Raw genomic sequence first — 264,004 nt, 5'->3', positions numbered from 1 at the left:
ACTTATAGCGACCGATATTACATTTGTAGTCATCTTAGGATCAATTGCGCAATTTGGAGGATGATTGCACGGATCTATGTATTCATCCTATATTATACACACAGTTGTTGCTCATCTGGCTAATTTAAGAACATAACTAAACCTTCTTGGCTGTGGAACAAAAGAGAAAAAAAAAAGCTTGCTGCCCTCACTTACACATTCACCTCAACACACAGCTGTGTTTACAGCCTACTCCTTCACTAACCCCACACAACTCCAAATAATCCCACGCACACACGTGCGTGCGTACACACACACACACACACACACACACACACACACAAAGGCTACTACACAGTGACACACATGGCCCACAACAATCTCCCCAGCTGATACTGGCCGTGGTCCAGCTCCTGCAGGCACATACTTGGCAGGTTCTTTAGTTGCAGAATCTGGGAGAAATCTGTCTGGAGCAGAAATCTATTCCCTGGAGAAGTTGTAAGCTAAATATGAAATACTTATTGGTACACTATGATACTGTGCGTGTAGGTGTGTAGAGTGTGTGCGTGTGGTTGTGTAGTCTTGTAAGGTTGAATCATAATGCTGTGCCATATATCCCATTCATTGGGTGTTCAAGTAATAATTACCATGACACAAGAAACCTTTTGAACCCTTGAAATGAATGTGTTTTCAAAAAAAAACACAACTAAATAATATGGACAAAAACACATTTGCTTCTTTGCCCTTTGAATCCTGAAAACCTTTTTTCTCAGTCATTTTCTTACACTTCCACACAATGTTCGACCAAAGTTGGAACATTTGTTTATTTCTTATGACAGATTTCAGTATTTGTTGCTTTTGTCTGTGATTCTTCCACTGCTATGAAGTGGGTGCGGATGGAAAAAATTTGATGTCGCATACTCATGTGCACCAGTCAGAGTTCAGCAACGTTTGAGCTGAGTTTGTGAGTGTTGAACTGTTAATAAATGACAACGATGGAAGTTTCCGATTGAGATTTTTCTTTTTCAAACTTAAACTTTGATAGTTTTGTACCTAGTCATGAATACACAATGTGATATAGATAAATGCTAAAGATCTGAAACCATGTTTGAGGGGGCTTAATATGCTCAACATGTTCCTTCTGAGTCTGCTGGGACATCTGAGAATGTAAATGTCAAATATCAAAGTCTAGAATCAGATAGATGATGATGATGATGATAATAATGATGATGATAGGGTTACACAAAATACTTGAGAATAAAGGAAGATGAAAAAAAAAAAAGAAAGGCAACACAACAAAAGACAGTGAAACAGTCAGTTACAAATCAGGCATCATATCAGGCTTTCCTGGAAAGAATATGTCACAACAGGATTGTATCATAGATGTTTTAAAGGGTTGATAAAAACAATTTCCCAGCATCAAGTGAAAAACAAGAGAGTGGATCCCTTTTGATTTATCACTGTTTGCACTTTCACAGAGGAACACAAATAAAGAACGTCAAGCATCACATTCACTGACAGCGATTGGAACTTGTTTGATTGTAATTGCCAGAAAAGTCATCCTACGAGTTTGGAGCAGAAGTGAAGGCTCCGGAGAAACACAATTATGTACTTTGATAAATCTTGTTCTGCACAAATGTCAGTCTTGAACAGCCATTCCAAAAAAGCAGACTCTGTTGAGGACCGTGTTTTCTTTCCAGTGGGTCTGTGTAATCTGCAGCTGCACTCTCTGGGAATCAAGCCTGTAAACATCGTATTAGACTTGGCTCACACTGCACTTAGTGTCCAGGTGCTCTTCCTTTCTGACTGTATTCAGTTCAGCTTCATTAAACGATGAGTAAGTACATGCACATTAATGCACAGCTACTAAAACACAAAATATGCACGCAGCTGTTAGGTATGAAGTATTGTGCACTGTATATTAGAGACAAATATTGATGCACCAGATACAGTACTATGAAAGTAGGTCAGTGCGCACACACACGCACACACACACAGAGACAGAGAGAGAGAGAAAGAATAAGAACAGCTCTGAAAGTAAAAACCTTTGTTGTAACTTTTAACTGAGCTTGAGGTCCTGCAGGGATTTTTTTTCTTTTTTTTTTGAATTGCTATTTGTCGGAGAAAGAGTAAAGTTTCCACCACGACATATTAATGAAAAACTGTTGCTAAAATAAGACCCAAATGTGGTGTCTGTTGAACACATGTAGCAATATTGTGTGTGTTATGTTACATATGAAAAAGACTGGATGCATCATGTGAGTGCTTTTGCCGACAGGATCCGCCTCTTAATACTGGAACTTAATTCATTCTGATCAAAGAGTGATGAAACATGGATTTTAGATAATGTCTCTGCAGCTTTTCTCAAAATCTTGAAGAAATAACCTTGATGATGTCATTAGGGTTGGAAACATTATTAACAGAAAGTCTGAATTTTAAAAAGAAATGGTGGTGTGAGGCCAGAAAGAGGTGAGCATTTCAGAGGCAGGAAGGGTCACTGTGAAACTGAAAGTCAGATTTTTGACAATTCAGTTCGTCTCTTGTAAGTCCACAAACTTCAAGGAAGTGCAATATTAAATCAACAGACAACCCTTTAAAAGTCCTTCCAACAACAACAATAACATCAACAAAAAGACATTTCATGAATTCAGGAGTATCAGCTTTATAACTCGGCCGCATTCACAGTCAGGAAATTGCCCATCATTTTGCATTTCACTTTATACGAGCCAACAATGTTAGATTTACATGTAAGGTTAGAAAAGAGTATCTCAGCTCACAGATATATTCATAGTGTCCTATTCACCCAGAAATCTCTTTGAAGATATTCCCAGAACTACAAACAGGACCTGTGGAAGTTGGCGAAGACAACTTCTACTCCAAGGTCAGGCGGGCCCCAGTGAATATGTTCCCCCTCTTTGGTATCCCCCACTCCAGGAAAGTTACCATGAACACAACCCTACACACTGATGTTCAAAGGCTCTCAGCAGCACTTCTGGTGCCAAGATCCAGTTTCATGCTGTTTGTCAGTTGTTATCACTGCTGGCAAAGGAAAAGTTTTCCATTGCTATACTGTGAGAGAGATACGTGCTGTGTGTCGAGAGGGTGCATGCTGTGCCCCTTCTTGTTTGTGGCACACCATGTGGTAAGCAGCCTTTATTTACAGTTGATCACCACAATCCAACTGCTCTTCAAAAGAGTTTCGTGAACCCAAAGAGTTGCAGAATTCCCCCAAATCACAGTCCAAAGGTGCGTGACCATCAGGTTTCATGGAGGAAAAACAGTCACTGGGGCTATTTGGCTCAAGGTCTCTGAATTTCTATTTTTAGCAAACGTTTCACTTTTTCTGTGGTGTCAAGCGGAGAAAAAAATGACAGGAGAAAGGAGCCAGCTGAGTCAGTGTGAGCCTGGTTCTCATTTGTGCTGACCTTGCGTTACAGGACTCCCTCACTAGTGTCACTCACACTTCACACTGCAGGATGGAGCAGAGTGAGGTGGAGGGGAGAATATTAGAGCCGGCAAGGAAAAGAGAGCAGTTTAGCAGAGTACTTGTTTGGATGGAGAAATGCAATCAGACTCACACACAGAGCCAAAACAACAGGCCAGTGCTGATCTCTGCTACATCATTAATTAGGGAGAAATTACAAGAATTGAAGGGGATAATTCCGCTGAGAGTTTGGTTTTATCGTTTTAGCCTTTCTAATTGCCATTTTGACAGAATGTTTAATGCACATTGTTTGCAGATAGTTTAAAAATAGCACCATTAATCAAGTTGTTTAATCTCAAAAAAGAATAAACTGCTCTCTGGATTGCAGCGCAAAGCAATTGGTCAGCTAAACAAACTATGAACGTATGAAAAATACATCGTGCTTCTACAAAAATGTAGATTTCCCCACAGCTCCTGAATGTTTCCGTGTGAGAGTGCGCAGGTGTCAAATTCTCTGGTGAGAGCCCAAACATTTCAGTGTACATTCAGTCAATCAATCTGTTGGCTTTTGGAAGGCTGAAAGTACCTCAGGCAAGAAAGACTTGAAATATGAAGTACATACAAAGTGTTCCAAGAACTCTTGACAAATGTACAAATGTTGCAGCTATGGAGTGTTGGAGTGTAAATATTGATGACCTACCTGCTGACATTTTGGCCAGTTCACCCTCAAGTTGGGAAATGCTGCACAACCAGGCTGTCAGTGTTGAGAAAGTTACTCCTGAAATATAGTTGGCCCCAGATTTCTAGATATAGTTGGCCCCAGATTTCTGTTAAAGTACTTAATCAAAGTAACTTGAGATGATGTAACTGATGACACAAATGGCAGTTACAGGATAAGACAGTGAATTCACTTCACTCCCCATTTTTCTTTCCAGTCTTAGTGGCACAAGCAGAGAAATCAGTGTACTGACTCAATGATGTAATTTACACACTAATATCTATTTCCTGTTTGTCAACATTCGCTATCACTGACTAATGGTTAAAGCAGCCATGTGAGGCTGTGAGGCTTATTAAACTGCATTTGAGGATAGTTTCTTATTCAAGATGACAAGATAATTACTTGGTGATCTTGAAATAATGAACCTAAATAAATTACGAGCTGTCACGGCCACTCTCAGCTTCCATGGTCTGCTGATAATCAGACTTTTATTACTTTTCTTGATTGGTAGCATTTTGAATAATCTAGTAATCCTGCTGCTTCTTGAGCAGAGTTTACTTATTGCTTTCACACCTCATGGTTTGTGTAAATTGAATGCAAAAAGGTCAGCAACAACAGATACATCAACACAGTGCAGAGCCCCAAACAGATTCAACTTTTGACACCACAGTCCTGTGTTGCAGCCATCCGCTGCCTTTACTGATTGTGGAGAATGAAGAGCAGCAACCCGTCTACGCATGATCTCATGCTCTGAGCCTGAATGGGCCATTCAGCCCTGTGCAGGTTGTGGTGTCGCCAGCCAACACACTACAGGGTGGGGTGCCTTTTCTTGTTAGTAATTCTTTATTTGCATGAACTACGGGCCATGGTTACTAAGGCAGAGTTCAAAGGTAGTGTGGATGGCACCCAGTTGGAAGGTACAGAGGAAAGGGAGGCTGAGTGAGCCAGGATTATTCAGTCTTCCCTGCTCTGCAGAGGCTCTAATAGACTCCATACCTCTTTCTTCCTCATCCCCTCTGTTTGCTCTCTTCTGTTTTCTCTCTCTCGATCTGCGTTTCTGCAGTGGGCGACTGCAGTGGGAGATCTGGTCTCGGTCCGACTGCCTGTCAGCCTTTTAGTCAGCAAGGATTGTCAGAATGTCAGCAGCAGCTTACTCTGAGTTCACGGCGAGGCTCGGAGTCCTGACTTGTTGTCAATTCATTTATTCTTCTTGGTGCATGTGTCAGTTATGGAAACCTCACTATTTTTCTATCTACTTCTCACTGTCACAGTACCATCCCTTTACTTGTTCTCTCCCAGCCACAGTTCTTCTTTGCCCTCTTAATTTGCGTCCAAGATGTGAGCCAAAGGTCTGATGGAGATACCGAACTTAAGAAAACACTCTTGGCCCTCAATCAGGGAGGTTAAACCAACACCATAGGCAGTGAGGAAAAGCGACAGGACAACAAAACCACTTCTTTCCAGCACTGCAAACAAAAACGGGGCTACATTGAGCCTTTAAAAGGGAAAAATTGATTGTGGTGGAGGCAAAATGTGTTTCACATTACAAGCCATTATGCTGATTTATGATTGATAGATCGATAGACTGCGAGTCAAGTTTTTTCTTAGATGGAAAAATTCTATATTCTGCAGTGAGCATTTAGAGCATTTTAAAACACCACGGTTGCCCATTTATTTCCCCGCGGCTCAGCGTATCACGTGTACACCTGATGTTTTTCCACTGTGTGTGGAGCATATCCCAAAGCTCTGTAAGGAGGTGTAGGTCTCTGACCTCTAACTGTCAAGGAAACGTCAGGCGTTATCCTCTGCAGATTTTTCAAATAAAAACAATAAACGGCAAGCATTCCATCTAGATTATTTGTCTGGTACTCACAAAATCTCACGCATGTAAACTTTCATAACAGATTCAATAAGAACGGAGCAAATCAGTGGAGACAGCCAATCTCAGAGCGCTCACTTATTGTTTTGCATTTTGGCCATACACAGTGAAAACAATAGCAGAAAGTAGTTTCTCTCCAAAGTCACAGTGTTCTCTGCAAGCTCATTTTTAATTAATTTCCCATTTAATTCTAATCTCCCCTGACTGTTATCTGACAAGAATTTATTCAGAGAAACTCGAGCCATGCATAATTAGTTTCCAGTAGTGAACCAGCTTACAGTGTTGTTCTGCGGCAACTTCCGTTCGCGCGGTTCTATTGTGATTCTTCTCTAATGATTTGATTTATTCGCTGGCATTTGTAAACAGCCTCTGTCTTTCTGTTCATGTAAATTTGCCGACATGTGCCCGTAAGCCTGGTGCAAGAGTCTCTCCGTGAGACTGTGAGAAGTACAGATGTTTTATAACTTGGATTATTGTGAATGCACTCAGATACAGAAGCAGTCAAAGGTTAGATTAGCAGAGATTAGCAGAATAGTTCACCCTGTGATAATCATAATTCATAAGTGTGATAAATATTCCTAGATAACGGACAATAATGAAAAGCAGTGGAACCCCCTTGACTGTTCTTTAGTTTATTATTAACTTTGAATTTCCAATCCTTCAAAATCAGGCCAGTCAGTGTGAGCCACTGAGATGCTGCTTTACATCAAAGCACAGGAACTTCGAAATTTATTTTTACAGCTAAATTCGTCATGTGTCTGATGGAGCACATGCTTCTTTCTGCCTCGCTTCATTTCTTTACACTTTATTCATGACTTCTCCCTCCTTCTCCCGTCTTCCTCCGACCATGTCTCGTGTGAATTACATCTGTATGCAGCTATTCTGCGGCAGTGATTTACATTTGATGGCAGCGCTCATTGCCAGTGCAGGAGGTACTGTGATGTTCACACAACTGAGGGCAAGAGTGAGACAGCTGCAGAGTGAGTCAGGAACAAAGTCAGGGTGGTTTCAGTTGCCATAGCTCAGATACCAGCTAGATTTCTTTGTGATTTTGGTGAATCATTTTGTCTTTAACCCAAACAAGATTAAAGTCATCAAAATAAAATTATGGAAATGAAACACTGACATTGAAAGAGGTATTAATTCATTTTCAATAGCAGGCTACAGAGCTCTCCCTTCTGTATCAATAACAAAAACATTTGTATAACATATAATGTAGAAATTCAACATGTTTCCCATGCAGCGAAATGAATAATTGTTATTTTGACACACTTCACAGATCACAATGTGTTTCCAAACTTTGTCTCACTCACTCTGCTTGACAAAACAAATCTCACCGAACCTCCCGGGGCTGATCGGGGAACAACTGCTCCATCTTTCTGTCTTCGATGCGGACGAGTCTTATAGCTTCAGATGAGTCTCCTCGAAGTGGAGAAGTGAAGCAGGGAATTAGGGAGTATTTACAGTAAGAGGGAAATCAGTTCTATGGAGGTTTTTGGCCAAGATGAGACGTGGATCAGGCTTATCATTGAGACAAGCCAACTGCTTGTCATTTCAGCTTAAAGCATTGGACTGCTTAAGTGCTCGAGGCATGAAAAATTTGCTCAACACTTTGTTTAGATTAAGTTGGAGTGAAAAAGTATTGCTAAGCGGCATGGCTTGTATCCACATTATTTGCACTTAAATAGATTGGTTCCAAGTCTTTTTTTTTTTAATAATTTTTTTTGACAGACACACTTACAAGCAGCGGCATCACGCTCCTTTGCTGAATGAAAGCTGGGGAGACGGGACTGATGGCTGCAATAACAAGATATGAGCATTACATTTTAATTTTGATGGACTCTGCAAAATGTTGCTTTCTTCCCTGTGGTTCAAATATTATACAAGTATTCGTGAGGGTTATATATAAAAACAGTAATGCCATATCTCCCGATATTCAGCATACTTAGAGCAAACCACACAATCAAAAATGAAAAGCAAGGAAATGAAAAAAAAAGGAAAAGATTTTATGCCCTTTGAGTCACATTTAGCATTGAGCACAATCATTGCTTGTCCCAGTGGATTGTTGGAACATTGGTCAGCCAGTTACAATCAGGCAGAAGTCTCAAAAACACTGGAAGTGTGAAGTGTGTACACATGCTTATCATTAAATGAAGTTTTTTTTGCCTTAACGTGTCATTATGAAGTAAATGTTGATTGCACAGTGTAATGGCTTAAGAATGATGACACCATCAGCATTTAGATTGGTTCCCTATGAGCCTGGCTTTCACTACCCAATTCTTTCTGCTGCCAATCTGTCAGGAAAATAAAGGCTGACTGGCGGTTCGGTCACGCTGGCGCTGTTTCTATCTACTTTTATGTCTCAATTATAAACAAAATGTTTAAAATTTAGTTCCCTTCTTGTCAGTTTCTGGTTGGCAGCATCAGTAGAACTGCTGACGGTTCAATCAAATATTTGGGAGCCTATTGGAAGTAGGTGTGGTCGTGATTCACAGACACTGAACTCAGGCTAAGTCTGGTGAACATACTGTTGCTTCATCATCATTGTACTGATCCAGGTTAAGGCTGATGATACACTGAAATGTGGCTCCACCTTTAAGAAAATCAGCAGGGAAAGTTAGTGGTCCAGGCTGCTCATTATACAAGAAATCATTACTGTAACTGGCAGCTCAGTGTTTCTTTGAAAAGCTTGAGTCACTGCAGCCGTCAGTAGTAGTAGTAGCTGAGTCAGGATGCTTTGGCTCCTGTGTTTGATTATAACCAGTGTCTCGGGGCTCCATATGTCTCCCAGGGTGTCTCTCACAGGCCGATTCTGTGAATAAAACGAGGAAAAAAAAAAGGGACAATCTGTTTTGGCCGCATGAGTAATGAAACCACATTTCTTCCCTTGCACGGAAAGAGTGAGAGATGTACTTTCAAACTGGGGTTTGCGACTTCCCAAAAAGTTCTCTGGCTGATAAAAACCTGGATTACTTTCACTGATTCATAACAGTGTTAACCCTCGCGTGAGGCTTATTCCAACGCCATTTACGTGCAGGAAAGGTCAAAAGATCTGGATGGATCGTCGCAGTGGGTGGCGTAGCTGCAGATAACATGAGTCACATTGGAACAAGGTTGTTTTTTAGCCTCATAATGAACGGTCGAGCTGCGGAAGAATTGGTTTGGCCTCTTTACCGATGACTGCCTCAGACCACATAATAGAGATATCAGCCATAGTGAGCTGTGAACAATGAAGATTTACGGGGGCCCTGTGGATGTCTTCGAGGTGTCCCCCATGGCTCCCACATTTCCTGTCATGTCTAGAAAGTAGACTCCCTCTGTAACCTCAGCAGGAGAGTTCACTCTCATCGCTGCCACCTCCCTTACTGTGTCCTCTACTGCTAACTCCCCTTACAGCCCCTCTCCCCAAACTCTGATAGCCATAGAGATTTAGATAGATGCATCAGGGTATTGCACCTTTCCAAAGCTCCTTTCTATCATACTTACAGTACGCTGTCATTTTGAATTATATCTAGTGTGGAAAAACACAGGCTAAAACCCTTGCTGATTGAGGAAAAACAAATGCTGGCTGAGTCTGGTGGCCGGGAAGGAAGGCAAAAAGTTGGCTAGAGAAATCGAGGTATTTTTGCAAGTGTGCTGCCGGCAATGTTTTGATTCATTCTTATCTCCTGAGTCGCTGCAGACGCTCCACACTGGTTGGTTTCTTCTCTCCAGTATTTTATCTTTGCGTCGTTACACAATGAAGCATGGTACCGGTCAGTGCTTCAAGGTTTGTTTTCTAGCAGTGTCAGTGTGAAAGATGGCTGCACAGTAACTCTTTCCCCTGCAAAGACAGGGGAGATTTGGACACGGGCTTCGTTGGCTAAATTGTTAACAATAAAGCATAAGCATGATTCAGTGCCAGGGGAGTGGATGCACAGTGCACAGAGGTCCATGTATCTATTTTATACTTGATTAAACCATTTTGTAGGTCACACTGACATGGAGAAAGTTGGAGGAATATGAATTTTCTCAGCTGACAAACCAAATTCCTTCTCATAAGGGAAACATCACTCTTTCACATCATCAATCCTGTTTTTGAAAGAACCTCACCAAATCACATTTATGTAGAGGTTTATTTAGAATATTGATTTGTGCTCACAGTCTTTGGGTTAAGACAGTTGAAAAGCAGGACTTTTCAAATGGTTACAATAGCTGTGAGCTACGTTATCCATGGCTGGAGTAGACAGAACAGAGGAAGAAGAATATTGAAAACTGGAAACAGCACGAGTCGCCTTGGCCACCTGACAGACGGACGGTCTGCAGGAAGTTTGGGCAAGTTGTAATCATACTTTCATGTTAGCTAGTATTGGCCATGTTTCATCCTGTTGTTGGTACTATCAGCCATATTTTACGCATTATGGGAAGATGACGACAGCGGAAACTTCTTCTTCTTCTTCTTCTTCTTCTTTGGATTTTGTAGTGGAAACAGCTGATCAGTCATGTGAGTTACATTCACTACCTCAGAACTTATTCAGCAAAGGTGTTTCCATCTCCCATTTAACATTTGGTTGAAATAGGCAAAAAATGAAAAAAAAAAACTTAAATGCGAATCCAGGAAGTTGTTTTTTTTTTTTTTTTTCTTGCTAACTACAGCAGGTAAAACTTAATTCATGTATAGATCTGTCCAGACAAAGATGTCAGTTTTTTGGGGGGGTTGAGAGTTGAGAAGTCAAAGACTTGAAACTGAGACTCTTGCGAACTCCAGGATAACAGTTACTGACCCTCCATGGTGACCTTCGCACATAAACCCAGCATGATCTTGAAAATCCAATGTCATGGTCAAGTCAGGGCACCATTTGTCTTTTGAGGAGCTTCCCCAGCTTTAGGCAACATTCAAGTTTCTCTGTCAGCCTTGTGACATTCTTTCCAGCTCTCTCTCCTCAGCGGTCACACACGCAGCACATGCGGTTGCTATTTGTAGACTAAGTTAAAGTAAATAGAGAACACCATTTCCCCTCACATTTGAGAGGCGAGTTTCGCTCTGGCCCTTTCGCCCCCCTCTTAGAGCTGGACCTCAGTCCGCCACTTTCTCTCGCCTCTCCTGGCCCCCGGTGTGTGAGTCGTCCAGGTTGTGATGGATACGGTTTGTGGTTGTACATAGCTCAGATGAACTGAATTCCTGACTGCGTGGCATGTCACCCGGAGGAACAGTAAGATGTCAAGGCCAGCAAGCCGTGAATGAAGGAGGGAGAGAGACGGGGGGAAAGAAAGTTGCCCAAGAGATTCTGTGTTGGAATAAGATGGATGAGGTGAGAAGTCCATTTCATTACAGAAACCGGCCGGAGTTTTTTCTATTCTTTTGACATCAAGAATTTTCTGCTTACTAGGATTCCCCCCCCCCCCCCCCCCCCCACATCTGCAGGTAGTGAATATCTAAATGTGCAGCTCTCTGATTTAACATAAGGCAATGGCAGCATTTTAATCAACTGCCACTGAGAAGGACTGTGTTCCTGAAGGTGTCCACTGTCTGATATTTGAGGTGCAGTGGTTTGACTTTTTGAGAAATTCGTTCCTAAACGTATCCTGTATTTTTTTTTTAGCAAAAACCCCAAACCAAAAAAAATAAATAAAAGGAATTATGTGCTCACCTATTATTGTCACCATCTGTTTATCTGTCCCTCTGTTCATCGTTATTGTCCCTGTCCACCAGATACCCCCAGACTTTCCCTTAATTCCAGATGCTGCCACTCTCATTTGCCCTCCCATCACCTCTTTCCCAAATCTCCACCTGTATCTCATTTCTTCATCAGCCCTGCAGCACATATACCAGCCACCTTTCCCCAATCAGTCATCAGGTTATTGGAGTTTCTCTGTCGCCATGGTTCTTTGCTTTCCTGCCACGTGTACCTGTACTTGCACCTACCTGTTCCCTTGTACCTCCATGTGTGTGCAGTTCCCTGAATTTCAAACAGGTAACTTTGTGAGGCTTTATCTGCAATTCAGAAGCCAAAGCTCTTTGAACATAGAGGGCTGTAATGACCCATGTAGAATAATTACAAACAAATGACTGACTGCACAAATATCTCAATGCATAAACTGTTCATCCTATACATGCACAACTTAATTTGTGATTTAATTACCTTGAAACATTAAAGAGGCGCTTACCTCTTACCTTGTAGGAGCATGTTCAGACGTCTGTCTCAGCGGTCAAGCATGGCAGAAGATGGGAATTAGTCATCACAGATACAAACACAAATACACAAAGGTAAATCAGACAAAATGATTTGCCATGGATAACCTCTACAGAGAGTAAATACATTGTAGAGCTACCTTTCTGGGTGAAAGAAACATTTAATTTTATCATATGATACAGAAAGAAATCAATCATTAGTTAGCTTTCACTGCTACTCCTCTTCATGATTTGTAGTTGTATATTTTCTGGACAGGATCGTGGTTTGCCAAGTGAAAATTAAGTGTTATATTTCACTTCTGAAAGCACATAAAGTACGTTTAAAATGTACACGTATATTTTCATCATTATACCAGAATATCTGCAATGTGGTTTTTGGTACATATTGTATGCCCACATAAACCGTGCAATGTGCAAAGTGGATATAAATTGAGTACACATCCTAAAAAAGTCTTGTACTGTTTTAGTAGTTTAGGTAATATTCTAAGCAGATATTAAGCGTAAGCACAAGCTTAAATGTTAAATTTCTCAGTTTACAACTGTAAATGGTAAAAGTGCAGAGAAGCGGCCAAAACCAAGGTTGGCATCACATAAACTCTGGCCCTTGACATGGAAAAAAAGATTGAGGGTGGAGGACAATGTAATCCTTGGGGCAGCAGTCTCTGGGATTTGTGAAAAATGCATACCATGAGGTTGGTGCTTGAACTAGATCCAAGTTGACCGACCTCGTGAGTAGCATAGCGTGCTATGTTCTGAGTGAATTCGGACACACAGCACCAGAATTACTTTAGTCTTTTGCTCTTGTTTTCCACTGAATAATGGGCATATGGGAGGCTGCTCACAAAAGAATAGCTTGTGCCATTAATCACCGGCTAAAAATAAGACTTACACAAGAACAGCTCTAAGTGATGGAGAAGGTGACCAAAACAGTGGCTCTCTGGAGAGCACAGGGAGAGATGTTGAAAACAGCTTAATCATTCCCTGTGTGTGTCTGCCTGCGTGTGCATGTGGCCGTACAATGCACATTCAGTAAATGTTTTTCAAAGATCCAAAGTGCAGAGCAAAACTATCACTCATGGCCCAGCCCATGTGTGTTTGGAGAACCCAACAGGCGCTGATTGCACTTTATTTAGGGCCAGCTATAAATACATATATGGATCTTTTTACAGTCAACTCCAAACCGGCCTCTGAGACACCCACACACTCTTCACTCTCAGGCTTGTTAAATGAATGGGAGTATGGCTTGCCAGTCATATGGAGGATGCAGACAGCCTGCGCATCATAGATACTTGTTTTTGGGAACTCAGTGAGCTGAGATCACGTAGTTGGCTCGCACACTTTGTTCAGCTTGATGCCAAAGTGCATTGTGCATTTACACGAACATGAATACAAGGGTTAGTTATTTCCTTGACTTTACCTCTCTGGGTCAGATTACAGATGTACATGTTGCAAACATCATTCTTGTCATCTAAAAGGGGGGAAAAAAATAAACTGCCTGGACATTGTAAGCTGTTACTGTCAGTTATTGTGTTGCCAGTCCAGCAACGCTGTCAAGTGACCTCTCATGAACTTCGCTCAGCATTGTTTAGCTGCAGTGTTGAGCCAGACGTCTTATTGTTTTTGCTTTTGGGGTTTCTCTCACGCTCACCCTGTCGCTGCGGAGGGTCTTTCCAATACCACTCAGCTGACCTCACACAACGAACTCTGGCTTTGTTGTGAAGCGTCGGGCTCGCTGCACATCTCTGTCCACATCGCAGGGAACGCTCAAAATGTGCACAAGTGCGCACGTCTACGTTCTTGTAAGCGCAGGCGGGATTTGTGTGTATGTTCCTATCTGCGGTTCTAAACCTCGTGTTGAAGGCCCAGAAACACAGGTTGAAGAAAACTGGAAAGGGCTCAGAAACGGCGAGCAGAGCAAACACAAGTCCAAGACTTCAAGTGGAAACTATTCCAGACTAGAGTCCCATCTGCTTTCACTTTAGAGTCTGAGTCCTAAACTAAATAAAGATCCCTCCTGAACACTTTTATTGCCCTTCTCTTTCTATCCATCCTTCCCTCTCGTCCGAGTCTTTTCTCGGTATCTCCTCTCTCGAGCACAGACTCTCTTTATTGTTACTTTGAGTGAGCTTCGGAGAGTCGACTCGAATGTGAGCAGGCTATACTGTATTTATTCTTCCCTCTCCCTCTGTCTCTCTCTCTCTGGTTGCAAATAAAACTGTCTCGTGGTGTTATGAGTTAAAATGTCCCTGGTAAAGGCCAGACCTGATCCCTCTTATATGCAACACGGGTTTTTTTTTATTGATGTGTACTGAAATCATCTTTACTTTCCTCTCATCTAAAACACTGTCTCTGCCCTCTTGCAGTTAATGACGCATATCTGATGACCAGCATCTTTCCCCTTTTGAACATTTCTAGTTTTTTTCACCCTTTCATCTTGCTGCCATTTTCATCTGTGAGAAAGAACGGGCATCCTGCTCATTAAATAATTAGTGGCAAGCATTGTTACTCATTGCTTATTATTGTTGCTATTATTATAAGTGTTTATACAGCCAGTATTTGCATGTGTGTTTGACATCAGTTGTACACTAGTGGCCACTTGCTCTCTCTTTCTATATAAACAGTCATTGATAAATGTGATATGGGAAGAGAGGGGGGAGCAATAACGGATACCCTAAAGACAGATGCCAAACAAACATCTGGATGCTTTTTTTCCCTTTGTTTATTATGCTTGAATCGCAGGGAACAAAGAATGCATGTTTTCTGGCACAAAGGCATGATTTACCATCCCTTCATTTAAGAGCCTTGAAGATCATAATTTGATTAAGTATGATTCTCTTCAGTTTTCTGAGGTTGCATCATATAAATGCTTGTCTCTGAGGCCTAGACAACATTCATCAAAGACATATTTGTTTTCAACTTCGTGCACTTCCCAGCAGCGCGAGCAACCACAGAGTAGCACAGCAGCATTAAATATTCCAATCAATTCGACAAACAGAATTGTTGAGTGCAGTCTGCGCTCGCAGGGCTCTACCATAATGAATAGTTACCCCACTGAACCAAGACAATCCGACTGAGTCAACACCACAATTTTGAGTCCCATTAAATCCTCACAGGGATAAAAAATAAAATAAAATGCTGCAGCTCCAATGCAGCTGGAAGTGGACCCACGTTTAAGTGTCTGTGTGTTCAACGTCAACCAAGGGAGCTCCTACACTGTGAGTTATATCCATCTGCTAATGTCATTCCAGCCTCTCCCTGCCTCTCCCTGCATGGTACGGTTTGGATTGTCACACTCTGTAGCCAAGGCAATCACTGGGCTAACTCCCAGGCATGCGCTGCAGCCCGTAGCCAACGGAGGCCATGTTTTTGTTTGTCTAAACAAACACTGTCCATTTTTGATGTTAGGTTTGTTTGAGTTTCAAATAACAGACAGCAAAGGGAGGGCTTGGGCACCGAACAAAGACTTCTCCATCCATACAAATAATTCATAAAATGATTGAAACACTCCTGAAGTCCACACGGATCTGGAGACGCATCTGCTGAACAAAGAGATGATGATGAATTTGCGGCTGACCGCATATCCCAAAGAGACATTTACTGTATATTTATGTGGAGGTTATTCTGTTTACTGATGTGCAGTCTAACTGGCTGTCTCTGGCTGGGTATTGCGGGTCAGGGGAGGGCAGAGCTGCACTCAGACAACTTCTGCCCACTAGCTGGGTCACATGTGACCTCATGGTGCTGGAGACATCGACAGGCAGAGTTTACAGCCTCCCATCTAATTCTCCCCTTGGGACTCTAACCAGCCACACAGGGTGCATGAATAAGTCATGATGTAATCTTTTTGTCTGAGGTGATGCTCCTCTTCATGACTGCCATGCCCTCTCTCTCTCTTGCTTATTTGAATTCAAAACGAGAGCCTGTTTCATTAAAGCAAAACTAGCCCTCCCATCTCAAGCTCGGGACCAGTTTTCTTTTAAGAGATGCACACTTGCCCTTCTCCTTCCCTCGCCTCTATTTCTCCTCTGGGTCCTCTTGTGGTGAAGAGAGCAATTTATGCATGTATTGATTTACTTGTCTGTGTGTTAGCCCGACATGAAGGAGGAGGCTTCTTCTGTGGGGTTCTCGGTCGGCTACGGGGAGCCCCAGATCTGGCCCACTGAATCAGATCAAATGAATCCCCTTGGAAAAACACAGAGACATGTAGAATGAGGTGACAATTGAAGAGCGAAAATCAATAATTACAAAAGAAGAGAAAGGTGAGCGTTTCATATTTTGTCTCTTTTTATTGCAGTTGTCTCTGAAGGCACTGCACTGAGCTTCATCCAGTTTGTTGTTCTGTGTTTTATTTTTCAGTCCGCGTCTTGGCCTCTCCCCAGGGAGCGAGGTCTGCATGATGTTAGCAAAGAGGTGAAAGGTCAAAATACAAAGTGCTTAAGAGGGGTGAGAGAGGCTTCAGGGATGATTGACTATGAGAGAAAAGAAAACAAACCAGAATGGTAATCTGAGCCCTCTTGGAGCTAATTTACGTATAAAATGTACAGAAAGTCAGAAAAAGCATTAAATACCTTAAAGTTCAGAATGCAGCATGACTGAAAAGAAGATTTCCGCCTCATTATGCTCCTTTTTTCTTTTCTTTTTTTGCGTAACATATCAGAAAAGGCTTTAAACACCTGACTTTTCCCATCAGATACGCTGCTTTCACTCTGGAGGATAATCTCTGCAAAAAACTGAGAGTATCAAGATCAGTGACTACGGAGAGTTTGTTAGATTAGTGTTGCCTTGAGGCCATTTGTCATTTGTCAAACATAAAACAGATGCACGTTTGCATTACAATCGAAGAGACATCTTTATTGCCCATTCACGTGGGAATTCGCCTTTGGCTCCAAAGCACATGGTATAATAAAAAAAGAAAATAACACAAAATGACACAACGAAGACAGTTCATACACACAGACGCTTCCTCTGCCATGGGTTAGAATAAATGAGATAAAAACAAATAAGTTGGCTTGTGATAATAATTGGTTGGGGTGAAAGTGCTAAAATAATAATGAATAAATATCTTAGATAGACATCATAAAAACAACAGCAGTCACTAATATCTAATAAAAAGTCATGTGTTTAGAAAGATGGAATGAAAGATCGCTTAAAGACGTGACTTGAGATCCTGCACTGAGCACTTTCCACATACAAAAAAAATAAATGGTTTGTCACCATCTGCAGCCTCTTCACCTCGCATGAGAGGATGTGACATAAACGCATTAGCTAAAAACTTAATAGAGACAAAAATCAGATTCGTACTGATTTCATCAGCTTTTTGGGTCATATTACACTTTCTTGTTATGTGGTTTTATTCGTCCTAACATGTGCTGGCCTTTGGTCATCCAGCAGATCAAATACTGGAACAAGACACAATTTCATTAAGAAAGGATTTTTTTGCACAAGCAAAGGAAAATATGAGCTCGGCAGGAAGAGACAAGACCGCGATATACAATCACGTAGACAGAAGGTAGTAAATCAGTGGTACAGTAAAATGTGGAGTATGCTTCTGCTGTGTGGTATGGGTGTGTGTGTATGTGTGAATACAAATCTGCCCATCCTAACATGCATTTATAGCAGGAAGCTGCCTCGTCAGTCAGCATCTATTTTGGGTTCAAATGTTTTTGACAAGTGTGACTTAAAAGACTCAACACGACGCAACCTAGTTTTCATGTTTATGATGTTCAGCTAAGGTGGGAAAGGAACGCTTGCATCACTTTATGTGTGTGTGTATGTTTGTGTTTGTATGCCCCCAGAACATGCATCCTTTCATTTATGAAGAAACATTCACAGTCAACAAATGTGTCAGCTGATAAAGGTTTTCTACAGCAGATGATGATGTATATTCAGATTTTTCCCTTTTGGCCATTCCACCTATCTGTGGGAATGACAGTAAGAAATAGAAAGAGTCCATAGAGGGGGCTTGAAAAGAGGCCATTGAAGTTTACTTGGTACATCCTGGTTATGATTCAGGATATTTGCTGTAGCTCAACGCTGGCAGTTTAAACCCAGCTGAGTTTCAAGCAGTCAGAGGTATTAAACTGGCTCTTAAGCTTCCACAGATGGATATACAATGGTAAGACCCTTTCCTGCTCTACCCTAGATAAACTGTACATATATATGAGGTGGATGTGAGCGGAGAAACACAATAAACACTGAGCTGAATATGTTTCTTAACTGTGAAGGACAGATGTCTTGGAAACATCTGCAGCAATTCCAGCGCAAAGATGAGCAGCTTTCCCAGTAAGCCACAATGAAAGGCTCTGAGACGCCGTGATGAGCAGTGTTATAAGCTGCACTCGCCCAGAATAAAGTTGAGGCTGCTTTCTTGAACTTTTTTTTTTTTTTCTTTAGCGGGAGGAGGATTTGTAAGAGAATGTGGGGATCACTCTGGTTTTATGGCTAGTTTTGATTGGTTTAATCTCTACAGCTGATCCAGTGAACATACATCTTTGTGGAGTTTTCAGGGGAAGAGGGGAAATTCTGAGCTTGTAGAAAATTGCAGAGAAAAAAGGCAAAACCGATGTCATAATTCAGAGTACAGTGAGACCTTTGTGGCAGGTGGAGGAGGATGGTTGGATTGATGTACACACTGCTGCAGCCCTGACTCAGACTTGAGGTCCCCAACAGCCCAAAGTGACAAAATCACATGGTGAGGTTTGCTAATTATGCGTATCTGTGCTTACAAACTCCATTTTCAATGATAAAAGCTGACTCTGACCGTGTTTGTTGAGTAACGTCAGCAACTGTCTCACTGACTCACCACGAGTTCGATAAGAACACAGGTTTTGATCCGCTGTGAATGCCTGTAATCCTGCACTCGAATGACATGCAGCGGTTGTGCAATCATCACAGTGGCTACAAAAATCCACTTGGAAGAGCTGCTCTGGTGTCTTTTTCTCCTCTAAGTCCTCTGCTAACCCAAGTTCACAGGTTTTCATAAACTCTCTGAACACTCTGAGATTTAGTCCAGCCAGCAGCTCCGAGAGAGAAATTACACCATGACCATATAAGGACATAATGTCTCCTGATCTGCAATCTGAAATGCAGCTGTGTGTGTGTGTGTGTGTGTGTGTGTGTGTGTGTGTGTGTGTGTGTGTGTGTGTGTGTGTGTGTGTGTGTGTGTGCGCGTGTGTGTGATCTTGTCCTTTGTAAGCACAAATTTGAGTTTTAGACCTTGTGAGTGAGGATATTTTGGAACATGAGGCCACATTTATTTATTCTAAAGGTAGTTTTAGGGCTTAGACAGGGCTTGAGGGTTAAGGTTAGAATAGGATTATGTTTCAGCTCAGGTTAAGTAAAGCTTAAGGTCAAGTGATTGTTATTGTGATGGTCCAGGCTGGGGTTGGGGCTAGGGAATGCAATATGTCAGTGAGCATCCGTACAAGTGTCCTTATGATAAAGACAGCCAGTAAGTGAGATTGTGTATATACAGTATATAGCATAAGGTATTCATGGAGCTGGCTGTTTTTCTCAAATTTGCTCCATATATACAAATTGTTTTCCCATGTACAATAAAATCTCACCTTTATTTTTTTGTTTTTCTTGACATCCAATTTGAAATATAGTGTCACACTCCCAAATAAAACATTCCTCAGTCTCTGCCGGAGTGCCCAAAAAGGGATCAATAAAAACTCTCTCAGTGTGATACAACTTCTCTGTTTTACAATGTTGCATGCGATGCTCTCGATCCCAAACATGTCAGAATCATTGAGTAATGTTCCAAGAATGCAACGATTTCTAATCCACAAGAAGCTTTTCTGGATCCTTCGCTCACGCTATTTTTTTAAGGGAGACCGGGGATGAAACATGAAATGGGTTTGGAGGGAATGCAAGAATGAGAGGAGGGGAAAATCGAGAAAGTGTAAAATCTGCGAGCCGGAGCGGACGCAGGTGGGCTGAGTGTTCGCGTCTGACCTGTAAAACTCACTTCAGGATAACAGCAGCCCACTGTGCCAAATCTGACTGGCTGTCGCTTCATGCTGAGGGCGGGGAGGGTCTCGAATGAAATTCATACAGGAGGGACAGACAGACAGTGGCAGACGCAGTGGGATACATACGAAGGTCTACATTTTGGTGGTAGAGGATTTCTTGAATTACTCTGCCCTGTTGTTGGCCTCCTATTTTAATAGATTTGACAAGTAAGTTCATTTTGATGAGTGGTCTTATCCACAGTGGACAGGCTTATGGTGGCTATTCGGGTGGCTAGTGGCCCCCTGCATACTTAAATCCTTATAAGCTCTCCATAAATTAACCCTCCTGTGGAATTCACTTCCAGGCAAGCTCATATTAGAGGTCCTGCTGTCACAGGTGACTGAATGAACTCGTCAGTTTCTATATGTCGTTGCACCACTGCAGCCAAATTCCTGTACATGTGTATTTTTTGGCCAGTAAAGTGATTGATTTTTCCTCTTTTAGGTTTGTTGACTGTTTCAAAACCATTAACACAGCATCCTGTGTCTGCAGATGGATGTCAGGGTCTCTCTGTGCAGTCACTTCAACAGCAGCTAGAAGGCAGAGGTCAACAACTGGCTTTTACTTTATGCGTTATCTCCAAGATGCTGTGGTTGAAATTCGGAGGAGGAACGGCAGAGGACGAAAGATGAGCGAAAGTAAGGAAGAGCTGGAGAGGTTATTTGCTTTTTTTTGCAAGCGGCGGAGATGGTCTTGTCATTTTAAAGGGTTTCGAGGGGATGTTTGCTCACCCTCTTAATGGCTTAAAAGGACTGGAAGCATCTATCTTTCTCTCCTCGCATTTCAGGGGGGAAAGCCCAAGAGGAATGGACCAATTCTGCCCTGTGACTGATTGCACAAGCTCCAACAGATATGCCCCAGCACACATGGAAAAATACCATTATTAAAGTAAATATCACAATGGAATTTCCATTATGCTGACATCAAGAGGGGATATACTCCATATTAGTAGAATCCCATGAAAGCAGTTTACATTTGAATGCCCTCATCAGAAGTTCAGGAGTGTGTGTTATTGCAGAATTTAACAAAACACTGTCTGTCCTTGGACATACGTGCAGATAAACAGTATATTCATCCCATTACACTGCAGAACAATATTGCATGTAAGCAGACTATTAATTGCATCGTCTGATACTTTACATCCATCTTGTGATTTTGTGTGCTTGTGCATGTATGCATCTGGATATAAACTACATATTTATGGGATAATTTTATTGCTGGAAAAGACCAATATGTCTCTGGAGCAACATATTCTCCAAAGGAATGTCAATGTGCAAGTGTTGTGAGAGCGTGTGTGAGAAAGAAATGCTGCATAGCGAAAGAAAGAATAGGCAAAAGACACTGTAGATAGAAAAAGATAATAAAAATGGATGTCAGGAGACTTTGCATGCATCCACACACACACATACACACACACATGCATATGCACACAAATCACCCTCTAAATCATTTATGCTAGCCGCCACTGAGCGTGACCAGTGACAGCCTCCATCACGTGGTGCTTGGCACTGAGGTTGACAGGCCGACCTGTAACATGAGGACCAAGTGGACCTGGAAATCTCTGGGGGGGCTGGACAGGATCTTTCTGCACCTCCATGTCCCACACATCTGGCCTGCTGCACTGCTGTTACGGCTGGGGGTACAGCAGGGGTGGTGGGGGTGAGGGGAGGGTAATAGTGGTATATTCTTGGGGCAAGAGATGAGGTCTTACACGATACAGAGCGATGCAGCTGTTCTGTGGTTTCTCGCTTTTTTTCTGTGCAGATTTTCTTGAGATTAGATAAATATGTGAAGATTAGGCAAGCGTATAATGTGTTTCATTTATGTGTCCGAAGAAAAGTAGGATTTTTTTTCATTATTTATGTATGTCTCTGCAGTTGTATCCTTGCTTGTTAATAGTTGTAGTGCCTGTAATCACACTGGGCCTGTCAGCGGTCTGACATAAATTTGGACATTATCCTTTAAGACAAATACTCCAGTGAGCCTTGCACTGCTCTGTTGCCCAGTAAACAGACACATTCTTGGCATCCTGGGCACATTACTTAATGCAACTTTGGATTTGACATTAAATGTAGCTAAAGAAAGGAGTATATCTTTTGATTGCTTGTACAGAAGTAAATGTTGACTAAGTTTAGCTGCCACTCTGCGCCCTTGCCAAATAGTATCTTACAGTTTTAATTATTCATCTTTGTGGTATAGCATCAGAGCTACTCCTACTGTTGTTGAGCTCATGTGTTTTCTTTTGTGTTGGGATGCCTCCAAGACAGAAAAACACTCAAAAGATTCACACGGAACTTAAAGCTCTTACACCTCAAGCACTAGACTCTCTGTTTTTACCGTTGTTCATTTCTCCGATTACTGTCTTCTAACTCTTCTCTTTTTTTGACGCACAAGCATTTCCCAACAGTTCCAGCTGACCAGCGTAATGGAAAGCTCCACATCAAACCAGACTGGACTCGACGCACAGCGCAGGCAGCCTAATGGGTCTTATAAGACTGAGCTCAGACAGAGACCACAGACAAAACCAAGAGTGCCACTGCCTGATGTTGTGTGTTACTAAAGCAGAGCTGGTTGGTGCTGTACTGGCATGTAGCAGTGTTACATTTAATACCTCCTCCATGACAATTCAACTCATTAATTCCCTGGAATTTTTAATGGGAGGTTAATGATATTCTCTATTTCACAGTAGTTTCATAACAGCGTGGAATGTCTGTGCAAAAGAAGGTGTTTCCTCTTTCATTGTTAGTGGTTGACTGGATGTGACTGCCTCATAAACCCAGTGAACGCTTGGTGTTTCTGTGGCGGCTTGTTTGATTACAGTCCATTTCCCCTCTCCCACAGCCCCACCAGGTGGCTGCCCGGCTCCCCTCTGTGAACCCAACCCACCGTGGTCCTGCAGCGCTCAAACATCCCAAAGGCGCTGATGAGGTTAGTTTAGGGGCTTTCGGGCTCACTGCAAATTATGGGTTTGTTAGTTTCAAAGAACAGCGTGACATAGAAAAAGATCAAAGAGGAGCCTTTAGGATTTGAGATTTGAAAAATGACTCCTCAGAATACACAATATGCTGGAGGTCCACTGGGCTTCTAAACATTGCGTTGAAATATTGGTTTGACGGGAGCTACCAGATTCAAGTTTTTCTGAATGCATTTGTTGATCATGTCGTTTTTCTCTGCACATACTATAAATTCCATGTAAACATTTATACAAAAAATATATGTGTGTGTGCACTGTTCTGTGTGTTGGATATTCCCATTTTTAGAGGCTTGGATGATCTGTTTTGTTTTTGATTATCATGACATGTAGGACTGTTTGAATCCAAAATAAGTCCTGTTTTTCTTTTCACTCTTATTAGAGATGAGCTCACTAATCCCAGAAGTATGACTAAGACACTTCTTTTTGAAGACACATCATCTCAACAGTCTCTTCATATGTCACCTCTGGAAAAACAAAGTTTCGGAGAAGAGCCTTGACTCTCATTAACCACTGATTTACCACAGCTGGTACAAATGTTAAGACGATAGCTCTTATTTATTTTTATTTCATATGCATTTTCTTTCCCCTTTCATGATCGGGCCTATGGATCCCCTGTTTCCTGCTGGGATTAGTGTGTTTGCTTTGATGTGGGTTGTGTCCCTGCTGAGTGTGTGTGGGCAGGCCTCTTATTCCAGTGTGTGTGTGGCAGGGTTGAGGTGAAGGGGTACACGCAAGCCCCCTTTTTACTCTGGCAGTGTTTAGATGTAGTGCGTGACCTGGAGTGCACCATAAACCAGCACATCCAGGAACAAATACAGCTGTAAAACACCAATCTTGGCAACTAACGCAAACACTCCTGATCACAGCTTGCTCATTTACCCGTGTGTGTGTGTGTGTGTGTGTGTGTGTATGTACCCCATTATGCGAATGTACATTGTTCGTGTGTGGGTCTTTAACAAGCTACGATGTGCGGCCAAGTACAGGTAGCTGATTTTAAAAACAAAATAAACGCAGGAAGCATTAATAACATCTCTGGCACGCATGGGAACACACTGAATGCTTCCAAAACTGCAAAAGCCTCCATATGAATAATTAATTCTTCAGTGGGAGAGACCAACTACGGCTATATCACTTCCAACATGCATCAATAATAATAGTTATGTGTTTGATTCTTCCATTTCGGTAAGAAACATTATTATCAGACTGTCAGCTGAGGCTTAAAAGTAAAGACCAACTTTTGGTTAAGGCTTTAGAATTCAGGCTAATATATTGAGTACTGGAGTGAGTTAGCTACCAACTAAATTTACTGAAATTAAAGCTACTGAAGTTACCTACTAGTTAAAGCTAATCCCTGATATTTGGCAGTTTAATAAGTGAATAGCGGAGGGGTGAGGCAAGAGTTGCAACTGCAACCCCACAGCTAGATGCCACAAAATCCTATTAATGGTCCTTCCTGTGTGGAGTTTGCATGTTCTCCCTTTTTCCAGTGCAGCGGAGTCAAGCCCCAGTCTTGGTGGCACGGTGGCATGGTGGTAACACTGTCGCCTCACAGCTAGAAGGTCCTGGGTTCGATTCTTGCTGTAGGTGCCGGGGGCGTGTCCTCCACCATTCCTTTGGTGCCTGCTGCTTGAGGAAAGGGGCCTTTCTGTGTGGAGTTTGCATGTTCTCCCCGTGTTCACCTGGGGTATCCTCCATAAAATATACCCCCACTAAAAACATGCAAGATGGTCCTGACCAATGGTGTCGAAGAGAGTTGGGTCCCCGGGCGCCGGTCGGCTGGCAGCCCCCCGCTCCTGGTCTGCCGCGAGTCGAGTCTCCACTTTACCGGAGCTTTCAGCTGCATTTCATGATGCTCCTCAGAGGATGGAGTTTGCTCAGGCTGTAATGGAGACAGCTCAGTTGCTGCTGTATCAGTTGTTCCTCACTGTTCTTCCTCAACCATTGTTTCAATACACTGTGATAAAACTTTAGAAAAATTACTGTTCGTGGACCTTAACGTGGTTAAAGTACATTTAATTGAACATAACCAGAAATAAAAATACAGAAATGTACAAATATGTGGGAAAAATGAATCTGCTGGAAATGTGTTCCTAACAGTTACTGTTTGAATGAAACTTCACTTATCGATGGAAACGGAAGGAAAGGATTTACACCGCTCAGCCTTGAAAGCTCCTGTGCAAATATTACAGCTCAACAACACACACGCTTTACAAAAACAGCAGCACGACATCCTGCGAGGAAAAAGAAAAACCTTGGACGGCAATGACCTGTAATATTTACCCAGGGTGACTCCTGAATGGCTCACTCACAGCTACAGAGGGCCCCGCAAACCTCAGGGCAGAGGCCGATGTTTTCGTTGCTCCTGATGCAGAACAGATGAGAAGGACTTTTTGGACATTTTGTGGTTGCTGTTGAAGATTGGAACACCCTGCATTCGGTAGCTTCGTGGTCAGTCAAAACATTTAAACAGGGATATGACCTTAAAATACAAATGAGAAAAGTGCTTTCGTGTGCACGTGTGGCTGCTTGACAGAGATCTGTCTGCAAGAAGACAGTATCACGGAGGAGTACGCACGGCCTCAGTGTTAAACAACCACTGTGAGGTCAAACAGTCTTTGTTTGAAAAGAGGGAGGGGTGTCTCTCTACAGTGTAAACACTTCAAAAGAGAACAGTCTATTAGCAGTATTTCTGATTAGCTGATGAACAAAGGCAGTCGAGGCTGGTGCGGTCTCTTGGAGGGTATACATCAATGTCACTGGGCCTGCGAGTGATTGGCGTGTTCATTAGGTGTCCTGTTTACAATAAGCCGAGGAGCACACATGTGAAGTCAGCAGACGATTCCAAGTGGCTCCGAACGGCTGTTAGTCATCCAGTAGTTTGTGAAGATGATTGTAAAAGCTGCTGTAGTCATCGTCATGTGGCAGCAGTATTTTTCCTTACAGAGACGATATCCAAGCTGCTCTGCTTCATCAGCTTTTGAACTGCGTTGTCTCTTTGATGATGAGAGCTCAAGCATCATGTTAGTCTGCAGTGGCTTATATGAAGTCTGCTTTTTGTGTATTTACACAGTGCAGATGTGATTCTTCTTTGGCTGGATCTATGTTTGGGATTTGGTGCCATCATGAGGGCATATCAGGTATAGAATGGACAAAAGCTTTTCATTCAGTGTTTACTGATTGTCGTGAAGTGAAAATGATGATGATGATTTCTGATGATTACGTGCAGGGTCAGCGGTGAAAGTGTCTGCATGAGACTTTTGTTAAATTTGCGTGAGTCTTGACATGATTCAACAGGTGAGTCTGCACACTAATGACTGAGTAAGGAATAACATCCACTGGTTCCAGTAACTAGTCCATCCGCAGCCAAACTCAGGCTTCCTCTGGTCAATGACTAACTTCGAGATCAAAAACGTTCTCCGCCATTTTCCACATCCAAAAAATGTGCACAAACCTCCTCTGTGCTTCACACCGCTGACTCTGCATTTTCCCTAGTGCCAATGAGTGGTCACACACAACTAGGTGCATGAGTGTGCTTCCTTACCAATACTCTCTGTCCACGCTGTCCTTAATGTTTTCCCTCAAGTGCTCATTTGCATAACACTCGTCGCTAATGGTGATTTCACAGCAAGTGAGAATTTAATTGATGTTTTTATTCTGCATGAACACGTAATGAAATTCCTCCACATGAACGTAAAAGCAAACTCGGGCACAGGGCAAAGCACAGGCAGTAAAAAGCAGCTATGAATTATGGCCCTTGATTTGAAGTTAATGTGGTAGAGTTGTTGGTAAAAAGAATAATTTCAAACAGAAGTCTCTGTAGAAACAATCACCCCTGCAGCACAGCCTTTCATAGCATGTCTGTTTTTTCATCCTTTCATCCTTTTGGAGGGTTGAACTAAATAAATTAATAAATAAATAAATAAATAAATAATACAGTTATTTATTTTACTTTCATTGGGTGCTGCTTGGAGCACAGAGGCCTTTTATTTGACCGGCTTTTATCAAGTTATGCATGAATATGATTATTACGACTTGTTACCCTCTCAACTACTGTCATCTCCCTTCTCATGCATAAAACACATGGAACTAATGTAATTGTAGCATGTCTAGCGGAGGAGTCAATAAATTCACTCAGTCCAATAAATCAAGATTCACGACACAATAAAAATGAATCGCAACCATAATTAGAAGAAATTGATGGTAACTGGCCAGCCAGGAGTGAAAGTATGACTGCTGTATAGTCTGGGTGGACAGCGCTGGACGCACATGTGCAGTAGCAGCAGCTGTGGCTCATTATGTCGCATGAAATTAAGGTTTTTAACATGTTTGCAAGCTGCGAAATATTTTTGTTGTTTTTCACTTACTCAGAATAGAGAAGAACTTGCACGAAACGCCACATCATGTTCGCTGGAACAGGTAGTGACGCAGACTGGCACCAAGACACACACCGACAGCTGGAAAAATCATACTGCAGTCAAGTGCACTTCCATTAGCAAAGCATTCCCAGATGGCATTTCACGCCCCCTCCAAAAAATACCAGGAGAGTTTCTTTTGGCTCCACACTTCTTTCAGCGTCCAATCTATTCATTAATAAAACGCTCACTCTTTGCCTTGCTTTCACTTCCCACCTCCTTCCTCGGACTCTGACTGACTGCAGAAGCTGTTTGAATCCCCTCAGCCCGTCGGTGTTTGTAGGACCTCGTCCAGCGCCGTTAACAGTGCCCATAGTGGTTCATTCATAGCGTATATACTTGAGTGCAAGACGCGCTTTGTGCACACACATTTATTCTGTTTCTTTCATCCGTCACCTCGAAGCCAAATCAAACTGTGATGATGCCCAGATACATGCAAGGGACTTTTTTGGACATGATTTGTATGAGCCAAAAAAACTGAATGGGCATACAAAGCTGCAGCACTTCCATCTGTGATTATTTATTAATTTTTGAAGAATTGATCTCTGGCATGAGATTCATATTGTGCCAAATATGCTTCAATTCTGTGTGACTGACTGAACTGATATCTGGATGCCAGCACACTTGACTGGCAGACTGTGCAAAGACAACAGGACACTATGAGAACAGTCAGATCACACAGGACAGTGTTGGCCCAGCACATCTTTTCCTCCTCAGGAGATCACATGCTAAAACTAACCCATAGACGGCAGTATTGTGGCTATGTTGTGCTTTGGCCACAGCCTGAGGTTTGGAAGTTACAAGCAGGATAACCTTGAGTCCCACAGTGAAGCAATGGAGACGACAAGTAAGCAACTTAAAAACTCACTGGAGACATGTACAATTGAGGAGCAAGGAAAAAATCAAATTTTATATACTTATAGGAGTTACCCTTTGTATGAAGCCTCACTAATGTGTTTACAAAATTATGCTTGTGGTGTTATGTGAAAAGAATAATATATCTAATACTTGAAAGAATAGGTGCCAAAGCATTTCCCATATATGCACCTACTACACTGTCTGTCCCATTGCATCAGGCTATTGTGTGTTAATGACAAGCTGACTGTTCGGGGTGGGAGGGAGTGTTTACGTGTTTGTTCTCATTCAATAGACATTCACTTCTTCACACAACTAATCTTCTTTTATATATGAAGAGCAAACAGCATAGCTCTTAACAAAAATAAATAAATAAATAAATATGCCAGAAGGCTTACATTCAGAAATTGCATAACTGCAATTTCATTAACTAATTTCAAATAAGCTTAGTTACTAACAGACACATCGGTTTATTGTGATCCAATTTTATTATCAAAGTAAATTTACACCTGCAGCCACGGGGGGCAGGGTTGCTGGAGTTTGGATTCAACCTTTGGATTCACGGTGGCCATTAGCCCCGTTTCTTGCATTTCTTAGAGCATAATTAGAAGAACGCGCACAACTCGCACTTACCTGAGTTAATGAACACCCATCAGCCGCTGGCCGAAACCTTCCCACGTCACCTGAATGACTGGCTGGAGCCGGTTAGAGGAAAAAGTAAGAGCGCTCACTCCGTTCCAATTTTCAGGTACAATTCAGACGCGTGATGGGGAAATGTGCTCAAAGCCTGATGTCGAATTATTTTGTCATTGACATAAAGACATTGCACATCTTGAAACAACTAAAGGTGGCATCAACACATAATTAATCACATTAAATGTGTGCGGAAATTGATTGTAATAATGCATTACGGTTTTTTAGTACTACATCATTGATGATAATATTTTGGACTTTCAGTTAAAACATTTTTAATAACTGTACTTAACCAATCATCCCTTAACGCATGTATCACAAATGTAATAGCAGGCATTAGAAAAAAAAAAGTTCTCAGATAAGAAGCTATATTATTAAAAATGTGAAATATAAATACCTTTCTAAATACATATAAATAACTTTATGATAAAAGCTGCTTGGCAATGCTGAGGGCTAGCAGCAGGTCGCACCGTGATAGTTTTGTGTTCATAAGGAGTAATCCATCTTTCCTCAGTCGACGAGCTTTGAATCGGAGCGCGTCTGCAAAATGAATTCCACTGTGTCGTCAGTTCCGTAAAGCGATCCTCCTGGCTTCATTAAAAAGACGGTACAGGATTATTTACGAAGAGTCAGAGGACAAGCACAGTTGGAACAAGCCTTTACTTTACAGTGCCATTAAAATATCCTTCAACAGAGCGCTGCTTTGTTTCCCACGGACGGTTTTTCCCCTCGGACTGACAATAGCCACATCAGTCTCCTCTAAGCCGCGCATGAAGTGGGATGCACTGCCGTTAGCTTGTTATTAGCTCGCTCGCTAGCTTCCAGAACAGCTCTGTTTGTACGACGGGACCAAGCACACCGTAAGTCAAAGCGTTTGAAAACACATTTTGTCTGGCTTTGGGATTTTACATGTCTGCCATCGCTCAGCAGCCAGCTTTGCCCGGTGAACTCACTGGGTTGTTTACCATTTTTATCCAGCGGCATGTGTCAACTCGAAACGGGCCTTTCCCAGAAAGCAAATTCAGTTCCAGCCTGAAAAACTGCCTCACTATACTGTACATTTTCAACACATTGCAATTATGCTGAGTTATATTTTCCGGCCTGAGTAAACCCCCACGGTGCTGGGCAGATTGAGCCCACCGGGGGCCTCCAGCTCCCTTACCTGCGGGAGACTATACACCTGTGCTCGTGCACCTGTTCTAGCTCTCAGGGTGCTGCCGATTACAAATCAAACGTTCCAGTTTCTCACTGGAAAACTAAACTATTGCTCACGTTATTTTCCTTTATAAGTGATGATGAACAATGATCTACATTATTCGCGTAATATTTATAATATTACAAGCTATTTTGGAAGCTGCTCATCTTAGTAGACTGGCAACAACTAAGATCTGATTCCACTGATTCAGCCTGGTCTCAGTGACTTGACTGAGAGACAAATGATTGTAAGTTGAGGCACTTATTGAAGACTAACTCCTGTAGCTAAGCAGGGCCTGTTTCAGATGTAGATGTTATGCAAAGCAGCTAACTTGGTTGCTCAGACTATGAGGCTTTATAGCCTCTGATGCAAAGTAGCTGAGTGTCTTGTGCTGTAAGTGTAGAATCTCAGTTCAGTAAGCAGATTTTCCAGCAGATAACACAACGTGATCAGTTTAAAGGAGATATCAAAGCTCTAACACAGGTGCGGGAAGCTGTCTTAAAGGAGTGTTTCTGTGATGAGTGTTTAGCAAGAGAAACACAACTTCCAGTGTGTAAAGTCAACAGAGATGTGTCATTCCTCAGAAAACGGACCAGGCATGGCCAGTTGTGTACTTTCAATGGAAAAGCCCGCTTCAGTGAGGTCAGAGCAAATGTAAACGAGCGGCACTCATACCTGCCTTCAAACCAGGGGCCAGCAGGTGATCTGACTGCAGTAACCCTGCCACGTTATGTTCGCCTCAGGCAGCCACGTGGTCGCAAATCTCACAAGGACATCAATCTTTTTTTTTTTTTCATTTCTAACTAATTCAATATTTGCCTTAGTTTTGATTACATAATACACATTTACCACACACTTAATTAGTTGTTTGCTGCTTTTCAGTGGTGTTACAAAGTATTTCACAGTAGGGCTGCAACTGTCGCTTATTTTTTATTGTTGATTAATCTGCCGATTATTTTCACAGTTAATCTTTTCCTCTATGAAATGTCAAAAATTGCAACTTCCCAGAGCCCAAGGTGGCATCATCAGAACCCAAACTCTTCATTTACTATCATAAATGACAAAGAAAGGCAGTGAATCTGTTATTTATGAAGCTGGAACCAGCATTTTTGCTTGAAAAGTGACTGAAACGCTTAAACGATTTATCTTCTTTTTGCTCGACTAATTGAGTAATCGTTGCAGCTCTAATTCACAGATGTGAGGCATTTAAGCATCAGTCAAAAACAGAAAATTACATTGTGAGGCATTTGTTGAGAAATGAACTCCAAATATTAATATTCTAAACATTTAAAAACCAGTTGCCAGTTGTTCTTTGATCCATCTTTTTAGCAGTGACTCAGAAGTGTGCGAGCATATTACGCTTTAGCCTCGCTTTGTTAGTTCTCCTCCGTCTGAATAAAATCAACATACATTACTCACAGCTGCAGTTTCCAGTTTTCCTTTTTATTTTGGCCTTAAGAACAAAAAGCCACAAAACACCCACAAGTGCATAATGAATCAGCTACAGTATTATTGACTTTTGTGCGTCTCTGTTTGCAGCACTGCTGTACATGCCGGGCCTTATCAAGGTGTGATGTTTACCTGTTTAACCGACACCCTGCTCTGCAATGTGAAAACCATGATAAGCCACGTCTCAGGTCTTCAGATTGGCCTTAATTTTGCGCCGTCGTGCGAGGCCTTGTCTCTCACACACACATACAGTACACACAGGCCCATTGTTAGTGTTTGTGGGAGTGAATTCATTATTCCTGCCTATATTACTGCTCGTAGCGGGCCAGATCAGGTTGATCTATCGGAGGGCCTAGACAATGTTGATGTAAACATTTAGCTGTCTCCCTCACGCTGGGTTTTTAGGGAGTGGGCACTGCTAAAACATGGTCCTGTAATTGAGCTGTCGAGTAAAGTGGCCACTTCAGCAAGACAGCTCATTATAACAGCGGCTCCTGTGCACAGGGCTTTCATAGGTGTGTTGTTTTTATGCCGAGTGGTAGCCTTGCTCTTTGAAAACCACCCTCTTGCTTGTTTGTGGCAATTATACTCCCATCTGCCTAATGATTTGGCTGTTCTGACCACGCTCTTTGGTCTCTCCTCTTCAAAGCAGCATTTAGGCCCCGCTGTTTTTCCATCTCTGCCGTTTTCACTTTATTTACATGCAGTAGTCTCTTGTGGCCACTCTCTCTCTCTCCTTTGTGTCCACAGGTATAGTGCATTATGACAGACAGCATTATGAGTAAAGCTGCCACAATGGAGATTCCGATCAACAGTAACGGTGACACAGGGACGCTACCAGAGGACGACAGCCTTGAACAGGTGGGTCACTGCTGCCTGATGGGTGGAGCATTTTAAGACCACCCTGTGGAGCTCTTATTTACCCATTTAAAGCTATCACACATGAAAACAAATGTGCAAACTGTTAGCGCTTACCCACTTGTGATTACAAACTGAAGACCTAACTGCAGCGAAGAGAGGGGAGTACAGAGAGTCAGAGTTGTTTTTTTATTTATTAATGTACATGTCCATAACTTATCTTTTTTACAATATAAAAGAAAAGCTCTGATACTGCTTTACCACTGTTGGCCCTTTACAGCTCTTTCACATCTTGGAGACTGTTGCATAAAAGTGTCTGAAAGTAGCATTTCAAGTATTTAGAGGTGTACACCTGGCAGGTTTTGCTTTATTAAGAATGATTTTCAGTTTTCAGCAGGTACCCAGGAGTTTTTTTTTCTTGCCTTCGCCAATAGCCTGAACTTGAAGCATTCAGTGATGCAGTGCTGTCCGTGCAGGTTGTATTATTCACGAGAGCACATGAAGAAAATCTAACCGACATACTTAAGCCAGCTGACGTCACTACTGAACGTGGTGTTACTAGACAGATGAGTGCATGCCTTTAGCTGTTGAAGTTGACATTGTGGTTTGATGGTATTGTTCTCAGGAATCATGAGATTAGCAAAGTGAGCCAGCGGTTTTAATACCCTTCACACCAGAGTACCACTCTGGTATATGTACAACACGATTTAGGACTTCTTACAACCCCGATTCCAGAAGAGTTAGGAGGCTGTGTAAAACATAGATAACGCAGGAAGTGATAACTTGCTAATCCTTTTTGATATATACTCAATTGAAAACAGCACAAAGACTTTTGTTAACATGTGCTTATTCTGAATTCGATGCCAGCAACATGTTTCAGACAAGTTGGCACAGGAGCAACTAAAGACTGAAAAACACCTGTTTGGATCATTCCACAGGTAAACAGGTTCATTGGTAACAGCTGATAGCATCATGGTTGGATATGAAAGGGTCATCCTGGAAAGGCTCAGTCAGGCACGAGCGAGGATGGAGTGAGGTTCACCACTTTGTGAACACATGACTGTATGAAGTATATTACTACATGGGCTCAGGAACAGTTGTCTGTAAACACAGTTTGTTTGCAAATGATTGCATTCTGTTTTCGTTAATGTTTTACATAGTGGCCCAACTTTCTTGGATTCAGGCTTGGTTTAAACACAGTCGTCAGTCCTGGACACTGGCTGTATGAATGTGGCCAGATGCTGTTATTCTCTTACTTGAATGTGTCTGCGTTGAACTGCTCAGAGCAGAATGTGTTGTGGTCTCTTAGTGTGAACTTTAGTATTATTCTCACCACCAGAAGTCCTTGGGTCTGCCCAGCAATGACTATGGAAAGAGACCCTAATGGAAAATCTGGTGTTGGAGACCAGCTGTCTCCTTGGGAACCAGTTGTTCCCATTAACAGCTCCTGTGACCTCATCCTCAGGTTTACAAGACAAATCTCTGGTGTATTTGGTTAACCTTAACGCTATGTGCTTAACTGAAATACGACGCTCTCAGATGTTAGTTGTCGCTCTCCAGGCAGGGGCTGGTAGTTATAGAAGCACTTGTGGGCCTCGTTTGAAGGAAAGAGAGACAGAGTTGAGCACCAACATTTTGTTTCCATCATTTGTCGAGAGTGTCTTAGTCACAGTCAGACTGAATTGACAATGGAGTTGTAGCAGAACAGGTTGTTCGTTTTCTCTGCGTCTCCTGGCGCACCTTGTTGGACAAACAGACTGAAGATCCTGGAGTCAGCCGTGGCAGTTAGTTTTGGTATTTGCTCACCAAACTGTGTTAAGTAGTAAAAGAAAGCTTCTCATCAAGCTTGCATGGCGAAGCAACCTTGTGTTCATGTATAAGGAGTGTTTAGCTGCACTGTTAAGTCCTGGATATCAACCAGTTGTCATAGCAACTCTGCAATTAATCTGAAACTGGCTGCGCTTTGTCCTTGGGTGAAAGCCCTCTGAAATCAGATTGATATCTACTGTGCAGCGCCGTTTGTTAAAGCTGCAGCGCTCTGGATCGCTGGTGCAGATAGAGGTGAAGACTGGCAGGTTAAAGAGAGCAGGAGGCATCGAGGTCGAGTTCGAGCCGGGATGTGACTGGCAGCTTGACAGTGTCAGATAGGACTGACTGCCAGCCGTGTGACGAAGCATCAGATGCATCACAGTGGCTCACTGCGGTCTACTCACACAATCAGCAGCGTTTTCATGATGTGTATACTGTTACAGACAAGTTCTCCGAGGTGATTACTTGTGCTATTCATTTACAGATATCCCAGTTGTGCTGTTAGCAAAGCTGCTCAGTTATTTTGAACAGGATGGCTCGGGGCATTTTTAAAGCAGAGCGTCTGCTATCCAGCCTATATTTATCAAGTCGTAGCATTCTGCTTTATGGTGACTTAAAGGTGCTGAAGCTTCATCTCAGGGAACAGGCGCTGTGTCGACAAAGTGTCCATCAGTGTCTGCGTCAGTTTTCTCCCACATTGGACAGATGCCACAACATGAGGCAGATCTCTGAAGGAAGGGCTAGCTTACACACACAGTGAGTGAAGGAGGAAATGTAGTTTAACAGGCTTTGTTTTTCATTTTAATGTGTTTTTTTGTGGTTGCTTCAGTGTCTGTGTGGTTGAAATATCAAAGAAGTTAAATGTTGGAAAGTGTCATTGTGGGTTAAATGAATAGCTAAAATAGCGAGTTGTGTTTTGGGCACTCAGATTTGGTGTTTGTGTGCGTGTTTGTGTTTGTCCATGGCTCATTCCTCCTGGTTTATTTCCCCTAATGTTAGTGTCACTTTCGATGTCTAAATGATTATGTTCATGTTTGCGGTGGATCTGTATTTTCTTTGTCCAGACAGTGATGGAATAATATCAGGCCAAAGATGTGGTAACACATTAGCACACCGAGCAAAAACACGCTCACCCAGTGGACCAAATGATCCACTTGAAACTTTAACATAAACCAGCGAAATGATGAATCCTGACCCGCTGTGATATCAGTCATCACTGCTCTCCATCCTACATCCCTGCTGTCTGTGGACATTACAGTGATTTTCTGGGATTTCTTTTACATCGTTCTATCTTGTTTCATGATTTCAGTCATGGATTTTTCTTTCTGTCTCCTTTCCTTTTCCTATTTGTCTCTTTTTTCTTTGTTGTTGTTGTTCTTGTGTTTGTCGATCTCCCCCTCCTCCATCTCTGTGCAGGCTGCAAAACTGCAGTGGAGCTTAGATGAGAAGGTAGGGAGCTCCAGAGGCACCAGGGTGAGCAGGCCATTTGTGTGTACATGTGTGTGTGTTTCTGTTGGTGTGTATTATTGCTCAGTGGTTTGTCTTCGTGCGGGATTAAATCGTCTCGCATCATTACGTCGGTTTATCGCAAAAACTGTCAGATATTTCATTTCAATGGCAAACCACTGTGCAGCTTGACTTGTGCTGCTTGTTAACTTGTCCTACTAACTCTAGATAGAAGGAATCTCTCAATCATGTCTTTAGCGATAACCCTCAAATTGTGTAGCGTTAACAAAATAGCTGACCGCTAACTCACATCTCCATTTGATTATCCGACTCCTAATCATCCAGCTAATGTAGCCTTGATTCTGTGTGCACTTGGGTGTTGTGTGGGTGTGATTCTTTAATTTTGGCGGTGCTGGTTGACAAAATTAACATGGTGTCACGCTAATAATCATGTTGTACTACTGCTGTGATATTGATGTGAATTGACTGTGTGTGCTGTTTTGATGTCTGTCTTAATGATAAATGTAGCTGTGTTTTGGCAGTCCAGAGGGAGCTGACCATGGCTACAGACCGATGAGGCCCCGAAGCAGAGTTTAGATACACTCGTAATAGATACAGTTTGCTTCATGCGGATTTTTTTTTTCCTCACTGAATGAATCATAGCAGGCATCAAACGCACTCTTTGTGTTTGCTTACAGGAAGGAAACAGCCTCCTCCCTTCTTAGAGCGCACAGTTTCCTTATCACAATCGTACTGGAGCGAGCGTCTAATGCTGGGATCAGCCCGCATGATATTTTTGTCTTTAACGATGGTCACTGTGTCGGATCTAACCATCGCAGTGCCATAAACTCTTGCCGTCTCCTGATAGGACGTCTAGCAAGACTACACGTATGACCCCGACCAATCACGGCGCGTCTTATTTCACGATCGGGAGATGTCACGCTTTTCATCAGGGGGTCATGGGGTGTCTCAGATGCTGCACAGCAGGTCGTTTAGCATGTCAAACTACACAGGGACAGACGTCCGACTGTTGTTCATGATCGGCCACGACGCTGTTGATTTGTCGGCTGTGATGAAATCTTCTCAAAATCGGCCGAGGTTCATGTAGTCTGATCCCGGCATAAGCAAGAGCTGTAATGATTAGTCGATCAATCGACTAGTCAGTCAGAATAGTAATTGACATTTTTGACTGAAACAATAAATTGATTACCAAAACAGTTGTTAAATTTAAGGATTTAAGGACATTTTATAGACAAAACGATCATCCAATAACCGGCAGACTAACTGATAATGAAAATAATCCTTAGTTGCAGCTCTAGTCGAAGCTCAGAGTTTCAGGAAGCGTTCTATATGTTACGCTGCTTTACATGTTGTGATAGACGCCATCGGTCTGTGCTCACAGTTCAGTCACCACGCTGTGTTCGCAGGGAGTGAAATAAGACGGCACAGGCATGAGTTAAATTCAAACCTGTTTGTCGTAGCAACCAAGGCCAACCGAGTGAGAAACCTGTTCAGGCCAGATTTCCCATAAATCCCTCACAAATGTGTGTTTTTTTTTCCTTTTCTTTTTTTATGTGGCTAGCTGATACTTGAGCAGAAAGGCAAACAAACGAAAACGGTGAGTTAAATTAAGGAAAACACTCACGAGATGGATCGTGTGGCTCGTAACTCATGATCCAGAGCTGCGGTGAAGCCAGTGATTATTTTGGAAGGAGAGCATGGTTTGCTTGAGCATTTCCTGTGGCATAGATCACCGGAGTCTCCGTGGGGTGAGACTGAAGGTCTGTCACAGCTGTGGTGTCGTGGTCCTCTTGCTCGCTGCCATCAGGGCCAGAGGTTCAGTTCAAGTCGTTAGTTAGGTTGATTATTGACTGGGCACTTTAGTGGTGTGTTTTCTGTCTTTCACACACTTTATGGGTTTCTTCCAGATAAGAGATTGAAGTTGCACTGCCTTGTGTGTACAGACTAACCTTCCTAACATAGCAGTGTTTGTCCCCCTCTAGCGAATAAGCCTTTAACCTATATTGTGTCTGTATTTAACACTCAAGACTAAATCTCCTGTCTGCTGTACGTATCCCTACCCAAAACCCTCCATCCTTCCCTTTGTTCTCGTTCTTTTCTTTTCTTTTTGTCAATTTCTCCATTTTTCAGGACCTACAGCAGGTGATGGTATCGGGTCCCAATCTCAACGAGACGAGCATCGTATCTGGGGGTTATGGAGGAACAGCAGAGGGAATCATCCCCACCAGCTCAATCAAAGGTAGAGTCCTGCTCCGCTCTGTTTCCCCTCACTCATTTCTGGCATTTCCAGTCTCCTCTCAGCTTTACTGCCGCTCCTCTGTTGACTCTGCACCACTGACTCAGCAGTTGTTGTGTGAGATTATTCAGAGGAAAGGTGTTTGATCACTGGGGCCTCCGATCCTTTTTCCCATGAGATCATGCTCCACTTAATTTGCTCTGATTGGTGGTCAGTTTGTGCTGATTGATCCCTGTTTGAACACAACATAAAGTAGCATAAACTTCTGTTTTGATGTCTGATGAGCCAACAGTGCTGCTCCTGCATTGTTTTAATGGTCTGAACACTAATAGTTGTGATGCTGAAGGTCCACTTAGGAATTAACGTCCTTTTTCAGCTCAAAGCATTGACCTCAGTGTAGCTGTGTGCACAGTGTCAAAGAGAAATAACGTTCGATACTAATATATCTGCATCTTTGTCCCGCTCTCTCTCTCAGGCCCTGCCGTGCGCTACAATGCAGAGTTTAACAAAAGGATCCCAGTTACAGGATTAGGTTACTCCTTAGACCTAATTATTATTGATGATGGAAAGCTTATTTCCAAAATGTGATAGAATTATTTTTGGGGAAGGGGGGACATTGTTGAATTGTTAAGCAAGACTCTTTTTCTGTTAGCTGCAGTACACATAATGTGATTTTGATTTTCTCTGGTTTTTAATGGATTTTTCTCAAGTGACGAAATCTCATTTTGGAAAGATGCTTCTTACTTTGAGTGCTGCAGGGAACCAGCTTCTCTGTCCCTCTATCTTCATCAGATTTTCTCTGCTGCTCTTCTTCTTGGACATATTTTGGCTTTTTTCTATCACAGCATTTCCTTTACGTCTTGTTCGTACTTTCTGGTCCGTTATTCTTGCGGTTTTAATCTCGTCTGTTAAGGGGTCTATAACTCACTAAGCTGATCTCTGACCATCTTCAGGTCTGTCACAGCGTGCGTTTGTCTTAAGATCTTGAATGTTACGTTCAACTTAGAGGCCCTCATTTCTCTCCTGTAAATCATTTCCATTTATTGCCATTTATTAAAAGGCTGAGATTATTTAGCGTGACATGATTTAGTATTACTGCCCCCGTCTTCATCATCACTCATTTGTCTGCATTGTTCACTGTCATGCACTAAATGTTGTCTTTTCATCTTGTCTTTGTCCTCCACCTCCTTTTCACCATTCCCTCCTACATGCTCCTCACGCTCCTCTTCTCCCTTTTGTCATCTTTCTTTTCTGTCTTTTATCTGCATCTCCTTGCTGCTCCCCACAATCTCCCTCCTATGTTATCCTTCTGTTTTTGGCACGCTTGTTCGACCTCAATCTTGCCTTTGCGTTTAAACCCTTAATATGCAATTATCATTTTGAATCCTGAAAAAAAAAAAAAAAACTTCCTAAAATTTGAAAAATCCCTCATTTAAATCCTACTCCCTGCCCCGATTCCTTCATCCAAACCCAACCGCTGTCACAGACCTGCGTATGAAGGCCAGGCGAAGTAACATTTCCCCAAGCGCTTCTTTCTTCTGCCACACTGCAAGCCAATCAAATGAGCACCAAGGTACTGGGGAGGGAAAGAGAGTGAAGATGACGTTGATTACTCAGATATGCCATTTTTTAAGTGATCCCTGCAGACATGTTTTTCCTCAGCATTTCCTCCCAGTTTGATTATCTATCATTCTCCTGCTCTTTACTCACTCATTAACTCTGTCTCACTCCTTTGCATGTGTTACGTTGGTTCAATGGCTAATGGTGAAGGACATGACCATCTGTCTTGAACGCAGCACAGTCAAAATGCACTTTCAGTCGCTGAGGGTTAACTGTGTGGTCTAATCTTTGCTGGGGTTAATCTTGTCGTCTGCCTCGAAGTGCTCATTTGCTTGTGTTTATTTGTTCTCGTGTTTCTATATTTGGCTCTTATCTCTCAGGATCCAACATGCACCACAGCAGCAGCAGCTCGTCAATGACGGCGGAGGAAACAACCCGCGGTGTGGCTGTGGAAAAACTAGAAACAATGAAGAAGTGGGGTCTCAACACTTATAAGGTATCTGAGATTCTGTCATTTTGACCCTGCTTCCCATAATGCATTATGATGGACTGACAGAAGGGAGTTGCATTGTGTTGCTAATGTCTCTAATGTGTGTCTTCCTTGCTGTAGTGTACAAAACAAATGATCTCAGAGCGTTTCGGTCGGGGCTCGCGGACTGTGGACCTGGAGCTGGAGGCCCAGATCGAGGTGCTGAGAGACACTAAAAGGAAATATGAGAATGTGCTGCGATTGGCCAGAGCGCTCACCAACCACTTCTACAACATGGTGCAGACGCAGCACGCGCTGGGGGACACCTTTGCTGACCTCAGCCAGAAATCTCCAGAGCTACGGGTGAGTCCTCAAAATCTGTTCATGTAGCTTTTATGTAGCCTCTTAAACTCTTAGATATTGATCTTCAGCTTTAAAGGTGAATGATAAGGCTCATGTTCTGTTGTATGTGCCTTTACAGGATGAGTTTGGCTACAATGCAGAGACTCAGAAGTTGCTGTGTAAGAATGGGGAGACTCTACTCGGTGCCATTAATTTCTTTGTGTCCAGCATCAACACACTGGTCAACAAGACCATGGAGGACACCCTGATGACAATCAAGATGTATGAAAATGCCAGGTGAGGACGTGCAGGACATTCAGTGCGCTTATCATCAAAGAGCCTGGATGGAAACCCTTTTTGCATGAGGGATCTCGACAGAATGCAAACACAGAAACACTGATATCATCATGATGCATACTGACTGAGTACAATGACTGTCGTCATTGACTGAAATGATGCACAGAAACCGAAACAAATCAATACAAATACACTAATTCATCATGTGAACTAGCCAAAGCGGTGACATTTTTGGCAGAAAACGTTATGCTCATGTTGGATCCCACGGGTTATACAAAAGTTGGAGATTTTTAGGGCTTTTTAAAACTGTATTTTCTCTCCTCCTTTAATGTGCAGACTGGAGTTTGATGCCTACCGGTCAGACCTGGAGGAACTGAGCATGGGCCCGAGGGACGCTGTGGCCATGGCCCGCATAGATGCTGCTCAGCAACAGTACCAAGTCCAGAAGGACAAGTATGAACGCCTCCGCTCAGACGTCACCATTAAACTCAAGTTCCTGGAGGAGAATAAGGTCAGTGGGCAGGGTGGGCCTGCATCATCATCATCATCATCATCATCATCATCATCATCATCATCATCATCATCATCATCATCTTAAGTCTGCATCCAGGTTTCACTCATAGCGGTTTCTAAGCTCGCTTGTTTCTCTCCCTCTCTCAGGTGAAGGTGATGCATAAGCAGCTCCTCCTCTTCCATAACGCCATCTCGGCGTACTTTGCTGGCAACCAGCAGCAGCTGGAGCAGACGCTGAAGCAGTTCAACATAAAGTTGAGGCCCCCGGGGGCCGACAAGCCCTCCTGGTTAGAGGAGCAGTGAGAGGGTCTCCTGCAGCCTCCTTCTCGACCACCTCCACCTGTTACCTGTTTTAAACCCCCTACTTACAGAGGACCACTACGGAGGGCGACACATACAGACAAATGGGTGGATGAAGAGATGAGACGAGCGTGTGGCTGGACTGGACAGATGGATTGCAGGGTATTATTGATGGGCGAAACGCAGCAGGAAACAAAGTGGCCAGTTTCATGAACAGTCTGGGGGCTTTTAGTGCCTCTTCCCAACTTCCTTTTTTTCCACTATAACCTTCTCTTTGTGTTTGTTCCCAGAGAAACTGTCCATCTCTCCCTTCCCTCTCCCCCGTTTGACTCAACCCCCTTCTATCTCAACACTACTTTGCTGTGTGAGCTTGTACTCGTCATGTTCATGGCCATTACTGTACTCCTCAAGTGCTCCCTGAGTTAAACTTCAACCCCACACACACCTTAATTAACACAGACAGATGAGCAAAGGAAGAATGGTAAAAAATGTTAAAACACACTCAAATGTGACCAAACACTACATCAAAACTCTTCCAGACCTTATCGCTCTCCTAGTGTGCCTCTTTATATATGAGATAATGTACTAAATGAACACATGGCCTCAAGGGAAGAAAGATAAGTTCAGAAACGGATTTCAAAGTGCACATGAAGGAGATTTGTGTGGTACACTGGAAAATAATGTCCAGGCATTTCAAATCAATGTACATTTCAAATTCAGTACTGTTTCACTTTTGAAATATTATGGTTCTAAATATGTATAAATATGTAGGTTCTAAAAAAAACACAATGTTGTGTTTAGTTTTTGCTTAATTTAACTGTCATGTCTTTTATTTTGTAGTTATTTCAGTTGTAGTCAGCTGTATGTGAAGGACAGTGTACTGTTTGGGCAAAGTGTGCAGGTGTTTTAGACCGCAGGTACGGCAGTGCTTCGAAAATTCTTCAACTCGTATATGCAATGATCATTTTAAGGCACACTGCCGCTTCCCAAAGTTGTACCGGCTCGGGTCTTTGCTAATTGTATTTTGTTTGCCCAAAGAGAATAGAGAGAGATGTTTATAGGATGATGACCCTCGCTACGCTTTCGTGGGTCGTTGAAGCAGCATCGGCCAGTTCAGTCCTGCTGTGGACAGTCGAATGCAGAACTTGAACACATTCAGTTACTTGTTTAACGGACTGTATTCGAAGGATTTAATGACATTTTGTTGTCGTGTTGACACATTGAAATGTGTTTTCTTTTTTTCTTAAGTCTGTTTAAAGTCAACCAGGACATTTCATCGTCACCTAGGCTCGTATCTTTCAGCCCTCCTAAAACACAATAGATTTGTCTATGGTTACCTTTCTTCACACTGAAGATTCCTGTAGCTGACTAATATTACTAATCCTAATATTTTTGCGTAAGATCTTGTAAATTACTCATTTGGGGAATGGGATAACACTAATGATTGATCATTTGTTTTATCTGAAATGTCCTCTCGGTATGATGGTAGTAAACAATCATCCATTCCTGACAATTAAGAGAAGGTGTTACCGCAAAATATCGGCATGGCACTGCCTGTGTAACAATGAATTGTTATTCATCACTGTATTTATTATGCTCATTGTGTGTGTTAATCTGTTGGAATCAACATACTGTACATCGAAACTTGTGGTTTCTCCAAACTACCAATTTCAGAGTGTGACATTTATAGCATATTGCAGAAGACACACTAACCTAAAAACATGCGTCAGGATAACCAAATCAAAAAACTAACTGGTACACAGCGTTTTACTCTCCTGGTGTCGGTCCTGAAGATAATCCAGTATCATGAATGTTTCACCATGCTGAATTTAACGCCTGAGAGCGTCTACTAACAGAGGGGAGCGCTCTATTGGATAAAGGTCCTCCAGCTTCTTGTCTCCTCTGTATTTGCATGGCAGGCAGCGATCCAAAGTAAGCGTGCAGATATGTGTGGATGCTCCGACGCTCCACTCTTGGCCTTCTGTGTGCCAGCTCGCATGGACTGGCCATGCTTATGATTTCAATTTTGAAACTGGCTGGAGCGGAGTCCAAGATTTGGGTGAACTGTCAATGCTGCACTATGAAGGACAGTTATGAAAGGAAGTGGATTTGATGAAGGAATACAGCAAACATGGATCTCATGATTTGTTTGGCTTGTTTTTTCTGAATCGGGTGTCAATGTGTCAAATGGGTGCAGTTTGACTGGCCAGCTCCTGGTCTGTTTGACCACTCACACAGCAATATTAACTAAATGTGACTCCTCTTTCCAAACCCTGCCCCTCTGAAACTCCCAACTCCAACACCAAGATGAATGGCAATAGGATTTTGTTGTTGTTCTGTAGTTGTGAAACCTCCAGTAAATTTAAGTGTGAGAAGCAGTTAAGAGTCACTCTTACTAGCAGTCTTTGCATCGTTGCCGAGAGAGAACCAAGATTTATAAAACGAGATATTTTATTTGTGTACAATCAATGTTTTCTAGGCTGAGCTGGCGCGTTGTACTGTATGAACGATTGCACATAATGCTATTTAAAGATGATAAAGGAAGTCGTGTCATGGATCGATGTGATTCTCTGCCTTCATTCCTCACTCAGACCTGAAAAGTCCCACCCCACCCCGAGGGAACGAAATTAAAAGTACACATTTTCAAATGCCCCGGCTGTGTTTTCTGCTTGCTCTTTCATCTCTTTTGTATTGTATGTAGACAGCGAGGCAACCATCAGGATTCACTCATGTAAAACTTAAACGTCGTTATTACAAATGCACACAGGTATGGAAGAATCTTGATCAGCCATCACCTCTCAAATTTCCCTTATGTAATAAAATACTTCTCTAATTATTATTATTGAGACAGCTGGAACCCAACATTTCTCAATCACCTCTGATGCCTAAGGACCAGCACGTTTTCACACACCAGTTTAAATGTATTTAATTCAGAGCACAGCTGTGTTGTAAAAAATTGCACACTTAGAAACATGAAACAACTTTTCAACAGCAATAAATCACATGGTAATGTTACTCATGTAATACTTTGCTCAGCTTTATCTGCCTTTTTTTTTTTTTTTTTTTTGACGTTTTGAACTAGAATCAGGCAACCACAGTAAATGTCTTCACCCTAAGCAATCCGACAGAGGTTATACTACATAATACAAATCTTACATTTATATATTAATCATACATCATTTTATATTCGAAGCGGTTTAACTCCGGATCAGCAAACGGAAACGCTCACCCACCTTTTTCCTCGCCTCCTCCCAAAAGGGCGTTCCCGTACCTGAAGCTGACTTTGTTTTGATTGGTGGAGGCGCGCCCTGCACCTGTGACCGCTGTTTGAGAGACAGACAGGAGCAGTCTGCAGGAGCACGAGGCCACGTCCGAGTGGGATTTTATTTGACAGCTTCGTTGTAAAACACGGTGAGTAAAATTCATTTGAAGTGATGCTTCGTTGACGGTTCAAATTATGTTAAAACGCCGCGGTAATGTCTGTTGCAATGGGCAGATGATTGGTTAAATTAGGGACATTTAAAGAAGAGCTTGCGGCGAAACTCGGTTAAAAAAATATCAAATTAAGGATGCCTCATCTGTCGTATTTATTTTGAAAGTGCACAGACATATTTTAACATCACCTTTGGAGTCTCGTTTGTCGCCGTTTGTATTCGGCGTACGAGTATCCCACCAAATAAGGTATATTGAAATGTAATCACATTAAAATCCACTTAGTACGCTTGTTATTTTCCGCAGCTCCCACCTTCGATTGTAAGCAGCGGATGTCTGCAGCAAATGCTGTGTAGAACCACATTTAAAAGTAAAGTTCACGTGTCAGTATTTGCTTGATGGATGTCAGCTATGCCGAATACACCAGAGGGATCTAATAAGTAATATAAGGTTAAATTCAAGTTGTTTGAGGCATTAATCTTTGCTGTGAAGAAGGAAGCATTAAAAAGCGAGATTTTCTTAATGATGTTTCGTGTTAAGGGGAAGGACATTATGTTTGGATTTTATATAGTCCAAGGAAGAGAAGCAGAAGTTCATACAATAATGAAAATGTCTCTCTGTGCATAAAGAAGTGATGGTGCCAACTGACAAACTACAGTGTCTGCCTTTATGTATGCAATTTCACAGGTCACTCAAAACTCTTTTTTTCTGTTTCAGTGGGATACTTCCTCCAATCATCTTCTGGATTTGAGAGATTACAGATGGAGGGAGTGCTGATTTTAAAATCTGCTTCTCCTCCCAACTGTTCCTCTCCAAACTCTTCTCCTCCTTGTTCCACGGATGCTCAGGAAGATTCAGATCTCCAGTCATCTTCTCCTGTGCCTCCCATCATGTGTGTTACTACTGCACCGCCACCTCCACCACCACCACCTCCTCCTCCCCCTCCACCTCCTCTTCCTTCCTCGCCTTTTGGCTCCCGTAATAACCAGCGACGATCCATGAAAAAGCTGAATTGGGACACCATCCCCAGCCAGCGTGTCCTGGGCAAACTGAACGTCTGGACGTCTAAACGGCCTCAGAGGGACCTCGTGCTCGACATCCGGAGCATGGAGGAGTTGTTCAGTCACGTTGACAAACGGGCCTCGTTTCGCCATTCAAGGGTCATGGGTCTGAAGAACTCTGATGGTGTGGACCTCTTTCCACAGGAGCCTCAGGTACATAGCTAGAGGTTGCACTCAGGCCTTACTGTATGTGAAATTTTGTTTGATATAACAAAGGTTGATTTCCTGTAACTGATGCAGACCAGCCTACGATTTTAGGCCTGCATGAAATCACACAGAGTGCACGTTAGGGAAGTAATGAACACACGAATAGGAACTGCTTTTTAAAAGTTCCACAGTAATCGTGCCACCAGTGAGGAACTTGCTGAAGTAAAACCGTGTTTGGGTGTGTTTTTGCTTCCTCAGAGATAATGTGAATGATAATGTTGGATATTGATGTGTGCCATCTGAATGTGGCTGCACAGAAGTGAAGCTTTTTTTCTGACTGGTATTCATTTTTGTTCATTTTCTCGTCAGGTCACAATCCTTGACTCTAAAAAGAGCATGAATATTGGGATCTTCCTGAGGCATTTCAAGAGGTAAGAGTGTCTAAAAAAGACAATTATGTGTGATTCGGTGAAAAAAGAGACATTGGAGTTACAGATGGAAACCCAGTGAGGAGAACTACTTCATGTCAAAGAGTCAGAAATTCAGATCTTTACTCTCTTGACCAACCATTGGCCAACGAGCAGGCTCTTTATCTCAGCGGACCATATTCAAATAAATGGAAATGCCTGTTTAAACATCATTTTACTTTGCACAGAGAGGGTGAAAGAATATTTTAAAAATAAAATTAACAACCATGCATGACAGCACATAATATAACATAAAAACACACATTTTGCGAAATCGATAGAGGACATCAAGTGCAAGTTCAAAAAAATGCCAGGCTGAATGCTGTGTGGGACAAAGTGTATGATGCCTCTTTTTGTCCTCTGTGTCACCCTGAAGATTGAAGTGCATCTTCAGTTCAGGGTGTAGTGGATCTCTTAGGATCTTGTGAGCTAAATACGTGGTGTTATGGTCTGTCATCAAAGTAATACAGCGCACTGGTTCCTCAGTTATCTTGCCACCTACTGTAGTTTAACAACCCTGTCCAGTTTGTTCTTGTTTTGTACAGGCAATGGTAGCTGCCCCAATGAATACAAAAGGTCAATAACCTCTGAATATTATTACATTATGCCAAGTTACTGAAAGCACATCAGTTGGTGTTAATGATTTTGGGTGTGGAAAATACAGAGAGATGCTGTGAATTGCTGTCATCTAACAGTAACGGGTGATTTTAGGCTTGATCATGACTTGCAGTTTGTGTTGTATTCAAGGGTTGTAGGCCTGGGCTGTGTAAATCGTGGTTTTATGAACGTCCTACAGTAATCCCATTTAGAGATTTAATACTTGATAAATAACAAATAATGCATTTCCATTTTTACCTCAAAAAAACATTGTGCTCAAATATAGCTTCATTTTAAGAGAAGAATAGTTGTGGATAAATGTATGCAGTCTTCCTCTCAGGCTGCATACAGCTCCAACACTCTTGGTAGATAATGTGGGTTGGACTATATACAGCCTGAGAGGCCAAAACCTCAGGCAAAACAAGTCCACAAATCACTCGTTGCAGCGCCTAAAGCTAAACTGCTGTGAGTGCATCCACAATTTGATCAACTTCTCTCATCAGGATTTTGGCAGCTGGGCAATAACAGGGCTCTGTTTGGAGAGATTTTAATGAGTAAACTGTAAAAATAAGAATGATTTTGAAAAGTTAGGGGTGTTTTGGACATCCAAACTGTAATACCACAAAGTAACAAAGTATAATTAAATTGCCTAAACATTTTAGGTAGTTCCATGTTTAGCAGACATTTTAACCTATGGTACTCTGCACTGGAGTGTCTGAACCTTATCAAGATGACGTCACTCTCAGTCCAAGGTTCACTCAGCTCTCTTTGAATGTCAAATGCACTCTCAATGTGGATCAACAGCCAAGTGCTGTTAAGGTTGCCCAGTTTAGCCTGTTAGTCAAATTCAGACAGCGTCAGCCTCTGTGTACTGGTGACAACGGTGCTATTTGAAGGCCTTTTGGTCTCTGCTGGATGTTGTTTCATGTAAAGTGTGACGTGTTCCCTGAATGTCTCATGAGGCGTTCAAGTTTGTCTGAATACCTCAGGCTGTAGAGAGAGGTGATGGTGCTGTCATTGGTGGCCTAACACAACAGAATGATATAGCAACTTCATACTTACACAAACCACCCCCCTCTTCTGTGGAGTCGATGACCACATTGCATTTTGGAGCACCTTGCTGCATGTCTTCAGGTTTTGACTTTGCGACTGCCATGCTGTTTGGCAGCTACCTCTCTAATCTTAAATCTGCTAAAGGGGACAACACCTTGAAGGCTTTCTCAAATAAGCAATGCCATGCAACAGCAACATAAAATACGACCCTGACTCCAAAAAAGTTAGGACACTGTGTAAAACATAAATAAAAGAAAATGTGAAAACTCAAAATTTGACGCCAGCATGTTGCTGGCATCACATTACTTTGCTGTCAACCCCCACACAAATGACATGCAAGTTTGCCAAGATCATTGGCCTCCCAACCCCAAGCCTCCCAGATCTCAACATCACAGCCACTGCACACTGAGCACACACCACAGTACTTGACCCCAGTCACCCCCTCAACCCACACTTAATACTCCTCCCATCTGGTCGCCGTTACAGGTCGCTGGCATGGAAGAAAGTGAAGTTCAGCAGGAGTTTTGTCCCCTCTGCCATCACAAAACTGAATAGAACATCCAGACTGTAATGTGCCTGAGTTTGGGTGTTTGTGCATGCAAAGATGAACGTGCTGGGAGTGGATGTATGTTGTTGGATTGATGTATGTGTCTGTCGAGTGTGATGTATTTGTGTATTCTTCAGGCTGCACGAAAGGTGGAAACAATTTTACTTTCAAAAGGACAGTAGAAGGAAAGTAAATTGAAATCTAACATGTTTCAAACAAGTTGGAAGATGAACAACTAAAGACTGGCAAAGTTGTGGAATTCTCCAGAAACACCTGTTTGGATCATTCCACAGGTAAACTGGTTCATTGAAACAGGTGATAGTATCCTGAAAGGGGCATCCTGGAAAGGCTCAGCCGTTCACAAGTGAGGATGGAGCGAGGTTCACCACTTTGTGAACACATGATTGTATAAAGGTTATTTCTCGAAGAGCTCAGGAACACTTTGTAAGCTGGCTCTGGTAAACACTGCTTGTTCACAAGTTGCACTGTGGTGCAAGTTTTACACAGCGTCTCAACTTCTTTTGAATGGGACTTGTAGGAAGAATAAAGACAAGCATTATACTGACTGGAATGGATAAAATGCCTCAAGCAAGTTTGAAGCTGCTGTAATTTGTTTTTCAGACTGTTTTTAAAATGAATAAGTAAGAAACAACTGTATGACAGCAGAACGAATCGTGTTTGATAAGTCATGCTGATTATGGCAGGATGTCAGGCAGTGTTTTATTTTATTTTTTTTTTTTAGTGACCGCTGTCTTTTGTCTCCCTCTGCAGGCCAGTGACAGAAATGGTGCAGGACATTTGTCAAGGGAACTGGCTCAGATTTGGAACAGGCAAACTAAAAGAGCTTTGTAAACTGCTGCCAGAGGACACTGAGGTAATGACATTAAATTTATCATTTTGAAAGAGTATGCTGTGTACTTTTTATGGAAAATGCTTCTTACTGGTCAATCACGCTACTTCCCTGACATTACCTGATGCTCGAGAACTCCACTTCCCTTTTCTCTCCAGTGTAATCGTGTAATATGTATAAGAGGGAATGATGATAAACGTGTCATTGCACAGGTGAAGCACCTGCTGTCATTCAGTGGGAACCTCTCTGTGCTGCCTGAGGCTGACCAGTTCATGGTGCAGCTGGTCAAAGTGCCAGGGTGAGTCTGGAGTGTTTTTATTTGGTAACTCAACTATTTCTTTAAAATTAAAACACCACCCTTCTCCAGCACACCATGCTGTGAACCAGCCTGATGGAGGCAAGATGGCCAAAACAGTGAATAAAGCGTGGTATGGTATTTGTGTACATGTATTATCTTGCATTAGCTGTATCATTTTTAGAATTCAACCACCCGTACAACAAAGCAAAACATGCATTTGTTGAGGAAATTTGCAAGATTATTTTTGGTGATTTGTCGTTCACTTTGAAGATTTGGTACCGTACCCAGATATCTGTGGACTAAGCTGATGCAGTAATTAACAGTTTTGTTGATGCGTCCTGCCTTCAGCTATGAGGAGCGCCTGAAAATGATGGTGCTGAGGGAGGAATTCTTTCCTCTTATGGAGGACGTGAAGAACTCTGTTGCTGTCATGACCAAAGGAGCTAATGGTAACGTTTTACACACAGTCCCAACTTCGATCTCTTTTACACCACCCAGCCATTTCTCATTTGACCTTTATATTAAGGTTAGTTGTCGCCATCTCTTTTTCTTCTTCTGTCCCCTCAGAGCTGTTGGACTGCGATGACCTCCACTCAGTCATTCGGCTGGTATTAAAAGCTGGGAATTACATGAACGCTGTTGGTATTCTTTAAGAATTTTGTTTTGATTGACTACATTAATGTATCATATCTGATGTATGTAAGCCCCCCTTTGTGCTTACTTAGCATTTATCATGCCATATTCCATTCAAATCATTTATTATTCAGGGCGGTTACAGTGCCAATGCCATTGGCTTCAGGATGGCCTCTCTGCTCAAGCTGGCCGACACCAAGGCCAACAAGCCTGGCATGAACCTCATGCACTATGTTGCCAAGGTGAGGGGGAGCGCTGGGGTGGACAGATGCTCACAGAAGAAGATATTTGTGAAACCATGAAACCCCCTGCCATCTCTTTATTCACTAATTATAACTAACTTTTGCTGTCCCTCCTTTATCTTTATCCACAGCAAGCAGAGGACATCGATGCGCAGTTGCTGACTTTTCCCAGCCAGCTTGAACACATTGGAATGGCATCAAGGTGGTTGTCATTAGTACACTGACAGTCTGGTTGGTTATTTAACTTAACCTGGTTTGGTTTGTTCACTAACTGTAGCTTCAAATGTTGTCACATCTGTTTCGATGTGACACTGAATCTGGTTGGTGAGATGCACAGTTTTTGCCTGGAAAATGTCATGTCAATGTGTAAATGTTGCTCACAAACAGAATTTGCAAAGACGAGGTCATCACAGACTTTGAGAAAGAAGTCAAGAAGATCAAGGAAGTGAAACTGTACAGCAGCAGGCAGCCCGGCCTCTTACAACAAATGGAGACATTTCTCATGGTAAAGTTTGCCGCTTGTCGTTTCACCTTAAATGTGCAAAAGCACCAAGATAAACTTCTAAAAGCTTTGTGCAGTTTGGATCCCTCTTCTTCATACTCTTTTATCCTGTTTCTCAGAGGGCTGAGGCCAAGCTGGCTGATGTGGAGTCCTCCCTCCAGGAGCTCAATGCCCTGAGTGACGCTGTGGCTGAGTACTTCTGTGAAGACCCAGCCACCTTCAAACTGGAGGAGTGCTGCTCCATCTTTCATTCATTTTGCAAGCGGTTTGACACAGCTGTACAGGTAAGAATAGAAAGGATAATAATGTGGTTTTGTATTTAAGGGGTATTCTGTCAATAATTTGCACTTGGTTGCATCTTATTTGAATATATTTTCCCTGTACACGGCTGTAGGAGAACCAAGAGCGAGAAGCAGCAGAGCAGAGGCGCAAGCGGAAAGAGAGTGTGCGCATTGCATCCAAACGCCGCTCCACTGTGTCTTGCCCAGGACCTGAACCTGATCAGGACTGCTCCAGCTTGGAGTCGGTTTTACACAGCTTTCTCACCACTGTTCCAGAGGGGTTAGCCAGATGCAGGAAGAACATGCTGCCCCCGATCAAAGGATCCCCCTCTGAGCGCAGTTCGCAGACTGTTCCATCAGAAGAGGAAACTGAGACACCACCTCGTACTAGACAAGAGAGGCCTGAGAAGAAGCAACCCAAACTGCAGGAAAAGGACGAGCTACTGGAAAACAAAGAGGAAGCCGAGAAGATGCGCGAGGTAACTCGGAAGGTGCTGCGCTACCAAAACAGCAGAAGCAGCCTCGATGGAGACAGAGTTTCAGGCACTCCTCAGAGGTCGGACAGAGCACAAGACACTCCAGCTACCCCGAGTACCCCTCGGCCTAGAACCAGAGACTTCTTCTTTGCCAACAATGGGGATGTGGGCTCGCCGTGGACTATCGTAAGCCCTTTTACTCGCCCACAGAGAACCCCCCTCCAGCGAAACAGACAAGCACACCCATGTAGACTATTACTAAGATCTGGCGGAGATGACCTGGATGATGCAGTCTGGGAGAGTGAAGAAGGGAATCAGCTCCCCGATTCCTCCAACCGGGACAGTCTAACATCGCCGTCTGGGGGTTCTGCGTCTCTTCCTGAGTGCCCCAGTCAGAGAGCTGTGTCGCAGGGTCCAGTCCTCAGGTCGGTTTCCATGGATGAAACCAGACAGTCTCCGGGCTTCCGGCTGGGGGACTTGTTCCAGAGAAGCATATCTCAAAGTTCCTACTCCTCTGGCTCAAGGATAGAACATATGGGAGAAAAAGGAGCAGGACTTGGCAGAAAGGTGGAGAATCATGTAGATGGGCAAGTGAGCACCTCCGGGTTCATATCCTTCTTCAGACGCATTGGAGGCAGGAGTAAGCCTGGTAATGTGGAAGAGCCAAACTTCAAAGGATCGAATACTTGATTAAAAATGTTATTTAGAGACAGAGACAAAGCTTTGTCATTTTTTTGTGCGTTTTAAATTGATAGAATGTGTTTGTCTTTTTTTTTTTGTACTGTTAAGGTGGAACCAAGGCAAATGAGGACTTGCTTTGAACTGTGAAGGTTTTGACGTTGTGGACGCCAAACCACGTTCAAAAATCCTAACACCTTTCTTTCTCTTCTGTCTTTTTGTATGCAATAAAGGGTGACATCCTACCTTTTTTAATTTTACTTGTACATGGATCGTGCACTCAGCAGCATTTATTTATTGCTCCTCAGGTCAAAACATCTCCTTTTCATGACGTCCTTGAAAATGTGTCTGGCACAAATGTCTCCTTAGTGATGCCTGCTCAGTATCCAGTACTTGCCTTTCACTTCATCTATTATTTCTTCTCTCCGTCAGTGCAGCTGGAAGGCTGTTGTTGAGGTTCGCCTTTCAACTGTAAGACTTTTAAGATGTGTACAATTAGACAGCCACAAAGACAAATGCAACCGGATCGGTAAGTGCAGTATTTTCATTTAAATTTCAAACTCCAAGACTGTGACAAGACTGCATAAATAGGACACATTACTGTTGGTGAACCCACGCTGAGTTTTGCCAGCCCTACTTTGGCTTCCAGGCGATCCGTCCTCCCACCACTGTGCCACCCTGACGTCTCCGCTCAGCAGCAGCAGAGATTTTGGACAGAAAGGGAAGAAAGAGACATTCAGCTGTGTTACTCTGGCAACAGGGTTTGTTTACAGCCGTTTCGTTTGAGCTCTCACAGTGTAATAATACTCTCTTGAACAAAATGCTCAATTCAGGCTCCTTTCTGACTGTTCTGTTGTCCTCCCACATCCAACCCTCCCACTGGCGAGCGCTCAATGGCGACATTTTTGGTCGCCAGGCATTTTAAATCAACGTGCACAGTGAGTGATGTAAAAGAGGGAATTTGGGGAAAATATGGGCAGTTTTTTAATGGAATTGGACTACTTTGTGGCAATGAAAATTTGGTCTTTTCCCTAAGCTATAAGTGTTGAAGCTCGTGTGCAATTGTGGCCTTGAGATAAGTCTGATACTTGCAGCGGAGCGCTACGTCAGCAGCGACTGACCTGCTTGATGTAAAATGAGAACTCCAGAGTACAATCAGGCCATTGTGATAGAGGAGGAGGACCATCTCATGTGAGTCAACTCCTGAGGACTTGAGGTGACCTGCTGTCTCTCATCGGGGCTGTGCTGATCAACCGTGCATCCAGAGTTTGTGTGTCCCAGTGAAAGATGAGAAACAGGCATAAAGAGAGAAGAGAAAGGAGGTGAGGTGGGGGGGAAACTTAGACCGAGTCAGACTGAGAGAGAGGGAGGGAGACTTGCAAGTTGTGTTGTGAGGAAGCATTTAAGCAGAGAGCAGAGGGGAGCATGTGAGAAGAGTGAGGAAGCCAGGAGCAAGAACTAATGTCAGTAGGCCTTACAGAGGAAAGGAAAGCCTGCACAATGACAATCCTGGATTTTTCTTAATGTGGGAACTGGCACCTGGACCAAAAAGGTACATTCACATTGTCTCAAGTGTGCATAGTAACAGATCAGCTGTGAAATATATTGTCAGTTGAATCAAACTTGCCCCAAGTAATGTATTTTCATGTTTTAATTACATGTACTTATGAGTCTAAAAGCATGAAGCACTGTAGTTGTCTTGGTAAGAGAAGAGGCCTGCTGGAATTCACTTCCCTGCTCTTTGGTATCATGACAGACGATCACACTGTGTGACACTGTGCTGGCTGCTTGCGCTGTAAACTTAATCCACCATGGCAGCTGTGGGCATTCGACTGTTTACAAGTGTTGTAATCAGATTTGAGCTTGGAAGGGGAAACGGTGAAAAGGGTCCACTCGTGATGCACCGAGGTGTGTTTCCAAAGTCGCTTTTGAAATCACATTTTGAGTTTTCAGCTGACTCTCTTTTAACTCCATTCAAGTGTGCGCTGTCTGTGATGCACTTCTGTCACTTCTGAGAATATAAATGCTGAAGCTGTGACTGCGCTGTGGCAGAAAGTGCTGGCTCTTCATTTGAACTCAACATTGATGCATTTTGACTGAGTGTGGAAAAAATGAGACACCTGTAATGGAATGAGGTTGATGAGTGGTGTGGAATTTCAGGAAAAATCTAACATTTTGTCTTTGTACATCTTAACTAACCCTATAAAATTAAGAGTAGCAGATGCCACATTTCCACTTATGCATGATTTGTGTCACTGTATGATGGAGCACTTCACGTTGTTGGTTGAGAACAGTTATTTATTTTTTCTTGGCTTCCTGACAGTATGACATTTATTTAAACCATAAACGCACGAAGCCAAAGAATTGACCCCGACGTGATTTGAACACGCAACCTTCTGATCTGGAGTCAGACGCGCTACCGTTGCGCCACGAGGTCCCTTAACGATAATCGGTGACGATAGATGATGGGTCCACGCGCAACATTGTCTCCACTTGTGCGTCGTATTGGATATTTGCACACCATGTTCGCCCTCGCCATCGTGAGCTTTTACGCACACAGAACCTGTCCTTATCAGCACATACAACGCGAGACGCTCCTCAGTGTGCGTCTCGGACACTGTAAAGACATTATGAACGTGTCATTTCTTGGTTAACCTCGGGTCCAAAGTGTTTTTCTCGTTTCCGCTTTCACATTTGGCTTCACTGAGGATGCGCGTCTCCTCGTTTCCATATCAAAGACGAGCAAAAGGTGAGATCATAGCGCTACATCTAACCTGCGTGGCATGGCAGGGTACGTGTCCCTGCAGTTCCATCCAGTAAAATGTTAGGATGCTGTGGGTGACTTTGTCCGCGGTCAGCCACTAGATGGCGCAATTCAACAGAGATTAGTTGGTTTCTGATTTGCATTTTCCGAACTTCTTGCTTTTCCATCCAGCTCGGAGCCACGATTAATAATAACTGGCCCTCTACAACATGTAAGTAGCCCGTTTGTTAGTGAAGTCACAAGTTATTCAGTTTGAGCTGAAGTAATGCAATTTGTAGAAGAAGGCATGTGACATAGCTGTTGCTCATGGTCCCTCTGCACAATCCAAGAAGAACGAGATGCAATGAATCTGTTGTAAAGAGGAAAAACAAAGCAGTTTAATCCCTTTGTATTCATTGCACTGCTCTAAATGTGTGCTGATTTTCTTTGTTTCAGATGCTTTCAGGTGTGCAGATCTGTCTGCTAATCCCAGCTGTGTCCTGCGCAGGAAAGACGAGGAGCATCTGGAGAATCTAGGACACTTATCTGCTGAGCTTCATCAGTGACCTGTTCAGAGTAAAATGGAAGGGTAAGTGCACAGTAAAGATGTACAAACCTGTATTTTTGTGTCTATTGTTTGACCCCGATCGTGTAAAAGTACTGGTTCCCAACCTGAGGGTCCCAACCCACACCAGCGGTCGTCCAGTTGTTATTTTTAAAGTTCAGAACATTATTTTAGATATAAACTCAAAATAATCTTCTGAGAATGAATCCAAATGGCTCATTTGACACAAATATCCTGCAGTTGTGGCCTCACTATTTTGCTTAATTGTACAGTTGATCAGTTCTTCTGTACTGTTAGTGTTATGCACTGAATATTATATGAAATAGGCAACAAATATGTCACTCGGTCAGGTGTCTTTACTCAGTGATAAAGAAGGGGTCCCTTCAGGAAAAAGGCTTGGAGCCACTGATGCAAAATGCCTTTCATAACTCTCAAAATTACATGGTTTAGTGTCATCAAGGTAACATAAAACTCCTTATTTTCCCCAGTCATCTTAAAATAGCTCAGGCTGATATTAATGTCCCTCCTGCTCCAGCTGTAGTCGCTCTGATTAGGATGCATGCTGTTTTCTGTCTACACTGATGAGCTGGGCTTTAACGTCAGGGAGCTGCAGCAGCGCAAGGCGCATTGATTAGCTGGCTAAATGTCACGTCGATGCCAGCGAGGTGAATGGATGTTGATCCTGTCAATATCCATCCAATTTTATTATTTCGCTGCTTTTATGACACCAAAGCCAGGTTCCCTTTCTGTCAATCACAGCATATAGCAGGTAGCGAGATGGGAGGCTCAGTCTGTGCTTTGCATGTCTCTCTCAGCTCCCTTCAGTCGCCTCATTGGGTTTACAGGGGTCAGACCATAATATGTGAATGTTATCATCTGTGGTTGGTTTGGTTGAGCTTCAAGCTTAAGGTAGGAGCTCAACAATAAGCAGGAAGATGTGTGTAACTGTCAGTGTGCATTTTGTCATGGACAACAAAAGAAAGCCCCAGGGCCTGACTTAGTGAGGAAATCGGGGTTGGGCAAAGGTGCACTGTGGTTTTCATTGAGTTTGTGGCTGCGATCAGTGTCTGATTTAGTAAGACAGCAGCTTGTTGCACAGTCAGCTCCTGGACTGAGCCTGGCACCGAAACTCCAAGACCCATAGGTGTAGTTCAGAGATTTTACACGTCAAATTCAAGTTCAGTGAACACAAAAACACAATTCCCCATCCATTATTCATTTTGTGTTACGGCGATACAATTTTGTCCCATAATTATACTGTAATTGCTTCACTTTGGTTCTAATATTCTGTTTTTAAATATTTATAAGTCTATATTTAATACACTTTTATTTTGTAGGCTAAATCCTTTCTGTGCAGTATTACACCACCTTTTCAGTGCCGTGAATCCCCCCCCCCAAAAAAACAAGCTAATAGCTAAAAAGTGTGACCCCAGTAAATCGAGCGGAATATGAAACTATCCTCTAATATCTAATATCCATCCTCTTTTTTTTGGCACGACCCTGGCTTAAATCATACATAAAAAGTCTACTAACACCAGTTTATACTGCCTCCCCCACACACCTCACCTACTCTCCCACAACTAAAACCCATCTGACCACATTCACGAGGGTTAAGCCCGAAATCCATCTAAGACATGATCTTCCAGTTAGTCCGCTCTCATAAGCGGTACAGCTAATGAAAGCTTTCTGAGAGGAGATTTTGGGGCAGAGAGCATACTGTTCCTGCCACTGGTGGCATGATGTTAAAGCCTTTTACATTAGAGCAGAAGTTAGCTAAGGTCTCTGAACATGAGGACAGCTGAAAGACCATACGAGTTGTTTTTATATTTTTAGCCATTTACCTGCTGATTACCCCATATTACTGTTGACCATGTTCCCAAAGCACAACAGACATTTTAATATTAACTCCCCTCCTCCTAGATCCACACTGTTTTCCACTAATTTCACTATGACAATCAACTTAAGTAGACTTCCTTGAAAGAAATAAACCATCATAGTTAAGATGTACTCTGTTGTATATGATTTTTTATTTGTCAAAGAACATTTAAACTTTATTATACAAGACTATTTTCCTACCAGTTTCACACGTCAGGTCACACAGATTAAAGTATGAATGCCGTGGCATGCAGCTAACGCTCAAATCCTGCTCCTGAATGTTGTCAAATCACTGAGCTAAATGTTCACTATGATGCGCTCCCTAACTCTGGAGTTGTATATTCAACGACAACTATAATCAACAACTATAAACTGTTTCATAATAACATTCTAAGTGAATATTGCTAAATAATTGTATGTTTTTTCATCGCTGTGCCATTTTTGGGTTCCAGGCAGCTTGCTAAATTGACAAAATGATAAGTGTGACTTCCTGCTGAGTTTGTGCTGCAAAGAAAAGATTAAGGTTAAGGACAGCTTTAAAGGCGCTAAATAAACACAAACATGAATGCATAGAAAGTTAAGCAGAGGTTAACCAAAATGAACCTGGAGTCACTTTGACTCGCTGCATATTGATTTTCTAAATATCCTGCATGAGTTTAAGTCTACCTGGAAGACAGTTCATGTGAGAACAGTATGCTGAGAAATGGTCAACAGGACCACCAGTGTAGAGATATTGATTAAACCACAGTGTGTTTACGTCACCTTCATGCTGCGGCTGTCACGTAATAATATTGTCCATGCAGTCTGCATTTAAATGCAGACCTTGTGCTCTTTACATAGGCTGCAATGAAGAAGCACATGATGATTGGTCTGCACATCAAAAGTCAATGTGCCTCATATAAAGTAGAGCTTTTTCACCAAATGCACATGTAATGACACAGTTGGTGTGTCATATAAATACAGTATGTTTAAATATATTAGATGATCCTCGTTTGGTGAAGAATCTTGCAGTTTCTTGAACACACAAGAGATGAATAAGCCTTTTCTCTGTCAGAAAATAGCTGCCTGCATGCTGAGTCAAAAGCTTGTCTGTACCTGGAGGGTTTTCTAAACCTGCACAAAGACCAGCTTTTATGATTTGCTGGTCAGGGATGAGAAGCAAACCGGACTGTTTCAGAGGAGGAGAGCGGGAGAGAGAGAGCGAGAGCAGCCATCTGCGTGTTCTGCTGCACTGGATGCAGTCTCCATGGCAACATGGTGCTCCCGCAGCAAAATCCTGGGAAGATGGTTCGGTCTCCACCCCCATGCGCATGCACGCAGGAGCACAACACACACTCGCAAGGAGCTCATGCCTTCGTTGTCCATACACACATCACAGTTCTCCTGTCCGAACAGTGTTACCTCTTTACCTCCCGGCTCTAAATGATAGACACACACATTAAAAAACGCAGTATATTCATCCTTGAGAGGAACTTGAACCTTAAACACCCATTTACTTTCTCAATTAATTAAGTCTCCCTTTTTTCACACCACTCCATCAGCCATTGCGTCTGTCCTTTTAAGCTGAGCTCCATATCTGTCACTCCCTCCAGCCATAAATTATTAGAGTTCTCAGCAGGCTTCGGTCATTTTCCTCTATTGTTCCTCCTGTCACTTACCCGGCACCTATACTCTGTGTGTGTGCGGAGGAGAGAAAGAGTGATGGACCAGGTTCCCTTTTCTGTTTGTCACACTGGCTCTCTCATAAGAAGCATCAACAATTTGGCAGTTTGAGCTTTTCTTGTTCTCTTTACACATTTAATAAAAAAATAAAGCAGAGAGGAGACAGGAGAGTGAGGGCAGGAATTTAAAAAATCTCTGTCTCTTTGTTGCCATCTCCCCGTCACTCTGCTCATCTCTTGCACAATTGGTCAATCCAACCCCCTCCCATTTTTACATCAGCCAGTCAGCTTGTACAATCTCTGTATCTCTCTCTCTCTCTCTCTCTCTCTCTCTCTCTCTCTCTCTCTCTCTCTCTCTCTCTCTCTCTCAGTCGCTTTCCCTCCCTCTAGCACACACATTCATGCGTTAAAGCCAGATCCAGATCGCTCTCACACACACACACACACACACACATACACACACACACGCCCTGTTCCTGCCTCCCTCCCTAGACTCTCTGTGTGAGGTGCTCTTTCCTTTGGCGATGTCAGGTTTTCTGGATGGATATCGCTCCCTGTGGAGGAGAGCGCGCTGAAACTTCCTTGTACCTCTCTCTCATCTGTCAGGAACCTGCTGTAAGTAAATCTTTCGCTCCGAGACTTCCTCCCATCTTTGCTCTTTCATGCCATCCCCGCTGTGTGCCAGCGCTCATTCCTCCATCCTCCACTATTCCCATCTCGCACCCTTCTCCCCTTGACGGACGGTGCAAGCCTTTCCTCCTCTCACCTCTCCCACTCTCCACTCCATCCCTCTCTCCTGGCTCCCCTCCCCTCCAGCTGGTGGACGCATACACCCTATGTTGTCTGTATGCAAACTAATGCCGCAGGCCATTTGCTGGCCTGTGATGGGTTTGCACTGTGCAGCATAACCTGAAAATGTTTTTGTGCATGTGTGTGATAGACACCCTCTGTGAGGCTGACCTGACTATGATTATAGATGAGTGGAGAGATAGGCTGCAGCCATCTGTGCTGGATGGGTGGTGTGGTGATGGGGTGGTTGGGGGACACTTGAAATAATGATTTGTAGCTTGATGCAGCATGTTTTCCTTTTTCCCCAAATATGTAATAACTGGGACTGGAGCTTGTTTTATTGAAGAAATGTAAACAAAAATCAGTGTTTCTTTCAGAGAGCACAGTTTTTGTGCAATGTGGTATGTTATACTACACATATATAAAAAAAAAGATGCTATTCCACACAATCACAGGAGGTGAAAACCTCATTTGCTCCATAGGTTTGGTGATTTTTACTGAGCAATTTCTACAACCTGTCAGTCCCAGTGAAACCTGTCAGAATTCCTTGGATAGTATCAGTAATGCACTGACTTCAGGCTTAAAGCAGGACTGACTGCCTTCACTCAGTCAGTAAAACTGGCCTCAGAAGGTTTAAACCTCATCTTTCACCAATCCCACACTCTGATCTCATGCTACCGTCTTCCGACTTACACCAGATGAGGTGAGCAGAGCCTCACTTTGTACTCAAACACAGAACTTCCACAGGACACTGGAGATGACTGCAACACATGTATGCGCAGAAAGGCTGCGATGTTGAACGAGAACATTAAAAAAAAGAGTTCAAATAGCGATCCAGAGGCACCTCTGTGGTCTCTGTTGGGGGAAGTGGAGACTGGAATGTCCAGCTGGCATGGGAGGAATGTCACCGGGGCTGCATTGGAGGGGTGGGAGTCAGGCGAGGAGGGATGTAAACTTAACCACACACTGAATGATTAACTGAGCCGTCGCCAATACTGTAACTACTGGATGTTCTGCCCCATTTCTGTCATAGCTGTCAGATACTGTACACCTTCCTGGCTTGGTTCTGTTAAGGCGCTGATGTTGTCCTTGTCAGACATCTGTCGCTATTCTTCCATTATTAGCTCACCTGATGCACATTGAAAATTGCGTGTTCTATGAATGCCTTTGTGCAATTTAAAATGTTGCATCCAAATGGCTTTTCTTGCTCCATACACACATATACTGTATACACATTGTACAGTATATTACATCTTTCTGCAATTGAATGAGAGGAAATTCTGGCATTTTGCACCATGACAAATCACATGACACCAGCAGAAATAGCCCTGTAAGTTGTGACAGTTGTAACCTGTGTGTGTGTAAAGGTGTGCCGCTCTCTTTGTCCTCCTGCAGGCTTGATCAGCTCTAAGGTGATTGTGTTGCCATGGGTAACAGCAACAGGATTTCTCCTCCACTCTGCATGGTCAAGCAAATACTTGTGCAAATCTTAGTTTACATAAATGTTTTGTTTTTTTTTTTGTTTTTTTTTTAATGCTGCTTTGATATGAACCCATCAGAGGTGTGGGTTGGTGGGGGCGGGGGGAGTCTTCATGACAAACTTGTACTTTGGCACAGTATCAAACGACTGCAGCTGAAACTCATTAAGTTTTAACTTTGTCAAGTCTGAAGAAGAGAAAGCCCGAGTTAAGTCTGAAAGCTAGAGGAGTTCCTCCGAGGGACGTAACGGCTTCAGCTGGGAATTCTGTGAGAGCCTGGTCTGCTTAATTGTTATTACCCTCTGCTCTAAAAGCTGTGATGGCTGATATAGCTTTAATGACTTTTTATCTTATTTTAGTTGCCATTGATTTCTTCCAAATGTCAAATTCCCACTTTTCCGACACCATGCTAGATTCACATTATTCAATTGTTTGTCTACAGATGCCAAATACAGACTAATAATAAAAGCACTGCGTTTAAATGTCTGAACAGTCATTTGGAAGACACTGTTGTGATTACTGGCTTATTTGTTCTATGTTATCGTCTCAGTTTCTATGTGGATTGTATGTAAGTTGACGGTTTGAGCTTCATTTGTTGTCTGATCACAATAGATTCTGCAGGCACAGTTGCTGTCTGACTTCACCGTCATTTGTCTTGTCCTATGTTTGGTTACAAAATAAGTGTCTGCTTATGCTTAAATGTGCACACATGCATAGAATTTTTATGGGGTAAAATGAGTAAGTGCGTTTTTGTGCTTTGGCTGTGGGAGTTGACGTTTTCAAAGCATTTTCAACCATATTTACTTTGTATTGTGGGGAGGGGTGGGGGGCATGTGGTGAAAGCTTAGAGACTGAGCTCAGAGATGCAGCCATGTCATGTTGGATATATTTAGATGGATCCCTCAGGGGGGCTCAGTAATAGCACTGGCCATATTGTGCCATTTCTTGAACATCTCATACAACATCAGCAATAAAACATTCTTGTTTAACCCCAATTTGGTCCATTTGTAGATTCAGTTATGTATTTTATTAAATGCTTTGCACTGTTGCAATAACAAAAACTACAAATCTAAACACAGGGCAGTAAAAAGGACTAAATGTCTTATGATATACTACATCATTTTATGTGCAAACTCATGGCCCCAGGTTATTCTCTGTTATTTGTCATGTTTTCCTTCTTATTTTCACCATCTGTGCTCTTCTCCTTTTATTTTTCATATTCCTGTTACATATTTGAGAGAGATTTGCAAGAAATTAGCATTCCTAATCATTTGGACACTGTGTATTGTTTGATCACAGGGGCAGCTGCTTGTTTTCCATCCAGGCTTGCAATTCTGACCTTTATGGTCATACAGAGATTTGTGTATTGATGCTTCTACTCATGATAAGCTATGATCTAAAGGCCCGAAGGAGGTGTTCAGCATACCAATTGGCATCATATTAACGCTGGCATTTTCCTGTGTTACAAAGGAGCGGTATGGTTATTGTTCTAAATACAACTGAAGATTAGTTAGATAGATTACAGGTAGTTACACTCATCGACCTGTTACAACACTGCACTGTTGATGTCCCTGTGTTCACTGTCTTGATAGTAATCCTTGAACCAGTCATGTGTTGGTTCATTACTTCTTCAAGGACACACACTCTCTCATGTAAGGATTGTATGTGTGTCAGATAGCGTTTGAACTAAATGTTTGTGTTAGTATGAAAGATATAATAAAACTGAGCTCTCCTCCTCATGCTTTCCTAAAACTGGTGGTGAGAGAATCAAGGCTGTGGTGACTGTGGTAGTAAAACAAGCTTGGCGATGGAGTTGGTCAACTTTTTAGAATTTCAGATATATAACCAAAATTTGGCTGAACATTGTATGTCAAGGGTTTATATGTACGGCCTGGGTTTTATTGGTGAATTCATTATTCCCAGCAGACGAAATATAGTGTGTTTAAGGCTGCAGCACCACAAGCAATGTATTTAGAAATCCACAGGGCAAAGAAGGTTACCATTTACTGTGAATTAATAGTGATGTGTTGGAGCACTCAGTGTCTGAACGCTCCTCTGGGATCAAATTAAAACTGTAACTCCACTTGTAATCAGCTTTAATCAAACCTCTGTAAATAAAAATAAACCTTGTCACCATGCTGTAAGTGCAGCGAGGCAAAAGAGAAAAGCAGCAGATTTGACATCTGATATCTCCAACTGAACTCTGTTAGTGTCTGTGCGCGGGGAAATCCTGATTTCTTGTCTGTGTTCATTTTTCCTTCCCACTGACATGCGTCTGTGGCAGCGAGTTGTGTGCACCTGTGTGTTCATGTGTGTTCATGTGTGCTTGCGTGCTGGACTGCGAGCCGTGTGTTAATATGTTGATACAGGCAGTTCCTGTGACACATTCCTGGCCAGCTTGGCTCAGATCGGGCGAGCTGATAATTTTAGCTGAGCTTATGTCAGTCCGTCCCGCTGTGTGTGGACAGTGAAGAAAAGGTACCACTCCTCAGCATTTGTCATCCACTACATCATCCTTCCCTGAGGACTATACATGATAAATGTGTGTTGTAACGTGTTAGTCAGCAGACAGGCCTCCCTGTCTTTTTCTGCTCTGCCATCAAAGCCGCAATCTTCAGGCACACTATAAGACAAGCAGCTTTGAATATGGCATCACAAATGTGTGTTTTTTTTAGGTAGAAGGAGCACTTAAAAATCCAATCCTGCAAAAGCACAATCTTCATGTAGCCTTTAGTGTTAGACGGCATCAGAAAGCTATTGATTCAACTCTCATTTGTAGTCATTTTGAGGCCTCATCAGACAGGATTGCATTATACTGGAAGGAGTTTCTGTTATTTTGTCCACCGGGAGCGTGGTTTAGGCCTCCTTTTTCATGTGCAGAGGTTGACAGACGCACAAATCTTGAATCTGCTGACCTATTAGCATGACGAACAAATGATGGAATTTCTAATCCCCTTAAGTAAATGAATTTCCACCCTGTTAGGAACCCAAGCCGTAACGCACATTTAGGATTCGATGACAGGTTTTTTTTCCATGTCTGATTAAAATGAGCAGCATGAGAGGGGAAAAAAACAAAAAAACTAGCAGACTTCCACACAGAGGTAGGCCTCTCTGCTCCTTACAACCACAGAGCAAGAAAACCAAAAACTCCAAATCGTGTTACACAAAAACAGTATCGTCTATCTCTGACATCCCTCACCGGGTTTGATTTCGGTGAGGGATGTGAGGGGCATGTGAGTGAAACGCCCATGGCTAAGTGCTTTTATTGTTCTGTTGTGATTGCACTGCTTGTTTTCAGAATATTTGGCTGTTACATAAACCATATTTTTGACCTTTTTTTTTTTGAAAAGCACCCAGATGGTGACAACCATCTCAACTTCCCACATACCTGGATGGATGACTTAAACCTCAGCCCACCTGAAACATCATTGTGGTCGGGGTCCTGTTACGCCATGTGACACAGAGCTGTTTATGTTAATATATGTTTAGCTCAAGGCATCTATTGCCTCAGTTATTTAAAGAAACAAATTATTTCAGGATCAGCTCCTCTACCCTCTGGCACATGCTCCTCTTTCACTGGAATAATTCTCTCTGCTGGGAAAGGGAGAGGCTCGGGTAGGATAAGAAAGAGGGTGAAGAATCTGTGTGTCATGTAATATTCCCTTTGAATGCATTAAACTGCAAAACATTTGAATATACACTTTAAAACATGGATTATGTAATCTGTTTAGCCCTCCTGCTTATACTGTTGTTTACAGGCTTATAACGGCCCATGCAAATTCTGTTGATGTTCAGTGTAAAACACATGCAAGAATAATGAATGTCAATGTCAAGTGCTTGATATTCGTAACTCAGTACAAATGAGAGCAGAAAGGAAAGAGATTGCCCTTTCTCCTTCCAAATTTGGTCCGACATGAGGAGGTTGTGACAGTGTGAGAGCGTGCTGACACTGGCTCTGCAATGTGTGCTTGAAGGGCTGCAAAGGAGCCTGTATCTCCCTGTCTGAGCTCCTCATGTATCTATTTCTCAAGGCTCAGTGGAGTCGAGCTGCTGTTCTGATGCCTGCCTTGATGTTATTCATGTCAAGAATCTCTTGATGAAGTTCTGTTTGCAGCAGAGTGAAAATGAGGGGAGATGAAATGAGTTTTATGGCTGTTGTGGCCGTAAAAGTGGTTTATTTTAGAGGTGTTAATGTTTGACGTTTAAGTACTCGACTTAATTACTTCTGTGAGGCACTTTTACCCCTTAGTTTTACTTGTCTTTACACGACTACACTGATTTTTTTTTGTGTGATCTTGATACTTTTAACTTAAAAATGCTGGTCTGTTTTGTTTGAATGTAAAGCAAAAGGCATTTGTGGGATTTGGAGCACTCAGCACCCAATTCACGCTCACACACCTGCTTTCCCTGAGGCCAGCTGTGGTCTAAAGACAGCTGGGTAACTGCCGCAGCATTTGAAAGGAAGCGTCAGTATTTTCGTTTTAAGCCATCAATCAATCTGTGATTTGCATGCACAGGAGTCCTGCGTTTTACTATGAGCTGTCAACAACAAGCCTCTTTCTGACAAGTGTGTGCACAGTCCCAAATGTCTACCCTATAATGCTTCTTTATGATGCACGTATTGATATAGAATAGTAGCGACACATGCGGATAATTTCCTTTTTAAAATACAAACCTTATTAGTAATTATGCCATCGTTCTTCTTCTTCATCCATTCTTCACATATAATCACACATGCTGGCAACCATTAAATGCCGCAGTCACCCTGAGGATATGATGGCGGTGCTTTGGGACGCCAGTGTTGTAGTAGGCATACATGAATGAGTGTACAAACAAACCTCAGATGTGTAGTATGTGCACTGCATGTGTTGGAGAGAGGAACAAGGGACGGCTCATGTACATGTATAGCATGTGCATCCTTCTGGAGTGTTTCTGAGTCATTACTATGCTGGTCATCTGAGGTTCCCTGCGCCTTTTTTCGCAGTGTGTGTGCAGCTCAGAGCACGTGCCTGCCAGTGGCGTGAAGAGGATGAGAACTGATAGCTCTATATATAGAAGTATATGTATATGCAGGCTTAAGACCGGACCGCAGGAGAGCGGAGGCTTGCCGAGCATACTAACAAGGGTTGCACAGGCTGCTTCATACACGACATCAATTAGTTCTGTGTGTATTTCTTGTGCTTATATGCTTGTGAGGACCAAATTAAGAGTGTGTGTGAAATTGTATATGACAGGTGTAACATGAGCAGCTAAGGAGGAAAGGAGGAGGATATGACTCAGATTGTGTGTGTGTGTGTGTGTGTGTGTGTGTGTGTGTGTGTGTGTGTGTGTGTGTGTGTGTGTGACCAGGTATTTATCACGTTGTGGGGACAAAAATCTGTTTACACAGTCACATTGTGGGGACTGACCTCCAGACTGAGGATAGGGTTACGGGTTAGGTAAGGTTAGATTAGGTACAGGGTTAGGAACAAGCAAATAGTGGTTAGGGTTAGTGTAAGGCTCCAGGAAATGAATGTAAGTCTATGTAATGTCCCCCACAAGTGATATAAACACAACGTGTGTGTGTGTGTGTGTGTGTGTGTGTGTGTGTGTGTGTGTGTGTGTGTGTGTGTGTGTGTGTGTGTGTGTGTGTGTGTGTGTGTGTGTGTGTGTGAGCGATGGTGTCAGGCCCGGAGCTGTCAGACTCTAACACCATCATGGTAGCCCCAAGATATCAGGATCATGCTCTGTTACACAAGAGCCTTCTCGCCATTCAGTGCTTGAATGTACTGTACAGAATCTGTGAGTCCCCTCTTCCTCGTCCTCATCATCACTTTTTCTTCTTATCTTGCTCTTGAGTTCTCTTCCCCTCCACCACTTTCTCCTCCTCCGCATCTTTCCGGGTTTACTTTGTCAGTGTCTTTGGTTTCGGAGCGCAGCATGCAAAGACACGAGGGCATGACATTGGATATAAAACACAAGCTCAGGCAAGAACAAATAAATAAATAACAAAACAAGGCATCAGGTGTGCAGCACTGTGTTGCCGCATTATTGGCTGCAATCAAGCACATCTTAACTCTCGTTACTCACTCTCACGCTTATGGGAGCTTTCCTGTCACATTATTTGTCGCGTGACTTCCACAAGGCACGAAAACTGCCTGAAGTGGGTGTGGATCTTGTTGGATTTCTTGGAGAGCATCACTGTCATTACTATCATTACTGTTATTGTTCCACCTCGCACTGACCCTGGGGCAGAACGGTTTCTTCTGGTTGTTGATGTTGCACAAGAATTGAGCGCAGCGGTGCATTTGTTTCTACTGTTTTACCTACAGGAAAATTGTATAGAACTGGTATAAGCCATCTAATATCTGAAAATACAAAATGAAACACTTAGAATTGCTTTTTATTTTCTGATTATCTATAGTTTTGGTGCATACGGTACTCTTGTTAAGTTGTGTTCTTATTTCAGGGAGGCTCATGGCGGGGGCCACTGGTGGTTCATCTTCCTCCTGTTTAATAACTGCAGGAGTCGTATATTCTGATAAAACTGTCGTTTCAGCAGAAAGTGCAGCGGTAAACCAATAATGCTGTGGAGCGCTCACTGCAGGGATGACAACAGTCTTCTTCAAAGGCCTGCCCACACCGGACTGCTGCATTTGGTATACTGGTCATGGCAGAGACCTTCTCTCTAATTACTTACTGTGGAGCATGAAAAACAAGACGTCTTCAGATTGTTGTATCCAGAAACAGCATCACAGATTGTGATTTTGCAGTCAGGTCGGACTTGTTTGCTTAAGCGGTATAAAAAGATTCATGACCACAGAGATTTCCACTAGAATCAATGGACGTGCTTGAGAGGCTGCAGTTATACAAAAACATGCAAAACAGTGCCACAGTGCTCTGAATGGGCGAGTCACAAATACATTTGCTGCAGACAACTAATGATATGTCAGTCTGTGAGCGGTATTTTGATCCTCTTATCCTCCACTTCCTGTTACACCCACCCCAGCAGTCTGGCCTGGGAGTTCATGATGATGAGATTTTTCGTAAAGGTGTGCGTGGGCGTGGAGGGAGGACGCAGAGCCCAATGTGAGGGTGGGGGTAGAGATGGCTGGACTCAATCCACGCAGATTAACTGCAGATTGATGTTTTTGTCAGAGAATGGTCACTTCCTGCTCCAGATGAAACTCTGACCGCTTCATACAGATGGGGCATTTAAGGGATTTGGTGCAAAATCGTCCTGTGACGAGATATTTTACTTGAAATTCAAAATCATAATCCCCTTTTCAGTATTAAGGGCCTTTCTTAATCCTGGCATATGTGTAATTTGATACTATAATGCTAGACGGAGAGGCATATGTTCCAAATCCTTATTTGAAGTTTTTTTTTTTTAAAGGTGACATCATGAATTATATAACTCTGTATTTTGTTTGGCTACCCTGTGTGTGTGTGTCTGTGTGTGTGCTTGTCTGGCAAAGTAATGACTATTTCTCCATAACTTTAACTGGAGGCCAGATGATCCAAATGTTTACATGATCATCAACTATCAGCTGCTGACTCTGATCATCATTAGGAGCTAATCGTCGTAGTTTTGAGTGTGCGCAGCATTACACCAGCTGAACAGTCGCACAGCAGATTAAGGCCTTATGTTCAATATGTTCCTGCATTCAACACTTGTTGTCTTTCCAGCCTTGACAGTTGGACTTTTCTTCTTCTGGGCCTTTTCAGTCTCTACCTCTCACTCCCTCTGGCCAGCATGAATTGTTGGCTTATGATGCAACCCCTCGTCCCTGCTAGTTTAAGTTTCCCGGCCAATCAGAGCACGGCAGGAGGAGTGTGCCCGGTCGGCTCATGCTTGTAAACAGCACTGACAGAGGGAGGGACTTTGTACAGCCCCACCCTCTGTTGTCATCCCTGTTCAGCCTTTTCCAGTGTGTGTGTGCTACACGGCAAAAGGGAAAAGCCAGAGAAGGAAAGGGGAAAAGGAAGAGCGGTCAGCAGGGTCATCGGGGGAGACGAGGGGGGAAGTGGGCGTGCATGTGTGAGTCAGGGTGTGTGCTGATCTTTCAGTGTTACACTGACTTAGCGCAGAGCTGCCATGGAGCCTTCTAGACTGGTCTATTCCACTCTTCTGACAGTAGGTAGCCTTTCTGTCAACTCTCTGTGTGCATGTATGACTTCACAGTATCAGCTGTTACCAGAGAGGAGTGTGTGAGTTCGTCCAAGCTGTCAGCACATATTCTTTGGTGCTGCATTGGTTCATGACGGGAAAAGAGAGAAGATGGGCTCATACTTTTACTGTATTCCCTCTTTTCCCTCTTAAATTGTCCGTCTCTCTTCCCTGCTGTTGAACTGGGAAGAAGACCTTTAATTTCCTGTCTTGCCTACTCCCAGTTTTTCTTCACCACCTCACCTTCTCGTGTGTGTTATGAGAGATACACATGAGCTGTGAGGATCCTATTGTACAGCAAAGCAACAGCAGAGGTTTCAGTGCTGAAGGAGACAAAGAAAACTGTTACTTTTGTATTCAGTAAAGCCAGCAGTGAATAGACTCTTTGTGTGTTAACTCCACGGGTGTCAGCTTGTTGTCGCACACAAACATGCTGCACGCATTGCACTTAAACACACACACACACACACACACACACACACACACACACACACACACACACACACACACACACACACACACACACACACACACACACACACACACACACAAACAATTAGATACACATAAAAACTATGTAATCCTGGGAGTTTGGAGAATTAGTCAGGCTAAGGTCACCAGCAACACTACAGCTGCTATTACTGCGCAAATAATGGGCAGCAGAAGTATGACACATTTCATTTTGATGGTATGAGCTGACAGCTCTCTGCAGGATGTGTCCTCTCATTAATCATTTTTCGAAGCTTCCCACAGCCCTGCCTGGGCTTGGCTTCATCCCACCCTGCTGCCTTTAACTGCAGAGGCCAATTTCCGAATCTGCATGTCTTCACTCACTTTTTTAGAACTCGCCAAGTCTGTCAAGTTAGCTGGTCACGGTTAATTTAGAGCATCAAAACTAAGCATCGTGGCCTACTTAGGAGTTAAAGTGGGCATGAATGAAGTTGCATATGCATATAACTGAAAACGTGCACACGAGTACCTGCCAACTCATGTGCAAGCATGCGTGACTGTCACGTGTTTCTGTTGTTGTTGTGCCATGTATGCATGTTTCCATCAACTTGACAGCAAAGAGTAGTGAAGAGCTTTCTAGATGTTCTTTCATGTATCAATGAAACTAAGATCAAAGAAAATGTTAAACTTTAAGTTTTACAACCTGAGACGGACTATTTTTTTTATCCCAATGTGAATTTACTTGGCTAAAGATTCTGAAAGAACTGTGATCCACCCAATGAAAAAATGTTTTAAAACATAAACAACAGTAAACAAATGAACACCAGACTCTTCACTCTCAAGCAGTCCCTTGGTCTTATTTTAGCTTCATCGTCATTGCTTCCTCACCTACCCACTAATACACATGTCTAAATTTAGGCAGACGTTATTACAGATGATATTAGTATCGGTGTGTGCTCTAGTGCAGAAAGAGGAGGACAGTGTGAGAACTGTACTGAAGTATACAGCACATCCTGTGGTTGATCCCTCTTTAGTTCCACGTTCGATCGAGAGACATTCAAGCCTCTTTTCATGTGAATTCAACAGACGACTGGATACTCTTGAAGTGCCGGTTTCGAGCGCAAGATTTTTAGAGAACAATGCATATTTAGATTTAGACAAAACATAAGCTACTTACCGGTAATCACTTCCTGTGTGTCCCTGACCAGAGTGCGAATGTGACATGTTGTTCTCATGGTTGACGGCTTAAGAAGTGACCTGTACCCTCCCAGTTTGGAGATCTCGAGATTGTATGTCATCGGATCCTTTGTGTGTGTGTGTGTGTGTGTGTGTGTGTGTGTGTGTGTGTGTGTGTGTGTGTGTGTGTGTGTGTGTGTGTGTGTGTGTGTGTGTGTGTGTGTGTGTGGGTGTGGGCGGGCGTGCGCGCGCACAGGCACACTGGGCCACAGCTTGACAATAGGACATGAGCAGAGATGGGACATAGGGGATTGGGTGTTGTATTAGATCCAGCAGTGACAGATGTGCAGACAGGGGGAGAGTCTGGTGGGGGATGATGATTATCGGTGTGTGTGTGTGTGTGTTTTTCTTTGTACACAAGTGTGTGTGCCCTTGTCGTTGGTTGCATAATGTTCATAACTACAGTATATCTTAAGGCTAGCCATGTTTGTTGGTAACACATGCTGCTATTCGCTCATCCCTGCAATTTGTGTGAGCGTATGAGTGCATGTCTGTGTCTGAGGCATGAATAATGCATGTGTTGACCTACTGAGAAAATGTGGCTGGACTACATTGCTGGATCCAGTTAGCAACATGGAGATAAAAATGGCACTCAGAGTGTTTACCAAAGGTGCCAATTTTAAGGGTCAGGGCTCCTTGTCACTTTCATTGCAAGCAAGTCATTGTTGGAAATGGCTTGTGTACATTTTGGGATTCAGACTGGATGTTTTTACATATATAACACCTGAGCTTTGTTTGCACACTCGGTGCCTAGCAATGAGAACATGCTGCATAAGCATCTTCAACATACCACAGTAATTATTATGCCATATGTGTTCAGACTTGCACTGAATGTGAAAGTGGGCCACGCTGCAAACAGCACTGGTTTGTGTTGCTAGGCAGAATATCTATACCATGCAGCTGTATTACTAGAATGGATGAGATAACGTAATGCATGCAGGCTCCTCTGTCCTCCTCCTCTGTCACCTCGCAGAGTGAGGAGCTGCTAGTTCAAATTGTCACTGACATATATGTATGGCCTTTTATTGAGTGTGTCATTTAAATGCACATACTGTACGTAATCTAGATGTAGTTTAAATCCAGTATGAGATGTTTTGTAACATTTTATGTACACACAAAAGTCTGTATTTCAAGGCATCAAGATCTCTCTTCTGAAATGAAGCAAAGGATCTCCCAGCCACCAAAATCAGATTCAGGACTATAACCTGCACTTTTAATCACTTTTACAGCTACACAGAACTGCTTCATCAGTAAGTTGTAAGCAGGCCAATATGTGTGAGGCACAGTAAAGCTTATTTTTCACCCACACATCAAACGCTTTAATTATGTATGTACTGTAAATTGATGTGTATGCACATGATAAAGAATGACTGACTGAGCCTCTCGACCGCCAACTTAGTTATTTTGTATTTAATTTCTCAGTATGGTTTGATGTAGAGGCAAAATGGCTTCAGTAGATTACAGTATGAACCAAAACAAAGTTCAGCAGTGGTGACACCTCAACACGACTTGTAAATATAGACAGTATGACAAACACAAATATAAAGAAACATTACTCAGCACATGCTGATTTCAGTCATGACCTGATTACAGGTCCTGTACATCAGGAGTATTTTTAGAATGTTTTACAACCTCAATACCAAAAAAGTTGGGATGGTGTGGTAAGACATACATAATCTACTAATGTTTAGGTTAGTAGTACTATGTTTTACCTCATTAACTTCATTGATTTTTGTAAATATCTGCTTATTCTGAATTTGATGCAGCAACACGATTCAAACAGGTTGGGTCAAGAGCAACTAAAGTCTGGGAAAACTGTGGAACACTCCAAAAACACCTGTTTGGATGATTCCACAGGTAAACAGGTTCATTGGTAACAGGTGATAGTATCATGATTGGGTATGAAAGGGGCATCCTGGAAAGGCTCAGTCATTCACAAGCGAGGATGGAGCGAGGCTCACCACTTTGTGAATAGTATAAACGATATGACTACATGGGCTCGGGAACACTTTGTAAGAACTGTTCAGCCTGCAGATGATTGCATTCTGTTTTTAGAAAAGTTTTACATAGCATCACAACTTTTTTGAGTCGGGGTGTTAAAGGCTCCTCTTTTATTTTCCCGCTTTGCTGTAAGCTGAAATGTCAATCAAAAGCCAGGCACACAGCCATACTGGTTTGTCTACATCAGCTGCTGTCGGTACACTCAGGACTGTTTCATGCTTCTATTTCACACAGTTCTCATTCAGCTGGCTTTTATCTGGTATTAACCCAGAAATAACACCATAACAATGGACACATTTTTGCACTAATCAAGGAATTAAACAGCTTTGTTAACTTCAGTTCCTGGTACCTTCTGTGATAAGTTAGCAGAGCTTTAGCAGCCCTGAAAGTGACACCCTCTAGAAAAGCTTTTATAGACAACATTTAGATAAATATTCATGTCTTAATCTTTGTGTCTCTGCAGGTTATCTGCTGTCATTGTCTGTGCCGTTAAATGTCCTCTGCCATGGCAAAGCGTGAGGCTGGGAGCACCAGCCCTGTGGTGCGTCAGATAGACAAGCAGTTTCTGGTCTGCAGCATCTGTCTGGATCACTACCGTAACCCCAAGGTCCTGCCCTGTCTGCACACCTTCTGTGAGAGGTAACTAACATTTGTGCTCTCTAACTCAGTGACAACTGGCAAAAGTCCTAATTACCTACACTACCCTCAAGCTAAACCTGACACAAACCCAAGTCTCTGCATGCCATCTGCTGCATGTAGCTTCTTCTTCTTATTTTTCCATTTCTCTACTAGTACTTCCTCCAATCTTACTGTATGACAGAAGAATTCTTGCCATGTTTACATGTCTGCGAATAGAGGAAACCCATCTATTGCAAATCCTTACCCACAATTAAACAGCTCAGAGCACTTCTCCTTCGACTCCACTGGGATAAGTGCATTCCTCACCATCAGAGACTGTGGTCTAAGAAAAGGATCATTGTTGGGAGACACAATCACAATGCCTCAATCTACAGTTCCTCAGAAAGATGACACCCCCTCAGGAGGTACTTACAGGGGCCTTTCCGTGCCGAGCCGAGCAGCGGAGGCTTTTGGAAAGCTTGTTGTGGGTCAGGGTGGGAGGATGGAGAATGAGAGATGTACAGAGGATAGCTGGGATTATGTTTCAGACTGGTTTACTTCTAAACCTGTGATCAAACAAATATTTATGGAATAGTTTTGAATAGCCACACAGATGGGATAAATCCTTTTTCCATGTGGCGCGAGGGGCATTTGCCCACCGGAGGGCAAGTTTAATCCCTGGTTTAACTGGATGGCATGTGATCTGGAGCCCTGCTGAGGTGAACAGATTTTTGTCTGGAGCTATACGTGATGTTGCCAGACAGATGTTTTAATGCTGGATGGGTCAGTGTAGTTTTAGGGGTGTTAGGGCAGGGCTGACTGACCCACGCTGGGCCCGGGCTGTTTGGTGACACTGTATCTTTTTTCATTTAGGACGCCTTTTCCTCTTCCCGCGATCATCTCTGGGCATGCAATTTTATTGTACAACTATGTCTTAATATCCTAATATTGTGCTCAGTATTCAGAGGTCTGCAGCTTTCTACAATGGAGGCATGAGGCTACTTGTGCTCATAGTCATGATCATAGTCAAGTTATTGACTGCAAATGAATCAACAATCTGATTTTCTCTGTTTTATGTCACTTTTTTTTTTTTTTTTTTTTTTTACTCTTATTGGACAAAACAAGGAATTTCAAAACTAAAATGTGATGGCCATTTTTCACTATTTCCTAACATTTTAGAAACCAATTTACCAACAATTAGTGAAAATATTATTGAGGTCACAAATATGCCCAAGTGCAATATCCAAATTTCAGATTTGCAGATCATATTTTTTGATTAGGGCAAAATCTGTGACAAAACGTCATTATAGTGTCATACTGTAGTGCTGCAGAGATGCTCTGGCCACAAATCTTCTTCTCCAGATGTAAGAAAACATGTTGGGTTGGAACAGACTCCAGCAAATGTCACATCATTTTAGTGAAAATTAAAATTTTGATGCAAAAATTGTCACTAATTATTAATCATATTGCTGTATTTGTCAAAAGAACAGCCATATGATTTTTTTTTTTTTAACAACATTGTGCAGCCTTAGCAATAATTATTCAAATAGTTGCAAACTGACAGAGTTGACAATGGGAATAATCATTAGCTGTGGCCCTGTCACAGCGCTTTCACCACCTAACTGTTTGAGCCTTTGGTCCTCAGATGGTTGTGCATCTTGAGAAAGCAACAGTAATTTATCCAGGCCTCAGAGCGTTTCAGCCGTGTTGACACAGCGGTAGGTAGACAGAGACTTTTCTTAAAGCCCTCTGTTGTTCTCAGAAGCTCACAACTGCAGTTTACCAAGCTTTGCAGTGTCATAAATTAAAGAGGATGGTGTTAGCATTCACCCCGAGCAGCTGCCAGACATCCTTGTGTACAACGGCAACAAGGACTCATCCTCGACACTGACCTCAGGTTTCTTGCAGCATTAGCAACCAATTTAATGATAACACAAGCTGAAGAAAAACAGTGGTACAACACGTGCTGGATGGCAGCCAGGCTGCAGGCCAGGAGTGCGGTGTATTCTGCATATTGCAGCTTACCTTTGCTGACTGTGTGTTTGGTATTGGCTTAAAGGTGTCTAATGTTAAATAGATTTCCTCCCAAGGGCATTTGAGCTTGCACATCCTCAGCCTTTAGGGGCCAGTGGCATAGATGTGTGATTGCTGCCAGGATCCAAAGCCAACGAACACGCAGAAATACGAACAAACATGCTGCACGCAAACGTCTATTCTGCCTAAAGTTTTCTGTCTCGTTGCATCGGTGTTAGGCAGACCAGTTTGCCAGAGATTCCCTTCCTCAAAGAGGAAGTGTATGCGTTTTCTCCTGAGGCAATAGGTCCTGCAAATTGACTCAGATTCACACTTTTACCCTATTTGTTGTGACAGGAGTACTATTTAGGCACTGTGTCTCAATTATGGTGATGAAGTGACAGCTCTCTCTCTCTCTGTAGCATCTTCTTCTCCTTTTATTTCTATCTCTGCTGCATCGGTAAATTGAACGTGACTAATAATTATACACATTACAGTGCTAACGCTGGGGTAGATTTTCTACTCTAATTCATTTGTTGACTCCCTCCCTCCAGTTGTCTCCAGAACTACATTCCTCCGGAGTCTCTGACGCTCTCGTGTCCAGTGTGTCGGCAGACGTCCATCCTGCCAGAGAAAGGAGTTTGTGCTCTGCAGAACAACTTCTTCATCACTAATCTCATGGAGGTTTGACTCTTCATCCCTTTTTTGCTTCAAGTCAGACACAAATTACACGGAACAAATGGCAAACAGCAGATGAAACCAGTTATGAGGTCAAAAACAAAGCAAAAATTGTTTAAAGCAATTACAGCCTGTACTCAAAGAAAAGGGATGCAGGGTCTGTGTGCGATCCTGTTCGGCTGAGAACTGCTCTTGGTGATAAACAGAGGGAGGACATTTTTGTAGAATGAGGTCATTCTGGACAGTCAAGGGCCTCTTTTTAGGGTTTATTTTGAATGTAAGATTGTGTGGTTTCCATCAGGCCTGTAAGGGTGATGATTAAGGTTAGCATTGGGGTAAAGGGAATGAATGTATTGACTGGAGGGTGCTCAAATGGACAGACGTACAAGAATGTGTGTCTGTGTCATGAAGAGATTGAAGTCAACAACAGACTACAAGGAAATGCAGACAAAGAGGAAAGCATCAAGAGGCCTGTAGGTTAGGGCACATAACATATATTGTTGCTGCAATGTCCCCAGTTTAACTTGATCCTGGGTGGAGACCTTTGTTCCATGTGATTTCCCTCTATGTCTTTCTGTCTCTTCCTTTTCCTGTCACCTATTGGTAGTCCCCTGTCAAACAAAGGGAAAAAAATGCTTAAATATTACTGAAACTTTTCGACATTTAAAATGTTTTTGTCCAGGTCCTTCAGCGAGACCCAGAGTGCTCCCGGCCAGAGGCCTGCAGTGTCCTGGAGTCAGTCAGCGCCGCAGCTGCAGGGAAGCCCCTCTGCTGCCCAAACCACGAGGGGAAGGTGGGAAGCCCTTCTGTGATGCTTCTGTCCAGTTATCACAACATCAAAACTGCCGTACCTTTTTTGTTTTTTAGCAAGAATCAGTGTAAAAGCAGTTGAATCTTAAATTCCTCCAGCAGGAGTGAGAGCAAGTTTGTCTCCCTCTGCAGGTGATGGAGTTCTACTGCGAGTCGTGTGAGACGGCCATGTGTCTGGACTGCACAGAGGGCGAGCACCGGGAGCATGTGACTGTTCCTCTGCGGGACGTCGTAGAGCAGCACAAAGCTGTGCTGAAGACACAGCTGGACGCCATACACAGCAGGTGGGGACTTTGATAAAGCTTTCAGGATATTTCATTCACATCAGGTGTTTGGAAGCTTAAGCATTTGGCCCAGATTTGACATCTGCCATGAAAGATCACCTATGTGATGCTGGGCTCACCGTGCCAATCCACGGTGGATAATTCTTCATCAAAATGTTGAATTTTATTTAGGAGTCATTATTCAATCACAGTTGTGTGTTTTAGTTTTACATTTCTTAGACTTTTGCTTTTGTTTACTTTCACTTAGGCAATTTTTGGAAGAAATTTTCACATCGTGTCATCTTGCAGGCTCCCTCAGCTGACAGCAGCCATCGAGCTGGTGAGCGAGATCTCTCGCCAGCTGAATGAAAGGAAGACTGAGGCCATAGCAGAGATTACCAGTACGTTTGAAGAGCTAGAACGGGCGCTGCATCAGCGCAAGACGGCCCTCATTACAGACCTGGAGAACATCTGCAGCACTAAGCAGAAGGTCAGTTATGTTTCACATGCTCACATATAGAATTCGCAGGTGCACTTGCATCTCTGCACTGTCAGATGCACAACGCAGGTATTTAACAGACAGGTGTTCGAACATGACCCGCCACATCTCTCACATTCCTGTCAACATACTTCGGCCCACTGACTTCTCCACTCTTCCTCTCCTCCTCGTTTTTGCTCTTTTGTGTCCCTTTTTCCTTATCTTCCACTTATCTGAGTGCAGGTCCTGCAGGCGCAGCTTTCATCTCTCCTCCAGGGGAAGGAACACATCCAGAGCAGCTGCAGCTTTACGGAGCAGGCTCTCAGCCATGGGAGTGCTACTGAGGTGGGCTGGCAGACTGTAATTTGTGCAAGCAAGCTAACAAACAGGTCACAAGGCAGATGGGAATCAGCTATCGAGTGCATTGCAGTAGTATAGCGGGATCTCTTTTAAAGTAACTGAATATTTTTTATTAAATGACTTGCAATATGTGTGTCTTGCAAGTGTAGGTGCTGCTAGTGCAGAAGCAGATGAGTGAGCGGGTAACAGCGCTGGCCAGACATGACTTCCCGGAGAGACCACATCAGAATGCACACCTGGACTGTCAGGTATCCACTGTGGTTTGCTCTGATTCAAAACATTTCTCTGCTCTTCCCGTTTTGGTGGTTTGATTGAGATCCTCACATGGTTACAGACAATTTCAAATGAAAAATGAGGCACCTGTGGCACAACCTGCCTTTTTCTACCAACCTTTTTCCCCTTGTTGAGGTTGCTGACATCGTGTGAAATTGATGTTTGTTTTTGTAAAAAATGTGGATGTTTTAAACCCTTTCTCACTTAAGCTTAGTTCAATGACTGTGAGAAAAAAAAAATACTTCATAGGACATAGACATTAAAGCTGTCTTAAGCAGTTTTGACATTATCTGAAAGATACTCATCGATACAGCCTTAATGTCATCTCATTTAACTTGTTTTTCTGGCCACCTGACAACTTTAAGTCCAATATTCTCAACCAGCTCAGCCCTGAGAAAAATATCCCCTGTAGTCTTTAGCATGACTGACTGATCTGACTTTCTTCACCAACTAAAGTGTCATCCCGGGCGGGTAGCACACACTTGGTTTATTCTAACTTTTGGGATTACTTTGTGCTTATCTGTCACCATACATCACACGCACCCAACCATGGAAATGAAACTTCAGAGAGCAATAAGGGATTCTGCAGTGGAAAATATTATAGCTTTTGTGCTGTCTGCTCCAGGTGGAGACTGAAGGTCTGCGGCGCTCCATCCAGAACCTGGGTGTTCTCCTCACCACAGCCGCTGTGGCTCACACCTCCGTCGCCACAGGAGAGGGCCTCCGCCATGCAGCAACCGGCCAGCACCACACAATTACTGTGACAACAAAAGACAAAGTACAGTCTTTAAATGATTATCTGTGTTTAGTCGCATATTTCTGTTTAGAGTTTTATTCAAATTCACATTTCATGCTGTTTTTACCTTGTTGCTCTCTTGCAAGAAGTCACTTTGTGGTGGTCACCAACACAATTAACCGGGATTATTATTCTCAAAAAGAAAGAGGAGCTCGTGGTGTGCCTTTAGAAAGTGCTGCCTCAGAGGCTGCAACCATGTGCATGCTGCTTGAACAATAAGACATTTATTTTGGTCTGAAACTGAATCAGTGACCTCTGTCTGCAGGATGGGGAGTTGGTGCGAACAGGAAATGCTATTTTAAAAGCAGAGATAACGTCTGCAGATGGGAACCGCGCTGCAGAGACAGAGATAGCGGACAATAAGAATGGGACTTATGAGGTGGGCTACACGATACGCACTGAGGGGGAGTACTCTTTCTCTCTGATGCTCTACGGCCAGCCCATACGTGGCAGTCCGTTCCGCCTGCGGGCGGTGAAGCCCTCAGACGTGCCGCAATCCCCAGATGACGTGAAGAGGAGGGTGAAGTCTCCCAGCGGGACAGGGGGCCACATACGGCAGAAAGCAGTGCGACGGCCTTCCAGCATGTACAGCACCACCAAGAAAAAGGAGAACCCCATTGAGGATGAGCTCATCTACAGAGTGGGTAAGTACCACATAGACCTTATCATAGCAGGAAAGGCAGGAAATGCCCTCCATAAAGACAGCCCATTGGTTGTTGTTGTTGTTGTTGTTGTTGTTGTTTATACAGTTAACTGCAAATCAAGAATATTTATTACATGCAGCAAGTTTGTAGAGCAACATCCTCCTCTCTGATAGAAGATGTGACATGCAGAAAAAAAACACTGCATTCACAACGTGCAGCATGCTGTCATAAGATCAAACCCTTGCATTAAAAAATGAAGTTGCGCTTTGAAAAATAATCAGCATCTCTGCACAGCATAAGCTATTTTTAGTCCAAAACCGCCGGTGTGAGCTTTTGAGGGAAAGTATTACACACTGAGACAAAGATGAAAATATCAAATGGCACATTTCCTGAGTGTATTCCTGTTTCTTTGTCAGGCACACGGGGCAGAGAAAAAGGGGAGTTCACAAATCTGCAGGGAATCTCAGCCTCTAATAACGGCAGAGTGGTGGTGGCCGACAGCAACAACCAGTGCATACAGGTGAGAGAGACACAGAGAGGAAACACCTGTATGAGCAACTGTGTGTAGAACAGGCAAAATACTGCTGCTGTTCATGATACATTTCACTCAGAAGGGGCTCTTTGGTGTAACTGATTACAGGTATTCTCCAATGATGGCCAGTTCAAGATGCGCTTTGGGGTCAGAGGGCGGTCTCCGGGGCAGCTGCAGAGACCGACGGGCGTCACTGTAGACATGAACGGTGACATCGTGGTGGCCGACTATGACAATCGATGGGTCAGCATCTTCTCCTCTGACGGCAAGTTTAAGGTGAGATCTCACAGCTTGTTATTAGCTAAACAGCGCTAAAGATACCTCACTGCATGAATAATTGATCTCACTCCTCCAGTGTTGTCTTTGCTAAAATGTCCTCCCTCTCAGAATAAGATCGGTGCAGGTCGACTCATGGGTCCTAAGGGTGTGGCCGTGGATAAGAACGGACACATCATCACCGTGGACAACAAGGCTTGCTGTGTCTTCATCTTTCAGTCCAATGGGAAGTTGGTGACTAAGTTTGGAGGCAGGGGGACGTCTGACCGACAGTTTGCAGGTGAGAAGGAGGCCTTGATTTGCAGCAGCAGACCTCTTGCTAACGCTGACGGGGAGCTCACAAACAACGGCTTTTCTTTGAACTGAATCATCCGGCCACGAGGCAGCAGTTTCTACAGGCTTTTGGAGTAAATGCCTCACGATATTTCCCTCATTTAACATCACACAAAATACTGTGTGACTCCTGTATATATAATTTGGGATTTTGCAAGAGTTCTGCAACATGTTTTGCAGCTTTGCAACCCTTGAGACATGCATTTTAATAGTGCACCACATAATAATGGAGCAGTCAGGTATGTTCTCCAAAAACTGCCCTCCTCTCCAAGACTGTCCACATGAAAGCATACATACAGTTAATAACACTAACAGCGAGGGATATAAAATAACTAATAACATTATGTGCTGTTGCACCAGGCATGAAAGCAGTAAGGCAGTGGGCACAACATTAAGCAGAAGTCGTGTGTTTCTCCACTTTTGTTGGCACTTTTACTGCCAGTTTCTGACAAAACAGTAATGTACGCCAGTGCTCTCACTCTATTTCTGAATATAGATCAATGCATTACATCACATGTTCTGTTCTGATTAAAAATATAAGCCTGTATAGAGTCAAAGTCCCAGGCGATGCAGTGACCCCATGCTCCCCCTCACAGACTGCGCCTGTGCTGACCACCCTACTCTATATTCTTCTTTGCTTATCCTTTATCTCTGACTACCTATTTTTTCTTTCTTTCTGCTCTTCCTCCTGTTTTTCAATCCAGAAAAACTTGGCCCAAACTTAAATAAATCTGGCTCAGTGTTCAGTAAGTACTAAGTGTGGCCTTGCTGCAACCTTAATCCCACAGTGCGGTGCCCTCTGTCTAACCCGACTCCCTGATTATGTGTCTGACCTCCCGAGAACTCAGATTGTTGGATCAAGCTGTGCCTGTGCAATGACAATCAAAGATATCCAAGTGCACGCACGTTGTAGTAATCACTTACTATTACAATAATGAACGATTTGTCAAGATTTTTTTGTGTAAAAGGCTGTGAAAAGATCAGTGTCAATGATTTTTCACTGTTCTGACTAACCGAGACAATCAGCAAGATTAATGGTTGACGCCAATAAGCTTTCCTTTCACATAAATAGCTTCCCGTGATATATTTCTTGTAACCATTTAAATGTAAGATGACAAAATATGAGGGATTGAATCTCATAGCCTTGAGCCTTTTCTTTATAATCTAACTTTAGTACTGTTCTGACATTCTGAAGAAACAGGAAAAGAATTACGTAACCCAAGTTAAAGTTATCTAATGCATGAAAATAGTGCCATCAAACCACTGCAGGCCAACCAGAGCAGCTAACCGTCTGATTAAACTAGGTTTTGCAATTGCAGCTTTATGCACAGCTAGTTGGAATTTGTGTTTAAAACAGCCTACTAACAGTAAAGGGAATAATGCAAATTACAGGAATCCGTTTCTATTCCAAGTAGAGCATTTTCCACGATAACCTCCCCCTCTCTTCATCTAGGTCCTCACTTTGTCGCTGTGAACAACAAGAATGAAATTATTGTGACAGACTTTCACAATCACTCAGTCAAGGTAGGACATGATCTCTGAAGTGACCACGAGCATGATGCACTAATGTAGTGTTAAACATGTACATTTCCTGTTTACACCGACCACATGTGCAGGACAAACATGTGTTTTATATACTTCCTGTCGCAGGTGTACAATGCAGATGGGGAGTTCTTGTTCAAATTTGGCTCTCATGGTGAAGGCAATGGCCAGTTCAACGCTCCCACTGGTGTGGCTGTGGACACCAATGGAAACATCATTGTAGCTGACTGGGGTAACAGCAGAATACAGGTGAGTCGGTCAACTTTAAGGCTTGAAATTCATTTCGAATCATCTTGAATTTACAAAGAAAAAGCTACACTAAGTCATGAAACACTGTGGAGAAGGAGGCATTTTATAATAAAAAGCACAAGATCTTCTTTCATTCATATAACAGCAGCTCAGTAAACTGCCCGCTCAAGTCACAGCCGGATGAAACCTGCAGCTTTAAGTATCTGGAGTATTTGTTAATGCTAAGGCTACACTCTCTTGCAACATGGCTCAAAGCTTTGTGTTTTTCTTTTTCTCAGGTGTTTGACAGCACAGGCTCCTTCTTATCTTACATCAACACCTCAGCAGACCCACTGTACGGACCCCAGGGCCTCGCCCTCACCTCAGATGGACACGTGGCTGTTGCCGACTCCGGCAACCACTGCTTTAAGGTTTACAGATACCTGCAGTAGGTTGAGGGGAGACATCGCCGACACAACTCCTGCTTAGACAAGTTAATGTCCCATACCGCTCGTGGACATAGAGCTGCAACATGCCTGTTCACTTTACAGTGGCTCCAGGTTCCACGTATTAAATTCCTTTAATTTTGTCTGTAGATATATTCACAGCCTCTGGTTTAAGTGTAATTAAAATATTTTTGAAAACAAAATAAGCTAGTTATCCCAAAAAATATTGCAAGCAGTGACATTAATTCGTTTTCTGAGGGAGAAAACATCTCAAGAGACTATTCTGATGAAACTAAATTTTAAAAAAGAGGAAGGAATAAAACTGTGATTACAGATTTCCCTCACTGATCACTGATGGCCTCAACTTTTAAATTTTTAACCAAATCCCCTGAGGGAAAAAAAAACTTGAAATTAACTTCTGGAAGATGTTTCAGCTCTATTTCTCACAAGTGGGGGCTCACCAGTCGATGCCAGCGTGAAGTTGGTGATACACTGCAATTTTCGGGGGGGGCTATGAATATGGGCGACACTCCAGCAACCAGCAAACAACGCGAGACACAAGCCGAAGTCTACTGCCTGCTTCCCGGTGAGAAGATGACGCTTTGTGATTGAACAATGCTCAGGCCTTTCCTCGATCACTGTCGCATGTCAGTGTGCTCCACAAAAAAAACAAAAAAAACCCCACCCCGTCATCACTGCCTTCAATCTCTCATCAGTAAACACCACAGAACACACGCAGACAGGAATGTGTTGTTATTCTCATTCTGCACCTTATCAGTCTGACAGTATCCCTGCAATTTTTTTTTTTTTTTTTTTGAATCATGAGTGATATGCAAGTCTTTTGTTTTGGTACCCAACGACAAGCATCAAGAAGCACAACGGCGAATGAGAAAATAAGGTTTTTTGAACTAGAAGTTTGGTCCCTTCCAGCTCGTCTTTCTCTTCTATTAACCAAAACAGACTTCTTATATCTAACCCCACTAGCTCTTGCACTTTTGTGTATTCATATCTACAACCTAATGTAGTTGTACATATGCATATTTAGGTGTATATACAGATTTGGTGTTATTTCACTATATAGCCTACAGTACGTACTCCAGCACTTAATGAATCAAGGATTTCAACACTGGAACATATACTAACGCAGTAGAACGTCATGCCAAGTAGTAGCCGACTGAAGGACATCGATGGAACAAAGGTGTGTACACATTATTTTTGTTTTATTTTTTCAAAGGACTTAATTTATTTTTTATTTTCTTTTCTACATAATTTGTTCTACAAATTATTTTTCTAATTGGTGCGTCTGCACTGTTGCCTCTTTGCCAAACGTCGTTGTACATAGGCCTTGTGACCCGTAGCACTGAAAGCCGTTCCCACAGCTCACACACACAGACAGTTAGGCAGTAACCTTTCCTTCGGCCAAGACGTATCGTTGTAAGTTGTTGTTGAACATTGCACAAAATACATATATTCTAAGAGTTATATAGTTTGCAAGAGTAATATATGCCTCTGTGTATAGTTATCATTTAACATAATCAGAAAGTGTACTGTATATTGCAATCATATTCTCGTTGTAGCTGACAAGCACCCTCACCATCATGGATTTTTGTATTCATTTGCTTGGTAGTTCAGTGTTTGGAAAGTTTTCTGCGTGCCTCCTCGAGGAGCACATCACCAGCTAACATGCAGTGACAGTTTTTCACCTAAATAAACAGTCTGTCCCCGATGATTGATCTGTCAGTCACTCTGTCTTTCTATCTGCATTTCCCGTTTATTGGCAAACTCTCTGTAATGACATTTGTTTGACTTTCCTCCTCCGTTAACTAGAACCCTGTGTTCATTTTTTTGTCGATCACCTGTAACTAACCTACTCATGTCCGTGTGAAATAAAGGAAAGCACATATAAATGAAACACGTCATCAAACAACTTGTGAAGCCTGCTGTATACTACAAGAGGCCAGTCTTACAAGAAGTAATCACTGCATTTATATAATCATGGCAAAGGTATGATTGTAAATATTAAAGAATGACACTATGAACTTGTGTGCAAATGGTCTGTTTTCTATGACTTCAGTTAATTAATGCATTAATCTCTTTGTTGAAGGGTGAGAATGTATTGCTTTTTTTAAACAAGGTGAACACTTGCATGTTCTTTTGGCACGTACGACATCAGTATGTCTTTTCTGCTGCTTAGAAAGCTGATTCTGGGCCCCATCCTGACAAACCTTTTCATTTTTGTTTTCCAGTAAATGCCCCTGCTCTCGATTTTTCAACATCTGTCAAATTAGCTGCAAACACAGTCACTTACACGCTGTGGAAAGTGGAAAAACAATGGGAAGTGGACTGAATCAGCTTGTTATGCCCTGTCATTTAAAATATGAGTTACTCCCAAAAAACTCAAAGATCACTGATGTCTTTAGCCGTTAACAACTGGAAGTCAAATGTAAATGTCATTTTAGAGACAGAAAAAAAAGCAACAAACTGAATATTTGAAATGGGATACATTAATTTAATATATGAATGACAATGAAACAATATTTAGTTTTGAAGAGCTACATTTTCTTGTGCTTGTGTGGGTATACACTTATATACATATACAAATATTTCAAATTAAATAATATATATATCTTTAGTAGTAATGAAAAGCACTTTTATTGTGCAATTTTGCATCATTTTCTTTGGTCATTTTGTTTATAAAACCAATGTTTTATTAAAAAAAGGACTTCCTCCTGTAACACCATGTTTACTATTTTCCAGAATTAATACTAACACTTATCTTAAAGGTATTAAATATTCCTGCAAAAATCAGATATTAGCCTCTTCCTTTGAAACCTGTCAAAATCAGTATCTATCTTTACAAACTCCTCACTTGACACCAATGAGTCATAAAAGACTGGCGTTCATAATCTGTTGCATAAGGTCACATTAGCAGCCATCACAATGTGTGCTCATGATAATGCTGACCTGTTTTCATGGCGTGCGCTGAGAGAGGTCCCAGGTGTTGTCCTCTGCACTGCACAGCACCAGGCTGCAGCATATATGAACAGTTTTGAGTCAGCATATCATTCATGTTCATGTATTTGCGTCACATTGTATAGTGAACTACTTATAAGGCCTTTCATTAAAACTACATCTGCAAGAGATGCGACGGGAAAAAAAAAGTCACTACTGAGTCATTAGTAAAGCAGGAGGAGGACATGGAGAGCACTGTGTTTTCTCACCTCCCCCTTAAATGTTCTGGCAGTATGAAAACTGAATCAGCAACACCAAACAGTCTCAGATGGTTAAGTGAGGATGGTGGACCAGAATAGCAAACAGGGAGCAACAGCCTTCCTGAGAAATCTCTTACTGAAGGCAGCAGCCTGGTCACTGCAAAGAGTCCGTCCCTTCAGGGGCTTCAGACAGGAGTTTTGGATGGAAATTAAGGAAGTTGCACATATAAAAAGGTCAAAAACTTTGCTATTCAGGTGTTAAAAATCAGACCATCTATCAGGCAGTACAACAGTGGAAAAAGTTCAGTATTTTGATGCAGCAAAATGCCAAAAAAACAGGTCCAATTTCAATAATTCAAGTGTTAAATCTCTCATAACCAGCTGACAGTGTCCTGATATCAGAAATAAGTCAAACAAATAAGCAAAGAGGGGCAATAACACTGAACAACATGGGTACAGCAAGTCCACTGTTGAGGCTTCAAGACAAATAAAACACAAGTTGTTTTTTTTTTTCATTTTTTAATCTCATTGTAAAGTCTGAGAAACACGAAGCACATTCAGAGGAGGTGAAAGGGCCACAGACAGGGACTACCGAAATTATCTTTTTACGTCACACTTATGACAGGCAGCCCAAAAACTGATAAGCTGAATACATTAATGAAATTCAGGAATGGAAAGTATTTAAATGTATTAAATGAGGTATACAACTTTAGACAAAACATTTATCAGCAAATACTCAAGAGTCAAAAAGCACAGACGTTTCCAGTCTAAACGTGAACGCCGTGGACGTCTAAGATCGTCTGAAAAAGAAAAAAAAAAAAAAAAAGCCACTGCACGACCCTGTAAGACGCCAAACATCCACGCACAGGTCAATAAAAGCACTGTGGAAAACTGCACAAGCAAAAATAAAAATCCAAGGATTATAATCTCAAATAAAAAGGCTTAAAGCACAAATTTATGAAGGAAAAAAATATATACATATAATTGTTCAGATACATTTTTACATAAAAAAAACAGGATTGAAATAAAACTCAGACTGGATGAGTTGGATAATACATCTAAAAAGGACCAACCTGCAGCACCGAGACCAAGTCAACAAAACAGCTAGTGATTAATAATCTAAAGCAGGATTATTTAATGGGGGTGGGGGGGTGGGATCTGTAAGTTTTCATTTTAGTCGAGTCCACCAGGCTCTTGGCTGAGAACCCTGACAGATGTTGGAATGGCATCAAAAGTAAAACACGTCTACAGGTTCACTCGTTAAGTGGCAACGATTGTTGGGCCGTGGCTGATAAACTTCACTTGCTGTTAGAATATTTGACAACCGTTCGCTGTCTTACACCTGCTTGTTTTCAGGCCGACTGAAATCATTTTTAAAATACCTTCAGTATCACTGCTCAAATAAAACAAGCTGCAAAATGTGACTGGAATATACACAGAAATTTGCAAGTCCACAGCTGTCAACAATGTACAGAATAAAACAGGATACACATAAAGAGGCTAATAACAAAAATGTCTGTGCTGACGTCAACATCCACAGGACAGACAACCCCGGCCAGTCGAAACATTATCTGAGAGCTGAAAGTCCCACACTAGCTGGCCAATTTGAGTCAAATCTTTCCGATAACTGTCAGCTCTGATCTTCAGTCTAGAATTAATGAGGAAGTCGTAACGATCAACAGCTATCAATGTGATAACTATGTCATGTGTCCTTCAAGTTCTACCCAACAAGGCAACAACACTGACTCTGGCTGACAAAAACCTAGTTTATGTACAGTAGTATGGCATAGCGGTTGCTAATAGGATAAGAGCTGTACATGCTCTGATCAACAAGAGCATCTGAATCCCAGCAGACACAGTGATATAGACAGCAAAGCACCTCTCCAAGCCCCCCAGCCACAGTGGTCAGGGGCATAAGCCTACAGTGTGTGTCTAGGTAGAACGATACCAAATTTCAAATGTTCAACCTCAGAAGGAGAAAAATGAAGCTCTTCACCTGGTAATTCTAGTTCAGAGTGACCCTATTTTTTTAAAAACACCAGTAAGACCAACAAGTAACAGCTCAAATGCATACAGTACATGGCTCCAAGGGTCAGATCACCCTGGCACTCCAGTCTGGTCTGAAATCTGAAAACACTGGCATATATGAGTTGCGAGAACTACATTTAAACGATCATCACAGCTGTCTCAGTAATAGTGGCATATCTGCAGCCTGCTGCCTGGATCATTCTTCCCTGGGCTGAAAAAAGGGTAGACAGGCTCTTCAAAGCAGGTGTCAAACATGTACAGTCTCTTCATTGTGACGGCGTCATAGAAGCTAAGACGCCCGTTGTCGTAATCCAGGTACACGCCGACCCGGGGCGAGTTCCAGTAGTCAGCGACGGGGATGCGCCCGTCCTCTTCGTTGGCATACAGCCTATCCTGCAGACACAGGCTCCAGTACCCCGCGGAGGGAGTGAGGCTGACAAAGCCCTTCCTGTTGCTGCACTCGGTGGTGACTCCCAGGTACCACACACCTTTGTCCTTCACATCCACCTCCCAGTAGTGCTGGCCGCTGGCGTACTGGGCTGTGGCGAGGACGCCACAGAAACGGGTGAAGCGGGCTGGCAGGTCGGGCTCTTGGTTGCGAACGCGGCCCTCCTCCACTTTTGTGTCAAAGTCTGAGATGAACAGGTTTGGGTGAGCGGTGTCTGGGTCTAAGGTGAGGTTCTGGGGCACTACACAGACAGATGGGGAGAGATTAGCTCGTATTGCTCTTACGTCAGGCTGAAGCTGGCAGTACATTCAGAGGATAATTAAAATAAAAAATAAAATAATTTCAATTTGACACATTTGCCCAAGAAATCTAGCAGATTTGTAAACCAGAGAGGACAGCAGGATTTGGTGACAGAGAAAGGCTCACCAGCCAACTTTTGTTAAAATGTAACACTGCCAGGGTTTGTACAAGAGTAAAATTCGACCAAAAGTTTCCAGACTGTTAAGGACTTATTATCATCACATTGAAATTGTTACAATAAATGCAATTGCAAAAAATAATGTTAAAAGAACTCCTTTATACCCACAGCAATCGATGAGTATTGTCACTCTGTTTATTTTACCAGCTGTTCATATTAAATTTGATTGTATCTTCTGACCGTGCTTATTTAATACCAGGCTGTCTGCTGCAATGACACGATATGAAGCAAAACGCTGTGCTGGGTTAAAAAGGGGTCAAAGATATATCAAAGATATATTGCAAAGGCAGAAATCTAAACTTTACACCTAAAATTTTTAGGAAAAACGAAGTCACATCCAACTGAGAGTACATTTGCTTTTGCTCACAGCACCACAATCAATGGCAGTTTTGAGAACTCACTGGTATGAAGCACGTGCATCATCTTCTTCCACATGATGAGCTGGAAGGGCCCTGAGAAGTCTGTAAATTCAGTCTGACAATTCACCTGCTCAAGAGACGAAAAAGGCTTGCAATGGATGACTCTGTGGAAGAAAAATGCAATGACAAGTTTTTAAAAGTCCTCTTTAGCTGGACTTCTAGGAGTCCATATAAAAAAAAAAAAGACTGTAAGCGACTTACTCATTGAACGTCTCTGCAAGGCTCTGTTGGAAGAACAAAAGCATAATTTGATTACTAATGAAGGCACCTCATATCTTTCTCAGGAGAGTTTTGTTTGGTGGTTTTGAAGTGTAATTCAAACACTAACAAGTTTTATAACGTGTTTTTGAAGCTCTGGTTTATGCCAATAGAGTCTGAAAGAAGTGCACCTCCCACTATAAATGTTCCCATCACCATTTCAGGGATATATTTTGAAAGAATATATCAATTCAGTCCACTACTTTTACATAACCCTTCCTGCGCAGTGACAGAAACAGTCATCCATACGTATCTACTGTGTAGCTCAAGTACAGGCACGATGATTTAAGAGGTAAATCAGCTCTGTGAATCAGATGGATTCTCTGTTAGACTGACCTCAAAGCTAGTTTTCCCGCTGATGTGATTGTGGATATTAGCTATAGCTTTGTCCACAGCTGCCGCCTCAGTCTCCACAATCTTCAAGTTGTCGTCTATTACAGCCATGGTGGCCACTTCCTCAGCATCCAGGCTCTCAAGCAGGGAGTCTCTCTCATCTAGCAAGAACTGGACCAAGGCCCCGACGTCAGCCTCAATCTTCTCCTTGAGTCTCTGTTTCTTCAACTGGAGGACAGAGAGGTTCAGAGGATTAGGAAGAAGGATTTGATAAGAGGCAATGGCATGCTTGTTCAGTGCTAATATTTCAGAGCAATGTGTACCCTAATGTTTACAGATCAAGGACTTAATGACGCAGGGAAGTCAGATGGCTGTAAACAGACACTTTAACTTGGCCTGAGAACATGTAAATGTCACCAAAAAAAATAACATTTTCTTGGTCATAATTCAAATAAAAAGGTCCATTCCATACCCTGACTTCACTTTTGGTGCGTTCATCAACTGTTATAACTTTTACACACTGTGACTTCTGCCAGTTGAGCTCCATTAGCCTCAGTTTCAACTCCATCTGTAACACACATGTACATGAAGACAGATGCACATGGGAAAACAGGTCATAATGAATCATGATATCTCAGAAAAAAAAGCAAATATTATAGCTGCAGTGACTAAGACGTGAGGCAAAGGACACATTAATCTCTTGGACAAATGTAGAGCGGGAGACTAAATACACAGAAGATAAGCTGTACCTTCATATCATTCACAACCTCTGGCACGGGTGCCACGTCATGGTGTCTGAAATGACAAAACAAATGATGCAGTTAGTGGTTTGCAGAGGAATGCGTCACGCCACCTCAAAACACTCACACTACATTCATTATTTACCAAACCGCACTTTGTGTGTCCTTGAAGTCGGACAACCAGTGCAATCCCTTCCTTGTAAAAACATCTGAAAGGTAGATTTTTTAAAAGCTGCAGTTGTTGGTGTATTACCGCCACCAACTGTGGATCAAAAAATATATATAGAAAAGTATGAAACCAGCAACAGGATGTGATTTGCGTCACACATGATTGAGGATACACATGCACAATACAAATTAGAGACCTACTCATATCAAAACACAGCTCCAGCTGACTAAAACATGTGCCCTGTTGCTTTGCAATTAATTCACTCTTGACATTTGCTTGAACTCCTCTATTGCCAAAGTGAATCTGTGCAGTGGTATGAAATATCTCGCTACTGTTTGCTCTGTTTACCTTCACCACATTCTTCACCCAGTCACAGACCGCCACAGTGGCTGGCTGGGATAGTAATGGAATGCAGTCAAGACACATTTCTTACACAGAGAAAGACAGTCAATAACAGTGTACATTACAATTTCAAATGGGTTGAAGTCTAATTCCAGTAATTTCAACAGCTCAACTCTGAATAATTTTAACAAAGAAAAATATCTAGACTGCAGTAGTTTCCCATTTCCAATACAAATGGCAGTAAAAGGCAAGATTTATACACTGCCTGCTCTGCACCCACACAAAGTTAGTTTACGCTGTCAGTGATTCTGGCGCCTGTGCTGTGTGACAGTCTGGCTCTGGACAAGTGATTTACACAGTAGATATGTTTGCTGTAGCACACAAAAAACACATTACAGCAATCTGAAGGCAAAGTGTGGCGATATACTTAAGAGGCCAACAGACGGATAAAAGTTGGTGCATTGCAAAAAGTGAAGGACACGACATCAAGGACATAAAATTTGAAGAAGCGCGCAATATGCCGCACAAGGCAAGATAAATGTCAGTGAGAAAATTAAGTAGCAATTCCAAAGGGTGGCTGATATATCACCAAAAAAACCCTGCAAGAGTGAAAATGATACGGCTGTTTGTGCTGTAAAATAGATGTAAACAAAATGGATGTGAACAAATCAAGAGCAAAGATAATGCTGGTGGTACAACAGTAATGTTTATGTTCATGTTAAAGCTGTGGCCTGATGGGGAGGGTTCAACAATATTCTGTCTATTAGTAAATTCACTGTAGTGGAATTTTCCATCTATGTCCATGTCACTTTGTCATTGGTGCATTTTTCTCAGCATGTATCTCACCCCTCCCTCATACCCTCTTATACCCATGTGGGTCCTCCTTTGAAGACAGCAGTGACTGTTCTAGTGTACTGTACTATCACTGTACCTTCTGTACCCACGGCTGTGCCGCTAAACTTTACTAAATGTATCATCATTGCCTGAATCTTCATTTCCTACAACACTCACAGTGGCATCTGTGACATTTAAGTTTGTGATGTCACTAGAAGTGATAAAGAGGCGCATTCAACCCTCTCCAAATCCAATATATGCATCAACAGCTGCTCGCCCTGCTGTTGCTGATTTGTAATGGGACGAAACAAATTACATCTGAAATGGTGTAATGAAGCAAAAACAAACAAGTGATTTAGGCAATACAAGATAAAATGATGGAATAGCACATTGCTGATAAACTCTGGTATCTCTTCCTCAGAACAGCGATGGCATATGGGAGGACAAAAACACTCTGGCAAAGTGATTAGACTTCGATCATGTTATCTCATTAACGTTTGAGTGTGGGAATTCGCGTGAAAAAGATCAAATAGACAGCATTAGTGTTTTTTTCCCATATCACTCACAATAATCTGGTTTGCTGCAAAGAATCAAAATGGCAACTTGGCTGCACATTGAGAAATCTAGAAATGGTAAAGTCCCAGTGTTCATCCATCTGGTTTCTGTTAAATGCTGGGAATATCTGCACAATGCATGTAAATACAGCTAAATGCGGCATGTTATGGGTTTGGGTTCTCCTACCAGTCTGATGTATGCATTTGTACAGATTAATTCACCTGACGATGTCTACACTGGCACCCTGAGCTGGGCAACCTCAGTGACAAATAATTAGTTGACCTAATTCTTAACAAAAAGTGATGAATTTGCAAGACAAAGCAAACCTACAAGAGCGTTCATAATTCTATACAAAAAAAGTAACTAACCTGTGTGTTCTAGATTCCCTGCATACCACACAGATGGGCCTCTTATCAGTCTGACAGTACAATTTAAGCTCTTCTCCATGTTGTTCACACTTTCCATCCACCTTAACGGGCTTCGATTGAGTTGGACAAGACCCCAGACACTCCAGATCGTCCAGTTTTGCCACCAGGTTCTGCACCAGGTAGTTTTGAGTGAAGCTCCTCTTGTTGAACACCTGAGAGAACGAAGACAGACGGCTGAGAGAGACGCAGAAATGCGGCTGTTACCTAGCATTGGTTCACGTACAGGTACGTTTTTATTCATTCTGCGTTAATGTCCCTCATGAACAGCTAAAGCACAAACGAAGCTAAGTGACCTGCTCATGAGCGTTAGCTAAAGCCAGCTAAGTTATCATGGCAACGGTAGCCTCAAAATGCACTGCGTAGCTAATGTCATTTTTCAACGACCATCCGTCAACCAGCTACTCTTAATTCACTCGACTGGAAGCAACACTGTCTCAAGTATGCCACGATATTTTGGGGGAATAAAAACAAGGTAGAAAATACGGATAACCTGTGGAAACTTACCGTTCGGCATTGTGGGCACTGGTACCCGTAGTCAGCGCCATTTTCATCCCAGTGCATGGAAATGCAAAACCGGCAGAAATTATGCCCACATTTCAGGATAACGGGGTCCTTGAAGAAATCCAAACAAATTGCACATGTGAGCTCTTTCCTCAGGTCGTCTCCAGCTGCTCCAGCAGTAGCCATGTTTACAGGCCAAACGCAGCAGCACAACACTGCTGCTTCAGGAAGTGAAGGAAGCGGCAGGGCGGAAGCGGGCTCATTTGTGGTGCGTCATATTTCGTCTTAACCAATCAGATTCCTCTCCGCCTCTCTCTGGCTTAAAAAAAAGCAAAGTTTTTATCCTAAGGGCATCTCCTTAAATGTCTGATAAGATCAGTGGAATGATACTACATGGTGTAGGCTGTATAATGTATTTCATTTATGCATAATTGCCTCTTTCTTTCACTCTCCCCTCCACACCAAATGATTATTAGGATTTTCCTTTGAATTGAATTTTAAAATATGTGTGCTTATGTGAGGAATACACATAGAACAGAGCTGTTTTTCACTTGGGCACAAGTCCAAGTCAGGTCGTCTGTGCTTGAGGGCAAGTTTTAAACCAATTGTAAGATTCCCAGGTCTCTGAATGCTGACCATTAAAATGTATGAACTGTTTTCTACATAGCTGAGAGACCTTTCAATAGGTAAAAGAATCTAGTGCATGCATCAAATCTCTACACTTTCTCTGCATGAATGTTGAGTAAATCAACAACAACCAGTAAGCAACAATATTTATTCTTAAATACATATACATAAAAACCCATTCATAAAAAGACACAAACTGAATATCAAGTTTGATTGTTTGTGCTAAAATTGTCATATACATGGGGATAACTGGCTGTGGTGTATACATTACATTGCATAGCTTGGATTGGCATGTGAGGGATGTGACTCAAAAAGTGCATTTGATGTCAGATATGGTGTTATTTCCAAATTTGTCAGGGCCAAAAAAAAAAGAAGAAAAAAGAAATATATATCCCAGCCAAGATTTCAGCAGGCTTTTAGTTGTATAAACCATCACGTCCATCGCTGACTCACACCTGAGGTGATTTCCGGTTCATGTCCATCACATCAGCTGGCCCCAATAAATGTTGGAAATAATTATACAGTGATGACTGACAACACCATAATAAGACAAATATTTAGGAACACTGATCTCAGCATGTCGTATATCCATAGCAGAGTAAGACACAGGTTTAACAACACATGTAAACAAGAAATTTCACCAGTGATAATAACAAAACGATGAGAAAGCAGATTATATCAAATGCCTCAAACATTTTTCATGGTGACATACTGATTTGTAAGCAGCTATTTTGTTTGCATCCTTTGTTCGAAAACATGACTCAGAACACTGAAATCCCACACAGCACTAGTGACAAATAAAGCTTACAGGAACATAATGTGAGAAGAATAGGGGTCAACTCATTGGATATGGATACAGTATTTGCATGTTCACAGCACCACACTTATTAGCAGTGTAACACAGAAGTGAAAAGTGGCTCTGTAGAGATTCTCTTCAGTCATCAGTAGTAAATTGTGTTACAACACATGGTTCATTCTCTGTAAAAGAAATAACTCCTGAGATGAGTGTCTTTATACATATGTACCTTAACCAGTGTTATTAAAAAACAAAACAAAACAAAAAAAACATTATGCAACATTATGCCTTAAGAATTAATGTACAAATATGACAATATCACAGAAACACACAGGGGAGCAACAGCACTGTGAGGATGAATAGCAGTACACATTGTGGTAATGTAGCAAAGTAAATAACCGAGTTTACAAAAATTCAAACAATATTAGAAAAAAAAAAGTGGGAACAACCTAACTCAGCAGCAACAGATATGCTCACTACAGCTAGGAAAACATTCTGCATCATACAGCAAACAAAATAAAGCAGACACGGTGAATGAGTAGAACAATTTGCTGGTTAATTAACAGAAACTCTGACAGAAGTGGTATTCATCTCCTGTAGTCTGACAAGAGAGCTCTGCACGGTTAGTTCACAAACAAGAGACAAGAGGTGGTGTCTTGTGTTTTATTACACGTTGTGTAATCCAGAATGACCGTCCCGCCAAATATTTCAGGACAAAATTGTTGGCCTAAAGGCACACTTCATCTCAGAATGAATATTAATCTACATTACGCAGCACATTCTTAAATGTTTTGTGGCCAAACACGTTGACTATAGGGTCAATTTTTGTAATAGGTCCAGTATGTTCCTAATGATATTATCCTAGCAATGGATGGACAGTAAGATTATGGTGGAAATACTGGACTTTTGCATCCATAATGCAATTGATAAAATCCTAAACTATTTGTAATATACTGCACAGCGTGTGTGCAGAAAGTACCAGGGCTCGCAGACTTCAATGAAGTTTTGACTGACACAGGCAGGTTGATAACATCCAAGTGCTCTTTTTGAGGTGAGCTATAGTCAGTATGAACACTGACACCATCTAGTCCCTTTAACCCGACATCCACCTGCAGCACTAAATCTCTGACTTGGCCTGCGTGACACTAGCTTTATGAAAAAAGTGCTCTCCGTGACTGGCACTGTCCTGAAGGGATATAGCTGCTGCAGGCACTTTAACACCATAAAGCCAGTAAGAGAGAAAGGAAATACCATGCTACTAGCAGCACAAGTTGGAATGTTAAGTGAAGACAGTGTTGTTGATCAAGGTACATAATGGATCGCATACTGTAGAAATCCCCCCCCCCCCGCTAACAAGCACACACACCCGATAACGCATGTGACCAATCTCAGATTTTTGGTGTTATGAAAGTAATTTAATACCAGTTAAAAAAAAATCAAAAATTCTACAAAAGCCCCCACATCTCCACCCCTTTGTCCATCTGTCCATCCATGCATCCGTTGCTCAGACCTCTGAGCTGTTGTGGCAGTCTTGCATCCTCACCACCAACATCGGCTCTGTACTGACAGACCCTTTCACCACCTCCTGCACCCCCTCCCTCCATCCCTCCTTCCCATCCTTCTGTCTGGATCTCAGCACCAGTATAATGGTGACAATAATGAGGACAGTGAGCAGCAGCCCCACCAGTGCCCCCACAACAGTCACCAGACCCTCCTCTTCTCCTTCCGCGTTCAGCTCGCTAGGTTCCAGCCCATCAGCAAACAACTCATTTGACCCCACAGCCCGACGCTTGGTGCGGTCCAAAGCAAGGTGCATGATATTGGTACCACGGTTGTTGTCTGCTCCGATATCCTCAGCGACCTCTGGGACTTCATCGCCAGCTGACCTCCTGGAGCGATGACCTTTGCCACTTGACGGGGTCAAGGCAAGATCGCTGCTTGCGGAAGCCAAGGAGTGATACTCGAGGCTGCGCTTCCCAATGCCTCTGTTTGCATTCTCTTTGGAGCGGACTGTGTAAATGGTGTGAATGTACCACTCACGTCCTGCAGCAACCTGAGGAAAACAAAAAATTATGAATATCTTATAATTACATTCAATTTATCTTGCAAAAATAAATATTCATTTTTGATAAGATGGGACCTCTGGGTGCTAAACTGACTCATTATTAGACTTTTAGACAATAGTGTAGTAAAGCTTCTTGAAGCTTTATACCTTGCATGACAGTTACTTACTGCTATAGCCGTTGGATCAAAATAAACTGTCACTGGCTATGAGAAGTAGTAAGATGTAGAATACCTGGAACATAGCTGTAGAGTCCAACCTAAAGCCATCAGACCCCGGCTGTCTGACCAGGGACATGGCTGATGGATCATCTAATGCCAGGACAGCATTAAAACCGACATCACCAAACGCACGTGCCTGAGTCTCCGGCTGAGCCTTGTCCTGGTAAAGTGCATTAGGAAAAAAGGAAGTAAAGAAATTAGTGTTTGCATCTCACTGCACAGTGAAACTGCGCCATTAAAAACCTGAATGTACTCACAAGAATCTTGAATCTATAAAGCAATGATGGAGAGTCAGCCAGGCAGCCAAATTCAAACTTAGTCGGGTTGTACTTTGGTACATATCCATCAGCACCGGTGCAGAGGAACACCTTCTCTATGCTACAGAAGAAAGAGTCTCCCAGGTTCTGCACAGGGTCCACCATCACACGGCCGTAGATTGTATCCCCTGAAATAAAGAAACATTTACAACAATAGTGCAGTGCACGGATGATAAAAGTCTTTTCTAGTAATAGAACACTTACCCTCAGAAAAGGCTACATCACTTTCCTGACCGAAACCCATGGAGCCATCAGAGAGCCACAAGCTCCTCTTGGACAGCAAGAACATCTGAGTGTTCAGACTGAACTCCACCGCCACTGGGTCACTCACCTACAGGAGGATGCATAATGAGGTAGCGACAGTGAAAGAAAGAAAATCCTCAGATAACAAAGAAACACAAAGTTATTGGATCTTAAGGTTGGCTTACTTGCTGGAATCTGATGTCTAGATCGAAGGTGACCGGTTCCCTGGGACTGCAGACAGGTGGAATGGTGTATTCCATATTCTGGGCTGTTGTACAGGGGATCAGCTTCACCGTGTAGGTCCCTGAGTAGTCTCTCACCTGTAGAGAGTGGAGGGGACAGATACTCAAGCGTCAGCTGCTCGAGTGCACCGCCATAAGAAGCTTCATGCGGTCATACTTACCGCAAAGTCAGAGGTGAAGGTCCACTGCTGGACTGGCTGGTTGTAGGTGGGCTCACTCCTCACTAAGGTGAGGTTGAAGGTCAGGCCAGGGTGGTCCACACTCATGACCATGGATGACATGGAGGTTGCTGATGATGTTGAGAGGGGGAGAAGTTGACAAAATCAAATGTGATGCCAATTTAAGTAAACACTCAAGCACTATGTCTGTATGTTCAGCGGTGGTGCTACTATTGAGGAATAGTACAACAGATGTGGTTATTAATCTCACCAGCTGTCTTTATTCTGCCTCCAGAATGAGACTCCACAAACAGGCCCCTGTAACGAGCCTTGGTGCGGAAGTTGACCACCAAACGTCCCTGTTCATTGATCCGCATGCTTGTCGGATACAACGCACCTGACAAATACATACACACACTTGTTTTTAACACCTTGCTATCACATCCATGCATTGTCCTGTTCGTACTGAGCCTACCGCAGGAACATCTCCCACAGTTGTAGGAACTTACCCTGCAGCTCGGCCTGCGGGGGGCTGCCAATGCCATCCTTCCAGAGAATGGCCGTGTCATATACGAACGTGAGGCGCAGCTCTGACTGCAGGTCAAAGTGCTGCCAGCCGCCGGTTCCCACGGGGGAGTGGAACACATACGATACATAGAGGGGCACACGGAGGGTCACATAGGACTGGACCAGGTTAAGCACCTGTGAGGAAGGAAATAGTTGCAATATTAGGCTCATAATGTTAGAGAGTAAAATTCATCATTGACAAAGCACACTGTGCATTTACTTGATATCACGGTTGAAGCTGTAAGCAAGAAATCCTCCTTAGGTAATGCAAGAACTGTATTATCCTTTTAGATTAAGGGGTGATCGTAGGTCGATAAGCTAAAATAAGTACTGAGGAGATGTAACAGATGAAGACATTGTTCTCCTCCACAAGGTGCTTGAACTCTTTCACTCCTACACAGTGCTGTCAAAGATACAGAAAAGTCTTCTTGTGTTGTACACATGCAACCACAGTGGGCAGTGATGTGGGCTTGTGTTGTTCTTTTCTATCTTGGATTTCTTTTTTAAGTTTCCAAATATTTCAAAACTTGATTCTCGTGTCAATCATTATTGAGGCACAAGTATGATCTCTAAAATATAATCATGCACATACTTAGATTTTGTGAGCTAAAAAAACAGCTATTCTGGCCAATGCCTTGTTTTCGTGAATAATATTCTATATGACTAGAAGTCCATATTATAGTTTTTTACATCTGCTAGCTCATGTTTCTCTATACCGAGTCCCCTTTTTCAAAACTCTTCCAACAGTCAGAAGTCAGCGTGGACTTAACTGTGCATCACTTTCGTTGCTTTCACACAAAATGCATTCAGTGACTTTGTGTTTGAAATGTGTTTTGAAATTTCATTTCAAATTTCATGAGCTGTTTTCTCACCCAAACTTTATCACCACTGAAACTATAGTATGTGCATGTACTGTACACTCCATTTTGCACATGTCTGCATGCAACTGTCAAGTTGGGCTGCAATTTGTTACATTCTGATACACCAGAATCTAAAAAATGAAAGTGCACAAACTCCTACTTGGGACCTAAAACACTGAGTTCCTATTTTCATTCTTTGATGACCTCTATGGCAGACTTGTGCCTGATGAGGAAAGTGGGCAGGTGAGGACGATGTGGTGTCTCACCATCTCTTCCAGTCACAGAGTGGTTTAAAGTCTGGGATGGATCAGGCATGCAGAAAGCGCCTTTCTCAGGTGTGTTGTAAGAGAGGACATAAGGTGTGACGTGGACAACAAGGGTTGACTAGCACTGCTGTATTTCTTTACCTACAGCTGTTCTGTATAAGAATGCATAGTGAATATTTATAGCTTTGTATTGTAGAAATAGGATTACTTTAGTTAGAGTTATTTTGCAAAAATGCTCCCAAATAAGTAAAGTGCAGCATTTCTGATTCAGCACTTTTCTTTTTGTTGTAATGGAATCTAGGTTTGTGATAAATAAATAAAAGATGTTACAAAGACAATAGTGATAGATATCGTTATGCTTCCTGTCTGTTAGTGATTCTTATAACAAAGTGTTTTGGTTGTTTTGGATGTGAGATTAACTGTTGTGCTGAACTGCACATTGGTCAAGTGAACTGTCTGAACAGTTCTGAAAAAGTGAACAGGGTCTAGTGAGTTTGCCATTGAAAAAAAAAAAAAAAGTGATCATAGATGTAGTTCCACAAAGGCAGCCACTAGGTGTCTCTGTTCACCAACATTATATCAATTTTCAATGACTTGAAAGGTTTGGACTATGTGCCCACACAAGTTTGAGAAAGTCAGAGTTTATCTGAAAAACAGACTGAAAATGCAGCACCTTATCTCTGAAGTGAAAACGTGTGTGAATTTGCATAGTCAATTACCGAACTGAATGCTGGGCAGGAGATTAACTGGCAAGAGAAACCAAGGGAAGCAATTACACCGCGGATGTTTTTGGTATTTCTCTGATCAACCATTCTTCATCATTTGAATACATATATTATGGCATCCAATCTTATTTCTAAAATAACATCTGAACACAAAGTGCCACTACATTAAGAGTCTGTACTGCAAAAGCCCAGCTCTCAAAAACAAGAAAAAAGGAAAAAAAAAAAAAAAAAGGGGGGGTGGGGGGGTGGGGGGGCAATACATCACATAAAATAAGCAAAATTATCTGCCAACAGAACAGGAAAATTTCACTTAGAAAAGTTTTCAAAAAAAAGTGACAATATGTAGTTACAAAGGAACCACTTATCTTAAGAGTGATGTATACAGACTAAAAACAAGTACGTTTGTCTGGATACAAAGAAATTCTGACTTGGACAAAGCAGTTTTGTACTTCTTAGTGTTGATAAAACAGCTTTATAAATCTAGTTTCAAGCATGAAGTTGCTTAATAAGAAGTTATAATGTCTTAGTAAGATAATTAAAGACAAAAAAGCTGGAAACAAGTGAGATGCTCTAACATAAAAACTGCCTTGTAAGATGACATATCTTGCCAGATGAAAAAAAGAAGCATATATTGCTTTGATTTAAGATATTTCACTGTACTTAGACTTTGCTTTTTTGGCAGTGTGATATAATATCTTTGCATACAGAAGGACCAAAGACCATCAAAGACCTGCAATTCGCTGCACACACAGCTGAAATCTACCCAATCCATCTCAGGGTCTGTGACGTCTCAGTAGAGAAAGTTGTGAAATTGCTGAATCAGGATCCAAATGAGAAATGAAACAACCAAGGGGCCGAGAGACAAGCTGAACTCATTTTACAAAGCCATAATTTTATTATAACAACCTCCTATTATTATAACAATAAATGTATACTGACTAGAACTGAGTAAAAATAGCACAACTTCACAGATTCTAAATGATTCCAAAAATAATTTTTTCTTTCCTTCCTGGGTTCAACATTTCAGTTACTGTACTCCCCAGATAAAGAATTGCACTTGTGCAGACCAAAATAAAAACAAGAAAAAAAAACACTGATTGAATGGAAATCAAATGTTTTTTAACATTAATTTGGCCTTTTGTTCTTCAGAGGTAGCTGAATTATTTGACTCCCCCTCTGCTGTTTGATTCGTGAACCCTGGAGCAGCAGCAAGGTTCTGACTGCTTCTTTCTTTTTTCTTTTGGTGACACTCCTTGAAAAAAAAACAAAAAACATAACCCTAGTGACAGTGTGACAGTGATCTCCCTTAACGAAGTACACTTGAAGTCTTGTGGATGACGGGCGTCATGTGTAACTGTGTGCAAGCGGTTCTTACAGTGACTGGGGACAAGTAAATTAATTTCTGACTTCTTCTCCTTCTCACTCTCTCTTTCACACACACACACACACACACACATACACACAAACCCCATCACACACACAGCAGTCTGATCACCAACAAGAAGCTCACAGATCAAAGGCCGGAGGAACACAAAAGAGCAGCAGGACATGAGCAAAGGAGCGAGGGTCTGTCTCCTAATCCACAATAACAACAAGAACCATGAGAATACTGCAGCCTATTACAGTATGAAACACGAACAGCAATTGTAACGGCAGCTGCAATGATGCAACAACAGCAAACAGCTACTGGAAGTTTGTTAGCATGTAACTGGCAGCCAGCCATAATCCCAAATTTAACAGCAATGTCTCACTTCTCTACTGAGCTCAACTGTCATACCGCCAAGACGGTAAAGGAAGAAAACTGAGCAAGGGAACTAAGACATCTGCTGTAAACAGGACATAGATGTACTTCAGATATCGAAGAATAAAGTCACTGTCCTTTCAGGATTTCACAGATTTCCTGTTTATCTAAGCTTTAATGCTCAATGTTGATTTGTCCATTAGGGGAATGACAGGTTGGCAATACTCTGTTTGAGCGTGCTTGTTTCCATGCGCATATGTGTGTGCGCACACTAAAAGCTGTCAATCACACGCCGGGGCACCGAGCTGGCAAACACACACACACACACACACACACACACACACACACACACAAACATGCAGTGAATGAGACGTAAAACACAAGCAAACAGATATGGTGCCGGTCTGTCTGTGCGACCCTCTCGTTCAGAAGGCTGTAAATAGACTGAACATACAGACAGAAATACACACAGGTGGATGCATACACACACACACACACACACACAGAGGGGCTAACAGTCAAACAGATGTACATACAAACCAGAGATTGGAATTTCTGTGTTGTGGACAAATGTACACAGTACACACAGAAAAACACACACGCACCTGTCCATCAGTCCCTATGGTGCCTCCACAGTCAGTGAGCAGCTCAGACATGTGGTAGTAGCTGGTGAACTCCCAGAGACAGGCCTCCAGGTTCAGGTTCCTGTAAAAGCGCAATGTGCTGTTCCCCCGCAGTGAGTTGCTGAACTGATAGGGCGCCGTATCTCCCATGCTTTCAGGGCTGCGGGTGGAAGCGGTGATGAAGCCGTGACCTGTGGTGACCTCCTTGTAGTCGAGCAAGTTGGAGCAGCGGTGGTTTCCGACCCGGGTACCGTCAGGACTGAGAGTCAGCTCAAAGTTCACGAGAGGGCGAGTGGAGATGACCGGAAGCATGCCTGAGAGCGAAAACCAAGACGACGTGATTCTGACTGCGTTCGCCTACCTTTGATACTGAGAGAAATCATTATTTTAAAAAAAAAAAAACTTAGAGGAAAGAAATAGTTGAGCAAAGATGGGAAAAGTGATGAAAAGAAAAGCAGGGGAGCAACAGAAAAAAGGAAGAAGGAAACCTGGAGGAGACGAGGCAGAAGGAAACTGATTAAAAATCAAGAAGGGAATGTTAAGTAGTGGGTGTGCTGGAGGGTTTCTACAGCGGGGTTCGATGCAAAACCCAGCAAGATCTATATTCTGGCTGTCATGCTCCTGAGGATCCCCAGACGTGAATATTACACACACTACATTACACTTCACTTCATCTGTGGTACGAGTCCTGCCTCCAGCTCCTACCTACCATCTATGTGAGGCATGGTGACAGTCACTTTGATGAGGTTGGGGTGTTTCGGGTCTTCCGCTCCAGTGTAGCGTAGCTTTGCAGAGAAAGGCTCAGCGCCAACAGTCCCCATCTTACGTGGTTGACACATACCTTTGTATGACAGAGAGATTTTGAACACCCAAACAAACTGCAACACATTGGAGGAAAAAAGACTAACTGAATGGCTATGATTGTGTCTACAGCTGATTACTAATGCACTTCACCTTAAGTTATTTCAGTTATATATTTATACAGTAAAATACTATTACATCCATTTTTCCCTCAACCCGTCTGAGTCAGGCAGTGATTTCCACATCTCTAAGAATACCTCGCGACCACCCTGAGAGAGCGTTCCTGAACCTGTTGCATTCAGGATGTGTAGGTGGAGCGAGCGCAGCATAAGCGATTACATAGCAACAGCAAAATAATGCTTTTATTTTTTCACTTGAGAAAAGAGTAAGTGCTCTGACCCTCGCATCATTTGATTATGGAATGAAAATGTTGCCTCTGTCTCTCCTGCCAGATATCTATAATGCTATAATATGCTAAATGCTCTACAAGGATTTCTTTGGTCTTCCAGTCTGAGGGCCTGACACTCAACCATCAGTGGTGGAGTTACTCCAGTACTGTACATATGTACATAAGAACAAATGTGAGACATATCCACTTTACTTAACTTCTACTGCATTACATTTCAGAGGGAAATACTCTACTTTTTACACCACTACATCTATTTGTCAGTTTTGGTAAGTAGTAACTTTCCAGATCAAGATTTTACATATTAAACATATGAAGCTCTCATAAAATATATTGTTGTATTGTATATGAAATCAATTGAATTAGCTCCACTCTGTGCAACTACAACAGTAAAATTTTACTTACACATTAATGCATCAGTAATCCAATAAATTGATATTTGATACTTTAACACTCACAGGGGCAAATTGCATACTTTTACTTTTGATGCTTTAATTGCATTTTGCTTGTAACACTTCCATGCTTCAATCAACATCTAGAATGCAGGCCGTTTACTTGATTTTTATAAAGTGGCTCCACCACTTTCTATCATTATTTTGGGTCTTATATAGCTGAAAAACAAGCGATGTTTAAAATAATGGGCCCAAAAAGCTGCACTGTCAATACTTTCCAGTGATTTAGGCGTATTTTTCTTTAAAGTGTTTGTTGCACAGCTGAACCGTACAGTAGGCACTGTTCATTCAAAAACACTATTTCTGAATATTCGTGATGCTTGCAGAACAAAGCCCTTTTGTTTCTCATTGTAACAACAGGGCAAAGCTCTGTTTAATTTTTCCCCTTGAAAACTGGCAATGTAAGACGTAGACATGGCTGTTCATTGTTCTGTCCTCACCTTCCTCCTGGCTGATAGTGACAATGGGGCTGGTGAGCTCCAAACCCTCATCCCCGTTAGAATTAACAGCCCTAGCGGCACACTGGACCCTGGAGCCTGCCTGGAAGTAGACTGAGTCCAATGTGATCATCTTGGAGGATGTAAAGAAGGTGTCAAAGTCCACCTCCCTCATGGGACTGGTGACGCCATCAGGGCCAGCTGGGGCGCTGATGAGCCAGCGGTAGCGGGTCAAGGTATTGTTGATATGCTCGCTGATACAGATAGAGCCCGTCTTGTCATAGTCTGGGTATTTTGTGTTGCAAGCCTGGATGAGGAATATAGCCGGAGTGGGCGGGTGGGCAGGGACAGCACAGAGATGGGAAGGATACAGCAGATGCCAGAGGACAAAAGGAGAGAGAGGCACAGAATACAAACGAGTGAGTGGCTGTTGCCAAGGAAATCCAGATGTTTCAGTGTGCTACGTTTTTGCATTTAAACGGGTGGAAATGCTTTTCATAAGTAGAAAAACAGAGATTATGGGACGGAAGGCTGAGCTTTTGAAGTGCTTCCCTAGATATACTTTTAAACCTGTTGACACCGTGCCTCCTGATGTAGCACTCAACGCTTCACTTTTTGACAAGATTACTTCATTTTGTCTCCCTGACCACAACGCAGTGAAACACACACACTCACACACACACAAAGTCACATGGCCAGACATGGCAGTCACCTGAGAAGCAAATGTCTTAACACATCACAAAAATCCATTTAAGCATCTCACTGAGCCTGTATTCAAGAGTGGAAGGTATTCTCCTGTGTATGAAAGCACGCGGACTGTGCCCTACTAAACTGTGTAATGTGTCTTTTAAGGACAGACTGGCCAACTCCGGAAGGACGATTTAACTTTGGCTAAAGAAAAAATGTGGCTCCTGAGGGATAACAATGTCCCCTCGGCTCCCAGAGGATGTGGGTTCTGATTAGGTCCTGCTGCCTCATTATGCAAAAATCCTACAAATTTAACCGCAGTCCGTCAAGTGTTCTGTTTCTGTGCAGCAGGCAGTCCAATTCCAAAGATATCTCCAAAGCCACTTGTGTGAACATCGCGATTACTTTGACTCACTGTGACACAGATGACAGGGTAACCAGCTGGAGGGTGGAGGTTGTCTGCTGTCCTGGCGGCGTTGTCGTAATGGAGCAGCGACACCACATGAGGCAGGGAGGGGAAGGTGACATCAGCCATGCTGTTGGTCTCCTCGATGTAAACTATCGCTTTAGTTACCTGTTCCAGAAAAAGAGGTGTAAGACTAATGAGAAGTAGCGACACAGCGCTGTCTCTGAAGCAAGACACCACCAATTAGGCTCAGTGAAACGATTAAACTCATCACGGGGCTGGATGTGTTTACAATCTTGCAGTCTCGCCTGATTCCTGGCTTCTCTAGTTACCCTTCTCTCTTATTTCTCTCACGCTGCCTCTTCTTCTTCTGCTGCTCGCTGTTTTGTTTTCATAGATAATCTATTATTTATTGTGAAATGTTTTCATCGCTCTTTTGGCTGCAGCTACAGGAAAGTGCTGCTCTGTCTCGGTCAGGACACCCTTGTAAAAGAGATCCCTGATCTCATTGTGACTGACCTGGATAAATGTGGGTCAAATGAGAAAAAAAAAAAGTTTTTCATCTCTTTACTTTTTCATCAAGCTGAAATTCCATATCTGGATTTTGTGTGATTGCTGTGTGATGGTTAGGCATTAACACGCTCCTGACCTGAGTTTCAGCCACCATGTTTTCATCAGGCTTCAGGTGGAGGGTAAAGGCTTCCCTCATTTCTCTGACTCCATCAAACAGCACCTCCACCTCCACCACATGCTCCTTATCCCCCTGTTTGAACTCAATGTCTGGACACACAAAAACACAGAAACAGCTGATCAATACACACAATATAGTTTATATTAAAATAAGCGCAATGCATTAACTGTGCTGGCAACTTGAGTCAGAAAGAAAAGAAAAAGTCAGGTGGCCAAGTTTCTCTCTTTTTGTTTTTGCTGAGTTGAGTTTCCACAAAGAAATAAAAAGCCTCACAGGTTAGCCCAAATCATGTTTTATTGCTTCAGAGGAATATATCACAGTTAAAAAGCATTGCAGGTTTCTATTTGCATAGCGTTAAAGGTGGCCAATATTCTTGCAAGATAAGTTGCAGAGCGTTGCATTGGAAATGTGCTGCACTGAGAAAATATTGGGCAAAATGAGAAATTCAACACTGTATGATTCAAAACTGCTGGGAAATTGGCACTATTTGAACGGCGGGTAGGCAGGTACGATTTGAATAGACTGAAAGCAGTCATATAAATATTTCAAGCCTTGATTAAGCTAAGAAAGGTTCACTGCACTAAAAGCTGAGTGGATGGAGAGGAAGATTTCACCCTGCTGACAAAGCATGAAAAACTACTGAAATTCAATTAAAAATTGCATGACCCTCCACTGGACTACTGCAGAAATTACTTTTCCCCATTTGGGATGAAATTAGAAATCAATGGCCCTCGCCCAAATAAATCCCTATGGTCATTTCCATTAATTTAACATTGCTAGGGGGGCCTTGTTTCACAACCTCTCTTATTAGCTGCTGCAAATGCTCAACAGAAATTATCAGAAGGATAGCTGAAGGCCAGTAAGAATAAAGGTAATGAATGCATCATGTGGAGTGTTTAAACACTAGTGGTGCTGTCAAGGTTTTGGAGTGGTTTTATGTGGTAGGACATGCCCATTTACTTTTGCAAAGCATGCTGGATGCAGTTGTTAGTCTCTCAGGTAGTAAATCACATTTCTGTTGCATGATAAAGCTCTTTAATTGCAGCTGGATTTGAAAAGTCTGCACTGCATTACCCCACTTCTTTAATATTTAAACACCCCGGTGTTCTTTCGTCCCTGAGAGGCATAAGAGGACGCTGTATTGTTTACCTTGAGACACGGGGTAGTAGTCCTCTCCTGAGATAGCTGACCCATCTTTGGTGTGAACACGGACCACTGACACTTTTGATGTGTCACCCACTCGTACCACAGGGATCCTCACAGTTGCCACAGCGCCGGCTTCCTTTGGTTCACTAACACTGAATTTGGTTTCAAAGAAACGGATGATGGGTTCTAAGGCACAACAGAAAGGGAGAAATATATAACTCAAATTGTCTGATTATGGACAGAAAACTTTAAATATCACTCCCTTAACTATTACTGATGATGACAATGATAAATTAGAACCAGAATTGCTCAGTTATTCATAAAAAAAAGCTGGATTAATGTCTTTTTATTTCATTCCCGCCTTCCCCCCACCGCCGTTTCCCCCTCTTCGTCTCACTTACTGTCAGCCGTGTCCTTGATTTTCACCAGGGTCTCATTCAGAGCTCCCACTGATGCGCCAAACTGTGAGTCGCTCTTCGGGTTGCCTAAGACCAACCGCAGCTCTTCTCCTTCCTCGTACAGCGTGTCATCAACCAGTGACAGAATACATGGCTTCTCCGCCTCGCCTAGAGTGCACAGCGACATGGCGATGACGGGACATGTCAGAAAAATTTGAGGTGGGAGAAAGGATAAAATAAGTTCTACAATAATTCTTCTTTTTTCCTTGTTACAGCATATAACATCTTATTTATATAACTTTTTCTCACTTTGTGCAGTTCCTCAAGAGTTTCTGGAAGCTGTTCGCACATGTTGTGGAAAGAAATACTAAGAACTGACAGCACAGTAGGTAACATATACTTGCAAGCCCCTGCCTGCAAGGCACTGTTGATTTTGCAAACATTGCGTGACAAAAAAAAAAAACAAAACAGTTTAGAGCTGTTTATTTCATTAAAAAGGTGTCAAGTTTGAAGACCTGTTAAATCAAAAAAAAAAAAGTGTGATTTTACTGGATCACCTGGTAAGAAAGTGATGACAGATGCGTCCGTGTTGGGTCGCTCATCAAAGTCAGAGGCGACCTCTGCCGAGCCCTGACGGGTGTAACAGCGGACGGTGGATTTGTGTCTGATGTCGCCACTGCGGTACACTGTCACTGTGATCTGACCGTCACTCTCCTCTCCGGTGTACACTGGCTCGCGGAACTGCACCTTTGGCACTGTCAATCAACAGGTGAGATTAATCATCACATACAGTATGACAGAGGCAGTAATAACACCTCCCATGCTGTCTGGGCTGATTTTAAAAAGCAAATTAAATAACATGGCTGTCATGGGAAGCTTTTTTCTGGTCAAACATCTGTAATGACCTTTGCTAAACTATGAATAAACAGTAAATGAAAAGTGACAAATTCATCGCTTAGTTGTGTTTATAACAGCTGAACTGAAGTGTACAGAATTTGTCTAGAAAAGCTAGAACAAAAGCTAGAAAAACATGTTTCCAAGACAGTTGTTTTTAAGACTTTCATACAGCTTTTCAGCACTTGGGGAAGATATACACAACAAACTTGATACAAAATGCAATTAAGTGTTCAAATTATATATTAACAGTACAGAAAAACAAGACTCCACAGCCACGCTAGAAGCTCTGTGAGGCTGTACTTCGCAAAGCTTTGAGCTAAAGGCTAACATCAATATACAAACATGAAAAGTCAAAGATCACCAAAGTTAGTGCAATTCATCCTGAGGGGGGCATGGATATCTGTGCAAAACTTTGCATCAATTCATCGACTAGATGTTTAAATATTTCACAGGATAAGTGAAAACTGCTGGTTGCACCAGAGGAAAAATCAGAGGATCATTAAACTCACTGGGATTCATCTCCTCAGCACCATGGATTTACCAAATTTCAAGACCATTTCATTCAATAGCATGGCTACAAACATCATACTGAAGTTGAAAAAAGATACAGTAAGATTCACTTACAGTCAGACACCGAGTCATTGATGAAAACTGCAGCCTTCCCAGGTTCTCCCAGGATGCCGTTCACTGGCATACGCAAGACAAGCTCAAAGCTCTCAGTTCCCTCCAGCTCCGGCTGTCCCAGGTCATCCAGAATGATGACCCTGAACGTCTGCATGCTGACGCCCGGAGCAAAGTCCAGGTTACGACTGATGCCCACGTAGTCAATACCAGCTGGAGGAAGCACAGGTATGAAGGGTCAGAAAAAGCAATGAGAGGCTGAACAGACATACAGAATGCCGGCTGATGATCTCATCGCTACAGTAAGTTCAATGGTTTCCAAGCACAAGCGACACTTGACCACACGGCTGGGAGCTCACCTTCTGCAGAGACGGGCTCAGCCTTGCGAGACCGAACTGTGATGGTTCCAGTCTTGGACAGATCTGTTCCTGTCCTCCACACTTTGACCTCCACATATCCATCACTCTCATCCACGTGATACTCTACCTCTCCAAAGTAAAACACTGGAGCTGGAGAGAAAAGTAAGAAAAAAATAAAAAAATAAATCAGCAGTATTTGTTCATTCCTTTATAATCTTGTTTATTGTACATTGCACGTTCATAATTTCCCTGTACTTTCTACCTGTGCTTGTTTGTTGCTGCAGTTTTACTGTGTCTGACATCCTGACTGTTTAACATATTAAATACTTCTGGAGCTTTTATTTATTATTCCACATTTGGACACAGGTGGCCTTTTTAGTGCTCTGATAGTTGTCTCGTGTTGCTTTTTGTACTTGACGAACCTTGGTAGCAGGGTTCACATTTACAACTTTTTTTACTTTACTTTACTTAATTCAACTTGTCTTCTCTCCTTACGCGTGCACCTGTGGTAACATTAGACCTGTCAGCTGCCACCCGCAGTCTGACATAATTCATTTGTAAAGCCAGCAGCCGGATACAGAGGTCAAACAGCGACAGCCCATTAGTCTGAAGTTAAACTGCAGGGAGGCATGACCTTTCAACCTTTCCTGGCCTTTCATCCCACCTCATTGTTACCATTCTTCTGACAGAAACCACTAAGTACTTTCAACAAAAGAGGATGCAGTTAGCACTGAAAAACAAGGCTTGTGTGTGTGTGTGTGTGTGTGTGTGTGTGTGTGTGTGTGTGTGTGTGTGTGTGTGTGTGTGTGTGTGTGTGTGTGTGTGTGTGTGTGTGTGTGTGTGTGTGTCTTTCTCCAAATGTGACATAGTGAGATGGTGAGACAGAGAGAAAGAGGCCCCCTAGATGGCTCAAAGGCTTGTTTGAACTGGCATTGTTTCCTGAGGCAGCAAAGTGGAGGCAGTCCAATGTGTATTTGACAGCTTCATCTTTCACAAACCCCCCTGTCAAGTCCAAAAAACCGACAGAATAAAAGTTCTTCTGTCTCTGTTTTAAGCTGCCACTCTCTCTCACTCGGCGCCTTTATTATATCCTGGCATATAATCCAAAAATAGCACGCGTATTATCATTTTTTTGTGTCATGATCAAACACTTCAGCAGTCCAGAGATTTTTTTTTTCTTCCTGAGTATCACTCTTATATACTTTCATATTTTATTTATATACTTTAACTGGGCCAGATAACAAAAGCTAAGAATAGTGTACATAACTAAAGGAATGAGAAAATTTACTGCAGAGTAAATTTTGGCTCTCAACTTAATAAGTGGTAGCCGAGGGCAAGAGCACTCAGCGAGTATCACAGATCAGGTGCCGCCTGCGTCCTCTCGCTCCATCCCGAGACTTGTTTTCTCAATGCATCTATCTGTCTTTATTCCATATGCTTTCCTCCTACACACAGCTTCACCTAACAGATGCAGCTCTGGTTTGTAATGCAAATCAGGTCTGTGTATTTGCACAATAGTGAAAGGAACATTACAGATTGTGTAGGTGAGAATAACACTTAGATTAAATCACCTCACCAAATACTCCAAACAGTGTGTGAGCTGGTAAGTTTTATTTTTGGATGATCATTATTGCGTTAATGAACGCCTCTGCAATAGCAGCGGAAACGTGTGGCATATCTGTAAACTGCGTTCCTTTTTGCCCTCAGAGAGGAAGCTTCTCCTTCGCTGCTGATATACATGTCTGCGTTCACACATGTCCCGACTGCACCCGCGGATGACAAATTCCTGACACCCCAAGAGGGGGGTTGAGTGGTGACTGATGAGTGAGAACTGCATCCTCTCTCCCCTCTGGGACCACGCCTGCGGTTTAGCACTCTGAAGCATGTGTGAGGTCTGGGGAAGGTGTAAAGCCAAATTGTGATAATTACTATGTGTGGGTGTCTGTAGCTGTTTGTGTGTCACTGCACCGTTAAATACAGTTTATAGAGCATTCTCAGCTGCTGTTGGAAGGAGGTGACTCAGAAATGTTGTCTTTAAGTATTACTCAGGCATCTGAAGTGCTTTTCTTTATGTTTAAAGCTTCCCATTAGTGCTTGGAGCAAAAATTCATACATATAAGGCATGCAAAATGATTAAGAAGGTAGGAAATTGAGTTCTGACACAGACATCATGTTTATTTTTCTGACTTTTATCCAATTTTTGCTTTATAGTCTGAAATGCCGGACAGGTTTACCTCTTCAGACCTTAAACTATTAATACAATGAAACAGGTTGTGAACCTTTGAATCTTTGCCCCATTATTAGGTTATTGAAGTTTGTCGTTACACTACATGCTAATGTGCAAATTGTTGACTATTTCCATTTCCATTTCCATTTCCATTTCCATTTCCATTTCCATTTCCATTTCCATTTCCATTTTCTTTGCTTGTTTTTATTTAATTTGCATGCTGCATGTTACAGGAGGCTAAATTAAGGGAGAAAATGAACAGATAAGCAGAAGAGGGCCACGACTTGCTGCTTGTAATTGAGAATATGTGCTATCAGATGGCATGCGTGCATAATAGAAACATATTAAAGTTGGTTTAAGCATCGAATGTGTTGCCATATAATGACAGCAGGTGAAACAAAAGTTTCAAGTCCACTGCAGTCCACCCCCTAAAGTTGAGAAAAAACACTTTCTATCTGCAGCGGGGGCATATAATGTACGAACGAGCAATGAGCAAGCAATTCTGCTGCTTCAGGAGTGTGACCAACAGTAAGGCTGCCCTAGTATTTAAATGAAGGACTGGGTTTCCAAGAAATACTCTGAGCTAATCTACAATTCTACAAACTCAGCTGTGGCCATATGCACCCGGCTGAGAGGGCCTGACTGTCCTCTCTTCTTGGCAGGGCACAAGGAGATGACAACACTCACTTTGAGTCAGAGTGTGCAGCCATGCGGAGCACAACACTCCAGGAGACAGGTACTGTTGAGTTTAATCTGATAAAGCACTAAATCTAGCAGACACCCCTGGGTCTTTTTTTTTTTTTCAGCTAAAGTGAGAGAAAGTGTGATGTGTGTGTGTGTGTGTGTGTGTGTGTGTGTGTGTGTGTGTGTGTGTGTAGTAGTGGAGGAATAGATGGAAGGAAAATGGCAGACTAAACTTGACTTTGACCTGGGGGAAGGAAAAATGGGGCTAGAGAGAGCAGTAGCAGTCACACAAGTGCTTTTCTCACCACTTACTTTTGATGCAGAATTCGAGAGCCAGCCGTAACGTGGCGTGCATGCACATAAACACGCATGCACGCCAGGCGCAGGCAAGCACACACGCAGCGTCGTAACTCTTGTTTTCACTATTTTCCTCGCCGACTTGAGTTTGTACTAAAGTGAAGGAGGCTGCAGTTTGACTGGCTGGGTTCAGGTATTAGAGCGCTGTCAGACGGTGTATTATCCTCCGGGAGGCTAAAAATGACACATCATCTCTCACTGGAGTTGGGCTTTCACAAACACATTTCCATCCCTTTGAACTCAGCACCACGTCTGAAGTCATCTGACAATTTACTAACAATCAGACAGTGTGTCATGTTTCTTGTTAACTAGCCCCCAGATGCTTCTACACACACACACACACATACAAATGCACACATGCATACACACACACACTCAATTTGGCACAATTGTTTGTATCCCTAAATGAGTTCTCAGTTGTAAGCCGTCATTGTTTTATTTATCCCAGTCTGCAGTTTGGCACTATATGACAAGTCCTCTCTGACACTATTCTTTCCGCCACAAACAATTTATGACTAAATGAAAGAGTTACGAGGATGGAAGACTGAGAGTCCTCTGAGAGGAAAATAGTCAAATGTCACTAAAAGAATTTAACATTTTTAAAATCTTAACTTGGAGATACACCCTGACCCACATACTGCTAAAAAAAAGTGTTTTCAGGCTGAGGAAACTTGCACTGATGACACCCACATCCCCTCTATTGTTATCTGTTGATTACCTTATTATGTGATGTAATATTGTTTATTATTTCAACCCAATGAAGACCCTGTGGGATGAAATCAATGGTGGGAAAAGCACTTTATTACAAGTAAAGGTCCTTCAATATTTTACTTTTGAACAAAAGTATTGGCATTGAAATATACTTAAAGAACCACAAGTTCAAGTATTCATCATTCAAATGGCCCATTTCAGAATAAAACATGTAATATGATTGGATTAATATTATTGGCTTCATTATTGGTGCCTTCATGTGTACATCAAACGGTGAGGTTAATTCTAACTACCTTATATACTGCCGTTCACATCTTAATTTAATATTATATTATATTATATTATATTATATTATATTATATTATATTATATTATATTATATTATCGCCCGTTGACAGCTGGGATAGGCTCCAGCCCCCCCGCAACCCCAAAAGGGATAGTCGGGTATAGAAAATGGATGGTTGGTTATATTATATTGTTGTTTGTTGATTAATCTCAAAGTAATTAGTAACTTATTAACAAATAAATAAACAAAGTGGGGTAGAATGTAGAATATTTCCGCTGAAATGTAATGGAGGAGAGGAATAAAGTAACAGAAACAGTAACAGAAAACTCAAGTTAAGTACAAATACCTAGACACTGTACAAGTACAGTACCTGAGTAAATGTACTTAGTTACTTTCCACCACTGCCTGAAACCAGTCTGAAAGGTTTTTGCAAGTTTTAACCAATATGCCAGACTACTAAATAAAGGCTTTGAATATTACTCCTCTCCTTGCTCTGCCTAAAAAAAATTGCCTCTTCTTTCCTGTATAGTTATTTTGGATGGCAGCCAAATGCAGATGTTCATTTCCTCAACACAATATGGCGAATAACGAGGTAAATTTCTCCTTAACAAGGTAAGTATAAATAGAGAGAATGAAACATCCATCTGGAGCATCGTAGCCAGTGAAAACAAGACATTTACACTCAGTTGGACGAGATGTAAGTCAATTAGATCTTATTCATTTGATGATATATCTTCCTCGGAACTCATCTTTAAATATTGGCAAGCACTGCGGGGCTTAAAGTCTTACTCTGACTTTACACAGGAAACAGGAAACCAGGGCATATTTTACAGTTTGCATATCTCTAGTCAGACGGCAGATGGGTGGGTGAGTTTATAACTCTGAACAATAAGAGCCACGCAGGAAAGACTTCCTTGACATCTATAAGGCCTTGATGTTGTTAAGTCACGTTGCTGGTATCTGACTCACATTCATTTCACCGCTGTTCTCTCTTCTCCAGGAAAAATGTGCTTTACTCTAACAATCCATACCATGACATTTAACACAAAACTTTGAGTGGAGGCATTCAATCTCTCTAAGTCTATAAAGCAAGTCAATGCAGAATAGTGAGACACTGGCGAGGGTCTGTAGATTGGAATAGGTATTTCCCAGCAGGCCTGTCCCTCCCCTGGTAAATCCTGTCCACATTTCTCTGCCTTTCAGAAGATGTAATCTATTTTGCCCGTGCGATGCTCTTACAGGATGAAAACAGACCAGGGACATGAGCGATAATGCAGTCCCATCGGACTTCCGTGTGAGTCTTGATTGTAATTAAAACCTGCTTAAGTGACAGCGAGACGGGAGTTTCACTCCATCTGTCTGCTGTGGGTGCAGGGTGAGCGTCTAAACATGTAAGAGTGTTTCCAACAAGCTTAATTGAGAGAACTTTTTCTACCACAGCCAAGTCACACCTGCACACTGTGTGTACACGCACCTGTATGTGTCCACAGGCATGTGCGGTTTCACCTGAAAGCCCTACACACCGATCAGAAATAACCTGAATCTTCTCAGCCTCTCTTTGGAGACAAAACACATCTTGGAAAGTCCACCATGACCTCCCATCCACGTGATTTTGTGTACATCACATTCGAAGTGTTGAACCAGAGCTACGTTTTAAAGGTTTTCTATAAAACATGTTACAACTTGCACAGACCAATCACTGGAAAAAGACACATTGGGGAAATGAGTAAACACAGAAATGAATTACCTACTGGCACACACATACATATTACTGCAGCAGCACAGCATCAGCATGCCTTACCATCATCCATATCTTCCAAGATGTTGACCTTGGTGGTAGAGTAGTGCATTCCCAGACGCCCTCCGACAGGCAGTGATAGGGTGACATTGAAGCTCTCTTCTCCCTCGTACAGAGAGTCGTCGATGATCATCACGCGGCACTGCTTCTCCCTCTCACCCTTGTCGAAGCGAAGGATGCTGCCGTGCTCCTCCGGCCGGGAGATGTAGTCCGAGTATGACAGGACGGTGGTGGGAATCGTCCCCGTGGCAGAACCTTCAGAGGGAAGAGGTGAGGACAGTGAAGAACACAAGATATTCATCATTTAAAACAGACCATCACAGGATAGTTTTAATGCCAGAACACGACGGAAGCAGACCACCCCCACAGGTCTTCTCAAAATCAAACCTGTGGTTGAGTCATTACAGCCTCTTGACATTCAACAATAGGCTCATTAGGCTAATCAGCGTGTGCAATATCCCTTCATGTTTTCTCTAAATCTATTTCTGACTGCGTGAGGACAACATAAACACGGCTGCCCTTGCCAGCTGCAAATAATTGAAAGTCATTTGAACGATCACACGGAGATTGGAGCCGCTGTGGAGGTTGTGTGGGAGCATGTTAATGTTTTGCATAAATGAGTGCAAAACTTGGAAAAGGCACCAGATAACAACTAATTGTGATGCTTCTGAGCTTATGCTGCTACTTCTTACATGTGAAAATGCAAATGTGGTGCGAGCTGCTTCTCTTCCAGTGCGTTGGCTGTATTTAATCAGACTTCTTTTGCGCGACCAAACAGGAAGCAGGTGCACCTGACACTCCACCGTACACGTGGATATACAAACCTGATTCCAGAAAAAGTTGGGACGCTGTGTAAAAAGTAAAAAAATGCAGAAAGCAATCATTCACAAATGAACTGTGTTTCCATGCAGTAATCTCCTTTATCCAATCATGTGTTCACAAAGTGGTGAACCTCGCTCCATCCTCGCTTGTGAAATAATACTTCTATGATCTATGTGACTACAGCATATGTGGACAAAAATTATTCATTGAGCCTGGAATAATAACGTTCACCATCTGATGTGAGCGGCAGGGAAGCACGGTACACTGAGGATAAACGGGTTAGATGAGGTGAAAAAAGCTTGTCCATACCCTGCTGTGTGTAGCAGACCACCATGAGCTCCTGGCTGATGTCTCCACTGCGGTGCACCGGAATGAAAAGCTCTCCCACATCTTCCTCCACTGAGTGGATCTGCTCAGGGAAGAACACCGTCGACTCTGTTTGGAGGAGAAAAGAGAGCAAGCGAAGGGAGTCAGAGGAAAAGAGAAAAGGGTAATGATATGCATAACAATCTGCAAAAAAATCCACAGTACATTAGGCCATCAAGGACTGATACAGGCTTTTGTTCTAGCTCTGCATTAGCGAGCTGCAGCTGACATTTTTTTTATTCGGATCTATTGAAGTGGTGGTCCTGCGGTGTGCTTATTCAAATTCAAAAATAACTCTCCATCACAGTTTTCGGTTTGATGCAACCAGAGGTGCTCTTCAAAGGGACCCCTCCGGAAGTTTTTCTTACTGCCTGGTGTGTCGCAGACAATTACACATGCAAGCCTCTCAGAGTCAATCAGCTAGGAGTTTCACAGATTGACTCCTCCATACACAGAGGGGTCAGCCACACCATCTCTCTTATTTTCTGTCTCTCTTTGCTCGCTCCCTTCTCCGCCTCTGAGAGGAGTCTGTGATTGAGAGAGAGACTGAGAGGGAGTGAAAGCATCATCTATCAAAGCAAGGAACTTACCGGCATTATAGAAACAATAAATGTTGAAGCTATTTTCCACAGACGCACAGGGACCAATAAAAATCCTAAGGAGTGGACTGAGCTTCAGCTCGTCCCAGATCCGCATGTGAGTTTGTGCCCCCACCTGCTCTGTCTTTTTGAGTGAATGAACGATTGGAACTTCAAGACACTTGTGGCTTCGCTTGTGCAACAGAAAAACATTAAAATGGCAAGCGGTGGAGCGTGGAAAATCAGCGAACAAACAGATTTGGATGTTTGATTCAACACCGGGCGTAAAAAAGGCATCAGCACCTGGGATGACTTTTTGGGATGAAGCCATCAACATAAGACAATCTGACGCACGGCAGGGGGTCAAACATTTCTCTTCTCTCACAGTAACTCTCCCTAAAATGTTCTCTCTCCTCTCAATCTTCTCCCCTCAACTCCATTTCTCCTTTCTGTCGCTGCCCACAATCTGTCACTCCCCAGGGGGGGTACAGGGACTCATAGCGGGGGATTAGGGTCCACTGCTTACCTATTACACACGCGCACACACGTGCACACACACCACTATACCTTGATTTTCTTCTCTCTTTCCACACATATACTGCACACCTCCTCTCCTCACAGTACTTTCACATTTCACCTCACACTTCGCTCTTCTAGTGCCTCAAAATCCACCAAAGATTTAGAAAAGCAAATTTTCAGCCAAGTGGGTCAAGTTCACCTCCTGGTGGAAAACATGCAGTCATTTTAAAACATTCATGGGAGGCGAAAAAAAACACATGCTTTTACAGCGGGTGTAAAACAGGGAATACTTGCACCTGATCTACAGTTGTCTTGTTAAAAACAACCAAAAAAAAAGGTAACATGTTATAAAGAGGTACACATATTCAACATTAAGAAGCTGCTTATTGGTGTGCATATTAGGAACATATTAGCCCTTTATTAGTCATACTAAACCACCTATTAATGCCTTACTCTGGGTTAACGTTATGTTATTAGGATCTTCATTCATGAGCAGCTTCCTTAAGCTTCCTTAATATCAATAAGCAGTAATTAGGAGGTTTTTATTGCAAAACTCTTACTGAATGGCCAACCAGATGTAGAATATGCTCATGCATAATAATAAGGCATTGATAAGTTCTATATAATGATTCATAGACAGCCAATATGTGACAATATGTGTGCCTTAATATGAAATATTACCAAAAAACCTATTTAGTCTTTATATTTATGCATCAACATCTCCATTACTGATAATTTCATGAATATTCTATGGATGCAGTTTCTACTCCCTGGTTGCTGTTCGGATAGTTGATCATTTTACTCATCACCAGCTTGAAAAACTGGCTACACCCATGAGCTAAAATGCCTAAAATGTTGCCGTAAATGTTAAACAGAACAGCCTCTAGAAACCTACAATTGATGGCTGACTAAACACAGCACAGCACCACGTCACAGCTCAATGCAACAGCAACCTCACAGGACGCAGTCCCTCGTTTGATGTGCCCTACATTAGTCAAGAGATTTTACATCCTAACTGAGACAAAGCTCTTATAATTACACAAGGATGTGCTTGACTGCAGCTGGCCTTGTGGTCTCAGACAAAAAAAAAAAATTACAAGACAGAAAACAGTTCTTCATCATTTAGTGGAATGACCTTGGTGCAAAATGCAGGAAAGTAACAGCTCTCCTGATATATAGCGTCCTCGCTGTAGAAGAAGCGAAAAAAATACCACTGACTGCAGCAAGATGCCGGTACCGCTTGCAGCAAACAGTCGAACAGCAGGCTGCCACCTTCATCTTTTGTCAGCACTGTGCATGGATTATATATGAAAGAAAATCCTAAAGTTTTGCAGGAGGAAAGCTAGGCTATCATACCCTGTAATTAAACAGAGTTTGTGCCGGCTGCACCACAGGCAAACGCACCACAGGACAAGCCCACTCTTCGTTATTAATCAAAGTTGCAGTGGGCTAATACAGAATGATGGTATAGGGTGCACACTCTCACAACTAAAGCAAAAAGAAAACAATAAAGAAGAGCTCCAGGCATTCACATAGACAAACAGAGACTGTCCATGCTGTGGAACAAACTCAACTTATTATGCTCTCCTTAATTTTGGAACGCTTTTGGTTAAAGCTTAGCCATCCACTCCCCTCCTCTAAAAGCTATTAGCCTAGCTGACACGTCCTCTGGGGAGAGAATCTCCAGGCTAAGCAGAAGCCCAGACAAAGCCAGTTTTCATCATTAGAGAAAGAAGCTGGAGTTCAGCTAACGCCACAATCATAGCTAGAGCCCATTAGAGTACAGAGTGGCACATCTCTGTCACATTAGACATTCCCCGGAGATAACAGAAAACAAAACAGCCCCTGCCCTCCACACACACACCATAATTAACCCACAGGGGAGGATAGATTGAGGAGTGAGAATGTGAGGGGGGAGAGCGAGAGAGAGAGAGAGAGAGAGAGATAGTTCAAGAAAACAAATGGGGGGTGGGGGGTGATGAGAGCAGCTGTTGTGTGTCACTGTAATGGAGGTTTCAATGTTACAATCTTTGGTGCATGTCTATAATTACATAAAAGTTGCACTGAGGAGGAGAGCGATGCATACAAAGAACTGAGTGCAAAAGCCGCAGAAGTGTAAATCTGGCCATGACGGTGACGAGCAGCCAGTTTGTCGCACTACTCTATATTCCATTAACATTTCAATTTGCAGGCAAAGACACAAAGGGAGAGTGAAAATGGCAGATTACAAACTATTTAAGAGAGAAAGCAAAGGACTTCTCTCTCTCTCTCTCTCTCTCTCTCTCTCTATCTCTTTGTGTGTGTGTGTGTGTGTGTGTGTGTGTGTGTGTGTGTGTGTGTGTGTGTGTGTGTGTGTGTGTGCCTTTGAGACACTTTCCATACTTAACTATTAGAGTCTGACTAATGTTCACCATCTCTAAACTGGAAAGTCAGTACTCAATCTTTCTGCCTGATGATAATGGACAAATAAATAAACATGTAACTCTAATTATACTGTTTTTTTCAGCATTGTTGGGTTTCAGGATTGAAGCACTCAGTACTTCCGGTGAGTGTAGGACAACAACACGTCTTCACCCCTACGATAAATCTCCACTGGCTGTCATGTCAAAGCTGGATTTCTCCTGCTTGCCTGAGGGCAGATTTGACATGACTCTATATCGACAGTCGACAATGTTTATATTGACAGTTCTTCATTCTGTGAGTGCCAAGTCGACTGATGCTTCCCACAACAAATGCGATACATGGTCAGGGGTTGTGCATTTTTCACTGCCTTGTAGCAGGAATACTTGAGTGGCAGACGGTTTGTGTGATGAGCATCGTAAGTGTCAGAAACTCTGTGGTGGCTGAAATCATATGTGCCCGTCAGGTGGGCGAAACAAACGCCTCTGCTTTGGATATATTCTATTACTTTGCATTTTCTGTTCTCCGTACTGTCTGTCCATTGAGTCTGCAATCAGCATCAAATTAAACAGAGACCCTAAACTGAATATAAACATATTTATGATGGAAGATACTAAATTAATTATTTCTTTATGCATAACACCTCTTTATAATCTGTTAGTTTGACACAGATTTGCCAATAAAGTTTCATATATGAATCCCAAACAGAAAACTTTGGGCATCCCTGTTTTGTATGAATGGTGTATTCAGAATTTTTTTTTTTTTTTTTTAATTTCATGGAGGAAATTTTTATAATGATTATAATCATTATCCACAGTGATGCAACTCTGGACAAATTTACTCCCATTATATTATCACCACCACAAGTACTTTACTTAAGTAAAAGTGGCAACACCACAGGGTAGAATTTTAATATTAAGTAGCATTAACTGGAAATAATCAGGTAAAGTACAAATACCTGAAAATTGTACAGTACTTGACTAAATGTTACCTTCTAACCCTAAATGTGTTCAGGTACGTGCTGAGTGCAGGACATGATGTGTGCATGGGCAGCACTGACCGTCACTCGGATCGAGGATCTCAACTGTTGCCATGGCGGGGAACTCCATCACTCCCATCACCGGCTCAGACAGCAAAATCTGGAAGGTCTCCGCCTGCTCGTACTTCCCGTCACTCAGTATCCGAACCCGCCACGTGGCTCTGGTCTGCCCCGGGTTGAACTGGACCTGCCTCTGGGACTTTCCCTTGAAATCCTCCTCCTTCTTTGCACTGCCGTCCTCGGTGCCAATGCCTGAGAGACGCAGCAAGTGACAGACGGGGAAAAGGAAAAAGGGAGGGAGAGCAGGCCAGATGATTAAAGAAATCAGACAGAGAGGAAGATGAGGAGACAAAACAAAGAAAGCGATCATGAAAGAGTGACAGGAAGGAGAGAGAAACAGATGAAAAACATATTAGATATTCACACCCTTTAATGTTGTTCACAGAGTGGTGAGAAAAAGAGCGTTGAGTCTATTTTTCTTCACTGATCACTTACAGAGCCTCAGGAATGTGTGAAATGAATTTGTGACTGAAGCATTTAAATAAGCACATTCCACCTTACTGAGATGGATTAGCTACCATGATTATTTCCCAAGGGTGAGGTATGCATGTGAGTGTGTGTGCGCGTGTGTGTGTCGCCGCCTTTTTCTCTTCAACTGTCTCTTTCATTAATAATTGGTCTTTCATGCGAATCCACTTTACAACGATCCATCTGACATTCATGCTTATCGATACACCTTCTTCAAAGTCTGAGAGCTCACTGGTGCCACTGGGTTTCACATCAAACGCACATCAAGGAAGCCCAGGTGGCATAAGCCATACAATAATGTATTACGGTTGGAAATATGCCGTTCATATTCCTTTGTCTACATTCACAGCGTCTCATGAGAACAAGCTGAGAGGAGCCATGCCAGGCCGATGCATGTGCCTGTAAATAAAAAAGGATTTGTTGTCTTTTTTCAGACATTCAAAAGCCTGCACCAACAGAGAAAAAAGACGGTGATAAATACATGCAGATGAGCCTGGATACATTAGATCATACACGCAGTCAGATCTGAGAGGTGAGCGTTTTATGCAAAATTTAAGCTGAAAATAATCACACGCGCAGGAACGCAAACTTTTACAGTCACGCTCATTCGTGTTACTGAACCTGTGAGGACCTTCTGTGATTGCAATCATTCACCAGCAACAACAGGAATGTGGAACAATTTGATTGGAAGCCTGGAAGTTGGAATTGGAAGTCATAAATGTGTTTTGTTGGCTCTTTTTTGTGGCATTTTTTTTGGTTTTGCCCAGAGTAACTAGCCAACTGCAGAGTAAATTGAATAGACGGTTGTGGGGTTTGACTGCAGCGAATCTGTCAGCCATACAGCAAAAACATCAATCTAGTGAATACATCTCTGTAGACACCATTTTTTTCTATTGATAGTCACCACAGCCGACCACAGTGCAGTGCTGCACTGCCTCGCATTTGACCTGCAGTGAAGGAAACACTCCGATTCACTTCATTTTTGTCAACAATCAATTTGTCAACAGACATTTTTATGTCAACTTTCTCCTTTTCACTGCTTTTTCTCTGAAGAAAAAGCTCATAATGCTGCTATTGCCCACTGCGGCCGCACTAACGCAACACAAACAAACATCTGCTTCTCTGCGGGCTGTTGACAGTCTTTGAGGGAAATCTAAGGCATGACTAATGGACGTTCAGTAAGGACAACCTTTAGTGAGTTCACTTAGTGAACGGCCTATTTTTTGTGAGATAAAAATGCTGTTTAAATATGTAGGATCCCTAATTATTCATTAATTTTCAGAATCTGAGCACATCAGGCACAACACAGTACAATAAGTGCTTTTTGGTCCATGGCCCACCATTAAGTTTCAGTTCTGGCCCTGCAAGGGAAAAAGTTTGGGCGCCGCTGGTATAAAGCATCAGGGGGTACGATTTATATGCCACCAATGCTGTACACGAGTAAGCTTAATCCAAAGTCTTGTTTCTCACTTGACCTTAAAAAAGTTTTGTCACACATCCAGTTCTGGTTCAAAGAAGTCATCCTCTGAGAAGCGTAAATGAGCTTAATAAATTCCATGGCAATCTGCCACTGGATTTTTATATTTGTCTTATAGAGATTTAAATTACAGTTTGACTGTGGGGCTAGAGAAAAGGTCAGCACAGACACCTTAAAAAAAATTCATGGTAATTTATGTAAAAATTGTTCGACATCTAAGACTTTTGGTTGGACAGACGTAAAATAAAATAATCCTTTATCAATACCACAGCGGGGAAATTTGCAGTGCTACAGCAGCAAAGGGGAGAGTGCAATAGCAATAAACATCAGTAAAAAAACAAGATATAACAAATAAGTAAACAGACTCAACAGCTGAATTTGCATTATTGCGTAAAAGTAATATTAGTATTGCACATTTTAGTACAGCACCGTCTTTAAGCTGTGCCACCAGCCCCAGCAATGTTTAAAAAACTCAGTAACTCTGGCCACATCTTACATGTTTTACCTTGAATAACTTCATTAGACTTTTATGCTTTCTATTTCAATTTCAACCTATAAACTGTGAATCTTAACGTCTTAAGAATTAGACATCATCCCTACGATTTCAGTCCTGGTTGACTGACACATGCACAGATCCCAGAAGCTCAGATTATCAGATTATCGCATTGATACAATGAAGGAAAAAGAAAAGTGTCCTCATAGCAGATGGTACATTGATCTCATCTTTCTTTTCTTTCATCCTGATGATCAGTTGACCCGCACCAAATAAAACACACATATAGAAAAACCTGCGTTCCCGTGAGAGGAAGTGTTGATCTTAAAAAAGGTAGAACCTCATTGCGCCACCCTTGCTGGACTCCCTGGAGGGAAGAGACACGCCTTGCTTAGGGTCGCACTGGGGTTCCTTCTCAGCAGGTGGAAATATAACCACCCGAGGGCTTTTAATCTCTATGGTGCTGTTCCTCAAAGCTGCAGTCCCTTGTGTTTGTGTCTCCATAAAACACTGAGACAAACTCCCAGATACGAGGGGCTGCTCACAAACACACACAAATTCTGTTTATAGCTGCAAACTTTGTCTTCTTTTCTTGTGTACTGTAGTTTATTTCACACGAGCAGAGCTCGGCTGAATGTAAAATATACAATTCATCATGAAATTCATGATTGCAGGGACCTTCATGCTCATTATACCATAAAGGTCATTTCACATCAAGGCAGCTGAGGTGGAGAGCTTTAGAAAATAGGTTCGGGGGGGGCAAAAGTTTCAATTATCTCCTGGTGAAATTAAATGATATCTCCGTCCACCCTGCATGGCAACAATAATGACACAGGAATATGTCCCACAGGAGATGATTAACCTGGCAAATGTACATCTTGTTAACAGTTGTCAATTTATCTCTCAGAGCAAGGACAGACCAGAAAGGACAGTGTAGAAAGCAGGGGAAAGAGTCTTCAAGGAGTGAGCTTTGACTTATGCGAGAGGCAAAAAAGAGGAATGAGAATTCAATTCCATCTTTTTCCCCACGGGGGTTCCTCACATTCCACATACAGCAAAGAAAATAGAAAGAAGAGGGGAAAGGGGAGGAAAGGAAAGCAAAAGAGAGGAAACACACGGAGAGGATGAGGACTTGAGAGTGGAGGGTTTCATGAAGGAAACATAGCAAGACAATGTGACGAAACAAAGGCAAAGATGGAGAGGAACCAGCAGAGAAGCACCACAATGGGTGACAACCAAGTAGCGGGTGCACACGAGGAAGTGAGAAAATAGAAGACAGAGCGAGAACAAACAGCGAACGAGCGCTGCTCTGGAGTGAGACAGAGAGGAGAGACGAAGGCAGATATAAGACAAATGACAAATGGAGAGTGGGTGGAGGAAGGATATAAGACTCAGCCTATGGCACAGACCCTGGGCTGTAAGGCAGTAAGGGAGCGGGTGGAAGAGAGATGGTGTCTTTGATGAAGAAAAGCAGGTTAGGAACAAAAAGACCGAGCGCTCTGCACTGCGAGAATAGGTGAGGAGAGATTACGGATGAAAAGAAAAAGAAGGTGAGACGGGTTAAGTGGGCTGACAAGTCAGTAGGACAGTGTCACATGTGACAGGAAAATGTGACAGAATCAATTAGAGGAATACACAGCAGGCGACGCAGAGGGCACACACACGAAGAATTAGGCTGAAGGTTGAGAGCTATGTGTTGTTGTTTTTTTTTTTCACAGGAAGCGAGAAGGTGAGGTATAATCTTGAAAACAGTGGTAGAAGAATCCAATCGGAACCCCATGCTCTCCAGCCCCGTTCTGCCTGAGCTCTGCTTTGCGGGGGCATCTTTGAACCTTGATCCTATCTCTGCGGTCCTCCATCACTGATCCTCTCTACCTGTACGTCCTGTTGTGATGGAGCATGTGTAACAGCTCTCCTCCACTGTTGCCAGGCACCACAGCAGCTTTCATCAGCTAGCCCTTGCAACGGCAGCCAGCTTCTGACAACATCGCTGGGTGTCTCTCTCCCTGCTTTTCCATCCCCTCCTAATCTAATGCAATCTATCTATCTATCTGCAGTGTCTACTTCTGTCAGGAGTTCCTATGCGTCTTTTTATTTTGTCCTTTCTTTGTCTGATTTTTCTGTTCTTTCTATATTTACTGGGTTGTTTTCTGCCATACAGTAGACAATTTGCGAATGTCTAACAGTGGGGGTGCCCTGGCTCTCACCCCTGACCCTATACTAAAAACTGTCATGTCATTTCTCCCCTAAATATTTTGTTACAGAGGTGACTTGGTCTGGGTGTGTATTTACAGATGCAACTGAATGATCATTGAAATATTAGAGGAATATCACAGACAGCAGTGTGTCTATCTATGATCCTCTTGCATGACCACATGTCGCTACTTGTCACTTTGATGCTGAAGGTGACACATATGTACAGAGTGTATGCAGCCTACAACATAGTATAGAAGTCATTATTTATAGTGTGTAGTTTAGAGAATATTGCAGATCCAAGACTAAACTGACAGAAGAGCAGGACTGAGACAAAAAGGCGCAATAACAAATCTGTCTGCTCCTTCAGCACCATGGACAGCACCATGGATTTATCAATACACAGCACAGCTGATACCTCAGAACCATGGTCGAGGCCATAGATTGTAACTTGCACAAAGCTCAGTCAGATTAAAGATGAATGAGTTAGGCAGACTAGAAAGACATATTCAGCTATACAACCCCTCTGCCCCTGCACTCTCTCTGCTGCTGGCAGGATGGAGAGGGGGGGTGGCAGGTTAACAAGGGGGATGCATTCTGGCGATTTTACTAACAAGCGGGCCCGGCAACCCCTCATATCACCTACTGCCACCATTAATTCTACCATCATTTACAGCTGCAGAGAGAGTGAGAAAGAATTATTAAAACAATGTTTTTAATAGTTGTGGTTCAACTTCAGCATATTGGCTCTGAAACAAAACAACGACTCTGAACTGTTGTTTGAGGTTGAATGATGTTTGAGGGTGTTCATATCCATATTGGCTGAGCAGATTCGTAGCCGTTTTTAGAGCAGAAACAATCCAATAAACAGTTAGTTAATTAACATACAGTTAATTGCCAACAATTGTATTAAGTGATTAATCATTTAAGTTATTTTCCAACAAAGATTTCCAAGTTCTGCCATCTCAAATTTTTTTCTGCTTCATATAATTGTAAATCAAATATCTTTGGATTATAGACTGTTGGCAGGACAAAACCGGCAACTGAATTCTGAAATCTTGAAGTCCTAGTATCCTAAACATACAGACAAGGCAGCAACTGATGACGTGCATCAGTGCTGAAGACCAAACTGAAGACAGAGCACCCCAAAAACAAGAAGTGAACATGGCCGGAAAGGAACCGGATATCTGTGTCATGGACTTCAGGCAGTCATTGACTGCAAAGGATTTGCAGGAAATATCATGTATGATGATTCTGTCCACATTTATGATTGTTCAAGTATTTTCTGTCCCCAAAATTTGGCAGTAGTATTGTTTACAAATGTTGTCATGATATTTCAGACATTTCTGTTCTTAAAAGTTAACATCCCATCTCAAAATGTGTTCCTGCTGTTTTGTCCACCCCCTGCAAATCAAGAGTAGAAAGGCAGTGGCACAAGTGAGCGACATTAAGTAAGTATCAGTTTTAATGGCAAACTGACAATGAATGATATAAAGGAGAAGGGGGAGTACAATGCAAAAGCATGGATGGACAACTGTCAAAGAGGAAGAGGGAAACTCTCAAAATCGTTCAGACTCGAGCCGAACACATGCAAATTAAGTGACAAAAGAGGAACACAAGCAGCGCCTCAACCACGCTGACTCTTAATGAGATATAACAGCAACACAAGCTACAGCCTTAAAATGAGTTCACAACAAACATCAATCGAAGGTGCCATGGTATTGATTGCATTACGCTGTGTGGTGTTCCTGCTATTTTGTCCACCTCAAGTATGTTGCCACTCTATTATTGGTTTATTTGCTCCCATCTTCTGTTCACCTGCCCGGCAAATTGAAATCTATGAAACTTATTAGACGACTTCTATCAGTTTCATTTTTTCATTCTGGGTTGCCCTAAAGTAGACTATATTTCATCATCATTGCCTGAACCGGTACACACTGGGCATATAGATGCACAAATACAAAGAAATACGTACATGCAAGCATACATACAAATTTTATATGGGCTGTGAGATAAAATACCTGTCAGAGTGACTTCGGTTTGGTGCTCTGGAGAAAGAGTTTCTGAAGGTTACAAGTAAATATTCCTTCTCTTTAATCTCACTTCAAACCTTGCACTTATGCATAAGAATGTTAGCTCAACATGTTGTAGCTACATGGGCCTAGACGGAAAGCACTTTCGCACTGACGCATTTAAGCACCACGTTGACACCATGTTAGACGTTCATTCAGAAAGAAGGCTTGAAAGTGAATGTGTGTGCTGTGTGTGTGTGTGCGCGGTCAGAGATAACCAGGTGCTTGCGCACCAACTGTGCAAAGAGATGAGAGCGAAAATGCAAGCTTTCATGTGTTACACACTCAAAACCATGAGAGGAATCGCACGCACACATGTACACACAAGCGTACACGCGCACCAGCGAACACACACACGCACACAGGTAGATAAGTCTTAAGGCTTACATAAACTGCTTCTCTGTGATGCTAACACCTGACCCAAAGATTAACAGGGATCAGAATGATGATGAGAGGTGGTTTGGGGGAGTAAAAGCTGCTTTCAGGTGCTGCTTCTCCCAGAGCGAACGTGCTGAAGCGTGACAAAGTCAGGGCTACGAGGAGCATTCAGGGACAACACCATCATCATCCTTTTAACCTTCGAACCTGCTCAACACTTATACATACTGTAAGCACAAAAACATGCCGGGCCATCCTTTCCAGCACAAAATCACCTCCATCTGTTGGTCAGAAAGCTTAATAATAACTCTGGCAATGATGTTTGTGAAGCTGGCTGGATGTGAGATCTGAGCAGCACAGAGCCAACAGTGCGCGCTCTGCCCACTCTGTGTGTTGTACGCTGATGAGCGCCGCAGGCAGCATGATGCTCACTTTATTTTTAAGTTTTCTGATGATTCACTTATTGTCAGCCCGAGACATGTTCCTCATGTCACTATCAAGTGCTGTGATGAGACATTTTACAGCCAAATATGGCTAAAAGGCTCAGTATATGCTCCCTATACGGCTACGTTGAATTGATGATTAGCGGAATTTTCAGGAGCAAAACAGGTCAAGTTTGGAGCAAATGTAACAGCAGCTTCTCAGAAAACTCTCTCAAGAACAGGACTTTGATGAGCACGTTTCACCAAGTCAACAGTACACTAAGTCACTTTCATAAGTGTAATTGTGAATATAGCTTTGTATTTGGCCTGATCTCAATGTCTTAGTTTCTTTTTTACACTGCAGTTTAAGGCCCTGACGCATCGAGCCCTCCTACATAAAACCACTTGACAAAGACCGACTGACGCATCGGCTCGCCTTGCCTTCCATCTACTGACATACATTGTGATTCACAATGCAAAACACAGCCGTGAAGACTACAGTCAACAACTAAGGGGCAAGCATGAGAGAAAATAAATGTATAATTTATGTCTATTTCTACTTTAGTTAACATTGGGGAAAGGCGAACTGGCTGACCTCAAACAGGCACTTATAAGTTAGAAGTGGTAGTCAGACTGTAAGGTGGTCGTTGACCATACGGTGCTAAATGGCTGACTGTCAGCTTAGTGTGTCAGAGCCCGTCAGACACACATAAACAGATCAACATTCATTACAGCGTTGCTTTACATGGCGACAAGGAGATGACGGGGTGGCACTTCTGTTAATTGTGACTCTAATGATATCAGCAATGCTATTTTAATATTGACTTGACCTAAGCTCAGTCAGCTGTGATGCTGTCAGAATGGACTTTGTGGATTTTGTTGCATCCACCTGGTCAATGTATTTTTTAGTACTTTTTGACATGTACTTGTTTTGACACCTGAGTCGTGTCCTTACTGTGACACACCATTTGTCCATCTGGGACAAATAAAGCTGAACTTTGCACATCAAGGAAATGCCATGTTGCTTCACAAGCAGTGGCAAAATTACTTTTCTTGACATTGTTTTCCTGTCTGTGCTGGGCGAAGAGTTCCCTTACGCAGGACATCACACTGGTCAGATTCAGCCATCTCACTTAGCCTACTCAACCCCATAACAAACACCTCTTGCAAACACTGAAATGGCTCAAGGCCAAACAAAATTACTTAGAGGACAAATCTGGTTATTGCGTGTGTTGAATGGATATGTTGCTTTTTGGCTTTAATACAAAACAGAAAGTGCAGCTGAAGATGGTGGAAATATCCTTAATTTTGCAACTATCTGGTCCAAAAACAAAATATTGGACACATTCACATTCAAATTCATTCTAATTCATCTTGAGGGAGATGTGAATGTGTGAACCAAATTTCATGGTAATCCATCGAATAGCTGTTGCGACATCACAGTCAAATTCAAATGTGCTAATCTCATGGTGGTACTCGAGACAATGGCAGAGAATGACCAAAAAATTAAGATTTATAATCTGGGGATCATGAATGTCTGTATCAAACGTTGAGGCAATCCGACCAGCAGTTGTCGACAGACCCACATTGCTGTTAGTAGAGCCACCGTGCTAGCGTGGCTGAAAACACAGAGCATGTCCTCTTGGATCAGAAAGGAAAGGAGGCTGAAAGACAGACAGACTGACCAATGAAAGACGTCTCTCCCAGGTAGCCTCTCCGCCTGAGCACCACCTCCAGGAACTTGTCCTCCTCGTCCACCACGTAGTACTCTTTCTCCAGAGAGATCCAGGCCCAGTCCAGACGGAACTGCTGCCCCTTCAGCTTGTTCCCACCTAAACAAATCACACAAAGCATTAATACATTTTGCTATTCCTGACTGTTTTTCATCCTGTTTTTTTTTTCTAATGTGAATGTGTAATTAACATTTCATTAGCAGTTTGTTATCTTTCTACCAGGACTGATTGAATGTGTTACTTCTTGTGTCCTGCAAACGTGCTGTTTATCATCTAAGATCTCCGTAGAAACACTGCATGTACTGGGGCGGGTCTGTGCCTATTTATTTCTCTGATTTAACTACCAAATGTTGGGCTCAATATTCCACAAAAACTGGAAAGGAAGCTATGAGGGGAAATTCTGTGACCGAAGGGGGCAATTACTGTAAAACCGTAATGAAGAAAAAGTGTTTTAATTATTTTCAGTGTGCAGTCCAAATGTTCCCAACACATCTGCTGCAGAATATTTACAGATTCATAAAAAATAAAACACACAATATCTGCCTACACACCATCGTACATCTAACAGTCAAGCTTTTCACGTGCTCCACAATTAAATTCTAAATTTTCTTTGTTGAACTGTAATTTCTTTTGTTAAAGAAATGGCACATTATCCTGACAACGCAGCCAATTAGTGTTATTAAGGAAGGATTTGCAGGGTAAATGGTCTTGTTAGAGTAATAGAGCCACTCAATAGCTGCCACTTCAACAAGCGGACAGGAAGGATGCTGCGGTGTGTGGCTAATTCACCCACCTGCAGGGGGAAAAGATGGGAGTTCTGTGATAGGGAAAGGAGAACACAGTAAAAGTGGAATAAAAGGGGGTGACGCTTTCCTTTTTTCTGCTTTTGTGTCGAGATGAACAATGCCTAACTATGCATGGCATTCCTGTGAATGCTAAACTTAACGCCTGAGTGTGTGTGTTTTACAGGCAGAGGGAAATGCAGAGGTGGAGGACCGTCTGTGCAAACGTTATTTGTAGGCTGTCGGAAAGGAAATCTCATTCAGCGCTATTGAGGACGATTTCAAAGCTGTTTGTTCTTTCAAGTCGTTTATGCCTCTGAAATGCTTGAGCAGTAGGGCTGTTAAAAGCACACGCAGCATAACACTTCACCTCCATCATCACAGAGGTCATAAATGGCAGCATTGTTGTTCAAATCTCCTTGTGCAAAAAAAGGTGCTGCTGCTTGGTCACTCATCCTGCATTCTGAAAATATGGTAAAATAAGAGTGTGTCACTATCCCAATCAATAAAATATGATATATAGAATCATAAAGGGTGGAGATGAGAGCCTCCACGTGCACATAAGGTACAGCTCTGTTAGAGTAAAGCTCGAACACTGGTGTTAAAATGCAGCTGAGGTGAAAAGTTCAGCACATTCTGGCTTGGCAGACATCGCTACAACATGCCGAGGTGAGGAGACAGCTAATATAATCAGAGCTCGTGTATCCTCCAAAAAGCCCGGAGGCCAAGTTCAGGCTTCACTTAGTGGGCGCAAATACAAAATTGCACACATACACCCACGTAAACACACACAACTCTTCACTTCCAACTTCACTGCAACCTTGACTTTCATCCCAGTTCCCTGATAGTAAATACAGCATAAGCTGCCTGAAATCTGTGTGTGTGTGTGTGTGTGTGCTGGTGTTTATGGTGCATGTTTGTGTGTGTGCACCAGTCCTTCTGTGCGACCTCTCACTGAAGGTGAAGAGCTGTGCACAGACAATAGGGATCTGAGTCAGTGGGCTTCAGACTGTCTCATTCCTCCAGCCTTTCAACAGGATAAAAGACGCCTCACATGTGCTGACCATACAAAAACAGCAGCTTTGAAATCAGACTCAATAGAGCCAAATTCACTTTACACCCTCTTTCAAAGGCTTTCCAAACAAAAACTCACCACGAGGGTTTTTTTTTTTCCTTTGGACCAATTAGGGATCATAGTTTTTGTACAGAAAATTTCAAGGATCAGGACACCCTGAGAAATCTGCAGAGAAAAACTTTGATGCTACAGTTTTGATGCTGGCTTGTGTTGTAGGATCTACTTTACAGAGTTATTGCCGACAGCTGTCCAATCAGAGGAGACTAGTTTAGAAAGGGTTAAATCAAAAGGAAATTCACCTTAACGCGTAACACGTAAGCTGGTGACCCAGAGTTTGTTACAGCTGCTTCTCGTGTCCAACATATGTTCAGGATTATAACGCACAGTTTAAAGCATCATCATCTGTCATCATGTAAACAATCTAGTTTTGGTCTAGACGGTCTGAGACAACATAGACTACGCTCCTGACTCCACAACCGTCCCGCCAAAGCTGTCTATCCAGCTCACAGAGTACATTCAGAAAATGTGCACATCTAATGTCATTCAGTCCGTCCTGACAGTGATCATTGAGTAGCTTGCGAAAAAGTCATAGTCATAGTTCCTAGTTCACACGTTTTTTTAAGAACGGCCTCCTTGGCAGAGGTCAGTGAGCATTTTTTTTAGCTAAGTATCTACTTATCATTATGGATTTTGCTTTGTTTTTTTAGGAAGAACAATAAAATTCTGGCCCTTGGACAAACATAGCTGTGGACCCCTGCCAGAGTGTCCATACGGTAATGAGATGAGAGCTAGCAATGCAGATTAAACAATGTTTATATTTCTAGCTCTTGCAGCTCATTGTTTTGTCCCTCAAATTACTATACAGTACAGTCTTAGTCTTCTCATTAACCTCACTTTCCTCCCTGCTGTGATAAACTCACTATACACTACTACCTAACACCACACTGTGCTGAGCAGGTAGTGTACCAACTACGCAATGAACGAGCAAGCTCTTTCTCTAAAGTTAGAGCTATGAGGAAAGTGAATTTTGGATTATTCCTTAGGTGCTCAGAAAGACGACTCTAAATGAATGAAAATGCTGCTTGCCTGCTGCATGAAGACTGACTGTAACCATTTGCTGAAACACTTGCCATAACATTTTATGAGGAAACAATCTCTTTCAGTTTATTTTGGATATAACTTTTCAAAATTTCCTCCAGGGTAGCCATAACAGAAACGCTACAACCAAAATCAAATGCTGCAGTGCAGATCAAATAAGCTTTTTAAAAAAAACAAAGGAAGTGCCATTTCTATTGCCTATTAAATGTCTTTTCATACAAAGTGCAAGCTCTCATCCTGCTGTAACCAACACCCCTCTTCTCTCTCCAACCTTCACTTTCTAAAGGTATGTACTGTAAATCCTCGTCCTTGGAAAGAAACCTTCTACGGAGGTACAGTCATTCATTCAAAATCAAAACAAATGCTTCATAAGCCTGAATATCTGCTCCGTTTGCTAGGAACAAGCAAATGATCTACAAAAGGGAGCAGAAGCTACAAAGCATGATGATCTTATAGAAAATAAAGCTTTACTGTAAATTAAACAATCCAACAGTGCAAAGCAGTACAGTAGCTCAGTCTTAACTACAGCAGTCAAATGCAACATACGCATTAATGCAGCAGTAATATTAATCCAAAAACAAAATACAGAATAGACAAACATTGACGAGCCATTTTTCTGCAGAATGAGCAGTACATACTTTTACATAAGTAAGGTTTTGAATGCAGGGCTTTAACTAACAGTAAAGCATTTTCTCAGAGTGGTATTAGTACTTTTACTTAAGTAAGACAAATAAATACTTTTTCCACCACTGCTTATTTTGTGCTGTATGTTACATCTCACAGAGGCGCACAACAGATTTCCTTCTTGGGACAATAAAGAAATCCATTACAGAAGTATTAAATACATAACACAGTCAGTCAAAGGCCATCACTGGGCAATAGGGATTAGAGCACTCATCCTGAATCCTGACAGCAACTGCCGTTTCAAAATTTCCACATTAAATCTTTTGATCAGATTCCCTGCAAATGCGTTTTCTAACACAGACTCATGCCGGAGCTCACGTTTACTGTACGTGTAGCACACACACAGGTGCCTTTAGGAGGCAGAAGGTGTATGAGTCCACCCCTCTCTGCACTGTTGTGCCTTTGAGAACAGCTGGCTCATGTACTAACAGCCAACATTTAGATCAGAAACATCACTACCACATAAATAAATGGACGTATTTTTTCAATCAAAACACATGTGAGATTAGGCTCTTAGCTTCAGTCTGAAGAAATCGGGTCTGCCTCGACTTTCAGCTGTGTCTGCGTGTGCCATCGGAGAGTTCACACCCAAAATCAAAGGAAATTTTTCACAGCTAGAAGATGCCGTCTGCTGCTCAGTACATCTATTCTGCTGCAGGCGGCGTGGCCCTTCCCTCACTGTTACGTCTCCATCTGCCTTCTGTACTCCTTTGTATACCGGTCCCCTACTCCCAGTGAAACTGGCAATCAAACAGCTACATGCAACCAACAAACCCAATGATCTCTCTCACCATGGAAAACTTTCGAGAAACATTGAACTAGGAAGCAATGGCTAAATCTGCTATTTATTCAGTTGGCAACATGTTCCTTTTTACAAAGCATAGCATGTGAAGTGCTGCGACACTGCTAAAATAGACCACCAGTAATATTTCAGTAGTAATAGGAGCCCACGCACCATCCTCCTGATAGGAGTGCTTCTCTCCATAAATTTTGATGGTTGACAAACTACAAATATCTCACACCCCCTCAGGATGTTCAGTACCCTTTATTCTGACAGATGTGTGGCAGGCACTGTGCTAACACTGGGAGGTTTGGCATGTGTGCAACTAGTGGCAAAACAGATCACAAAGATTAGGATGGGTTCTGCGCTCAGCTGTTTCTTCTTCTGCGTGTGTGTGTGGCTATGCATACATCAGACTGAAAGCAGGTCATTTTGCACATCTTTTACCAGCACCATAATGTCTATGTCTGTGTGTATTGTGCTGTGTGTGTGTGTGTGTGTGTGTATCATTATACTAACATTTCAGCCCAAGGCAACTCGCATGATAGCAGTCACGGTGAGATATCAGTAGGCTGACCAGGAATTCATGGCCATGGGCAAACCTGAACATTTAAAATACTGCTCAACTCGAGGGCAGGTTAAAGCCACTGTGGGTGAGGAGTCTTTGTAGCTAATTTATTTACATGTGTAGGGATTATTATTAAATCACTGTGTTTGATCGATCACTTCGCAGGACATCAAACCAAACCAAATGCCTCGGAAAAAGTGGTGCTGCTGTTCATATCATGCAGTATGATATACTGTGTAGGTAACTGTCTGTGCCTCTGAGCAATGTAGGAAGTGAGGTCCACGTTGCCCCACACCCCCCACTCACCCTAAGGAGATAAAAGTTGCATGTGACAGAATAATGCATTGTTTCCTCCCTACATTCAACAGCCATCAGGCATGAGTGTACTGCAGAAACACCTTAAGCGGCCCTGCACATGAAACCATATGAAACTGACATCTGGGGCAGAATCCTCAGTCCTTTGAAGTTCCTGTGCTACACTTAATAACCGTGAGGTTCTTCACTGATGTCTATAAAGACAGCCATATATGACCCTGGGCATAGCTTAGAGGCAGAAGGCTTGAGGACAAAGAAACGGTGGCTTCCATGAGGTGTGTGTACTTGTACAGTTGCGCGTGTCTGAATCTGTGTGTAAGCGCCTGCACGTCTGCTTGAGTGTCGTATGAATGATATCACCTGAAAAGCAAATATTCTGCTGTGTGCTCGTCACAGAGGCAGGACTCCAGCACACCGATCACTCCAGCTTCAGCACAAGTCTCCCCATGCCACCAATATAATATTTAACAGAGGGATGAGTTTAATGTATCTCAGGACGCTCACTGGCACTCAAGAGAGCAAACTGTGTCTGAGCGCAGAGATGATAAACTAGTTACTGAAATCTCTTGTTTCTCCTTCCTACTTTTCCCCCTCTGCTCTAATTTCCCGCTATTATCTCCTACAACTCCTTAAAACAAAATTTTGTTATGCCAGAAAATGTTCATTTTTGCTTCAGTGGCATTAATGTTTACTTTTAGATTTATGCTTTTTATTAGAGGGGTTCAAAATACAAATAATAAAGCAGAGCTCACAACAGCTCCCGAGTGCTGTGTACTTTTATACTGCAATGTGAGGAGAAGAACGCAAATAAAGTATCACTTTACATTGTAATGCTTAAATTATGTAAATATAAATTAAAGATCCATTGAGAATCATTAAAAATGAAATAGCAGGAGACAGAGCCAGTGAGGATGACACGCAAAGAATGAGGTTTTATGTGCGCTGGTAATCGTCACTTTCCTACAGTTTCCTTTTGATTAGAGAAAACGTAAGAGGACGAAAGCACTGGGTGAAAATTAGATGTCAGAAACTGACTGTGAAGATAAAAAAAAGAGTAAAGTATCTGTGTGAAAGAAGGTAACAGACAAACTAAAGACGAGAAAAGAGAAAAACTGATGCCGATAATTGGGAGCAATGCATTCATATAGCCAAAAATGTAAATGAGAACACTTAGTGGCAAAATAAATGCTGCAAAGATCAACATTTCTTTGTTTATTCTTGAGATTAGAGGGCGTTTGGTCGTGCTCGTGTGTTTACATGTCGTGGGCTGTCAAGCGTTGAGAGACATACAGAATCAGAGATGATTAACATGATGAAGAATCCCGTCACATCTCTCAACAAGTCTAACGCTCCCGTCTCAACGCTCTAATGAGATGCAGATCATCGGGAGTGACATTCGCGGCTGCAGAATGTGCTGTAATCCTACAACAGAGAGATCCATCAGCACCAACGCTGACAGACAAACACGGCAGGCGGGGACAGACAGCAGGAAAAGACAGCGAGGGTGTGACAGTAAAATCCAAATCCTGATGCCTGAGATAGAGTCAACACTCGGCACAATGAGCCACAGCGTGCTTTGAGATTAAACTCGGCGAGGCAGGAGGGCAAAATATTGAGACTGTACCTCGAAAGGAAAAGGCGAGACAGGCACAAAAAACTCTAAAAGAGCGAAATACACATGAACATGGATGCCGAGTGAGGTAAAAGAATGGAAAATGAATGAATACACGTCCGACGAGATCTGAGAGTGACAGTGTGAGAAGGGAAAGATGGTGGGGATAAAGACAGGAGAGTTGGGCCCTGCGAGAAGTGAGTGACAGTAAATTCCTGACTGCCGACAGATAAAGAGAATCCTCTCCTGGAGCCAGGGGACGTGTTAGCGTGTGTGTCAGTCTGTGCTGCATGCTGATGTATTATCTGACAATCCGGCATTGATCAGTAACCTTTTGCTGGACAGGTTAACAACAACAAAAAAAAAGGTCAAGGGATTAACCTGCTCCATTTGTGGCTTTGGTGACAGCAAGCTTAAGCCTGTAAGTGTTGGTTTTTTTTTAGGTTCTTTCACATTTAAACTCCAAAGCAGGATTGGGAAACGTTATCACAATCAATTGTGTTTCAGCTTCGGAAACCAAATAAGGCTGCTCTTCAGTTCTAGAAATTCAAGTAAATCCAGACATCTAAAACTGGATTATCCCATTTACATTCAGTGTGTTCATGGCTGACTTGAAATTTCTCAGCCTCTGTGAGTCTTTCTACTGTTGAGTTAAAGAGTTTAAAAGTTATTACAGAAGCAGTTTAAAATTGACTTATTTTTTTCGGGGGCTGATTCCTTTCTTCCATTAGAAAGAAACTCTGCATGTGCATAAATAATTTGCAACACTTATCATTTAACAGAGAGGAGGGCAACACAAGGAGGTCATTTCATCTGAAGTGCTGCCGCTGCTTTTATGAATAAAAAAAAAAAAGGAGCCTTTAGAAGAGAGGGGGGAAAGAAAGCCACAGAGGCACCACAGATCGACACCCAATCAGACATCATGCACAAACAAGACTGATGATAAAAAACTGGAGCCATCGCAGAATAGCCTGCAGTGATAACTGGTCTTCTAACACTTACAAAGGAGAAGTTAGACACAAAGCATTTTGTTATATTCAAGATACATTTGTGAAGACACATAAATGCATGCAATGTGTACTGTGTGCAGTGTAAAATGGGAATGTAGAGGCTGCAGGGGGTGTTTTAGGGGATGTACTGCTGTTGTATCTCCAGATAAAGCAGTGGTATGTCGAGCTGCTCATGGGCAAGGAGAGGTGAGGGTGAGATGAAATGATTCTATTGTAGCAATCAATATTGTTTGCAGTGGAAGGAGAAACATACGGAAAAAAGATGAGAAGAGATGAGCGGTCGAGGGGAAAAACGCTGGTTTGCTCCTCATTTTTCTGTGTGTGAATAATAATCATTTCTATGATATATTGTGCCTGTGAATCATGTACAACGTGCAAATTCATCCAGATTACCCAAAAAAAAGCACGTTTTCTCACTGACTCTCAGTGGAATCTAGCCATGCAGAGACATTTGTCTTTCTTTTCCCACAGGTTTTGAAATATCCATCTCTGGGATTTCCGCTGCTACCCAAATTCAAGGAGGTGAATGGGATTTTGTTGGTGGTGCAAACAGCAAAGAGACATTACATTTAAAAAAATTCATCTGCCGCATCTCTTTCCAGACACAGTGTTCTGGTGATTCTGGATAATCTGCAGAAAAAAAGTGAGATCTGTGGGTTATATAGAGTAACTGTGACATTGCTTTGAGATTTAAAAGTATATTTTCAGTGCTGCTCACCATTCAACTACACTGTATAGTGTCAGTGACAGGGGTCTTAGACAGATATCTCAAAACCTGGACGAATAAAACCAAACTACTTGCACCAATAGAGATAAGTGAGAAAATATGTGATTTTGTAATTTCAATATACTGACCTCTTAAGTAGGACTGGGGCAATTCATTAATCGATTAGTCGAGTAAGTGAAAATAATCAAGAACCACTGGCAATCAATAGATCGTTTAAGTAGTTTCCCAAGCAAAAAAAAAAATCTAGTTCCTCTTCAATTGGAGTATTCGCAGCTGTACTTTCTTAGTTTTTTTTTTTTTTTTCCTCTCCATTGTAATTTGTGCTGTTTTCTGCTGCTCGATTATAACTATCTGAGGATCCCACAGCCAGCGAGAAGCCTGGGAAACAAACTGCGTTCCAGCCTATTACAGTTAACTATAGTGATCCCAGCCTGTCTTAACCTGAGACAGAGGCTGCTTCCTGCTACTCTTCCCCTGTAGATGAGCCTGTAATAGGGCCACATAATTACCAGTGGCTGCCTCGGAGCTCTGCCCAGCTCAAACGCCCAGGGCTCTCATTACCCACAATGCTGCCTGGGCTCTTAAATATCAAACACCTCTTTGTGCTGGAGGCTCCACTGCTCCTTAGCCTACAGCTACCCCTCTGTGCTCTGCTGTGCATGCATCTGTGAGACTGTTTATCTGAGTATGTACTAGTGCACATCTGGGTTAGTGTCTTAACATAATGTATAAATGTAGGTGTACCTGCTTACATGTACATTACTATGTTGTGTTAATGCCCACTTTCTGGAAATTGTAGGCAGGAGGACTTAGTTTGGGGGATCTCCTTTCAAAGGCCTCGGGCCAAGAGCAGAGAAAAAGAAAAAAAAAACTTTACAGCAGCACGGACAATCAATTAGTCAATGTTGCTCCTTTCATGTGCATAAAGAATCTGTTATTCCTCTATGCATTAGCACTTTGTTCTAAGTGCATTAGCACCGCAGTACGAAAAACACTTGAAAAATGGGTCTAGGGCTAATTCACAAAACCATTAGTTCATATTTTCAGACCGAAAGTGTGCAATACATGGCTCTCTTCTTGTGTAATGTGGAGGGCACAGTTAATTGTTGGATGTCAGTGGATACAGCAAAAGGAGAGAATCTCCATTTGAACAGAGGTGTTATATCCTATTGTAACCAAAGAATAAACCCAGCCCTGTCATGTACAAAGTAACCTTGAAAAAAGGCCTACGATCTCGACACTATATGATACATAGTCTTTTAGTCCTGTGATTCACTGAGAAGGAATGGTGTTATTTAACTGGTTTCTGAATGTGAGTGTGAATGTGAGGATTTTCTCTACAAAGTCCATTAAATTTAAATACCCCAATGATGGGCGGTGTACGAGGCTCTACATCAATTGTTCTGTGAGTGCATAGTGTTTCATGCAGTGCCATCAAATCTGATCATACAGGAGGAAAAATGAACAGACCGAGAAAACTGAGAGGCTGTTGCACCTTGTTCCAAACGCATTCTGTGCCTAAAAACACGTGCAATCCTGACACAAGTGCACCTCTTTGTTTAACTGTTCATTTAAGGGAGGACTGCACAAAAAATGGATGGAGCTTGTGTAACAAGTGTGACTGCATCTGGTGGATTTAGTCCTTTTCATATAAATAAGTAGGTGCACATTTGCACCTGTACAGTCAGGTTGTGGTGGAGTTGAGAAAATCTCATTAACCTGTATTCTGACAGCGGACAAAGGAGGAGCACCACTCCATTGTTAGAAAATAAGAAAATGAGAGCAGAAGCAAGTAATAATTAAAGCCTTATCTGAATGTTTAGAAGTATCACCATCACTGCTTTATTTTCTAATACGAAATCCAGACAACCCTGTTTTTCCATGTGCCTGTACTGTGTTGCTTTTCTCAAGGCCAATTGATATGAATACCCAGAGACTTTTGTCAGCCTTGGTAAGAGATAAGATAAGATAAGATAAGATAAGATAAGATAAGATAAGATAAGATAAGATAAGATAAGATAAGATAAGATAAGATAAGATAAGATAAGATAAGATAAGATAACACTTTCTTGATCCCACACTGGAGAAATTAAGTTGTTACAGTATTACAATAAGCAAAAAAACAGAGGCACAGAAGGGTCAAGATAAAAAGTATACAGGATATAGAATATAAAATCAACTATGTGTATGTAGATTATGTACAGATTATAGAAATACTAAATGCCAGATAAAATACTACAGCCCATAAAAAAAAACACTATTGCTATTATTCGTATGCGGAAACTGCCAATGTCATATGTTGTATTGCACTTGAAAAATGCTGTTAGAAAGGACATCGAATTTCACGAGTCTATGTATATGTACAATATGTACAGTTTAGAAAAAATACCGTTGCCAATATGGATAATAAATAGTGTTATTGCACAGTTGAGAAAAAACATAAGACTTTAAAATCGCACAGAAGTTTTGTTACTTCATTAGTGACCGTTTCTGTCCCACTGTTACAACATCTGGATTTCCCTCCGGAGCTCGCTGATCTCGGACAAGTGCAACCGCCTCTTAAGCTCTCCTTCACTCACAGAAATTTGATATACGAGACTCCCAGTCGCTGATTGCTTAATTGGCTGCTGCCTGGGTAAATGGATGCTGATTTCACGCACAGTGCAAGTAGACACATCAAAGAAAATGTACAGAATTTAAAGTGGCCATTTCATGTGCATAAATCAGGAAGTGAATGACAGTTAAAATGCATCAGAGGTTGGTCATAAAACATGAACAGGACTTCTTCTAATCTAGAGGCAAAAAGTTAAAATACTGACATAAGCACAGTTTAGACTGAACAACCTATTTTGATCTTTCATATGTCTTGTGTAGCTTGTATTTTCAATACATGTTGTTCAAAGATTCTTCTTCTCTATGCTGCCAAAAAAACCCTGAGAAATCAGCCTTGCATCAAGACAGAATATGCAGTAATACTACCTGACACATCCTGCAGTCATATTCACAAATTATACAGGCAGTCTCATTAAAGCATTGAACTGTGAAAATGATGTGCGTTAATCTCAGCACCACGAAAATAAATTTTCTATTTTTTAAAGAACTTGGATGCCTTTATCACTTCGCCAGTAAGCTAATGTGATGCAGCATCATTTGTAGTGTACACAGACAAAATAGAGCTTCTGTTGGCCTACACACGTTTTTGTCAGAAATTGATATTCTGACCCGCAACTGCACAGCTGTTCTGAATGGCAGATCGCTTTATAGGCTAATGGTGAATTAAATGAAGTCAGCCCAAATATCAGCCATCTGAAACTGACAGAGGGATGCCTTCCATTTAGCCTGGTGATTGTGAATGAAAGGAACACAAACGTCAAACATTTTCTTTAGACAACTGTTTGTAAAATCTGCCAGGAACAATGGACAAAATTAAACTCCCTATGAGCTGAGATGCTGCTCGATGGCTGACTCGCAGGTCCATCACAGTGTGAGTAATGAGTGATTCTCTGAAGCCTGACATCTGCTGCAGACACTCAAAGAGGAGAGCAGAGTTAAGATTCACCCGAGGAGACGAGTCTAAAGGTTGGAGAGTCCATACCATACCCAAAAAGCGACAGGTTTGATCTTCACCTAAGACAATTTGTATCTATCAACATTTCGTTGAAATGTCATTCGGCAGCATATTCACCACCTTGCTGCTCATGCAGTGTAAAGTCAGCCAGTCAGTCAGTGTAAAAAGAAGCGGCTAAAGGTAAAATGGGGAAATCTTACCATTATCCTCAATGGAGAAATGGAAGAGATCTGAAGTAGCATTTTCTTCTTTCCGTAACACATAGCAGATGTTCAGGTCATCTATATCAGCTGTAACAGGAAAGTAAGTTTAGTCACACAGCCAACAAAAAATCAAAATGGCAAGTAAACCACAGCAACTGTTTTGATGTAATTAATGACAGAATGCTAATGGGGGCTGCTCCGCATTTTAATCTGCAGGGTTACCGTGTCGTGTCAAAGTGAGATGATGCATGATGAAAATTTTAACAATCTCCTAGTTCCAACTAACAGCAAAGTGATGGCTACATTATACATTGTTTATGGAGGAGAGTTGCCCTTGCCAAGATTAAAAATATATATTTCTGACACAATTTGCATTTTAAGATTAAAAAAAAACCATTCATGCTGGCCACAGAAATATCCTCAAACACACTTTGAAGTTGCATTATGGCTTTATGCCTTGTTCAAACACTCTCTCTGTCAAATAATTGTTCAAAGATGGAAGCTGTCCCGCTTCAGCACCATATCAGCTGCAGTAACAGCAGGTCTCTAGTATCACACTGATTCAGTTCCTTATCAGCACTCAGCATGAACAATTTTCTACCAGAGAGAGCATTCTGAAAGTCATGCATCCGTAATCCAGGACGATAAGGCCGCAACCTCAAATCCGAGACAGCTCGAGCTAAACCAACAGAAAACCTTTAAATCCCGAACCTGCCAGCTTTCTGTGTCAACACCCCTGAAAACCAGGTGACAGTGGATCTTTTAATGACAGACGAGGGTAAGAATGTTAAAAACAGGATTGCGGCAAGCGCCTACTCTTCCACAGCTGTTTTCTGAACTTCTCTGAATTACAGGGCTCTGCCTGCATTTTTTTCCACCATTCTCCACAAACGTATATTGCAGTGCAGAAAAATCATCGAGACTGTGAAAGGGCTTGGCCCCTGCAAACCACCTCCTTCAATAATGGATGGCAGAGGAAGGAGGTTCATAAAAGTATAAACCCCTGACTCCTGACTGGGACACATCTTAAACCTCTTAGGTGGCTTCTTGTCATTCTCCGTCTGCCCTTCTAACATGGAGACACAGACAAAAGAAATGCACAGTAAAAGCGTTTTACATGTATATATTATGCAATGATTTTTCTGAGGGCATTGTTCTTCTTTCAGATTACTCTTTATCTTTTCACATTCGTGAGTATCGCTCTGATGGTACAGCAAGACAAGGTTGTTCTCTGGAGTGTTGTGACGCAGCCTTGAACCCAAGGACCTTGCAAATATAAAGTCAACACTGTGAACCAAGGCCACGATGTTCATCAAATATTTAAAGAGAAAGCCTCATGGGATGTGCCCTGGAAATAGGATGAGTAAATAAAGAGCGAGGGATTGTCTCTTTCACCTGACTGATTCTTCTGACGAGCCTGTTTGCTCTCTCTCAGTCACTCTCTCACGCCCCTTCCCTCATTCTTCATTTCTCTCATGCCACCTACACCTCCCCCTCTCCCCTTTTTTCTCCACTTTACTTGCTCACTCTGGCCCCTCTTCTGCCCCTTTGCCTCTCTTTCTCGCCCCGTTCCTGTCTCATCTGTGCCCTTTTTTTTCCAGAGGCTTCAGCCTCACAGCGGCTGTCAGAAGTGTCCATCTCCTGCAGATTGAAGAGCTCTTTTTCACTCTGTTCTCAGCCCCTGTCTGTGCTTGTGCCGAGCTGTGGCAAGAGCAGGTGAATTTTCTTACTTGTTCACATAATTGCCCCAGCATGATATGAAAATAGTGCATTGATTGCATCGCTTTAAACCTCAATCAGAGGCATTGTTCTCTCGAATCTGCATGATCAATAAACAGCCATGCACAAAAGCAAAATGTTGACAAATTCATGGTTCAGGTGGCGAATCTCACTGCGAGTGCTGGCAGTGTACAGAAGCGTATTTTGTTAAGAAGTTTCAGTTACGTGAATATCTGAGACCCACACATTGCAACAAACTGTTTCGAACTGAACTGAACCATCAGAATGTGCTGCAAGTCAAATGCCATCCTGTCACTGAAAGGTCTGCACTGACCTTTTCACATGATCCTCTACCTCGGTCCTGCTTCATTTAACAAACCACTGTAGAGAACATCAGATGTGAACATTCCCCCGAAGATGCCGAAATGATAAATTATTCATCTCTAACCGTCTACAAGACATTTGCGTGAAACATCAGCCTCTAACTTTGGTCTGCTAATTATGATTTGATGAGCAAGGCACATCTAAATCAGGCTCACAAATTAACTATTGAAATTCCCAAGCCTGCACTTGTCACACATATGAATAATTATTACTCCATAAATTAAAATCTTTGGTAGGCAGTGTGAAAAATTAATCAGAACTTAGAGTTTTGCAGTGATTTTTAACTTTAACATTTTTTCTGAGGTTAAAGAGTATCGCACAGAAGGGTAAATCAGCACTTTAAAAAAATGATGTACTTAAAGGCATTTTATGTGATTGACAGTAATGTAATAATTTGTAATAATTGTTATTATATTAGAGAGTGGAATATCCTTTGAGGTAATTTGTTTACCAGACATGACGGATTATATTTTTGTACCCTTTATTTTCTGGAGTCCACTATCAGTCAGCTGGCCACTGAACAGCTCTTAACAAAATTGCTGTCATTTGATTACGCCATCCATGTGCAACATTCACGCAAAGGTCATATTATGACACAGGTGGGTGTTTTTTTTCAGAGCTTACCTTGACTAAATGTGCTGATGGAGTTGTTTCCTTGTCCCAGGTTAATGATGTAACCATGTTCGGGCTGGGTGGTGATGTGGAACACCAGAGAGGCCGAGCTGCTGTCTCTGTCCTCCGCCTTCAGCACTTTGGAGCTGATGGGGAACCCCAGGTGACCCGTGGCCAGTATCTTCATAGAGGGGGCCCCTTTGTTCACCACGATCTGGGGGACGCCGTTGTCAATTGCCACAATGGTGATCTTCATGGTTTGAGGGCGCCGTGTCTCGAACACAGTGTCCGGGAAAACGTAAAAGTCAGTGTGTGTGCCATCGGTGACAATAAAGGAGAAGGAGTCCTCTGAGGATTCGGTCCCGTCGTGTTTGTAGCTGATGAGGTTTTCATTGAGGTCTTGTTTGGTGAAGCTGGTGACGGGCGCGGAGTGGTTGTAGAGGAGTTTACCATGAACAGGCAGCTGGGTGATGGTGAATTTCAGCAGCTGCTCAGATGTGTCCTGGTCCTCAGCAGTGAGCTCAAATGGTGTAATCAGCTTAATCTGCCCTTCTGTGACAACTAAACTATTCACAGTCACAACTGGCTTCTTGTTATCAACATCCACAATAGAGACCCTGAATGTTCTGAAAATAGGATTGTAGCCGTCAGTGACTTCAAACTCAAAACTGTCCATTTTCACCTCATCGTCTGAGGTGTGGATGTAGTATATCTTACTGCCAGCCAGTTGGAGTTGAGTAAAAGACACAATGGGCATCCCAGGAGTGTCTGTACACTCCAAATGGCCTCTGACAGGGGCCCTTGTGATAGTGAACACTAAGTTCTCATCAGGGCTGTTGAGGTCAGTGGTGCTGAGAAGATCTGTGGTCAAAGTCACTCTGCCACCTTCTCTCAGAGACACGCCTTTACTGACCACGTCAGGAAACACCATGTCAATGCTGCCCACGGTGATGTAGAAGTAACGATCAATTAGTGGATTCATTCCGTCTGTGATGTCAAATTTGATCAAGTCTCGAATGCCTTCCTGACCGCTGTGTGTGTAAACTATAAGCCCTGCGTCGACTTCTGCTTGTGTGAAATTCATGCCTTGCGTGATGTTCTCCAGAGACCCGGATGGGATTTTCCTCTGCAGGAGACCCTGACCGGGCCCGAACCGGATGATATACGTGAGCGTGCTGTCATCGGAATCCAAATCTGTTGCTTTGAGCACTTTGTTGTTGATCTCTTTGGTCTCCCCAATTTCCACCTCCAGACCGTCGTTGATTAGCATCCTGGGGGTCTCGTCATCGACAGCAATGATCAAAACCATGGCTGTTTTCTGCACAGAGTACTTTCCATCAGTCAGAGTGACTTCAAAGCTGTCCTCTGTTGTCTCTGAGTCATCATGCTCATAAATAATACTTGATGCCTCCCTAATCTGCTCTAAAGTGAAATTAGTCACCAAAACTGAGCCTGTGGATAGCTGGTTTAAAATGGCACCATGTTTTGGAGGTTTGGAAATGATGAACATCAGCTCCTCAGGTGGAATATCGGCATCAGCTCCATTCAGAATCGGAGTGTCGATGACAATGTTCATCCCCTCCATCACCACTATCTCCCTCAAATAAATCTCCGGCTTTTCATCATTTGCTGGGATGATAACAATTGGAAAGAAATGGTTCTCAGAGAAATTGATGCCATCAGAGCACCTAAATGTGAACCGGTCCTCCACTGGCTCTACCCCTTTGTGAATGCTCTGCACATAGTAGATATTTCCCTCCCTGACGTCTCTGATGGTAAAAGCACTGATAGCTGTTCCTGATCTGGACTTTTCTGACCCTGGGGCGGGTGATATATTTTCCACATAGCCTGTGGTGGGCTGGACGATGATGGTGCAAAGGATATCATCTATCGGAGTGTCATTATCATCAGCGTTCAAGTGCTGAGGGCCAATGCCGTTTTTCTCCCCTTCAGTGACACTGAATTGAATCCCGACTCCAACCTCAGGGGCCTGACTGTCGACAGGAAGGATAGTAACACGAACGTGCACTCCGTTGACCTTGTTGCCACCTATCGTCCAATCATCGGACATGTCTGTCAGAGTCAAATTGAAGCCATCCAGCTGAGAGGCGAGACCTATCTCACCGCCAGTGTGTGCGTACACAACCACACCATTAATTATATCAGCCTGTGTAAAACTAGTGGCAGGCACTCCTTTGACCAATATTTCACCCATAACTGGAGGATCTTCCACAATAAAGGTCAGCTGGAGGTCATCTGTGTCATCATCATGGCCTTGAATGACATTAGTCGTGATTTCTGTGGCTCCGTTTTCCAGCACATCCATATGAGAGCCGATTGTTCCCGCAGGCAGGCTGATGGTTGGAGTTTCATCATCGACAGGCTTTACATTAACTTTGACCGTCACGGTTACAACATGAATCCCATCACTGACATCCAACTGAAATTCATCGCTCACCGTCTCCTCCCCACCATGCATGTATGATATCTTCCCCTCTGAGATATCCTCAAGACTGAACACCCCCTTTTTCTCTAGCTCAGTGAATGCAACTTGGACCTGGCCATGTTTAGGGGGCTGGCTTAGAGTAAAGGTAATCTGTTTAATCTCTGTATCGGGGTCCGTGGTGTCTAGCTCAGCAATACTGATGATGTGCATACCGCGCTCAAAAACAGTGAAGCCAGTGTTGGTAATCTGAGGGGGTTTATTGTTAACGGGCTGCAGGTAGATAGTGAAAGCTCCTTCTACACTGTTCCCAGCCGTGTCTTCAACAGTGTAACGAAACTGCACGACATGGGCTGTAATTCCAAGCTCAACATCCGGGGGGCCGTAGGAGATCTTATGATGGTTAATTTGAGCTTGTGTGAACTCTGTGACCTCTGTGTCAGGGCTGTCTGTCAGAACCAAAGACCCGAACCCAACTGGATTATTTTCGTCTGTATCAATCGGGGGCTGGATAACTGTGTATTTGAGGTCTCGATCCTCAGAATCCAAATCAGTATAGCGCAGAACTTCTTTGCTAAAGTGAGTGAGCTTGTACTCCTGAACGGTCATCCGCAGGGTGGTGCCAGGGAACAGCTCGGGGGGTATGTCATCTATGGGCAAAATCCGAATTATAAACACACTCTCTCCTGACTCATTAGGGGGATCATTGTCATCCTTTACTGTGAACACAAACTGATCTATGACGGTATCTGTGTTGTGAGGACCTGTGTGCTTGTAAAACAACTTCCCGTCAGTGATATCTTTCTGAAGCCACTCTGTCACCTCTTTCTCGTACACTTCGTCCTCAGCGTTGAATTTCCAAGAGGAGGGGTCTTCTGGGGCATCCGACTGCCTCAGGAACACTGTGCCAATAGTAGAAAAGGGAGGAACAATGGTGAATTTAATAGTTGAGTCCTCAGAGTCAATGTCAGCAGCACTGAGCGTGAGGGGAGATATAGGCATCATCTGATTTTTGAATAGCACCAGGCCAGTGTTTGCATTTATAATTGGTGGCTCGTCATCTGTGGGAACGACTGTAATGGGGAAAAGGAATTCTACTTCGTTTATTCCATCGGACATTTTGAAGATAATGTTGTCACTGTACGTGTCACTCCCGTCATGCTGGTACACAACAGCCCCTGTTGTAAGATCAGCGGGCGTGAAGAATTTCCTGTGAGAGCCGAACACCATGAGGTCCCCGTGGCGCAGCCCATCCACCACTGTGATGGTGACGGTGTCCAGGTTGTCTTCATCGCTGATCTCCAAGTTGTGGGCACTGAACAGAGGCCGAGACTGGCCCTCGTACAGCAGCTGGCCTGTGTTCCGGGTCACCACGGGGGCCAGAGAGTTCATTGGCTTCACGACTATCATAAAAGCAAAGGGGTCCGAGACGGCCCCGTCTGTGTCGACCACCTCAAACTCAAGCTGGAAAATCCTCTCAGTGTCAGAGTCCAGGGAGGGGGGCTTGTAAGCTATTTTCAGGTCACGCAAGTCTCTCTGGTAGAAAGACGTGATGGGCAAGTTTCTGTCATCAGTGCTGACTATGTAGCCCTCCTCATATGATAAGGGAGAGCTGATGTTGAAAATAAGCTCATCTGAGTCTGACTCTGCATCTTCAGCAGCCAGCATATCAGGGGTGAGGGCTGTCATGACAAACTGACTGATCTCCATCATCATCATGGACACAAAGCTGGGCTTGGGGGGAGTGTTTTCCTCTCCCTCTTTGATGCGAATCATAAGGTGAAAATACTCCTGTTTCACCAGGTTGCCTTCTTTATCGTGCAGCTCCACCACCATGGGGACATAGTCCCTGTTGGGAGACTTGCGGTCGAACGTGTGCTCATAGCGGATGTCAGCTTGTGTGAATTCATCACAGTCCAGCATTTTGGAAAGTTTCCCCCCATCAATGAGTCTTCCATATCTGGGCAGCGCGCTGCCGCTCGTCAGAGATGTCACCTCACATTTATGAGAGTCTCTGTCATAAGTGAACTCTAAAATCTTCTTATCAATAGGGTTACTGATCCCTTTCAGATTATCGACAATGAGAGGCATGTTCTTGGTGAGTAACTCTAGCTGCGTAAAAACTACTTCAACCTCCATCATAAACGGGATAATAACGGTTTCGGTTTGCGCGTCATACCTGAGCTGCAGCCTCACTCTGTCTTTTGCAGGACTTCTCGAGCCGTAGTGGGAGTATGTCACATCATTGGGACCGAAATCACACGGAAACTTTTTGGGAGAGAGATGCCCCGGTCTCTGTGAGAGCGGGTCATTATCCAGGACGGTGATGCTGCACCGGTCTCCAGGCTGCGTCTGAATCACCAAATCATTGATGGGATCTATGAAGACCGACCTCCCGAAAGGCACACGTATTCCGTTGTTGGCCACCAAGATTGCATCTTCTGAGAGTTCAGATCTCAGCGCGTAAAATAATCCAGTGCTGTCAGGCTGCGCGAAAGCAATACCTGTTACTGAAAAACACAGGAGAAGTCTGTGGAACATCTTGGCAACGGATGTGATCCAAACCATCCGAAAACAATCACTCTGCCAAGATGGTGAAAAATGCTTCTGTCTTTTTGGCTCGATGAGGTAAAAATCCCCAAAGTGTCGGGAGTCCGCTGGATGCCTACGCGGTGACTCCCACGCATCTATCCTTCCGGACGCTCGACATACTCGGCGAGAATAGCGCGCAGGAGTTTTAACTTCAGACACTTGAGAGGCTGCGTAAATGTGCCGCCGCCCATCCCTGCACATATTGGAGGATTTTTGGGGTTTGTTACCTCAGCCTTATCGCCAATGGGCAGTTCAGCTGACAGTCACGGGGAGGCGGGGACTGGAAGATGAGCCGAATTACACAGATGCGCATCATTACATTTAGAGCAATTACTGAGTTTCTTGGGTCACGGCTATTCTTTGTAATACAGGATATAAAAAGGGATTTAAAGGCATTATTGCCCTGAATAACAATGCCCTTTTTAAGTATTGCTCATGAGCACTCTATATTACACAGATCATACAATTATGTCATCTGTGGACATGAAGACACTGATGAAATTGTGAGAAATGTCAAAATTCTAACCCAGAGGGCTGCAGAGATTGTCAGTATTTTCATGCCATGTCTGAGAGAGCAAGTTCACTAAGAGGACTAACTGTGCTGTTACTGCTTTGATGATAAAGGCAGATTTATCCCACTAAAAGGTGGCAAAATGAACGGATTCATTTTAACAATGAAAAAAACAAAAACAAATCTTATGATCATCTTTTGATGAAAGCATTCGTCTCTTTCACTTTAACACAGATAATTTATGTACTAGCAGGCTTGTCTGTCCCAACCTTCATTCACAATAAATTTTTACATCTTCAGAAAATAAAACTCAGGGGCATATAAGACACACACTGGCTATCTGCAAAGTCCTTGGTCCCAGTGTGATCCTGGCTCATTGTTGCATGTCATCTGTCTCCCTTTCTCACACTCTCTCCCTGCCTCTTCTCTCAGACTGTCCAATAACTCTCAAAGAATAATAATAATACTAAAAGCTCACTGATACATATTCAGTGACTACAGATGACTTGGCAGCACATCTTGGTATTCCTTGAGTTCTTGACAACCTTGAGTACAACAAAAATCCATAGAGCCTCCAACCTAACTTAACAGAAAACTTTACTATTGACCTTTTTTTTTTAACCTTTTTTTTGACTATGTCAATGGCAACAGCCCTAACCCAAGAGCAAATGAAAGAGTAAAATTCTATTAAAATATGGATGAGATGTGATACTGGTGATACCCTAAATAACAACACACACATCTCCAGTTTTAGTTTGAATAAGTTGATAGAAGTTTAGTTTAGTTGCTATTCATGTATGCATTCATTAATTTTATTATTTATTTTAATGGGAATAAGCAGTTGAATGTGGGCCTCTGAAACACACTGGCCTTCCCTCAAACAAGAAAAAGATGTTGCACAAATCTCCTATTGTCCAGCAGGCTGGAGAAAGACTGACCCTCTCCTTGTCAGTCTAGGTCAGTAAAATATAATAATGCAAAAACAAAACCCATTCCAAAGTATTGACATAAGCGGCAGCACTGGGATGTGAAATACACATTCAGCTGTCAGGGACCAAAAAAAATGCTGCAAATTGTTTTTTAAGACTAAAGATCTATCCTGCTAGACCTCGGTGGTCCTAGGGGGAAATTTGTGCAGCAAGTTAAAACATCTGTCAAGGCTGAGTCATGAGAGAATAAACCCTCTTTGCTCCCTCTGCTCTGCAAACAGGCTTTTTGATGTGATCACTTCTCTGCCATTGAAACACTTTTGTTGAATATATATATATATTTGGTTCGCTGCTTAGCATTCGTGGAGAGGGATTTGCGGTGGCTTCGGCAACTGTTGGGGTCAGATAAAAAAGCTTGGTTGCTATTGATCAAATACAAGTCAGTCTAAAGTTTGTGCAGTCTGGACGATTACTGGGTACTTTTCAGGAACTTAGATAAGTTGATAAAAGCAGGGGAGAGCATCACTTCCATGAATATATAACAATTCACACTAACACCATCATCAGGCGAATTCATATAGTTGCTATAATCCAAGTGAAGGCTCCATTTCTGGTAACAAGTTTCAAACATGAATATTTTAAAAGTTCCACACTGTTCATACAAACCTGACAGCCTTGAGTCTTTAAAATCCTCATACATAAGCCTGAACCTTAGAAGTGCTGCTTGTGACTACTTTTTGTTCCTGACTCACCACCACCACCACCCACGTGTAAAATGCCAGGTGATTAGAGGGCTTCTACTGCCTTGTTATTTCAAAGTGCATGGCACCCCCTGCTTTTCCAGCTGTCATACCCTTTATGTGTGCTGGAATATTCTTCTTGTGACTTTACATGAGAGAAAGCGTTCAGATACATGCCTGTTAGATCTGCGCCGTGAGACGTGAGTACATTTAGGCAGATTATACTGAATGCCAACGTCTGGGAGACGGAGGCAGCTATGGGCAACAAAGGATGGATGTAAAGATCATTATTAAGTCAACAAAATTAGAGGCTAGTGAACATTTTCACCTGGAACTTTAAGCTGTGACGTTTGTTTCCCACACAATTATTTTCCAAGGAAAACACATAAATAATGACGGCCTGATCAGCACCTGTTTCCAAGCGATTCCCATTATTTGGACTCCCTGGATTTCTGCTAACAAGTGTTTGGTCTGTTCCCATTTGGCTAATTAGCGCCAAATCTCTGTCTCATCCCTGCAGCCCGCTTCTATCACCTACCAGGCACACTGAAACTTTTGGAAAGTCCAGCGTTGGATTTATGACATATTCATACAGTGCTGGATGCGGGGCTCCTTCTGCACAGCAGCTGCTCTGCTGTGATAAGGCCACACATGGAGATTCTGGGGTTTGAGCCTATACGGGACGGTAAAAGATTCCAAACTGTCAGGTAATGAGACAGCATGAGGGTTCGGCAGCCATCAGATTGTTACATTTGCATAACATCTTGGCACACATGCTGCAAAAAACATTCCCTGCTAATCATAAAAGCTAATTTATTTGAATAGGCTTTTTTGTGATGAGCCGGACCCACATTTACCATTAAAAGCCAAATGAATATTCACCGATGTCGTACACATTGTTATTCAGCAGCAGGAGCTCACCAGAGCAGATTACTCTAAATCAGTTTTACATATTTGTGTCATTCTTAAAGTCAATATGAAACTATTATTGCCGTTTGCCCTGTGGCTGCATGAGGCAAGCTGTGGGACGCTCGGTCAAATGGCTTTGCCTGGTTACCAGGAGGAGTAACCATTAAAAAGCCATCAAATAGTCCCAAAATAACCGTTAAGAAAACAATAGAGTCTCAGAGTGAGGCCGAGCCCCCTGAAAATGTGACTGCACTGTACTGAGAAAATTCGTTTGTACACTCTCACCACCCACACACCTTTGTCCCACCAGAATCAAGAGGTGGGAGTTTTAATCTGTGATGTGATGACAAAGCAGGAGTGTGACAGTGAATGTTTGTTTTTTCTCTTTTTTTTTCCCCTCTGGGGACATTTTCTGCTCTCTGCTGATTATGCTTTTGCAGATGTCCAGCAGGGTTCGAGTCCATGCACAGTTCATCACCCTTGGATAAGCTCCTTGTTTTGCATCTTGATTGCAGTGGGTTGGTTGTGTTGCTTTGGGAGAACATGACTCTGTATTTTAAATTAATGACCCATAACTCCAATGAATAATGCACATGTTGTGAATCTATTCACACAGCGAATACATTTAAGGCACAGAAAAGAATTTCCTATGCATATACAGAGAGGTGGAAATAAATCCAGTATGCATTTTACTTGTACTTGAGTATTGTCATTTTATGCTACTTTATAATTCTACTTCACTACATTTCAAATGGAAATGAAACATTTTCACTCTACTAAATATTGACAACTGTATAGCAGTTAATTTGCACGTGAATATTTTACATAAACACATTTGATTGGTGTAAAAGAAGATAGTTTGCACTGCTCGACAGCATATGAAGAAGTTATAATTAGTTTCTACTCAAACAGCTACAATATTAAAATGCATCTTACATATTAATGCATTGAGAAAATTAATCCAGTAATATAACAGGCCAATGTGAGTAATATGAAATGGGCCACTCTGCATAGTAAAATACATTCGATACTGAATTTGTATTTTCACTGAAGTAAACATTTTGAATGCAGGACCTTTCTTTGTATCTGCTCACTGTGTTATCAGTACTTTTACTTAAGTAGAGGATCTGAACACTTCTTCCACCACATCCTCTTGCATGTCCACCACACAGCTGTTACTCTCAAGCTTTCAGCACTCAACATCAATGAAAGGAGCCTTCCTCCTGTCACTCTCCACTCTGTCCTCACTATCTTCATAACCACGCAGAACCTGTTGCTTCTTGAGGCGGCCAACGCATAAAAGGAACAGCTCAACATGCAAAACCACTGATTTGACCACACTGCAAAACCAAGCTGCAATTACTTCTTGTCTGGGTCAGGTAACAGTGTAATGAGAAAGCCCCTTCAACCCCCACCATTACACACACACATTCACACAAGGACATACAAACCATACAGTTTCACATCTGGTCCGTCTTTGTTCCCATATTACAGTCGTGAAAAGTAGGCATTCAGAGGACACACCAGAAACCCTTTTCTCCAAACAGGCATCTCAGCGCCGCCGCTTCTCTGTAATCATCAACACAATGACCGTGTGAGTTTACACAAAGTGCCATTCTGGTAAACGTTTACTGTCTGGTGAAACCGTCAGTTTGTTCCTGTGTCTCACACACTCATTTACATTACAGATGACTGTGCTCATGCAGGCTTTTGCCTTGCAGTTAGGGGAACAAGGATATTATTAAGAATTTGAGGGCAATTGGGTAAATATCTGCTCTTTCTTTTAATCTGTTTCAAGATTAATTGCTGTGAAAACTGTGAGAAAAGACAGACTTTCAGTGATCCGCTTTGCTCCTTTCTGGCCTTTGAGACACGCTCCATTACTTTCACAACTACCAGCTATACTTTTGCAGAATCCCATGTTTCCCAGGTTAATATTCACTGGTGAGACTTTTACCTGAAATTCAGAACTGTTAAGAATTAATGAATTGTTTACAGCTTGTGTGCGAAACCTTTTCCAGCTGGTTGGCTTTGTGACACACCCCTCGCCGAGCGTATTCTCTCTATTTCATGCGATTTCACAGAGGTGATGAGTCTAATAAGAGACAAGCCTGCCACACTCCATCACACATCAGACAAAGCCCTCAGCCCTGCAGGCATTGTCAATTTGCAATGGTTGTTGTCAGCTCTTGTGGCTTGTTCGAGGTGAATTTGTTACAGTACCACTACAACATTTTCTTGTTACTGTGAGTTGTAATAAGAGGAGATAAGAGCAGAAGAGACGACATTTTCAACTAATGAAAGAGTCTCTGCCTCTTGGTAGTTTTTCAAGAGTACCACTTTATTTTTTTTCTATTGCAAAAACCTTTTGGAGTGTAATACAGATAAAAATAAAAGCCAACAGACAAGAAATTAAGCTGTTTCTATTCCTGAGACCAAAAATTCATGAGGAAAAGGGGGAAACTTGTTTAGTATGAAGTTACTTACTCAGGAGATGCAGCTATGAGGCTGTACAAACCCTTTTGGAGTCTCTTGGAGGTTATTTGCTTTCCTACAGTATAACAGAAGAAGCACCTCCATCCCTCTGACTCTGAATGAGGCAGATCAATCATGCAAATGCAGCCATGATGATCCATCTAAACGGCTGAGGTAAAGAAGTGGCGTTATTATTCTTTTTAATAGGCTACTGCTCTCTGGTGGTGAAGAGTGGCAGCAGCATTCCAGGAATCAGCTCATGAGTCAAGTGCTAAAGGTTATCAGGTGCTGACATAAATCAAGTTGCCCTGACAGCTAAATGAGGATCAAGCAGGAACGGATTCAGCCTCAGAACTGAAAATGTGAAAAGTTTTGAGCCGATCAGGCCCGCTAATGTCGTTTTCCAGTGATTTATTTCCACTGATCGTGACACAGCAAGTTTTTCAGGCTCAAGGCTGAGAGTGGTAAACAGAATAAGAAGGTTACCACTTTTTCTGCATGTACAGTAAAGGTATTAAGAAGGATATACTATCAAAGACCTCAGACGATACCACAGGAAATACATGTTTGACCAGCAAGCTAAATTCAGAGAGGATTTTCACTCCGACTTTTGACATCGCGGGCATCTATCCGCTCTCTGTGCTTTGTCTACATTGCAGAGATAAATCCCACGCATGCACTGTGTGAAAGCGGCGCTGTTAAAGGCAGGTGTAAAAGAAAATACGGAGTCTTGGTGCCAAATTAAATTTCACAGCTTAACTCAGAGTCAGAACAAAGAGTGCAGCTGGTTTGAAGGTTAACAACCTTCTGTATGACACCTTTTCCCTTTCCCCTGCTCTGTTCTTTGGCTCTTCCAATGAGCTGCTCGTCGTCCACTAACACCTGCTACACACACACGCACACACACTTAATATCAGTGCACCAGTGAGATCTCTGGCACTGAAGGAAGATAGCTCACGGCGGTAACTTCTGTGCTTTTATCTTATCAGCGGTCACATTAGAGCTCACTGTGTGACTAATGGACTCACCTGCGTAGAGGTTGTACCACTTGGGGTATACATGCACCTGGATGGACTCGTCAGGGAGTGAAAGATGAGGAGGGGCTTCTGAAGAAAGGTCAGAAAGAATCAATAAGATGAGATGTGTACATTGTACTGCTTAAAGGGAGCTGTAAAAATGTGTTTTAATTTGATGGTGACAGCTCACCCCGTCCAGATCTCATCAGTCTATAAAACAAGACACAAGATGGCAAGCCCTACCTAACCCACACAAACAAAAGCTCTCCTAATGCTATCCTGCGTACCTCCTACCACTAACCTCAGACACTCACTGGCAGAAAGGTGAGTCCCCCACAGAGGGACTGACCTGAGCAGGGACGATGATGACTTTAAAGGGATCTTCCAGACATTCAGTGCTGCACTTCCATAAAGTTGGGGGGCTGCCAAGAGACAGGTTAAAACACATAATGGAGAAAAGTGACGCAGCAGAGATATCCTGACTTTATAGCCTCTTGTATGGGTCATGCCTCAAAAATGCTAAATAATGCAGCTGGATAATGTCTGTCATTAGATCCTCCCTGTCTCGTAACGACCCATTTCTTTTTGTCATTCTGTCATACTCTGCTAAAAATGTTTGTGTTGTTAAAGCTCTCAGGCTCAAGATGAGGACACCATCAGGTTGCTTTCTCAGACTTCAGAGATCTCCCTCCAGAACCACAAAAAGACATTTTACAACTGTTTTCAAAGGTTGAATAATAGCCTCCACTTCGTAAGTAAACTAAACTTCATGTGTAAAATAGCAGCTTCAACAGTTTAGGTTTAAGTTTGGAGAATAATTTCGAACATTTGCTAATTTTTTAATAGGCCTACCTGTACTTTGGGAACGACACCTTGGCTCCCACTGGAGGAACATATATTCAGTCCTCAGATGTGTTCCCACCACCTGATTTTGATGTTAATGCCAGTCCTAAAATAGATATAGTAAGCTGTAGGTTATAGAAGAAACATTTAAATTCACGTGACTCTTGGGACACTAAAACTGTGCCAGCTCAAGGCTTCATAATGATGCTGAAAAGAAGAAAGTCATCTGACATTACTATTATCATAATTATTATTATTTGTAGCAGGGTTAGTAGTAAAGTAATGATTTTAATAAAGCATTTGATATTTACCATACTGTAACATGATTAATCCTAAACATACAAGCAGCTGCAGCTGGTAGCTCTCTGAGGCTGTACACAGGGACAGCCTAAATTTAGCATTCATCTTAGTTTAGTGTGCCAGCATGCTAATATTTACTGATTGGGACGTTATTTTTGCAGGTACCAGATCTTTTGGAAATCCATCCAATATTTTTTGAGACACTTCAATATAACGTCGAATGTCAGCCTGCTGGTTGCATTGCATGGAAAGTCAGAAAATCACCGATCTCATTAGGAGTCTTTGTTGGAGCCATGATATCTGTACCAAATTTCATGGCCATCAATACAATTATTGTTCACTAAAAAACAAAAATGTCAAACTCATGGAAAAGTCAGAGGACCACCAAAGTCAGTAGGATTCATTGTCTGGGGACTGTGAAAGTCAAATCCCTCCAATTGCTGTTGAGATATGTCAGCAAAAACAGCACAACAAGGCAGTGATAGAAAGCAGGAGTGAAGCTCTAAGTATATCCCTGCAGTCTGCTTGCACAGACACAGCGTGCTATCACTGAGGGAAAAAAATGAGCTGCTGTTGGAAAGTATACTGGCTAAGACTTTGCTCTTTCTGTTTTGACCAAGCTGCATGGATACAGTGCAAACAAGCTAAACTCAGCCTGTGGCTGTTGTGTCCTTAAAATACACTCTCTGAGCGGTTTATTAATACTCCCACAAGCCCTTTAAACACAGCACTGACAGTTGGTGCAGAGAGAGAAAAGATACAAAGAGAGAGGGGATTATAAAAGATTAGCTCTAGGAGTGCCTCAACAGATTTAGGAGACCACTTAACTCAAAGGAGAAAAACTGTTTAGTGAGGCGACTTTCAGATACTTTTAAAACTTGTACAGTTTCTCATACAGATGCTGTAAAATCACAGCACATTCTTGTCATTTGACGTACCCTCCAGCACATCTAATGAATTAGCCCATCACTTGAGTGCAATCTCAGCCATTCACCATATGATTCATCTTTAATATGAAGAATACAGTCACCTTACAACCTTATTATACGACACATCAATGCTGGTTATTGCTACATAAGTTCATAGGTTCAGTCACATAGACTTACAATACACGACTGGAACAGCAGGCTGCAAGTGTGTGATCGTTTGATAGCGTGTGTTATGAATATGGAAAGGTTTTTGCTTTTAAATCCAGGTTTACCAAGAGGTGCGTCAGGTGTTTGTAGCCAAGGTTTCATCACAGAGAGAAGAAACACTGAGAAGAGGCTCTCCAGATGCATAAAGTATTCATGCACTCCAGATAAACAGCAGAGGTGGTGAGAAGCAAAAAGTATCTTCTATAAACTCATCAAATAGTATTTTGATGGGTGGCTTTATGGGTATGAAGTAAATGGGTGATTTTGTCTTTCAATGGCATGTGTGTAGAACTTTTTTTTTTTTTTGAGACAATGTGTTTTGCAGGTTTATTATTCTAAAAAGTCACATCAGTCACACCTTCATTTGCATTGGAAAAGAGTCACTTAAATACTTAAATATCACAGCAGAAACTATGATTTGTAGCAAAATCTAAATGATTAAGCTTCTTTAATTTCAAAAGACTCAGAAAATGAGAAACAGTGTCCGGCATTTGTATAAAAACACGTTCTGAGAATAATGAAACATGGGTTTGGTGTATGTTATTATATGAAAGAGCAACCCTGAAGCCTGAAGGATGTCAGTCGATCAGATCTACGATAAAGAAGAATCTTCCTGTTGGCAGAGATGCGTGGAGCATTTGCCCCTCAGTGCTGAATTGGAGAAAATTGCAGCATGTCTAAATGTGCTGTGCACCTAAATATCTGCACTCCATCAACATTAATTAAATACCATTCAATTCTGCAGAGGAAGAGATACAAGAACACGAATCAGAGCAGTCCATCAATGAATGCGCTCCTCCGTGGGGTTTTCCTCCAGCTGCCATTCTAATTTCAAAACAGAAGGGGGCAGAATTAGGTCATTCATATAATTAAATAATCTTAACACTGAGTCTCGTATGGATTATGTGCATTTATCAGTTTCCCTGAGGCGTGATAAAACCTGGCTGTGTGCATGTGGTGACTGAGGTTCCAATTCATTTAGACACATCTGCGCACGCACACACACACACACACACACACACACACACACACACACACACACCTGTGCATATAAACATGTGCTGCACGTGTTTGAGTGACAGATGTGAGAATGAAGTGAAAATGAGCGGGATGGGCTGTCAGAGGGGGGCTGTTTCCATTCCCCGGTTCCCCATTCCTTCATCTGGCTCACTGACCTGTGGAGCTGGTCTTATCGAGGCTGCTTCTGTGAAGGACCACCAGATCTCATTTTAGATTGCCCGCCTTTAATGGCAGGCCAAAGAGTGCGCTCAACATGTCATTTATAAAGCAGTGGGGGCACAAAAGAAGACGGAGGAGTCCATGGGAAAACCCATTTCATAGCAAGGGGCACTTGATTCCCCTATCTTTTCCTCACACACACACACACACACACACACACACACACACACACACACACACACACACACACACACACACACACACACACACACACACACACACACACACACACAGTCGTGTTTCCATCACTTTTGGAGACATTACATGGACTTGCATTCATTTCCATAACCACTTCTTACCAAACCCCCTAACCTTAACCCAAGTCTTCACCCTAAAATGTATTGGTTTACATTATGGGGACTTGCATTTTGTCCACATAAGGGAGGTGAATCCCCACAATATGACTGTGTAAACAGATTTATGCCCCTACAACTTAACACATGCATGTACGTGCACACAGCTTAATGCACAGCTGCTGTGATCACGCTGTCATTCTTGTGTCAGCATCCTCTTTCTCTGGATGTTTGACAGCTTCAAAATGAGAGACCAAAGACACTGCTGGAAACCATTCTTGAACTCAGATCATGAGCTGTCCATTGGTGTATTGATCACAAGGGTAAATCACAATGGAGCGAATAGTAATTGCTCAAATCAATTAATTTTAATACAGCCACAAACCGAGCAAGTGTCTGAACAGCTGGCCTCGTGGGTTACTCTGTTGCATGTTGTAGCAGGGGACACATCCTTCCACCCACACTGCAGCACTTTGATTATATAGACAAGAAGACAGAAGGGTGGAGAGCAGTGGAGGACAGACCTGCCCACGCTCAGTTAAATGCTGACCATCTACTAAAACATCTTTCTTCCCCAACATATGTTGACTGGACCCACACATACACACACTTTCAGTCTGCATCGTCTCGTCTCAACTGGAGGGCTCGCACTGTTGATGCAGGGACTCTAAACCAGACCATAATGTGACATCTGCCTGCAGGATCTGTGCCACAGCAAAGCCAACAGACCGCCTGGGAGCCGTGATGAACTTGCTGGAGCCTGGACTGGTGCTGCTGCCGACACAGTGCTGGATCAGAGGAAATTCTCCTCTTGCGCGAGTCGCGGTCAGGACTTGATCCTGCAACTGTGCAGCTCGATCACCCTCACCTCAGCTCAGCTCAGCTCAGCTCAGCTCAGGTCTGAAAGCTCAACCTGAAATGTGATTATGAAGCATCTTTCTACCTCGTTGCTCATTAAAATTAAACTGCAGCACTCGCTTTGTTTGAGTTGGAATCTTTAATTTCACGCCTAAAAGAATGCCAAACCAGAGGATGTGATGAAATGAGGTGATTTCCCACTTTTTAATGAATCCACGTTATCTTTTTTTGTGTACTTAGTCAGCATGTAAAATGTCAAATATTTATGACGGCCTGAAGAAAAACATAGACTGCTTGATTTTTTTTTGAAAAAAGGAGGATTTTTAAGATTTCTCAGATTAAGAAAGGCCAATTAAACCAGGTACACATAGTGCTTGTAAATGCATATTATTTTGCAAATAGCCGCAGCAATTAAGCACTTTTTAGGCAAACGCTGCGACATTACCACTGCACTCTGTGATCCTTTCCCATTTTAGAAGTAAATTTCTGGTGAATTTGCCCCACAGTGACTTTGATTAAAATAAATGAGAAAATCCATTTGTGATGGCACTCCCACTCCCCCCCCGCCCTCCATCCGAGTCTGCATCCTAATGGATGGTGAGACCCAATGGTGTGCTTTCTCTTGTGCATTACAGCATGCACACTCCATTATTCTCTCTAGCCTATTTTTCTTTCCCAAAGTATGCATTTTTGTTTTCCAAGGGTGGAGAACGAGAAGCGATTCGGAAACAAATGATTCAGACCTTCTCCGATGATAATGATTAATGTGGAGGTGATTATGAACTGCTTTCCCTCATTAATCAGTCACAGAAACAATAAAGCACATTTAAGAAGAAACGACTGCTCTACCTATTACTCATTATTTCATTTTGCTTTGGATGAGAATAAGCCGGAGACTTAATGTGAAGCCATTTTTTCTGTCCACAGATTTTTCAAATTGCCAGCCGATCCTGCCAAAAGAAAAGACTCAGAACAAAAGACTGCAATCAATCATTTATTTCCCAGTGCTTTTGGGTACCTCAGTGATAGCTGTTGTAACACATTCTGGGGCCTCTGCATGATGATCAAAGCTTTCTGGATGTCTCGTTTTCTCAACACCTGCTCCTCTGCTGCATGGCAAAAAGTTTTTATCACTCAATGCAATCTTTTCATATGTTTTGGGTGAAGATGGGGGCATGATGCAGTACATGGCTTGAAATACAGAGAAGGCATTCGGCTGAGTATGGTGTTAAAACGTAACCTGACAGAGGGCAGCAAAGATCCACGTCCCTACACATTTTGACAGATGAACTATTGTATTTTCTGACATTAGCATAAATATTCTTCTATTTTTATAGTTGGAGGGAGCTGGTCCACGACTCAAGTTCAGTACACATCCACGATGCACGTTTATTTATCTTGTGCTTGAGAAACACTCTGAAATAAAGAAAAGTATCTCTAATATGAACAGACAATTTACCTGCCTATCAACAGCCACTTAATAAAACAGCAATGGTCCTTTAAAAGCTTATTGAACATATATTTTTAAAAAGGCTCACTTCTCATACTATAATATTCACAATGCTAATAAAGACAAAAGTAAACATGGCGAAATGGGCTTGTGTTGTTGTTAGTCATACTGACAGTTTATTGTCATTTACAAAGATACAAAAGCTATAACTGTTGACTCAGTTGTTTGTTAAACTTCGCTGAAATCTCTCCCATGATGCAGCTGCTGTGTCTGTGTAGATTAATTACTGTGAACCTCTGGGTACTCTTGGTGTCACTCGTTTCGTTTGATGCGACTACGCTTAGAGATGGAAACAAAAAACACTTGACTGCGAATGAAGAAGCAGGGAGCATGCAAGTGTGTAGCATGTCATCACCAAGTTTAAATATATATATTCTCATGTGAGTCACTGTCAGTTGTGGGCCAGAAAATAAATATGACACACGCCGAGGTGTTTCCTGGGTCTCAAGTGTTGTATGCTTCAGCCGGGTGAGTCATTACGCCGTCGACGTGGAAAAGCAGCATCAGTCTCCTTGTCCTCCCACTCTGTCTCTGGGAATGATGCGAAGCTCTGAGCCGTGTTTTAGAAACACATTCCCTGCAACACAGGACAGAGAGCCACTGAAGAATAAAAGATACAGTTCCTGCTTGGAAATCGTGGTTTGTCCAAAATAGCGAGGAGAAATACTGAAAGCTATTTACTTAATATAAAGATAAAAGGAAAACTAACTAAAATCTATAGTTTTGCGGTGCGAGAGGTGCCTAATTTTCTGCCTTTCGTCCCTCTGCAGGAGCCTCTGACTCTAAAATCAGGTGGATTTTAGCGAGCCCACACATAGCGAGGTCATTTGAATAATTTACAGCACTGCATTATGGAAGCACAGATAACGATTCGCTTCATTAATTCGTTAATTCAACCAGCAATCACGCTGAGATCATACATGTTTAACTCATTCCCAGAACTATCGGTGTAAGTGCACTGCTGATATGCCACAGGAAGAGTGTGACAGAGATGCGTGAAGAGACAGACGTTGTGAAATGACGCTGGATCAATATCCACCGTGTACTCAATGCTGCAAACACGAGGTAGAGCTGCTGCAGTGGGTGAAAAAAGGCAGTCTGACAGAGGTGTCTGAACCAAGGCTATTCCTGGCAGCACACAGCATGAATGTTTCGCAGTTGTGAATGCCCACCGCCATCTCTTTTCTCAGCACAAAACACCCAATCTTGCCTTTGGTCAAAGCAGGCGTCGCCTTACCCCGCTCTATGCAGAAAACCCAGTCATCCGTTACCCGTCTTTGATGAGGATGACGACTTACATAAGGAGAAGTGGGCTACACATTAAGTATGAACCTGAGGGAAACACCAAGGAGGCTGACACAGAGAAAAAGTGATTCACCAGGGCTTGGCAATAATGTGGGAATGGAAAGTCAAGCGAATTCTAACTAAACAGCTCGGTGCATTTATTTTGCCGCCAGTCAGAGGTCACTTTTTAACTGAATTTAACATTTAATTCCTGCCTTTCAGGGCACTGCATCTACATTCAAGACTCAGCAAACATCATTTCCATTTCCAACAAGTGCGAGGCCCCTTCCAACACAGAGATGTCACTCCAGTTAGGATTATTTCAGTAACTTAAGCCTCAGTCTGAGCAATCCTCCAACACACCACCACGAACCAGCCGCTTCATTTCACTCTAATTCCGCTCTGAAAACTTGTTTTTGGCACTGATGCAGTGACCTGAATTTGAGTTTGAGTGAAATAAAGGTCAGCGCGATAGCATCAGCAAACTCTTGTTTGTTATCCAATAAACATATATTCGCTGAACTTAGTTTCACTCCATATTTTTGCCCTGCTCAGCCACAGCCCCTCCCTGCAGCGGCTTTACGCCCCCCGAGGGGTCTGCCCGGCAGTCTGTGAACCTCTGGCATAGAGAGAGAAAACATGAGAGGCTGGGTGATGGGGATTTAGCAGACATGTCAAATGCCTTTTGGTGGTTTTGAGTCAGTGCCTATTACTGATGTGCAATATCTTTCCAAGCTGGCGAGGTTAATTTGAACTGTTTTTGAATGTATTTATCACACATTTATCTCCTTTACAATCTCAACCAACAGTCCCTGCTTCACATCACAACACCAATTTAACTTTACTGTTCAAACGTGACTTAAATAATGCTGATCATATTAGCTGGAACTGCGTGATCCCAGATCAGTTTGTCACACCACCTGAAGTGAGGCTTTCCATTTTTTAGCAGAACCACCCACAAAAAGTCTCCGCTTCTAGGGTGCTTTGTCGAGTTAATCTTTTTGACTATGAACACAATGCCACCAGCGTTACCGCAGTGCATTAATGAAACATGATTTAGTCAAGTTCTGTATTAAAGCCTTAGGTTATGGATGCTTTGATGAACGCTCATTGACGAGTGGCAAAGTGCTTTAAAGAAAGCCCCGAGGTTGATTACGCTTTCATGCACCTTAAAGCATTTGAATGGAAGGAAAAACAACATGTTACGCCACCTGGAGAGGCTTTGTAGAGGTATAAAAACAACTAATTTTTTTTGTGTGTGTGTGTGTAAAAAGAAGCTTTTCACAGATTATATAAGGCATTGGCTGCAAAACAACTCACCTGCTGTCTGCGCAGGGTTGATTCCTATTCCGTCTGCGAGGCGAGCATGAAAGAAGAACAGCACATTTTTAACAGCAAAGATTGTCATGCAAATGAGTAGCACAGGAAAAAGATCATTTACATCACCAGTTAGGCAATAATGATGTTGCACTAGGCAACAAAAATGAGAGTGTGCCTCAGCAGCAGGCAATTCCAGCTGAAACAACAACAGATCAGCGCTGATAAAACTAAAGCTCGTATTTGACATGGCTGTCATATCTGCACCGTTTTAGCACAAATCTCCTATCAGGGTTATTTGGCAACGTTGATGTGTCTGATGCTTTCGCGCAGCACCATAAAAATGTCATCTCTTTATGCCTAAGTGGCAGTATGTGAGAAAACGCATTAGGCGTACTGTTTGTGAACGTCTCTTTCTCAATTTCCTATCACTGTCAGTGCAGAGCAGAGGTAAACAAAAACATTAGCAGTTTTGATGTGCCGCACGGTTTAATTACTGGGAAACAATGAATGAACTGACAACTTTCCCACTAAACCACAGAGACAATCTCCTGTAATTTGTTCTGGTGATTGCTGGTTACAATTCAGCTGAATATGTTTTTTTACATTGGACTTTATTTTAGACATGCATCACTTTTCTGACAGGCCGCTGCTTTGAGTTCAAACCGCTTGAGTTTAGTTTGAGTTCAGCCTTAAAACTTCATGCTGCAAGTGAAATAATCAAGTCAAATAATCACCTTCCTGCTGAATTATGAAGTAATAATACTCATTGGAGGCTATAATTAGCTATAATTTTCATCAATTGCAGTGTGTCTTAGTGGAGTTTGAAGGCTGACATAAGTGGCATCGGTGTTCTTGCGCTCCATGCAGGTCCAGATCAATAAAGGCTATAGATTACTTCATGACTCTTAAGCAGAATTAGCAGCAGAAACAGAGCACTGCTTGTACGCTGTGTGCTGTTTCCTCACTTGCAACCGCAGGAACTGCATGCAAAATAAATCATGGAATTTGCCATGTTCTCCACATGGTGCTGGTTTAATGTTAAAAAAATACCTCCCATCTCCTCTTTGAGATTGGTACAAACATGCCAAAGGAACGCGGCAGTGTTTTGAAGTGACAGTGAAAAGGTTTTCTGTTAGAGCTTTCACTGATGGTTACGGTGGGTCATTATTCAAGCTGACAGTATTTCATTCGTCGGCGTCATTTTGTAAGAGCTCCCTCAAATCTTCACAGCTCGTTGTTGAGGTTTTGAAACTCGTTTCAGTTTCCGAGCATCTCTGTCAAAACACACGGTTTCTCAAAGACTGAGGCTCTCTCTGAAGTACGACAGTTCTTAATGGCTGTCAAGCTGGTAAACATGTCAGTTTCTCCTCATAGTTTGCAAAAGAGACAAAAAAAATAAAAAAGGCAAAATCATTTGCGGAAAGATTTTTCTCACAAACTTACCATTTGTGATTATTGCGCTGGTTGCTGATGGCACTTTGAACTGTCAAAGAAAATGAAGCAGAGAGAAATGATCACACTCAAATCCCCATTAGTGAAACTGAAAACAGAAGCTGCCATTTGACACTTCGGCAAATATTTTCGGTTAAATAATCAGGGACATGTTGCAACCCAGTTCCACATGGCCCGAAGGCACAGTGTGAATAAATCATCAAGAAAGAAATCATCATCCGCTGAGTCAGCGCACCGAGACTCGCTGGCTTTGCTAGGTGACGTCTTCAACACCGGAGCTGCAGTTACGACGTATTCAGAAACAAACGGTGCGAAACAGGCGAGAAGAAAACGCTGTGCGGTGTGTTTTAGTTCAGGCGTTTTGTCTGCCAACCTTCACGCTTCACAGACACACACACGGGCTTGTGTTTTCACTCAATTTCAGACACTCACACATACATAGAACAGAGCCTGAGGGAAAGATAGCCACGCTTGAATTTCTGGAAGCAAATCACTCGCGTGGTCACAATACGTGTCCTACTTCAGGGTTCGACTGAAGGGGATGTGGGTTTGCTGAGATTTGCAGTGAAAGGGTGGAGGATGGAGGGTGGAGGGAGCAGTCTGTCACCAGGGAGATAAGGTTAGCTGCTCACCAAACTACTGCCAGGTAGCACCAGGCTCTCTGCGGCTCCTTGTGAAATGCAGTTCGGATCAGGAGAGAATGATCTTTGTTGCATGCAGCATGAAACTGGTGGAGAAAATGTGATTTCTCTCCGTCCAGCACATCCGCCGCCGTTCTACCGATCGCTGAAAGCAAGGCGTCAAATACAGCCCTGCTAATTACAGGTATGAATTTGGCACGGGCTAATCACACTTTAACTCTGCACACCACTTTGGCGCTTGAGTCTTTGACAAACTAATACAATTCCCAGACTGATTCTGAGTAAAAACAATAATTAATAAATGCTAAACGTTATCCATCTCAGCGGGCGATGTCTGCTGGCTTAATGGAGCAGCCAATACCATGTAAAGTCAGATGTGATCTATCAGTGCGGTGCCTGTAATAGAAGCAATTAACACCCCATCTACACATTGTAAAAGCAGCACATCAGCACCTCAGAGGCAGTAGCTCTGTCACTATACGTTCAGCCACAGCGCAGAGTACATTAGACTTTAGGCTACAGGCATTGGGTCGTGGTTATGTGCGTAAAAATATGGATAAACTTTTTTGATAATGATCTCTTAAAATAGCTCTTGAGAGAATTGTGACTGTGTGGAAGTATGCATACATGCGCCTGTAAGTAAAATGTATAATATATTAACATCTTTTAGTTTATCTGTGTACATATGGTTCCAGCAGGGGGACTGCTCTCCTGAGAGGTTGCACCAGCACCTATGTCTTTTTTTTCTTTTCTGGTATTTACGTATCATTCCTGCCTCTTCTTACAAAGATGTAATTTTTGAAGCAACAAAAGTCTTATCGTCGAAGTATGTCAGCGTTGAAGGTGGGGTGAGTCCGAAAGACTTCTGATATTCACTGAATATCTCCTCAGAGTCCGCGAGCTGTCCGATCTGTGTGCGCGCTGAAATAAAAATCTGTTTTTTGTACACAGTCCTGGCTCTGTAAATGGGAAACAAACAAAGGGGCTTGGATCAAGTCGCAATCAGCGATGGGTGGCATTTATGCTCGTGTGCAGGACAAGGGGAAGGGGAGATGGGGGGAGAAGGAGGAACGCTAAATCTGGCACGCTAACGTGCAATCACTTTGTGAAGGAGGAGAAAAGGCAACAGCAACATGGACTATGGTTATATTTTCTAAATCTCACTCCTCGTTGTAACCACTTATTTCTAGCATAGCACAAACAGTAAGCTCACCTCCTCAGCTGCAAACTTCAAAACCGCTGTGAACGGCGTGCTCTCTGGGACGCTTAGTCTGTAACAAACAATGCATGAGACAGGATTTTAAAAACACACCATAAAATCCAGCCTTTACTTTATTCCCCACATCTAGTTATCTACTTTTTTAAGCAGGAAGCCACACGATCGAGGATCATCTTCTCGACCAAAGCTTTGATGGACAAGCACCTGTGCTGCTTTAGTGTTGTAGAGCAGGTTCCTTACAACTTAACAGCTCCTGAAGTGCAATTCTGTAGCTGATGATTCATTCTGACTTCCATGAAGAAGAGAACAAAAGGAACATTTCCTTACGGGGCTCAATTGAGTGTAACATTACTTCTGTTGCCTGCCTGCCATTTCTAAGACCATTTATGGCATAAATAGTTATACACTTCCAGTTGGATGCTTTTCCAATGAATACAGCAGTGCAAGTTTCAGTGGAAGACACCCGCCCCAACCAACAGACATATTTTGCTGAGATAAAAATAAATAGATAAATAAATTGCATAGTTGGAGATGTAATTACCAAGTAAGGTAATGCAGAAGGAGATGAGGTGGTGCAGGACAAAATCAATCAACACAGTCAGCACAGCATCGAGCAGCAGAGTGAAGAGGCTTCAGCATTATGAGTGAGAGTGAAGGCTCGTCCCGCTATGACAGTGAGTGGTCACTTGTTTGAATGTGTGATCATAAAAAAAAAACTGAAAAGACTGATGCTGTGCTCAAGTTCTGCCCTCTGCCAGAATTAAAGCAGTGCCTCATTTACTACAATAATAATCTCTATATTCATGTTCAGAAATTAACAGCCGCAGCGAGACCTTGTCTGACCTCATTAGAGCGCTGACTTCCTGTCAACACTTCAGGCTCGGAAAGTCTGCGTACCCACAATATTTAGCAGAAATCTGTTTGCACTTGTCTCACATCAAAAGTCAACATGAAGCTCTGTTGGGAAATTTGAACATGCATTACGCAGCCTAAAAACATGGCTGTGAAAAAGACACTCAGAAGTTCAGCTGACATTTTGGAGTTTGATAATCATCACTCGTCAATATAATGTGGCTCATTCTAGCAGTGGCATCCACAGATTAAGATTACAAGAACTTCTCTATTTTTATTATTATTATTATTATTAATAATAATAATAATAATAATTCTTTATTTAACCAGGTAAATCCCACTAAGATCACAAAGTCTCTCTTTCAAGGAGGCCCTGGTCAAGATAACAGCATGACAGTAATAACCCAATAAGCAAGCTGCCAGTTTACACTTAAACTGCCAGATGATTTGAGGAAGTTTGTTGTGACAGTCTCTTCCTGGGATCACATACACAGTGCTGTATCTAGTATATTGCAAAATGTTGTGAATCAGTTACTTGACACTAAACGTTTTCACACCCACCTACTGACTTTTCTGTGCTCAACTTAAATCTGAGTTTTGTTTGTTTGCAGCAAAACCATACCTGACACAAATTATACATAAATTAACAAGTATTTTCATGTCTTACAACGTGGCTGTCTTTGAGTGTGAAAAAACACAGCAGACAGGGATTATACTGTGCACACAGTGGCACACCTAGAAATCACAGGCCCCACTAATCGTATTGCTGTCTGTGTTTTACCACCAGTCTTATAGCACCAATGAGCATCACAGCTATAACTTGCTGCTTTCACTGTAGTCTGTAACTTGACAATTAGCCTTGCCTGTGGATATGCTGTCCTGGCTGTCATCTCTGTTATGATCAGAGGACATCTACCTACAGAGATGCTAATTTGTATATTTGTATTAGTCATTTTTAAGGCTGTGGTTTTGTCACAACACAATGACAAAGAGACTGATCAGATGGTAGGCTGTTAGGTCAATTTAATGCATAATAGAAGACACAAAATGCTGCAGTGGTAGCCAAATTGTATAAACTGTATAAAACGGAAGTTAACTGTCAACTCTGTACTGTTAGCTGCTGTAGCTAACGGTTTGCTCTTTGTCAGAATATGAATCACAGCTTTACACTAACAGATGTTCTCTCTGACCAGATCTTATGTGGCTTGCGTTAAACACATCAGCACAGGTTCCCACAACAATATCAAATACCGAAATCTGCGTTAACGATAGGATAAGATTTTTAAATGAATGCCTAAATTAAAGTAAAATGTGGTTGAATGTACTGTTAAAGCTGTGACTGCTGAGTTGTCTGTGTACTCACACTTTGTATGGCAGCCGGGGGTCCGACGTCAGGGTGATTTTAAACGTTACTTTAGACCTAACGGACAGGACAAAATTAGCTCTATTAGTGCCTTGGTGCTGGCTAATTAATATTGACTATACCCAGGTACAGATTATACAAAACAAGGGCTGAAACTCACATTTTACGAGCGAGGCAACTCCGTTCGCAATCTGTTTATGCACACCCGGAAGTCCAAAGGACCCCAACGTACACGTCATCCATCGAGTTGGATTTCTGATACATGTCTCTGTGTGTTTGCTGTTTTCACCGGTTTTAAGTATTTTTTCAGGATGTAGCTTTTATTGTGCTAAAATAAGTGTATCAAAAATTAAAGATTTTAAGTATAATTTGTGCTATTATTTGTCAGGCATTCGTACCAAACGGCTAACGCTTGCCGTAAATGACAACAAAAAGGCGCATGTGACATTCACATGAGCGCAAGTTGTAATGTAGAAGGATAACTCAGATAGGTAAATTTAAAGTAACCTTTTTAGTGTTTCCTCGTGGAAACGTTGCTTTTATTCTGTCCACAGTGTGTATTCGCACAATGGAGGAGAGCTCGCTTCAGCAGGAGTTTTCCCTCTGCCATTGCAGCATTGAACAAACTGCCTCACTGACAGTTGTGTGCTGGGGTGTATGAATGTATTTATGGAGACTCTGTTGTCTTTATCTGTATGTGGCTGTGTTTATATCCGTGTGTTTGACTTTGACTCTGTGTTGAACTTACTGTGAAAACAAATGATCCTCTGGGTAGAAAATAAAAAATCTACAAACTGCACGTACTGTCAGAATATTATTGACTGCAGTGTTAAAATCTGCAGACAGATTTGAAATTTGCCAGACAAGCAATGTGAATGTGTCATGCATGCTTCATTTTTGAAAAACTTTAAAGTTTAGTTTATTCATGTGCTGTGGTGTAGACTGCACGACTTTTCTACTTAAAACTTTTTTCCACATTAGCCTTTTTAATTAAATAGTAATAAACGTCACATGTTTTTTCACAGTCTTGGATACTGCTTGTCCTCCAGCCCTGGTTTTCTAAATATCATATAATAATATACAGTTGTTTGTGTATGCATTGCTGTCTGGCAGCCAGATATCAGTCGTGTATGCTGGATCCTGCAGGCAGCATGAATGCACCACCACCAATTCAATCTGTGCGTCACCTACACAATATTAATATAACTTAGATAAATAGTCACAGAAGCAATCAGAGTGTTTATGTTACCCTGCTGTTGTGCATGGATTGCAGCAAATTAACACCAGAAAGCGGTTCTCTATGATTAGCTCATAAAGAAATCAGTGCAGCAGAATGTAAAATTGTATTGCAGCTGAAAAACTTGTCATGTTTATGTTTACGAACAGCATGTGCAATAATGCAAACATGAATTAAGACACTGCAAAAACTCAGCTCTCAAAAAGAAGGAAAAAAGGCAGTTATAATGGGAGAAATATAATCTGGATACAAAGAAATTCTGACTTCGACAAAACAGATTTGTACTTGTCAGTGTTGATCTTATTAACAGGAGGGAAAAGAAACTTTAAACAAATGCTGTCACATAAAACTGCCTGTTAAGAAAATATATCTTGGCAGACAAAAAAGGTATATATGCGTTGATTTATATTCATCTTAAATACACTTTGCATTTTGCAGTGTGAACCTGATTAATACTGAGCTGAAAGCAGTGAGTGTGTCAAGTGATGTAATTATGGCTGGACTGTCTGGCCACAGTGGCAGCATTTCAGTATTTTGCCAATAGTGTCATTTTCAGAAGCACCATTTCAGTGTGTGAAAATCCTGAATTTCAAGATCAGCCACGTCAAGCTGTTCGCTGCTCTCATCAATCCAAACAGAAAGCGTGAACCAAGCCTCAGACTTGCTCAATTTTCTTCTGGCTTTGAATGATATCACGTCTGAGTAGGCGATGATGGATGGGCATGAACTTTAGTCCAGGAGTGAGTGTACATACTCCAGGAGTAGCACAGACTGTAAAGGAATTTAAGAAACACATATTTGACAGATTTCATTTATTGTTGGACTATTTGTTTTAAGGAGAGGATGAGGAGAATCCCGTCCCAACTTAAAGATCAGGGCGGGCACAACTAAATTAATGGGACCACCAGGAACATCTCAGTGGTTCTGTCTTGTGTGTCTGAGAACTGGCCCCAGCACCGACTGGGAGGAGGTCAAAAATCATCGGAGAGCCAGAGAAAGATCAAAGAAGCCACTGTGACTGAAGTTTTCCACACACAGATGAGGTGATGACACCTGAGCCAGCACCATTCACTGAACAACACTGTGAGATACAGGGGAAACCTCTATTTTGTTGCAATATTGCTGTACGTATTTATATATATAAAAAAAATAAAAAAATAAAAAAAGACAAGTAACACATGCATATCTAAATGTATATTACAAGTCAGTGTTTCCAAGATACTGCCTGTGTGAGCTCAACTGTTGGTGCTGTACCTTCAACAGAGAGCAAGAGAGAGAGAGAGAGAGAGAGAGAGAGAGAGAGAGAGAGAGAGAGAGAGAGAGAGAGAGAGAGAGAGAGAGAGAGAGTGATGCAGTGTAGGCAGTGAAACGACAACCAGCAAAGAGAATGGGAGCAGACTTATTATGATGACTCAGTGTTACAGTGCAGACACTCAGGCACATACCTCTGGGATTTCAGTGGTGGGTCTTCCCCAGAAAGAAGTAAAAATGCAGAGGAAGATGTGGTAAGCCTGGAAACAGAACAAAGGATGACAGCTATGATGGTGGCATACAAAAAAGGAGTCTGGAAGTCTGTGGCATGCAAGCAGACAAGGAAACATATATTACAAATCTTGTTTGCGAGCAAACTACGTCCATGGGGAACGTAATAGGTGAAGACATTGAAAATATCAAAAGCAAACAAGATCCCTTGAACATTTTTTGTTAAATTGGTATGATAATAGTGACTTAATTCAGCATGTTCAGGACACAGCAGAACATTTAATTAAGTATTCAGATTGAAGTTTCTTGCCTTATCTTATTCTCCCTGAAAATTACATAACCAGGAAGAGCTTCCACACAGACACAGATTTTCCTGGACTGCCTGTCTGCACATCACTGTAGTAAAACAGAAATATTTGCTTTGAAGCAGGAAGAATACAACGAAAATATGACAATCGACTGTCATCCTCATGCAGGCCTGAGAGTGCATTCAAAATGCAAAATACAATGAGTGCATACAACGGTGCAATGAACAGCCTCCACTGAAAGAGCTTATTAACATACCAAAAGCAGGTCTCATGTGTAGAGAGAGTAAATACCAATTACCTGTAGGAGAACAGTAATCAATGCTAATGCTGCTGCTTATGCATGCCAGCATGTGTGCGCACGCACACACACACAAACAGACAAGTACATATAGGTGTACAGCACATGCATAAAATGTGCTTGCATTAATGCAGCAGCCGGCTTTATACTGACCGAAAAGGTCACTGATGAACCCCTTGTATTATTTTTCACTGCATCTACAGAAACATTGGCATAATCAGATACTGTGACCCTCAGGGAAAGGGTGTAGACATCATGGGTTAAAAAAAACACAAAGCAATGTGAGTACGATAGGTAAGTACTGCGCTCTGCGTAAGTGAAGTTCAGTGTCTACAACCATCGTTGGAGAACTCTGACTTACAAACACACATCATTCTTTATTTATACGTAGGACGTTCTGCTTCTACAAATACTCTGCAACGCCCCCTCAGTAATCCTTTGGAGTACCAAGTTGTTTGATTGGTGTGTGCTGCTTTTGATTCAGGGATGTTACATTCCTGCATGTTTTTTTATTTCTACCAGCTACAAAATATCAGGCAGCGTGGCTCATGTCGATGGTTTTTAAAAACTGTTCGGTTCACCACAGTGTTAATCAACGCTGAAGAGAGAATCTAAGCATCTGAAAAACCCAAACTTTCTTGCATTCATTTCCTCACCTCAGCTCTCTCCATGCTGACTGCTGATACCACTAGAAAATAAGAACACAGCCTGCTTAATAAACAGCGAAATGCCAGCTTATAAACCAATATAAAAGACTTTTGGTTCCTTAATTTGCCTTCAGTGAAAACACAGACCGAGCAAAGCCTGCTGCTCCAGACAGACAGGTAGATCATAATTACTGCCTTAATGAGCAGCTCCTAACCTCTCAGTTAGCACCCTGCTATTTCTGATAGCAGGGTGCTGGATTTAAGACTGGATTTAAAGCCTGGGCTTAGCTTATCAAAGCAGCAGTGCTGGAGAAAAAGGTCATCAGGAGGTTAAACCATATTACAGTTCATAGACCTAATTTGTTAAAAGAGAAGTATAAGTGCCCCTTCTAATATCTAGAAATAGTATATATCAGATGAAAACTAAAAGCTGCAGATCATTTTGAGTGGGTCTGCCATTGCTTCTCTCCCCTGCTTGGCATTTACATCACATGCTATGTTACATGTCGACTAAACATTGACGATGTTCACAGGCTCAGACTCACTCTGTGTTACTGGAATACTTGGTTAACAGTGGAAATGTGAGGGATTCTGACTGTTGCTCATTATTTCTTTGCCTTGTAATAGGCAATCCTGCAGTTGCTCACTTGTGTTGCCGTGTATCACTTGTGTTGTGGGGACATATAAATCTGTTTACACAGTCACGTTGTGCTTGTGTGTTCGTGTCTGTGTGTGTGAGAGCGGCTGGCAGCAGTATCGTTTTATTCTCATTGTTGGCAGGATACTAAAGGTAGACAGACGCATCCTGTTGGTCGTTTCGTTCAGAACAGCAACATATTTGCTCGATGCAGTGTGTCCGTCCCAGTGTCATACGGTCTCTGGTAATTAACCTTTGAGGAGGACTCACAAAATGTCCATTATGCTCTCAGTGTTATGCTGTTACAAATGAATGGGCAGCAAACACTGTGACTACAGTCTGTGCCTACTGATGCTGAACTCATTGCTCCTGTCTATACAAATCCAGTGCAACAGATATACGTGCTGTTAATACATTAGACAGTGTACCTCAGTCTCACCTGTGTTCCTCATGCTGTCTGTCTATGTGGTTGTCTCATATTTTCCCACAAACATTTCTCACGGTGATAAAAATGTTTGTCTGTGTCAGTGATAAGCTTACGGTACAACTGAAAGATTTCTCAGCGCATAATTTTTGTTCTGCTGTCTGAAAGGCTTACATAACCATATCTAAAACAGATTATCTTCTCACACTTGTCATAATGCCAGCGTTGTTGTTGTTTTTTTTTTATCTACATGCGGTTTGCATTTGTATTATCAGGTTGACTTTACTCAAAAAAACAAAAGCCAGCTAATCCTCCAAAGCTGTGTAGACACCACTTTCACTTGTTGCACCACTGCATCAAACACCATTCCCAGTCAAGCTGTGTGTTTATCTGAGCCGATACCAAAACTTGGCCACAAATTCTTGGTCATTTTCTTGGTTTTGTAATCTATTTTTGGATATTGTTTGACATGATTGTAGTTTTGCTTATTATGAACCGTATTCTACTTGATGATGACAAAGATGTTGCTGAGAGGTGTGACATCCTGTCAACTGTTATTATTTCTATTATCATTATCAAGTGGGCTTTATTCCTTATCTTATTGTACATTAATTTACTGTTCTAATTTTTCTGTTCATTGTATGTCTTTTATGATTAGTATTATTATAACCCAAAAAGTATGGCTCTGATATCAGGACTGATAATCAAGCATAGAACATTTTCAAACAATGCTCACCCACACGAAACAAATGACCCTGTTTGGTTCGATTATTCTAAAAACACGGTGATGAATAATCATTTCTGAAAGGTATCGCAAAGACACCTCAGGAGACAACTCCTCTGTGTCACTCCACTAATGTTTACTTTCCTACTTTGCATAATCCCAAGCATACTGAGTTGTAATTAAATTTCGTCGGCGGAATAAGTTGCCTGGGCTGTGTTAGCATGGAGAGAGCACGATAAGCAAAGTGCCAAAGCAGTTGTTCCCAAATGCGTTCAAGTATTACTCCTGGGGACGTTGTGCAGTGACACAGTTACAGGACATGTTGTTTGTATAGAGTGAAAAACTTGCCGATGTACCACACTGCTCCACAGTCTCTTACCACTGTTAATATTATTGATAGAGCTGCTTAACCTTCCTGGTGTTAATGCATGCCATTCCCCAGATGCTCTTCAAAAGACAAGTCATTATCCTGGTAGTACACTGACACTGAGTCAAACCAAATGAATCATAGATGCAAGTGAGAGGCAACACACACACACACACATATACATACATACATACATACATACATACATACATACATACATACATACATACATACATACATACAATTAAAATACTCTCTTGTATACAGACAAACAGTCACCAAAATCTTGTCATTACACAGACAGAATGATTTGGTTAGGTGTAAACACTGTGGGTTTAGGAAATGAAAAGGAACTGGGGACAGGGGACAATGTTTTCATTTATTTAGTATTTGGGTTCAAACACAATTTTACATAATGTATCCCCTTTGATGTCTGACAATTCATCTTCTCCGTATAAATTGCATATCTTATCTCACAGCACGACCCCTCCCTTTCACGCACGGCACATACTTATAATCTGTAATCAACAGCATGTCATTTCTACCGACAGACAGGCGCTCAGGTAGTGGGCGAGTAAAGGGTTTGTCACTGTGATGTCAAGATAGAAGCATATTGAAGGGCAACAGCCAAGAGCAGACTAGCATCCATTTTAATTGTGCGCTTCATTCGGAATGGATTGGATGTTGCCAGGAGGAGCTGCCGACCAGTGTGGAAGGATGGCATGGATACATAAAAATAATGAGAAGATTAATAGACAACAGTGTGAAGCTCATGCAGCATGAACTGAAGAGAAGTGTTGGGGAGAAGATAGAAAAGAGAAGAAAACAGAGGGCAGCAGCCAGGCGTTGAGAAGGGTGATGAAAATGTGGAGAGGTTGTGTGATGTGTGTGTGTGTGTGTGTGTGTGTGTGTGTGTGTGTGTGTGTGTGTGTGTGTGTGTGTGTGTGTGTGTGTGTGTGTGTGTGTGCCCATGTATTACTCACGTTGTCAGGACATAAATCTGTTTACACATTGTGGAACTCGCCTTCCTTATGGGGACAAAATGCAGGTCTCCATAATGTAAATTGTTCAGTTTTAGGATGAAGACTTGGGTTAAGGGTTAGGCAAGTAGTTCTTATAGGATATGTTGCCGAGAAATGAATGTAAGTCTATGTAATGTCCCCAGAAGTGCAGTCTGATTTTATGAAAAACAGATGTTAAAATCACCAATCAGTCATCAGTTTATATTAGTAGAAAATGCATAGTTTGTGTATTGTGTCTTACATGATTATGATCACTTTCATACAGATTATATTTGAGATTTTTGTGCTTTTAGTATGATAGTTTTGTACCACACTGTATCACACAGTATTATTTCCATGTGTCATTTACTCACATATAATAATATATCTGATGTATTAAAACATATGAAAATTGTACAAATTGCCAAAGTTGGTTATTTTCAGTGTATAAAATATGAGTCTTGTATTGACTGTTTCCTCCTTCTCCACTTGCTTTATCCCACATCATCTTCCCCTTTCAGCTCCTCTCCTCCTGTTGTCATGTTGTCCTTTAAAAAAAATTTCTCGCTGATGCACCGCCACGGCTTTCCAGATTTAGCACCACTCCCGTCTCCTGTCTCTGTTCATCTTCAGAATTCCGTGTCCAATTTGTCATTTACCGTCTTTTCTGTCACCCTCGTCCTTTCTCAAAGATCGGAATTGAATGTGCTGCTGACAGTTAAAGCAGCCTCCTATCGCAGTCGAGCGTAATGGCATTCAGGTGGCTTTACTGATGGCTTCCTCCAACTCAAACCGAACCCAAAAATGCCAACAATCGCAGAATCAGTACAAGAAAGATCATTATATGTGGCAGGTAACCCTCAGAGGTTTCAAGAAGCAGTGGATACACACAAACTGATCATTATCATTGCCAGCCTTTAAACTATAAACCCCTCAGTACTGGCCTTTTCTGCAGCTGTTTACCTCTTGTGTTTATTCCTCAGAAAATCTGTGCATACTGTAGATAACATGTATGTGTGTGTCTGTGTGTGTGTGTAACCATGAGCAGTGCATCTATTTGTGCCTCAGCTGCCCACACTGCAGAAGATGAGGCCTAAAGCACTAATTAGAGCATCTATGATTACCGCTCAATCCCTTTCTTCTGCCATCGCACACACTTCCAGACACAGTCATCTATATTTAGAGAGAGAAAATCAGTGTTTCTACCAGAAAACAAAGTGCCGCAATCAGTCTGGGATGTGCATGATTGGCATCTCTAACAAGGTAAGTAGGTATTTTGAAGTAAAATTTGACGGTTTATTCACTGGGGTTTGAAAGGTGTCCATGAGCTCAAGGGCTGCAGAATTTCTACTACACCTACCATCATTCAGTTCATGTTAAATTAAGAAAATCAATAGGAGTTGGAACCTTTGCACCACCAGTGCCTGGCACACTGGGCCAGATTAATCTGAAAGTGGCTAGCCTTTGAGAAATCAATATTAACTTTCTTGGTGGCTATCATTTGTTCTGCTGCAAGGAGTTTTTTAGTAGTTCTGCATGGTTCACTAGCCACATTAATGTAACTAAACCTGCCCAATATGCTCTGCAACATAAAACTTTTAATTGCACAACTGACTTTCGAAGTAAGAGCAAAGGGTAGTCTCCTCTGCTGGATGTCAGTGGCATTTAAATGTGAAAATAGATTGACTAACAGCTTTCCTTTCATAATAAATCTCCCCTTTTTCAACTTGCCAGGAAATTTCATCCAACAGATTTCACTGAAGCATTTGTTTAATGAATAAAGCATCACTGAACAGCTATGAAAAAGTCTAGGTTTTGAGTGAGGCCAGCTACAAAAGGCTGGCAAGCCACACACACATTCACACACGACAATGTCATTTAATAAGAAAATCCCATTGCTGTCAAATATCTCACAACTGGCAAAATCACTATCATAACGCATAAAGAGCGCAAGTGCACCTTCAGAGGATGGGTGCAATATGCAGGATGTGGACATGTGCATTACTGTTTGAAGAGAACATGCACAATTGTTTATTCTTGCCAATTTGCTTTCTGGAAAATCCAAACAAAAAAGTGCAAATGTGTATTAGCAGCGTTATCAGATGTACATATGGATGCAATATGCATACAAAACTGTGTCATGGTGACAAAATGTGTCTTGCTGAATCTCCAGTTTAGCTAATTGGATTTATAGATAGGAATGAAATGTTTGCAAAATGGGTATTAACAGAGAAATTATGTACGGGTCATGTGTTCACTGTCAGATGGATTCTCAGTCCAGTTTTGGTGTGATGTGATGTGTGACTGCATCTTATGCCTAAGTAGCTGTGCTCAGCTCTAATCTGCCTGGCACTACTATCTCCCCATCCTCCATCCAGCCATATAAACACTAGCCAGCCAGTCATTGCAGATGGTCAATGTCCTGTCTCACACACTCCAAATATCTCACATTCACACACACACACACACACACACACACACACACACACACACACACACACACACACACACACATAGGCACATGCCTTTCTACCAGTCATTAGCTTGAGAAATTATTGCCATGTGGCTGTCATGCTCATAATTAATTTCATGGATGTCATCCTGTTAAGGCGACCGCCTGTTACCCTTGGCTGTTCGACTGCTGCGGCCTTTCACGGCCACGCTTGGAAGAACATAGATGTTGAAGTCTCAATGTGTCTGGAATGTGTCCAGACTATTGTACGTTATGATTGCTGTATGTTATTTCCGGTTGTAATTTATTTCAATATGTACCATGGTGCCATGGGGTTCACTAATGTGTTTCTGCACCAATGCAAACCAGGCAATTTACTGCACATTTATCGTGTTTGACATGTAAAGTTAATTTGATTCTTGCAGGACACCCGTGCACCGAACTGTTAGAGTGGGGGAAGCACTTATCAGAGCCTGTCATCAAACGTAATATCTGACCGCAGTTACTGTAACATATGGCAGAGATAGAGACTCCTCAGGTGAAGCCAGTATGATTTGAAGCCCTGTCAGAGATGGGGTGATGCAGTAGATAGATGTTGCCCAGGGGGGCGGGGGGTGTCTCGTCTTTATGTCATGTCTTCCAACAGGATATTTACATTATTGTAAATTCAACATTGTGAATGACAGTTCAAGTGTTACTGAGGTGAATTTTGATTTAACAGAAGACAAAATTAGAAACGTATGAAAGCAGAGCTCCTTTGTTCCAGCAAAAATAGAGGATGAAACAGAGATGAAAGGCTGGGTCAAGCCTACAGCACAGTGGTGCAAAGTGCACATCAAAACACCGTGGTGCAAATAGTTCCTTAAAATAACACAAAGCACCTAAAGTGCACCAAACCATGAACTGCTCATGGACCCCACTGTTGGGCAAAATTGAAAACATTTTACATGTATAGCCAGTAATAAAATAGTGTTGCAAAAGTCCTGCATTCAAAACCCCACTTAACAGTCAGTATTATGAACAAAATGTTCTGAAAGCATCAAAAGAGAAAGACCTCATTCTGCAGCGAAATGGTCCCTGACAGTGTTTTACTGTTATATCTGATGTTTTTGTGCTAATATTACTGCTGCATTAATGTGTGAGTTGCATTTTGCTGCTGTAAATGTTTAAGGCTGTTGTTTGTAGTTTCATTTTCAGCAATGCATCATATTCACTAAGATCACCATATATTTGTTGTGTCACTGTCCTGTGAGAACCACGTATCTCCAGAAAATCATTTTTTCATAGGCTCAGAAAAAACAGCCCTGTTTTCAGCTTTGTTAATGATGCATATTCCAGGTATTCCAGGAGGCTTTTCAATAATTCATTTAGCTTAAAAAGAAGGCAAATTTTTTCAGCCCACGCACACTTAATCCTTCAGTTTCCAATTCCAAATCACCAAATTTGGAGATACGTGGTTTTCACTAGGCAGGAATCATAGGAAATTTTTTATCTGAAGTAACTACTAAGTAAAGCTGTCAGATAAATGTAGGGAAGTAAAAAGTGCAATATCTGGCTGAGACTTAACAGCATTAGAAAGAGAGGGAGGGATGGTGAATGAATGAAAAACTGTTCACTGGCTGTGACGCTGGTCAAGATCAGGCTGCTGTTTTTGGCAGCAGGGTGTCAGCACACAGTGTACCCAGGGCCTCCTTCAGCAATCAGAGGCTTAATGGATGACTGGCCTGGGTAACTGCAGGGGCTATACTGAAGTGATGGAGGTCCGTCTCACACACACGCTGGCACACACTTATGCAGACATACACACAGAAAGCTGTAGGATTTGGTCCCCAGAGGAAAATGTGATCTCTTAGAGACAATTGGGCATTGGTTTTGCACAGCACGTGGTGGATGGCTGCATTTTGCACTGCTATAGTGGCATTTCGGTTGGATGCGCACACATTTTGTGGCTAGTCTCACAATGTATGATATGCGCTTGCAATGCCCAGCTGCTCATAAAGACTTGTGTTGCAAACATGAGTCAAGGCCTGTGCCATTGTCATGACTGTAGCATGTAACGCATGCCTAACCACATCCTATTGAAAAGCTTACCAGCTGTTAGTGTTGAGGACATTGAATGTCAGACAATTTAAATTGGATTGCAATGTAGCTTCAAGCAAGACATGCAGTAACAATTTTACGCTCATTCTGACTAGATGTGGCTGTGTGAATGAATGTCAGTGGCAGAACATCATTATGCACCATGCTGCACGATAGTGACAATAGTGAAGGCGCCAGCACCCTGCAGTTGTTATGAGACTTATGGCAGATGTGCTATTTCTGTAGCAAAGCTGTCACTGTGGTTCACCACTGCATTTGTTTGGCTCTAATATTAACAAACCATTTCTTACTGTGGGCAACTGTGCTCATAGGAGCAGAGGCACTCAGCAAACAAATGTGTTATTCTATTTCTCCCAAAACAGATGTGATTTTACATGCCTTACATTGGCTTTTGTGACAGGATCTTCTCCTTTGAATGCACCCCAGCAAAGTGGTCATTTTGCTGGTCACGCTGTAAGTCCCTCACACACCTGAAAATGTATTCTTCCTCATCCCACTGCAGCCACACTCCTTCGATTCAGTGATGCACAAGAGCAGAGCTCATAGAATCTGTGCAATCTATTACCATTTTCTACATTTTCTATCTGTGAGGTGTGATGAATTGTTTATGGCATTTTCTTCATTAGCAACAAGCCACCTTAAGTTTAAATGAGAAATTCAGTGGGTCCAATTTTTGTCAGTTCCATCAAACAAAAGCAGCATTGCTCTCCCTAACTTCTGCACAATAGTGCAGCTTTTATTTTATGACACGATTGTCCAAACCTTAGCCCTCTGGTCCCCCAGCTGGTTTATTACAGTAATAAACTGAAGAACTGAAAGCTACAGTCAATTATTACAATAATGTGTCCTTAATGAAGACAAATTCTTCTCATTTCACCTTAGTAGTGATATGCAGGCAGGCTGTGCTAAACTTGTTAAATCAGTGTTGGATTGGGTTATTAACTTTATCACGCAGTAAGACAAGAGGTGTTTTATTCTCAATGGGAAATTGTGGTGATCTAATTTTAGCTGTCAGGTCTGGAAGGATGAGTCACAACATTGTGTTCATAGAGATAAAAGAGCCATCTGTGTGCTTCTGTTACAGCTACTCCGTCACATTATTTGCAAGTTTCTGACTTTTAGGCTAAGTAGCTGCCGTCCTCCAGCACGCGCCTGTCTGTCAAGCTACCCACTTGTCTACTTGCTGATCATGAATTCATCGTCAGCTGCACAGTCAGCATAGTGGTGTTGTGTGAGGCGTGAGGACACTGCTTGTTTTCCTAACCAACTTGCTTGGTTAATATTCAGTTATGCTAATAGATCTCATTTTGTTGGTAACTAATTTATTTTTCTTTCCTGTCAATCAACCTTTTTTAAGACTATTAACTATTGATTTTAATCCACTATTCTGTGTATTTTCTGCAATGCCTCTCCTGCCTGTTTAACATGTTTCTGTCTAAACATTGGATTCTTCGAGGAGCCACATGCAGTTTCTGTGACAGCTCACAAAAGCTTATGAGATTTGCAATGCCCTTAGGCCTCCTTGCTTTTGTCAACCATGTTTTGTTCACATCGTCACAGTGCCTGAGTTCAGTCTTTGTCCCTTTTCCAATACACAAAAAGCTCTGATGGTGCAAACGTAATGAGCACTCTGATATACTGTACCTCTATACGTCGCGTAGCCTGTGGGAAGACTAGCAAATCACTTGAGAGGAACCACAGATCATGGACTGTGTGTATGTGTGCATGAGTGCATATGGGTTGGCTGTTAATGGATATTGCAGTAGATAATGTGGATATAGAGAGGCAGGGGGCAACATAGTTTGTGAACAAAGCTCATCGACCATCCCTAATCCTTTTTATGGACAGATTCCCTTCGTGAGACTCCATCTCCATAACGTGATAGATCATCATACCAATGATATGCATGGTTACACTAAAGAGAGATCAGACCAGGTTGATACCGCAATGCACCCACACAACTGCACCCTGCACACTGTAGGTGGCTGGAGGCACAGAGAGACAGACAGAAAGGGAGGGGGTCGTGCAATTAAGACAGCTTGTCAAAAGCAGCCAGCTTTTGACATTATCCGTAGCACACCTGGAAACCATGGCGACCAGGCTGTGGATGAATGATTATTCCTTCCACTCTGCGACCACCCCAGGAGATGAAACAGAATAGGATAGGAAGTGAAAGATAGTTTTGCAAACTCATCACAATAAGTCAAGCAGAATAAGAAGAAAAAGTCTGATAGAACGGATACTGTTTGAGAAATTGACCTTATAAAGGAGATAAACCTGTGCTATACTGAAGCGCATTCTCACTACCCTGAACCTCTGAGGAATTGACGTTGTGCACATTAATTAAACATTTTGATGTTGAATATTATCCAGGCATTAATAAGTGTCATATCATAAAAATCCCCTGAGCTACTTTTCTGTTCATCACATATTTTTTCACAACACATAGGCTACTGTACATCAGCAAAGAAACATCAGTCATTTCTTTAATATCAGTAGCTTTTATCATGGAAGAAGTAGCTGCATTGCATGAAGGTCAACTAACTAAAGCTCTATTGAAATCATGTATTGAATTATGTAAAAAAGGGTCTGTTAGTTTTCAGAATTTTTTCACGTGGGCACCATTTCCCTGCTGCGTGCATTGACATTTTTAAATGATAGAGGTGGACATGGAGCCATCATTTACATATAGAATGCATATTCACCTGTATGTGTACATAGGACTCAATATATAACAACAATAAGAGAATGGCAATAGAAGAGCTGTCGTGACAGCTACTATTTAGATTGCAAATATACATTATTTGTGCTGCACTTTGAATTAAAATGTCATTCGGAAGCTCAATTATTTTAATAATTTTAAAATGTCAGTGATTCTAGTGCAAGCTGCTGAATGGGAAAAATACTGTCATGGTGCTCTACGCTGCCCTGTAAGGAGGGAAGATGGATTGGAAATCAAATGGTGTGACCTTCGTTAACATTTATGGTCAGCAGTGCACAGTGCAAACGGACAGTGTTTACTTTGGGTGATTTTGTGGTAGGATATAGCTTTGTGCAGAGGGAGCATATTTGCGTATGTATACCACTTTAAATTTGACTATTAGGGATGGAGATAATACATGTTGCTGATCTGATCCCAGAAGAAATATTAACATATATATGAAACTGTTGACTGCCGGTTAAAGGTGTTTTCAATACAAGTAATGAGGGTGTATACACCCTGTATTTTTTTAAAACAGCAGTATATGGATGCAAAGTGCCCGCAGTTCGTGCCTCTGCATTCTATGACATTTTAATTTCCATAATATCTCATATGTGGAATCAAAAGACATCATTACCACTCATGTTCCACTGAAGCTACTCTCACAGCAACAGAGTGTAGGCTGAAGGCAGTGCAGAGGTTCTGTGCAGCAAAACCATATCATGCCGCATCTTCTCACCCACTGGAACTTGTTACGTGTCCAGTGAGTCAGTATTGTTGTCAGGGTGATTAAGATATGTGTTTTGACTGTCTAAACGTGTTGATGACTCATAGACAGGGCAGTCTACAGAACTCCAGGGTTCCCCATCTTGTCCCCTCCTGTCAAAAACAAGGGCACCCCAGTGCAGCGAACAACCACATGTGGAACCGACACATGGCCACATCTTCAAAGCTATAAATACTGCATGAAAAATAAAAAATATCACACACACTTGGACTGCTCTCACTCTCAATAAAATGTAAAAAAAATTCCACTTTTTTCCAGCATGCAGGATGATAAACAAAGCCCACCAGTAATTGCACTGATTTGCATACTCCATTCCACTGGAAATCATTACATCCATCATCCGCCCGTATACTGGTACCAAATACCTGAACTGAAAAGTCTGCTCTCCTTGATGACACTGACATTTGTTCAAATTGTTCATTCAGATTTTGGTGGGCTTGTTTAATGTGATCTTCATCTCTCCGCACACTCACTTCCTGCGAGAGGTGACATTTAGAGCATGTGTGTTTCTCGTCGTGATCAGAGACCCATTCAGTCTGCTGACTATTGGCCATTGACGTTAATAACAATAACAAGGACGTCATAACCATTCTGTCATGAGCAGCACTGACAGCAAAGGAGTGTGAAATTTATGCAGAGAAAGATTTAAGCAGGGCACCGGAGTGAGGAAATTATCCTTGATGTGGTCAAGCAGTGGCACACAAGAGAAGGAGACATAATAGGGTGCTTGGTTTCATTCATCACCTGAGGGACTTCACAGATAAATGTGATTAATGCAGCTCACACCTGCTCAATTAGCTTCTTAAGAATAATACAACTGCTCATTTCAGAAGAAAGAAAATGATGCCCGCTTGTAAAATAAATCACAACCTCCCTTCCACGGAGACTGATGTTATTTTCCCTTATAACGTGCACCTGTTTGCAGCATTCTCCATATTGGCTTATCCACATCAACTCACCTTTAGATTGAGCAATTTGGCCATTTGGAGTGAGCCACGTAATATGATGGATTTTTTGATGCCAGGCGTCCGCTCTGAAATGTCACTGGCTGAATATTTATTAGCACAGGGTATTACAAAAACGCTATTTCCTCTTGAGGAAAACACCAAATAACATCAGTCTTCCATTGAGCTCAGCTGATGTTTCATAAAAAGACTTTATTAAAGGTCACCTTACCCGATGCCATCCGAAGCTACAGTCATTTTAACCAATTTTCAGTGTCACTTCTAGTCAGATATTCACATGACATTACAAATGTATGGTTGCTGTTGGAAAATTGTACTCGATGCTTCATTTAGCTACTGCGCCTTTTGAAATTTGATCTGCGCAACAATACTCTCACAACACAATATTCGTTTTTAAATAACTTGGATCATAATGAAGTTTTCTTGTCTGCAAATCTCTGGTAAACCCTTGTCCCTTTCTTTTTCCAGCTGCTTGTGAAAACAGAAAGAGTCTTTCAACATGGTTGGCACAGAATATATTCCGCTAACAACGTCTCCTAACCTTTAATGATTTTCAGTGTTTCAAATAGGTCGTTTCATCAATTATCATACACTTGTTGGAAAACATGAATATGAAAATAATTTCTTAATCTCTTGTGGGCGTTCAAAACTTTCAACATGAAGGGCACAACAAGACTTTTCAGGCACGCTAGCCCTATGGTCCACAATTTTTGGATGGATTGCTAAAAAAATTGCAGAAATCAATCCCATCAGCCTCAGCTGTAATTTGTGTTTTGTGCTAATCAACAAATATTAGCATGCCAACATGCTGAACACATGGTCTCTGTTGTCCCTTGTCTGTTTTTAATGTCTGTCACAGAGCGGGTTTCGGGACCAAGTGCAGAATCACCACAACACGGGTAAACCTTTTATCCATTTTTTAATGTTGAATAGGCAGGACTAGGTTAACAGTCACAAATATAGTCTCAAACAGTCAGACAAACAATGTCCACTAAACAAAAGGCAAGACAGGGACAAAAGACTAAGGCAGTTACTGGTGAACAGGAGAACAGGCGTGGTCAGAGACAGGCAGGGCCAGCAACAGGAGATCAGGCTGAGATTTAGCTGGGCAGTCTTGCATGAGGACGAGGACAATCTGGCAACCAGTGAGTGTGGCAGAGCAGCTTATATACTGCACTGATTGCAATGAGTCTCAGGTGTGTGATCAGGTGAGCAGGCAGGTGGGTGTGGCTGAGACTAGAAAAGCACTGAGGGCACTGGTGAGCAGATGAGGAAACAATGGCAGCAGGTGAGAACTGTGACAAACGTCCTTCTTTGTTTTTGGCATGTCAGGTCTCCCCTGAAAAAGCCTGTAATCTCAAGGAACTTCCTGGTTAAATAAAGGTGGAATAGAAGAAATAAATAAGAAAGATGGCGAACATGCGAGCACTAAACCTGCTAAACATCAACATGTTAACATAGTCATTGAGTGCCTTCCGGTCCTCGGGCCCCACTGCCCTGCATGGTTTAGATGCTTCAACACACCTGATTCAAATGAGTGGCTCGTTATCAGGCCACTGCAGAGCTTGATGACGAGCTGATCATTTGAATCAGGTGTGGTGGAGGAGGGAAACATCTAAAACATGCAGGGCATTGGGGCCCGAGGACCAGAATTGAGAAACACCGCTTTAAGCACAGCCTGCAGGGCCACCAGCGTGGGTGTCGATTCTTGACTTATAAGAGGAGAAAGTGCACTCAGTGACACACAGGATTGCGTGTTTAATGTAAGTCACAATCAATCAATGTGCACTTGGTGGAAAGTAAAAGATCAAAACAGCGCATGCATCTATGCAGTTCATTAAGAATATTTTTCCTGACAGAATTTAGAGAGTTTGTCCCTAAACTCTTATCACAGAGTGAGTTCATTAGAACAGAAAGCAAAGGGTCGTTTTCACTCCTACAGGGAGTCGACCAATTAATTGCAGGGCCAGCTCAACACTTCTCCTGACATCATACTCCGTGTACCGTCAGACTGGCTCGGCTGAGTGCGTCCTCTTCATGGGGTTTTTCTCCCCAGAGTAGATCTAAAATTATGGGTATTTTTGAAAGCGTTTACAGCCATAGGCGATGATTAAAGTGTTATGGCTCAGAGAAGTGTTGTAATATCTTCTGAATATAAAACATATTTCCTGATTAGACAGTTCTTCGCGGTGTCAAAGGTTTCTGCTGCGCTGGATCTGTTCATGAGAAATGACGATGTAGCAGCATGATGTTATTAGTGCAGGTGGAGAGATGTTTTTGATCTTGCACACACACACACACAGTACATAAACACGCACAAAACATTAACGATCTCCTGTAAACTTTTATGGTGACATTGATTTCCTGCCCTCCCTAACAACAGGCTTTGTTGGTGTTGAGTTAAAAGATGCTGCGGCCGGATGGAGAGAAAATCTAATTCGAGGCATTACTTCCTCAGGAGGTTTTTATTCTTCAGACCAAGGGGGGATGTTTTCCAAGTGGTTGGGCTCAAGTTACAGGCAGCCAGTTGTCTGTAATGCCGTAATGATGTTAGAAAACACAGAAGGGGAGATCAAGTGTGTCCAGCAAGTAGCTTTTACTCTCACTGAGCCTTTCCAAATACCAGATCAGTAAACTTTAAAGTCTTCCTGCACTCCTGTTTTATCTCTTCATCTCTGTCTATATTCCCTATTTCTGTCTATTATTAAGTCTTTTCTTTTGTTCTTCAACCATATACTGAAACACCAGCTGGTCTGAAAAGACAGTCTCTCTTTACTTCACAGGTGGATATATCTCACTGCAAAGTCCTGCTGAGTCCTGGTCTTACCATGTCCTCTACAGACAGATGCGCTACAGTATCTTATATGGCATGTTATCTCAAGCGAACTCCTTTTAATCATGCATATGTGTATACTACCATCTATGGCTATTGTGTTGCTTTAAGTCAACAAATCCCCTGCCATGCTCTACTTTAATGCACCCACACACTCTGATGATTATTATTAACATTTCTACCATGATCTAAAATATCTAATTTCAAAATGTATATTTAAAAATAACAACAAATTAATCAGTTGTTTTTTGATATATCAAAGTATATTGCAACCTGTGACTGTGGTAATCCATTTGAACAACATCATAAAGATCCACCAGGTGTTGCTTTTATAAGTTCTGGGAAACATCTGAAGGTGAAAGTGAACATTTATGCTTTGTTGGATTTCTTGTAGCTTTTTGTTTCCATTATAATACAAAATAGAAGTCATCTTTAGGTTACTTGTAGGAAGCAGTGACAGCTTTATCAGATGAGCGCCTGAGGATGATAAATGAGAGGCTTCCAGTATTGATCAGCCTAAATGTTAGTTGAAGTAAAAAATAAATAAATAAATAAATAAATAAATAAATAAATAAATAAATAAATAAATAAATAAATACAGACAATATGATGGATGACACTTTGGGCAGAATCTCTGGATAAATATCTGTGTGAATTCAGTGCTGTTTGTACTGTTTAAGAGGGGAGAGGTCAGGGAGACAGCAAGGCCAAGCTATTAAATCACCAATATGAAGCTCTGGTTGATCCATAGAGAGGTCAGGGTCCTGTGGTGCCACTACATCCTCTTTCCTCCATCATATTCTCCATCAGATGACTTATTGATTATCTATCTGAAAGAGGACTGCACTGTATACTCAACCTGGTAAATGGTGAATCTTAACTTGAGTGATCTGATTCTTTTTCTCATCTAGTTTCATGATCTTCCTCTTAGTATATTAGTATTTTGGGAGAAACAAAAGTAAACAAACAAAACAAACTTTTGTTTTGGAATCATTTTTGCCACGATGCATGAAGATTGATGTTCTCACACATGAAGCTGTCAGTCAAGATTTAATTATCAACGAGCACTAAACCCAAAGCTCGTTATGTTGTGCTGCATTGACTATGATTCATTGTACCGTCAGCATGATGCAGCAGATTGGCGCGCCGTAGAGTCAGGGTGTGTCTGTGCAGACACACAAACTGAATTTAAAAGCTAGTTTGAAACATGGCCTTGGCAATTAGCTGGCTAATGTTGCTGTATCATTAACCACACAGGGAGCAATCAGCAACCAGCAACCATCAATAACGAGGCATTAATATCATTATCACTGAATCAGATGAGGTCAAAGAGATGTGTACAATAGTGGAAAATAAGCATTCATAAATATTAATAACCTTTAAAGGAAAATTCTGTTTATTCCCTGAAAGTAGATCATTTTCCAAACATTTAAGATGATGCAGACGTGCTGTCACCTGTACTGCATCGCCCTGCAAATAATCACACACAATGGGTGAGTCAGTGGGTGAGTTTTGCTGAGTCAAACAAGCTGAGGATAAAGATTCGATGTTGGTACATAAAATGCTCCAGGAGCCTGCAGAGTGCCTGATAAGGCACACGAGTCTCCAGCTTATGAACTGCCTCTTGATTACTGTACACCTCATAAAGCATGCTCCCTTACCGCTCCTTTCTATGCTTCTGAGGTAAAACATTACATTTTCACAACTCAGCAGCACACTGTCAGGGAGCCTCCTTCCTGGGCATTTCCCTGCAATCTTGGATCACCTGCACCTGCTCCCAGCGACAATCAGCCACCGCAGCTGCAGCCAATCCACGCTCATTAAACCACAGTCTTCTCACCAGGTTACTCACTGGCCTGGTAACATGTCTCGGCCACTTTGCTAGCCCCTGTGCTTTTGCTTTTATGCCTCAGGATCAGCTCCTCGTGTCTCTACTCTGCTACCTCTGCCCAGCTGCAGTCCAACAGCTGAGGAAACCACTGACTCACTTCTCCTACCTGCCAGCTCCTGGCCTGGATCAACTTGGATCATCTCTCTGAACATTATCCAGATTTTGTGACAATAAATCCCTTTCACCATTCCAATACTCATTTATCTCAGACCGTAACACAAACAGGCATTTACACAGCGGTGCAGGGTGATAACACTTTAGATTACACTTTGTGGTGCGGGTATTCATCACAAGTTATCAAGAAATTTAGACTCAAGCAACAAGCAAAAACATTATTGAGGAAATCATTTTTTTATGGTTATTTTACAGTTGTTTGTTTTGGTTCATTATTTTTTATCTGAGCAGCATTCAGCCTCTCAAATTCTGCCCCGTCAATCTTCAGTGTGACTCAAATGTGTCTGCCTAGTGACTGGAGACATAAACAGGCAATTCTGATTTCCAGAAACAATGAAACAGGATTATTTAACATCTGTTTTCTCTGACTGCTTGTGTCCATTCAGAAAGGCAAAATACAATCCCACACCATTCATTTTCACGGTGGAGTAAATGCCTCATGAAAGAGTTAAAACAGAATCTATCCTGTCTGTATCCTTTTCACGTGTTTAAAGTGCCCTAATGTTGCTTTTCTGTGGCCTGTGGTCTGTGGTTGTTTGTTGTCTTTGGCACAGACTCCCTCTGCTGTTTTACTCAGTCCCTTAATTGAAATGCTTTCAGCCTTAATGGATCTCACCAAGCTGTGAGCGTTCTCTGTGTCTCCCGTTCTATATTTATCTATGTGCTGTATAACAAAAATTTGCCATGACATGAATGTACATGCCTCTCCCTAAATGGAGTTTTATGAGTCTGTTTCGTGTTCTACTTAAAGCAACAGCAAATCAGCGGTTGGTTTTTTTTTTCATTCATGAGGTCATTTCAATTAAACCAGACGACAACAAACAACTTAATTTCTCTTTCTCCCTCCCAGCTGATTGCTTCTCTCAGTGTCTCCATCTCACAGCTGACTAGAATATCTAAAGTTCTTCCTTCAGTACAAACAAGACACTGTACTATCTCACTGTAATAATTATCGTTTCTTGATTAGGCCAATTACCTTCACATGCTTAAACATATTATATCTACTGAACTCCATCAGGTTACTCACTTAATCTGTTGAATTCCATTTAACTTGACCAGGTCCCATATGGTTCAGTGAGCACAGCATGCACTCTAACACCTTCAGTCCTCTGAGATAGCAGGAACAGCACCACATGCTAATGTGACAGATGAAGGGAAATGATGCATATGAAGAAGAATGGAAATGTTTCTATAAATAATATTTCAATGAGACCTTTTATAAGCAACTTGCTCACATTCACTACAAAGTATCTCATCTTTTGGTTTGCCTCCTCTTTACTGTTTCTGTGACTGAAATTTGTACTGTACCTTGCCCTTTAGAGACCACACTGTTCACGGATGGTATATATATATACAGAATAGAAAAGAAAAGAACAGGGGATGTGGACTGAACAGTATGTGTGTAGATGTGTAACTAAATGCTATGACATTCACTGGCTAAGGCCCCTGGGGGCTTAAGAGTGCTCTTTGCTTCTTAAAGCTGCAGAATTAAAAGCCTGTAGACATTTAGTCTGACCTCACTCAGCTGCTGTCTTTTCACTGTTACTTTCATTTGTCCCCTCTTCACCCACTCCCTTGTTTCCTGCTAGCAAGTCCATTAACCTGCTGTTAATAGCAGTTTGGAGTGACACTGCTGCAAGTCCCAGTTCAGCGTCTGTGAACAATAATCGGATCAATGTCACATCATAATTACCCATTTTTCCATCACCATATTTTTCTCCACATTGGTGGTCATCGTGATGAACTGCTGATTTCAGGGTACGTGAAAGACTACCATTTCTTATCATGTAAAGAATTACCATTTCCTAATAGTCATTATAATTTTCTGACAATATCTATCAACTATGGTGAGAAATTTCTATTTGAACTGGTTTTAAACACGTGTTAGTCCCTGTAATCACAACATGTCAGTTTGTACCTGCAGCTATAAAAGGTGCAGAGTCAAACCTCAATGCTTTCTTTGGTCAGTCTGCTCCCCCGGTTGAGGGAGAAATGTCTGTTTTGCTACTTTCTAATGCCTCACAGCAATGCCTAAATCTATATCCACAACTGTGAGCAGTTACATCTGCAGGGGAATTCATCTCCTGGTGAGAATTGCATGTTTTACTCTGTGGAAGCAGCCATATTGATTTGGAATGAGCAAACGAATGAAGAGATAACATAAGCCACAGTGGTCGAGCAAACAGAGCAGTAGCTACAGAAACGCACACTGAAAAATAAAACAACATAGACTCTTAAATCATAACCGCTGTAACATGTGAAGAGATTTTATACTTTGAAACACCAAAAGATTGTCAGAAATATGTCTACATATGACAGTCAAGCCCAAGGCTACAGTACACCAGCACACTGCCACAGTATGCTATGAGAAACCACAAAAAGATGTGTGATGAAACTGTGCCAAAAGCCCTAAAAATGAAACTAATACACAGCTTCATGGCAGCAGTGCACTGACTTCCAATTAGAGTAGGATGATTATGACATTTTATCTGCATTTTTTTAATTTCAGTACCCAAAGCGGCCATGCTTCAAAAAGGCATGATATGCTCAGTTCACATTTTCCTTTATTTTCTTAATAGTTCTAATGACAGCTGTCATCTGCAGTCATTAGATTTCCAGGAAGTAATTGGGGTGAGACTGATGAAATGGTCAGGAGCAAATGACTGAAATGAATGCTGCTCAGGACCCTGCTTACAGTTGTCAAGAAGAGAGGGTTGGCTGACCTAAATCTACGGCTTTGACAGCTGTGTCTCCAATTCTAGAGCTTTTCTAAAACCAGTGCCTACACACCAAAATCACAAAAACTGCAGTTCAAGATAACCTTGCTGATGGTCCTGGTGTTGATTTCTGATCTATTTCTAGATGTCAAGGTTCATACATTTGGAGCATGTACTATTGTATGTTGTTTCCTCGGCAACCGAAGAAGAAAGGCAGGCCCTTGACTGCCCCAGAGGTAATGTAAACCAGAAGTATACAATGCGTCATGATTAATGAGGAGAAACATGCATAATTGATGTTGTGCTAACATAACAAGCTATACAAGTATCAAATAATAGGACATTGTGTCTGTCTTGTTTACATGGTGTATTTATTCTCGCACAGCACTCACACTGTGAATTATCCTGTGACAATACATATCCACGACTCATATTCATGTTATTTTCTTTGACTCGTCACTCATACGTGCAGAGCCCCTCTAAAGCAAAAACACAATGACAAATTAATAATGGTGTGCATGCTTCAACACCTATAATTACAGTGCGCTGATAATTTCTGTTATTTTCAGAGACTGGTCATTTCCATGGTGATGGTCTCCTTTGAGGAGCTCAGAAAGCACTCTCCTCCCAAGGTGCTAGATTACACTTTCTGAACATTTTGCCATCGTTTTGGACCCATCTGCAGTAATTGCACAGTAAAACAAGGCGAGATGAAACATAAGGAACCAGGCTGTGTGGTTATTGTGATGGTTTCTAAACTCTCACCAAATCAGCAGAGCAGCATGACATTTTAATGGTTGAGGTGTGAGACAAAGGAGTAAAATCAGCCAGGCGTGCTACAGTAATATTCTCAGCTGGTACTCTGTGCTTCTCAGCCTCAGACTCGGGAGGTGTTCCTAACACTGATAAATGAAAAAGAATTTTACAATGATGCACTTCTTATTTGTAATTTTGACTATGTCGTATGCAGATGCAATGTTGTTAAATGTTTTATGATGTCTCTGTGCTCCACCAGATAATGAGTTACCAGAAAGGTCAAATCATTAGTACAAGGGTGTTGTTTCTGCTCACATTTTGGTCATTTATGGACCTCTGAGTACCTTGATTTATTATTTTGTACTAATTTTCTTCCCATCTGCTCTTATGCAACCAGCAATTGAATATTGTTGAATAATACCCTCACCTCCGTCACCAATTAATGCTGAAGTGCAGTCAAGCAAGGCACTTATTATAACCCTGAACACAATCTCATGAAAGTCGGTGAAATGCAGACTCCACGTTGTGGAAATAGTTCAAAGATTTTTGTACCACAAAGAGGTTTCAGGTGCAGTGTTTTCACTTGTGTGTCCATTAAAAATAAGTATTTCATGACTTACACCATGGTTCTCTGTGACCTCAATTTCCTTTTGTCTAATGCTATATTAGTATCCTGTTGCATTTCCTGTCAAGTTTCCACCTCATGCTGGTTTATTTGGTGCGGGAAAAGTTAAGTATTTGTATTCGAGGGCAGTGTCTTCTTTTCAACAAGAGATTAGTCAACTTTTTTTCATAAGACACATGAAAGCAAAGCAAAGGCCTTTACGGTAAGCTTTATGGTATATTAAATAGAACACCAAAGTGATGGACAGATGACAGAGACCGTGAAAGACACATTCCCACACACGCAGAGAATGATTGGTTTTTAATAACTGGTTTGCCATACTGTATGCTGTCAGACCCACATCTTTATTGCAGACCTGCAGATCCAAAGCTGCCTTTACTTACTCATGTTTTTGCTCTCAGTTCGCAGCCTTTGCTGCATAATTCATTACGGTAAGAGGGAAAGTCGTAACACTAAATGCAACTGTAAAGAAGTCTGCCACAGTGTCAACCCCTGTAATCTAAATGCAGTTATTGCTCCCCATGGTGAATTCCATCATTTGGATTTGCCCCATCAGACCTATATTTAGCAGTAGTAAGCAGTCTACAGTGCCAGAGGACTGCTATGGCAGGTGTATATCTAATATTTAACATGAATTTCTTTTGATGTGGGAGGAAGCCAGAGCGTTTGGAGTAAACCCTTAAAAAAAGGAAAGACACAAAAATGAAGCAAAAACATCATTACAGTGCAGTGAGAGTGTTAACTGGCTGCCAGCAACAGCATTCCTGTCACAAAGAGTTCACGTCTGTTCATATATAAGCCTATGTATGTGGCAGGGGTGGAACTAACCAATTACATCTACCCTCATTGCTTGGACTCAAGTATATTTTTATCTCTAGCCTTGCTCTTAAGTAAAAATGAAAGTCATATAGCTCCATGAGCAAGTGGAAAGAAAGGAGCCAAATCAGCAGCTGCAGTAGAGAAGAAGAAGAAGCTGCTGGTGTGTCTGTTGGTACAGGAGAGCAAAGCTCCAAAGAGCTCCATGTCCAGAGAGGCGACGCTCTGCACTCAGTTGAGGATACGTGGTCTAAATGTATATCATCACTGTCTGAGTGTCAGCGGGAGTGAGAGCTGGGTTAAACCTGGCTGTGTGTGAACAAATACACACAACAATGCAATAAAATTAAACATGATGTCATTATGGGTTATGGTAAAGATTAGCATGAATACAGCATAAACAAACAAACAAAAAAAGGCTGCAAGCACCTGAATTAATCACTGATTCAATGCAGCACCTGGTGAGCATGTTAAGTGACCCATATTTAACACACCCATGATGTTGCGTGGGTGTGTGTAGCACAGCTACAATGAGGAAGGTCATTGAATATGTATAATTTATGATATCTTGTATGCACAGGCTGTAAATGTCTGTCTATAGAAAAGGAATCTATTGTTGGCTTGGTGGTGCAGGTCACACTGCTCTTCTGCTAGTGTATATGATGATATATTCATGCACTTTATTTTGTAGTCAAAAGTTATTCTTTCATTTCATAGCTATCATTCATATACCCCCCCCCCCCCAGTGCACTTTCCATCCCTGATATGTGGAGATGCATTTCTCCTTCTCCTCATTGCATCTCTTACTGCATCTTCCTTCTCTCGCCCTCTATTCATACTTACACAGATGCATACATAGCAGGCGGTCGTGATGGACTGATTGATACCCAGAACACGTGTAGCTGGAGTTCCTCATTCATGTGCATTTGATGTCTGCATGGGTTGTGTTTGATGTGGATTGTCAACACAGGGCTTGTAATCCTTTCATATGACAGAATGCACACATCACAAGACGTCATTTAAGACTAATTTTTACTTTTTGTTGCTCATAAAGCACTTTGAGCTGCAATTCATGTAAGAAAGGTGCTATTCAAATAAAGTTTTGGGTGATTATGGGTGATTTAGTATATGTGTGTGCACACATGGTGTATGTGATCCAGCTGGTTCAAATGTTGGATGATAATCAAAGGGGGAGGCTCAGTGGAGCATTGGAGGAAACAGAATGTATGTTTGATTCAATGACAACGACCTTGCTTGTGATGTGTTGTTCCACAAAAGTCCACACTTCCTCAGAACAGGCTATTATTTTTGATGTAGACACTGTCTGCTCTTTCCCTGTGGCTTTGCCTAATACCCTATTAGGAGGGGGACACAGTCAATGCAGTTTGAGCTAATAATTGGATTTCTCTGTGTTTTTTTCTTTTCCCCCCAAGGCACGAGAGAGAAAGAATAAAACATGACACATGACTTCCATCAGTCTGCTCAACTTACCTTCATTTGCATTGTGATTGGATCCCTTGTGTGATAACCCATGACTCGGATACCTCTGGAGAGATCGATAAGGGTAATTACTGTGAGCTACCCAAGGCATTAGTACAAGCATGACTGGAGATGGCTTAAGTTAATGTGTGTGTGGGTGTGTGTGTGTGTGGGTGTGTGCATGATGGACAGATCACAATCACATCCGTAATCAAATTACTCCACAGCACCAGAACAGCTTCATGTGTTGTTAAGGCTAAAGCTGATGAAGCTGAGGAAACACTAACAAGTGATGGACAGCACCACAGAAATCAGACAGGTCAAGGACAACATAATGAAAGAAAGAGAGAAAAGAAATGTTTCTCTCACTGAGGCTTCTTCTGCATGTACAGCGTGCCCTTTTGATTGATGTGATTAACACTGATATGTTTACACATATCTGTGGTATCACCACATCAGCTGACAGCCTTCCTACACAGTATCACAGCTAGTGACATTTCCTTTCTTTGACAGAGGGTGATGTTAATACTTAAGTGCAGTCTCAATTCAAGCAAGTGGAGCAAAGAAGAAGAATTTGTACTAAGCAGAGCAGGGAGACTATAATGTTTACTGATCCTGTGCAGTTTGCTAAAACATAAACATATAAACATAAAAAGTAAAAACAAACTAACAAACAAAAAAAACCCTGAAAAGGGGCTGAAAGCACGTGTTCTACACGCCTTGTATCCTGCCAACCTTCCCTGCTCCTGTGAGATTGACCGGTGACAGATCAGTACGCATCAAGATGGTGAGCAGTTCAGTCATTCATGCACAGATGAGGCAATTCAGATTAATTAAGTGTAGATAGCATCTTTTATTTGTTTATGTGCTATGTTAGCTAGTTAGCTTTGTAAATGGCAGTGGCCGAAGCAGCTTTAGTGATTGTGTAACATGCAATAATATCTGCTAATATCTGTTCCACAGGTGTTTTTGGAGCATTCCACCAAACTGTCTACAGATACATGTAGTCAAGGTCAGACATTTTCGTGGAGTAAACTTAAGAAAGACATATTTTTCAGTGCAGGGTATCTTTAACTAACCCCGTGGCTGCAGTACCAGTTGTGTCAGTAAACTGAGGTATTTGTTATTTGACCTTCACAACAGAAAAAGATTTCAAGTCTTTCAACTGTTATCCATTGGAGAGAAATTCAGCTGTCAGCAGCATTCACTCAACAACAAAATGTGTCCTTGTTGAACCTGCACATGAAAATTAGATTCTAGTCAGAATGCGGCTCAGGAGGTCTACATGTCGAAGTATCTTTGGGCAAGATACTGAATCCCGAATCGCTCCAGATGTTGTGCCATCGGTATATGAATGGATAACTGAGCAGGTGGCTTAGCTGCCGTATGAATGTGTGAGAATGGGTGAATGCAGACTTGTGTTGTGAAAGCGCTTTGAGTGAAGTGAAAAGACTAGAAAAGCGCTATATAAATACAGTCCATTTACCATTTGCAGTCCATTAGTGCATCATATTTAAAAGATCATGTGTGCAGAGACACCATTCATAAGGGACAAACGCTGCATTGACAGGTATCTAAGTCAGGTTTAAAAGAATCTTGCCCACACTCAAATGCAGTGATTAGCATCAATTTAATCTCTGCTCAGTTCCACAAAGCAAGAAGACCCACTTGTGATATTTAATCACATTTTTTCCAATAGACCCCACTAAATCCTGCACACTGAACCATTAATGAAATCAAGTCACCGAGTCATCTTTCCACTTTGAACATAGCAGACGTGAGTATTGACCATTGTCTAAATAAAACCCCGTCTGAAAAGTTCAGGAATATTTGGGACCTTAATATCAGAACAACCAGAATTCAAACTAATGTCTCTGCATGCCTGCAACTAGGGCGCTGTTTTCTAACAGAGCTTGCATAAGCTTCTTCCTAACCATGTGCAGCAAGAGCTCTCGGCAGGATCAACTCTGGGAACATTTTGTCAGCGACTGCACGAATGCTGTGTTTGCAAAATCAAAAGAAATTGCATCTCAAACAAGCAAAGAGTCACAGTAACCTAGGATTTGTTAGCTTGTCAGCCTGTGCTTTACTCCCCCCTAACTCACAGGGATAGTCCAAAGCCTTTGTTGATATAGTGTAAGAATATCTCAATACTGAACCAGAGCTTGAATGTGTGCGTAAGCCAGTCAGACAGACAGAGATCTGTGGGCCTCAATGACATTTTGTGTGAATACCATTAATTGCATTTTTGCTGTAAAACATATTTAAGAGCAGCTAAAGAACTTAGTAAATTGAACAAACCGATTTATATCCTCATTTTCTCAATGCATAGTTCCTTCCCTCCAACTTCTGACTGCTGACTCAAGCATAAAAATGTCTTTGATACCTTGTCTCTTTCAAGTGAACAAGTGAAGCAGCTGCAAAAGCAGTGCCAGGAAAGACCTGATGTGAGCAAAACAAGAAAATATGAACCATTAAAGAGACTCTTTCCAAAGTATATTACACTTGTTCTGGAAAATGTTGTATAGGGATTTAATGTTCTGTTACGATTCTGCAGACCTCTCTGTTCCTAGTGTTTCCTTTTCCCTTTTCCCACTGTTCTTATTGTCTGTCTGTTTTCCTCTGTCTGTCTAGCTGGGTGTGCCTCTACATCCAGCCAGCTCCGCCTCCTCAGGTGCACATCTGGTGCACATGATCCTCTCCTCTCCTCTCCTCTCCTCTCCTCTCCTCTCCTCTCCTCTCCTCTCAGTTGAAAAACCTAACATGTTCAGCATGTCTGCAAAATCCAGGCTGAAAAATGCCATTTTGGCTTCATTTTGGAATAGCTGTTTCGATATCAGGTCAAAATCCAATTTGACACTAATGCTAATTTCAATCTTGACTTCTAATTAACAAAATGTTAGCAGAGGCTAAAGAAAGATGGCGAACAAGGTAAACATTCTGCAAAACGTCAGCATGTTAGTAATGTCATTGCTAGCATGTTAGCATGCTGACAGCTCAAAGCACCACTTCCTCAGCATACAGCCTCACAAAGCTGTAGACTGTTGACAGGCTGTGGACTCTTAGTCGTGTTTCTTTATCAAACAGTGTGCTTGCAGCCACTATTGGCCTTCTGTAATGCATGACTATGATGACGATCTTTAATGAACCTTGATCAGTTTTTTCATCATTGTAAGAATAATCAACTGAAAACACTAAAACATTCCAAAATGCTGCTGTGATCGGCAGCCTGGCAGACAGCCAACCAACAATGAAAAGAATGATTCCAACAACACGCTTAAATCACCTGCTTTGTAGGGCCCATTGATGTTTTGTCTGGTCTTCAGGGTGTTGGATTGGAGTAATTCATGTCTAGAGACTGGAAAATTAAGGATGTTTAGAAATAGAATGATATTTTGCCTTCAAATCTGAGGCGACAAGCTGAAAGGAAGGTGGGAAGAGGGCAATCATAAAATCAATAGCTGTAGTGTTATTTGGAGGAAGGTGGCAAGTTGCACAAAGCATGTCTGTCTGACACCACAAAAGCAAAATCTCCTCATCAAACAGCCTATTATATATATGTGTGTGTGTGTGTGTGTGTGTGTGTGTGTGTGTGTGTGTGTGTGTGTGTGTGTGTGTGTGTGTGTGTGTGTGTGTGTGTGTGTGTGTGTGTGTGTGTGTGTGTGTGTACATATGATGAGAGAAAGAAAGGAGAGCTTCATCCATTGTACCCTAATCCCTCTTTTTTCTCACTTTCAGACCTGTCAACACTCTTTGTCATCTCTGTTTAGCTGTCTGGTGGCTCCAGGATATCATTCAGTTTGCTTCTGCAAAAGGCCTTTAGACCCCTCATCTGGTCACCCCCCTTGATAGAGGAGGTCGGGCAGGGGGCAACACCTGGCTCTCCACCGGCTCCCTCGTGGCACCGAAGCCCACACGTTAATTCTCTGAAGTGAGAGGATATGTCATAAAATGCACAGCGCACGCACACAGCATTCATACGGACACACCCTCACAAGCACACACTGTCACAGTAAGCTGAATCTCGAGGGACAACAGTAGCCCTAGCAACAGGAGTTGTGCCAGTTATTTCTCCCCTCATTTTTACATTTTCTCTGAACACATGCTCACAGATCAGACTCAAAACATTTCTCAACATGTTGCTGGAACAATGCAACAACAAGATATACATAATTTTCTTTTGCACAGATCCTACAGCCTACACTCCTCAAGTGTTTGCATGTGCAAGTTTTGAATTTTAACTGATATTGATTTCACAATATCTCATACAACACTCATTCCAAAACAGCTGCAACGCTGGGTAAAATATAAATAAAACAGAATGTCATAGCTTGCTAATCCTTTCTGACATTGTCTCATACTCAAATGAAAACAGTACAAAGACAATATATCTAATGTTTCACCTCATCAGCTTCATTGTAAATATATGTTTATTCTGAATTTGATGCCGGCAACATGTTTGAAACAAGTTACAGGACATTCCACAGGTAAACAGGTTCATTGGCAGCAGGTGATAATATCATGGTTTGGTACGAAAGGGGCATCCTGGAAAGGCTCAGTCGTTCACAAGCAAGGATGGAGTGAAGTTCACCACTTTGTGAACACATGATTGTAAGTAGGATATTAATACGTAGGCTCAGGAATAGCTGTTTTTCAGACTGATGGCCACCTGAAGACCTGCTCAGATCTCTAAGTAGTTCCTTGCCTTTATTAATTAGTCTACACTCTGTATCTCACATTTTGTCCTTGGATCTTTGTTGCACTGTGGGAAAAGATTTTGGATTGCTTGCCCGTCAATTAAAGGGATGACACTGACGGATAATTACAGATGGGTACTTTAAAAGCTTCCAGTCTCACTGATTTGCATGTGCTTGAGATCTGGGAGGAAATCAACAGCAGACTAAATTAGAAAGCACACCTGCAGTGGTGATGTTATTTAACCCAAATAAGATCAAAAACGTGACGTGAAAGAAAAGCTACACATATAACTCCAGTGCAAACCAAACAAATGTTTTGGCCACTAATTTGCATTTTCTGCAGAATGTGGACTTTATACAGCACGTCTGTTGCACATCTTGAAAGCGCATTGATCGGGGTTGATTCAAGCGTGTTTGAAGACATATTTTTTCCTTATACATAGCCTCATTAAGGGCTCTGCAGTGGTTCCTTTGTGTTGCATTGTGTAGTGGTTCCTCAGTGGCTGTTTCCTTGTGTGGGCAATACATGATAGAACCACCACTAGAAACTGATGACTTGAAAGAAAGAGTACGGACGCCCAGTAAATTAGGTCTAATGGGAATTTGATACCCGCAGAGGCAAATGTGTGTATTTCGGTAACCATGTATCTATTCAAAGTATCCTTGAGCAGGACTCTGCACAGACTGTTCACTTAGTACAAATGACTATTGATTACAGTAACAGACAAAAGACAGAACTTTAAATTAAAAGTGAGGCAGGATTTGGCTCAATAAGCAAAACAGGAGGATCTGTTCAATGTCTTGAGCAATAAATACTAGCTTCTTGCTTGAATGATTGGAGGGTACTGTGCACCAGTCTTACAGTGTTGTTACATCTATAGTGTCTACCTGAAATGTCTGTATCACAGCTTAGAAACTGTTTGACAGCTTGAATTGCACCAAAAATACTAAAACAGTGATCAGAAAAGTGGAAAGTTTGACTTTGATACTTACCGTATAGTTTGTATTGACCATGAGGTCGCACTGCCCGCCATGCTGCATTGGTTGAATGCTGATGCTGCCGGGCTGATATGAAAACAAACCACACAAAAGCTCGGGACATGAGCAGAGATTTGTGCCACCAGAGAAATGAATTTGGTGTCAGTTCCAGTTTTTCACAATTACCCCGAACATTGGCACCGTCTGAAAGCTTTTCCAGCAGTGGATTGTGCCAGTGATGCTGTACTTATCATTAACTCTGACACAGTTTCTGAAGTTGGAAATTAATGTGGAAAGGGGGATTTTCATGAATACTATTGAGCATGTGAAAGCATTTGTATGATGAGTCTGAAAGGGGATCTGACAAAATAACATTAGCGATGAGAACGCAATTATGCTTGGTTTGGGCCTGGAAACTTCAAAGATTTAGCAGAGAGTCTGTCTTAAAAACTGCTGACACGGCTCCTGGTATGACTCTATCAAGTTACTTTATGGCAAAAGTCAGGATGGCTCAGCCTCTGTTGCAACCATTTTTTAAAAAACTGCCACTCATAAGGCCCCCAACATTAAAAAAGTGCAATAAATTGCTTTATGAGCTCGATGAGCTCAGTGATGTGTTGGGGTGTTGAACTGAAAAATACAGAGCTCTTCATTGCTGCCTGAATTACCAGTGCAATCCATCATTTAGACAATAGAGACTGAGCAACTGATGGGGCAAGCTAGTTTTATACATGTTATGACACCTAATCCTCTGCAGCAGCCATATAGTAGATTATATCTCTGCACTTTAGTTGGTGCTAGGCAGTATTTATAGTACAAGTGCTCCAAATGAAATAATGAAATAAAGCAAATCCTAACCGACCAAGTTTCACATGCCGGTCTTGTTTGGTCTGCGTGTCTAACTTCTTTACAATGAATGGCTTGGTTTCTAAATTATTTTTATTCATTTACTGATGGAAAAACCGAAATTCCTTCCTCCTACATGGTCTTTGACAAGCAGGTGTGCTGCAGCTGGAGTGCCAGAGCCTTCAGGAAACTACAGGAAAGGATGGAATGAATCAACATTCAGGCTATTGTATGACAGTCTATCATACTCGATTAATAAATCTGTCTTGTCTTGGAAGCTCTCTCTTGCAGATGTGAAGTGATGCACACTGTTATTCTTCAGTGTGTGAAGGTATGCCAAAACATTTCTTAAATTTCAGACTAAAGGCTGCTCTTTCCTTTTATTATTCGCCATCCTTAAGTTATTTCACTGTCAGCTGGGGAAGGCTTAAAAACTGATTTGTGCAAATGCAAGTTTAATCAGTGTTAAAATACAGCCCTTTTTCTTTTGCAAATTAGCTGTAAAAGCAGACTGTAGACATTCAATTTAGCAGCAGGGCATTCCACTCTGTCAAATATACAACTGACAGATGAAGGGGAAAGTGGGCATATAGATGTATTATGTACTTTTTAAAACACTAAGAGTTCAAGGGCAATCACTTTCATTTGAGTCCTGGTGATAATAGCATTGCTACTGCAAAACTGGAAAAAGCAGCCAAGTGGGATGAAAAGGCCATTGTTAAAAGGATTCAGACATGAAACATTTCTTCGAATGGGCAACATTAAGAATCAGACTGCCTTAATGCCACTCATTTATCATAGTTTAATCACTCGAATAAAACCCAGTGGTGGTCTAAAGTATTATGAAAAAAACTAAATCTTACAGCAATCTAGAAACAGTTTGAGCCTTCATACAAGTAAGGAAAAAAAATGTAGCATTGCATTTACTGTTACATAAGCCAAAGATAACTGCAGATAACTGCCTTGTCCTTGACAGATCACCACAGCAGAGTCTACTGTAAGTTGTTCTTTGATGGGGGTCAGCGTTAGTGAACATCCTGCACAGTAGCGCAGAGTTTCAGGTTGTGCTTAGAAAGGACATGTGTGCACTCTGAGACAATCTGTTTATTCTCTCTGGGGTCTGGAGAATGATAGCCGAGCAGCACAAGCCAATTCTGCGGCTGCAAACTGTAGTTTCTTAGGAAGAGCTGTTTACTCATCCTTGGCATCACTCATAGAGGAGAACTCAGGCAGCGTTTCAGCCATACACAGGAAAGTGCTTTCAAAAGTCACTGGAATTTATACTCACTGTATTTTATCCAAGAATAAATGTCCATTACTCACAGACACAGAGTATGTATCTGGAGGCTATAGACTTAAATAATCTGCTTCGCACTGCAAAGCAGAGTCTGTGTGGCCATCGGAAATCATAAAATATTATCAATTCTAAAAATAGTACCGAAGCTAATTCTTCTCCCATAAAAGGGCCTTAAAAGGGGATTGATTGGAGTGGATGTGATGTGGAGGGGGAAAGGAAAACAGTGGATGCCACTTGCCTCACTTACACTGATTTATTCACTTTTTTAAAGTTGCCTGATCCCTTTGTTGTAATGAATGAAGCATTTCTTGCTTGTAGTGGTTAATAAATCTTTGCATTGAGGGGAAGCACAGCAGGACTTGTGCAGCAGGAGGGTGTGGAAGCTGGGCACTCCTTTGAACTGAACAGCTGCCTGAGAGTGAGTCCCCCTTATCATAAATGCAGTGTTCTTTCATTTGTTAATAAAAAATGTTCAGCATATAGCCATGTGAGCATAAAGACAGTGTTATTGCTGTGCTTGTTGATAAGACAAACTATTCTGCTGCTGCAGCTCATTTTGAACTTCTGGAGTGTTTAGTCAGTCCTCTCGGTGCTGCCTTGTAGCGCGGGAAATTCTCCCACAAAAAGGATATTCTTGCAGATGCCCATTAATGAACAACTGGAGAGTTGTAGTTCAGGGTTTGCATGAGTTCTAACAGATGGTGCTGTTCTCATCAAGGTAAAAGGGGGCTCAAGAGAATGAGCAGCAGGCTGTTTCTGCCGCTGCAAAGCAAACAGGCACCCTCACCGTCTGTGAAATGCAGCATGCCCACTATTCCAGTACGAACATCCAGTTGGCAGTGACATCTACCTTTGCAGCCTCCCCTCTGTCCGTCTGTCTTCCCCCTTTGTCTCGCTCCTATCACTCCCACACACTCGCTCATACAGCTGCAGGTTGAACCCACTTTTGTTGAAAGCCTGACAAAGGGTTGGACTGATCTCTGTTACAGAGGTATGTGTGAGCGTGTGTGTGTCTGTTCCCTGAAATCTAAACTTGTGCTCTAACCCAGAGTTTCTCTTTTATCTCCATGGAAACACAGCGCTGTCCTCATCCTGTCCCACGCTTCTGAGAATAATCAGTCACCCTTTCATGGAGTTCCACCACACCGTGGATATAATCCGTTTTTGAAAAGGCACTGCCCCTGTCAACATCATGATTATATAAGTTGCAGGTTTTCATAACCCCTCTTTTCTTCTGGGTGCCTCCGTGGGAGTCGTGCAGCGCTTTGTATCCGTGGCTCTCAGGGTTCCCTGAGGTTAGTGCGGCCATCTCTGCCGTTTATATCCCCATTACTCTCATGCTCTCTGAGATGCTACTGGGTAATTAAAATTGATCTGTCTCTGTCCACCCTGGAGATGCACTGAGGCTGAGATTGCCACCCTGGCACCTCGACACAGTTCACATTCGTAGGTGTAAGCAAAAATGAGCAAAGAGAGGAAGAATTACTTTGCTTCAGCAATGCACAAGCGAAGGGCAATTATTTATATTTGTATTTTTATGTTTTATTTCCGATTACTTTCGTTTTCCAGCAGGAACAAAAGACACAAACTCTTATTGTTTTGTATTCACAGATCAAGTACAATTCCCTTTATATAAAGCTAGATAAAGCAGATATTTTTGGTAGGAAATGTAATTGCTTCTTGGATTATTGCACAGAAGTTGCAGAGAGGAAGTCAGGATGGATGGTTGGCTTTATAACCCACTGGCTTTGACATAAGACATCAAAGTTCATGTCTCAGTTATGGAAGTCTTTGGCTCCAAAAACACTGTTTGAGGGCAATCCTTTGGCAGCCACAGTTTTCTCCCAAGGAGGCTGAAAATTGACACGTTGGTCAGGTTTATGTGTGTGTGAATGTGTGTGTTTGCATTCATGCCATTTGGCCAAAAGGAAGGGGGAGGATGGCAACAGGAGTGACCTATCACAATAAGATGCATAACATCCAATTGGATTCACAGACTGGCACAATATTTTGTGGAAATGTTGTAGATGAGCCAGACAGCTGATTAACTGTTCATGCCGTGTGTGTGTGTGTGTGTGTGTGTGTGTGTGTGTGTGTGTGTGTGTGTGTGTGTGTGTGTGTGTGTGTGTGTGTGTGTGTGTGTGTGTGGCTTGTTGCTTGCACATACGCGCAGATACTAAGATTTTACAAAAGCAATGTTTTTCTTACCTCCAACAGGTTGCCTAAACACACAAACTTAGCTGCAAGAGGTGAATAATGTAGGAGAAGCAAATGACAGACAATGAACATTTTACACATAAACTCAATAAAAATATGTTATTATTATGCTGATGACAACCATAATCTGGGCAGCATTACATAAGCATGGAAATCTTGACTGGAGAGCAGCTGGTTTTACATTGTATATAAACGTACTGGTGGCATTTCTGTACATTTTTGTCATACTTTTGTTTAAATGTGCTCTACACACACCTGAATCTACTTAAGATGTCTACTTAAGATACTTAAGATCTTAATTGACTATTGATTATTATCTCTTTGATTCACTGGTACAGAATGAGGCATTACTAATATGTCACATTTATTTAAATCTAATTCAATTTTCCACCTTCCTGTCACGATCAATTCATTGCTTTGCATGTCTGTGGGTATGTGTGTTCCTACATCACTTTGATTGGATTAACTTGCATAGTCTTTGACCCTAAAAGGGCAGAGTTCTTGGTTATTATGATATACATATGGCGTATATATTTTCAGAAAACAATCCCTGTGCAACAACCCTAAAATATTCACCTACCTAATCATATATTTAATAGTTTGCGTGCACTGTTTTAACATGTACATAGCATTACATCAATATTACATGTAAATCTTAGCATGAAATCTATAGACATGTTCATGAATATACTATGCAAATCTAACTTCTTCATGTACATACATAAAGTCGTCTATTTCATTACCCATTCAACATTTATCCTAGCACGTTTTGCACTATTGCTCTGATGCATTCTCCTTTACAATTTAAGGAAATGCTTGACTTGTATGGACATAGTATGTTTTTGTTCAGTGTTGCTTTTTTAGATATTTATAGTATATGTATCTATTTTTTTCACCTATCTGTACATTATAGTGTTTGTGTGTAATGTTTATTTTACCTAACCTTTGATCAACTGTGTTTTCCTTGTTTTTAGCTGTATGTCTAGTTCTGTTTTTTCTGAAAATTGTTCTTGGAACTGTGTGTAACTTTGAAATCAACAAAAAAAAAAAACAGTCAGAGTCAAATTCCTTCTAAATAAAGCTGATTCAGAGAGTTGATATACCCAGGAGGAGTCTCCATGTGGGATTCAGGCTGAGTTTCAGGGAACCCTGTTATCTCACGGGTACAGCCATTTAATTTGACTCTATAGAGTAGGTCAAAGAAATTAGCAGCACCAGGGACATAAAGCCGTAAATTAGTTCTAATTAAGAAATTCCTTAAGAGGCAGCCAAAAGTCCAAGGACTAAAAGAGGTTTTTTCATTTTTTTTCTGCAATGACTAAATTGGCATGTGTTTAAAGTCTCCCTACAATATTCAGCAGCATGCATACAAAAAGAATGACTATATGCATGATTTACATTAGAGGCAAACACAGTCACCATCAGTAGCTTCGAATGATTTTCTTGATTATGTGCTTCTGAAAATGAGGAAGAGCATGATGGATGATGGATAAGTACTACAAACTCCAAAATCCATATTCTGTCTAATCTACAGTACGCAAACAAATGTCCCAGTATCTCCATCCCGACAGAAGCAAGCACTGAGTAATCAAAGCCTCCACATATGCAGAAATCTGTCCCCTGTGACATTTCACGGTGACTGGACCTGCAGTTTGAGTCCTGCCAACATAAACTCACACACAAACATACACAAAGAATGAGTCTGGCCTGGAGACTATGAACATGTCAGGGGACGTTCAAAGGCATTACACACTATTAGGAAGAATTTACAACATCAACAGGCCCATAAGTCAGCCAAACACACACATACACACACACAGAGAGAGAGAGAGAAAGAGAGAGAGAGTTGGCATTTTTTTGAACTATGATCAGTGAGCTGATAAACTGCTGGGAGAGATTAGTGGGCAACAAATGATATATAACTTGACTAAACACCAAGCGTGTCCAGCCCACTGCTGAATAAGTCAGAATAGATGAGAGGTGCTATCCATATTCATGAATATGGTGATCAACGCGTTCAAACTTTGTTCAAGAGAAATGATTCTTTTCATTTATCTGTTTGTAAGTTTGACAGGGACCACATATAACAAGCATAAACTTCACTTCTTGAAATCAGATGCATTACACGGAGATATAGCTAATAGTTCAAGTTCATGACCAGACCCTGGGTGGTCAACAGTAATACAGACAACATTAGCATACAGCAAGCATTAGAAAGTATTGTTGACTATGCACATGGTCACAGGATGCATATGGTATTTACAAAAATAGATATGGTTGATTAGTTAATAACAGATGAAATTGTTGATTGCATTCTCGATTCTGTAGCCACATTTTTAGCGTCTTAGAAAAGGGATAAGAATCAGGAGACATTTGGATGTGGGAAAGAAGAGATTTCCTCTTTAATAGCTTCAGTGGAAAAGACAGACTCTGCAAAAATCACTGTGAAAACGATGCTGTAGTTTTCACAGTAACTTAACACTGGCAGCTGGACGGCAGTAAGTTACTGTACAGTATTATCATACTACTGTATTACTGTATTTTCAAATAGTGTTATTGATGTATTTTTAATTACAGTATAAATACCTTCTTTTGTTCTTTTACAGTATTATTAGTACTCGTGTTTTCAATTGCAGTGTTAGTATGTTTTCATTTGCAGTATACTCTATTTTTAATTTCAGTATTATTGCAGTTTTTCCAATTACAGTATCATAGAAATGTATTACTTTTATTTTTATTAGAACAGTCAGTCACAGTGCATGTATTTCAAGCCTTATGAATATCCTACTGTATTTTCACTGTTGTCTTTATCATTTTCCCATCTCGTGCTGTTTGTTTTTCATTGGATCGCCATCAAATGGAAGTAAACAATGCCTCCGCAAGAGCTGCATGCAGAAATGTGTCTTATAATTAGTTTCCAACGCCTTTCTTGAAAAATGACAAAGACGGATGATCATTCTTAAACAACTTCACTGGTTTCCAATGCAAATCCACAAGCCCAAGTCGTTTACGATGCTCTTAAAATAATCTGTAACTGTTTCTTATCTTGGATGAGACGAGTTGAGCTTAATGGGAAACTGGAATTAGGTAATTTTGGTAAATCTCATTTATATTTGTTTGAAGGGAGGCTGAATGTCTGGCTGAGTTGCTTGTTTGGATGATTTTTTTCCCCCTCTTGCAGTGCCACAGTGCTCAATGCGTCTCCAAGTGCGCACGACCAGTCTGCAGCAGCGCTCCGCAGACCGCCTGCCAGGCATCTGGCTGCTCTACGTTTATTTCTGGAGGCGCTGCTTTTTGCTCAATCACCCCCAACAGGTGGATAAGTCGAGTGGGCAAGAACACCGGTGAAAACACACCCTTAGGGAAACTGAACGCGTTGCTAAACCAGGTTTAATCAACCGAGGAAACTTCGCTGTTGCTTATTTTCGTCTCCAGGATTTGTTGCGCGGTGAGCTGAATGCGGTGTGCGCCGGTTTGCGTTTTTTCCCCAAATAAGACCGAATGGAAGTCGTGATCAGAACGGAGCGAATCTGGATGTACAGAGGGAGTAGTGGCAAGTCTCCAAACATGAGAGGGGAAAATGCAGACTAGACTAAAAACCAACATAGAGACGGACTGGCATCACAAGCAACCAACAGATTAACAAGCAGGGTCTTCGTGCAGATCCACGCTGCAGTTTTCCCGTTTGGAAGATGCTGAATTCAAGAAGTTGAGGCGAACGATTCAAAGCTTTACGCATCTGTTTTACTAGTCCTCATGGAGTCTCCGGATATTTTCCAAAAGAGGACCATTGATGTCCACGAGCGAAGTTCCAAAGCGCAACATCCCAGAGGTTAGTTATTTGCTCCAGTGTTAATGAAATGTCACATTTTGGTCACGAAAGGCTGTTCGCAGGAGTAGACTGTAAAAAATATGTAATTGAGCGCCTTCAGGGTTCCTCAGCTTGTAGGCTAAGTGACGATGGATCCCACAAGGTACAAAAAAAGAGTCGTCTTGTATTTTCTCAGTCATTATTTTTATCCACGCTATCCCATATTATGGCTGGAAAAAATGTCGCGCGCAAACACAAATAAAACAGTCAAAATCTCACCTGTGAGTGTTTACAGGCGCCGTTCTGGCGCATGCAGTCTGCCAATTCACACAGACCTGTTGTCGTTAATTAGTGAATGCTGGCATTTTTATGACTGTTTAACTGTCATTGTAAACACAGGACAGGCCTCTAGAATGGGCTGCACGGTCCGTCGGAGAGCTCATCTCTGCAGAGTGTGCTGTCCAATCAATTCAACTTTCAGACTACAAAGTATTTAGCTCAGCATATTCCCTGCCACTGTTCTTGAGTGGTGCTACACTCTGTGTGTAACAAAACAGGTTTTTCTGTTTCTAAATATTGATTCCAGGGAGCTGTGATTACTAGAAGAAAGAGCCCTCTGCATTGAAGGCTGAGTATATATGCACACACACATATCAGCAGACCATCTACAAGTCCTCCTTCTGCTTGGTGGGTAGCCTTACTTTATATTTGCTGTGTTTTGCGGAAATTTCTGACCCAAGTTTACACTCACCAACCAACTGTGTAATTCAATTTAATATTAATATATTTGAAAAAGAATATTTAATTTGATGCTTTTTGTTGGGAAGCAGTTAAACGCTGCTGCTGCTGAGACATGGGCTTATATTGTGAAAGACATGTTAATACTCTTATATCAAAAGTAGAATTTTGGCATCAGTTCAAGAATCAGCTCCTACAGTATACTGGCACCAAGCTCTACACTTTCACTGAGTCTTCCTTGCTGCATTGCATCCACTGTCACTGTGTAGTGCTTGATTTTCACTCTTACTTCTTAAGATTGAGGTTATTCAGTGATGGTGACTGCAGGGTCCCCGTGTGTGCAGGCATTTTTGCTTCAAAATGAAATTGTTCCACAAAGGGCCGTAGCAATATCAAACTAATGCCCAGGATCTCAAATGAGGTGTGAAAATCTACGACCAAAGCAGCTCTCCAGTAAGTTGTCAGATGAAGCAAATATTTCTTTCTTTTCTTTCCTCTTATGAGGGACATTAGCGGGCACTGAGAGCATTTCTACATCTGTGAAGGAGCACCTTGGCTGTAAGATAACAGGTGACAAAATGTGAAACAGTGTTGCTTATAATGCCAACCAACAGTTAATTCCATGTTGCTCCTTTTATATTCTCCACTTCGGTGTTAATTACTTGCATTTCAGCTATTGTAAATGCATGCCCCTGCATCACATTAGGCTATGGGAACATTAGGGTTGCTAGTTCAATATCTGGACATTATTGCTTGTCACCAGCCCATGAAAATGACTGTTCAGACATAAAGTATAAATAGTATCTGCTTGAAATGTGTGACATTTGTACATGCATGGAAACAGTAATACAAGATGTATCGTCCAAACGCAGGCAAAGAGGTGGAGTACAAGTGCTTCAATGAATTTATATCACACAAAAAAATCCAAAACTTCAACAGCCTGATAAGATGGTGAGGCAGGCGAAGATCAAACCAGATAAGGCAGTCCAATCGGGCATAAAAATTTGACAGGTAGCAGGAAAGAATAAAAGTCCAATAAATCAGGCAGGGAAGTCCCAGAAAACAAAGCAAAATCCAGAATCACCAGTTTAAAAGCAGGCAATCACCTCAGACCTCAGGTGGACAGCCAGCACACAAACTTCAGACAGCTGCAGCTCAGGAGCAGGTGTCAGTCAGACCAGCAACTGGGAACCTGGAGCAGGTGTCAGCCAGACCACTGTTGGGGAACCAGGAGCAGGGGTCAGCTGGGCCACTGACTGGTGACCAGGAACATGTGTGCCACAGACAGGCTCAGGAACAGAATTTGTGCCAGCCTAACTGAGAGCTGAAGTGACATCAGCTTACTCAGGAGCAGTCTTTTGATCAGCCAATTCAGATTTAGGAACAGAGGAGGTTTAGACCAGCCCAGGAAAAGGAGAGACGTCAGTCAATCAAGGATCGGACTGTAGAACAAGAGCGATTTTTGGCCAACTCAAGAGCACACTTGGCGGTGACCGACCCAGGGACTGGACAGATGTCAGCTGGGGCACTGGGCAGCGGAGCCTCCATGGCACACAGCAGCAGAACTCCTATGGCCGCAGTGAGAATGAGGAACTGGGCAGCTGAGAAGTACAACATTGGCAGAAGCCATATTTCGTGGAGGCTATCTTCATAGGTCATCAGAACAGAGACTCCTAGTCAACTCAGGAACAGGAACTGGCTTGAAGCCAACAGGCCAGTGGCTAGCCACCTTAGGAGCTGGAGCTGGCAGTAGACTAGCTGGCCAGTGGGTTGCCCACTTTGGAGCTGGCAGGAGGTGAGGTGGCTGGTGAGAGTCTGGCTGGTAGCAGTCTGAGATGTTGGCTCAGGACGAGAAGGCTGAGGGCTCCCGAACCAGAGCCTAATCAATCTTGCTATCTTGCTGAAAACTAGCAGACTTGATGCTTGCTGTTTCCTCTTATGTCCAGTGTTTGCAGTCATCTAAAATAAGATGAGTCCTGCTAGCCTTAACTTCATATTTGCTGTACATACATGAGAGGCATTGATCATCTCATCTGACCTCCAGCAAGAAAGTGAATTAGCGATCATTGTTTTTCTTTTTTGTTCTTGTAATCAAATTGGGCTGCTGTGAGCCTGTTAATCCACTCATTAGTCATTGAATAGAGTCACGTAGAGCAGTAATTGTTGTCCTATTGTCCTATTGTTGGGGGCGGCTTAAGCACTAGCTACTTGAACTCCTTTTTTATATTTAATAACATGTAACCTTTTCCTCTATATCTTGTTTAGTGTTCAGGCTTACGTTTTATTCTCCAGCCTATCCACCTCCTACACCCACTGTTTTCCTGTCCTCTCAGTCTATGGTTTGTGTCTGTATTTGCTTTTTTGTCCATTCAGTGGATAATCATCTATACACACACACACACACACACACACACACACACATACACATACACACACACACACACACACACATATATATATATATATATATATATATAATTATATATATTTTTGATCCAACCTAGAGATTTTTGTTCGTCGCCTTGTCAGATCACAATCACTGCACCGTGTCACTGTGTCACTTTGAAGGCTTATTTCTGTGAAGCTGCACAGCCAAAAGTGCTGGAGGCGTCATTTCACTGTCACCAGGCAACCGCTAAGTCAGTTGCTGTCGATCAATTAGCAATCATGGCTAATGACATTAAGTGAAGCTATTAGTGGCTCAAGAATTAAACATCTTACCATCCGTTTCAACTGCAATGCCTCAAGCTGGACCAACCACCGCCAAGTCTTCCCCTATTTATCTTGTAGATTTACCTTTTTTAACCACAGAGACATGAGATGCGGAAGCAAGAAGGATGCAGGTTCGATTCCTGGATCGGGCCTTTCTGTGTGAAGTTTGCATGTTCTTCCCGTGCATGCGTGGGTTCTCTCCGGGCACTCCGGCTTCCTCCCACAGACCAAAAACATGCTCATTAGGTTGATTGGTGACTCTAAATTGCCCCTAGGTGTGAGTGTGAGCGTGAGTGGTTGTGTGTATGTGCCCTGCGATCGGCTGGCGACCGGTTCAAGGTTAACCCCGCCTCCCGCCTGTTGACAGCCGAGATAGGCGGCATAGAAAATGGATGGATGGATGGATGGATGGATGGATGGATGGATGGATGGATGGATGGATGGATGGATGGATGGATGGATGGATGGATGGATGGATGGATGGATGGACATGAGATGCATCCCTGCTCAGAGTTCAGCATGTTTTTTGTTATCTTTTAGTGATTATAAAATTTTGCACTGGGAGATCAAACGGCAATGCACTAAATGCTCCAAGGTCTCTAAAAGATATGTCTCACAGCGAAAAATGCATCCTGAGGAACATAATAGTTTTCACTGACTTTTCACTGCAGTTGCAGGCACTCTTTGAAACTGTAAAGACTTCCAGTAACATCAGGTGATGCGTGGATAGGTAGATGAGGTTATGAACTACCTGCTTCATCCCTCTCTTTCGGTATAATCCTCTCACCTCACTCACCGCCTCCTCTCTTTCTCATCTTTTCTCTCCTCTGAAAGTCAAAACCTACAACAGCAAGTGCCTTCTTCTTATAACACCTGATCCTGTCCCCTCCAGTGTGAACTCCCCGAGCCAGGCAGCAGCTGTAGCATTGTTAGCAGGGTGCCGGCAAGCTGAAGCCCAGGGAGATGTCACAACTATACTACCGGCGCACTGACAGCTCCTCATACCGGGACCGCATCCCGCTGAGAATTGTGCGGGCCGAGTCAGAGCTGTCGCCTTTGGAGAAAGCCTACCTCGGAGCCGTGGAAAAGGGGGACTATGCCAGTGTCAAACAGGCTCTGGAGGTGTGTGTTTATGTGTGTATTTATATATGCATGGAAGAATGGATAATTTGGCAAATGGGTGAATGCCTGCAGCCACTGAAACTCTTAATTATGGATGGATGAATGAATGGATATTGAAGCCTTACTCTAATTGGATTGATTTAGAAATTATACATAGGTGACATGTGTAACCATAATTAGCCTCCACTCATTTGCAAAAACATCTGGGGCCTTCATTTGCTTCGACAAGAGTCAAGATAAATAAAATGCCACAGGTGGTAATCCCACACTACCTGGGATGCCCAAAATGATAAAAAACAAAAAGTCCTTGTCACATAGCAATGCAACCAGCTGAGAAAAGCTGCTTGTCGGTTTCTTTCTAGACGGCAAATCTCAATCTAAAAGCCCCTTTATGCGGCGCATTTTTTTCTTGTCTGCTTTGTTAGGCTTGTGGCTTAAAATGTTGCTGCCAAAGCCAACTGACACCAGAAGTGATTGCCAAAGCTATTACTTAAGAGTACTCCACCGATTTAGCATTGCTTTCCTATAACACTGCTGGACTCACAAAACTGATGCAGCTGATATCAACTGACATCAACTGAGGCAATTAATCAGATTTTGCACAGGTCACAATAGGCTTTATGCACCTTTTTCACATGAGCAGTGGCACTCATTTAGATCTGTCAGCAGATGTGATGATGGTTGTAGCTGTAGAAAAGCCTCAGATCAAACCTCTGTCCGACTTGTACTCTGTCAAATCTGAAGAGTTTGCATTTCCTTTCAGACATCAATGTGCAGTCCGTCTCAATGGGTATTTTCCCTTTTAATCAATGGCACCAAGTCCCTGAGCAGCTCCTGAAACAAACCCTGACTTTCACTCACAACCTTATTTTGTCAGGAGGCAGAGATCTACTTCAAGATCAACATCAACTGCATCGACCCTCTCGGCCGCACGGCCCTGCTGATTGCTATTGAGAACGAGAACCTGGAAATCATTGAACTCTTGCTGAGCTTCAACGTCTACGTCGGCGATGCCCTGCTGCACGCGATCCGCAAGGAGGTGGTGGGAGCGGTGGAGCTGCTGCTGAATCACAAGAAGCCAAGTGGCGGCATGCAGGTGAGGAGGGGAGTGATGGGAACTGAACGAGTTTAAAATTAAGAGTGTTTTATTCATGAGATGTGTCACAGCACAGACAGCGAGCTGATGACAGGACTGGGGGGATAGTAGGAGAGAAGCAAGGATCGTTGATGCTTACTTTCCAGAGAGGTTTTCTATTGATATTTTTTGTTTGTAAGGTATAATAACCATCTTTTAGCCAACAGAGTATGACACTGTACAAATGCACTAATGTGCAACTCACGCCACATGAACTCCTTATCATTAAATGTAAAAACAGTAATTTTTTTTAACTAAATGAGTAACAAAAACTTACAATACAGCTTTGTTTCAAACCCCTGACCTGGCTTGACTTGGGGCTTCAGCCAAGCATGGCAGTGATTTTCATCTCCATCAGATCAGGACTATGCGCTTAAAGGCATCTTTAACTGATGACATGCATGTCTTGAGTTGATGTTTAATGCAGCATCCTTTAGTCCCGCTTACTATTGTCTAACCGACTGTCCCTTCTTGGGGTTGCGGGGGGCTGGAGCCTATCCCAGCTGTCAGCGGGCAAGAGGCAGGGTACACCCTGAGCCGGTCACCAGCCGATCACAGGGCAACATATATAGACAAACAATCATTCACACCCACACCTACGGGCAATTTTAGAGTCACCAATTAACCTAATGAGCATGTTTTTGGTCTGTGGGAGGAAACAGGAGTGCCAAAGCTGTTTAAGTATCTGCTATATCCAGCAATCGCTGCAGAGGCTATTTAAACAAGCCACAGAATCATGTCTGAATGATGACGAAGCCAATCTGATGTCGCTGTAACTCACTTGGAAGCGGTCGAGCATGCTTTGACCCGACTGCACCAATGATTAATCTTGGGCGTGACTCGGCACAACTGGTCGCATTTAAACTGGTAATTGAAACGTAAATCAACGCGCCATGGTTTGTCTCAGGGCAGCCAAAAGCACTAGTGGAAAGGCTCTACTTGAGAACTGATCAGGCACTCGGCGCTCGGCACTTAGCCCTTGTGCTAAATTACAGGAGGAACTTTGGATGTTAATGAAGGGTAGAGTCAGCCAGAGGCAGTGTCAGCCACTACAATACTGGTGCTGATTGTGTAGCTTATAAGCCGTATACACTTGCCTCGAGGTTTTTATACCATCCAAAATAATTGACCCAGTATTGTTGGCAGCAACAAAAGCTGACTCTTCAAAAAAGATGTCTTCAGAAGCTTTTTCTGACTTTTGGAAAAGAAAAAAGGTATTACAGAAAGATATTTAATGAGTATGCTCACTGAGAGAAAATACATATTTCATTCAAAGTTGGGGTGTATAAATATATTTCTTTACATATTGTAAGGGTTCAGATTAGTTTGAGGATGCAACGCCACTGTTCAGAAACAAATCCCACCCTCTCGTGGATGAGAGCTGCCTGTTTAGACAAGTAATTACTGTAATCACAAACAAATACAGTCAAATTAATTTCAGATTGGTGTCCTGTTGCACTGATTGCTCTCCACTCAAGGAGTTTCCTTTCACTTGTTCCTGCCACACATGTACTGTACACGCACAGATGCTTCTTCCTCTCTTCTCCCTGTTAGCACTAATGCACCAAAAACCACAAAGAACCAGATGTTTTTGGCTTCACCGATCAATTGAAAGGGATACAGTATGATGTGAGATACTCTATTAATTTCCCTCTGAGTCGGAGAGGGGAGATGCTGTGGCTGTTTCTATTGTGTCCTGTTAGAAGCTGTTTTTTTGGCTTTGGTAAAATACAGTGAAATGCTCAAAAAACAGGAAAAATCAAAGGGAAGTGAAGAATATATTAGGGAACAAAGGAGAGCTCATGATAAAGGAATGGGATACAGCACAGAGGCCAGAATTTGCAGTCTGAACCCCTCAGCTGTGACATCTATCACCTTCCACATTTACCTTAATGCCTTCATAAGGTAGTGCCTCTTCCCTTCAAATGTGTAGGTTGTGAGAATAGATCAGTCCAGTCCTACCAAATTTACTCAAGAGAAGCTCATTGATTATATTAAAAGGCTGCCTGGGAAAAGAGCATCCGTTGCCAGTGTCATCTCTGGGGTTTATTAATGAGGAGATTCAGTTGACGCTTTTCTGGAATTGCGTGTATTTGTCTTTCTATTTTGCAGGCTGTCTGAATGATGCGTTTGTAATAATGTTTTGGCTTATTTGTTTCCTGCTGAGGAGCACATTGGATATCAGCTTTTTAAACAGCTTCATGTATTATTCCCTGAGTACAGATATGCATCTGCCAGAGGCACAAACACTGGAGCTCACAGCGTTTCTCAATTAAAAGGGCCTTTGGGTGCCTCTGCATTTTGTTTTTTCTTCTTCTGTCAGTCTTTTTGTAATCCACATTTTTGCTGATTGTTTTTTGGGTTTCTGTGCAACCTGCTAATCATATGCACATAAAGATATTTATGTAAGGGGATCCCTCATCCGCCTACATATAAAACATGATGTAAAGTAAGCATAATCATGCTGGCTTGAATCCACAAAGACTTGAGCTTATATTCTGCAGTGTCATTCAAAAACAAAAGTGCTCAGTGTCCCATTTTATAGCAGCTTTATCGAAGCAACGTTTGTGTGATGTTGCAGGATGACAGGTGGAAGCCGGTGGGGATGCTCAAAAAGGAACGCAGTGAAAACAAAAGCAAAAGCACACGGATGCTAATGCTGAATTTTTAATCAATACCCTGATGGTGGCTGCCTCATTCAGATATGACTAACACACATGCATTGCAGGGACTTGTGGGCTATAATTTTGTTTCTTTACTCCACTATTATCATAACTTCACATCTACCAGCCTGCACTCCGCCTGCTCTGTGCTTGGGCACAGGCCAAGGCTGTTTGATGTAGATTATTTGATGTCCGTCCTCCTCCCACGTGGAGAATACAGTGTATAGCTTATTTGATCACCCTCCTCTGCGAAATATGACGACTCTAAGACATGGCTCTGTGCCACTCTGGGGAGTTGCTGCTGCACTGTGACAGCTCTGAGCGTAAACTGCACAAGTAATTAGCCTCCACATGATAAGATTTCTTTTCAGTGCAGTATGGGTGATGAAACATTCTTGAGAAAATGAACCAATTCACTGGACAACAGTTCTTCACATTTTGTGCCCTCAGAGGACAACAGAGACACAGAGTTTCCCTGATACTATTTCTGTTTCTACTATGACTACTACTACTGTGAAACATTTATAAAACAACCTACAGTACAGCACTCCTCCCCTTAAACGTGACCTCACATCTATTGTTTTATGTCTTTTAGCCTTTTTTTTTTTTTTTTTTTACTCTAGCTTTGTAAGATGTTATTGCCAAAGCATACCACACACCAACCAACCAGCGGATTCATCAGTGTCCTCTTAGCCATGTCAGTAGTATGGCTCTCTCAGTCAGTCCACCACTTTCATCCAGACTGAAATATCTCAACAACTATGGGATGGATTGCCACAATATTCTGCCAAACATTCATGGAATCCAGAGTATGAATCTTTTCATTCCTTTTCAACCTTTTCATTTTGTGCCACCAGCACGTATTTGGTTTTAAGTGAAACTTCCCAACATATACCAAATGGATTGTACAGACGTTCATCGCTGCCTGGAAATGAATCTTTATCAGTGAAGTGGAACCTTGCCCTTCCCTCTCGCGTCACCACAAGGTTCATGCTTGTGGTTTTTAATAAAATTTCTCAACCACTTGAGGATGGATTGCTAAGACATTAGGTCATGTCATCCCAAGCATTAATAATTAATTAAGTTTTTATGTAACACCATCATCAGGTTACCAAAATTTGGTTTGTAGAAGCAATTCCCATCAGCTTCCGCTGTATTTTGTGTTTAGTGCTAATTAGCAAACATTTGCATGCTAGCACACAAAATAAAGAGGATGTTAGCATTGACATTGTGGATATGTTAGCATGCTGATGTTAGCATCTTAAAGCTGCGCCTTAAATACAGTCTCACTGAGATGCCAGACTGGCTGTGCACTCTCACTGGTGTAAGGCTATTTGATGCTCTTCAATGTGATTTATTATAAGGAGACTAAAGAACCAGATATTAAGTTTATGTTGCTATTAAATCAGCTAACCATGATTATACATCTGGAACATTTCCCTATAAATACATTTTGAAAAAAAGTCATAACCCCTGTCTTTTTATAGGGAAGTTGATTTGGAAACAGTGCTGTGCACCCAGTTAGTTATACTCACGTAATAGCACTCACAAGTTGTGTCTTTCTCATGTGTCCCCTGTCAACTCACTTTCTGGCCGGTCACTGGGTTTTATGTCTTCTGATGTAGAAAGCTGCCATTGAAAAGCCTCCTGCTGCTAGCGGATTATTTGTGCTATCAGAGAGAACACCCGGTCGCTTCTGAGAGATCAATATCAGCATACTGTCAGCTTTGTCAATATCTGTCTGTCCCTTGAAACACAATAATACAGTCAATTTTTACGACCAGGGATTTATGTTTAATTCTTAGTAGCTGTTAAATGGGAAGTGGGTGAATTTTAATATGTCTGATTTGGAACTGCCCTACAAAACCAAGATTTTACAATATAAAGAAATGCTTATGTCATAGAAATGTATATCTCAACTTCACTGACTGTGAAGTTGCAGTATAGAGAAGCCCTGCTTTTTCAAGCTGCTTGTCTCTAACATTATTCTTTGTAAAACTTTCACTAGAACTAGAGTCCCTTATTCCCATCTGTCCTCTGTCTGCATCTAGGTGGCTAAATAGGGTCTTACCTGTGGCCTGTTTATCCTCCAGCTATTCCCAGGCTATCTTTTTCTCTCTCCTCCCTTTCTCCCTCACCACAGAATCAGATAATAGGCCTACAATTATAAGCGAAAAAGGCCAGCTTACTCCTCTGCAGCCTGCAGCGGTGTATTCCCGCTGAATGACATGGGAATAGCAAAGGGGCTTAGCTGGAGTGGCTGATAAGAGGGATAGGTGGAATGAGTTTCTCTCTCAGCATAATGATTCCCCCTGAAATGTCTGAACACTGTGGCCTATACCCTTTAGAGCGGTCTTGATATGGATGGCATTTTGACTGCGACTTTGACCAAGGGCGTCATTTCTTAAAGAGTTTTCATGGCAGCCAAAGGCTCTGACGACTGTTTATTGATCCTGCTTATTCGTGCTGTAAAGACCTTTGAACTGGACTCTGGGGTGAACACAAGATCTTTCGGATATTTCTGCATTTGGTTGAAAACAGACCCTGAAAGCATGTTTAATCGAGCATGTCAGTTAAACCTGGAAAAAAAAAAAAAAAAAACAGATCAAATAAGACCAAGGCCAAACGGTTTGGCCTTCATCCATTATGTGTGTGATTAAAGCTTTTATTCTCTCATCTCCCCTGAAAGGTTCCCCCTATCTTATTGGACAAGCAGTTCTCTGACTTCACCCCTGACATCACTCCCATCATCCTTGCTGCACACACCAACAACTATGAAATTATCAAGCTTCTGGTGCAGAAAGGCGTGTCTATGCCGCAGCCACATGAGGTGGGTAAACGCTACGTGTTTGTGGTATAAATTGCATTTGCATTCTGTTGTTATTACCCGTGTGAAAGTCTGTATATCCAAAGTGTCAACAACTGTTCAGGGAACAAACAAAAGTCTTATGTGCTGGCAGATTCAATTTTGACCTTACCCAGTGGGGTTATTAAAGTGTCGTAGCCAATCAATAGAACCAGATTATATGGAGGATGTCAAATATAAAGTATTTAATATGGGATCTTATTTATAAGATATAATCAACTAAATCTAAATATTTTCTGATGCTCGTAAAGGTTTTTGTTTACATGAGTAATGTAAAATTCGGATTATGATCAGCTGAGAAACAAACAAATGCGTATTTTTTTTTTAACTGTGAAAATCCACAATATAATGTGTAACAATGCACATCATTTACAAGGTGAAAAACATTTGGCCTTTAGTGTTTGAATAGCATACCCGGGCATGACTACTCAGTCAGCATGATGGATATAGAGCTTGCACTGCTACAGTGAACTGAAAATATGATCCATTTCTAAGCATGGGGAAGCATCATTAAACACCTCCGTCGTCTGTTTGATGTTGCAGGTGCGCTGTAACTGTGTGGAGTGTGTGTCTAGCTCAGACGTGGACAGTCTGCGGCACTCGCGCTCGCGCCTCAACATCTACAAAGCGCTGTCGAGTCCCTCCCTAATTGCGCTCTCCAGCGAGGACCCCTTCCTCACTGCGTTCAGGCTGAGCTGGGAGCTGCAGGAGCTCAGCAAGGTGAGGACGCTAATAGTGGAGCTGAAGTGTAGGATTTGATCTTAAGGAAATTAAATACTGTATTAATTAACGTGTATGTGCCCTTTCATGACACCATCATGTGACATTCAACGGCCTCTCCATTTATTAGCCAAGCATTAATATAACTTGGTCTTGGTGAATTATTCTTCAAAGAATGACGAATACACCAGGATCAGCAATGAAAAATTCATAGAAATTATTCCAAAAACTGGATCCTTGCCTGCAAGAATTCACAATATTTCCACACTAACTATTATAGAACCCGAGATTCATTATTTAAATAGTTTAGGGAAGCTTATTAGCAAATAAAAATCTAAGATGTCAGATGCTTTCATTGAGTAAAAATAGAGATATTTCATAATATGCTCTCTATAACACATTTTAGATCACACTGCATAAGTCTCTGTGCTTAAGGTGTTACTTGAGGCTAATTAAAAGCAGTTTATATATATTTCACACAAATTTTAACACATGTTGCGGTTTAGTTGGTTAGATAAAACAACCTCAGAATAAAATAAGATAATGGCTTATAGAGGCGGTGCATTTAGTAAATATCTGTAAACAAGCTTGAAAAAGCTTCATGACACAGTGTTTGATTCAGAAACACCACTCTCTAGACACACCTGCACTCTGAGATTTTCCCTAATATATACAGCTGCCAGGACTCTTGATGCGTAGCGGTATCTGTATTCTTTATACACTCATTTTAAGGTGGAGAACGAATTCAAATCAGAGTACGAGGAGCTGTCTCAGCAGTGTAAACAATTTGCCAAGGACCTCCTAGACCAGACAAGAAGCTCCAGAGAGCTGGAAATGATCCTCAACTACAGAGACGACACCAATTTATTGGACGAGGACGGCAACAACGACCTGGCCAGACTCAAACTAGCTATCAAGTACCACCAGAAAGAGGTAGGCATGGTATATGTCATATTAGTCCATAATGTTGATCATTCAACAGCTTTGCTTTCACTTTTACCCCAAGTACATTCGTCTAATGATGAAAGACTAATCCATAATTTTCTGAGAGTATTGGGTGGCAAAAGAATGTATGTGTGGTTACTTAGATGTTCACTCTGTCATGATTACACAATTAAAGCTCAAGAATGCAGTCATCTCTGAAGGACAAAACAAGGACACATAAACAATCGCTTCGTGGTTCGGTACTTTGGAGGCTGCAGTGATGGGAAAGAAGGGAATATCATCCTGTTGACTCACCACTCATTCAAGGGCACCTGCCCCCTCTTGTACCTAAGCAGAGTGTGTGAGTTGAATAAGACTGCAGTACCACAGTTTTTACCTTTTTCTTGCTTTTACATGCTTTTCCTTCCCCCTGCATTCTGTTTTTCTTTCTGTCCAGCATTGTCCGCTACATTATCTGCTCTACAGCTTATTGTTAGATTTTAGTGCCACACGCCTCAGGCAACATCCACTTTCATGTTGCCCGGGGAAGACTGCCAAGCCTGGAGCTTTTTCACTTCTCCAAGCCAACTTCTTCCCACAGGTGTCATTGCCAGCCGTTATAAACTTGTGTAATGATGTTAGACTAGCATCAGGTTCTTTCTTGATGGTGCCAGACGCTGGTTTAGATAGGATTTTATCTGTTTGGCAACTCACACAGATGACAAATAGGCAAAGCTTGAATTGCATTACTAAAGCACTGCACCTGCGAGGTAATACTTGATTCCATATTAAGATTGATATCTGTAGATGCAGAGTTAGGATGCTTACTTGCTTACTTAGGATTGTTTACTTCTTTAAAATGACATGTCGATCATCACACAAAACAGCAGTAATTATCTCATTGCTGGAATTTGTGCATGCAACTCATCCAGTTGAACACACATGCCCTGCAGTGGTGTGATGTTTCATGCAGTATATGTACAGTACATCTGTTTTTAATGCACTGGGAAACACATGGTAATGAAGTGTCAGTTTCTTTCACAGGCCATATTTATTCACTTGGTGACTAAATTTATTCAGCTAACTTTTTAGCACCTGAACTGCATTATTAACACATAACTATGAGGGGAAGTGGTTCAAAGCTGATATTTCCACACCAATATTCCCTTTACAATTCACCAATTTCATGTTTTTGTTGCTCTTGTATGAGAAACTTTTTCTCAGTGGATAGAGCCAGGAGCAATTAGAGTGGAAATAAAGCTGATTATAAAGTAGCTTTTAATTTCTGTAAAGTATCTTATTAAATGTGTGCTGCAGCTACGTAAACCTTCAATACTCACAGTTTGGCTAAAAGAAAAAGTATCTCAAAATATATATCCTTTTTTCACCTAATGCCCCACAGATGTTGGAATTATAACTCATGAGTATTACAAGGTATGTTTTGGGCAATTCATCTGCATTATTTGCCGGAAATGTACCCATGTTAAAAGCTTAGTGCTGTGGGTGAATAAAAATGGGCTACAGCGGAAAATCTTATAATTGATGCATGAGCTATGTTTTTCTGGGAGGCCTGTTTTGATAGTGTTTCTAAGTTATGGGATGACTGAAGGACCCCTCAGGCAACAAGAAAGGGGTTAAATAGATATTACACAGAAGAATTGTTCCACTGAATATTAAGGTGAAGTAAAATGATGAAGAAGCAGTCACATCACTCCCAGCAGTGACTTATAATTCATTCAGCCTGTCTTTTGCTGGGAGCTCTGCCTGGATGTCAGAGCGGATGCACTTTTGGAGGCGTCTTGATTTATGAAGCTGCTGTTTCCTCCGTCATCTGTCCTGTCATCGCGCACTGAGACGCTGGCTGGCAGATGAGCATGTTGAGTCACAAAAGGAGAACTGGGAGTAGAGCAAGTGCACAGGTGGACATGATGATGGACGGTCCCCTGTCAGCTTCCCCAGCCTCTGTATTGTTGGCAATAAATCTGTCATTGCACACACTATGAACAAACATCCCCTCCTGCTGACTCTGCCTCAAGCGTTCCTCCACGCGTCTCCTCTCCCCAGATGTGTTTTAATTATCCAGGAGATGTCCCAGTGTGCCCTTCTCCTGCATCCTATCAATAACACCCTTCGATCACACCGGGACTTTGATGGAGGACGCCGTCTCATGATGTGGTTAACAATCCACCCAGCTGCCCTTTTCGTGATAAATGTCCCAGCTAAGTAGAGTGGTTAGCAGTCATTTCAAGGTGAGGTTACTCCGCTGGAAAGGCTCATTCTGTGGCAGTGTGTGTGTGTGTGTGTGTGTGTGTGTGTGTGTGTGTGTGTGTGTGTGTGTGTGTGTGTGTGTGTGTGTGTGTGTGTACCATGTATTCCCTATGTTGTGGGTATATAAATCTGTTTACACAGTCACATTGTGGGGACTCACCGTCCTCATGGAGACAAAATGCAGGTCCCCACAATGTAAATCATTACATATTAGTATGAAGACTGGGGTTAAGATTAGGCAAGGAAGTCTATGTAACGTCCCCATAAATTATGTATACACGACTGTGTATGTGTGTGCAGTATATTGCAAGAATTTATTCTCTGTATTTGATGTAAAAATCCTGTTCTCGTAAAGAGTTCTCCCAAAACAAATGAACAAATGTTTTCAGTGGAGTTTCAAGTATTTGATTTCTGTTGGAAATAATAACCTTACTGCATTTTGGAGATATTTTTCCACTTGTATTTTAAGATTGTTTTGCAGAATATGTAGTAATGCAGTTCTGTGGCTATTACCTTCATGGCGTGTGGAGAGAATGTTGTAGTCTTGCTGAAGTAGCTGTGTGAAACTAGATTAGAGTAAATATTCCATTAAAAGTAACAGCAGATACGGTGCCAGCGCTGCAGCATAAGGTGTTGCGTTTTGTGGGAGCTTTCAGATATGCTTTAGTAAACTGTTCATTGATTAGGAGAAACGCAACGTAAAATGTGTGAAGTGCACAGCATTAAAGATATTGACTGTAGCATAGAATGGCAATTTACAATGGAAATCATTGAGCTCACTGTAGAAGTAGCACTGTAACAGCAAATTCTGCTGCAGTCTCCTGAGAAGGGAAGATGACATCTGTACAGAGCAAATGTAGACACACACACACACACAGAGGTATTTATAGTGATTGCTTTGTGCCTGTGACAGATGATCTTTAAGCCAGACAGGGTTTTGCCCCCTGTGTTGCATCAAGGGTTAAGTGGACACTCAGTTGGACTGCAGTCGGCTCATTTGATTTGTTTTTGCCGAGTACGGTTACTGTGTTCGCCTTTTTCATGGATTTTGCAAACACTCAAGCCCTGCTAATTAGCATGACATTCAGCCTGAATGTGTACATTTTTTTATATACATATAGTGAAGGCTGTTGATGAATGTTGCAGTGAGTCACGAGGAGCATGTTCTCGACCCTCAACTGAACAAACCGAAGGTTAGTTCTCCTCTTAACCCTCTTATGTGTGTGGTGTGTGTTTACAATCTCTCGTTTCCAGTTTTTGTATTTATCCTCTATCTCTGTGTGTTTTTTGGCTTTGCTGCTGCGGTGCTCCCAGGGTTTAGAAAGGCAATTTATAACGGTCTGAAGAGAAATCTCCACAGGCCTCCAGTCTAAAGAGCTGAGCTAACAGAGCGGCCTGCGCTTTGATGCAGCGGGAAGCCAAATCAGATAAATATGATCAGTAACACATACGCAAGTGGCAATTATCTCCTCTACTTCCCTGAGGGTTTCAACACTGGATTACTCTCATTTGGCTGCTATACTGGCAAAAATATAGGTGAGAACATTGAAGATTCACAGCATGAGCGAAAACGCCTGTCTTTAATATTTTAAATTCTCAAAGGCGCCAAGGGGAACCTATAAATGTTACATGCTGTAGTTTGACGTTGCCCCCTTGTGATATCTCATAAAAACTGCAATTCAGTGTGTCCAGACGTTTTCAACGTCTCTATTAAATGGAGATTAAATTACACTAACAGGAATATGCATTTTGTTAACCTATCTTTAAAGCAGCGAAGGCCATTGAGATCAAGCTCTCTTTTAAAATGATGCCCTGATAACAACGCATATAAAATACATCTATAAATTACAATAAATATAATGACAAAGCAACGTTAGAAATAGCATCAGTTCAAATAAAACGCTTACGTTCACACTCGAAAGAGAATGAAATTGATTAAAAGGGATCAGCATATCTAGTTTTAACAGTTTCTGGAGGTTGTTCCATTTGCATGGCGTGTTGTATTTTTGACCATTAGCTTCCAGTCGTTTTAGCAGTTCACTGCAGCAGATATGTGTCTTCACAATCCTCGCTGGAGTCGAGTGAAGTCCATCAACACCCTGTTTTTGTAAGTGTGAGACCAGTTCAGATGCATTAAAGGTGAGAGACAGCGCGGTTATTGGTGTGTGGGTTGATTCTGAAATCCTGTTTGGCATCTAGAAACTCACATCATGGACAGGTTTGAGTGTGCTGGGAGACTTCAGCTTTGCATGCTGATTCTGATATACTTGTAAAATATGACCAGGAAAATTCATTGAATTTACGCTTTGCAGACCTTCGCACTCTCAAAAACTGATACCGTCTGAGTGTTTTAGACCGGGACGACATACTGTATGGCCATAGCTGTATTGCCTGAAAAATATTTCAAAACATCAAGTTCTTAAAAATCTATGGACCTCACATCCGCCTGTATTTCAGCTCCTACCAAAGCTAAAACATAACCAGCTCAAAGTTGCATACCTGTCAGTGCGTGTCTGTGAAAGTGGAGGAGAAGACTTTCAGCAGACCTTTTATGTGAGTAAAGCTTCAGGGTAACATGTCTTCACAGAGCTACAGTAGAAAGCACCCTCTCTTGTACTCTCACACACTTCTAAGCACTTTCCTGCCACTTTTGGACAGTTGACAGTGGAGAGAGGCAGGGAAGGTTGTTGAGGGACACTTTCCCAACTGGACTTAAGACGGGGAGGGATCCTGTTTGAGTTGCGTGAACAAGCCGCCTGAGACAAATGTGACACTCAACTACAGCTGAGTTTTGGAGGTGACTGTGACAGATGGAGGAAGGGTGAAATAACAGAGGTGTTTGACATGTTTTGACTTTTTTTTTTGTAAGAAGAAGAGAGCTTTTGAACAGGAAAGCAGCTGTTTATAATGAATAGAGGTTAAAGTCAAGGGGGTTCTGAGTGGGGATTCAAAACACTACAGCAGCATGAATAATGAACAAAGCACATTATCTTGTCTCAGCTTTAATTGCCATTGAGACCACTATATGAGAACATATGAGAAGGTTCTGTAATTGCTTTGCAGTTTTTTCCCTAACCTACTGCATCTAAAAGATGATGCTGCTTGATGGAGAGATTTTACTCACTTAAGAGCGGTCGAGTTTCCTGCATTTGCTCACTAAACTGTCTCTCTCTAAAATGCAAGTGTGAACACAATAGTTCAAGATAAACAAATTAATTAAGATCACTTAATCTTATTATTATTAAGATGTCCCTCATTAAGTGGATTAAGTTTTGGAGAGTTATCACATTTTCATTGCAGCTGTTGTGCTAAGACAAATATTAGCATGGATACATTTCCTATTTATAACATTAATTAGCTTAATTTCTGACCTCATTAGCAACACTGTCAGTGTTTAATATATCATGCTGATTAAGGCAAGACAACAGGCAGCTCAGGTACCTCTTGTTTACTGTCATTAATTGGGAGTAATGTTCTGACAAGCAGTGAGAGATGCAAGCTAAAACTGAACACTTTGAATTACGAATGGACCGCGCACTCCAAGTGTCCGAGTACGTCTGACAAAACAGTTGGTGAAAAATGATCAAAGCGTGCTTTAAATAGACAGAGCAGTACCGCTGCGACAGAATTTAAAACAATTGCTCATTTCTTTATTTTTTTTTTTCTGGGCTAAAGTACTTCATTACAAGACTTAGCCTGCACCCACGGGTCTGTTTCAGACTTTTGGTTTGAACTTAATGAGGTTAGCTATTTTGTCTCTAATAAGGTTCATTCTCAAAGGAGTCGTATGAAAATAGAAAAATTAGCAGAGGGGCTTTTTCGCTTTTTCTTTCCTCTTCATTCTTTCAGTGTCAGGATATGTTGGTATGTTGGTGACACAAAGAGTTGAAGCCGTATCATTGATCTCCCGTCATCTTAACGCTGACTGTCGCTCTCTCTCTCCTTCTCAAGTTCCACTTCTCCGCTCACCCACGATATTCATCCTCTCTTTTATTCCCTCTCTGCATTTCCTTTCAAGTTTTATGACGATACTGTGGTTGAAATGTGGAAATATGAGCCACTCTGCTCAAGATCCTGACGCAGTAGGGATCTCTGGTTCCCATGGTAACGAGACTGCAGAGTTGGTGAATTGGTACCTAACGGTGCCGGTCGACACTTGGACTCTGACAGAGGCTCAATGTGATATTTCACAACATATAGTGTGCCTGTACATGTGTATTTGTATGTGCACGTGTGCCTGTGATGCTTGACTCATTTATACAGTACAGTGTGAGGTTTTCTTTAAAAGCTAAATGTGTCCCAGATACCTCTAGATTATCACCAGATGCTGCCGGTGCGTCAGTCCATTTGGCTGCAGCTGTAGTTTTGATGCATCAAAATTTGGGCCTTGCTGATCATAAACCTGTACTCAGTTAAGGAGAAGGCATGGCATTAACTAAGTCAAATTTTCACTTGTTTGATCACTTTTGTGCTCACATGAGGTATCCATCCCACAGCAACACATCAAACGAGCCAAACAGCAGAAAAGAGGACAGAATATTTGCCACATGTTAATTTATGATCCCAGGATTTTCCTGTCGTGGGTACGAGACATAAAATGTCGTCTGCTTTAGATGAAGTTCCAATCATTTTCAGACATCTCGAGGCAGAGGAGCACTTTGTTATTATCTGTGGAAAATCAGCAAGAAGTCATCTAAGAACAGGATCCTGTTGTTTCTTGACAGCATGTATGTTCCTTTTGACTGACCCCACAGCCTGTTTGAGGCTCCCTTTGTAGACAAGACAACCATGAGCTGGTTTCCTTCTAAAATATCCATGTGTGTCGATGGTTACCCTCCAAATTCTGACACAGCCAACACATCCTACTCCTACGTGTGTGTGCTCTAAACTGGAACTTGCTGCAGGTGCTAATTCTGGCATGTGGTCACTAGAGCATTACGTTCTGTGTGAAACCACTAAATAGCCTCAGGCTGAGGATGCTGTCTCCCAGCAGGCGTATATGCTGCAATCATACCAGAGAGTCATTTTTACCTCTGTAGATCAAACAGATGAAAAGTAGAACTCTTCCTTCTCTTATTTCTTTAAGTTTGTAGCTCAGCCAAACTGCCAGCAGCTCTTGGCGTCTCGGTGGTATGATGAGTTCCCCGGCTGGAGACGTCGCCACTGGGCAGGGAAGTTCTTCACTTGCGTCTTCATTGGCTTCCTCTACCCAGTGTTTGCTCTCTGCTACCTCATCGCTCCGAAGAGTCGCTATGGCCTCTTCATCCGCAAGCCCTTCATCAAGTTCATCTGCCACACAGCGTCCTACCTGACCTTTCTATTCCTGCTGCTGCTCGCCTCCCAGCACATTGTCACTACGGAGCAGGACAGGCAGGGCCCCGCACCAACCACTGTGGAGTGGATGATCCTGCCCTGGGTGCTGGGTGAGTAACAGGGTTGAGGACTGAAGGCGTTTGTAGGCAAGGATGGTTGTAAGTGGGTGTCCTGATGTACGCAAATAACACCATGACCACTTAACATAGGTATAAAGAAGAGAAGATGTTTGACTCATCACCTGTTTTTTTAAAGTGTGTGTGTCCTCAGTTTACCCAACTTTATTCCTGAAGCATCATACAGTATCTATCCATCAGTTTGGTCATATTAGATGGGTCCAGTTACACATCGGCCCCAGCGAGTGTTGTTATGGAGAAGAGGCACAGATCAGAGATGTTGCAAATTCAGAAAACTTTCAATATTGATATTCAAAATTGAAACTCAAATGACTTCGGTGATCCCTGGACTTTCCTTCTAGTGCCATCATGAGGTTGGCAGCTGTGGTTTTGACTGAAATGTCTTTAAAATGTCTTAAAATCAGCATGTTAGCATTGTCTCTGTGAGCATGCTAGTATGCTGATGTTAGCATGCAGCTCAAAGCACCACCGTGTCACAGAGCGTGAATAAAATAACCAGATATGAACGAATGCAATTTCTGATCTTTTGCACTGCTGATTCAGTCAGCGGAGTTTCATGAACATCCAAGCTCTAACTCCCACTCACCTAAAGTTGTCTATGCAGACCATGAACTGAAGTTTCATTTGCATAAACGTGGATGCCTGAAATAACTTTATACTATTTTAATGGACACTTGCCAGCCAGTCAGAAACAAGTATTTTCTGTGTCCATGGTGTAAGGATATTTATTGAACAGATGATCAGTCAGTCTTTCTACTTGTAGGATTCATTTGGGCAGAGATCAAACAAATGTGGGATGGTGGTTTCCAAGACTATGTCCATGACTGGTGGAACCTGATGGACTTTGTCATGAACTCTCTATACCTGGCCACCATCTCCCTCAAGATTGTAGCCTACATTAAGGTAACCAATTATCTATGAAAAGCAGTACAATAGACACTGTGTACAGCGTAACTTTCCTGTGTTCACACTTCACCTGTCCACCATCCTTTGTCCTGTTCAGTACAGTGGTAGTAAACCCAGGAACCAGTGGGAGATGTGGCATCCGACACTAGTAGCTGAGGCAGTGTTTGCCATCGCGAACATTTTCAGCTCCCTGCGCCTCATCTCGCTGTTCACCGCCAACTCTCATCTGGGGCCACTGCAGATCTCTCTGGGGAGAATGCTGCTGGACATCCTGAAGTTCCTTTTCATCTACTGTCTGGTAAACGCACACATGTTTGTACACAGGCGGGAATATACATGCATACATTAACATAAAGTAGGATACAATAAATATGACAGAGAAACACAATGAATAATAATTGCATCAACTTTGCACGCGCTCTTCTCTCTTTCTCCAGGTCCTGCTGGCCTTTGCTAACGGGCTAAATCAGCTGTACTTTTACTACGAGACCAAGGCTTCAGATGAGAAGGGTAAATGCAAAGGCATCCGCTGTGTGGAGCAGAACAACGCTTTCTCCACGTGAGTTCATGTGAATGTAAACTTGCATGCATGTGTAGCATTGATGTGTGAAGAAATAGAGAGTTGTTTGTATCAAAATGTGTGAAAACTCACACTTTGTTCAGCTGCTAAGAGAAATGTTTAGATGTTTAGATTTCTCCACCCTTAAGGGAAATCCTTATATTGTTAAATGCTCAAATGTTGCAGGTTATTTGAGACCCTGCAGTCTCTCTTCTGGTCAATCTTCGGCCTGATCAGCCTGTATGTGACCAATGTGGATGCAGACCATCAGTTCACTGAGTTTGTCGGTGCCACCATGTTTGGCACCTACAACATCATCTCCTTGGTGGTGCTCCTCAACATGCTCATAGCCATGATGAACAACTCCTACCAGCACATTGCTGTAAGCACAGATCAAACATACTGCAGACAAAATGTCACATGGAATAGATGGTTCTTGTGCTTTTCATGTGCCCTAATTTGGGTTTCAGGATCATGCCGACATTGAGTGGAAGTTTGCCAGGACAAAGCTGTGGATGAGTTACTTTGAAGAAGGGGCCACTCTGCCGGCCCCGTTCAATATCGTCCCCAGCCCCAAATCATTCTGGTACCTCATGTGCTGGATCAAGAGGCAAGTGTGCAAGAGGACAAACTCCAAGTGGCCTGAAACGTTTGGAACCCTCGGAGTAAGTCTGGTGTCAAACACTCAAACACACGTTTATGTGATTTTCTCAGAGATAGAAAGAAGAGGGTCTGCTTTGTTTGAGGAGTGAACCTCAGAAACAGCAGGGCGGGAAGACTTTAGAGCTGACATGTTCGACAGCATAATAATCCAGTTTGTATGGTGTTATTTTGTCAACCAGACACAAATTGTTTACTTTAAACTTAAAACCCACTATTATTTGCTATTAACTGTGCAATCACTCATTTCGTAAGCATAATAGAGCTGAAAGAATTAGTCGATTGGGAGAAAAATCATCACGGCATCTGTTGTCTGTGCAGAGGCGAGCGGCAGAGAACCTGAGGATAAACCATCAGTATCAGGTAAATGTAGAAAACAAGCAAGAGTTCATTTCTGTCCTCTGCTTGTGTGTGTGTGTGTGTGTGTGTGTGTGTGTGTGTGTGTGTGTGTGTGTGTGTGTGTGTGTGTGTCTGAGTTCAGTGTGAGTGACAGATCATATTTTCTGCTCTTTGACTGCCTTTCTGCACTTCCCTTTTCAATCCATCAATTGAATGCCTCTTCAATGTCTCATATAATGGGCAAAATAATTACACTCAGTGGGATGTTTGTCACCATTCTCCGCAGAGGATCTTCCATTTGTAGATGTCTGCAGGTGGTTATTGTAGTATTTGTCATGGGAGATGTAGCTTGAAATGTCTTTGACTGAGTTTTGTATTGTATTGTAAAGCGACACTTTCATTCAGCATTAGAAGATTTTATTGTGTTCAAAGGCTTTTGTTTTTTCACTGACGTAGGAGGTGCTGAGAAACTTGGTGAAACGTTACGTGGCCGCCATGATCAGAGATGCCAAGACAGAGGAAGGTCTGACTGAAGAAAACTTCAAGGTAGGCACAGTTCCTTCAAAGAAAAAATAAAATTTAAAGCAGCCGGTAAAAAAGCTTCAAAAAACCTAGTGTGCGTTACCTGCACAGCACCAAACTCTATGGTGAACACAGTGAAATTTAGCAGCTTAAAGACCAGATACTTTCCTCAGGAATTGTTAGAGACCTAAAGCTAGAGTGAATTTTGACTTGGCATGCTTTAGTTGGACTGCTTGGTGTGAAAATAGCAACTGTTTGCTAACAGGATTGCCATATCTGCTTAAAATGAGAGTGTGTCAGAGTTGTGTTTGCAGCTTGTTTCTGATGTGCCCAACAAATCAGTTACTGCAGGTTTAAAGGTGACTGAATTGTTATATTGAGTTTCAGTCAGCAATCAAGTCTTGGAATTACCTAAAAAAAATACTCAAATACTAATGTAAAAAGATAAAATGTTCTTTTATGCTTTTTGAGAAAAAGGAAGCACCATTATTTTTTGAACAACACTTTATCCACTCAGTATTGACAGAGTTTAAATTGAATCAATACTCTGCAGGGTGTTCTGCTGATAACAACAACTGGGATTAATGATTACATAAAAAGCATTCATTAATTGATCACATTTTTTGCCTTATTCTCCCAGGAGCTGAAACAAGACATCTCCAGTTTTCGTTACGAGGTGATGGGCATGATGAAGACAGGGAAGCCTGCTCTACAGGGGGCTAAGGCCAGTGGTAGCTCAGTGGACTCTAGCCTTGCTTTCTCCAACCCCTCGCTCGAGGTTTCGCCCTGCCCTCAGAGCAGCCAGGTGAAAAGCAAACTCAACCGATTTAAGATCATCACATCCATCCTCAAGCAGGGCACTTCCACAGCTTCGCCCAGGCCACCTGAAGCCTCCAACGGTCTACCGAACGGACTCTTGTCTCCAGTCTCTGACGAGAGCTCCAGCGAAAAGTCAAGCCAGAGGAGAAATTTCCCCAAAGATATCACCGAGTTTGGCTTGTTCCAGAAACGCCACCAGAGCGGCAACGAGGACACGATAGATGGTGGAGAGATTTCAAGAAAGATGTACTCTCTGTCAGAAGAAGCAGTGGAGTCTGGGGGCTCAGACACAGAGGGGCAGGGCAAAGAGCACAAGGCAACAGGTAAGGATGAGAAAGGACTCCTGGAGACAGAAAAGGAGGAAGACGCTGCAGTAAATGAGGCCCTGAATGAAAATAGCGAGGTCTCGATCACCAACAACAGCTCGGATGAAGGTGGAAAAATTGAAACGGAGGAGATGGACAAAGAGAGTTTGCCCTGCAGTGCCTCAGTAGCTGATGGGTCATCCAGAGAAGAAGCATAAGATGTAAAAATAAAAGAATATAAGTACAGGCCGAGTAATGCTGGACCGAAGACAGAGAGACTGACAATCAGTGTGAGCTTCAAGTGAGGATGTTTGTTTTGCAAAGAGCCTAACTTTTCCAGTTATTACTAAACTGATGATCAAATGTGATGTTTGGAGACTCAGGGAGGTTTAAGTGTTTTAAATGCTGTTATATTAGCAGTGGAGCTGCAGCAAAGGTGAAGGGAGCTCTGTGTGAGCAGCGCGAGATTTAGATTTTAGGATAAAGTCATTTCATCTTATCTCATCCCCACAGATACTTGGAGAATAATTATTTTCTGAAACTAATAATTCAGCCTCGTCTCTCTCCCTATCCCTTTTCAAACACCCTCCCTTCTTTTAAAATCTTTTAAAATTGCTCATCGGACACCATGCTCTCTCCTTCATCAACCTCTCTCTACCTCTTTTCCTCCTGGTTCATCTCTACACTGTTTAATGCTCTCCATCTTTATCTCACTAGAGCAATAGATATGTTCCGTTTTAGACCCGACTTTCTGCCTTACTCTGTCTGTTTCTGCACTTTACACACTTTATACTGGCATACGGTATCTGAAGATGTGTCGAGCTTGTGAAACTATGATTCTGTCAATGTTTTTCTATGCAAAAACCTGGGATTGTGATTCTCATCATTCTGACGAGGATGATGGTACATTTAACAGTGACGGTATAAGGTAGAGTGCGGCAGACTGTCAAAGAATAAGAGATAAACAACATGGACACAGCCTATCAACCATTTAAAGCAACATATTATTCATGTCTTTGAGAAAATAAACCAGTTATTTTGAACAAATTTGCTGTTTTTAACTACTACCTTTAGATGTTATGTTAGTTTGAATGAATAAAGTTATAGAAAATAAAATATAGACCGAAAATAAACTGAAAAATACACTCTTTGTTGGACTTTATTCTTTTGTTCATTGCAGATGGCGGACAGAATGATTAAACGATTTTGCTGACAATACTTTTGATAGCTGCTGTAAGTGTTTACATATTGATATTTCTGAGTTTTTTCTAGTCGCTCATTCACAAAGCCTTATCGATTCTGAAGAAAACTGAATAGCTCTAAAAAAAACTTGGTTTGGTTAAAGAGTTACTTGAAAAACTTCACAGCCCTATTTTCTTTGCTGTTTTGTGGATTTAAACTGCTGTTGAGGACATATTTATGTTTCTTAAAAAATACTTTCAAAGTCATCAAAGCACATTAACACTAACACCACGACTTGATCATCTGGTCATGTTACTCCATGAAACCCCTGAAGATGATGGTACATCCAAGGATCGTTAATGGGTTAGCTGACATGTACCTTATACAGTACATGTTTAGCCAGTTAACAAATGGCTAAAACCTGTCTGAAAAAGAAATCATTCAAAATCTGTCTTTAACTTGGTTTATGCTCTCATTTAAAATGCTGATGTCCATGAGGTTCACTCCACTCCCGCGGCTCCAATTTAAAAACACATACATTTGTAATGAGGGAAGGTGCAGCGCGTCTATAGATAAGTCTGTGCTTTGGGAGAAAAAGGAGGAACAGGCTAAAGGTTATCAGAGCTCTTTTTTTTTTTTAGATTATAAAATCTCCATGGGCATAGCATTAGCTTAGTGAACCATGTCATGCCAGATATATATAGAAAATGTATTAATTAAATTGAGTTTGGATTCTGCCCTTGACGCAAACGCTTCCTTTCAGTAACATTTAACATACTGTATTTAAAAAAGTTCAAAATATATATATATATATATATATATATAAACCATTATTGAGCTTCAACATCTGTCTTGTTCGTTTGTACAGAAGCTTCCTTAAAGTGGAATCTGAATCTGTCATATAATGAATGCATTAGTGGAGTTAGACCAAGAATGAATCCTTTCAGGAAGCGTCTTTGTTTCTTGCTCCAAAAACAGCTTCTCCATTAACAGCTTAAATGTTCTTCCATTAGTACTAACAGTCAGTACAGAAAAACCACACATTTATCTGCCAGCACATTCTGCAACCCGTCTTTGCTGAAAACCTGCTCGGTCCTACCAGTTATTATCTTACATCACAGCTGCTTCTTTTTCTCCCTTTGACTTATTCACTTTTGTTCGCTCCTTTGAGATGAGGATTCATGCATGTTAGCGCGCTGTACAAACCAGGTAGCCAAAATGTTCTTACGATGTTCTGTAACTGAAGAAGGATATAGACAAAGATAGAAGAAAAAGAAGAAATCTTTGGTTCCAACAACTTTCTAAAACTGCCCTTGTGTTTTAAACAGAACTCAAAAAGTTCAAAAACTGATGCATCAAAGCAGAATTGCATCAGTCAGCCTGATTGTTCTCCACAGACCAGACGTTTTTGTTTTCTCTGAACTGCTTTCTGTCACTGTCCTGTTTGTACATCTCACTGGCCGGTAATTTCTATCAGCGAACAAGTGATTGAGCAAGTGAAAAAGAGATGAAATATTCAACAGATGATGAAACTGAGTTCCAAGTGTGATCAAAAGACTGTGCTGAAATGCTCCTGGGTTCGTGATGGATCTCCCAGCACCAAAACAGGCGGTAGCAGATGAAAAACACAAGAACAGAAAGCACTCAAACTAGCTTACATAATGCTCACACTCACAGATTTTAAAGACCTCATTTAGCTATATTAGTATTAAGTAATGCTATATATTACGAAGACTGAACCTCCAGATTTCACTTTAACAAATCCTCCAAGGACAAAAAGTATGTATTGTCCCTAAATGTCCTACAGATACACAGAGAAACGCCTGTAATGGATGAATATTCACTGGTCCTTGTGAGTCAATCAAAACATTTGTTTTCCTTGCTTTTTTGTGTGTTGAATGCATTTGAAAACTTTATCAAAGTTAACAGAGGCCTCACACCTGACTGTACTGACAGGTTTTTTCCACTAGGGGGAGATGTCATAATAGCATGGAGTTCCTTCTCTCTACTTCCTCTCTGCCAAAATCTCTGCATGATCTGACATCCAAAATAACCACCTGCAGCCTCGCACAGAGTGTGGTGCAGTCCTCTGGGCAACAACAGGATTTATATTTCTCTTAAAGGTTTGTTTTAGAGGACAGAAAGCTGACAGCACAGAGACACGCAGAAGAGAGGCATTGAATTTACTGTGAAGTGTAGTCAAAGTGATAATCCATTATACATGTTTAAGAGTCTGTGTGTGTCCATGACTGAGAGGAGTCTCAAAGCAGAGCAGAGGGAACATAAAGGAAATCAATATTACTCTAAATTGCTGTCTGGGCTGAATGTGTGTGTCTTTTTTTTTTTTTTTTTTTTTTTTAAACACGCTGAAATAGCATCATAGACAGGAAGTTGTCTCCAAAGGGAGGAGGCTCTGTGAGAACTCAGCGTCCTGCATGTTGCTGTCCTCACTGGTATCAGAGAGGTCACACAAGTTCATAAAGAGTGAGTAAATCTTGGATGTGCTGTGGGTTCAGTTCAGTTTGTTTTAATTTCTCTGTTGGTCAAGTAGAATTCATTCTTCATGGAAACATCACCATGAGCTGTTTTACTGCATCATACGCATATACATTTACTATATAAGGAACAAAACATTTAAGTATACCTGGGTACATCTGTGGTCACATCATCAGATTCAGCTTCAATTAATGAACATCCTCATAGGAAGTGCTGACCTGCATGTCTCCGCTTTAGAAGCATACCTGTTCACAAGTCAAGACCGTGCATGACTGTGTTTCATGGTGGACTCTCCCTTTGAAGCTGTATCAGATCTGGCTTCAACACGGGAGACGCAGCCAGCTGTCTGGAGAAGTTAGGACTGGAGGAAGAGTTGAGCTGATGAACGATGAACATGACAGCAGGGAGGATGAAGGGAGAAGAGGAGCTGGAGCACAAATGGGCAGTTCAGGGGAGGACAGGCTGGTGGAAATGATGAATCCAAGTAATAAAAGTTACAAGGAGGAGAGTGGTATCCCAGGGGACGGACGATAAAAATACAGTCAGGCTTCTGTCAAGGAAAGTGTAAACCTATTATGTACACAGATTCATCACCATGGCTCTTTGAGTCTATTTTACAGCCTTATTTTCAGCCGTATTAAAATCATTTCTTTCAACTCTTAAAGTTTATTGCCAAATGTGCCAAGGACACATATTAGAGGTGTGTGGGTGTGTGTGTGCGCCTAGGCATGAATGTTAAATACAATGACTTTTAATCACTATTACTCTTTATTCCTTTAAATGAATTTACTTGTTTCTTTGTGTGCATATTTCAACCAGCATGGGAATTGCAAGTGCGTTCTCCTCTCAAAATACTCACAAACTTAAATACATGGTAGCTTAACACACCTTTACAGGACAATCCACAGCTGAGGTCATTTTAAAGTGCAGAGCGACGTAAAGTTTGAGTTGCAGGGTGTCCTCGGTGCTCTGGGATGTGATGGTGTTAAAGAAATTCGTGAGAAATTCATGTGATAAACGGGAGGGAGGGGGAGACAATAAGCTCATGCTGGAGTCAGAGCTGGGGGGAGGATTTTGACTGAAGAGAAGGGTGTGTGAGGGTGAGAGCAGAACGTGATGGTATGGAAAAGGCAGTGAGGGAGTAAAAAGAGAGTGGGTGGGTACTGGTGTGTGCTGGAGAGAGAGACTTGTTGGTATAAAAGCTCCCTCTCTCACTCGCTTTCCCATATCTCCTGTGTATTTTTTGGGGGGGGTGTGCATTTGTGTGTGTGTGTGTGTGTGTGTGTGTTTAAAAGACAAGAGGAGTGTGCCCTTGCAGTGCAGAGGACTGATAACTCCCCAGGATGCATCAGCTGCTAGTGGTGACCTCAGTGCTTGTGGCACTCTGCTCTCTAGGGAGCGTGGATTCTTCAGCTTATGACAAGATAGTTACCCACAGTCGCATTCGGGCCAGGAAGGAAGGGTAAGGAGGCTGGGTGTGGGGGACAGGGGGTGAGGAATAGAGAGACAAGAGGAGGCATGAGGGGAGACAGAGGTGACATGCAGAATTTATGTAAACAGCAGTGTAACAGCTATTGGCTTCTTTGTTTTTAATTTAGCAGATAAATGCTGATTTTAACAATCCTCATTTGCACCTGTCTGCAGATGTGACAACAGAAATTGCATGATGAGTAAGAAAGATGACAGATGTGTCCCGATGTGAAGTGCTGATAGGTTTTATATTTGTGCTGCGCTTTAAGATGGTTTTAAATTACACAAACCACACCATCATGATTTGAGAAGCAGGTCAGGCACATTGATGAAAATATTGATTCAAGCCATAATGGAAAATTCAATAGTGTCTCTCACATTCGTTCACTCCTCTGCCGTAAATAATGTGCCTAATTTGGTGTTTGAAATCAAATGCAATTTTTCATTTAAGTTTAAGGAAGCTCATTGCTTTCTGAAACTTACTATGTGTTGTTCAGAAGTACTGTGCATTAGTAGCAGCTTCTATAAATGATGTTTTTCTGTACCTGCGTGCACCCCTCCCTGTGTCATACCTGCACTCCACAACCCTCCCGTCCTCTGCTCTCATCCCTTTTCCCTCATTTTACCCATCTCCTCCCTCTTCCACCCTCACACACATCTCGCCTCACCTGCCCTCCCTCCCACCCCTGCTTCTCACTTTCTTTGTCTCTCCCTCCTCCCTCCTTTTACAGACCCAATGTGTGTGCTCTGCAGCAGGTCCTTGGGACTAAAAAGAAGTACTTCAGCACATGCAGGAACTGGTACAAAGGCTCCATTTGCGGCAAGAAGGCGTAAGTCTTTAGTAAAAGGTTGAATGCTGAAATTATACCCAATGTGCAAATCGCTCCCAGCTTCCTCACATCCTGACAGCGGTATTTCAGAATTTCCAAACAAGTCAGATTAACATCAAGTACTTGAAGTGTCTGTCTGTGTACAAGTTCACCCTTGAACTGCCCTCCTCACCTGGTAATCTCTTTATTGTGGTTCAAATGGCAGAGGTCAGCTCTCCATGGACCTCGGTTTTCTGGACCTTCAGGCTCCTTCCGTCTAGAGTCACCTGAACCTGTCTCACTTTCTTCTCTGAGCCTGAAGATGTCTCTTTAGGGATTTTGAGCTTTAGCTAAATATATAAACACGTTTTCCTTTACAACTGGATTTCATTGTCTTGGTGTCCTACGCATGCAATCTGTGTAACTATCCCTCTTTGTCCTCATCCACCCCTCCCCTCCTCTCAAGTCTGGGCATGCTGTGTAGCCTGCAGGCTGGGGCTTCACTCTATTGTAGACTTGTGGATGCTGTAAACTGTTCTCAACAGTGATTGATGGCACACTTCCCCTCCGACACGTTTTAAGTATATGCTTTTAGTGTGCAGTTGGGTGAAAGGGGGCAGCTTTGGTTTCGCCAGATTTGAGTTCTTGACATGCGTTATTGGTTTTTAATTTGAGCCTCTAAGATGATTTTAGTCTCGCTGTCCGACAGTAGGATTTCTAGCTGCTTCAGAATTCAGTCATAAGCTATAAAAAAAGAGTTTTTGGGTTGACCAAATGTTGGGATACCGGCAAAAGAGTTGAATGGATGAGTGTTTTGTTGGTGTCCTGCAGGACATTTAGTATCAGAGGGTGTGCTGTTGGTGGATTTGAGTCTGTGGAATATTTTTGGGCGACATGATGTGCAGAATGAGTAGACATTAGAGTAAACTTGTGACATAAAGCCGCTGATGCACTGATGGAGCGTAAGGCTCGGCTGGAGCTGTTGCCTTGTAGGTGCCTGAAGTGTATTGGGAGTTTTAAAAAACTGCACACATGAACATACAAGAACACACATGCAGACACACACACCTTCTCTTTGTAATGCAATCAGCTGTAACACCTGCTGCTGTGTCAGGATAAGCCTGGAAATAAACAGATGAGAGAGAGAATGGGTGACTGAGGCCAGAAGCCAGTCATTTTCTCCCAGCGCAGTACAGCAATGGATTACACTGAGATAACATTACATAGAGACACACAATTATCAAAAAAAAGATAGTTGATATAACATGAGGGTACATAGCCAGAAGGTAATGAAGCTTTAAGGTAGTTTAATTCTCTTGGACTGCTAAAGTATGTTAAGGATACATCTCCTTTTACAAATCCCATTAAATTGTTCACTTGATTAATTTTTTTTCTTTCCTTCAGAACTTAAAACAGGTGAAGTTTAAGTTTAAGACCAAATCAACCACCGATTATACACAAATGAATCAAATATGTTGCACTACATGTATTCAAAGCGTACTCAAATTTTCTGTTAAGCAAACAGAACTCGGTATAATAATAATAATAATGTAAAAAAAATCCAAAAGCAACAGGCAAAAAAAAACTTGGCAAAGGCAGAAGAATCCTGCCTTTGTCTCTCCCTCTTGTCTGTGGTCACAGTGGGGACATTGTTCAGCAGCAGTGAAGGAAATCCACCCAGCTGTGGTTATGTCTGAGTCGTATTTGATGCTGATGAGAGATTAGGAAAGGGTGTTTAAGTGTGGTTATTTCCCTGCAGGCTGGTGTACGAACAAGCGGGCATTAAGACGAGCTTTGCGGGTGCAGCGGTTAAAGCGATACCTGGACTGAATCTCTTAGAAGCTGCTATTACAAATAACAAATCATGTTGATGTGGATTCAGCCTCCTCTTCTAATTATCTACTTTAAAGTGAAATGATACCACAAGGATTTCTTAATGCCTTAATTTTCATGAAGATCTTTTGAGGAGGTGTTGCCGGAGGTTGAGGTGGAAGCAATTTTCTTCAAAGTGATGCGCTGTAGGTGAACAGGGTGCAGAAAGCAAGTGCTTGAAATCAGTTTATCTGTAGTTAATGTCAGAGAAGTGGTGAAGCATTGGCACCCCAATCCTTACACTAAGTCCCTTCCTGTGTACATTGAAAAAAAAGCATTGGCACAGCATTCAGGAAGCCATTGGCACTGAATTAAAAAATATGAGGATGATGAGGACACAGGAGACACTGTTGATTATTATTTACATAACAGGAAAAAACTGTAATGTTTTTATCTGAAGCCGGACAACCCCACCTAGTGTGTGAGTACAGTATGTGTGTGTGTGTGTGTGTGTGTGTGTGTGTGTGTGTGTGTGTGTGTGTGTGTGTGTGTGTGTGTGTGTGTGTGTGTGTGTGTGTGTGTGTGTGTGTGTGTGTGTGTGTGCGTGCGCACACTGTGTTTGCACATCTGCTCATCTGGAAGCCACATTGAGCTGCTTCATGCAGTGACACTGCCAGAGGCCTGGTTGCAGAGCGCTGGCTGTCTCTGGTCTGCTCTGCATCCATTATCCTGTCACAGCACGGCCGGGGTGCCGTGACTTCATACCTTCCTGACAGCCAGCTGTGCATGGATATGTGTTTATTTTACATTAGAACAATTAGTGCTAAAGCAGGGAATGAGCACTATAAGCAACATGCTTATATGCGCAAAAATAGCAACTGCACAATGCTCAGTATCAACACATGCGTTTCTATAAACACACAAATACTGATTAAAGTGGATTAAAGAGGGTTTTGCAAAACATGTGAGTCATTTTAGGGAGTAAGAGGAAGAAAGTGAGTGATGTTGCTTTGTGTGTGTGTTTGAGGTGGGTCATGAGGGGAGTTTTTTCTTGCATAATATATCACTAGTGTTCATTTCTGACAGGAAAGCAAACAGTTATTTGTTTTGTAAGCGAGTCCTGTTGAGACAGCACAGAGTTCACATAGAAACTCAGTATTCATGGGAAAACAGAAAGCAGGAAACCCTAAAACTTGTCCCCAAATGCAGTGAATGTGCAAAAAGCTCTGAGCAGACCTTCCTGAGCAAACATCTTCAGCAAACACACCAAAAGCCCAAACTGGAACCCATCAAGCGCTTTGGGTTAAACCCCAATTAAACTCATTCCAGCCTCCAAAAACTCTGTGGCTGTGGATCACTGTCGAGCGTCCAATGTTGACTCACTGCTACTTTTTTTTCGCATCTTGGAAGACTTGTGATAGCTTGGGATGACTCCCAATCCGATCTCTGCATTCATTACTGCCTGATGTTCATCTGCAGTAAAATTCTGCCTGAAAATAATTAATAAATAATCAATTCCTAAATTTCACAGAGTGCTGTCCTGTGGCTCACTGTCGGTTGTCTCACGCCTCGCTCTGTCGTTCATGGCATTGCAATGAAGTCTCCTGTAATCTCCTGTTAACCATACTGAACATGGTGGTAGCAGATCCTCTCAGCTTCCTGCCAGGATGTTTCTACTTCTCTGAGCTCTGTTTTCACAAATGCTCACAAGCTATTCCTATTTCGTGGGCACAGGAAGTCAAATGTATATCAAAATTTTGTTTTTCTTGGAGACTTCCTTGGGAATTAGATTAATGGCTAAGAGAAAGTGCAGGGGGTGGGGGGCAGCGGACAGCCCTGTCTGGTTTTCATGCTAACGTACTTAAAGTATCACGATGAATATATACTGTACAGCTCTGATTTCCTGAGGAATGCAGTCGCCGCGAGTCTCCATCAAGTTTCTGAGACTATACTTTTGTGTTTGATTAATTTGACAGCCTGCAGAAATGCTCTTTACATGTTTTATTCAGCAGTTATTCTGAGGTGAGATAAAATAGTTTGGGAATGTTTATCTAGAGGCTTGCTAACTGATCTTTTTTTATTTGCTGGCTTTATTGCTGCTGTATGAGATATTGGAAATGATGTTGTCTGACTCACTTGAAGCAAGTGTCTCGAATGGGCTAGTCTTTCTGTCTGAGTCCCGTCCAGCTTTTCTCCATGATTGGCTTGGAGTCGTGCGCTCTGTTCCAGTTTTCTTGTGGAAGTGTTTAATGTGCCACTTTCATGTTAATGGTGTTTTCTCGTCTTTTTTTATTCCCCTTGACTTGATTGCTTTTTTTGGATGTTTTGTCATAACTTCTTCTGCTCTGACTCTCAAACGTGCTTTGCCCAATTATGGATTTGTTATTTGGTGAGTAAGTCCCCCTCTTTACTGCCCTGTCTCAAATGTCATCACTGCTTTCAATCCAAGAGTTCGTCATTCTCTCCCATCACAGCGCCAGAGGTTGTTTTTCTTCCTCTCAGATGTTAATTGTGCTAAGTTGCTCGGCAAGTTTCTTTTGTTTTGTCAACTTGCCTTCCATTCATATCCCATCTTTCCATGTTTTATTCAGTTATTTATTTCTTTTTTGCCGTTGAAACAGCTATGAATCATTATAACATACAGCTCACTGACTGTATGTCCTCCAACATCATACAAATGATTCATTTTTCAATATTAGTTCATTTGCTTGAATGCCAATAATTCATGTTTTTATACTAATACACTTCTTCTTTTTTTTTTTTTGGAAGTGTGGTCCTTTATGAGTGCTGCCCGGGGTACATGAAGCTGGAGGGCATGAGAGGATGCCCTGCAGGTAGGTGGCTCTTAGTCTATCTGGTCTTTTAGTGTTTTTATTATATCCAATCTCTGAAATTTCAATTAATTGGTACCATTCAACTAGTCTGTTTCTGCTTTCCCCCCAGTGGCTCCCATTGATAATGTGTATGGTACGCTGGGGCTCGTAAAGTCTACAACCACACAGCAATACGCTGACATGTCAAAGCTGAGAGAGGAAATTGAAGGCAAAGGCTCCTTCACCATGTTTGCACCAAGCAATGAAGCGTGGGATCTGCTGGACCCGGTAAGTAGAAAAGAGGTTTAGAGCTTTTCAAGGGGAATGTAGATGAATGCAATCACTCACACATTTACTTAATATTGTGGTTTTCCCAGAGCGTACGGTCTGCGCTGGTGAGCAACGTGAACATCGAGCTGTACAACGCTCTTCACTTCCACATGGTGAACCACCGTCTTATGACCAAAGACATGAAGAACGACATGACTGTCACTTCCATGTACAATGACCTAGGGCTGTACATTAACCACTACTCAAATGGGGTCAGTTTATCCACACAAAATTGCATGAATCCATGGCTGAATTATTCCTATAAAAAGACGTCTGACTCGAATGATGGCTTATTATAAAATGTCCTCTCTGTGAAGATTGTGACAGTGAACTGTGCCAGGATCATCCATGGTAACCAGATGGCCACAAATGGTGTGGTGCATGTCATTGATCGGGTCATCGGCGCTGTGGGCAGCACCATCAAGGAAGTCCTGGATGTCAAGGATGAGCTCTCCTCCTTCAACGTATGTAAATCGAGCAACACTCTAAGCTGAAAGTTGTGACAAAGCCAACATTAAAACTAATGTGCTTGAAGTGGAAAGAGTGTAAAAATACTCGTAACTGGTTTAAAAATAGTATTAATTGACTCGTTACTCAGGCTGCTGTCTTGGCTTCTGGTATGATGGACAAGCTGGACCAGCCTGGCCACTATACTCTGTTTGCTCCCACTGATGAAGCCTTTGACAAACTGAGTCCAGGCTACCTGGAGCGCATCATGGAAGACAAGGCTGTTATTGCAGGTACATTGCACATGTGATACACTCATGATGATGTAAACTGCTTGCAAACCATGTCATCATTGATTTTGGTATGCAGAGGTTTGGAGCACTTACAGTAAATATCTTGCTGGCTTAAAATGGGATGGCTCTTGGAACAACAGTGTCGGCGTGCCTGGTATTAAAATGGGATCTGTATCCGGATACGTCATTGGGATTATAAACGAGCCAGTCTTGCATTTGCGTTTACACCTGATACTGTTAATGCATTCTCATTTTCCTCAGTGAGATCAGAGCAAAACCTGCAAGTGAGTAATTTGAGGTTGTGGCAAATCAGCCCCAGACTCCCTGAAACATCACAGTTTTGCGAGTTGGTGAGTTGGGGGAAACTTAAGAAACTTTGTGAATCACAAATTCTTAATTATTTTTCCCTCTTGTCAGTTTGGCAGATGTAATACATTAAATTGTTCCTGTCTTTGTGTGAAAAATATGCTATTAGTTTGTCCTGGCATGTTGCAGTACTGGCCTGTAGGCTAATCTATGACTAGTTAAATTATATGCCTTGTTAACAGCAGATCGGGTGCACAGATGTACACCATCTCACACACACACACACACACACACACACACACACACACACACAGTTATTTCTTGCTGCGTATCATTTATTTCCCACCTGTGTGGGTTTCATTTTTCACGCAGCTCTGTTGAATAATGCATCTTTTGGTGTTTTCATGACACATAACCAGTAATTACAAGTGTGTCTCTTTCGGGCTTCTGTTTTATGTTAGCGAAAAGCAAATATCTGTATGCTTTGTACAGATGTCAGCACATGTACGGCCTGTGTTTATACCTGAGGTAGGTGTAACACAGACAGATTCAATCACGTTCTGATCACGGCATGCGTTTTCTGTTATACGTGTTACATGATAATGGGTTTGGATGTAGATCCCATTTTAATACCAGGTGGGTCTTTGACTCCCCTTACTCCTAGTACGGCATCACAGAGCTGCTAACATAGCTGTATAGCTGTATAGCTCATAGCTGTATTCCCACCAAAATCATGTCTAAACTGCTCCTCAAATAAAGGAGTAGGTACACACTGACACACACAAGCATGTCCACAAACCACACACCGAAAGTTGGAAATTCAAGTCTCCACAGTGGCAGCTTATCTGCTTAATTGCTGACCCGTCAGGAACCGCTATAAGCATGAAGCCAGTTTGCGGTGTCCTCGGCGACTGGCTCCCTCTGGGAATGCAGAATGACCTCAGACAAATTCTCAGACATTTGGCAAATATGCTTTGCTGACCAACCATGTTGGAACAGCTTCCAAAGTAAAGATGATATGGAGCCTTGTTTCAACAAGGGAAGGAGTAATTTGGCCCACTGTACGGCACTAATTGTAGTTGAGTTTTGCGGCTTTGGAGAGATTTTTAATGTTGTCATTGCATTGCTTTAGCAGGCCACTTTTGCTTGCGTAATTTGACAGTTGGACTCAGTTGGAGGTGTAATTCCATATGTCAATGTCGACAGAAGTGCATAAATATTTCTAAAAGAGCTGACAGAATACGCATGTGTGTCAATGTGCATGTGTTTTGAGTAATGATCCCGCCTGTGAACCCTGGACTGTGTAACCAGATCGCAAAAATAACTACAGGCAACCCACAAAGTCTATAAAAGTGTGAAATCTGATCAGACCTTTTCTATTTCTCTCCCCTTATCTCTCTCTCACGCTTCACCCGCCTACTCAGCACTGGTGAAATACCACCTGCTGACCAGCGTCCAGTGTTCAGAAGCTATCATGGCAGGGTCAGCCTACGAGACCGCAGAGGGCAGCACCATAGAGATCGGCTGTGATGGCGACAGCCTGACAGTCAACGGCATCAAGATGGTGCTGAAGAAGGACATCGTCACCACCAATGGCGTCATCCACCTCATCGACCAGGTGCTCATTCCTGACTCAGGTAAAACACATCATGATTTTCCATCCAATTTCTCCAGCAACATTTGGTCAAATGACTTTGCCACATTGTTTTTCTGTGATCACCAACATGTCTTGTTTACATGATTCATACCAGCCAAGGAAGGGATGGAGCTGATGGGAAGCTCCCAGAGCACTTTCAGTGACATGGTGTCCGAACTGGGTTTAGCCGCTGCCATGGGTCCAAAGACAGAGTACACGCTCCTTGCTCCTGTCAACGCTGCCTTCACTAGTGAGTTGAACTCCACAACGGTTCTTGTGGGCATCATTTCAAACTTTTCTCCGCTTAGACTTTTTAAGGAACACCCAGAAGGAAATGTTTTATCAGGACCGGCATCTATTATTTCTCAAGTCATTTTAAATCTCTAACTTTTCTCTGTTTATCAGAAGAAGTGATGACAACGGACCAGAGCCGTCTGAGAACCATTTTGGAAAACCACATCTTGAAACTGAAAATAAAACTCAGTGAGCTCTACAACGGACAGCTGCTGGAAACGCTGGCTGGCCAACTGCTCCGAGTCTTCATTTACCGCACTGTGAGAGCTATGCGTGTGTTTGTGTGTGTATTGTTGCACCAGAGAGTCAAACAGCATCAGGAAGGAATGGGAAAAAAAGATAAATAAGAACTGACAGAAAGACGATGGAGAGTGTCAGCTTCCATAGTGGGAATCTGAAAACCATTACTGGGCTGCTTACCAAGCGTTAACATGATTTTGCTGTATTTCAACTGTAAACAAATGCCATAAACAGCTAATTAGCCCAGCTCTTGGCAGATGAAGTGTGTTTCTGCTCTGGTGGTTCAGATATTAGAAACAGCTGCTGTAATTTGTTGACAGAAATTCTTTTTGATTGACTGCAATTAAACAGGACAGTGTGACAAGCTAAGCTAAAGAGTTTCCAGATTTTTACAGTGACTTTTAGACCTGTAACCCTGCTCTCTGAATATGTGTTTGTTAGGCTGTGTGCATAGAAAATTCATGCATGGTGCGTGGCAGTAAAGAAGGAAGCAATAGCGCCCTCCATGTTATGAGGTCCCTCATCAAACCTGCAGAGAAAACAATGTACGAGTACCTGATTGCTGACGGACGGTTCAAGTAAGAATTACTTCTTCTTTTATGTTTTTTTGTTTTGTTTTGTTTTGTTTTGTTTTGTTTTGTTTTGTTTTGTTTTGTTTTGTTTTTTTGCTGTGCATCTGTTTGCATTAATTATCAATCAGACCATTTTAGTCACTCACTGTCCGCCGATGACTGCTGTCTTTACAGTAATTGACCAAGACAACCTTGGGAAATGAAGGAAAATTCAACGTGCTATTATCCTGTAGTTTCCACTTGTGACCACAGTGGCCACTGTGGAGTAAAAGATCTCTATATATACACTTGCGGTGACGTGCACTTATTTTTGAAAGGCAGTTTGCCATAACCACATCACAATGGATGTGATCTCAGACAGGAAAAGTGAGAAATTGAGTTGTGATGTAAAGAGAACATTACCATCTTCACCATAAAATAAAATGTTATTGGCAATGCTTAACCATGCACATGTCACAGTTTCTGGCTCCGTGACAGATATTGGCACCCGTAGAGGCTGATAATGAAAAATTCAGGAGGCAGATGTGTCACTCAATGGGACCACACAGGCGCACAAGTGTAACACAAATCCCAGCCTGAACTCCATCATATTGCATCACCAAAACCATAATCCTCCTGTCTAAAGTGAGCAACACACAAACGTTTTTTGGTCCAAATGTAACATATACTGTTATATGGTCTCTTCACAGCACATAACTCTTTGCACCATTATAGTTTGCAATGCTCTCCTTCTGGTTTCCTCCTATGTGCAGTCTGAAACCCATTAGATAGGCTGCCTCAAAATGTCTACACTTTGTTTCTTATTTCAGCCTTTGTGGAATGTAAAACCTGTGTGAATTGATGACTTTCTTGTTTGCTTTCTTTTATTCTATTTGAAATGTAGGATTTTCCTGTCGCTGATGGAGACAGCTGGTCTGACTGATTTGCTGAAGCAGGAAGGCTCCTACACCATCTTTGCACCAACTGACGAGGCCTTTGATGGTCTCAGTAAAGAGGACTTTGCTCTGCTCAAAAGTGAGTTCTCCAGTGAAATGAACACATATCCACATCCTTTCATCACATCTCCCTCTTGAAGACTTGGACTTTAAAGTTATATAATGCAGGGATGCAAGTATCAAGAACGCTAGCTCTCCGCTACAGCATGATTACCATGTTCGCCTTGTGTTGTCACTGACAGGTGATCTGAATGCTCTGAGGATTATTCTGCTGTACCACTTCAGTAATGGCATCTTCATCAATGGAGGATTAGAGGGAGGAGTAACCAATCTGCTCAAAACACTTCAAGGCAACAACCTGCAAGTTCTGTCTGTATGTACAATCAGCCGTCCTTTCATTTGTGTCCTCAGAAACAAAAACGCAGGACTGATTTCCTGAATCTTTCTACTATTTCTGCACCAACAGATGCATGAGCGCATGCAACCATGATTATACCCCACAAAGTAGTTAACTGGAGGCTATATTTCAATTCTTATCCACTTTTGATTAAAAAAGGAAGGAAAGATCCAGTTGAAGAAGAAGCAGAGGACAGCAGAGACAATATCCAAGGGTTGATTGTCCTTATAAGAGCATATTTATATTACTTAATCAGGTTTTGAATGACCACACGTAAACACATTTTTTCCCTTTTCTCAGAGCCTCCATTGTGAGACCTAAATCCAGTCTTTCCCCACGTTCTCTTTCAAACAATAGCATCAAAGAGCCAGTGCTAATCTGTTACTTCAAAGGTGGATATCACTGGAGAAAGGCCAGAACTAATAAATCCTGGCTGCCTGTCATTTCCATCAGCACCCACTCTTTGCATTCGCCCACCGCTCCACCTGTCTTTTCTCTGTCTGCTTGCTCTTGCTTGTCAGTCGTCGTGTCGGCTTTATCATATCACCCATTGCCTCAATTCAGCCCTCCCTATCCCTCCTATCATGCTATCAGGTTATCAGCCAAGGTTTCATATCAGGCCTACAGGGCTTCCTTAACGGACACAGGAAAGATTGTTTGACATAATTCACCCACAGTGGGGACAGTGATTCATGGAAATCTGTGGTTAGGTTTTCAAAAACTGGACTAAGGCTGAAATGTTAACGAGTGGGTGAGAGGAAGCAGAGGAGAAGGGAAACCTATCCCTTACTTACTCAGCATGTCCCCCTTCAGTCACCTCCACGGAGATGATTAAATTGCAGGAAATTAATCATGAAATGGAATTCCCAGAGCTCACATCCGACAGTGGAACAGACTGTCTGGGATTCCCATTAAGTCACACCCCACCTCAAACCCTCTCGTGTCAAACTATTTTAATAAAGTGTAAATGTGTAAATGTCTTGCACAATATCCGTGCATTTACTCTTAAAGGCAATTGTTGGCTGAGCTCACAAAATAAGAATGTGTATATTGAAGCCCTTGAAAAACGAGTATGCATACATTATTTCCTGCTTGTTCCAGGTAAACAACTCTATTCATGTCAACTCTGTGGATGTGCCGGACAGTGACCTGATGGCAACAAACGGTGTGATCCACGTGGTGAAGAATGTTCTCTATCCCGCGGGTGAGAGCAGACTACATTCTTAGACATTCATGCAATGTGCACTCTGTGTTTTCATGCATTGTGTTATGTTCTTCTGATGCTGTATATTACTTACAGACCTTCCTGTGGGCCGCCAGGACCTCCTGGTCCTCCTGAAGAAGCTGATTAAGTACATCCAGATAAAGGTAGAGAAAGAGAAACTATTCATACGTATGAATATGCATAGATCAAAAAGAGGTTTTCATTCTGTTTTGCTTTCTGTTCTTTAGTTTGTTTATGGATTTTCTTACGCTGAGATCCCACTGACCTTCCTCAGTAAGTTTCCTGAATGCCACTCTAACTGTATGACGTGTGAATATTATTGCATCTGCAACAACTTAAAAGTACTTGTGTTACTTCACAGAGAGGACCATCACAACTACACATTACTTTGAAACAGGTGAGATCGCTGTTACTAACCACATGACTTAAAGTTTTGAACCTGTCATGGTCATACAATAGATTTGTCATCAGTGGTGATTTAAAAGGCACGACTGCCTTAGTTACTCATTCATGTTCTTTGTTGAAAAATGAGCCTCTGTTCTTAAAGCGAAATCCAACCTGCAGCCACATGCACATTACATGCATATCATCGCTCCATTGAGGTTTCTTCCATTGTACCTCTTGTGATTATCCACTCCCACTGTTGCTTAAGTCCTCTTGGACCTCTTGGCATATTTAATCAGCTCCTTTAGGGATAAGGTAATTAGGCTGTCAAAGCATAATAGGGTCAGAGACCATAGAGGACTCTTGGATGTTGTTCATGCACTTGGGCTGAGTCCAGTGCTCTTCCACACAGATGTGAGCATGTCTTGATGTATTGGGTAACATAGGAGAGACAGAGTCCAACCCTTTAAACGTAATGAGGCACATTATATGGACTATAGAGCTGAAGCTCTGGACCTCCAGAGGATTCAATTTTTAGGTTGCTATAAACTTATGGAAATGGGTTATATTTAATAAAGCTGTTAGAATTTCTATTTTCCACTATATTTGGCAGTGTCTTAATAGTTTTCATGCTCTACGTCCTCGGTCTTTCATCAAACAAAAGAATGTGAAAAGGAAAATCACTCTTTGCTTACAAGTAGGCATCGTTTTGTTTTATTGCCTCAGAAGAAGAAAAGATTGCTGCTGCTGAAGAGGCTCTGTTTACATGTTTTTTAAAGAGAGGCAGAAAGAGTGAGAAAATGAGAAATTAACAAGGACACAGAGGGCAGCTGCAGATTTATTGCACCATTTATAGTGCAGTTTTTCATGAGATTGAGCAACTTCAGTAGGAGTTCTAAAAGTACAGACACTGTGCTGTGATACCATCTGATATATATTATTAAATTGCATAATGAATTCCTGAGGATGTGATTCATGGGTTAACCTTCCTGAATAGGAAGAGTGGCTCATCTTGGTAAAGCAAACAAATTATTCCTTAGGGTCTTGAATCAAAATGGCATCGGCTTTAATTCCAAGAAGTTGTAGTTTTGATCTACAGGAAGAAATAAAACCTGCATATGAACAATAAATTACGCATATGGTCGTAAAACACACACTCTCACTTTTGCGCACACACAATTATAAATGGCATCATCATATCATCTACTGTTTAGTTCATGGATGGAATAATCTATCTTGCAGGTCATGTGTGTCTTTATAGTTGTATATATTCACGAAGTAGAGCAGCCACAGTTTTAAGCATAAATGACCAAAATCTGTTAATAACTTGTCTGAAAGACAGACATGTGTCTGGCTCTGATTACCAGGCCAGGCAACGCTTCACGGGGCCTCAGGCCAAAGATTAATAGCTCACTGATACAAACACACATCTGTCAGCTTTCATCTCTTCAGAACTCATATGAAAACTGTCACATTAAAAAGTCATCACTCAGACGCAGAAAATATAGAAGAAGTGAAAGAATGTCCCTGGCTAAAGTTTCTGTTGAAGCTGATTCAAAGAGGAGTTGTAGGGCTTTACAGACCGGCTCCATATGGGAATTCACTGACAGGAGAAAAATATGTTAAAGGATTAAGTCACATGTCACATTTTCTCATTTTCAAATCAGTAGACAAGATTCTTCAAGTGAATGTTAGAATATAACCATGTCTGTAATGTGATGCTTCAAACTCAATACAGAGGAGAAAATTAAATCTGTCCATTGGTTCAGCTCACAGACTGTAACAGCTATTAAAGCCTCTCTTTTTTCACTGATGCAATCTAAAATCCTTCACACATCAACTCTATTTGTTTTGCATTATTTGATCCTCCGGCCTCCTTCTTCACGCATTCAAGAAGAAAAATGTAGGTATTCTGTTTAGCTATGTTAGCTAGTTTGCTCAGTTTGCTGTGCAGCAATCTGTCCTATTAGCTGAATGAGCCCTGGAGAGTCAGGAGCCAAACTGAGCAACACCGTAAACCACAATCAATATCTGCACTAGCTGTCTGCATCTATATGCAGAAACAAATAGCACTCTTCTTCTCATTGAGAATGAGGACTTTTAAGGGTGTTCATGTGACCTCTCCCTCTCTACAGTTCCTGATGTAACAAAGGTGACCAGGGTCATCGAGGGGCAGCCATCCATCACCACAGTAACAAGAGTCATCGAGACAGAGCCAACCGTCACTAAGGTTGTTGTCGAGGGGGAGCCGGTGATCACCAAAGTCACCAGGGTCATCGAGGGAGAGCCTTCGATCACCAAAGTCACCAGGGTCATCGAGGGAGAGCCTTCAATCACAAAAGTTACCAGGGTCATCGAGGGAGAGCCCTCGGTTACAAAAGTAACCAGGGTCATCGAGGGAGAGCCCTCGGTTACAAAAGTAACCAGGGTGGTGGAGGGAGATCCTTCATTCACAAAAGTAACCAGAGTTATTGAAGGTCAGCCTTCCATTACCAAGGTTACAAGAGTTATTGGAGGTAAGGTCCTGAAAATTTTAGAAAGTGTAAGTCATTCATGTTAATAACTTAAAGTGAGTAATGTGAGTCTGGAGGTTTCATCAAAGATTTGTTGACACATTTTTATAATGCAGGTGGAGATCGTGGTGGAGATGGAAAGACTGTCGGAGGTTAGTTTCGCTTTAGCCTTGGTGTATGATAGTGTAGCTCTCAGGACTTTCATGCATCTTCTAACAACTCTTTTAACAAATGCTTCCATGTTGACCTCAGATGACTGAGCATCATGTGTGAATTTCATTTCACATTGCATTTCAAATTTACTTAGTGATCATCAAATAAGTCATCAGACACATTTTTCATGGTGGCACCATTTAAGCTTTAAAGGCAACTTTTCCATGTCAGTTGTTAATTTGTAGATTAAATGTATTTGGAAATTAAAACCATTTTCAAATACTGTACCTACCCACGCTCAACATAAGACCAGTAATATAAGTCTCTAGCATAGTGGCGAACTAGCCAAAAGTCACGAGTATAGTGATTTGTTTTTGTTTTGTTTTGTTTTTTGCGGGGGGGGGTTCCAGCTATTTCTTTAAGGCTTGGCTTACCACTGGTAATTCAAAGACAAACCAAAAACCCAGCTGGTTTATGTCCTGCGCTGTTGCGTTTGGCTAAGAGCCAGTTGCTGTTTCAGCTTGTCTTTTCAGTTTCTCAACTGCTTGATCAAAATTAAGTATCGGCTTGTAAAATTAAGCATCTGCTGTCCATCTGACTGGAACAACAAAGGCAATCTATTATGTCAAACTAGTTAACATTTCTGAAGTCATTTTCACTATTAGCTAGTTTGCCACAAATCAAAAGGGCTATGATCAACTAAAGGAAGTGACATCATGGCTTAATTATTACCCCACAAATACAAAAAAGGGTTAGGGCTGGGGTAGAAGCAATGTATGTTCACCTCCGCACTGGCTGCTGATGAAGATAAGCAAAGTCAGATTTATCCAAGCAGATCTTGCAAAGGCAACTGGACCCATCTATCCAGGTAAAAAAAAAAAAGTCCAAAAGTTAAGGGTACCACGACCAATCACCCAATTATTGAAACCATCTTGAAGGAAAACATTTCAATTTCATTTCGTTTGCTGTTCTATTTTCTAAGGCCAAACAGTCTGACTTACCTCTATCTTCATCACAGTCTGGCTCATGAAGTAGGACAGTCAAAGAAAGACAGAGCCGATAAATGTTTAGTCAGAGCAGTTATGTTGCTTCCTGGCCAACCCGTTCTCATTCCAAACTCGTCACGTGTGGACGCTTGGTCTGGACCCCTTGGTCTCTTTTTAAAACAATTAGTTCTGCTGTAGTATCATTTTTCAATGTTCATGGCCGATAGACTTCTATAGCCAGTCTGTTCTCACTCCCAACACACCAAATGACATAGTATTAAGATGGCGAAAAGTCCACATATGGTGGGGCGTGGAGGGTTGGGGTGGATGGATGGACCTTATTTTGAATGTCTGATATTACATACTGATCCTGCACGTGCAAAACTGGTGCTAGAGGGGTACTCAGAGCGTCATAGTTTGAACCCAAGGGCCACTGACCAAGCATCCATATGCGACGAGCTGGGAAGGAGGGAAACGTGCTATAGACAACTCTGTGTTGAACACTATGTCCCTCAGGATTATACAGTATATTATGCCAAGCTTTGGCCAGCCACCATTGAAAACATCACAAGCTCATTCTGGTTTATGATGTTTGTTAAGGCTTGCTAATGATGCTACAGAGGAAGGAGGTTGACTTTTAGGACCCATTTCCTGGTTAGGCACGCTTAGCTACATAAATATAGCGCAAAGTTTTTGCACAAGTTCTTCAAATTTCCATGGTGCACCATGATTTGGATGTCTGTCCATCTCACCACTTATCTATATGATTTAATCTCTGTCAGTGTTCTTGTCATTTCGGCAGGAATCCCACTTTTACCCATTCTCTGCTTAATGCAGCTGTGATGTGTATGTGTGAGCAGTGTGCAAATATAATGTGCCATTTTTGGGGCTACAACTTTGTGCTACAACTGCTTCACTGGTGCCTTGCAGCTTAGTTTGTGGGCTAAGAAAAAGAATTTGCTCTCTTTTTCTGACCTGAGTGCCCCCCTGCACACCTGTACTTCACACCCTGTGCATTTGTGTGCAAGCGTGTGTGTGTGCGCTCATGAATACTGCACATGTGTGCTTGACTTTTTGTTGGCGGTGGCGGAGGAGGTGTTTTATCGGCTGTATGTACCTGTCAGTCTGTCCATCTGTCAGTCAGTACAGTTGCTAAGTCATTAAATGACTTTCAACACCCTTCTCCGCTGCCCGTCTGAAGGTGGATCCAGATACACCACGGAGAACGAACCTTATATCATTGAGGGTATGGTCTCCATACACGAACTCTTTATATCAAACAGGTTTCTGTCATATGTTTGTGTCCTTTCCGCCTTGAAATAATCATGTGATGTGTATTCATTGATAAATGGTTACTTCAAGGCGGAAAAGAGAATGTAATGTATTTTTAAAACTCCATACATGATTCTGGATATGAGGCACAATTGTTCTGCATTTTCAATCTAAAGGTTTTGTTTTCAACATTCAGGCCCAGACTTCTCTAAGATAACCACCATCCACAGCAACCCAAATCTGATCGATGAGGAATCTGAGAGAATTACCAAAATCATTCAAGGTGAATGCTCATAACTGCAGATCGGCACAGATTTCACATAAAACTTGCACGTGTGCCCAAATGCATTGACTGTCTGTGTCGTCTCTGTTTTGCAGAGGGAGGTAGATTCGCTGGTGCCAGGAAAGCTCCAGGTAAGAGCATAGTTAGCTCATGACGCATTCATCAACAGAAATGTTGGATCGGGCTAAAAAGAGTTTGCCAAAAACCACATAATCACTGCGGGAACATATGCATAGCAAAGGCCAGCTGTCTATCTTACGACTGTTAGATTTTCCTTTCGCTCCTGCAGTATTTTTTCTTTCCATTATCTTCCTTTGAGTGCTTCCACCTATTCTTCACATCTTTCCTCCATGATATTTATTTATTTTTTGCTACTCTTATTCAGTCAAACCTCCAATTCTCTCATTTACAGTTGGAATGAGGAGGAGAGCAAGGCTGGTCAGGCGTCACCATAAGCCAAGGGAGTGAATCCAGCAGAGAGGAAACACCTTCGGGCTCACAGCAGAGACTGAATGCATCTCCAGTGCTCCTGGTTGAGCGCTGAAGGGTTGAAAAACTGTGGACCAATAGAGAGATCGAATCAGTCTAACTATTCCTTTGTTCAAACCCCCAATAAGGATGATTGTCTACTCCACCATCTGAACCATACTGTATGTGATAGGCATGATGTGTAATAGCAATGCAATGAAATTAGAATACCCTTCATGTAAGTAATGTCAGTATGAAAGGGAGACCTGAACCTTTGACGTGGGGTAGATGGTGGGTAAGGTGAGATATATTCTACCACTGAGAGACTTTTTTTTTTAAAGGTTTGCTTTTTTTTTATTATGTCATGTTGTAAACAGATGGCTTGGGGGAGATTTTTGTATGCTTTTTATGGTGCTTGCATTCTGTACGATGGATGCATTTTATTGAAAATGAAAAATGAAACCATGTCAAACTGTTTTACTACCATTAGATGTGTACTGTACCTCTGTAAATTATCACATGGTAATAAAAAACACATTGAATTTTTATACAGTTCAGTCATTCTTGACAGCTTCCAGGACTGCTTTTACTCCACTAAACTGAAATGTTTCATGCAGTTGAATGTGAGCTTTACTTGTGTATGTCCTTGTACAGCCAGGCTTCACCATCACATATTTGTTTTTACCTCAAAAACAAAGCATCAATTAAATGTGCATAGGGACTTCAGAATGCTAATTTTCTTAAATTTATTTTTTAGATTCTAATGTCACCCTTTCATATTGTTACCTGCCTCAATAATACTGAAATATGAGGCATGGCTGTTGCAGCGCGTTAAAAGAAATAGTCTTCCACAACCTTGTTTCAGAAAAAGTTGGGACCTGTATAAAACATAAATAAGAACAGAATGTGATGATTTGCAAAACATTGAAACCCCATATTTAATTTAAAATAGCAGAGA

General features: G+C 42.0%; 8 protein-coding genes and 1 non-coding gene across 15 annotated transcripts; 5 read left to right on the top strand and 4 right to left on the bottom strand.

Annotated features, from left to right (window-relative positions):
- The first annotated feature begins 29,645 nt into the window (after positions 1-29,645).
- arfip2b (ADP-ribosylation factor interacting protein 2b) lies at positions 29,646-44,266 on the top strand. Of its 3 annotated transcripts, XM_070982704.1 has the most exons (10): positions 29,668-29,979; positions 32,514-32,624; positions 35,847-35,903; positions 38,028-38,136; positions 39,620-39,706; positions 40,074-40,189; positions 40,304-40,525; positions 40,644-40,801; positions 41,138-41,312; positions 41,462-44,266. In XM_070982704.1, the coding sequence occupies exons 2-10, from the start codon at positions 32,526-32,528 to the stop codon at positions 41,615-41,617; spliced, it is 1,179 nt and encodes a 392-aa protein (XP_070838805.1). In that variant the 5' UTR covers positions 29,668-29,979; positions 32,514-32,525; the 3' UTR covers positions 41,618-44,266. The 3 variants fall into 3 exon arrangements, with proteins under 3 accessions (XP_070838804.1, XP_070838805.1, XP_070838803.1); XM_070982702.1 differs by lacking the exon at positions 39,620-39,706; XM_070982703.1 differs by lacking the exons at positions 35,847-35,903; positions 39,620-39,706 and having other exon boundaries at positions 29,646-29,979.
- Positions 44,267-44,880: 614 nt separating this feature from the next.
- On the top strand, positions 44,881-53,105 carry fhdc3 (FH2 domain containing 3). The gene is made up of 12 exons (XM_070982700.1): positions 44,881-45,025; positions 45,764-46,260; positions 46,624-46,685; positions 49,690-49,792; positions 49,981-50,066; positions 50,415-50,515; positions 50,634-50,704; positions 50,834-50,941; positions 51,073-51,143; positions 51,329-51,446; positions 51,563-51,727; positions 51,838-53,105. The coding sequence occupies exons 2-12, from the start codon at positions 45,808-45,810 to the stop codon at positions 52,888-52,890; spliced, it is 2,391 nt and encodes a 796-aa protein (XP_070838801.1). The 5' UTR covers positions 44,881-45,025; positions 45,764-45,807; the 3' UTR covers positions 52,891-53,105.
- Positions 53,106-55,243: 2,138 nt separating this feature from the next.
- Positions 55,244-55,315, bottom strand: trnaw-cca (transfer RNA tryptophan (anticodon CCA)). Its single transcript has one exon. It is a non-coding gene; the product is annotated as a tRNA-Trp (tRNA).
- Positions 55,316-60,086: 4,771 nt separating this feature from the next.
- Positions 60,087-86,154, top strand: trim3b (tripartite motif containing 3b). 3 transcript variants are annotated; one of them, XM_070982496.1, is made up of 17 exons: positions 60,087-60,337; positions 74,289-74,464; positions 77,011-77,140; positions 77,817-77,927; positions 78,077-78,228; positions 78,517-78,697; positions 78,929-79,030; positions 79,195-79,293; positions 79,944-80,096; positions 80,380-80,758; positions 81,175-81,278; positions 81,399-81,566; positions 81,678-81,846; positions 82,604-82,645; positions 83,353-83,423; positions 83,550-83,690; positions 83,969-86,154. In XM_070982496.1, exons 2-17 carry the CDS (start codon positions 74,319-74,321, stop codon positions 84,119-84,121), a joined length of 2,301 nt encoding a protein of 766 aa, XP_070838597.1. In that variant the 5' UTR covers positions 60,087-60,337; positions 74,289-74,318; the 3' UTR covers positions 84,122-86,154. The 3 variants fall into 3 exon arrangements, with proteins under 3 accessions (XP_070838597.1, XP_070838599.1, XP_070838598.1); XM_070982497.1 differs by lacking the exon at positions 60,087-60,337 and adding an exon at positions 69,989-70,105; XM_070982498.1 differs by lacking the exon at positions 82,604-82,645.
- A 1,694-nt stretch (positions 86,155-87,848) lies between these two features.
- Positions 87,849-95,121, bottom strand: trim47 (tripartite motif containing 47). Its single transcript, XM_070983771.1, has 8 exons — positions 94,864-95,121; positions 94,300-94,511; positions 92,041-92,086; positions 91,764-91,859; positions 91,295-91,519; positions 90,902-90,924; positions 90,683-90,804; positions 87,849-90,044 (listed from the first exon to the last, which is right to left on the bottom strand). Exons 1-8 carry the CDS (start codon positions 95,044-95,046, stop codon positions 89,515-89,517), a joined length of 1,437 nt encoding a protein of 478 aa, XP_070839872.1. The 5' UTR covers positions 95,047-95,121; the 3' UTR covers positions 87,849-89,514.
- A 500-nt stretch (positions 95,122-95,621) lies between these two features.
- Positions 95,622-152,814, bottom strand: frem2a (FRAS1 related extracellular matrix 2a). Its single transcript, XM_070983807.1, has 24 exons — positions 147,843-152,814; positions 145,113-145,202; positions 132,645-132,791; positions 123,418-123,648; positions 118,804-118,929; positions 117,676-117,927; positions 111,610-111,759; positions 111,254-111,463; positions 110,290-110,487; positions 109,736-109,900; positions 109,338-109,520; positions 108,147-108,277; positions 107,507-107,665; positions 106,408-106,711; positions 105,018-105,149; positions 104,291-104,622; positions 100,036-100,228; positions 99,798-99,923; positions 99,530-99,657; positions 99,312-99,446; positions 99,088-99,214; positions 98,824-99,011; positions 98,580-98,726; positions 95,622-98,336 (listed from the first exon to the last, which is right to left on the bottom strand). The coding sequence occupies exons 1-24, from the start codon at positions 152,812-152,814 to the stop codon at positions 97,788-97,790; spliced, it is 9,375 nt and encodes a 3,124-aa protein (XP_070839908.1). The 3' UTR covers positions 95,622-97,787.
- Positions 152,815-165,712: 12,898 nt separating this feature from the next.
- On the bottom strand, positions 165,713-173,973 carry ufm1 (ubiquitin-fold modifier 1). The gene is made up of 6 exons (XM_070983778.1): positions 173,916-173,973; positions 173,756-173,812; positions 171,535-171,592; positions 169,672-169,711; positions 168,229-168,261; positions 165,713-166,201 (listed from the first exon to the last, which is right to left on the bottom strand). Coding segments are annotated over exons 1-6 (264 nt in total). The 5' UTR covers positions 173,918-173,973; the 3' UTR covers positions 165,713-166,127.
- Positions 173,974-214,393: 40,420 nt separating this feature from the next.
- On the top strand, positions 214,394-240,944 carry LOC139344935 (short transient receptor potential channel 4-like). The gene is made up of 15 exons (XM_070983378.1): positions 214,394-215,043; positions 219,365-219,594; positions 220,472-220,690; positions 226,082-226,222; positions 226,802-226,978; positions 227,711-227,911; positions 235,257-235,593; positions 236,384-236,523; positions 236,624-236,824; positions 236,964-237,085; positions 237,272-237,467; positions 237,556-237,750; positions 238,067-238,108; positions 238,541-238,630; positions 239,247-240,944. Exons 2-15 carry the CDS (start codon positions 219,436-219,438, stop codon positions 239,946-239,948), a joined length of 2,922 nt encoding a protein of 973 aa, XP_070839479.1. The 5' UTR covers positions 214,394-215,043; positions 219,365-219,435; the 3' UTR covers positions 239,949-240,944.
- Positions 240,945-244,676: 3,732 nt separating this feature from the next.
- On the top strand, positions 244,677-263,593 carry LOC139344696 (periostin-like). 3 transcript variants are annotated; one of them, XM_070983039.1, is made up of 23 exons: positions 244,677-244,870; positions 245,610-245,708; positions 250,269-250,333; positions 250,443-250,600; positions 250,690-250,854; positions 250,960-251,106; positions 251,241-251,382; positions 253,113-253,325; positions 253,440-253,574; positions 253,730-253,878; positions 254,300-254,436; positions 255,314-255,444; positions 255,608-255,738; positions 256,864-256,966; positions 257,063-257,130; positions 257,215-257,260; positions 257,349-257,384; positions 259,507-259,887; positions 260,001-260,036; positions 262,225-262,269; positions 262,492-262,578; positions 262,674-262,709; positions 262,991-263,593. In XM_070983039.1, the coding sequence occupies exons 1-23, from the start codon at positions 244,752-244,754 to the stop codon at positions 263,044-263,046; spliced, it is 2,685 nt and encodes an 894-aa protein (XP_070839140.1). In that variant the 5' UTR covers positions 244,677-244,751; the 3' UTR covers positions 263,047-263,593. The 3 variants fall into 3 exon arrangements, with proteins under 3 accessions (XP_070839140.1, XP_070839141.1, XP_070839139.1); XM_070983040.1 differs by lacking the exons at positions 244,677-244,870; positions 245,610-245,708 and adding an exon at positions 249,228-249,888; XM_070983038.1 differs by lacking the exons at positions 244,677-244,870; positions 245,610-245,708; positions 262,225-262,269 and adding an exon at positions 249,505-249,888 and having other exon boundaries at positions 262,991-263,592.
- The last annotated feature ends 411 nt before the right edge of the window (positions 263,594-264,004 follow it).

Source organism: Chaetodon trifascialis, chromosome 16 (genome assembly GCF_039877785.1).
Source record: "Chaetodon trifascialis isolate fChaTrf1 chromosome 16, fChaTrf1.hap1, whole genome shotgun sequence".
NCBI classification, from domain to species: Eukaryota; Metazoa; Chordata; class Actinopteri; order Chaetodontiformes; family Chaetodontidae; genus Chaetodon; species Chaetodon trifascialis.
The sequence above is the reverse complement of the archived record's forward strand: the minus strand, read 5'-3'. Positions and strand labels throughout refer to the sequence as shown.

Excerpts from the sequence above, each read along its gene's own strand:
- trim47 (XM_070983771.1), bottom strand. The coding sequence starts at position 95,046 with ATGGCTACTGCTGGAGCAGCTGGAGACGACCTGAGGAAAGAGCTCACA. Across the intron at positions 92,087-94,299 it reads AGGGAATCTAGAACACACAG|ACACCATGACGTGGCACCCG; the intron begins GTTAGTTACTTT and ends TTGTCATTTCAG. Across the intron at positions 90,925-91,294 it reads GCGGGAAAACTAGCTTTGAG|AGCCTTGCAGAGACGTTCAA; the intron begins GTCAGTCTAACA and ends TTCTTCCAACAG.
- frem2a (XM_070983807.1), bottom strand. The coding sequence starts at position 152,814 with ATGTTCCACAGACTTCTCCTGTGTTTTTCAGTAACAGGTATTGCTTTC. Across the intron at positions 107,666-108,146 it reads ACATGGTGGCTGAAACTCAG|GTAACTAAAGCGATAGTTTA; the intron begins GTCAGGAGCGTG and ends TTTCTGGAACAG. Across the intron at positions 99,658-99,797 it reads AGGCAGAATAAAGACAGCTG|CAACCTCCATGTCATCCATG; the intron begins GTGAGATTAATA and ends CAACATCATCAG.
- arfip2b (XM_070982704.1), top strand. The coding sequence starts at position 32,526 with ATGACAGACAGCATTATGAGTAAAGCTGCCACAATGGAGATTCCGATC. Across the intron at positions 32,625-35,846 it reads AGGACGACAGCCTTGAACAG|GCTGCAAAACTGCAGTGGAG; the intron begins GTGGGTCACTGC and ends ATCTCTGTGCAG. Across the intron at positions 41,313-41,461 it reads AGTTCCTGGAGGAGAATAAG|GTGAAGGTGATGCATAAGCA; the intron begins GTCAGTGGGCAG and ends TCCCTCTCTCAG.
- fhdc3 (XM_070982700.1), top strand. The coding sequence starts at position 45,808 with ATGGAGGGAGTGCTGATTTTAAAATCTGCTTCTCCTCCCAACTGTTCC. Across the intron at positions 46,261-46,623 it reads TCTTTCCACAGGAGCCTCAG|GTCACAATCCTTGACTCTAA; the intron begins GTACATAGCTAG and ends TTTTCTCGTCAG. Across the intron at positions 51,144-51,328 it reads CACATTGGAATGGCATCAAG|AATTTGCAAAGACGAGGTCA; the intron begins GTGGTTGTCATT and ends GCTCACAAACAG.
- trim3b (XM_070982496.1), top strand. The coding sequence starts at position 74,319 with ATGTCCTCTGCCATGGCAAAGCGTGAGGCTGGGAGCACCAGCCCTGTG. Across the intron at positions 74,465-77,010 it reads CTGCACACCTTCTGTGAGAG|TTGTCTCCAGAACTACATTC; the intron begins GTAACTAACATT and ends CCCTCCCTCCAG. Across the intron at positions 79,031-79,194 it reads GCCATGGGAGTGCTACTGAG|GTGCTGCTAGTGCAGAAGCA; the intron begins GTGGGCTGGCAG and ends TTGCAAGTGTAG.
- ufm1 (XM_070983778.1), bottom strand. Across the intron at positions 169,712-171,534 it reads TGAAGTTTGCAGCTGAGGAG|TTCAAAGTGCCATCAGCAAC; the intron begins GTGAGCTTACTG and ends TTTCTTTGACAG. Across the intron at positions 168,262-169,671 it reads CAGCGCAATAATCACAAATG|ACGGAATAGGAATCAACCCT; the intron begins GTAAGTTTGTGA and ends CTCGCCTCGCAG.
- LOC139344935 (XM_070983378.1), top strand. The coding sequence starts at position 219,436 with ATGTCACAACTATACTACCGGCGCACTGACAGCTCCTCATACCGGGAC. Across the intron at positions 226,223-226,801 it reads CTATGCCGCAGCCACATGAG|GTGCGCTGTAACTGTGTGGA; the intron begins GTGGGTAAACGC and ends TTGATGTTGCAG. Across the intron at positions 237,751-238,066 it reads AAACGTTTGGAACCCTCGGA|AGGCGAGCGGCAGAGAACCT; the intron begins GTAAGTCTGGTG and ends TTGTCTGTGCAG.
- LOC139344696 (XM_070983040.1), top strand. The coding sequence starts at position 249,617 with ATGATGTTGTCTGACTCACTTGAAGCAAGTGTCTCGAATGGGCTAGTC. Across the intron at positions 253,326-253,439 it reads GGTGCTCATTCCTGACTCAG|CCAAGGAAGGGATGGAGCTG; the intron begins GTAAAACACATC and ends GATTCATACCAG. Across the intron at positions 259,888-260,000 it reads GGTTACAAGAGTTATTGGAG|GTGGAGATCGTGGTGGAGAT; the intron begins GTAAGGTCCTGA and ends TTTATAATGCAG.